This window comes from Toxorhynchites rutilus, chromosome 1 (genome assembly GCF_029784135.1).
Source record: "Toxorhynchites rutilus septentrionalis strain SRP chromosome 1, ASM2978413v1, whole genome shotgun sequence".
NCBI lineage: Eukaryota > Metazoa > Arthropoda > Insecta > Diptera > Culicidae > Toxorhynchites > Toxorhynchites rutilus.
This window is the reverse complement of record NC_073744.1, coordinates 133,457,558-133,745,915: the sequence shown is the minus strand read 5'-3', so window position 1 is coordinate 133,745,915 and position 288,358 is coordinate 133,457,558. Positions and strand designations below refer to the sequence as shown.

The window sequence follows — 288,358 nt, the reverse complement described above, 5'->3', positions numbered from 1 at the left end:
AATTAGGGTCATGACTACGTGCTTCAAGTAATTGGATAATGCCAAGCAAAAATTTTCATTAAAGTTTTATCAATTTCAAACTGCTTTCGGGCCGACTATTTCGATAGAAAATAGTTTGCCCCATACAAACTAATTTCGTATCCAGATGTCGACACCGTACCGTTGCCATCGTGAATTAGATAAACAAAAGGTTTGCATTGAACAGTCTGAAAGTTTTACATTGAGTGCGACAACAGGTACGAAATATGATTTAGCGAAATTATTTTTCTGTAATTTAACTATTTGTTTGCAGTACTTATCACTATGGACGTGTTACCTGGATCGAGCCAAAAACGTAAGCAAAAAACACTTACTTTGGCAGAGAAAGTGAGAATTATAGATGATTTTGAAAGCGGTGGAGGTACGCATGAGTTTTTAGGAAGGAAATATGGTGTTGGGAAAACATCTGTATCACGGTTTATTCAGCGTAGAAACGACATTCGAACTAAACTAGACAAATATAGAGAACATGGAGTAAATAGCAGAAAGACAATGAAAGAGCAGAATTTCCCTTTAATGGAGGAGTCCCTGTATATGTGGATACTTCAACAGCGAGAAGCTAATATCATCGTCACCTTTGAAATATTACGGATCAAGGCAGAGTTATTATTCCGCGAAATTCAGAAGCGTGGTCACTATGAAAATCAACTATTCACATCTTCGGATGGCTGGATGCGCCGGTTCAAAGAGCGGTTTGGGCTGCAAGTGAAGCGTGTTGCAGGTGAAAAAGCTTCTGCTGACATGCAAGCTTATCAAAAATTCAAAGATATTTTGGGTGCAAAAATCACTGAAATGAAGCTGCTGGGGTCCTAGGTTTACAATGCTGATGAATCGGCCATTTTCGTCAAATTATTAGCATCACGAACCCTGGCACTCTACAATGAAAAGAACGTGTACGGTCGTAAAATTAACAAGATGCGTTACACCTTCATGCCATGCAGTAACGCTGATGGTTCCAACAAACTTCGATTGATGTTTATTGGAACTGCGGCCAATCCACATTCGTTCCCAGCGAAAGAGATGCTCCCAGTTTCGTATTACAACTCGAAAAAAGCTTGGATGACAAGAGATTTGTTTCGGGAGTGGTTTAACAACGAGTTTGTTCCGGCTGTTAGGAAATTTTCTAGTGAGTGTTCCTTGGAACCAAAAGCGCTTCTAGTACTAGTACGGCTCACTATACAGGAAACGACGATTTGGTTTCGGATGACGGATTAATCAAGGTGAGAGCTCTAGAAAAAAAAATGGTAAACCGCTAATCTGATCTATTTATTTTCTTTAGGTGATTTATCTTCCGCCAAATGTCACCTGAGTGTGTCAACCAATGGACCAGGCAGTGATCAATGCTGTCAAAGCACGGTATAAGCGAAAACTTATGCTTTGCTTACTATTAGAAAACAAAGAGGTGAAATTTGAGGACCGACTCAAAAAAATATCGCTGATGCAGAGCATTGACTGGCTGTCCTCTGCGTGGAATGAGATCAGTCAGAGTACGATTAAAAACTCCTGGAAGAAATTGATAGACCAGTTTCCGGAATGTGAAGCAACATCTGATGATTCTCATGAACCTGATTTGAATGCCGACTTGAAAGCTTTGGTCACAGCGGTGGATTCTCTTGCTGGAACCTGTACCACCAATGAAGAGATAGAGCTGTGGAAGAGCGATCAGTTTTACGATGTTGACAACAATCCTGCCTGGCTTACAAGCATGGTATTCAATGATCAAGAGATTGTTGATTCAGTATTGCGTGAAAAAGTTACTCCAGTTGAAAATTCATTAGCAGAAGAATCGATCGAAACGTTTTCCGAGACACCGCCTGTGAGTATTGGAGACCTGCTAGAAGAGCCGACGTTTTCTGATGCACTCAAGCATCTGGATGCTTTGTTGCGATTCGTGAGGAACGATGCTGCAGATGTGAGTCGTCTCAAATCGCTACGAACAAAATTGATTGAAAAAGAATGGCTGAAGACTACAACATAGTTTGTTTTTTTTTTGTTTCATTTCACTATAATTAAATGTTGTTTTTATTAAATTTTTCTTCAAGTGTTTTTGTCCATCGGAAATAAATTTAAATTTTAGAACATCTTAAATTACATCCGAATGCCCCTCACAGCAAATCTTCCATTTGAATATGGCGTCGTTTGTTTACGAAATTTTGTTTTTTAACTGGTCCAAGGACCAGTTAACGTTCGCCCAGTTAAACAGCAGACCAGTTAAACCAGGACCAGTTTGCGAACGATTACTGTATTCCCTTGGACATATTTATGAAGCACATGGTTGAATTCCAAGGGTGGAATCTGAATTCCGGTATGGGAAATTAAAAAAAATATTTATAGTATTTTAGTGAATTTATAAACTTGTATGAATACCTTTAAAATGCAAAAAGGTAAAAAATCAAAATTTGCGAAATCGAAATAAAGGTAGGATTCAATGAGGTACATATAGAGGTGGAGCAGTAGGCGAGGTGTATCTGTATCGGCAAGCCAAATATCGTGTCGTCATTATATGCGTTCTATATTGAATGTATATGGAAGAAACAAAACAATGTTGAAAGTACTTACGGTTGCATAATAATTTGAGCCAAAATTTTCATGAAATCATTCAACTGGTTGTTTTTTAACAGATGACAATTATATCGTGGCTTATTTCGATTATTCATGTGGTAAAAAGGTCCAGAGAGCAGTCGTTTGCTTAGTTCTCGAAAGCAGTAATATTTTCGGTGAAATTTTGATTAGTTGGCGATTATTATCTCACAACATACACACCGACACTGAGAGCCTTCGAAACATCAACTTCATAACGGTAAAATAATGAAACTTCGTTCGTTTCTATGAACGTGGGGGAGTGAAAATGGCACATGGAAATATCTCTTTTATCCGTCTTTTTCGACGTCATTTCACAAATATCCACTTCAAGCTATCACATTAGCCTCATATTAAGCGAGAGCTCTACAAAAATGCTCTACAAAAATTGATAGATTTCTTCCTGAAAATAGCAGTTTTACTTCGATGCGGTGGGCAATCAAAGATAAACACAACGACTGACGTCACTATTTGCGAAATAGTTATGGCAGCGCATGCTATGTCGCTCGAAACTCGGCCATCTTCATTACCTTTTTCCCAGAACATTGGGTAGGATTACAAAAGGTAATTAGCTGAGAGAGAGGAGCCAGCTCGCGTTTGTTGTGATCACCCTTATGTCAGCGCGAACCAGTCACGGTGAACCAAAGAACGAGAGTGTTACATTGGATAAACAGGACTTTGAGCAATAAAACCGCTTCGCCGGTTGAAACAAATGGTATGATAACTGCTTCATTCGAAAGATAAAATGTCTGCGCGTTATACGTGTGTTACTTATTGATCTAAAAACTTGTTTCAATAGCTCAAAAATTGTTTTGAAAGCACGCTATTGAAATCACAAAAATCCGTACACAGGTCGGACTCGATTATATACAGACTCGATTATATGTTATTCGATTATATACAATTTTGGACTCGATTATATACAGTTTGTATTTTTTTTTTCATTTCAAATATGACTTATTTCACGAACAAATATTGCCTTCCAACGTTAAGGTGAAATTTTAATAGGCTTTTATATGTATGATTTTGCTTGAATTGGAATTGTTTATATCGATATTGCAGCGAAATTAAGATAGATAGAAGTTGGGTGTAAAAGAACAAATTGTAGAACGAATAGAAAGCTTTAATTTAATTGATAGAAACAATCAAGTTTAATATGAAATTTTGGGATAAAATTAATAATAACACATTAAAAATTACTAACTTTGAAGTTTTTCGCTTCTAAAATGTCCAAATCCACTAATTTAGATGTTTCACAACTATATCCTGTACTAAATTTTCTCATCTTTCAAATTAAAACAACAGAATCGTCATCCGTTGCGTAATTTTTAATGTAGAGCCAGTTTTTAGACAACAAAGTTCGAAGCAAACAAAAAATTCTATAACTCTGTCATTGTTGAAATTCAAACATATTGGTAGAAGGATTTTTTTCATCAAATATTATCTTCTATCACTTCCTGAATGAATTCGGATTTTTTCTACGAAAAAAGTATTTTATGACTTTGAGAGGATGAATCAAAAATAAAATTCAAAAAACAAGAAATATGTGCATAGAAAACGATTTAAAAAAAATAACTTCGACTCGATTATATACAGGATTCGATTATATACAGCGAAAATAAATCCGAAACTGTATATAATCGTGTCCACGCTGTATAAGCAGGTGCCAGCTCGGAAATCAACTCAATTATAATTGTACAGCTGTTAGATCATTTTGGAACAGTTACTGCTGCAAAAAAAAAACAAACTTGCTGCTGTGAAGAAGGCGAACAGCATGAAGAAAGCTGCTGCTATGCTGGTGTGGCTGTCCGAAAGCAAAAGTAAAACCAATCCTCAAAAATCGCTGCATGCAAGCCGAAATCGCCGAAGCCCTAGAAATCAGCAGAAGCTTCGATAAAAACTGCCTTCGCCACACATAACGCACAACACGAGAGAAATCAAGATAGTGTTTTCAGCAAATCAAATCCAGTTGTTTTCAGAAAGAGTTTATCAAATACTGCGTTCAAATACTTTCTTTTTGTAATTTCTTCGATCAAGTGCGATCAACGTAAGATTACAATGAATCTTGAGAAAGACAATTCATTCCTGCTCGACACTCGCACAAACAATGTTCACTCATCTATGTCACAAACGGGAAGTGAGTGTTGTGAGGGAGGGCAGAGTGAGCGCAACATTTATGTAGACTGATTGGAAGCGACAGATATGTTGTCTATGGGAAATGGTATACAAATTATATCACACATAACATAAAGGGGAGAAAGAATCTTGACCCTTTCAGTTTTGTGGACAAAACTAATTGGTTCACCTTCACTATCGGTCAATTCGATTGGATCTTCAGTGATACTATTGCCTTGATAAGTGACATGCATGTCAAATTTAAAATTTGTATATGAATGGTCCATCAGTGATGGGCAGGAATATCATGGCAAAGATGACGAGAGACTGGTAGGATAATTCTCATCTTCATGCGAATCGTGATCAGTGCCTCTTAAAAATGCAGACACAGCATCCTTTTTGTCAACCTGTTATTATTTTCATCGGGCACAAACAAAATTCCCTCAAAATACACCTGAGAGAAATCAATGTTAACTCTTTTCATTGGAATATTAGCACTTATTTTATATATTCCACATATTCAATATTGCATCGGAGAATATACAATCATCGTCCAGATTACAAAAATCGATTCATTGAGCTTGCAGCAATAGGTCAACCTGGAACCAGTGAAAGAATGAATGAAAGAATGAAAGAATTCGCGAAAACTGAATGAACGATCGGTAAAGGTCACAAATGAGCCAAAAACACCCATAAATTCACACAAGATCTCCACCGACAAACAAATCATAAAAATCAGTTTGCTTCTTATTTCGGATATTGTTTTAGAAATCATCGAAATAATTCCTTAGGACAACTATATCGAAATAATCAAAAGCAAACAAAAACTTGTTTGAATGGGCCGATGCTGCTGGAAGCCATGATGTGGGCTGACGTGGTACATCTTTTATTATTTCCTACATGATCAGTGTTCAAGTTTTTTACCCCCCATAAATTCCTGTTAGACGCAGTCCTACGTCAAAAACAAATCGGGGATAAAAACGCACGAATGTACTCACAAACAAATGTTTACGTCAAGTTTGAACACTTTTCTCATAAATGAATGACAACAACTTGCTTGATTGAAATTGTCAGATTGGAATTTTCTTGATGAGAATGCGTAAGAAGAATAAGAAGAAAACAAACTATCTGTCATTCAGCTGGCTCTTCTTTCTCAGGTAATTAGTATATATTTAAATATGAAACGCTGAGATCTTATATCTTTGCTGACAAAGGCACAACAAAACAAGCTATATTCACATGAAGAATAGCTAACATATCAGATAAACACAGAACACCATCTCAACAAACATATTAGAGGTGATCAAGTAGTGAATAAGTTCAATCCATGTGATAAATCTATATCTACTAGCTGACCAGGCAAACGTTGTTCTGCCAAATAAATTATTTCCACACTAATGTATTGTAAGTGTGTTTGAATATTTTAACGATCTTTAAAATAAATCGAATGTGACCGATAAAAAAACGAATTAAATGATTTGAACGAAAGGTTATATGATGTTTCTTGGTGTATTTCATTAACGTAACTGACATGTTTGATCTCTTAAAAGTTAAACGTCAACTGAAAAAAGTAATATAAGTTTGTCGTAAAGTAGAAAAAATGAAATATAGAAAATCAATATTTATTGCTGTCTCCTTGTTAGAAAATACGTGCATGTGATTTTCAACATGGCTTAGTTTATAACAGCTTGGTCTCGTTCATAAATTGGAAAACAGCGATACGCCAGCTAACTTCAATGGAGCTGATTAATCGGCCTGTTTGGAATCGCGTTTTTTTTTTATCGTTGTCATTCACATCGGTTATCTAAGTTTGAAACACAACCATATTGCTTCCTTTATTCATGGATGTTTTTATTACTCTTCACCGATTTGTAGAACTCAATATTCATATATGCATATGAGTGATCGGATTTTACAATTCGATCGAAATCGACTTTTACACTCTTAAATTCGTTCGTCTTGTCGCGAAACAATGGTCAAAATAAGTCATCCGTATTTGTGGTTCAATTTACTCTCTATCTGATCGGCATAATTCCGAAAATAATTCTAAATTGTTGAAATTTGAATGAAAATTATTATTCGATTTCGTTTGGATGCTAAATTTGTTTTGAATGTGTTTGAATGCTAAATTTTGCGTGTTTATTCCACCCGTAAAAACCATTACTATTTTTGCTTCATAGAAATGGAATATGGAGACCAATGTTGTTCACGTCGAATTGCGTGACAAGCTTGTGGTGAGCTTGAACAGAATGCAAAATTGCGCTTTTTCCATTCAACAGAATACAACCAACAATATGTGGGGACGAATACGATCGAACTTCATTTTGTGTTTGAACACACGCGCAATGTCATGAAAATGCATTGCGCTTTGGCCTGGCTATAACTAAAGCTGTGTCGGCGTTGTTCATGATAGTGTCTCGCAAGTGAATGTATTATTTATCGCACCGCTTTTTTTGATTGTGTAGTAAGAATTGCAGTCGTTAAATCTCTACCTTCGCGTATATGTCGACCATTGATTGTTGGCACAGCTTACGATATCTTGAATTGGCGTTTCTTGACCATGTCAAATCACCATATGATAAACATAAAAGTCCTTCGAGCGCGCCCTCTGTTTGTTTCGTCGCATGTTCATAAATATTAAATCAAAATGAGAAATGATGTTCATAATGAATTAAGTATCTGTGACGGGGTCTCGTTGGTCTAATGTTTATGCAAGAGATTTTTCGTTAAAGAAACCCTTCTGACTTGCACTGTAGTCACGCGTATTCTTGAGCTTGCCACTCCAGAATACATCCAAGGCGTATTGTTCGTCATCGAAATCTCAACTATTTACTAATAAAAATGACGCAAGCAGTACTACGTTGAGAAGGCAAACCTTGGGAACGTTATTGTCATTGAAGAAGAACTTAGCGAGGGTCGTATGAACGGTGTGTGTCAACGATGAATTCCAGATTATTGTTTTTTCTTCGCATTAAATTTATCGTGTCACCGTGCTATCATGATTCCAGCAGCGCTTGTGCTTTGGATCTACACACGTGCTCTCCAGCTGATGTTTTATCAGGGTTGATGGCAATAGCGTGATTGTCATTTTGTAATCCGAGCAAATGTGATTTGAAGAATTTCGATAACTCATTGTGCTCATTCAAAAAGGCTTCCAGCTCGTCGGAGATGCTCCCTGCTTTAGATGAATTGATGTTACTTGTGTATTTGTAGATGGATGTTCAATGAAGCGTTACGCCATCAGTCATTGAACAACTTAAATGAATTCGTTCTGTTGAAAAAACGAACAACGGTTAAATTATTAGAATATTTTTGACACAAAAATAATAAAATCGCAATAGGGAATTGGGGTCAAAATTTAAGGTTATATGTATGGTATGAAGTCAAATTTTTGAAAAAAAATATCCAGATCTTTTTTTCTGCATAGAGCCACCCTATTCGGTATTAAATGTATGGTTATCGGTATCCTACCGGTATCATATATAGTTTACAACCTATTCTCATACCTACCAAGTATTTTGAGTATAATTTCATCAAAATCGGTCGAGCCGTTTCGGAGGAGTTCGGTAACAAACACCGTGACACGAGATTTTTATATATATAAGATAGATAAACATGTATCTCTGTCTGTTTGTCTGTCTGATTCTTATGGACTCGGAAACTCTAAGCCGATCGACATGAAAATTGGTATCCAGGGGTTTTTGGGGTCGGGGAAGGTTCTTATGATAGTTCGAGACCCCTCCTCCCTCTCTAAGGTGGGGGGGGGGAGGTGTCTGCCATACAAATGAAGCATGAATTTCTGCATAACTCAAGAACTAATCAAGCAAAAGGAACTAAATTTGGTATATGGAGTGTCAAACCATCATAGAAACATTTATTGCCTCCTAAAATCTACCCACTAATTTTAAAGGGTAGATTAGAAGATCAATCAATGAACAGTTCTGCGACTGGACCCATGAACAGGGATGGTAAAAAATCACATTCAACGATCAATGAATAAGTATATCCCTCTAGTCGGATGTTTTTAAATCACCCCCAGCAGGCGAGTCTCTTTTATTCTTCATATGTACACAGAGAGAATACTTGGAACGGTGAGCTACCAAGATCTCAAAAAAGCAATATGAGAGCGGAATCCCCACTGCTTGTACTCTCGAGGCATTACTTCTACTACTCAAGTTTTATCGTGAGTGCAAGCCATAAACGATTAATCCCATTCCATAGAGCGGATGATGAGTTCTTGATCGGAAAGTGTAACAAGAGACGATCAACTGAAATCTTACGACACTCATCGAAGGATTTTTAATTCTCTATTGCACAGACCGCAGTGAGTGGCTGACTCAGTCTCGTGTCGATTTCATTTTGCTGTCGTCTCCCGCCCGATAAACAGCAGACGGGTAATGGATGCAATTGATTAATTTTATTACCAGCATATTTGGGCGAATCTCATCCCGCCCGAAATCGTTTTTAGATTCCAATAATTCTGAACATTCATATTTCTCTCCAAATAATTTTTCCAATAGTAATTGAATTAGTGACTTCACGAAACACCTTTCGAATTCGATTGAATTTCAGTCCCTTTTTTATTTTGTAGATAAAACGGATCACATATTTGATTAATTCAATTCTGTGTGGTTACGTTCTTCGTTGCGAATAAATGTAATGAAATAGTATGGACGTATGATATTCATGTATCGTGGATTTCCGACATATGTGGCAGTAGATTTATCGAACGACTAATGTTTTTTTATATCCCTTCAAACTTGTTGCATCTCTCAAGTGTACATACTGCTTTGACCGCAGATTTGCATGGTTGAATCTGGTTAATTTCAGGTATTCAGTCTTCATATTGTCGAATGAATACTGTTGGAACAATAGGTATCGCAGCAAATGATTATCAACATCCTACCTTATCATCAAACGGTATGCGAATAATTTCAGTGAACTGACGGCATTGGAATATATGATTTGTGAGGACCACACAATTATTATCAGAGCGAATAAACGTCCGACTGGAAGTCATGAACATCAATTCAATGTGCCCAAGGTAAATTTATCCTTTGAAGGTCATTAACCTTTCTAAAGATGATCAGATGGAATATATTCCATTGTCGTTTGGAATAACCTGTCCAACACCTTATGATCGTAATTTTGTTTTTGCTATTACTCTGATGTTTCATAACACGGCACTCTATTGATTATTCGCCGAAAATGAATAAAAAATATCCTTGAAGTTAGCCTACGGTTTTAGTAGCAGTGCAATATGGTGAACCAGTCTCAGGATAAGAAAACATTTAAAAATAAAGCTTTTTTTTTTAATGAATCAATAGTAAAACAAAACGTCAAAAAAAATTTCAGCTTTGTGATAGCAGATAATCATTATCCATTTGAGTTGTATGAGTATTCCATCCCCCCACAAACTGTGGATAGTCTATCTGCATACAAATTATGTAGAGTGCCACAATCCAAAAAAAATATGAGCAAATATATTTTTTTATATATATAAAAATATAAATATGAGCATCGAAGTAAACGCGCTCGGAAAGGAAAATGGAACGCCCGGACGAGAGAGCGAGAATCGTACGTCATAGAGACACTCATTCCCATGGAGCAAATTCTTGTTAGGAGTTGAAAACAAAACGAGGAAGGAGAGTAACTCAATTATTCGAACTAGTTTCAGTCTAGCAATGCTTTGGTCAACTCAGAGTTACCAAGAGAAAATCATTTGGTTATGATGGGTGAGGATTAATAGTTAGTCGCAGTTTGCACAGATTACGATCTGTGCAGTTTGCGATTAATCGTAAATCACATCATGCTCCCTTGTTTTCCATCCTTGCCCATGAACGTGCGCTTAGTAAGAAAACGTGCATGTGATAACGAAAATTAAATTTTGGGCGGGACGAAGTTTTCCCGGTCCAGCTAGTACTTTTATAAAAACGAATTCTACAAAACTACAGAGGAATTGCTTCCCTATGCGCTATCTCCAAGCTATTCAAGATAATAATTCTGGACTTCATATCGCATGCGTGCAACAACTACATCGCAGAAGAACAACATGGTTTCATGCCCACAAGATCAACTGCCACTAATCTCGTTCTATATACAGCGTTTGATATTATCAACCACGACATCGCAGTAGCCAAGCTTCATCGTCTTGGTTTCAACGGTCCACTTTTGAAATGGCTCCACTCCTACCTCACTGACCGCGTTATGTCAGTGAAAATAGGCGACACAATATCCACTCCTTTTCGGGTAACATCTGGTGTTTTTCAGGGCAGTCACCTTGGTCCTTACCTGTTTTTACTGTATCTCAACGATATAAATTTCAGTTTGAAGTGTCTCAAACTCTCGTATGCAGATGACTTCAAATTGTTCCTCCCAGTAAACTGCATCGGAGATGCTGAGATTTTACAACAGCAACTCAACATCTCCGCCGAATGGTGTGCAAACAACAGGATGCTTTTGAATCCATCAAAGTGTTCGGTAATATCGTTCTCACGCAAGCGTTCGTCGATAATCTTCGAATATAAGCTGCATGGTGTTAAATTGGATCGTGTCAGTACCATTAAGGACCTCGGCGTTATGCTGGATTCGAAACTCACTTTTCGCGACCACGTATCCTATATCATCGCTAAAGCGTCCAGAACACTTGGATTTATCTTTCGCGTCACAAAGCGATTCAAGGACGTGCACTGTATCAAGACTCCCTATTGCTCGTTGGTTCGCTCGATTCTAGAGTATGCTTGTGTGGTGTGGTCGCCGTACTACCAGAATAGTGTTCATCGAATTGAGTCGATCCAGCGGAAATTCATCCGATTCGCACTACGCAATTTACCATGGAATGACCCAATAAATCTTCCTAGCTACGAGGATCGATGCAAACTAATAGGGATTAACTCATTAGTTTCACGGAGAAACGTTGCCAAGGCCCTATTTACTTCGGACTTAATTACCGCTAGCATCGACTGTCCTGAGCTCCTCCGGTTAATCAACATTAATGTTAATCGTCGTAACTTGCGTTCTCGTCATTTTCTCTACATCTCCTCAACACGAACAAATTACGGATACCATGAACCTGTGACTAGTATGTGCCGTTTGTTTAACCGTTGTAGCTCCTGATTTGACTGTCATCTTTCACGTTCGTCCCTCAAAAAATTGTATGTTATTGCTCTTACATAATTTGAAATTTCTTATGTATTAGTTTTAGTAGGCTTAGTGAAAAATAGTTTTAGTTTCAGTTTTTTATATCATACATTAGGGCATGTGTAGCCTGTTGTACTTGTGAATTAAATAAATAAATAAATAAAATAAATAAATTCACGCGCTCGCGCTATTTTTCTTCATTCTGCAAAAGCGTGACATAAAACAAACTAGAAAATGTTCACACAATGAGGAACTTTATCAAGTGACAAAATTTCGTGCGCCACCAAAAATATTGTAGGTAATATAATTATTTCTTAATTTCTAATGTGTGCTGAATTAAAGTGTAGGAGTGTTTAGTATCCTATTGAGATGGGCAATAAAATGAATGCAGGTTTTAAGAAAAGTTAAAAACGACGCAAGCTCGTCAGGCATAACACAGTATATGATCAGTACCTGTTAAATTTTCTCGAAACAATATTCTTTTTTTATCTTAATAGACAGATCACTATCGGGTATTCGAACGAAAACATCACAATTATTCATCATTTCCAGCATCGAACGTAAAAAAGAGAAATCGAAAATACGACACGCAACGGTCGAAATCAAAACTGCATCCGAAGCCTGCCAACGAGACGACGGAGAACTGGGGAAAAAATGGAAAAGAAAATACGGCACTGTGCACTCTCAATCATGTGGACTTAAGCGGTATTAAAACATTGAAGAAGTGGCATTAAGCAATCAAGCGAAAGAATACGGATTCATTCATGCATAGTGCCACTCACATATGCTGACTTTCGGCGGGGTCGGCACCTCTCTATCGATAGAGACGTGAACAGTTTTTCCCTCACTGGGCAGGCCAAACAGACCGATACAACGGAGCTAGCGCAATGCGGGGGAGTGGTGTTGCTTGGGTTGAGGGGGCGCGCGCGCGGGAAGTCAACTGTCAGAAATGGGAATAAAAGACTGCTTTTCCAGCGAAGCAATGTGAAAAATTGAGCAGATCATTTATGGTTATTAATACGGCAAACAATTGGTCTCGAGCAGCGAAAAAATAAGAACGAGAGATACAGAGAGACAGAGCCGCTTGAAGAGAGGGGGCGCTGTGTATTTTTGGATGGAAACCAGAGTACCTAATCCGCACATGACACAATATTTCTTTTCGTTCGGATCAGCTTGCGGAGAAACTTCCGCTCTCGAAACGTAATCAAAGGGATGATTTGTTCCAACGGACAGTTCCTATTGATCACTTAAATTTTCAATCAAGTGTGAAAAAAGGAAGAATCATAGAAGCAAGTTAATCTAATGGCGAATCAATTCTAACTTTGTTTGAAATAAATTATATAAACTTAAACCTCGGTGGTGAACATTTTTTATGAGGTAACTTTTTGAAATTAGAGATGACCATTTTCATTGGCACCCTAATAAACACCCTATGGAATATGAAGTTGTGTAGAGGGACAATACAATACTACAATATTCGAGAATTGACCTGACGTATGTTACGTACAATATTTTTTTTTTACTTTGTACGTATCCTGGAAATGATAGCGTTCATTGAAGCTCAACATTTTTATAGGATGATTTCCTAGCTGAATACCATTGTTCAATGGTGTTCTTCTTCTTGTAAAATACATCAAAGTGCATTTTCTAACGTTAGGCTGTAATGAACTCTTAGTGCACCAAGTATAAAAGATATGAATTTCATTTTTTAATGTTTGAGAATCTCCTTCACCCTTCATTTCCATATACAGCTTCATATGATCTGTGTAGATAAGCGCCTCAACACTTTCAAGAAACACGAACACACCTTTAACAAATGAAATGAACAAAAATGGTCCCAAATGAGAGCCTTGAGGAACAAATATTGGTATTGATTTTTTTTTTCATTGAATCTTACTATTTGCATACGTTCACATATGATACATATCATACATATGATTCGAACAATTTCAATAGCTTGACTTAAATCCCTATTTTTGAAATATTTTTGGAGGAGTAATGGTATATCAAACGATCGAAAGCTTTACTAAAGTCAGTGTATAGTGTATTTAGCTTGATTACTATTATCCATTGCATTCAAAGTGAATGTGACAAATTCCAGCAAATTTGTTGTTGTTGAGCGTCCTACGAAATAGCCGTGTTGCTTATTCGTAATTCGTGTTTTCAGTTGTTGAAAAAGTTTTTGGTTTATTATGACTTCAAAGAGTTTTGAAATGCAAGATATAATTGCTACTCCGCGATAATTTCTTACAACGGATCTTTTACCGGATTTGAAGATTGGTACGAGAAAAGGGTTTCTCTTGGGTTTTGAGAACCTTTTCGATTCCAATGACTTATTGAAAACCATAAAAGTGAATGAGTTACTTCAGAAGCCATTTTTTTTTATAAATACCGGCAGAATTCCGCCAGGACCTAGACCTTCCGAGACGTCAAGTTTATTTAATGCGTTAAAAATTTCACTGGCACTTAGTTGTCTAACGCATTCATTCAATAGCAGATGGTGCAAAAATATAAAATGAGAAAGGTAGACGACTGCTTTGTTGAATTATTTCATTACACATGTCTGTTTATCACTTCGTATATTATCACAGAAAGAAGTGAAATTAAATAATTATCTCTAAATATTTTTAGTGGCCCGATAGGCCGAAGGACGGTGTTTTTTCACAACTCTCTCCAATCCTTTAAGAAAACCAATTCAGAAACATTAAATTAACTCTTACCTTTAAATATGCTGTTGACTACTCGCTGACTAAAACAATACTCAAATAGAAAACACAAATTATATATTCCATGCTCTCGTCCAGTGGAATGCTCATTATGCCTAGAACGTGGAAAATAAATTGATGTGTTTTGAAATGTAGATGAATTTGCCAGAAATAGCTCGGTTTGTTTCCAGAAATAAATAGGTTTGTTTCCAAAAATGTTCAGTGGATACACTCAAAATATAGGAAATAAGTATTGAAGTGTTCGCTGACTATCAGCATTTGGCAATTTTTAGCGACAATTATTACCAAAACTTTGTTCAACCACGGAAGGAAACCGATTTACATCAGTTAAAGATTCAAGCGGATCACGACAACGGGAACACCAGACGAATACTTTGTTTTTTATGAGTTTTGAGGTGTCAAGATTAAAGAGACCTTAGGTTTACATAGGTTTTAGGAGCCCTTGGGTTTACATAGAATATAAAAAAATCATAATAATAATCATAATAAAAAAATCATAATAATAATAATAATCATAAATAAAATAAATTTTTGACGTAGGATTTCGTCTTTCGGGAACATATTGGGGTACAAATTGAAAATCGAAAATGGAGCACATCATGAAAATTGTTCAATTTCACACGCTTGTTGCTCAGTCATTTCATGATGGATTCATGAAATTTTTGCGTCAATCGATTTCGGCACTCCATAACAAATTTTTTATATTGAAGAAAATAATATATGTCATGAAACTAACTATCAAATAATTGAAAAATCTCAACCCCTATCCTAACGGAAATGCCCACTTCTGATTGGTCGAAATTGACGACACATGCGGCAGAGACATCAAAACCAAGGTTCTCAGGGGAAATCTACATCGCAAATATATGAAAGTCGGAGTCATTTTTATATTGCAAGTAAGGTGATGAGAAATGATGAGAAAAATTGATAATTGTGTTCGGTATTGGTAATGATCTTATATTACATTGGTGAGTTTTTTTCTTTGTTTCATCCATACATAACAAAGGAGACATCTCGTCTAGGATCATAGAGGGCGGTTTTCTTCATATCTCGTTCCACTTCTGCATCTTTTATTTGACATGCACCATCCAATGACTGTTTACCATCCTTCTGTCATCATCACTCCGTAAACACTGTTGGAGTGAACGAACAATACCCAACAGCCGAACAAAACGGACCTTTCCGGGCCACCAAATTATTATCATAGAGTTTAACGATGTAATTCTTCAAACATATCCAAATCAACAGATAGCCTTTACGGAATCCTACGTCAATTATGCGGTCGTGTCTTGGGCACAACCCTCCTGTGACTTTTTTGTAAATATTAAGTCAAATTTTGAAAACACTCTAGTTCAGAATTGTGCATTCTAAGCGCGAAATAAAACTTGTCTAAAATTTTTCGAAAAGGATTACGAGTTTTGAGCTGGATCAGAACAAATTAATTTATCGGTAATTATCAGATTGTACAGCAAAAAAAACTATTTGGCTAACATCAGGGCCGTATATATCTTAAAAATTCCTCCTCATTCATATTACTGCACGAACACCTCGAATTTTAATGCTAACTTTTTTACCAATCGCATTTTGCTGATTAATGAGATGTTCCAAAGGAAGTGTCTTGCGCTGAGGTACCACCGCCGAACGGAGCGATATTTCGCCCACAAAAACTCACATATAACCACATTTTTTCCTCCTTCGACATGTTTTCCGCAACTTCCTCTCACTCACGACGAAAATTGAAAGTGTGATGCAATTAAAACATTGCTCGGAAACAAGTTTATGCTAGTTTACTCGGGGAGCGGAAACTTTGCGGTTTTGAGTCGTTGGCTGGGCACATTTTAGGCTCATTCTCACACTCCGCCTCTTGTTGACTGACGGTGTCAAGAGGCGCTGCACGAAGGGTCGTCGTCATCTCTAGGTGACCCAGCCATGGTTGGGGATTGTTTTGGGACCAAACTTCTTGCGTTTATATACTTTTTGTTTGTGTTTGACCATCAACAGAGCTTGCACCCTTTCAAAAAAATGCGAACAAGTTCAAATTTAGGAAAAGAAAAATTGTAATGCCACATTGTTTGGCTATTTTGTAGAGAGACCAAAATATGGGAGAACTGCACAAAACGTATTGGTGGGCTAAAATGGCCCAAGCCAGATTGCTATAAATCTTTGAATTAGTCATGTAAAACTATAGATTACTTCCGGATATCCATAATATGAGGCAATTTACTAAATTTATTAAAAACACAACTGCACAAAGCATCTCTGATCAAAAAGTTCTAATTCTGAGAAATTGTGTTAATGTTAATGTTAATGTTAATGGTGTTAATAGTGATAAATAATATCAATGTTTAAGGATTTTTATTTGTCTAGTTTTGGTACATCAAATAGTGGTGTTAAAATATATCACGTAGGAATGAGAGTATTGTTGAGAGTGAGAGCGAAACCTCTTTGTAAGATTTAATGGTGTGATATCAAGGAATGATTAGGCGACTGTGGAAGTGTCATCTACAGGGTTTTCCATTTCGGGTTTCCGAAAGTATACAGCCCTGCGCTGACAACCGTTTGACATAGTTGTCAACCAAAGCGTCATATCGTTAGTTGAATGCCTGCCATTTTACAATATGGATCGTTTTAGCATCGCACAACGTGTTAATTTTGTTAAATTATACTATAAAAATGATGAAAAATCGACAAATGTTTTTCGAGCATTACGGACGGATTTTGGTCGTCATAGACGGCCTACAGAGCACACAATCGCTAATGTAGTGCGTAAATTCGAACAAACTGGTTCCGTAGCGGATATTGTGAAACCTGTGCATCATCGTAATGTGCGTTCGGCCGAAAATATTGCTGCTGTTGCTGCCAGTGTGGAGGATGACCCGAATGTTTCGATTCCACGGCGTGCTCAGCAATTGGGCTTGTCAAACAAATCATTGTGGCGAATTTTGCATTTATTTATTTTATTTTATTGTTGTCAATCTAAATTGTAGACCGATACATTCTTAATACTACTTAAAACTACTTACTTAAAACTATCAATCTAAAGAGAGCCGGCTGGATAATTTATCCGTTTAATTTAAAAGACGATTTGAACAAGTTAAGGAATCAATTTTTTATTTATTTATTAATTTATTTCGTCAAACCAGCGTAGATTAAATATGTTGCCCAAATATTACAGTGAAATTTAACGATATCTTATTCTATTCAGATAGTCTTTGAGCATTGACCTTGACATGGTTACATCAATTGTTTCACTGTGTTCGTTACAGAGGCTCATCATACGATTAATAGGACTATATTTGGCATAATTCGTTCTTCGATAATCTATGTAAAAAATGTTAGGGTTTCTTAGGTTCCTAATCGGTGCGTAAAAATTTAGGTTTCCTAATATTTCTTCTGAGTCCACTCGTTGTGATATGATATCAATAATAAATAAAATCATGGCAGAGTTCCGACGTTCTTTTAGGCTTTTAATATTGATTAGCATACAGCGTGCTTCATATGGAGGTAGATGATATGAAGACCAGCCTGGTTTACGAAGTGCAAATAACAAACATTGTTTTTGTACAGATTCGATTCTGTCTTCGTGTGAAGTTATGTAGGGGGACAATACAATACTACAGTATTCGAGAATTGATCTGACGTATGTAATATACAATGTTTTTATTGTGTACGGATCGTGGAAATGGTAACTAAAGCGTTTGATGAAGCTCAACATATTATTTGCTCTATGGATGATTGTATTATAATGATCAGCGAAGGTTAGTTTCGAATCTAACAGCACGCCTAAGTCTCTTACTCGTTGACATCTACTGATGGGTTGATTTCCCAGCGTAACACCATTGTTCAATGGTGTTCTTCTTCTTGTAAAAGTAATCAAAGTGCATTTCCTAACATTGAGCTGTAATAAACTCCTAGTGCACCAATTATAAACTATGTCAACTTCATTTTTGAATGTTTGAGAGTCTTCTTCATTCTTTATTTCCATCTACAGTTTCATATCATCTGCGTAGATAAGTGCCTTAACACTGTTAAGAGAAAAGCAAACGTCATTCACAAATAAAATGAACAAAAGTGGCCCCAAATGAGAGCCTTGAGGAACTCCGGATGTAACAAATATTGGTTTTGAAATTTCCCCATTAAATCTTACCATTTGGGTGCGGTCAGTCAAATATGACTCTAGCCATTTCAATAGCTTGACTTCTATCCCTATTTTTTGAAGTTTAAGAAGGAGTAAGGGTATATCAATACGATCGAAAGCCTTACTAAAGTCAGTGTATAGAGCTACAACTTGATTACCATTATCCATTGCATTCAAAGTGAATGTGACAAATTCCAGCAAATTTGTTGTTGTTGATCGTCCTTTGAAAAAACCGTGTTGCTTATTCGTAATTCGTGTCTTTAGTTGTTGAAAAAGTTTTTGGTTTATTATGGCTTCAAAGAGTTTTGGAATGCAAGAAATAATTGCTACTCCACGATAATTTCTTACATCGGATCTATTACCGGATTTGAATATTGGTACAAGAAAAGAGTTTTTCCATATTTTTGGGAACCTTTCTGATTCCAATGACGTATTGAAAAGCCATAAAAGTGGATGAGTTAATTCAGATGCCAATTTTTTTATAAAAACCGGTGGAATTCCGTCAGGACCTGGCCCTTTCGAGACATCGAGCTTATTTAATGCGTCAAAAATTTCAATGTAAGTTAGTTTTCTGACTCCAACATCACATGGAAATTCTGGAAGAAATGCAAAGAAGTCACGATCTCGGTCCTCCTCAGCTGTTACAATATAAACTTATTGAAAAAATGTTGCAAAGAGGTTGCAAATTTTTTCTGGGACATTCCCCACGGTATCGTCAAGGTGCATGCGTGATGGAAAACCATTGCTTTTTAATTTTGTTTTTATGTAATTAAAGAAACTTTTCGGGTTAGATTTTATGTCCGACTCTGTTTTTAAGCTGTAATCTTCAAAAGCGCTTTGAACAGTTGAGTTGAGCTGTTCGCAAATGTTCAGATATTTTTGGAGATTAGCGTCAGATTTGTATTTCTTATAAAATTTATGTGCCTTTTATTTTTTATTTTTTAGATTCTTTATGCTTTGATTAAACCAAATCGGATATTTTTTGTTCATATTTCTCCTTTTTCGTCTTGTTGGTATCTCCTGCTCTATAATTTCATTGATCATCGTGTAAAAAGTCGTCACTGCCACTTCAATGTTTTCCACACTTCTAAATAAATCCTGCCAGTTGATATAGTTAAGCTTACACCTAATTGATGTGTAATTTGCTTTAGTGTAATCAGAGACTTCCTCAAATTCATAATCAAATGGTTTTTGAGTGTTATCTATAAATATAGAATATTTTTAGCTGTGTGGAAAACTTCATTTTTCCAAAGTGGAGTTAATGATTCAGTCACACAAAAATCTTCGGTCACATTTGTCAACAAGAAATCCAAAAAGCATTTCTGTCGATTCTGAACATTGTTTATTTGATTCAACCCAAGACCGGCTATTTTATCAAAAATAAATTGCAGAGTCTTATTATCACCAACAACTGGAAGCAAGATAAATTCATTTTCAAAATCAGTGATAAAGTCCGCATTTCGTTGATTGAAATCTCCGTATATATGGATTTTTGATTCTGGTGCAAAGGAAGCTAAAATATTTTCAGCAACTTCAAAAAATTTCTCATAACAACTAATTTGAGCACCATCAGGGGGGAAGTAAACAGATGCAAATATATGTATCTCTCCCGCAATAAGTGCTTTGACCCACACTTGCTCAAATTCGTCGAATTCTATTGTTGGAATATGTTCTGAATTTATTAATGAATTAATAGCAATAAGGACGCCGCCTCCCGATTTTTTATGGGACTTGTCTCTGTGGCCAACTTGTCTCTGTGGCCATAATTAATAAACCATAGATAATAACTTGCACCTACATCCATATAAAGTCCAACTGGTACAACAATTAGAGCGTGGTGACCATGGAATGCGTCGGGCATACGTCGATTGGGTGAACGAACAACAGCAGGAAAATGCTGAATTTTCGCATCAAATTTTCTTCAGCGATGAGGCACATTTCGAGCTCGGTGGCTATGTGAACACCCGAAATTTCCGTATATGGGGCTCAGAAAATCCACACGTGATGGTTGAGAGGCCATTGCATCCGCCAAAAGTCACTGTTTGGTGCGCATTATGGTCTGGTGGAGTCATCGGGCCGTATTTCTTTGAAAATGAGGACGGCGAGACGGTAACTGTGAATGGTGAGCGCTATGGCCGCATGTTAACCGATTTTTTTGCCACAAATTGAAGATATGGATACGGATGACATGTGGTTTCAGCAGGACGACGCCACGTGCCACACAACACGACCGAACATATTGCGAACGAAATTTGAGGGACGCATAATTTCGCGTTTTGGTGATGCCAATTGGCCGTCCAGATCATGCGATTTGAACCCGCTAGACTTTTTTTGTGGGGTTATGCGAAAGACTGTGTCTATGCCACCTCTCCGCAAACTCTTGAACATTTGAAAGACAACATTCGTGGAGTTATGACCGAAATACCGCCCCATATGTGCCGAAAAGTCATCGAAAATTACCTGTTCCGGATCAAGGTGTGTGAGGAAGCCCTAGGTGGACATTTGAATGATGTTGTATTTCACACATAATGGCATAAACCAAACTTTAATTTGAAATAAAAGTTTCATCGAAATTCGAATTCTAAGTGTGTTTTATTTCAATTTACTTTCGGAATTTAAAGTTGGAAAACCCTGTATATGCCAATATGAAATCTTATTGAGTGATATGTTTTATGATAAATTAAAAAAGATACAAAAGCTTTATTTTCTACTGAATATAAATTCAGGACTTTATTCAGATCATTAATGAATTTCAAGGACTTTTATTATTCGTAAGACTTGTGATATCCTGATGTACCATTTGCTCCCGAGCTCCCACGATACCCATTGGAGCTTCCACCATATCCATTGGAACTCCCGCCGTATCCATTGGAGCTTCCACCGTATCCATTGGATGATCCACCATATCCTCCGCCGTACCCATTGGACGAGCCACGTCCCCTCTGATTGCCTCCGAAGCGGCTTCCGCCACCTCCTCCGCCACCATAGCGCGAGAAGCCACCTCCGCCTCCTCCCATGTAGCGCCACTTGAGCAACTCCGGGGGCACCACCTGTTTAGCCTCCTCCAGGATAGCCACCAAATCCTTGGCACTCTTACGCTCGTTCGAAGTGAAGAAAGTGTACGCCTCTCCGGTCGTATTGGACCGACCCGTGCGACCAATTCGGTGCACATAATCTTCCGCCTGTGTTGGGAAGTCAAAATTGATGACCACCTTGATACCGTCGACATCGAGACCACGAGCGGCTACGTCCGTTGCCACCAGGATGCAGTCCCTCGAGTTGCGGAATCGGTGCAATGCACGTTCGCGTTCCTGCTGGCTCTTGTCGCCATGCATACTGACCGCATCCTGACCACTGCGACGAAGATGATTGGTGAGATGGTCACACTTGCGCTTGGTCGTGGCGAAGATGATAATTTTACCCGGATGACCCCGGGAATACAAGTCAACCAGCAGCTTCTCAAGACGCGAATTCTTGTCATACTCCTCGATAATTTCCACATGCTGTGTGATGTTATGGTTGGCCGATAGCTCTAGCGAACCCACGTTGATCTGGACGTAATCATTCAGAAAATCACGAGCAAGCCGTTGTACCTCCTTCGGCCACGTAGCAGACCACATAAGAGTCTGACGATCGGGGCGAATCTGCTCTAGAATCTTTCTGATTTGAGGTTCGAAGCCCATATCCAACATACGATCCGCTTCGTCCAGCACCAAATAGGTCACGCGTTGAAGCGTGACGGTGCCAGTTTCAAGAAAATCGATCAAACGACCGGGAGTCGCAATAACAATTTCCACTCCTCGCCGCAGAGCACCCGCCTGGGGTCCTTTGCTTGAGCCTCCGAACAGGCAGGTATTACGAATACCCGATGAATCACCAAAGTCGCTAGCTACCTGTTGAATTTGCTGGGCCAACTCTCGGGTAGGAGCAAGTACCAGGACAGTAGGACCGCGCACGTGACTTTCATTTTTTTGCTGACTGATGTGTACGATCGCGGGCAACATATAGCCGAGAGTTTTGCCGGAACCGGTCTTGGCCACCGCGACCAAGTTCAGCCCGCTGAGGGCTATCGGCCATCCCTGAGACTGGATTGGCGTTGGTTTCTGGAATCCTTGCTTTTCAATCTCGTCCAGCAATCTGTCCGGCAAGTTTATCTCGTCGAACTCGGCGATTGGCTTCGGGCAGTCCCCAATCAGAGTGATGTCGTGTTTCGCCAGAAAACTATCGACCTCACGCTGGGATCGATTCCTGATGGCGGCGTGCTCACGATAGAAGTTTTTCTCAAACGGAGCTAGCTGCATTTTACTCCAGTTGACTTTTTGCAGAGACTTACTTTCCATTGTCCACTTATCGCGTCCTCCACCGCCGCCGCCGCCGCCGAAGCTAGCACCGCCACGATAGCTGTCACCATTGCCAGAACCATTACGATATGCGCTCACATATCGCTCGCTACCACCGTCACGACCATCCCGACCAGAGCTGCGCTTGAATTCCATTCCGGTACGCTTCACACCACGGTACGATTCCTTGTTGTTGTCTTCACTTCTGAACCTTGAAGGCATCTCAGCTGAACTGATGTTAGATGATTTCTTTTCCACTTGGTAAACTGTTGTTACGAGCTCACGTATCGAATGATGATTAGTCCGAGCCAGTGAGACCTTTTTAACCGGATCTTCGAAAAGTGCCTGGGTAGCATGTGGGGTAGCATTTGACGAGCAGTCTTGGCTGTGGGTATGAAATGCAGCTCATCGAAACTCTTGCCTGAAGGAGGTAAAAAGTTCAATCAAAGCAGTATGAGCTCATCGATTTCTGCCTGCTATAATCTGCAGAAGAAAAGAGGAAATTTATTCACATTGTGATACCTGCATTCTACAGATGTGTAACGTAACATGTTTTTGTTCGAATCGGACATAAGGGTGAACGACATAATTGTTAGATGTTTACTCTCTTCACAGTATCGTTGGAACAGCAAGAATCACTGCCCTAGTGTAAATTTTCAATCGCAATATAGATATTTTTATTTATTTTTTAAACACGCTCTCGTATAAACGAAGCGCGCATTTCAAATCTCAAACGGGGAAGGTTAAAATGAGATTTTTTTCCATGTTCGATGTTTGACATTGTTTGCCAATGTTGATATTAAAGAGTGAAAAACAAAATAGTGTTTGTGCTAAATTCAAACCAAACTTTGTTTGTCAAAAAATGTCAAATCTTTGACTTTCGGACAAACAGTATACGGCCACATTTAGTAATTTCCGCGAGCGGAGAAATAGTTCTCAGTAATATAATATATACTATGGATCAGTAATCGGAACGTTTTCTGTAGCGAACAAATCCCGAAGAGGACCTTCAGATCTATACTGTCATTGTAGCCACGTTGGAGTTTACTTGTTCCCAAAATTCAACCCAATTCATAAAAAATAAACGCGAAAACTACTTGAGTCAATCTTTCATTAAGTTTTTTAAACACAGTATCAATTTGTCGACTTTTTCTATGATTTACTTCTATCAACCGAGTCGTCAGGCCAGGTAAAATGCTTCTAATTGACGTGGAGTTACATCACAACACCGTATTCGAAGGATAAAAACTATAAAAGGCGGGGTAAGGTGTGTTGAAAAAAAAATCAACACACATTGGGCCATTACGTTTTTCGCGAACATATTGAGGTGCATATGAGATTTTTACATCAATAGATTTGGGCAGCCCATAATTTTTGACGTAGGATTACGTCTTTCGGGAAAATATTGAGGTACAAATTGAAAATCGAAAATCGAGCACATCGGGAAAATTGTCCAATTTCAAACGCTCATTGCTCAGTCATTTCATGATAGATTGATGAGATGTTTGCGTAAATCGATTTCGGCACTTCATAACAATTTTTTTAAATTGAAGAAAATAATATTTGTCATGAAACTAACTATCGAACAACCCATATCCTAACGGAAATACTCACTTCTGATTGGTCGCAATGAACAACACATGCGGTGGGTCCCCAACAGAGACATCAAAACCAAGCGGTCTGGGGGAAATCGGCACTGCGAATACATAAAAGGAAGGGGAGTTTTTGTTCCTACCGAAATGTATTCCCTAACAGAGACATCAAAACCAAGCTGCCTGGAGGAAATCGACATTGCAAATACATGAAAACAAGGGGAGCTTTTGTTCCAAAACCGAAAAGTGTTCCCTAACAAAGACATCAAACCAAGGTGCCCGAGGAAATCGGCATTGCAAATATATGCATGTCGGGGGCATTTTTATACTGCAAGTAAGGTGAGTGACACGATTAATTCTAGCAAATAAAATTTAAATTTGGAGCTTTAATGTTGATTGCTTCGTGAAATTTCATATCAATGACCGATCATGTATAGTGAAAAAATTAGTACAAGTGTAAGTGTAAAATTGTATATGGTAGCAGTTGTGTTAAAAATGACTTGATATATGAAATGATTTATTTTAATTTCCATAAATAAATGCCAATGTGTGTTCCGGCTCGAGAACGGGTCGTTTGGTTTAAGCTGTCTGTTTTGTTGTGTTCATTTTCACCCAAGGAAAGTTTATACGGCGAGAAAAATTGGAAAAGTGAAGAAATATTGGAAAAAGTGATTCCTCATATGCTCTACAAATAGTATTAGGTGTTGTTAGTCCAATTAAAATTCGTAATGGGTTGAATAGAAGTAAAAATATTAGTAAAAATTATAAAACAAAATTACCTTTTCCATTTCAAATATTTTTTCTCTATATTAAAGTAACATGTTTTTACTGATAAGAAAAAATGATAATTGTGTTCGGTATTGATAATTATCTTATATTACATTGGAGAGTTTTTTTCTTTATTGCATCCATATATATCACATAAGGCATCTCGTCTAGGATCACTGAGGGCGGTTTTCATCATATCTCGTTCCACTTCGGTGTCTTTTATCTGATACGCACCATCCAACGACTGTTTACCATCCTTCTGTCATCTACACTCGGTAAACACTGGTGGAGTGAACAAACAATACCCATCAACCAAACAAAACGACCCTTATCAGGGCCACCAAATCATTATCAAAGAGTTCAACGATGTAATTCTACAAACATATCCAAAATCAACAAATAACTTTACGGAATCCTACTATGCGGTCGTGGTGGATTTGTTCCTTATCGCAAAACATTCGACCCGTATTTTTTTTGTTTTTTCGTTAGGATGACCATTTCCATTTGAGAGTGGTCCGAAAAATCTTTTTTTTTCACTTCTTCCAAAAAAATCACTTTCTTCAAAAATTCATAACTTTCGAATAACTTAACCGATGTAGAAGATCGACATATCAAATTGAAGCCAATGTACGATGGTACAGGAGATGTATTTAAGTGGAAATTAGCATTTCGAGCTCGACAGTTATTCTCTAGACAAATACTGTCTTCGACAAAGTTGTTACAAAAGTAAGAGCGCTTATTTTTATGTTATCAACACTAGGGTTACCAAAATTTTCGATGAAATAAAAAATCTAACTTTCTTATCTTTATAGATAGAGGAAAACATAGTTCGACAATGTCGTAGTCCCAGTTATTTGAGAGATCTTTGTAGAACAAAGTTTTTATCTATCTCTTGAGATAACCGATATAGCGCCTTTTTTCTATGTTGCGTTAGGGTCCCCATGAAAAAAAAAACTGTTTTTTATATCTCTAACTTTTATATTTCAATATCTACATACAAACTGTCTTCCTACGACTTTTAGAGCTTATCAATACCAACATTTTGCGATGCAGAACATGTAGCTAGCTCTAAAAGTCTTCCGAAGACAGTTTGTATGTAGAATTTGAAAAATAAAAGTTTCTTTCATGGTGACCCTAACGTAACTTAGAAGAAAGGCGCTATATCGTTTTTTCAAGAGATAGAAAAAAACTTTGTTCTACAAATATGTCTCAAATAGCTGGGACTATAACATTGTCGAACTATGTTTACTTCTATCTATACCCACGCTACACTGTTGTGCCAAATTGGTCCCAACAAACGGTGTCGACAACGGTGCCGATATCGTGCCATCTTGCAATGATTTTGTCGACCCATCCTTCGTATTCGACAACCAATTATGAGACAACACTGTGCCAATCTGGCACCACGTCGACCGACAGAAAAAGTGCTCGATCCTCATTATGGCACTATTCTCTTTTCAAAGAAATAGATATAAAAAGTGAAGAAAAACGAACCGTTGATGGATATTATTTATTTCATTATAAATATATACAAATACATCATACATTACATTTGCTATTAGCAGCTAACAGTTTGAGCGCAACGAATGATCCCTGAAAATAATCAATGACCGATTTGTTCGCAGCCCATCTAGACATCAGATTTGGTCTTCATGTTGTATCAGCGTCGAGCGAATCATCTCCGATCGCGACAATAACGCCATCCTCGCCAGTCCATCCATCAGCTCCATCGAATCCAAATCGGAGGAGGTATGTATGTGACGACCAACTGTTTGGCGTTGCTATGTGAATATGTAGCAGCATAATGTAGGCAGCCCACTCTGCTAAAACCATTTGAACAAGCTGAGAAAAGAGCAAAATACATGGAGGTTGTAATGAAATAATACATTGTAACTTAATGGAAAAAACTTTTCATACCTACGAAATCTGATTCTCTATCCATTCTCTGTTTTGTTTTGAATGACAGTTCAGAGAGAAAGAGAAAAAACAATCACTGCAGTGATGCCATTTCGGTCAGTGAAAGTATCGAGTTCATTTATAGCTGCAACTATAGGAAATGGTGCCAGCGGGGGGCAAAGAGGAGCTAGATTCCAACACATTTGTAGCACTTTTCGTCGGCCGACCGACGTGGTGCTTATAACCGCTTGAATATATTTGAAACTAGGTAAAGATAAGAATGTTATATTTTTTATTTCATCGACAATTTTGGTCACTCTATTTTTGATAACCTTAAAATGAGCGCTCTATCATATGTAACAACTTTGTTGAAGACTGTTTTTGTCTAGGGAAAAACTGTCGAGCTCTGAATGCTAATTTCCACTTAAATGCACCTCCTGGACCATTGTGCAGTGGTGGCCAGGTATGGACATGGCGCGGGCCGCTTTAGAATTTTTATTATAGCCGCGGGCCACAATGATTTTTTTCTCACTACTTTTCATAATGAAACGTACAATATACATATTTAACTGGTATTTTAAATTAAAAAACACTCTAAATTTTAAATTAGGAAGCATTCAGTTCTATACCTGTAAAGTTTGCAACTCGAGACGAAAACGAGTTAAAAACCCAAAACTTTTATTAAAGGTATAAAATAATCCAGAATTAACATTTTTGGCAAAATTATTGGATCATCTCTTCTTAACGCAGAGTCGCCCAAAGTAAATAATCCTATGAATTGTCAAATGACCAATCATTTGCGGAGATGAAGTCTGGTAGGTTCCCGCACTTGAATAACGTGACAGCTGCCACACGCCTCTCGTACTGACCGAACATTATGGTTGCTAGGAATCCGAACAAGTACTGATGACACCACGAAACTTGGTGAAAGTGAAGGAGTACATCGAACTACACGACTGCAGTGTTACCACTTTTCTTCGCTCCAAATTTCTCTGCTGAGAGCAGTCGCGATTTCACTGACAGAATTATGGCTATACTTAATAATGTGAATACGGTATCATGATTAAATTTGACGTTCTTTAAATCATCAACAAGTTTCTACAATATGTTTTGTTTGTTTCAATATAGAACATCCTGTTACTACCTGCTCATTAGCCGCCATTTCCATTTTAAGATGGCCGAAAAACCAATGTTTTCCCTTCTTTCCAAAACGGACGTTTTTTCCAAAATTCAAAATACAAACATACTCTAACGCCGTTTCGATTTCACTCGAGCCATTTTATCTAAATCTGCTTGAATGTGCGAGATAGCGATGCGAAGCGTGTTTTCCAAATGACTGTCAGTGATTTTGTTCCATGACTCTGATTTCACTTCTTTCATAGCTGAAACAATTCAGCGTCAAATCGATTTCAATGAATTTTATTCTTTAGTTCGTAAAAATACCATCGCTAACTGGCAACGCAAGTGGAACAAAGATGAATTGGGCCGGTGGTTCCACTCGATTATCCCTAAGGTTAGCCTCAAACCATGGTTCAAAAGTCTGGACTTGAGTCGGGACTTTATTCGGACCTTCTCCCGACTCATGTCCAATCACTGTTCTTTAGATGCGCTACTTTTTCGTTTCAAGCTTGCCGACAGCAATCTCTGCGTTTGTGGCCATGGTTACCACGATATCGAACACGTTGTTTGGTCGTGCGAGCTATATCTTGTCGCCAGATCGAATTTAGAAAACTCCCTTCGGGCCCGAGGAAGGCAGCCCAATGTGCCGGTGAGAGATGTATTGGCTCGGTTAGACCTTGACTACATGTCCCAAATATATGTTTTCCTTAAAGATATCGATCTTCGAGTGTGATTGTTCTTACATCCTTTCCCCCACATTTTCCCCTCCTTTTCGAGCTATCGGTTCCCTAACATTAGAATAAGTTAAATTGTTAATACATATTAGATGTGAGGATAGTTTAAGAATGTGATGTGTGAGTATGAATGTGAAAGTGAGTGTGAGTGTGAGTGTGAACATGGTTACAATCTCCTTACATCCCATCCTTTTCCTAAGGAAAATGTGTCACCCTTCTAAACTCGAGTCGACCGCGCGTAGTCGGTTTCCTATTTCATTAACCGTAGAATTAAGAAAACAAAGTAATAGTTAATAGTAAAAGTATAGTTGAGAGTTTGGCTTCTTTAAACCTATGTAACTGAGCCTGTACAAATAAACGAATTATAATAATAGCTGAAACAATTGCTCACAAATGTTTGTGGATTCAAATAAAGAAGTGATGAAATGAGTATATCTAATTAGTTTTGGAAATCGCGCTTCTGGAACAAAGTTAGAGTAGAAATCCAAGACATCATGATTCTCAAAATTGTCACGCAGCTCTAAATCACACTGCGATTCAATGAGATACATCTGCATATTTTCAGCGGCATGTACATCATTGAAAATGAAGAGGGTAGTGAGAATTGGAAAATTCTTTCATGTGCTTTGAAGAACCAAAATCTACGAGGAAAACCAGCATTAATCGACTGGAGTGTATCAAAATTTGTCCTTCTAAAGGGTGTGTCATATCAAATTGCATCACGGAAAAAACGCTGTAGAAATTCGCCCAGTAGACCGATCCTTTTGAAAATTTTAGACAGTAAAATAAAAACTATTAAACAACTTTTGGCATTTTCTTTTTATTCATACTTCGAGCCCAAGCCCGTATGCTCTCACCTTCCTCTTAACCCAGTCATAAGGTTCTGTACAACGTCAGGTTGTAGTTTTTTTTGAACAGAAATCCATTTTCTCTTGAAGTTGACAACTTTTGGGTTCTTCCGGAGGGCCTGCTTCATAATCGCCCAATATTTCTCTATTGGGCGAAGATCCGGCGCGTTGGGCGGGTTCATTTCCTTTGGCACGAAGGTGACCCCGTTGGCTTTGTACCACTCCAACACGTCCTTTGAATAGTGGCACGAAGCGAGATCCGGCCAGAAGATGATCGGGCCCTCGTGCTGCTTCAATAGTGGTAGTAAGCGCTTCTGTAGGCACTCCTTAAGGTAAACCTGCCCGTTTACCGTGCCGGTCACGAAGGGGGCGCTCCGCTTTCCGCAAGAGCAGATCGCTTGCCACACCATGTACTTTTTGGCAAACTTGGATAGTTTCTGCTTGCGAATCTCCTCTGGAACGCTGAATTTGTCCTCTGCGGAGAAGAACAACAGGCCTGGCAGCTGACGAAAGTCCGCTTTGACGTAGGTTTCGTCGTCCATTTCCAGGCAATGCGGCTTCGTCAGCATTTCGGTGTACAGCTTCCGGGCTCGCGTCTTCCCCACCATGTTTTGCCTTTCGTGGCGGTTAGGAGCCTTCTGGACCTTGTATGTACGCAGGCCCTCCCGCTGCTTGGTCCGACGAATAAACTTGATAAATTCAGCTGATTGGCGACATCCCGGACCGAACTTCTCGGATCATGTCTAAACTGCTTAACTACGCGCTTGTGATCTTTTTCACTGACGGAGCATCCATTTTTGCCGTTCTTCACCTTCCGGTCGATGGTTAGGTTCTCGAAGTATCGTTTTAGTACTCTGCTGACCGTGGATTGGACGATTCCCAGCATCTTACCGATGTCCCGATGTGACAACTCCGGATTCTCGAAATGAGTGTACAGGATTAATTCACGACGCTCTTTTTCGTTCGACGACATTTTTCCAAATTTACGAAAAATTGACAGTGAAGCATGGCCAACGTGATCTATACACTCTTATCTGATTATAAGCGAAAGCTGAAGATATAATTCCTAAAAATTAAATTTCTACAGCGTTTTTTCCGTAATGCAATTTGATGTGACACACCCTTTAGTCGACACTCAATTTCAGAAAATGGGTAAAATGAAAATTGCTTATTTGTTGTTTGAACACGGTAACTTCGAAATCCTTTTCTCGTCTATCACCGCTGAATAAAATACATAGTCGGCAGTTCGTTCTTTCAATCTTTTAAACAAACAATTTTTGAATCTTCAAAACAGCATAGCAGTTTTTGTAAAAAAAATTATGATGGTCCCACCTCATTCCCCTACAAAGGTTTGAGCGGGACGAGTTATCTTATTGATAATTATTATATTACGGTATTTATATTGTTCATCCACTAACCAGTATGCAAATTAAATTGAAAGGAAAACGGACTGGTTATCTCGCAGACATAGATTACTAATCGAAAGAACAATATAAGCCATTATCTGATCGTATTTATTCCATGGCATGTCGAGAGAATTTCCGACCCGGGAAGACCCTAGACCGATCGGGAATTGAACCCAATACATATGTCAGTATTAGCCACGAATTTACAAGGGAATTCCCGCTTTATCAGATCCCCGGCCACGATGCTATCGTTTCCGAGTTCAAGCAGCTGAGCAAACCCAAGCCTAATTCTAGCCGATACTGCAGGCCCATTACTTATACCAAGGCATGTCATGAAAGTTTCCAGCCCGAAAAAAAATCCTTGACCGATTAGGAATTGAACCCAATACCTATGTCAGTATTAGCCTCGAATTTACAAACGAACTTCTGCTTCACTGGATACCCGAAAACGGTCTGTTAATCGTTTTCGAGACCAGACATCTGAGCAAACCTAAGCCTAATTCCAGCCGACACTTCAGGTCCTACATTCAACATGGAGTATAAACGTATCAACCTGAAATCTGCAATGAGATCCACCACAACACAGAAAAATCTCGTTATAATTATCTTCAACAGATGAATTTACGAGTATTCCGTTTGAGCTATCCCTAGCTTCAATCCGGTTTCCACATTAAACCCGTTGGAACGTTTTTATCTGATTCGAGAAAAATTTGTTCATGTTCTATCTCATGCTTCTTTATGTGTGTAAACGCGCGCGAGCTCAAACTACAGGGTGGGCCATTTAAAGTGGAAGGATTTGTTTTTGCAATAGCAAAGTAAAGAAGTGGAATTTTAATTTTTTTTTTTAAATTCATTTATTTTGGTCCAAGGAGATTTGTTCTAACTACTTTTTGATTATGATATCTCGTAAATGACCGCCTCTGGCCTTGACCGCAAAATGTACTCTTTTTACGGCATTTTCCATCACTTTGCCCAATGTTTCGGCCGATATGGCAGCAATTTCTTGTCGGATATTGTCTTTCAGCGCAGCCAGGGTCCTTGGTTTACCAGTGTATACCTTGGATTTTAAATATCCCCATAAAAAAAAAGTCATGAGGCGTCAAATCAGGTGATCTCGGTGGCCAGTCATAATCGCCGTTTTTCGATATTAATCTTCCGGGGAACATTTCGCGCAATAATTTGGTCGTGGCAGTCGCTGTATGGCATGTAGCGCCGTCCTGTTGGAACCAGTAATTGTCCAATTCATTTTCACGAACAAATGGCAATAAAAAGATGCCTAACTCTTGCGAACGATGGCGACCTGATGTCGATGGAGTCTCTGCAACACTGGCTCGAACGGCATCAATATTCTCGTCGAAACGTCTTGGTCGTTGTCTGGACAGATGACTGGCATTATCAACACTACCAGACGATATAAATTTGGCATATAATCGACGTATAGTGTTGTCTCCAGGCGATGTTTTAACTTTATTTTTATTTTTCCACGCACGTTTAGTTAACACAATTGAGAAGTTATTTTGAATGTACAGCTGAACAATTTCAGCGCGTTGTTTAGGTGTGTATTGTTCCATGGTTAAAATTGTACTGAAATGACGCTTCCAACGCGGTATGACATTTGTTAATCTGACATCTCTGTCAAAAGTTATGGGGTTGCCAGATGCTTCCACTTTAAATGGCCCACCCTGTATTGTTTAAAGTTAAATTTGTATGTACGACTTAAGTTCCGCAAACAATTAACATACGATCATCATCATTGTCATAAGTTAAGAAACACAAATATTCGTTATAACTTCGTCATCTTACATGCTAACATTGATTAACATTGATTCTATACTGGGTTACAAATCCAAATCATGCTTCAAAAACTCTTTACAAATACTACGGAACCTTCGAAGATTTGTTGCTGTCTTTGCTTCATTTGGTAATGTATTGAAAGTCGATATCCTCTGTAAAAAAGCGAATTTTGGGTACAAGACATTCGAAAGTTCATGGTTCTGAGGTCACTTGCTTGTCTTGTGTTATATCGGTGCATATCTCTCCCATACGTTATCGTGTTTTGTAAATAATTCAGTGTCATACCGTTAGTCATCTTATATATGAACGTAAGCGTGCAGTACTTAATTCGCGACTACGAAGCTGAATTTGACAGCTTGTGTGCGTGAAGCGAATGTCAACAAAGAATTGCAAAAAGAATGTGATTTTTAAACGCACCGTTTTTAACGTTTTTTGCAGAAATTTTCGTAATGGTGAGTATGTATCGAATGAACTATCCTCTAGGATGCTAATTTAGTTAAATCACATAAATTTACTGCAGGGGAAAACGTTTTCTGACCGCATCCAAAGGACACTGTCTTTACTTGTGAAAAAGTAAACAAACTTTCAGGATACTAAATTTCAATAAAAATTAATAATTGTGTGCAAAATTTATCTTCCAAACGGTTGGAAAATGAGTTTTCCTTATGCAGTGAAAAAAACTTTGCCGTAGCTTAAGCTGAATTTAACTTATAAATGTTTTTCTGTGACCTTGTTTCATGCATTATCAGGAGCCATCAGCAGGAGAAAATGAAACCTGCTACGCTGTGGAGTTTGCGGATGTGTTCGATTACGCTGCGGGTGGAAGCCGTTTAGTCGTCGAAGGCGAAAGAATATTCAAAGCTGGACATCTTTTAATAGTTGGTGTTGAAGAAGTTCACGATGAAGGCTTCAGTATTTTCTCGTCCTGCCTCCAGTTATCATCTCCAAGCTCGGAACCCCATACAATAAAAATTCGTACGAAAATCTCCTTCTCCAAATGGTCGTGTTCCTGTAAAGCTGGCAAAGGGAAGTGCAAACACGTCATGGCTGTTTTGTATCATTTGCTTAAGTATGTTTTATTTTATTTCTTTATTATTGCACATTTTGCACCAAGTTGGACTGTTTCACACTTTTTCAAAAGCACGGCCCTCAATGAGTCTTTTCCTGGCTTCGCTGATGGGAGGTTGTGGCAATTTTAACTCGGGAACTGCTGATGACCTAAGAATTAAGCGATCAGTGGCACGGCTTGTTGCTATAAAAAGTAAAATAATAATAAAAAAAAAAAAATATTATTGCTTCAAGGCGTGTATTACACTCCATACTTGGAGAGTAGAAGTTCGACACGGTGAAATGGAGGCTACAAATACGGGAGGTTTTTGTAGGTTCTATCTTTAGCCGTAGTCGTTGGATCCAGTCTAGATACCGCGATTTGTCCGTTTTCGGAGGGAAGGCATGAAAAGAAATTCCGGGCGATATCTCTGCTTACATCCGGGGACGACACAAACAATACGGCTTTTGAATTTTGCAGATTGTTCGGAGTCAGCTTCAAGCAAATTTCGTCCGACTTGCATGTTCTCCGGGCAATTTGCGCAGCTTTTGACGTCCATATTTCACACGTTCTAAGGAAAATATTTTGAAAATATTAGAGCACTGATTGAATAGAAGCCAGATCTTTCTATTTTAGGTATTTTATGAACACTAAGCGGATATTTTTATATCAAATTTCATTAATTCGGTTTACCTCTCTCGCTGGTAGATTGACAGAGGGTGTACTTCAACGGCTTTTTTTCACTACTAAATGACAATAAATTTTGGTTCGGAGCATCGAAACAGCTAAGAAAAACTATTTTTCAACAATTTCCACTAATTGTAAGATAAACACGGTACAAGTTTTCGAGAAATCAGTATATTAATTGCAGAGAAAATATGCAACGGTTTGTTTACATATTTTTCACTCACACGCGAAACTTTTATAGGTGGCGACAACGTACCTTCGATGACGCGAATACGCTGACTCACTGACATCCATTGCAGGCATTCGAGCATAATTCTTCGTGGAGTTAGTCAATACAAGGCGCATCGCCTTGTTTTGCACAATATGCATTCTTTGCATTTGCCTCTTATTTGCAAGAAATAGCACAGATGCACAATAATCAAAATGTGGAGCAATTAGTGCCTTATAGATAGTGATTTTACTTTCAAAGGTCAGAATCGATTAATTCTACAGAGCATTCCATATTTTTGAGCTGCCTTCTTCATAGTATAGTTTATATGTTCGTCGAAGTGCAGCGTTTCGTCAAGAATAACGCCATGAATTTTGATCGATGATGCTCTTTCCATCGTTTGCCCATCAATAGTTATATTAAGACCTTCATTGTCAAGATTTCGTGTAGATACTACCATGTACTTCGTTTTGTTTATGTTTAACTTGAGTTTGAGATAGCTTTTTTAATCATTATCTAAATGTACATCTCTTGAACGGGTTTTCCCCACTTTCAAAATTTTTAGAACAAGTACTGGATATTATAGAATGCATGTACAACAACAAAACCCATCCGTATTGTTTCAAGTTTGCTATTGATTTTATTTTGTAATCAATGGTCAGTTTTCTGTTTTCGGGTAACTTTGATAATGCTGAAATAATAAAGGAAAATATTAGAAAAAATCACTATTTTTATTACGATAGATAAAGTTCATAAACCGTTCATAAACCATGTGGACATATTTTTCGTGGGTGATCCCAAGGTGGTCATCCACATTCCACGTGGTGAGAAGACTTTGAATTCCTCTCCCTTTTTTCGACAGTCTTCTAGTTATATCATAAAACACTTTTTATGATTTTGACTGGCCACGTGGAATGTGGTCCTTTACGTAAAGTATGAACAGTCCCAAATATTTCTGACAGTCCAAGGGGTCATCCGTAATCCACGTGGACTTGTTTTATTTTGTGATTTTAGGTTTTCTCCACTCTTTGACAGACATTTGCCAATTTCCTTCTCTTTCATAAACCGAAAATTTGTATAGAAGTAGGCAGGCTTTTCCTAAGGAGACGTCTACATTCCACGTGGGCAGTTCAGGATGAGGTGGAACTGGTTCAAGTAAAACACCAAATATAAAGAAACGAGCATTGCTCTAATTTTTATTCAGCAAATAAAAAAAAAGAAGTTTACAAAAAGCAAATTCAACATTTAGTTTAAAAGAGTATTTCTTGAAGAATTTATGGTAGGTATAGTAATTAAATCAAACATATTCTGGTTTTGCGTGATCCTGTTAATTTGTCACGACGCTTCTTGATATCTTTGGCAGCATGATTCGGCTATGAAACATTTATTTGATTTTCAATCCGTTCAAGGTTGCAGAGAGACGGTTCCTTATTCCTTCCTGTTCGTTAGATCTTTCAACGGACGACGGTTACGAGTGGCAAGCATCGGCACTTTGCTGGTAGATTTGGTCTTTGCTTTGCCTTTAGCATTCGGGTTGCGCACTTCATTAGCATGGGCATCATCTTCGACTTCGGGCGCAGTTTCAACTTTCAGTTTTTTGGCCACCAACTGCTGAATTTGCTCTCCGCTGATACTGGAACCTGGCTGAACATCAATCAATCGACGCTTGCGAGGAATGGTTCGCTCCTCAGCTTTTCCGAACCGCTCTTCTTTCAGCATAATCACTAGCTGTTCTGAGAAGGATGAGTTTCTCCAGTATTAGACTCATCTCCGCTGCTAGGAAGATTCTTGAGGACTGCATTTTTGTTCAATGGATGAATTACAGATGCTTTGAACCCAGCTTTCACATTATTTGCGCTGTTTGCCTGAATTTTCTCAAAAGCCTTCTTCAAAAGTCGAGGAAAGATGTGATTAGGAACACATCCTTTGTTCTTTTTCTTCCAGTCGCTCAATGTATCTCTCCATGCTTTTTCCAAAATAGACTACATCAAGGGGCTGGCATAGGTGTGTAGAGTTAGGCGGCAGCAGAACGAAGCTGATGTTGTTGGCAATGCAACTTTGTAGAACCCGGAAGCTCAGGTGTGAAGCAACATTGTCGCCGATGATGATACTTTTTTTGTCGTTGCGAAGTCCCTTGAAGTATGGTAGTGCTACCGTGAAGAACCAGTCCTCGAACACAGCAGAGTCGAACCAGCCTAGAAATGAATTAAAATTAGAAAAAAGGAATTTCTACCAATTCTACACATATTACCAGATTTTGTGCGGTTGTATCTACAACCTTTTGGTCCTCCCTCGGTCCACGTTGGATACAGGTGGAGAGCTGCATAAACAACGTATGGTGGCAGCACTTTTCCATTGCCTGCTCCCGTAAACATCACAGAAAATGAAGATTTGGAATGGTCCATAACCCTGTCGACGTGTTTTTGTCCTCTTTGCACTACGACTTTTGTCGATCCCGGATCATCGCTAAAGTAGGTTTCGTCGTAATTTATCATGTTTTCTGACGGAACATCATCCACGGTTGTCGCCAGATTGTCAAAGTATTCATTGATCGTTCGTGGATCAACTTTGGCACGACTTCGTTTGATGTTCTGGGACAAGCGCGATACTAAGTTGTGCCGTTTTAGGAATGAGTTAACCCAATCTTTTCCGGGAGAATTGTTCAGTTTGGTGTTCATCTTGTTGTGATCGAGGAATTGCTTGACGAGCTTCTTAATGCAATCCGCAGTCAGAGGGAATCCCCAGATTCCCTCAACACGAACGGTATCAGCAAGATCCTTTTCTTGTGCATCGGTTATAACGTTAGGGGAACCTGGTTTCTTGTTATGTAGTCCGTGCACCTTATGGTACAACGTACTGTACGGTATGCCGAAGCTCCATGAAGCCACGTATATAGATGCTCCTTTTTTCTGCACTTCAGCTACAGCTGCCTGTAACTTTTCGGGTGTGTAGTCTGTATAGGTTCTTTTCTCATTCTCTCGCGACATTTTAGACGGTTTAGACGGCACTACAGTTGTCAGAAAACGAATAATAACTTTGTTAAAAAATCACGAATATGCACCGCAGGAGGAACTCGTTGGTTTGTTTACAAACAATGCGTGGGTATGGTAGTTTGCTCATTCTGTCGAAGGTAGTCTGGATCTTATCAGTGGAGCAGCCTGAATAAACAAACCATGATCCGATTTTTGAAATATTGGATGTTTCTTAGAAAAATGCAAATTTAACGCACATATTGACATTTATATGAATGAATATTTGAGAAAATATTGAGAGCAGTATACCAACATTAAAAAATCTATATTGGATTATAGCTCCCTGGGTTAGTTATATGAGAAATATGTGATTGTTTTAATGGCTTATAAGATAGCTCAAAAATCAGTAAAAATGTTTATTTACTTTCTTGATAAATGAACGACGCAAACAGCACAAAATCATAGCTGTATACATAGAATATCACCTCATTTACGAAATGGTAACATATGTGCTATAGTAAATATAACGAGAATAATTTGATAGGTAGTTATTTGCAGGTCATCATGCGCTATCAATGTTATTCGCACTATCAGAGTTAGCCGCTTTTATGGTTCTTCCATTTCAACCATTCGTCTAAGTTTAGCAGTTCATCGTTCATCTTTATGTAGCAATCTTGCAATGTATCAGCTACAATGAAAATAACAGTGTCGTCAGCAAATAAGTTTACGACACTGCCATTTAACACCTGTTTGATATCATTGATATAAAGCAAGAAAAGCAGCGGCCCCAGAACACTTCCTTGAGGCACACCCAGATTCACTGGTACCGCCGATGATTTACTGTCCCTATAAATAGTGATTTGTGTTCGCCCTTCAAGGTAACTTCCAAACCAGTTCAATACAGGTCCAGTTACATTATAATTGGAAAGCAAGTTTAGTAACTTATGTCGATCTATTGTTTCAAAAGCCCGTTTCAAATCAATAAAAACACCCAATACTACTTTCTTCGCCTCTATAGCCTGTTTCCACTTCAAGAGCAACAAATTGAGAGCCGTTTCACAAGAGTGATTTTTTCTAAACCCTGACTGTTCATCTACCAGTATTCCATTTTCCGTTACATGTTCACATAATTGATCTTTGACAACAATCTCTAGAATCTTTTCGTACAGTGGTAACATATTAACTGGCCTACGGTCTTCTGGTTTGGATGATTTTGGATTTTTTGGAATCGGTATGACAACAGATTGATTCCAACTATGTGGGCATTCGCCACGAAGCATTGTCTCATTTACTATATATAGTAGATGCTCTTTGATTAAATAAAATGCATCTACTAATACTGTTTTATTAAGATCATCAACACCTGAACAGTTTCTTAAATCCATTACTACCTTCCTCAGTGTTTTCATGCTGATGGTTCTAAACAATCTCAATTCTGAAGACAGACTAGGAAAAGCAAAATTAAGTCGATTTGTAGAAGATACAATACCATTGTGGATTTCCTCCACACTTGACGTGAAAAATTTGTTTAGCTTTTCTGCAGTTATGAAGTCATTTTCCTTATTACCGTCAAATTCAATGTCGATATCTCTATTTCCGCTTGGATTACATAAATGATCTCGTCTTCTCTTGACGGAAGCCAACGTAGAATTGTACCAGGCCTTGTTTGCGCCCTGTCTTAGTGCTGAAATCTCCAATTCCCTAGCCGCCAATATATGTTTCATTGAAGAACAAAGTGCTTCTCCATGATTTTTTGCAGCATCAGGAAGAGAAAATAGCTCTCCAATCGGCGTTATTTTACACTGCAAAACAGATTCCAACTTGCGTTTCGAATAGTTATTCCAACTCTTATATAATTTTTTCTTCGTTTCGGTAAAGTTGAAAAAGTCATCAGAGAAGCTAGATAACATACCGATTGTTTCATGATCGGAAATTTTGCTGTCATGAAGAATCTCGATAACACCGTCATCAAAATTAGTAAAAACAAAATCAATAGTCGTTGAAGTTGTTCTTGTTATCCTGGTGTGATCATTTATTCGTCGTTTGAATCCAGCAGCTTGGGTGATTGCCTTTAATTCATGAGACTTTCTATGTTCGACCCAGTCAATATTAAAGTCACCAGTGATGATGATTCTTTTTTGTTCATGATTTTGCATGTGTTGTAACCACACATCTTCCAGAAATTCTAGAAAGTCCTTATCGCTACTACTAGGCGAATGATATATTCCAGCGTAGATTCCAGATATTTTAGAACTTCTGACTTCTACAGCTAGAAACCAATTGTCCCTGTATGTATTATTGTATATTTCTTTAAAATTCAAAATGTTCGAAATGAACATAGAAACACCTCCTGTATGCACAGACCTCGACAAACAATTTACCATTGTGTATCCAGTTACATTAAATTCATTTTTTTTAAAATATAAATTCGTTTATTTTTACAGGCTCAGTTACATAAGTTTAAAGGAGCCGAAATCTTAAATATATTTTTAAAACTATATATATATGAACAATTTTCTTAAATCTATGGTTAGTAATGTGGGAAACCGATTACTCGCGGTGGACTCGAGATTAGAAGGGTGACATATTTTTCTCAGGAAAAGGATGGGGTATAAGGAAATTATTACAATGTTGATAATCACACACACTCAATTCTTAAATCTATTCGTACATCTATTGTGAATTTACATTTCATTCTCCTGTTTATAGCAAGCGGACCAATTACTCACAAAGGAAGAAATGGGGGGTATAAGGATATAAGGAAAATCACACACGAACATCGATAGATTTAAGGAAAACATATATTTGGGACATGTAATCAAGGTCTAACCGAGCCAACACATCTCTCACCGGCACATTGGGCTGCCTTCCTCTAGCCCGAAGGGAGTTCTCTAAATTCGATCTGGCAACAAGATACACCTCACACGACCAAACAACGTGTTCGATGTTGTGGTAACCTCGGCCACAAACGCAGATATTGCTGCCGGCCAGATTGAAACCAAAGAGTAGCGCGTCTAACTAACAGTGATTGGACATGAGTCGGGAGAAGGTGCGAATAAAGTTCCGACTCAAGTCCAGACTTTTGAACCATGGTTTGAGGCTAACCTTAGGGATAATCGAGTGTAGCCACCGGCCCAATTCATCTTCGTTCCATTTGCGTTGCCAGTTAGCGATGGTATTTTTACGGACTAAAGAGTAAAATTCATTGAAGGCGATTAGACGCTGATAAATATCGCCTTCAATCGCACCTACCTTTGCTAATGAGTCAGCCCTCTCATTACCCGGAATTGAGCAATGAGAAGGGACCCACACAAAGGTAATGACATAACAGCGTCTGGATAAAGCACTCAAAATTTCTCGTATTCTCTCAAGGAAGTACGGCGAGTGCTTTTCCGGCCTCACTGAACGGATAGCTTCGACAGAACTAAGACTATCCGTTACAATGTAATAGTGTTCAACAGGTCGTGAGGCGACACTGTCCAGCGCCCAGTGTATTGCTGCCAATTCAGCAATATACACTGAGCAAGGAAACTTAAGACTATGGGAGGTGCTGAAAATTTTGTTGAACACTCCAAATCCTGTGAACTCGTTTATAGTGGACCCATCAGTAAAGTACATATTATCACAATTGATACCCCCATACTTTGCATCGAAGATCGTTGGAGCGATCCTCGATCGTTGATAATCTGAATATTCATGGATATCTTGCTTCATGCACAGATCAAAATGTACAGAGGAATTGATGTAGTCAGGAAAACAAACACGGTTGGGAATATACGAAGAAGGATCAACCTGCATGGAGATGAATTCATGATTTGGGCTCATGAATCCAGAGTGAGAATTTAGCTGGATCAGCTGCTCAAAATTTCCGATCACCAATGGGTTCATAACCTTACACCGGATGAGGAACCGAAGAGATAATAAATTGAAGCGATCTTTTAGTGGGAGTACGCCTGCCAAAACCTCGAGGCTCATGGTATGCGTTGAGGGCATACATCCCAATGCAATACGGAGACAAAGATACAGAATTCGCTCGAGTTTAATTAAGTGTGTTTTGGCAGCTAATTGAAAACAGAAACTGCCATACTCCATCACTGAGAGAATAGTTGTTCGATACAACATTATAAGATCTTCGGGATGGGCTCCCCACCAGGTGCCTTTTTTACTCAGATATCTAATATGGGACCCCAAGTACATTTGGAGTCGAACCAAACCCCAAGATACTTGAATGACATAGCATGAGTGATCGGTTTACCCAAAAGTTGAAGCTTTGGTTTTGCTGGTCTATGCTTCCTAGAAAAAACCACCATCTCTGTTTTCTCCGTGGAGAATTCGATCCCTAGCCCAATGGCCCAGGTTGAAAAATTGTTCAAAGTATCTTGTAAGGGTTCTTGCAGGTCGGATTCTGTTGATCCTACGACAGAGACCACTCCATCATCTGCAAGTTGTCTTAGGATGCAATTTTGTGTAAGGCAATTGTCGATGTCGCTTACATAAAGGGTGTGTCACATCAAATTGCATCACGGAAAAAACGCTGTAGAAATTTAATTTTTAGGAATTATATCTTCAACTTTCGCTTATAATCAGATAAGAGTGTATAGATCACGTTGGCCATGCTTCACTGTCAATTTTTCGTAAATTTGGAAAAATGTCGTCGAACGAAAAGGAGCGTCGTGAATTAATCCTGCGCACTCATTTCGAGAATCCGGAGTTGTCACATCGGGACATCGGTAAGATGCTGGAAATCGTCCAATCCACGGTCAGCAGAGTACTAAAACGATACTTCGAGAACCTAATCATCGACCGGAAGGTGAAAAGCAGCAAAAATGGATGTCCCGTCAGTGAAAAAGATCACAAGCGCGTAGTTAAGCAGTTTAGACGTGATCCGAGAAGTTCGGTCCGGGATGTCGCCAATAAGCTGAATTTGTCAAGTTCATTCGTCCAGCGGACCAAGCAGCGGGAGGGCCTGCGTACATACAAGGTTCAGAGGGCTCCTAACCGCGACGAAAGGCAAAACATGGTGGGGAAGACGTGAGCCCGGAAGCTGTACACCGAAATGCTGACGAAGCCGCATTGCCTGGTAATGGACGACGAAACCTACGTCAAAGCGGACTTTCGTCAGCTGCCGGGCCTGTTGTTCTTCTCCGCAGAGGACAAATTCAGCGTTCCGGAGGAGATTCGCAAGCAGAAACTATCCAAGTTTGCCAAAAAGTACATGGTGTGGCAAGAGATCTGCTCTTGCGGAAAGCGGAGCGCCTTCGTGATGACCGGCACGGCAAACGGGCAGGTTTACCTTAAGGAGTGCCTACAGAAGCGCTTACTACCACTATTGAAGCAGCACGAGGGCCCAACCATCTTCTGGCCGGATCTCGCTTCGTGCCACTATTCGAAGGACGTGTTGGAGTGGTACGAAGCCAACGGGGTCACCTTCGTGCCAAAGGAAATGAACCCGCCCAACGCGTTGGAGCTTCGCCCAATAGAGAAATATTGGGCGATTATGAAGCAGGCCCTCCGGAAGAACCCAAAAGTTGTCAAATCGGAGGCGGACTTCAAGAGAAAATGGATTTCTGTTTAAAAAAAACTACAACCTGACGTTGTACAGAACCTTATGGACGGGGTAAAGAGGAAGGTGTGAGCATACGGGCTTGGGCTCGAAGTATGAATAAAAAGAAAATGCCAAAAGTTGTTTAATAGTTTTTATTTTACTGTCTAAAATTTTCAAAAGGATCGGTCTACTGTGCGAATTTCTACAGCGCTTTTTCCGTGATGCAATTTGATGTGACACACCCTTTAGAAGTTGTACAAAAGGGGGCTTAAACATGAGCCCTAGGGGAGGCCCATGTAAGAGACCCGACTTACTGCCGAATCTCCGTGAGAAAAGTTCAAATGTTTCTCACAAAGCAAGTTATATAACATATTATTCAATAGAGGCGGCAGACCCCGAGAGTGTAATTTGTCTGACAAAACCTCTAATGAAACAGAATCAAAGGCCCCCTTTATGTCCAAGAATACTGAAGCCATTTGTTTTTTTTTCGGCGTAAGCCATTTGAATTTCTGAAGAAAGCAACGCAAGACAATCATTCGTCCCCTTGCCCCTTAAATTCATTTAGATCGGTTAAATCCGTCAAATGTGTTTCAACCATAATTAGTATTTTCGGTTTTTTGATGGATATCAATATTTCTATTTCATCGAAATGTGTGCATAATCCTGCCACATTTAGATAAAGTATATCATATCCTTGATATACTCCTTTCTTGGATGGCTAAATGGAAAAGTCTTCCTTTTTCCTTTCATAGTTACGAAGGAATATAGGGCAGTTGGTAGTCAGGTTAATACGTTGTCAGTTACTCGGTGGCGAGTGAACGCCAAACGTTCCGAAGAATTACGAACATGCCTATACCACGAAATTTGACACTTGATTTGCATGTATGGGGCTACTCGCCAGTTTAGCCTACAAATCAAATGTCAAATTTCATGGTATTCTTACGTTCGTCATTCTTTGGATCGTTTATTCGCAAACGAGCCACTGACAACATATAAACCCAGTTTTACTGCCGTTACTTGCACGAATTTATGCGACTGTGAGCAGAGCAGAACCAAAAACGTGACAAAATACTTTGAGTACTAATGAGAACAATTGTCAGAAGGTTAAGTTACGGAAAAGAAAAAAGAAAATGATCAGCTTGGATACACACGATTAACAATTATTTTTATTCGATTGGATGAAAGAATTTTCAACTATATTCTTAATTTCGCTCTTATGATTTTTTTTTTCAAATCAGGCCGCAGGCCGCATGAACAAAGTCGGAGGGCCACAGGTTGGCCACCACTGGTCTAAACCATGTTTTAATAATGGTGTAGTACACGGTGAGTCATCAATCAAATTATTGCAGAAATTAATTCTGCATTGAACTTTCTTAATTCTCAAAACGAAAGTAATATTTTCTCACTCGAATCTCTCATACCGGGCATCGCAAATATTTGTTACCATTAGTCACGCAATGGTTATTCCAATCAAAAGCGCTATTGACATTCATCTAATCAACGCTAGATGAAAATGATCTCCCCAGCGCTAGCCTCATTCGGCAAAGTTCTCACCTCTGGAGTGAGAAAAATTGAAACCACATTGACGAGCTGGAAATGGCGTAATTATCAGCATTCCGAAGCCATTATATTCCCGTACGGGAGAGCAGATAAACTCATTTTCCTAACTGATAACCACCTCTGGCGCGGTTGATTCTCCTTGATTGATATCAAGCGAAATTTCGGTTCACTCCATCGCACACATCTTCCGCTGTCTTATGGCGGCAGGTTCGCCATGAAAGATGAATGAGTTCCACTCGGTGCAAGATGGACTGAGGCATCACTCGGAGTGCCCCTCCTGTTCCACTTGACAACGCGAGAGGATATATTGCTTCCATTCCGGCATTCAGATTAGACGTCAACCGGGCCGGAGGAGGCAGGCATCACTCCGTGGATAAGTTGATGTGGCTGCGTTGAGACCATATTTGGCGGGTAGTTGGGGTGGTGGTGGTGCTGCTCGCCGGGCTGCCAAGGATAATAATCAGCATATGGCTGCAGTACGGACTGACGCGCGGGCGTTCGGGAGAATAAACTGAATCGTTAACGAAGCAGAAAATGATGAATAATGAAACTGTGCCGACACACGCGGACTCCGAAGGCCATTTATTGCGCCAACAAGAGCTTTGCGATATTCGTGGAAAGCTGAGTGGGGATATGCACGGGACAGACAAGTGGTGAAGGACGCTGCTCCAATCCGGCGCTCTGGCATTTCGTCTGAGGTTTAAGAAAACCGAGGACCATAGCTGACGAAGTGGTTATTCTGAAATTGTGAATCTCAACGGAATATTGTAGTCCCATTGGGCTGCTCTTCTCACGAATTAATCTTTCGAAATCGCTGCGCAGGCCAACAGTTTCGCCTTTCAAGGAAGCCCCACTACACAAAGCAAGTTTCCGATCGGGAGGGAAGCAATTTTCTTCGCCAGCTACGGAGAGGCCATCGTTTTCATGCCACGTCAGGCAGCGAAACGAAGCGGCAATTTGAGAAGCGGAAAATGCGATCCACGTACCGCCAAACTTTGTGTGTTTGTGCTATACTTTCGCTACAGTCTTTCTGTGTTCTTTTCTGGACGTGAGCTGAGCTAAACAAGAGAAGGAACTCGCCCTCACTCACGTAGCTCCACGCTCGGCAAGACAAAACTCAATAGATATGCATCATTTAGCATTTCCCATCAGAATATTTAACAAGTTAAGCACTTGTAAATCTTTGTAATAACAAATATTATTACGCCACTTGAGCCTCGTTGAAGAAGATGGAACGAGCGGAGCGAATGCCTCCTTTATTTGTGCCTCGCACATTCGGCTTCGGTTCTTTGCCTGGGCCATAAATGAGTCGCCGTGACGCAAGCGAAAATTTGTTAAATAGATGTTGTAATAGACTTTACAAACACAAACAAGGAACAGATTTGTAGGACAACTTGTTTCGAATGTGGTTGACTAGAACTTTAAATAAATTGCGAGGTCAAATCAGCAACGCAGTGTGGCAAAAAGTTATAATTCCATGGTAATTGAAAGTTTGTATGAAAATACTGAGTTAATACGTTTATTAATAAGGTGTCCAAGAAGTCACAACCTTTTATGAAAATGTGTCCTAACGTGTCATTATTTTTCTAATTGAAATTTGAAAGCAGTCAAAATGACTTGCTTGCTCAGTCTAGTGTTATGAGATGTTTTAGTGATTCAACGTAATTTTTGTGTGATGCTCAAGTTCATTTTATCATAGGAGCCTTTCCAGCCGAAACATCCTTAAAACATACTTATACATTTCAGGTGTGACAAAGCCGGATTAAATCGTTTGAATGTCTATCGTATCGATACATACGGTGAATTACATAATATCGTCACCAATCTTCCGTGTTTCACAAAAAAAAACACTGTGTCCGAGATAAACATGTTCACGCTGCTTTTCAAAGTTTTGTGTTTGAACACCAACATGATTTTTTCGTACCTATGTTTGCCAATTTTCACAGGCCTCTTTTGTGGCTAACTTCTGACTACCTAGCTCGTTCGCCATGGACAAAAACAGGTGGTAGTCACTTGGTGCAAGGTCCGGACTATACGGCGGATGCAAAAGAACCTCCCATCCGAGCTCCCGGAGCTTCTGGCCCGTCAACAAAGAAGTGTGTGGCCTGGCGTTGTCCTGATGAAAGACAATGCGGCCTCTGTTTATCAAAGATGGCCTCTTCTTCATGAGTGCTACCTTCAAGCGGTCCAGTTGTTGGCAGTACAGGTCCGAATTGAGCGTTTGGCCATAGGGAAGCAGCTCATAATAGATTATTCCTTGACAATCCCACCAAACACAAAGCAGAACCTTCCTGGCCGTTAAAGAGGGCTTGGCCACCGTCTGAGCCGCTTCAGCGGACTTCGACCACGACCGCGCTTCACGTTGTCGTAAGTGACCCACTTTTCATCGCCAGTCACCATCCGCTTCAGAAACGGGTCGATTTTGTTGCGATTCAGCAGCGATTCACATGCGTCGATACGGTCAAAGATGTTTTTTTTCGGTCAACGTGTGTGGCACCCATACATCGAGCTTCTTTGTGAATCCAAGCTTCTTCAAATGGTTAATAACGGTTTGATGACTTATCCCCAGCTCTTGGCCGATGCTACGGCTGCTACTATGCCGGTCTTTCTCGGCTAATTCAGCGATTTTGTCGCAATTTTCGACGACAGGCCTTCCGGAGCGTGGCGAATCTTCGACGACCTCTACACCACAACGAAAACGTTGAAACCATCGTTGTGCGGTGGAAATGGAAACTGTATCGGGTCCATAAACTGCACAAATTTTATGGGCAGCTTGAGATGCATTTTTGCCTTTTTTTGTCATAGTAGTACTGTAAAATATGTAGGATTTTCTCTTTATTTTGCTTCATATTTGCGACACTATAACTCACGAACGACTTAACCAAACAAAACACTGTCAAGGACTATATTATACCTTCCCAACAAGCTATAGTATGACTCGATACAATGAATACAACTAGAACTACGCGCTTACAACGACACCTTGCGGAAATACCGCAGGACTTTTTTGACAGCCTAATATATTGAACTAGCTGGCCCGGCAAACGTTGTTCTGCCAAATAAATTATTTCTAGTGAATAGTTGGTATTTGAATAACAAATATATTGTAAATATGTTTGAATGGTTTTATGTTTTTGATTCATTCATTGATGAAGATTCAAACGAATATATTTCGCGATAAGAGATATGACATACAGCCGACAACAATAAAAAAATCAAAATTTTCAAACCATCTTATTTCAATGTATTTTCTTTACGTAACGGATGTGTTTGATGTAAAGTGTTAATATGTAAAAAAGTAAAAAAAATAATAATGTGAATAAGTAAAATGTGAATTGAAAGAAAGTAATATATATTTGTCTTAAAGTAGAAAATGAAATAATGAAAATCAATATTAATTTTGTTCAATTACGGTCTCGTTAGTGAAAAATAGGTTTTCTGAATGGACAGCCAAATTTATGACTGTTAGGTCCCGTTCTGTACTGAGCTGTTTTGAACTGTGAACCAAAGATATGAGAGACAACTTCATTGGTGCTGATATACCGGCCAATGACGAATCGATTTTCTAAATGGCGTAGAGATCGATTCACTTATTAAATCGGTACAAAAGAATCGATCTTTAAAAGAGTCACAAGGGGGTTGTGTCCGAGACACAACCGCATAGTTGACGTAGGATTCCGTTAGGCTATTTTGGATATGCTTGAAAAATTACATCGTTAAACTCATTGATAATGATCTGGTGGCCATGAAAAAGGGCCGTTTTGTTTGGTTGTTGGATATTGTTTGTTCAGTCCATCAGTGTTTACCGAGTAATGATGAGAGAAGGATGGCAAACAGTCGTTGGATGCAGCGTATTAGATAAAAGATATTGAAGATATTGAACCGCCCTCTGTGATCCTAGACGAGATGCCTCCTGTGATATGTATGGATGAAATAAAGAAAAAAAAAACTCACCAATGTAATAAAAGATAATTACCAATACCGAACACAATTATCAATTTCTCTCATCAGTAAAAACAGGTTACTTTAATATAGAGAAAATATATTTGCAATGGAAAAGGTAATTTTCTTCTATAATTTTTACTTTCTGAGTGTTTATTCAACCCAATGCGAATTTTAATTGGACTAACAACAGTTAATACTATATGTAGAACATATGGGAAATCACTTTTTCTAATATTCTAATATTTTCCAATTTTTCTCGCCGTATAAACTTTCTTTGCGTGAAAATGAACACAACAAAACAGACAGCTTAAACCAAACCCGTTCTGGAGCGGGAACACACCTTGGTTTTTATTTATGAAAATTGAAATATATCGTTCCATATATCAAATCATTTTTAACACAACTGCTACCATATACAATTTTACACTTACACTTGTGCTAATTTTTTTTACAATACACGATCGGTCATTGATATGGAACTTCACGAAGCAACGAACATTCAAGTTCTAAATTTAAATTTTATTTGCTAGAATTAATCGTATCACTCACCTTACTTGCAATACAAAAACGCCCCCGACTTGCATATGTATTCGTCAATTTCGACCAATCAGAAGTGGGTATCTCCGTTAGGATATGGGTTAAGGTTTTGCAATTGTTCGATAGTTAGTTTTATGACATATATTATTTTCTTCAATATAAAAAAGTATTATGGAGTGCCAAGATCGATTGACGCAAAAATTTCATCAATCCACAACGAAATGACTGAACAACAAGCGTTTGAAATTGGACAATTTTCACGAAAGCATATTTTTCCAATTTATCTACTTGTTTTATATGAGTACCGTCTTTTCTTCGAGCATGGAATAAAAATTTTATGATTCAATTTAAAAACCAAAAGCAGTTTGTTTAGCTTCTCAACATAAAGACCACAAAAAAATTAGATCTTCGGAAAAAAAATCTAGAGAATGCAGCTTGTACCATCATGGAACCATTTGATTAGATAAATTAATTGAAATAGCTTCATTAGAAACTCAACAACTACCCTTAGTAGCTGTCGCTTAGGGTGCCAATGGAAATGGTCATCTCGAATTTCAAACAGTTACCACATAAAAAATATTCAATGCCTCGAAAAAACACCCTATGCCAAATTTCAGTTCAATCGGACTTAAGAGAGAGTGGCGCAATCGAAAAATTATCCAAGGGGGATGTAAAGGAAATCTGGGTTTCCTTTACCTTAAAATTTTTGATGTCAAATGTCTTAAAATTGCACGAAACGTCGAGATCTAGTGTCATCTCGAAAAAAAAAATTGTCAAAAAATCGGCAATCTGGGACTTAGTTTTTTTCGGACTACGAAACGAAAAGTATGGTTTTGAGTGCCAATAAAAATAGTTATCTCGATTTTTCATTCGGAACATGCTATGAAATGCTGATTTGCACGATAATATACCCTATGCAAAATATTACCTCATTCTGACTTTATTTACTGGTGTTGCAGACGTTAAAATTTGAGTTTCTTTGAAAAACGAAAAATCACCGAAAATCGAGGTTTTAAAAAAAAAATTTGATGCCAAATGTCTTAAAATTGCATGACATGTCGAGATTTACAATTATCTAAAAAAATATATTTTTTGTCAAAAATCGATTTATCAGGTAAAAAAACGACCAAGCGCCAAAAAAACATTTTTTTGACAAAAAAAAATCGAAATGATGATGATTTTATATTATAATAGTAATTATTTGTGGAATATGGAATTTGTTAAACAAGAAATGCATCGACAAAAGGTTAAGTGAGTGTCAGGACTACATGTGTTAGGTATTCAAACAATATGAAGTATAAATTTTCATTCGAACTTTTATATTTTTACACTGCGCTTGCCTTCTGATCTGATAGAGAATAATTTACCTCCCAAACACTAATATCACCACCAGACGGCGACACTGTACATTTGTCATCGCAAATATAAACAAATCAGACTATATAACGCACACCAACAAAACCGCCGCATTCGCGAAAGGTTTTTTTTAACAGAGTCAGTTTGGAACTGATTCAGTTATAAAAACGAATACGCTATCTATTTCGTCGAAATGTTTGCGTAAACCGGCAACATTTAGATAAAGTAATTCATGTTTATGATTCACTTCTTTCTTGGATTGCTAAACAGAGTAGTCTACCAATTGCTTCATTCTATCGTATTTACGCAGGAATATAGGACAGTTAGCACTCCATGCAAAATGATTTGTATCCATTCAAATTCTCCGCTCGTTTTTAATTTTCGTACAACTTGGACATTTAATTTCTTCAGACAAAGAATTTTGAAACTCATGATTATTTCTCCATTTTGACATACGCTCAATGTAGCTTTGCAATCTGCAATCTTATGACCGTAATCACAGCATTTGAAACATCTGAGAATCGTCAATACATCAAAAATTCGATATTTATTTTTCATCTACTTTGTATGTGTCTCATCAACTTCTATAACCGAACAATATTTATTATATTTAATTTTGTTATTGCAGTAAACTTTTCGTAATTTGAAATGCTTGCTGCTCTGCATTATTGGGTTTTGTTTCATTAATGCAGTTTTCAACTCAATTCATTCATGTCGTCACTATATCCAATTAATCTAACCGTTGGTTTTAACGCTTCCGGTATAATGACCTCATTGTTCTTGCGAAAATTTTTCTCAAAATTTGTTTTTAACAACTCAATCAAATTTTTATCCGAAGCGGAGATAACAACTGAGCCCTTTTTACCATTTCTTAGTCCATTTATATTAAATCCCTTAGGATTAAGATTTTCTTTCAATAATTTCCGCGTTATATCCGATTTCTGTGTAGTTTTCAGCTGAATGATTAATACTTTATCCCTGTTCAATGTATTATTTGTGGTGTTCTTCGGTTCGGTTCTGATTTCGTTTATCGTTTTACCTTCCCTTAAAACCGCAGCAAAACGGAGCGCAGTTACATTTTGATCTGTTTTTCTTCACGCTGGTGCTTCTTTGAATTTGAACGCGAATTGTATCGCTGAGGTGTCTCATCTGCATCTGCGTTCATTACAACATTGTTCTTTTTTGTATTAAATAGCTTAATTCTGCTCTTACTGCCTCTTTTACTTTCTGCTCAAAATTGTTTGCCAAATCAATCAAACATTTTAGCCCTTTCGCATTATTAAGAATTTGACTAACGGAGTCATCAAAGTGATTATTTCCGAAGCCATTCTCATTCAATAAGAGACATGTAGCGCACACAAAAACAGCGTTTTTAATTTTTCTTAAAACGTCTATATCTTTACGCACCGCGTTAGGTAAACATTCAATGTGCATTGTTTCATGGCACTTGCCATAAAATTCTATCGCTTCTGTATGAGGATCTTCGATCTTTTCGTAGCATCTCTTACATCTACTACTACATTCCTCCTGACCAGGTTGGGGCTATCAATGTGAGAATGCAGTTTGTCGTATGTTTCTCGGCACGACAACGAGACGCGCTGCAGTAACTAGAAATAAGCGACCAAATACTAATTGAAACAGAATCTCTCCACCGATAAATGGCGTATACTCAAGAGATCCAATCCCAATGAAATCCACGCAGATAGCGTCCAAAAACAGTCGACTTGTCAGCAACAACTTCAAAATATACTTCCGATTTGGCGAAATTAAGCAGAGGAAAACAAATACAAAGCAGCCCCAACTCGAAAAAACTCCAGTGTACTCGAAGGAGATCTGATGCCAAGAAACGAGAAACCTCATAACTTCAAAAACCCAGGTAATCTGAAGTCTTCAGATCCCAGTGACTCCAAACTTGAGGAGCCACAAAATGTTCAAAAAGTCGTCAGCAGGGTTTCTGGCCCAAGCGGTTCAAACTCAACGGCAATCGTAAAAAGGGTAGAAACTTCAACTACGTCAAGTGAAAAAGGTGAGTTTCTTCAAACCCCCCAGCACACCAGATCCAAAACGAACATGGACACTGGAACAAGCAAAAAACCTGACCATATTTTCAACAAAACAGATGGGGTTCCGATGCTCCCAAATAAACCCCCGGATCGGTCAACCCAACCTAATGCAGAACACTAAAGTTTTGCAAATAAACCTCCATCACGCTAAAGCAGCGTCGAGCGTATTATCCAGGAGGTTTACAAAAACGCTGTGGATCCAGCTCTTATCCAAGAGTCTTGGGTTCACAAAGGAAGAATACTAGGTATTCAAACAGTTCATGTAAGTTGGTCTACGATGACAAGTATGACTCCCCAAGAGCTGCTGTCTTAGTAAATGCAAACATTAAAAGCTTTCCTATTACAGAGTTCATCAACGGGACATCGTCGCGATCAGAGTGGAAGTTCCTACCGCCAAAGGAAGGGCCGACATCGTAATTGCGTCGGCTTACTTTCCTGGCGACGTTCCTGAGGTTCCCCCACGAGCGGCATTTGTCAACTACTGTAGGGAAATCAACAAGGACTTCATCATCGGATGTGATGCCAACGCTCATCACACCATGTGGGCAAGTACGGATATTAACTACCGAGGTGAGTGTCTTTTAGAATTTCTCTCGTCAAACAACATAGATATTGTTAACAAAAGAAATGAACCAACATTCATAAACGCAATCAGACAAGAAGTCTTAGACCTAACGCTATGTAGCCCGGTTATTCTTGACAAGATTCATAACTGGCACGTTTCCGAAGAGGTGTCTTTGTCTGATCATAGACACATTATTTTTGAATAGGATGGTGGCATGACAGTTCAGCGAGAATACCGAGTTCCCAAAAAAAAAAAAAACAACTGGAATCGGTATTCCCTTGAACTCGAGTCAAAAACTCTAAATCCAAAAATACGGTCGATTCAGCAGCTTGAATCAGCTTCAAAAGAACTAAACGAAACGATAGTCTACAACAACAATTTCCCACTAAGAAAAGTTTGTTCGACAAGAAACGTTCCTTGGTGGAATAATAGACTTGAACAGCTTCGCAAAACAGCGCGGAAACTGTTCAACAGAGCAAAAATTACTTCGGACTGGTCTCAATACAAAACGGCTCTAACTGAGTACTGAGAACTGAGACGATACACACGAAAATCCTGGGTATATAACTGCGAAAGCATTGAAAATACTCCAATCGTTGCTAGACTCAATAAGACTCTGGCAAAAGACCTCTCGAACGGGCTAGGTTCCCTTAAAAAGGACGACGGTTCGTTTATAAAAACTCCCTTAGAAGACTAGACTTACTGATGAAGAATCACTTCCCGGGATCTACATCTGTCCACTCGAATACAAATCCTGGCTATAATAGCGACACAAAAGGTTCCCCAATGTACCTCACAAGACCTGAAAGTGCAAAGGATGTCGCTAACATAGTTGCTGGGTTAGTCTTCACGAGGGTCGGAGTAGTAAACGCGGTAAGATCCTTCTACCTTACAAATCTGCAGGTGCAGATGGAATTTTTCCAGCCCTGATTCAAAATGGAGAATCAAAACTAATTCCACCTCTTATCGAGATTTTTAAGGCAAGGCTGATAATTCAGACCAATTAGTTTATCATGGCCTTGGTTTATATGAATACATAAAGTCTGTATTCATATCCAAATGCCCATTATCCAAATACCAGTTTGCCTACCAATCAAGGACAACCACAGTAACAGCGCTACACACGCTTGTAACAAAAATTGAAAAATTTCTCTCGTCAAAAGAAACCGCATTATGCGCGTTTCTTGACATCGATGGTGCCTTTGATAATGCTTCTTATCGATCAATGACACAAGCGATGAGAAAAAGACGCTTCGATAACTGCATAGTCAAATGGATCCAGGGCATGCTCACACATAGACGAATCACCTCGGAGCTGGGCGGGTCGTCAACATATGTGATTGTAACGAAAGGTTGCCCACAAGGAGGGGTTCTATCACCTCTCCTTTGGTCACTTGTAGTTGACGACCTTCTGATAAGTTTAGAGGTAAAAGGATTCGAGGACCTAGTCATAATGGCACGTGGCAAGTTCGACGACGATTATCGAGCAGAATGCAGATGGCCTCAAACTTTACACAATCTTGGTGTATCACAGAAGGTCTGAGCATAAACCTCTCAAAAACAACAATTATTCCTTTCACCAATCTTGGGGGAGAGGAAATAAAAAGCAGCTCTTCAGTGAAATATCTAGGTGTTATCTTAGATGCTAAACTAAACTGGAACGCGCACTTAGATTCAATAATCAGCAAGGCCAACTCAGCCCTATGGGCATGCTCTAAAATAACAGGAAGAACGTGGGGCCTTAAACCAAAAAATGGTTATGTGGGTCTACACTGCAATTGTGCGGCCTAGGGTAACCCATACCTCACTTGTATGGTGGCCAAAGACTAAGGAGGCTAGCTACAAAAAAGCTAAACAAACTCCAACGACTAGCATGCGTTGCAATTACTGGAGCAATGCGAAGCACTCCTTCAAAGGAATTGGAGGCTATCCTTCACCTGGTACATTTGAACCAATATGTTCAACTATAGGCTAAAAAAAGCGCTCTAAAGCTTAAAAGATGGAAAAAAATACTAGACGGGGACAAAGCTGGTTACTTGAGCATCCTGAATATTTTACCCTTTGGACCAGCCTCAGAGACGAACAGTGATTGGATGAAACCAAGGACTAATTATGACATTCCATACAGAGTGATCGAACATTCTCGTTCAGTATGGGATAAAGGTGGCCCCAACATTCGTAATGGTTCAATCATGTTCTACACTGATGGGTCGAAAATGGGAATCAGAACAGATGCCGGGGTGTATGGTCCCAGAAGAAAAATCTCTGTGGCTATGGAAAACTGGCCAACAGTTTTTCAGGCAGAAATAACTGCAATAATAGAATGTTTAAATGTCAGCCTCAAAAGGAAATATAGACATGCTAACATCTGCATATTCTCAGACAGTCAAGCGGCACTTGAAGCTCTAAATGCTTTTGAATGCTCTTCAAAAATTGTCTGGGAATGCATTTCCCTTTTACGGCAATTAAGTCAGATAAGTTCGGTACAATTGTACTGGATCCCTGGCCACTGCGGTATAGAGGGCACCGAGTGAGCAGATGAACTTGCCAGGAACGGCTCGAACTCACCATTCACTGGCCCAGAACCATTTTGTGGACTTTCTGACTGCGTGTTGAAAAGTGAACTGAATAAAAGGGAAGACCGGGAAGTTACAGCCAATTGTATGGCTGCAAAACTTAAACAGGCGAACAAATTTATTACGCCGAGTATTAAAATTACTCAACAGCTGCTAAGTATTAGTAAGAAAGACCTCAGCACATTCACTGGTCTTGTAACAGAACACTGCCCGAGTAAATACTATCTTAAAAACATAGGTTTAGCACAAGATGATATTTGTCGCTTTTGTAATGCCGAAAGCGAAAAGTAACTGCGGAGTTCTGCGAAAAAGTAACTGCGGAGTTCTAACTAGACGCAGACTTCAACACCTTGATAAAGTTACTCTGGAGCCCAAGGAAATTTGGTCTGCGTCGCCGATCAGGATTATAAATTTTATCAAACAGATTATTCCTGATTGGCACCTATCACGCTATAGCTTTCAGTCTACTTCTTCATCAATAAGTAGTAGATAAGCTTAAAGTGTAGTATAAAAAGGGGTACACCACAATAGTTCAAAATAATGGACGCAGTGGTTCAAACCCAACAGGGAAAAAATTTAAACAGACTTTATTATTAGCACACCAACGAAAATAAAAAAAAGTGTAGGATAAAATGTTGAAGACAATTTACATTCCATCTGTGTTCAAGATCAAGTCTTTGGATAACATTCACGTTCAAACGATTATATTTGATTCTTCATTCGAAGATAATCATGACGTCGGAAGGAATTATATGAATCAAGGAAAAAAACACGCAAAAGCGCAATGATGGGGATACAAATCCAATTGAAAAATCAACGTTCTTCATTTTAAAAATCGCAAAACATTATTCCCATCTCATTCTCATGTATCGTCATTTTACATTCCAATTTGAACACTCGGTGACATGTTTGTTTTATTACTCCTTAAATATATTATCCTACGATTTTATTCACACATTATTCTCGAAAACCAAAAAAAGCTTTTGTTCGACCTTTCTCCGACATCCTTCGTGGGGAGAGCTGGATAAAGATGCGTTCGCCTCCGGAAGAAAGGAACAAAAAAGATGCGCCATGCTGCGTCTTTGCAGCTCCTAGATCCAATCTTGCCCTCTTCCTCACTCATCGCAGGCAGAGGCGGCGGCAGCGGCAGCCACATCCAGCATGCCTCGTGTTGTTACTGTTATTGTACTGTTATTATTTTAGGTATCATCATCAAATTTGATTTTTATGAACATCGTAAAAACCATCGAAATCACCATCGTCACCATCACCACCTTCGCCAGAACCGAAAGAAAAAAGGGAAGCCTGCCTCCGAGAAGAAGGAAACGCCGCTCGGCTCACCCACAAACTCAAACACTCATCCCTCCATCCATCGCGGCCGCGGACAAGGGTCCCATGGCTTCATTTCTTCAAATTCTCCATTAAATCTGTTTGTTTATATTTATTGCCTTTCTGGAAATGGCGTGCGTATCTTCCGAAACACACGCCGCCAATCTCATCTCCGAAAAAAAAACCTTAACAGAATGAGATATCCTGATTTTAGTGTGATGCTATTCGACATTTATGGGTACGGTTTTCATTTGCGTTTCGCCGGGTTTTGTTTTTCCGCCGTCGGAATGGGGTGCGGGTACTGGGTTTTACTACCCCCCAAAGCCCCGTCAACCAACGCTCTCTTCCTCACGGAAAACGAAGGCACACCGCCATGTTTATGATTCGTTTCCGAATTATTTTTATTAGACCTCAGCGCACTCATCTCCGCCGACGCATCGTTTCGTATCGGAACCAATTTGTGGCGAAGCGCGAAATCGGAAACTACCGGAGAAATGCCCCGGTTGTCACCAGAGACAAATCTTCGGACGAAATTATTATTCTTTTTGTGGGTTTATTGGTGTGGCTTACCGAATGTTGCTACTATTCGTCTTTTTATCGTTCGGACAAAGGGTTTTGGAAATCGTCCTTCGACAGATCGAACTCTAATTGTCTGATTTATATTTTACGCTACTCTCATAAAAAAAAACTATCCATCGACGCGAAAAACTTGTTAGTGTGTAGTCAAAATTAACGACGCCCACTGAAGGGTACCTCCCGGTGTCAATCCGGAGCCCGTGGTGATAAAATATGTTTTAAATTTACATGTAATTTCGCAGGAAATTTTCCGCCCGAAGATGGATCGGTGACAATAATGGATTGCAATCACACCGGCCGAAATGAGGGGTGCGTTTCTATTCGCCGCTTCGGGAAGGGGGAAATGTTCGTCTTTCATTTCGGTTGCACCGCTAGAGTGGCCATTCGGAGGATTTATGCCGGAATCCATTCGATTTTAAGGAGATTTTTTGTTTTAATTCAATTAGCGTTGGGGAAGTGCTTTGCGTCTGTGTGATTTTATGCTTTCCAGCGATAAATTTCAATGTGAGCAACTTAATTCAAATATACTGCAGTAATTTTAAGTGGAACCTTGTGGACCATCATCTCACCCCCGCAATGATTCTGTCACGAGGAGAGGGGGTGATGCGAACACAACGTCACGAATCACAGAAAAAAGGACGCACTCACGTTCCGCTGGTACAATATTTATTTTTCCATAAATTAATAAAACCTTAATTAACGTCGAGGTCACGTCATAAATATTCAAATCGCTCAAACTCATCTCAGCCTGTTTGCCCCAACGGAACACGTTACCGAACCCGGAGCATCATTTCCATTTTTTCTCCGCCGCCATGGCGCATTTTTTGCGCTTCCAGCTTTGGCCCTTCGCATCAGCATCATCATCCGTTCGCACCGTAGGCTCTGAGTGCGATGGGGATCGCGCTGGCTGGTCGTTGTACTTCGCCCCCGCGGCCATAGTTTCTCCATTTTTGTTTGCGTGGCAGTTTCCAGCGCAAACATGGACCATCCCGAACAAAAAAAAAAAAAAACACCCGGAGTTGGAACGGCGTTTTTGTGCACAACCAGGAAGGGGGGAATATATTTATTCATGGCGTGACACGCAGGTTCTTTGGCTGTTTCCGAGAGCACACCAAATGAACTCTTTCGTGTTGCGAATTTATGAACGAGGGGTGCACCAAATCGAAACGATCATTGGAGGCCTGAAAACAAATTGAACTCGTTTGAATGCATGCAGTATTTGTTTCGGTCAATCTGAAGAAAGTAACGAGCTACTTCTGCCTCTTCTTCTAGTTTATCAAATTCAATCGAATCCAATGAAGTGAAAGTTTTGTCATTGTATTCGAAACGCATGAGTGATCAGTTGCCGAAGCTGTAGTGGTAAGCGTGACTGACATGCTCTTCTATCCTATTTTAACACCATTTCTTATAAGCGGTCCGAGACTATTCGTTTTTGTGATATGGAACGGACGAAACTCTCGATTGAAAGCAGCGAGCATACTTTCACATGCTAAATGAAACTCTTCGACGATGAAGTTGAATAGAACACATTCGAGAAATTCCAATCGCCAATGAAAGTTTCTGTTTTCCAAATTGAAAGGAAACGACAAAATATATGAACGAAACAGATGAATCGATGTGTATGCGTAAAAAGTAAGGTACACCGGGGCAAGTCGAAATACGGGGTAAGTTAAAACGGAAGCCATAACTTTTACTAGGAATATTGGAACAACGTGATATATTTTTTCAGTCCACCTTATGACAGCCATTACCAGAATATTGAGATGCCTTAACGCAAACCGCGTCTTTGTTTACTTTTCCTCGTTCGTGAAATCAAAACTAACATTTTTGCGGACTCAATCGGTCCGAAAACACTGACTTTTTCAAAAATATTGCCAAAATGGTACGTCAGATAATCAAACAGGGATAAACAAGTGCGGTGGTTTTGAAAAATAAACTGAAAAATCTTTTTCCGTATACACTGGTGGAAATATATATAACGCAGCCGTATGGCACCCGCCATGTTTTTGATGCCAACATCTCACACGTCAGAAGTATTTTAGTATTTTAGTATTTTAGTATTAGTTTAGGGGAGCGTCAAAGAACAGCTGATTTTCAGTCGGAGTGAACGTTTTCAAAATTAAAATTATGAATGAAAATTAGCTTTCCCATATCAAATTAGTATCCTGTTTAAATTAAAAACATTTTTGTTTGCAGGTGGGGAAAAAGTCTCATACGAAGATTGTTTATGAAGACAACTTTATATTATAAAGAAAAAAAATCAGCAACAATGTTGGAATTGTATGACCATATGGTTGAATGAAAGTCAGAAATACGTGTTTCTAATAATAAAATAACATAATGTGAAAATTTTCATTCAAATTTTAAAATTTGAAAACCGGCTTCGTGTCTTCTAATCTGGTAGAGATTACACTAACGATTTTGGGACCCAAATTATGACTCAAACTTGAAGTCGCCACCAGACGTCGACGTCATCGCGAATTACCAATTTACCACCATCTGACATATCGTGATGTCGACGATGAACTTTTACAGCAGAGGGATAGTTAGATAGGCGGTGAAGGTAGGTAGAGTGAGATAGCGATAATCGTGTCATACACCTGATATAACGCCACGATCATTTTTAATGTTAGCTTTTGCATCAGTGTAACTGTCAGTTCCGTAGGTTTATTATTGTACGCACACTAGTATACACAGCCAAACAATGGAAACCTTTTGAGCTTTAACTGTGTGTGTGAGCAAAGAGCACGTGTTTTGTGTATTTTGAGATGGAAATATTTATAACGCCACCATGTCGTTTACTTAGCTTGGCACGTTTACTTACGCTTAACGTTAGTGTAATTCGAAAATAACTGAGAGTCGAGTCAATTAAAGGTTGTTAGCAAATTGAAAAAAGCATAGGCACATTTTAAGTAATATATTTTTCCAATTTTCAAGGACCATGCCGAAGGGAACGATTTTAACGGAGAAGGAGCGTGGTAAAATAGATGTTTTGAAGGAGGAAGGATTTTCTCTCCGCGAGATAGCGCGTAGAATTGGGAGGAGCAGAGATGCCGAGACAAACTATATCCGGTTGGGTGCTCAGTACGCCACAAAGCAGCGTCCCGGACGACGTCCTCGCTTAACAGATAGGGACAACCGACACATCAAGCGCCTCGCTGTTGAGTCTAAACTTTCATCAGCAAACATAAAAGCTGAAATGAATATTCCAGTAACCAGTCGTCGTATCCGTCAAGTTCTAAGCTCCGACGCGAACCTTTCGTACAGGAAATCCGTACCTGTAGCGCGACTACTTCCTCGGCACAAGAAGGCACGACTGAATTTTGCCGAGAAATTCCAATTCTGGGACGAAGAATGGTCTAGAGTGGTTTTCAGCGATGAGAAAAAGTTTAATTTGGACGGTCCTGACGGTTCTGCTGACTGTTGGCAAGATAAACGGAAGAAAAACCAACAAGAGAATCTCGCAACTTCGGAGGAGGAACCGTAATGGTTTGGGCCGGCATCAGTGACGCTGGAAAAACTCCAATCTGCCTAATATCAACAAGAATGAATTCCGAGAAATACTGCGAACTGCTGGAGGAGGTTTTGATTCCTTTTATGGAAGACGTTATGGACGAAAATGCTATTTTTCAGCAAGATAGCGCTTCATGTCATGCAAGTAACACCAAAAACTATCTAACGGCCCATAACATTCCTGTTCTTGATTGGCCACCGTGTAGTCCGGACTTAAATCCCATTGAGAATGCTTGGGGATTTTTGTCAGCAAATGTATTTGCACAGGGCAAGAAATTTGAAATTGCTGGACAGCTAAAAAAACTATCATCAGCGAGTGGGTTAAAATTACTCCGAACACGGTAAAATCCCTCATTCAGTATATGCCGAGGAGGCTGCAAGAGGTTATTGTGAAGAAAGACGAAGCAACACACTACTAATTACATTTGTTTCGATTTTAGACTGGAAATAAAGTTAATAAATACTTATTTTCAAAGTGGTGTTAGAGGGGGTCTCCGTAGCCACATTGGTTGCGCGTTCGCTTAGTAAGCGATCGATCGTGAGTTCAAAACTCAGGGCCCTCATTGACCATCTTTGTGTTGTTACAGAATAACTACGTCCACCCAACAATCATCAGCGATGGAGATCGATCCTCGGCCGAAATAAGATCGATTCATCCACACAACTGCTCTGCTCTGCAAGACACATCGGGCTGCTGTTCTATAAATAACTCAACAATGATCAATCAACTGTCTCCGCTGTCCGGTTTAACTGGACAATGGAAGAACAGATAAAAAACTCTTACGCCTAAATGGCTACTGTGTAAATGTGTACCATATGCAATGGTATAGAAGGGAATACTCTAATGCCGAAAAATGGCAACTGTGTGATGTGCTAATTATAGATATGATAAACATGCTTAAAATTCGGCTCTGTAACAGCTAAAATGCTAATGAGCCTAAATTAAACAAAAGGGATAAAAAAAGTGGTGTTATATATATTTCCACCTCAAAGTAACGAAATAAATCAACACTTTATGCATAGCCCTTTATTTCAACTGCTCAACCGGAACCAAATGATAGGTAATCGTTCTAAGATTCTAAAAATACAATAACAAAATATCTTTGATCGAGAACTTTGCAAAAAAGCACTATAACAGGGATGGCATTATATATATTTCCACCAGTGTAGCACTGAGCATTTAAACTCAATTTTTTTCAAACCCTGGGGTAACCTGAAACTAGTAAAAATCGACTATATTTAAACTATTTTTCAAAGCAGGCGCCGGACGTTATTTGTCGGTAATTGTTGTATGAACGAATGATGATAAACTCAAATAATAAGAATCAGACATGACACAAGTCAAACATGAGACAAGTTAAATTTGTTAATTTTGCAACACACCCAAAATAGATTTTAGCTCATGTGCCAAATTTCCAAATGCCAAATTTCGTTCCATTTGCTTGGTTAATTCTAGAGTAATGCAGAAAGTTGAGTTTCATTTGTATGGCAGCCCCACCTAAGAGAGGTAGGAGGAGTGTTGAAACGAGCATACTCGTTTCAAATAGAGTTTAAATAGATTTGACGCCTAGTAGTAGACAACCTATTGGAATCAAACTTAAGTGATAAATCGATGTAGACTCCATATTCAAAAAATGACGCGGCGGGAATTAAGTCACGAACAATATTCGTGAAACCGGAAGCAGTAAGAAAAAAGGACAGAAAAAAGTATTCTAGAATATTCGATAGGTTTCGAATTCACGAAACAAAACCGACTCGATCTTTTCCTTCTGAGCCGCCGAGCGAATCAGTTGATTCTTGGAGTGTTAAATTTCAATAGTTGTTTTGAAATTTTCGGAGTTTTTTTTAATATTAAAAAAATCGAGAGTTTGTGTGGAATCAAAAAAACAATAGAAGATTATTGTAGAACTATTCTACAAGAAATACGGTTGCAGCAGTTTTTGCGCACCAAGTGAACGGAGCCTTGTGGCTCCGCGTCCGGAGTATATTCAATTCATCATTGTGAATCGGTGCGTCGGTAGAATCCCCCGGAGTGGCCTATCGCCTCGTAGTTGCGTACTACTATAGGCCATTCTGGAGTGCGTTGGTCATCGGTGAGGAAACTCGGTCCCACGGCTACCGTACGCTACAAGCGGCAACACTCCACCGTGGTTTTGCCTCAGTCAAGGGAAAAGACTGCCAACGCCAGCGAGATTCCCGAAAACCCCTCCCAAGTAGGGAAAACCATTATAGAGATAGGATATACACATAGAGCAGGGCTAAGAGCGACGTCATCGTTAGGAGTTAGGTTTAATTTGGAAAAAAAATAGACGATTGAAAGAAGGAAAGTTTCTGGATTAGTTTTTTTTTTTTAATTTTACTTAATTTTTAGTGAGGTAATCTAACTGATTTGGTCGATTTGGTTGTTTCCGAAATCTAAAATTTCGGATCAGTTGTAAGTTGGTTGGTAAGTTGGTCAATTGAAGGTGGATACTGTCGCGTGGCCAAGCGAAAACGCTAGTCCGGGCAACCATAACTTTGAATCCCGACAGAGGGCCGTGGTCCTCTGGCGCGAAAGTCGGAGATTTTGAAGACCCGAGCAGGATCCCCCTTACAGTGTCTTACCACCATAAAAACATTTATTGCACCCTAAAACCTCCATATGCCTAATTTGGTTTTGTTTGCTTGACTAATTCTGGAGTAATGCAGAAATTTGTGTTTCATTTGTATGACTGCACCCCCCCTCCCCCCTTCCCCTCCCTAAGAGAACGAGGAGGAGTATATAGCCACCATATAATCATTTATTGTACTCTAAAACCTCCAAATTGGGGGTCTCCGTAGCCACATTGGTTGCGCGTTCGCTTAGTAAGCGATCGATCGTGAGTTCAAAACTCAGGACCCTCATTGACCATCTTTGTGTTGTTACAGAATAGCTACGTCCACGCAACAATCATCAGCGATGGAGATCGATCCACGGTCGAAATAAGATCGATTTATCCATACAACTGCTCTGCTCTGCAAGACACATCGGGTCTGCTGTTCTATAAATAACTCAACAATGATCAATCAACTGTCTCCGCTGTCCGGTGGTCCCACTGGATAATGGAAGAACAGAAAGAATACTCTTACGCCTAAATGGCTACTGTGTGAATGTACCATATGTAATGGTATAGAAGGAATACTGGCGAATGGCAGCTGTGTAATGTGCTAATTATAGATATATGATAACTATGTAACATGTACACGATTAAAATTCGGCTCTGTTACAGCTAAAAATGTCAATGAGCCTTAAATAAATAAATGGGATAAAAAAAAACCTCCAAATGCCAAATTTCGTTTCATTTGCTTGATTAATTCAAGAGTAATTAAGAAATTTGTGTTTCATTTGTATGGCAGCCCCCCCTTAAAGAGGAGGATAGAGTCCCCGTAAACTACCGTAAAAACATTTATTGCACCCTAAACCCTCAACATCCAAAATTTGGTTCCATTTGCTGGATTAATTCTCGAGTAATGCAGAAATTTGGGTTTCATTTGTATTTCATACAACCCCCCCCCCCTTAAGAGAAAGGGGAGAAGTATCTAACCACCGTAAAAACATTTTGCACCCTAAAACCTCCACATGCCAAATTTGGTTTCATTTGCTTGAATAATTCAGAAATTTGTGTTTCATTTGTATGGCAGTCCTCCCTTAGAGAGGGGAGCGGGTGGAGAGTCTAACCAACATAGAAACATTTATTGCACCCTAAAATCTCCATATGCGAAATTTCGTTTCATTTGCTTGATTAATTCTCGAATAATGTAGAAATTTGTGTTTAATGTGTATGGAAGCCCCCCCTTAGAGAGGGGAGAGGAGTCTCAAACTATCACGAAAACCTTCCCCGGCCCCAAGAACCCCTACATACCAAATTTTCATGTTGATCGGTTCAGTAGTTTCCTAGTCCATAAGAATCAGACAGACAGACAGACAGACAGACAAAAATCCATTTATATATACAGCCATTCCATGTCAAACCGATATAGTGGCTCTCAGATTTTCGTGGGAAGTGGACATTTTGTTCTTTGTCGCAAACCATTCGATCCGTATTTTTTATTTTATTTTTTTGTTAGGGGCATCATTTCCGTTTTTTTGCCAAAAATCATCTGAATCGGTCCAGTAGATAATAAGTTATGATTTTTTTTTGTAGTGGAAAAATAGAAAAAAAATAATTTTTAGGACCATCGGCTAACTTTGAAAAATCATAACTCAAAAACGAAAAAAAACGCTTCTCTGGTTTCGAGATATGTTGTGTGAAAAATCCTCAGCTTTACAGAAAAAATATAAAAAACTATAGCGCCTGTGGTCCGGAGACTATGAAAACAATAAAAAACGAATACAAACAATAATAACGAGAAGCCACCATATAATATATTAATTATATTATTCATTAATATATTCATTCGCTCGATAACTCGCAAGTAGATCGGACAGGTTTTCGAAACGATCCAACAAAGGTGTTTTTTTCCACATCGAATCAGACTGTGTTTTTTTCATCGGTTGCGCTTGCGAGTAGAGCGAAGCTCAAAGTGGTGCGCGACCGAGACGCAGAGGATACAATTCAGACAGATTCATCACACACGCCACACAGCAGCGGCAAGTATAAGTTTATTTTTCTTTTGTCCCCCTATCATTCCTTCTACCATCTGTGCTCGATTTACACCATTGTTCATCTGTGTGTTTACCAAATCGGCAAACGTTGGCATTAGGGGTGTCTATTTTTTCTTGGTTACATTACCGTTGAAATTTTATTGGAACTTTTTTTCATTTTAGAATTTTATATAAATAAAATAAATTAATATAAATATTATCCGCAGCATAACCTTATAATATTTTTTTTTTACTTATTCATTTTGATAATTATTATAGTCTGTTCATATCGAACAGTTGGCCGATTTTTCTAATATGGCTGAGGGCGGAAAGGACCCCCCGTTGACGCAATTGAATATTTCTGATACCGAACCTCCTCCTGAAGAGCAGGAGGATGAAGCAGAAATTGAGGTAGAAAATTCTGTTTACGAAGTTGATAGTTCCGAAGATGAGGAAATCGACGAGAAACAGGATTTTCGTCCTAAAGAATACCCTGAAGGCTCCAAAGGCCCATTCATTGTGTACTTTAGACGAAAATCCAAACCTCTCAATGTCATTCGCATCTCGAAGGAACTAACTCAACATTTTTCTGACGTTACCGAAATTACACGGATGGGGCCAGACCAACTACGAGTTGTCGTCTCAAGCAGAACCTAAGCGAACAAAATAACGCGCTGCGACCTCTTTGCGATTGAGTATCGTGTATACGTACCCTGTTGCAACGTCGAAATAGACGGCGTAATAACCGAAAAGGGTTTGACCCGAAAAGAGATAATCGATGGTGTCGGTCGCTTCAAGAACTCCACACTAAAAACTGTGAAGATTCTTGCATGCGATCGACTGAAATCTGTGTCACATAAAAATGACAAAAGAATTCTCAATCGGACAAACTCTTTTCGTGTAACTTTTGAGGGTTCCGCCCTTCCAAATTACGTTGCAATAGGGGCAATTCGTTTACCTGTTCGATTGTTTGTACCCCGGGTAATGAAATGCAACAAATGTATGCAACTCGGTCACACGGCCGCCTATTGTTGCAATTAAAAACGTTGCGCAGATTGTGGAGAGAGCCATGATGAGAATCCTTGCGCGAAAGAGCACCAGTGTCTTTATTGCGGCGGGACTCCTCATGATCTTATTCAATGCCCGGTGTACAAACAACGAGGGGAAAAACTCAAGCGTTCCTTAAAGGAACGTTCCAGACGAACTTTTGCACAAATGCTTAAGAGTTCCGTGCCAACGACACAGGACAATCCCTACTCCTTTCTGCAGAACGACGAGCCTGTTGCTGACGCTCCAAATGCCGGATGTTCCGGTACATCGCAGGGTGCCATCAGGAAAAGAAAAATTACTTATTTCCATCACTCCCCAGAAAGAATACCGAAACTTCCCAAGTTGGAATGAAGCCTCGAACTGAACGTGCTGAGAATAGGCCGAAGCAAGTACCTCCCGGTTTACGTGGTCATGCTACCAACCAGGGGTCCTCAGCACTTTCCGGAACAACAACGAACACGTCTGTTCCATTTTCGCGGTCGAAGCAACATCCACTACCTGGCCTGCTTGCGCTTTCAGACCTTGTGGATAACAAGAAAAATGTGGCTTTTTAGCAGCGTTCATTTCCCTCGATGCCTAATTCAGCGCAAGAGGTCAAGGATTTGACCACTGTGACTCCTTCTATAGAGTCACTATCCCATCGATTACAGGCATTGAAGTTGTCGCTTGCCAGATACAAATCAATGGCAAAGAACTCTGCATTGCTTCGATATATATTCCTCCCAGGACTGCTGTAGGCCGCCATCAGTTCTTTGATATTATCGAGGCATTGCCGGAGCCGCGGTTAATCTTAGGTGACTTCAACTCCCATGGAACAGCATGGGGGTCACTCTACGATGACAACCGTGCCACGTTGATTTATGATCTGTGCGACAACTTCAACATGACAGTTTTAAATACTGGGGAAGCAACTAGGATAGCCAACCCTCCTGCACGGGCAAGCATGCTAGACATATCTCTCTGCTCTTCTTCATTATCCCTGGATTGCACATGGAAGGTAATCCAAGATCCCCACGGTAGTGATCACCTACCAATAATTTTATCGATCGCCAATGAATCAAAATCTAGTGAGTCAGTCGATATTGCGTATGACCTCACGAAGAATATTGACTGGAGAAAATTTGCAGAATTAATATCTGAAGCAATCATTTCGATGCATGAACTTCCTCCCCTTGAAGAGTATAATTTTATATCAAGTTTGATTTACGATAGCGCACTTCAAGCTCAAAAGAAACGTGTACCGGCTACCACTTTCCGACGTCGTCCTCCATCACTTTGGTGGGACAGGGAGTGTTCAAAGGTCTACCTTGAAAAATCATCCGCTTTCAAAAAATTCAGGAAAACTGGATTAGTGGAATGGTTTCGAAAGTACCAAGCTCTAGAAGCCAAACTAAAAGGTCTGATTAAAGCAAAAAAGCGTGGATATTGGCGGAAATTCGTCAATGGTTTGTCAAGGGAGACCGCTATGAGTACTCTTTGGAATACGGCTAGGAGAATGTGTGGCTGGAACCATACCAATGAAAGTGAGGAATACTCTGACCGTTGGATTTTCAAATTTGCAAGGAAGGTTTGTCCCGATTCTGTTCCTGCACAAAGCGTCGTACGCGATATTCCGCTCCAATGCGATTATGAGAATTTTTCGATGGTAGAATTCTCAATTGCCCTCCTCTCATGTAACAATTCAGCTCCGGGGTCGGACAAGATTAAATTCAACTTGTTGAAGAATCTTCCCGACTTGGCAAAACAGCGTTTGCTGAACTTGTTCAACAAGTTTCTGGAGCTGAATATTGTCCCGCATGACTGGAGACAAGTGAGAGTGATAGCCATACGGAAACCCAACAAGCCGGCTTGCGATCACAACTCGTATAGGCCGATTGCAATGTTATCCTGTATTCGCAAATTGTTAGAGAAAATGATTCTACTTCGTTTGGACAAGTGGGTCGAAACGAACAATTTGCTGTCAAATACGCAGTTTGGTCTCCGCCGAGGTAAAGGGACGAATGATTGTCTCGCGCTGCTATCTTCTGAAATACAAATCGCATTTGCTCGCAAAGAACAAATGGCTTCCGTTTTTCTCGATATCAAAGGGGCATTTGATTCAGTTTCCATGGAAATTCTCTCAGAGAAACTTCATAATCGTGGACTTTCGCCAATTCTGAATAATTTCCTGTACAATTTACTCTCAGAAAAGCACATGTTTTTCAATCATGGCAGCTTGAAATCTTCTCGATACAGTTTTATGGGCCTACCACAAGGCTCCTGCCTAAGCCCCCTCTTGTATAGTTTTTACGTCAATGATATGGATGATTGTCTAACTAGAAACTGCACGCTGAGACAACTTGCAGACGATGGAGTTATTTCCATCACGGGTACTAATCCCGTCGCTCTGCAAAAGTCGTTGCAAGATACCATGAACAATCTGTTCACGTGGGCCCTCAAGCTGGGTATCGAATTCTCTACGGAGAAAACTGAAATGGTCGTTTTTTCTAGGAAGCACGAACCCGCCCAATTCCAGCTTCACCTATCCGGCAAAACGATCCAACACTCTATGTTTTTCAAATACCTGGGTGTATATTTTGATTCTAAGTGTACCTGGGGGAGACACATTGCGTATTTGAAACAGAAATGCCAGCAAAGAATCAATTTTCTCCAAACAATTACCGGAACATGGTGGGGTGCCCATCCAGGAGACCTCATTCAGTTGTACAAAACAACGATATTATCAGTGTTAGAATATGGCAGTTTTTGCTTCCGACCAGCTGCCAGGATTCATATTCTCAAGCTGGAGAGAATACAATATCGTTGCTTGCGTATAGCCATGGGGTGTTTGCATTCGACACATACGATGAGTCTCGAAGTTTTGGCAGGAGTACCCCCGCTTACTCTTCGGTTCACAGAATTATCCTGCAGATTTCTCATCCGTTGCAAGATCATGAATCCATTGGTGATTGATAACTTCGAAAATCTACTACAACTGACTCCTCAGTCAAGTTTTATGTCTTTATACCATGAGTACCTTACCCACGACGTGCACCCTTCACCAGGCATCTCCAACCAAGTTTGCTTCCCATACTTTTGCAATTCCTCTGTCATTTTTGATCTGTCCATGCGACAAAAAATCCATGGAATACCAGATCATCTACGCTCCAATGTTATTCCGTCGATATTTTCGGAAAAATATGGGAAAGTTGGATCTGATAAAATGTTCTTTACTGACGGTTCATACATAAACGGGTCCACTGGCTTCGGCATCTTCAATGAAAATTACAGTGCCTCTTTCAAACTCAAAGATCCTTGTTCCGTGTATGTCGCAGCAATGGGTGCGATATACTATGCTCTAGGGATCATTGAAACACTGCCCATCGACCATTATTTTATTTTTTCAGACAGTCTCAGCTCAATAGAGGCAATCCGCTCAATGAAAGTTGATAAACGCTCATCTTATTTCCTAACAAGAATAAGACATGTATTGAGTGTTTTGGTCGAAAAATTATTCAAGATTACCTTAGCATGGGTTCCCTCTCATTGCTCGATTCCGGGGAATGAGAAAGCGGACTCGCTAGCTAAGGTGAGAGCTTCAGAAGGCACACTTTTTGAAAGGCAAATTGCCTATAATGAATTTCTTCACATTCCTCGTCAGGACACACTCGTTAGTTGGCAGCGCATGTGGAGTGAAGATGAGTTCGGTCATTGGTTACACATTATCCCTAAGGTCTCGACGAGTGCATGGTTCAATGGATTGAATGTAGGTCGTGATTTCATTCGCGTGATATCTCGGCTTATGTCCAATCACTACAACCTAAACGCGCATCTCTATCGAATTGGGCTCGCAGCAAACAATCTTTGTGATTGTGGCGATGGCTACCACGACATCGAGCATGTTGTCTGGTCGTGTATCCGGTTCCATGCTGCTCGCTCTCAGCTCTCTAGAGCACTGAGAGCACAAGGCAGACAATCGGATATCCCCGTCCGGGATATCTTAGGTAGCCGGGATCCTGATCTTATGCTTCATCTATACCTGTTCCTCAGAAACGCCGATGTCAACGTTTCGATGTTTTTTCCTTCGTTGTGCCCCCGTTTCATATCCCTCCTATCCGATCGATAAACTTTTACTTAGTCGCGGCAATACATACACACACTCTTTACAGATGCACGGGCCGAAGGTTGTGCAGTCCACTGATCATTCAACAAGAGCCAATGGTTGTACCGCTCATGACAACTCTACACGAACTGATGATTGCGCCGGCTAGTGACCATTCTAACCTGGATTCCTCGAGTCGAGAAAGACGCACCACGCTAGATATGGGGTACAGACTAGGGGGGCGTTGCTGATTAATGGTCAGCTGCATCCTAATAGGAAGTATCCTGTGTCGGGCACACGTACAGAGCATCGAAGACTGCAACATACCAATTATGAGAACACTTGTAATACTAACCTCGAGCCAACCGCGAGTAATCGGTTACATATTACTAACATAGTTGTAAGACAAAAATTGTCAAAATATTGGACTCCCGGCCCCGTCAGGCTAACGCCACATGTGCCTTAATAAAAAATATATTTTGGGAAAAAAAATAATAACGAGAGCAGAATTCAAATTTTCTGCAGATATGGTATTTCAAAAAAGACCAGGCGATTGGCTTTAATTTGGTATGTCGATCATCTGAATCGGTCTATTAGTTCAAAAGTTATGAGTTTATGAAATAAGTCATTTTTGGCAAAAATGCGAAAAAATGTTTTTTTTTGACCACCCTCAAATGGAAATGGTGACCCTAACAAAAAAATAAAAAAATACGGGTCTCATAATTTGCGATAAAGAACACAACTACCACTTTTGACGAAAATCTGAGAGCCACTATGTCGGTTTGGCATGGAATGGCTGTATATATAGATTTTTCTTGTGAATTAGATTGTAGTGCAGTAAATAAGATAATTTTAGTAAGAGGTTGGAATTGTGCTTAGTCAAGTTCAAGTCGCTTGTTAATAATTTCGGATATTATTAGCACACAAACACACATATCTCCGCTTTGCGTTCTTCTCCACAGAAGCTATTATTGTTTCCGGTCACGATTAGCTTAGCTGTTATCCTTGGTGGAGATAGTTTTGCTACTGTCATGCGAAACCTAATCACACACAAAATTCCTGAACAATTATTTTCTTGGTGAGCTGACGATAGCCTAGCTTGATGATTCTCCACACAATTGTGTAGTTCAGAACCTCAATGCAAGGGCGTCAGTTTGATGCAATGATTTTTTTTTCATACATACATTTATTGAATCTTCCATAATGTGGAAATAACAATAATTGGCTATACATTTAGTTCTAACATAATAAAGTATTACGTTTGTTGTCAATTCTTACAGCTAAAATTTCACATGTGTGCTGGAGCACAACACTAACGTTTGACAACGTTCAAATAATTAAGGTTTTTTTCTTCAGACGTGTTGCCATAGGTTGACCGAGTCGCCTTGCTAGTGGATTTGGATGATTCTTCACCTTTTCCGCATATTTCCTCCTCGTTTTATGAAGTTCTTCTTTAACCGTCGCCATCCCTAAGTCTCGATGTATGACACTATTGCGGATGTACCAAGGGGCGCCAGTAATTTGTCTTAGCAGTTTATTTTGTACTCTTTCGATGATTTCGATATCACTTGCTGAAGCTGTTTGCCATAGTTGACAGCCAAATAGGTTTCAGCATGGATTTGTATAGAAGTAGTTTGAACTCTAGTTTTAATTTCAGCTTCCTCCCGATTAGCCAATGTATTTGTTTTGCTCGCATCTTCAATTGGGTTTTCTTCGCATCTAAAGGGTGTGTCACATCAAATTGCATCACGGAAGAAACGCTGTAGAAATTTAATTTTTAGGATTTATATCTTCAGCTTTCGCTTATAATCAGATAAGAGTGTATAGATCACGTTGGCCATGCTTCACTGTCAATTTTTCGTAAATTTGGAAAAATGTCGTCGAACGAAAAAGAGCGTCGTGAATTAATCCTGCGCACTCATTTCGAGAATCCGGAGTTGTCACATCGGGATATCGGTAAGATGCTGGGAATCGTCCAATCCACGGTCAGCAGAGTACTAAAACGATACTTCGAGAACCTAACCATCGATCGGAAGGTGAAGAACGGCAAAAATGGATGCTCCGTCAGTGAAAAAGATCACAAGCGCGTAGTTAAGCAGTTTAGACGTGATCCGAGAAGTTCGGTCCGGGGTGTCGCCAATAAGCTGAATTTGTCAAGTTCATTCGTCCAGTGGAGCAAGCAGCGGGAGGGCCTGCGTACATACAAGGTTCAGAAGGCTCCTAACCGCGACGAAAGGCAAAACATGGTGGGGAAGACGCGAGACCGGAAGCTGTACACCGAAATGCTGACGAAGCCGCATTGCCTGGTAATGGACGACGAAACCTACGTCAAAGCGGACTTTCGTCAGCTGCCGGGCCTGTTGTTATTCTCCGCAGAGGACAAATTCAGCGTTCCGGAGGAGATTCGCAAGCAGAAACTATCCAAGTTTGCCAAAAAGTGCATGGTGTGGCAAGCGATCTGCTCTTGCGGAAAGCGGAGCGCCCCCTTCGTGATGACCGGCACGGTAAACGGGCAGGTTTACCTTAAGGAGTGCCTACAGAAGCGCTTACTACCATTATTGAAGCAGCACGAGGGCCCAACCATCTTCTGGCCGGATCTCGCTTCGTGCCACTATTCAAAGGACGTGTTGGAGTGGTACGAAGCCAACGGGGTCACCTTCGTGCCAAAGGAAATGAACCCGCCCAACGCGCCGGAGCTTCGGCCAATAGAAAAATATTGGGCGATTATGAAGCAGGCCCTCCGGAAGAACCCAAAAGTTGTCAAATCGGAGGCGGACTTCAAGAGAAAATGGGTTTCTGTTCAAAAAAACTACAACCTGACGTTGTACAGAACCTTATGGACGGGGTAAAGAGGAAGGTGCGAGCATACGGGCTTGGGCTCGAAGTATGAATAAAAAGAAAATGCCAAAAGTTGTTTAATAGTTTTTATTTTACTGTCTAAAATTTTCAAAAGGATCGGTCTACTGGGCGAATTTCTAGAGCGTTTTTTCCGTGATGCAATTTGATGTGACACACTCTTTATGTGTTTCTTCCAGGTTAGACGACGATCTAGATGTACACCAAGATATTTAATTTCATTCGATTGAGGTACTGCAGATCTATTGAACTTAATTTGTGGGCATGTGTTCTTATTAGGCGTGAACGTAACGTGGACACATTTTGTTTCATTTACTTTAATTCTCCATTTTTGAAGCCACTTTTCCACGACCGTTATGTGTTCCTGGAGATCCCGTGAAGCAACCGTTCTGTTTTTGTGACTGCTGAGAATAGCTGTGTCATCTGCGAATGTTGTAGTCATTAAGTTACGCGCGGTCGGGAGATCAGCTGTGTAGATGAGATAGAGAACTGGTCCGAGAACACTGCCCTGAGGAACGCCAGCATACATTTCTTGCTCTGGTGATAGAGTTTGGTTATACCGAACATGAAACTTTCTTCCCAGTAGATAAGAACGCATAATTTCATATACTTGTGGTAGCATCCTTTTAATTTTATAGAGCAGTCCTTCGTGCCAGACTTTATCGAAAGCTTGAGCTACATCAAGAAAAAGCGCTGAGCAGTATCCGCGGCCTTCATATACTTTACGAATTTCTTCTATCAATCGGTGCACTTGTTCAATAGTGCCATGTTTTGCTCGGAATCCGAATTGATGATTCGGGATTAATCTTTCAATCTCGGGCGCTGATTTTATCAGGATAATTTTTTCGAACACTTTCGAGAAGATTGGAAGGATGCTGATAGGTCTATAAGATTCCACTTTCTGTGCGTCTTTCCCTGGCTTAGGAATCATAATGACGGTCGAAATTTTCCATGCTTGTGGGAAATATCCTTTATGGGTCATTGCGTTGAAAATTCTCGTGAGATGTTTAATTGCTAGGTCAGGTAGTTCCTTGATCATATATCCGTTGATGTGGTCGATACCGGGTGACTTTTTCACATTGATATGATTATTGATAACATGTCTCACCAGCCGATGTTTGATTTTCATTTTGTTTTGGTTTATAGCACCAGAAAATTCGAGCGTTTCTTGATTAGGTCCGGATTGATTCGGAGTGAAAACTTTTTGAAGATGGTTTGCAAAAGTTGCTACTTTTTCATCGTCACTTCTGGCCCAATTACCAGAGGGCATTCTAAACGGCGGGACCTGTAACTGAGGTCGTTTTAGATTCTTAGTTGCCTTCCATAGTGAGTAATTATTATTTTGATTTGGCGATAATTCAGTTAAGTAATTATGGATTTTTTCATCTTTCTCGTCTTGTAATAGCTTTCTTAATTTACGTTGTGCCACATTGAATTGGTTTTTAGATTCTGGCGATCGTTTGTTTTGCCAGATATGTCTTAGTCGTCGCTTTTCTGCAACTGCTGCTTTTATGTGGGAGGCAGTAATATTTTTTTTTGTGTTTCTGAGGCTTCATAGGTGGGGTAGCTATCTTCGCAGCGTTCTTCATGAGTACACTGAGCTGGTTAACTGCTTCCTCGATATGATGTTCGTTATCCAGAGGTAGATCGAGAATGTTAGAGGAGATATATGTCTTATATTTTGTCCAATTCGTTGAAAAGTTAGTGAGATTAGATGACGTCTGCTTCAATTCCTTTTCTATGAAGTATTCCAGGAGTATTGGTGAGTGATCAGATGATAAATTCAGAAGAAGCTTCGATCGAACTCGTTTACTATTAATATTTTTTGTGACAGCGAAATCTAGCAGGTCCGGAAGTCGTGCGAGGTCCTCTGGCCAGTGTGTCGGTCCACCGCATGATGCAATGTCATAGCCAGAGTCAGTGATAACGTTGTATGATACGCGACCACGAGTGGTAATCAGCCTTGATCCCCAAAAGGTGTGTTTTGCGTTAAAGTCACCAGCGACGATAAATCGGTGTGAGAAGAAGTCTTTCAGTTCCTCTTCCGAAGGGTGGTGGTTCGGTGAAGAGTAGAGTGCTGTTAGTACTATTTTCTCAGATTTATTCTCGATGCACACAGCCGCTGCTTGGATATTTAGAGTACTGTGACGGTGCCATAAATAATGTGGAATATCTCGTTTGATGAGGATCGCAGCCCCACCTCTTGCTGACCCGTGCGGGTGATTTGTACCATAGAAATCATATCCCGTAACTCTGATGTTGTAGTAATCCGTCAGATGAGTTTCATCGATAAGAAAAACGTCAATGTCGTGTTGGTTCAAGAATAGTTTAATTTCATTCAAATGGTTATGTATCCCGTTTGCATTCCAATAGCAGATTTTCAAAAAAATTATTTTGAACATTGCAATTTTTGGATGAGAAGTTGCTGGCTGCGCAACATTTCTTGCATCATTGTTTGCATTGATGTCATGAGTTGCATAATTGAACCCATAAACACTTGTAATTGGTCCGCGGGAGGAATTATTGGTGTTGAAGGTTGGGAGAGTAGAGCATCCCTATACGATGTGCTAGGTGTAGGCGTGAAACCAGGAGGTTGGGGTTTCGGGTGTGTGGCTGAATTTACCGTTGGTTGCAGGGTTGGCTGATAGTTTGCAGGCCTGCTAGTTGCAGCTTTTTGTCGAGATTCTTGCGGTTTTTTCTTTAATGTTGTATATACAGGGCACCCCCTGTAGTTTGCAGTGTGGTTGCCACCGCAGTTGCTGCATTTTTTTGCTTCTGTTGCTGTTCTTGATACTGGGCATTTTTTTGTCTCATGAATGACACTGCAGACTACACAGACTGCTGGAAGGTTGCAATAACCTTTGGTATGCCCGTATTCTTGGCAGTTGTGACACTGCACCGGGCCAGTCCGTTTATGCGGCTCTTCGAACGTCACTACACGATTTAAAAGTCGGGTGACTTGATAAATTGGATGCACTTCATCCGGTTTCAATTTCCTCGTTGATGACTCTAGTTCTACTCTATAGAGCGGCTGTGGTTTTTTTTTAGTCGGTTCAACATATTAGTAACCGAAGCCACTTCAAAACCTTTATCGGTTAGAACGTCTTTTATGTCATCGGGTGAAACACCCTATTCTATGCCTTTCAGCACCACAGTTAGACCTTTCCAAGCTTTTAAGCGGTATGTGTAATAGAGAGTTTTTTCCTTCTCTAACGCGTTCACAATTTTGCGATAAACGTCAATCGTATTACACTGCACTTTTAGTTCACTAATGTTTCCGCGTTGCACATTGCGGCACAGAAAATTGTTGCTACCGATAGCTTTTTTAACTAGGTCAATCGCGTTTTTTCTTACCACCTGACGCAGGTAAATCGGTGCGGGCTTTGATTCTACAGTTTTTTGCTGTGCACTTTCGTCGTTCACCGGAGCAAGGGCATCGAACCTATTGCTCAGAGGGATAACTGTGTTGGCTGTAGTGTTTGTTTTTTTGGCTGCGTTGCCAGTGTTTGCACTATTGGGACTCATTTTTCTTTTAAAATAGCGATCTATCCCTGTTTAATGATGCAATGATTGCGATGTCAAAACAAACGATGTTCATAGCTTCAGCGAGGTCCAATATTTATGCTCCAGGCAAATATTTCCCTTCGTTCTTTTTCTTGTTCCATTCTTTGTTCACTGTGACTTTGAACCATTCCCCTTCGTTGATCGTTATTGACGACGTGGGTTGGGAGGCTCACAAATGAGCAGAACAAATGTATGGAAAAATGGAAATGCTTCTAGTTTTCATCAATTTAAACCATTTGCACATCAGAGGATTGTAATATATAGCATAAAAAAAATCTTAGGGAATTTCCGATTCGTTCGGTATATATGTCGTCCAAATCCGGTCGCGGTAAAAATAGTTATAAACGTTAACTTTATTTCATAAAAAACGTGACCTGTTTTCTGATTTGGCACCTTTAATGAAAGACGTAGTTCTACGTCAAAAATTGAGATCCACTTCTTGGAATATTAAGCTACAGTTAATAAAGATTTATTAATTCAAGATTCAAGATTATATTCAAACAGGATTTACGTTACAGGCTCCAAAGCAAACCAATATTGCGTTATTTCTAAAGAATGATGGCTTCATTAAGTCTTTATTTCCTAAACTTACATTTTTTTACATGAAATAATTTATTAATCATTTTTATCATTAGAAAAAAAACATAGCATTTAAATGAAACAAAACGATAATGCAAAATAGGCACAATTCAATTATTTCCTTCATTTAGGAAACGATTAGGAAAAAATGAAGAAGTTTTGATGTGTTTTGATCTGAATCAAACGAAAAGTTCATGTAGAGTATCATGAAAACCGTCACAGCTCAAGCGCCGTGCTCATTTGATCGCCCAAAGTTCGTTGCTATACAAACTAATAACACCTCTCTTTGAGACGTGGAGCATCCATCGACGCGTGGGGCTGTAACTTGGTAAGTACTCTGCGTGTCGAGTTTCAAAATCAACAGCGATTTTGCATCATTTATTTCCGCATCGCATCAACCTTTTCGTCGGTAAGACTATCATCGGTGTACTCAAAACCTGTGGGTTCGAAGTACTTTCGAAATTTAAGCATATCTGGATCTGTCATCTTCTCATCTCAAGGAACGATCTTCGAGGCCGAAAAAATACGCATTCTCATTTTTTTTTGTAATATTCATTTTTATTGTAGATCTTCTCTGTGTAATGGTAGCCTACCAAGATTTATTGTTTTCACGATATACATATCTTAAGGGATCGTCGAGTTATTAACTACTATGAAATTTGGTTTTTTTTTTCTATAATCAATACTTTTTATCTTCTTAACGATTAAAAGTGTGTTTGTATGTGTACGTGTATGTCTGCTTTGTTTTTTCAGTATAAATTTTGGTATTCTCGGTTGCTAAATCAATCGTTGGCATAAATTTGTTGTTCTTGATTTCTGTTTTTTGGTTTTTTTGTTTTTTTGTTGTTGTTTCAATTATTACTAATTACACTATAGTAATCTTCGAAGCTACTTAGAGTCAAACATTAGTGATTTGGGTTTTTTTTTGTATTCTTCCGGAGTTGTTTTTGTTTGTGGTTTGTGTTTCATCATTGACTAGATAAAATTTAAGTATTCGTTCCGCTTAACTGGTACTGAAAGTGGTGGTAATTAAAGAGTTTTTCATCATAGTCTACACATTCGATCGGTATCGGTAAATTTGTTTGATCTAGGAGGAGCTGGTAAACGAGTTGCAAGTGGTCTTCCAGAGTAGAAGAGATGGCTTTGGATCTATCTACATTATGAAATTGTTTCCCCGATTCACTGTCCACATTTTACAGACACATTTCGCGAGAAGTGTACACAGTGGGGAATCGTGGAATTTAAAGTTACTTGTTTTTGGTATTTTTAGCTCATGTTTACATAGTTTCTTCGTGTTCAACTGTACATTTTTTCGATTCTCGATTCAACAGATATTGGTACAACCTGATGGTGTGCTCTAGTCAATAAGTTAATAGAAGGAAAATGAGGATGTTTAAATACGAACAAAACAGTTGCACATTCACTGGAAACAATACTTATTACCGCTGCAATCGTACGAAAAGTGGTTAACACGTTGGCTTCTGGAGAATCATTTCAATACATTTACTCACTAAATTTTTTATTTGTCTTTCTGTATAATTGGGATCTCTAGGGAAAGAACTTTCAATTTAACCTAGATTACAACTCTTTTTTGCTTTAGCTTTCATTCTTCCAGTCAGGAAAAAGTCGCGCGATAAAAAATTATTTACACAGCCTCGATTTAGGAGGTTTGTCCTTTTTAATTTATTTTTTGTTTGTTTGTGTTTTTCACTGTTGCCAATCCGACTGACGATACTGACAACTGAATTTGCGTTACCTTGACAGCGGGGGGAGGAAAATTGATTCCACTTCACACGCACACACACACCCATCGTGCGCGTTGATTCGATTCGATCTTGATGAATATTGACGTAAACTTTCTTTTTTTTATCATCCCCCAATATTTTCACAACTTATCTCTCACACGTCATATTATTTTCGCAGCTAAATCGATACGAAGCAGAATTCTTTGATCTCTGACGGCTAATCAAATGAATGTCATTTTTTCGGCGCTCCTGGAGGGGTTTGTTGTGTACACAGACAGCTGTACCGCTCGAGTACGAACATAGAAAAAGGGGGTAACTGTCAAATTTTATTTTCGCGGACATATTGGGCCCTCCTACTTTTTTTTTGGGATTTAGATTTCGCTCGCGATTTTCTCCTTTGAGAATCACGATTAGCTCAATTTGAGTTTGGAATATTGACACCAGACGGCGCGGAGGACATGGAGTTTCATGTGTACTCCTTCAGCAGTTTGCTTCTATCACAATTCCAGAGAGATAACGTTTTGGATCGGGGAATTCTTGAAAAGTCTGAATCGTATACTTAAATTTGCAAACAACGTTCAACGTTGTTGAATGGATTATTTATCTGCCAAAATGGTTAGTCAGTCCAATATTCAATAGGTTCGCACCCAATTTCAAACCACCAAACTCGAGTTAATCCTTTTCTCGTCGCCCCTGTCAGATAAGGTCCGTTCGCTTTGATTCCGCACCGCCCAAGAGGACGCGCGTATCAGCAGTGTTTACACACACCGTATTCGGGGTGGTTGCGAGTCGCGCTTTGAAGTTTGGAGCGTTGCCGCCGTCAAATATTATTTACTGTAGCCGGCCCAAAATGAGTCGTGTGACGGTGTGGGGATAAGATAAGTTGCCCTCAACCGCTGCCTGCGTTAATCTACACTCGCAAGGTATCGCACATTCAATCGTGCAGCTCGTCGACATTGTTCCGCCGATGGTGGTCTTCTTCGTCGTCGTCCGGTACCATCAGGTCGTCATCGTCGAGGCCAGCCGCGCCAGCCGGGTTACCCTTGTCCACCGCCCCGTTGTTGACGGCGTGGATGGCGTTGCTGATGCTGGTGTTGTACGCGGCAAGCGATGACGAGTGGGACAGCATGCTGCCCAGAGCGTTTTCTCAGACGGTGTCCGTGACCCCGGCGTACTGACATGCCGACAGGCCAGCCGAGTTGGATCGGGACACGGGCGACGGGGCCGAGTACGGGCTGGAGAAGCCGGAAGTGTGCTGCTTCGCCTTCAATCTCAACGTTGCAATACTGGAGGTCATCGCCGTGCAGGGTTCCGCCGTGGCCCGATGGTGGTACATGCTGTACGGATTGGTTGGAGTCGAGTAGGGACAAGGCGTTGGCGAAACTCCCGTCCCGCCGGTAGTTCCTCCCAGGCTGGTACCCATACTGCCGGGGAGCATCGTTCCGGTGCCCATTCCGGCCGCCACCGACGAGGCGGATGTGTTGAAGCAGTTGATGGAGTTCTGGTGATGGTTCGTCGACACTATCGACGTTCCGAGGGGATTCACCGTCCAGGGGAAGGTTTTCGCCCCCAGCGGCGAGGGCACTTTGGCCCAGTTGTTGTACGAGTACGACGAATACAAACTGTCCGTATCGGCGAACGGCTGCACGAACTGGGGTCCGAAACCGTTCTTGAAGTCAGCCGCCGCTATCGCGTTCATCTGGTTGCGCTCCCGCTTGCGCCATTTTGCCCGACGGTTCTTGAACCACACCTGTAGAAGAGAGGGACAGAATAAAAGAGGAAAATAATTATCTTCATTATCACACGAGGGAAGCAGTCAGGGAGAAATAATGCCTCGGGGAAGATCGAATGCTATTAATCTTCATTTTTTCGTTCTCCTGCGGAATGGAGGGTGGAGGAACGTGGGCGGAATTACGCGGTTCGTTGACTGCGCGCACTCAGTAGATCCCCCTTTTTGTTTGCGTCAGCCGACGGAAACAAGCAGACATTCAATTTGGAAATGTGTTTACCCCGCGCGCAAGGATGGCTGCCGACGGGAAAATGGCGTTTCGTGGGGGAGTGAGCACTTGTTCACGGCTGGTTTGTTGTTTAGGGGAATGGCTCTGTGGTAAATCATACCGAATTGAATGACGCTTTTCATCGTTTTTGAGGAAAACAAATATCGCTAAAAATGGTTAAAAAAATATTATTGACTGCTGCATCACTTTGTGAGACAAAATATTATAGGCTTCATCATTGGTCACTAACTGTTACAGCTATGTTACAGGCTCATTGAAATATTTCTTCATGTTCACAACCAAATTAGGAAGAGCTTCTGTGACAATTTATGACTGATTAAAATCTCATGTATGTTGAAATTTTCTTAACATAAAGACATAACTACGTTTCAATTTGGATTTTTTAATAAAAACAATGTTAGTTTTTGTCCTCAGTTTAGTAATCGTTTAAACGTGAAAGTTTGTCTTATTCTTACGAGGCATCTAACTTCATTTAGGAGTTAGATTTTCCTTCAAATTGAAATTGATCTCAATACAAACACCAATCCACCGTATTCCTGACTCTTTTAGGGTGTTTCATGGATTTCAGGTGAAATGAATTCGTGGAGGCGATCTGGCGTAGTGGTTCACATCCGTACCGCTTACGCTGAAGGCCACGAGTTCAACTCTCACTCCCAAAATTCTTCCAACGGAATAAATCCGTTGGCCTAAGTTACGAACCAGCCAAAGGCTGAAAATCACTATAATACAGCAAAAAAATTACACGAATTCATCGTGTTATATAACGCTCTGATTTCAGATTTAGAATTATTACAGTACCCGTTGTATGAAACTTTTCAGCAATATTAACAATGTTTCAACTCGAATTCAAGATATGGGAAACTCTCAATGAATTGAGATTTTTTCTAACAGTCAGAGACACAACAACATATATAGACAGTTACCAAGTATGCTATAGAGGTCATCACGTTTGTGATAGTAAATAACATGCAAAATTATCTAAATTTGCATTGAATTTTTAAAATTTTTGTAAATCAATGAATAACGGATAGATATTTCTTCATAAAAGGTCTCATATTTGATGTAAAAATATATGTTGCAAACGATTCAACATGGTTTATCTATATATTTACATTGAAAAGTAAAAAAGGTTCATATGGTATATTCATAATATTTACAGTCAAGTTCATTTACTCACTGTTTAATAATTAACAGCAAATTCGACATGTTTTGGTTAATATTCGAGGATGCAAGCAAGCTATATCAATGAAATGTTGTTTGTCCGTACCTATACGTTTATATTTATCCTTCATTCGCATTTCCATAGCATAGCGTATGTTCTCCATGTTGGGAGCGGGCCACAACAGCGTCTGTATTCCAGGTTAGGAACGGCTGAGATACCGTCCTTCAGGCAGGTTGAGGGCTCTAAGAAGCAACCTGTGCCAACCCGTGTTTTCCCGGGAAAAGGAAAACTACCAATCATGGAATTGAGATCAAGGAGAATTTTATTAATGCGATCGCCTGAGGAGGGCCCCCGGACTGGAGCTGGTCCTGGAACGGGCGTACATGCGAGCGGCCAGCGGCTAGAGGAATTGGTACAAGACCGGACCCCTAGTCAACGGGCTCAGCCCGTAAACCGAGCGCAAAACAGAACCCGCAGCACAAGAAATCACCATGGCAATGCTGCACCTGCCAATGATGATGTGATTGGACGACGTCAGTCGCTCACATTGACAGGCCGCCAACGGCAACGAATCATGTGGACGAGAGAGATGAATGAGTTCGTGATTCGTTGCTATTATGTCTGCACATGATTGGAGACGGACATGTCCGGCAGACGGAAATGTTCAACGAGCAGTTCCCACGATTTGCCGGCCAACTAGATCGGAATAAACTCTACACACGGAGACGAGCGGTTTTATCACACAACATGCTGTCCCCGGCTGAAATAGAGGCCATCAAGTTGGAAGTGCAACGAGGACTGCGTAGAGAGAGTGGAAGATCGAGCGATATGTCGAGTAGCAGCTCTGCTAGGCTGAGTGCATCGTTTGGTAGTGAGAGGCGTGAATCGATTGCACCACCACCGGATCCAGTGGAAGAGCCTAGAGGACAAGAGCCGGCAGATGATCAACAACGAGGTCAACTAAAGAACGAATTGGCTTTCCACATGGATGCAGCAATGACTCAATTTTACGGAACGAACCCCTTAACCCGACACAAGATCCCGAAGTTGCAGTATTCCCATCGACTGACGAGTGCCGTTCAAGTTCTCGACCAGGAAGTTCTACCTGTGTACCTGGAAGTTGTAGAGAACCTAGAGGAGCTGCAATTGATCGTGTATTGTGGGGCTGTAGCTGTTGTACGGACGTTAGGAATGCGCACCTTTCACTAAGACGATAGACAGGACCGCGTACTCTCCAAAAAAACGAAACCTGCTTGGATGAGACGCCTGGAAGGTCGTATCCAAACGCTCCGAGTAAAAATCGATCGACTAACACAGTACATGAGGGGAAGTCGATCGAGAATGCTAATTCGTGGAGTTGCTGAAATTGTGAAGCCGACAGAGCTCTCTGATCCTAATGAAAACCGCATCATTGAGATCCTCGACACCCATGTACAACGGTTGAGTGCGCTATCAAAAAGGTTAAGACGTTATACGGAATGTACGAAAAGGCATGCGGATAATCGTATGTTCAGTATGAACGAAAGGGAGTTCTACAGTCGCATCAAAAAGAAACGAAGTAATTACGATGGTGGTCTTCCTGAGATTGACGAAGTTACCCAGCTTTGGTCAGGCTTATGGGAGAACCCTATTCAACACCGAAGCAACAGGATGTGGCTGGCAGAAGAAGAGGAATATGGAAACGGACTTGAAGCAATGCCTACCGTTGTGGTAGCCGCCTATGATATGAACGAAGCCATTCGATATTGCAGGAATTGGGCTGCGCCAGGACCAGATTTCGTGCACAATTTCTGGTACAAAAATTTCTCTTCAACTCATGGGCGAATGGCAGAGTGCTTCAATAAGGTACTAGAAAATCCCCAAACAACACCGGAGTTCGTGACTAGGGGAATTACTCATTTGATGCCAAAGGATCAAGACACAGCGAATGCAGCGAAGTACAGGCCAATAACATGTCTAACGAGCCTGTACAAGCTACTTACGTCGATGATTAATAAAAAGATTCAAAACCATTGCGATGTTCACGAAATACTAACAGAAGAGCAGAAAGTCTGTAAACAAAATGTGCGAGGCTGCAAAGATCAAGTCATTAACGACGCAGTCATCGTCGGACAAGCAAACCGAAATAAAAGGAACCTGAGTATGGCGTACATTGACTATAAAAAAGCATACGACTCAGTACCACATACGTACTTGATAAAGTTACTAAAAATGTATAAGATACATGATGGCGTCATCAGGTTTATGGAACTCGCAATGGAAAACTGGAGCACTTCGCTTAGTATTACCGACGGAACAACTATGTTGAGTTCCAGAACTCTCAATATTCGCAGGGGAATATCCCAAGGGGACTCCTTTGTGGTTTTGCCTCGCGATGAACCCCTTGAGCAGAGCACTCAACCGAAGCAGCCATGGCTACCATATCAACAGAACAACGACTATAAATAATACCTTCTATATGGACGACTTGAAACTGTTTGTGGAATCAACAGAAGCGCAACATAGTATTCCACAGTGTGTTAGCGACTTTGGTTCCGATGTGCGGATGGAACTCGGAATTGAAAAGTGTAAGGCAGTACAGCTCCATCGTGGACGATTGGTGGAGAGAGTGAAGTGATTCAAGATTTGGTGGAAGGCGAATCCTATAAGTACTTGAGATTTCTGCAACTGAAAGGGATTTGCCAGTCAAAAATCAAGAAGGAAATCCAGGAACAATTCTTGATCAGAATCAACCAGGTTTTGAAAACAAACCTCTGCGGCGGCAAAAAGATCAAAGCCGTCAATACGTTTGCTGTTCCTTTACTCACGTACAATTTCGGGACGCTGAAGTGGACGAAAACAGATTTAAAAATATTTTTTAGAGGCAATCGAGAGAGCAATGAGAGTAACGTTCACTAAGCACCGCATCTAAAGCATCTAAAGTCGTCCATAGAGAGATTCACCTTGCCACGTGTGGAAGGTGGAAGAGATGTCATTGATATCAAAGCGCTTTGCGTTTCCCAGATCCAGCAGTTGCGAAGATACTTCGTAGAAAGTCAGACCCGTCACGATATGTATCGCGCTGTTTGTGAGGCGAACCACGGAATCAGTGCCGCAGTGCGCAGGAGCAGTATGAGCTAAGCTGCAATTTGCAGACTACTGAAGAAAAAATAACGTCGTGGAAGCAAAAAGAACTTCATGGGACGCACCCCCATCGTTTAGAGCAAGCGCAGATCAACAAAACATTATCGAACACGTGACCGGTGCTGGGTGAACTATTTCCTGAGACAGAAGGCCATCCAGGACCGGATAATAGTGCCCAAAAACTGCCGGAAGTACATCTTGCACGAGAACGTTGTCGACTGTTGCAGAAGGTGCAATAAAGTAGGAGAGACGATTGAACACGTCATAGCCGGCTGTGGAGCGCTAGCCGAATCAGCTTATTTCAATCGTCACAACTCGGTTCCGTAGATTGTTCATCAAGAGCTAGCATCAAAACGCAACTTGGTAAATCAGTTGGTGCCCTACTACAAGTATATTCCGGATCCGGTTTTGGAAAATAGCTGCTACAAGTTGTACTGGGATCGCGAGATCATTACGAATGTCCGAATACCAGCTAATCGCCCTGATATTGTGCTGATAACAGACATTGCAATACCGTTAGACCACAATCTACAATCTACGTTTGCTGCCAAGATAACTAAGTACATACAGGTCGGACTCGATTATATATAGTCGACCATTTTTTTCAACAATTATTTTCAAAAATTAAAAGTGAAATTGCGATTATATATAATCGAGTCCGACCTGTATCACGACTTGGCAGAAGAACTAAAACAAATGTGGCATTTGAAAGGCATCCGTATTACACCAGTAGTGATCTCTGCTACTAGTTTAGTTCCACACTCTCTCACGCAATCATTGGGGGAGCTGCAAGTAACAGAGCAGCTTGCGGTTATGCAGAAAGCGGTGATTCTTGGAACGTGTAACATAGTGCGACGGTTCCTGAATCACTACAATTGGAACACGATGATTGTGCAGACACTATTATAAAGAGAAAAAAGAGAAAAAAAAGATACCACAGAGCCTAATCCCCCTTTGGCATTCAAGAAGCCCGGAGTAGATGAATATTCCAGCTCAATGCTGAGATGCCATAACTCTATAAAAATAATAGAATTTGGCATTGTTTCGGGAATTTTTTAATCATTTATCGAATACCCATTAAGATAGTAGAGTCGGCCAAATTGAAAAAAAAATGATGCATGAAAACATTACAACATTTAATAGTGATGCAATTAATCACCATCGATTGGTTCTACACCCAAAAATGGATATTAAGCATAATTTTTGACATCTTCACACATTACATTGCATGATCTTAAACGTTTAATTCAATTTGCTATCCACCCACACTGGTACAGCATTTACAGCTTAGGTTTTCAAGTCGATAGCGAAAGAAAGGCTCGATGAAAAAGGGCAGTGAAGATGGGTCGCTGTCGAAGATGTTAAAAATCAGTGGCTCAAAGAAGCTGCTCTGAGGTGCGCCGGACGAAATACTAGCTAATCCGTACGCGGAACGATCCAACAAAAATAGCCACTGAGACTTCATAAACCAACCGGAAAAAGGATATGCGAGAGAGTGCCTTCGAGAAATCGATGTACACTGAAACTATTTGCCGTAGTTCTATTTCACCAGACAGAGTGGCGATGCGAAAAACTAGTTTAGTTGTAGTAGACCAGTGCTCAATGAAACCATTCCGGGTACCGGAAATGATCGTGAACCTTGACCTTGATTAGGCAAGTCAGCAATGCCACGATAATCATCTGCACATTGTTGGCGGCATACCGCTTCATAGTGGATGGGGCTCATTTGAGTGTTTCCAGTTGATTTTAGCGGGTTTGGCAACGTGAGGCCGAGCGTTGTTCTAATGTCGAATCACTTTTTCGTACTTCTGCTCGTACTGTATCCATTTTTCGCACAGTATTTAACTCAATGGCATCAATTGAATTCAATACCGGTCCGTTTCGGTCAGTTTCAACAGTTTATGGTATAGAACACCAAGCTGATTCCAATAAATATACAGTATAACTTTCGCAGCGTGAATATTTGGACGAACCGACGACGAAGCATGACAGGGCAATCCTAATCGAGCATACATTTTTCCATGACAAGCTTGTTACCATGAATCTATTCTTCATTATCCCTAACGATGCGATGAAGAAATCGAAGAAATTACGCTCAACGTCTATTAGTTTCAGATCATAGGGAATCCAAGTTTCTTTCCTTTGAATCATTTCCAACGTATTAAATCGGCTGTTAATGGCTCGGTAGCTAACTCCTAATGCAGCATCCAGCTCTTCCTCAGTTTTGGAATTGATCCTCATCGCGCTATAGCTTCATTTCTGCATCTCGAAGGTTATGGCCTTCCGTCACACGGACTGCAACATCGCAATCAACGTCTTTGAAGCGATGTAATATATCACGTCGCGTCAGTTCACTTTTAACAGCATCTCTGTATTGCTGCCACCGTTTTCTTCGAATGAAAAAAGAAAATCAATACTTTCATTTAGAACAAAATCATACATTTTCAGACAACAAAAAAAGTCATACAAAAATGAAAGCACAAATGTATCAAAGTGGTCTATTTACCATATGCCTAAACATGGTTCATAAACCAGCGCTTACTGCTGGAGCCATCTATTGACAAACAACAGGAACTGGCAGCTAATCTATATCTATAAAAGTGTTCGTTTGTGTCAAAAACTCGAAAAGTACAGAACCGATGGAGCTCAAAGTTGATCACAATAGACAATCCACTTCAAGGAGTGTTGTTACGGCACAAAAAAAATTAAAAATATGAAGAAAAATATTTTTTTTCATATGGCCATATTGCGTTTCTGAAATTGAGCTTCTAATGAAAATCGACTATTCAGTATTAAATATGTGTTCTATGTGATGGAAACATGAAACGATGAAACGAATTTTTTTTTCTGTCAAAAATCGACACTCTGGGACGGGCCGTTTTTTTCAGAATAGTGCCGATGAAAACCGTCATATCGATTATTCATACGGGACATTCTGCGAAATGTTGATTTGCACGATAAAATACCCTTTGCAAAATATTAGCTCATTCGGACTTTATTTACTAATGTCGCAGATGTCTAAATTCAAGTTTTCTGAAAATCGAAAAATCGCCCAAGGGGGAAGTAAAGAAAATCGGGTTTTTCATAAATATTGTTTTTGATGCGAAATGTCTCAGAATTGCACGAAACATCGAGGTTTACTATTATCTCGAAAAAAAATTTTCGGCACTTGGTCGTTTTATCGTCTGAAAATTAAATTTTTCACGAATAATTTTTTTTTCGAGATAACAGTAAGTCTCGACGTTTCATGCGTTTTCTAAACATCTGGCATTAATTTTTTTTTTGGGAACCCCGATTTCCTTTGCTCCCCCCTTGGGTGATTTTTCGGTTTTCAAAAAACTCAAGCTTTGACGGCTGTGCGACACTACTAAATGAAGTCCGATTGAGCTGATATTTTGCATAGGATAGTTTTTCGTTGGGATTTAACATTTTTAATCAAGTTCCCGTTGAAAATTCGAGATGGCCATTTTCATTGGCACTCTACTATCCACATAATCACTGGTGCTGCTGCATAATTATTATATTTTTATAAATATTTTATAAATATTCAGTTTTCTTTACGCGGGGGATACGTATCTCGTAAAAAAAACCGCGTTAATTGGAAAATCCGCGTAGAAAAAACCGCGTTAATTGGAAAATCCGCTTAAAAAATACCGCGTTAATTCGAAAATCCGCGTAAAAAAACACGTTAGTTGGAAAATCCGCGTAAAAAAAACCATGTCACCTAATGATAGATATCGAATGGGACTATTCTTACGTAGAACGGAAGTAAAAAGTCGATTGTTACTCGCTTCCGAAAACGCGTAGTTTTTTCCTGCAATTTCGGCGGGTATCGCTTAAAAAAAACCGCGTTAATTGGAAAATCCGCGTAAAAAAAACGCGTTAATTGGAAAATCCGCGTAAAAAAACCGCTAAAAAAACCTGGGTGTACGAATAATTACGGAAATTTTTTAGTAGAAGGAAATTGTAAATGGCCATTTAGATGATCAATCAATGAAGATTTCTGTGATTGAACCCACCAACGCTCGCTTAGTAACAAAACGTGAATGTTCGAAAAAAAAAATCATATCAAAACATCAATTTTAGGTGAAACGAAGTTCCCGGGTCAGCTAGTATTAGGCTGTCAAAAAAGTTCTGCGGTATTTTTTTTTTGAATTTTCATTTGTTCATAAAATTAGTTACAATCATCTGTTTTAAGTCAAATATGCGCCGTTTTGTTCGATGACTTGTTCCCAACGAGATGCCAACTTCATAATACCCCTGTTATAGAAGCTCGCTTCCTTATTGGCAAAAAACTCGGATAGCCAATTTTCACAGGCCTCTTTTGTGGCTAACTTCTGACTACCTTGCTCGTTCGCCATGGACAAAAACAGGTGGTAGTCACTTGGTGCAAGGTCCGGACTATACGGCGGATGCAAAAGAACCTCCCATCCGAGCTCCCGGAGCTTCTGGCGCGTCACCAAAGAAGTGTGTGGCCTGGCGTTGTCCTGATGGAAGACAATGCGGCCTCTGTTTATCAAAAATGGCCTCTTCTTCATGAGTGCTACATTCAAGCGGTCCAGTTGTTGGCAGTACAAGTCCGAATTGAGCGTTTGGCCACAGGGAAGCAGCTCATAATAGATTATTCCTTGACAATCCCACCAAACACATAGCAGAACCTTCCAGGCCGTTAATGAGGGCTTGGCCACCGTCTGAGCCGCTTCAGCGGGCTTCGACCACGACCGTTTGCGCTTCACGTTGTCGTAAGTGACCCACTTTTCATCGCCAGTCACCATCCGCTTCAGAAACGGGTCGATTTTGTTGCGATTGATCAGCGATTCACATGCGTCGATACGGTCAAAGATGTGTTTTTTGCGTCAACATGTGTGGCACCCATACATCGAGCTTCTTTGTGAATCCGAGCTTCTTCAAATGGTTAATAACGGTTTGATGACTTATCCCCAGCTCTTGGCCGATGCTACGACTGCTACTATGCCGGTCTTTCTCGGCTAATTCAGCGATTTTGTCGCAACTTTCGACGACAGGCCTTCCGGAGCGTGGCGCATCTTCGACGAACTCTACACCAGAACGAAAACGTTGAAACCATCGTTGTGCGGTGGAAATGGAAACTGTATCGGGTCCATAAACTGCACAAATTTTATTGGCAGCTTGAGATGCATTTTTGCCTTTGTCATAGTAGTACTGTAAAATATGTCGGATTTTCTCTTTATTTTGCTCCATATTTGCGACACTATAACTCACGAACGACTTAACCAAACAAAACACTGTCAAGGACTATATTATACCTTTCCAACAAGCTATAGTATGACTCGATACAATGAATACAACTAGAGCTACGCGCTTACAACGACACCTCGCGGAAATACCGCAGGACTTTTTTGACAGCCTAATATATTGGGCCTGATTCTCGAATACACTACGAATACACTTCACGGTGGAAACGGTATGAAACGCATTCGCGATGACAACGGCACGGTGTCGACATCTGGATGCGAGATTAGTTTCCCACTAAATTTATCATTATAATATCAAATTATCTTCAGATTAAATTTTTGTATGAGATTATTATATCACATGAAGAAAACAAAGTTTTCCACGCACATTGAATACCAGTTCGATACAAAGAAGATAATTTTCATTAATGATTTTTTATTTGAAAAGTGCTCATTCTGCCTGAAAACTCATCATTATCTTCGACACTTCACTAACTCGTGAAACGTAGTTCAATGGCGTGCCGTTTATTTCGTTTCCACCGTGAAGTGTATTCGAGAATCAGGCCCATTATACAAATGCTGTTCCAGAATGGGAGGGTGACACATTTTTTGTTATTTTAATCTAATTTAATGTTATAAATCAGGATGTCTAAACATGTTCTAAAAATCAATTTTGGGTGTTTAGAAAAGATATTTTAGTCTTTTTCAGGAAAAAACATTACGAATGCCTGATTTTAGGTGCGACCTTCAAAAATGTTTGACGAAGAAGAGACCCGAGAAGAGAAGCTTTTCATATGTGTATTATGGGAAGTTCAGACGTACTTACTTTCGATAAAAAACATTTGGGAATGCTTTTGTTTTGGTTTCTAAGAAACCTGTATATTTTTTGAACTATTGTCTAGGTTCTATGTTTCGCACCTCCTGTATCCTCCATTTGCTTATCATAATTATACGAAGTTTAAGAAAAATCAATGAAATGTTTTATATTGGTAGATTGACAAGATAATGAAATAGTTCATAGAAATTTATCTTTCTTTTAAATCATAAACTGTCCTTTCGCGTGTTATCTTTTTAGAATATTTGCAGGAGGTTTGGAAAAAAACAATTTCATATTTTATAGGAAATTATTCCTTGTTTTACAAGAAACACTGCTTTTTCATTTCTATATTGAACTAGCTGACCTGGCGAACTTCATCTCGCGCAAAATTGGTTTCTTGATATGAATTCTTTCAAACATTTATGTTTTCTTATTAATCAAAAGTTTGTGGGTTTTATCGCAGAGTTTTTTGTTGAGTAATCTTCAAATTGGCATTTTTAAAATATTCTTTCACTACAATTTTCCTATCACTTCTACCAAATCTCGTCATTACAATTTCTTTTTCAGACACAATTTCTACACAAGATGAATTTCATGCCGATTCGACTGGCCATTGGCAGCACCTTATCAGTTAGCAGTGAAACGATGTGGGTGTAAATAAATTGGTCATTTAAGCAACTTTGCATACTTGAAATATTCTAAAATGAATTGGACTACTTTTTTAAAAAGACCAAAATTGTTTTCATTATTTTTTACACATATTAATAACTCAAAAACTATAATACCTTCAAAATTCTGGCCAAACGACATAGGACTACGTCTTACATTAAGGGTGCCAAATCAGAAAACAGGTAACGTTTTTATGAAATAAAGTTAATGTTAATAACTATTTTTGCTGCGAACGGATTTTAACGATTTGCATACCAATCGAATCGGAAATTTTCGAGGATTTATTTTATATGCTATACATTACAATCCCATAGTCTGTATATGGTTCAAATTGCCTTATCCAATGGCTTGCGATGCGGCGTGTGTAACACGACATGTTCGACAATATTGGGACAACTATGTCATTTATTGACAATTATAATAATTCACCAGAATAATGGAACAACCAAATTATTGATTAGACGTGTGTTCGAAGCTTGTTGATGTTAGATGATGAAGATGCCTCTCGTTAAATACTCAGTGTAATGCGTGCATTGATATAAAGAAACAAATTGTGACATATAACCAATTAGTGAATTGTTCTCGCAAAAGCAAGAAATAATCGTTGCTTCCAGGGTACGTTTATGACAAGGTATCCTGGACTCGAAGTGTGACACGATTCACTTATACACTCTCAACTATGACATCTTAGCTTTGACGGAAAGCAGCGATCGCAATACTAAAAACATGTACATTTGCTCGCTGCACTTCAGTCCAGATTGTTTCATTCATATCGATGGCTTGGAAGTACAATATCGTCGAAAACTGATACAAACAGGTAAATTTGAACTAATCCATATTATAGTTACAATTATTACACACAACTGTTTATATTTAGCTGTTCCTATTGTCAGAAAGGCCAACGATTCTCATGCCTCGGGAAATCAAAACCGGAAGGCTCGTCGAAAGGTCTTGATTGACATCAAGCAAAGGTTGAATCCATTAAAAACATCCGTAACTTCCGCAGAATCGGCCCGGTTTTCTAATGGGAGGAAACATGACTATCCCGAGAGGGATATTCCGTCAAAGGAAATCGAGAGCAGCGCCATCAACATCTCCAATGAGAAACCTAGCGATTCGGCCGGTTATGATAGTTTAATTCAAGCACTGCGGCAAGAAATATCGAAGAACTACAGAAAGCTTCAGGCTAAAATCCAAATTGCCGAACCACAATTTCCCCTAGGTTTTGATTAGAAAGAAAACCTAATTGAATTATCTCTACGCTGCAATGAATAAATATATACATTAAGCTAAAATAAAATAGAAATAAACTCATTTAGACAAATTTATTACACCATCCGATGATACTTGCAAAGCTAACACGTCACAGCCTCACTACTATTGATGCGCTAGTCAGTCCAGACTATCTTTTCATAAACGAACCCTGCATTACTTCTAGAAATGATTCTACGAAACCACGCAAGCCATTAAACCTTTTCAGGGTCCCCGGAACTATTTACTTAAAAGTTATTTATGAAATTTCGACGTATTCGCAAATAATATTCGAAATTATAAACCAACAAATTAAACAAAAAGATTGCATAGTCCCACGTCCTAAGCGGTCGTGTGTCGGATACAACCCCTCGATTTTTTTTCCTCAGAAATGTTTCAAGTAAGTATTACATTCTGGTTTATATTTTATTCCAGTAAATGTTCCATTCGGAAGAATTTGTTTCGGGTGGATAGAACTCGGATAAATGCTGAAGAAGCAAGTTCCCTGTGATGCAATCGGAGTTCAGCTTAACATGTTCGTCTTACCCATCGTTCCCCTATGCTGTTCCGTACTCAAATTTCTGTCACGAGTTTTCGAAGCCGAAACCAAACATATCTTAAGGTGAAGGTGGAAGCTAGCCATTGTAGTAGTATAGGTAAACCCACGTGTAAAAATGGGGTAATAGTGTTTGTGAGAGAAGAGCAAAGCACATGTAAATAGATCAATTCACTTATCAGACTGTGTGGCGCTTCATTGACACGAGTCTTTGAATACATTTGAAAAAAAATAACAATTCAATACTGAAGTTAAATGTATGAACGATATGTTCCGATGAACGATTGCAAACATAAATATATATGGAAGGTGCATCTGAATATGAAGTAAAATTCTGATTATACGCGAGCGTAACATGAGCAAATTTATAACACATGCGAATTGGGGCTCTTTTGATATTAACAAGTTCTTCCGCATAGTATCGATGCTGATAATTCCTCAATTTTTTTCCTTCGTTGGTCGTATTGTTTTCACATATTCACGTTGGAGAGCCTTAACCCTTCTCTTCGTTGGCCGAGACATTTAGATTGAATGTAATACTTTTCCGTTTATTGTTTTTGAAAGCATAGGGAGCCGTGGCAGTGTTCCGAGCTCTGCAATACAATTTTCTTACCCTATGTTAAAGTTGCTAAAACTAACATTATAGACCCATTAAACGTAAAAATAATGATTGTATTGATATCAACACAATTTTATCCTATTGATTTTCATAACATGAAACGCTATAACTCAGGAATAACATTTTATTGAGTGGTTTTGATAGCTGTTTCGATGATGTTGTCTGGCATCAGTGTCGAAACCAATACATAGCGATGCTTTCACCAATACAAACAAAACCATTGCCGAAGATTGAAAAATGAAAATTTAACTTTCAGAGCACTTGCTCGAGTTTTCCGACGTTTTTCACTATACAGTGCGACAGCAGGTGAAAATTTAATATCTTGTGAGTAATCGATTAGAGTTTGGTTGATATTACTTCATGGGACGTGTGCGAAAACGATCATTTTCTTCACACTGTTTCGCAAAATTATTGATTTTCGGGCGAGGGGTGAGGGAGGGAGATGAAAAAAATGAGCGCCATTGTGGCAGCCATTTGTGGCTAGCTTCCACCTTCACCTTAACTGTAGAAAACATTTTACAATTGATAGCAGCGCATCTAACCATTTTCCCGCCTTTGGTTCATCGCGGGGGGTTCAATAACATCTAGTTGAAGTGCAGGTAGATTAAAAGGAAATCTGCGCTTCGCGTGGAATAGTGCGAACCTGCGCTCTTTAGTTTATTGTAAACAAAACGTTCCGTCTAGCGATAGGACAATTATCGAGTCCCGCCGTAGCAATGGCTGCCCGGCTGGGCGATAGTCACGTAGGTCATTTTCCGAACAGTGCTCTCAAGTGTTTACTCCGTGTTTTTCCCTCACACCCCTGGGGTTTGAATTGGTGTGTACACACAGGGAAAGTAGTTCTGACACATCCCTGCTGTTGCGCTGTTGTTGTTGCTCCACGTTCAAAACAATACGATACGGAATTGTCAACGGAACAGAGTGTAAGTGATTGTTTACTATTTGCGTGGGGATTTCGGAATGACTGGGCGAAACTTTGTCGGATGGTCAGAGCTAATTAGTTGCATCCTAGTTGACTGACTGGTGCGAGCAAAACGTTGGATATGGACGTGTGCTCCGATATCGAAAATTACAAGCAAGCAAACAAAGTGTCAATCGTCTTATCAAAATTAACTTTGCTAGATATTTGCTTCCGCTGGTTACCGGAGCACATTTCACATTTCTAGAACAAGTAACACAATCAATCAGTTTTGGACAAATAGCTACTGTTTGGCGCCCATGCAATCTGTCTATGTTCCCTTTTTTTCTTGGCCCATCCGCCCATCCCTGCGAGCACAATATCGGGACTGCAATCCCCGAATAATCTTATCTAGTGCAACCGGATACCTTATCCAAATTACTTGCTAAATTAACCAAAATATAGATAAAATAACGGTGCTAACGTCAAACCCAAACGAAATGTGCAAGGTTCACACTCGGTATCTCCCCGCGCCGTACAATTTTGTTTTGCAACATCGCGCGTGAAATTTACGAAGTTCCCCTTCTAACCGCACCCACAGAGCATTCCCACGCCGGACGCAATGCCGTGTCTGCGTCGCGGAGGGTATTTAGGTTTTAATTTATTTCAACGCGTTCCGTGTTGTAGGTTATTAAATCTTCGGCCGGAATGAGGTTCAAACATTCAATTAAGTTGTAATTTTTTAGATTAATGAGACGCACGCGTCCGTTCGTGGACGGTGTCGAAGGCGTTTCCAGGCTATTCCCGGGCGGTGGCGGTGGTTTATTGAATTTTAGAATGATACATTTCGAAAAACAGAAATGATCGATAGGTTTAATTAGCCGTGTTGGTTTCAAACGATGGAAAATAATTCGAAGATTGCCGGTCGCACTGTTGATAGCAGACAAAGCCCAACTTCGGATGTGAAAATCCTCGCGCAAAGCTAGTTTACAATATCCTGTAGTGACAGGGTAGTGCAGTAGAATTACGATACGTCCTGCCGAAAATGTAAAATAGTTACCCTCGACGGGGTACGGGCCGTTGTCCAGTGCGAACATATCGATAACCGGTGCGCGCGAGTTGGCTACCGGTGGTCATTGTTGACAGTGGTGTTTCTCGGACTGATAACTTCCTGCTCGCTGCTGCTGCTGCTGCTGCTGCGTTGTCTCGAATAGTTGATAACGATTTTCGTCCGCGCGACGGGTTATGGTTAAATATTAACTGAGCACACATTTTGTGCTGCTGCTGCTGCTACTGGAATTCAGAGCCGGTCCACCTCGAGATACGATGTTTGAACAGGGAAATTCAGCGCCGACAAGAGATTGGTTTCAGTATTATTTGGCTATTGCCTGTTCGATAATTATTGGCCGCAGGTGATTATTAAACGTTATATAGGGATGGTATTTTGGGTGGGGGAATCATTATGATATCGTTAATCTTGATATATGTAGTTGGAAAGAATCATTACGAATGATGATTAAAATGATTAAACGCCATGTCAAATCGATATAGTGGTTCTCAGATTTTTATGAAAAGACGTAGATTTGTTCTTTATCGCAAAATATTAGACTCGTATGTTTTTATTTTTTTCATTAGGGTTTCATGGAAATGGATTTTAGGGTGATCCGAAAAATATGTTTTTTCGTCTTTTTCTCAAAAATAATTTTTTTCGAAAATTCAGATGATCGATATATCAAATTAAAGCCAATTACTTGGCCTTTTTTTGGAAAATTTTACGCTTGCCAAAATTTTGGATTGATTGTATTTGTTTTTTGTTGATTTCGTGGCATTGGACTAGAGCGCGCTATATGTTTATATATTTTTCTTTGAAAGATGAGGTTTTTTTTACATAACATATCCAAAAATCAGAGATGTGATTTTTTTTCGTTTTATGTTATGAATTTTCAAATTTAACCGATGGTAAAAAATCAAATTATTACCCCTTTTCCCAAAGAAGACTTTTTGGAAAATATCATAACTTATGAACAACTGGACTGATTCAGATGATCGACATATCAAATTAAAGCCAATGATCTAGTGTTATATGAGAAAATACTACATTCACGGAAAATTTGTATTTTCCCCTTAGTAATTATTGATTGTATTAGTTTTTCATAGTTTCCTCGGTTAAAGGTAGAAGGGGCTATATATAGTTTTATATTTTTTTCTTGAAAGCTGAGGATTTTTTACATAACATATCCACAAATCAAAGATGTGCCTATTTAAATTTTTAAGTTATGATTTTTCAAATTTAACTTGTTTCCAGTCTTTGTTCAATATTTCTATGCAACTAGACTAGATATATGTCAATACATTGTTTCGCAAGTGTAATATTAAAATATATATATATATATATATATATATATATATATATATATATATATATATATATATATATATATATATATATATATATATAAATATATATATATATATATATATATATATATATATATATATATAATATATATATATATATATATATATATATATATATATATATATATATATATAAGTTCATTGGCTTCTATTTCATATGTCGACTAACTGACCCGGCAAACGTTGTTTTGCCATGAAAATTATTTCTAGTGAATATGTTGGTTGTTAAATTAAAAATATCTAATGTATTGTAAGTGTGTTTAAACGTTTTAACGATCTACATATACGTGAAACATTTGTTATTCTTGTGTTTGACATACCGAGGAATAGAGCGCCAAGTCGATGACGTTAAAAAAAATGGGTGGGTTATATCTATGATATAACCGCAAGGTTGACGTGGGACTACCTTAGCTTAGTAATCATTTGTATGTATTGATTGAATTTTTGATTGAATGAAACAATTTCCAAATTCAATTGAATTCAATATATTTGCGTTGTGAGTAAAAAGTTTGAACAAATGCCATGTCTCTAGTGTCTGCACGGTCTTACCAGGTATCTAAGTTTAGGAGACCGTGTTAGGGAAACGCAGAAGTTTAGAAGTCTTTATAGGTAATCAGATTTCAGTCGGAACAAAAATACTCCCGACCTGCATGAATTTGCAATACCAATTTCCCTGGACACCTTGTTTCTGAAGCCTGTGTTGGGGAAACATATTTTAGTCGGAACAAATTGCCCTCGACTTGCATGTATTAGCAATGCCAATTTTCCCTCGCTCCATGGATTTAAAGTCTGTGGTAGGGAAACACATTTCAGTCGGAACAAAAATGCCCCCGAATTGCATGTATTTGCAATGCCAACTTCCCCACGCTCCTTGGATTTGAAGTCTGTGTTAGAGAAACGCATTTCGGTGGGAACAAAAGCTGCCCCTACTTTCATGTATTTGCAATGTCGGTTTCGCCAATGCTGCTTGCTTTTGAAGTCTATGTTGGGGAAGCCGTAAATCGGGCCAATCAAAACGTGGCAGTTAGGGCGTTAAATTATAGATAACGCTTAACAATTTACAGTTATTCAATTATTTATCTAATGAAAAATGACATTTTATTAATTGCGATAGATGCGTAGAAATATTCACTATCAATTGATGCAAACATCTTTCCGATCCAGTAGAAAATGTTCGAGTTATAAGCATTCGAAATCTTGCATTTTTTCCTGCATGTTCAGTGTTTATGTTTTCATTTTACCCCCCATATATTCCGGTTAGACGTAGTCCCACGTCAAAAAAAACACAAACCATTCTTTGTATTCCATTTCCGATGTATTTCATTAACGAATCTGAAGTGTATATATATATATATATATATATATATATATATATATATATATATATATATATATATATATATATATATATATATATATATTGTCGTAAAGTAGACAAATTAAATGAAGAATATCAATATAAATTTCGTTGTTGCAAATGTATTTGTTGCTCTTCATCGATTTACAGAACTCAACATTAATATAAGCATTGAATGTTTTGCTCAGCTGAGGCGAATATGGCACTGCCGAACGATTTTCCATGTCATTGTCTGCGTTGTCAATTTTCATGAATGATTGTCTGTCTTTATCAGTTTTTAGTCGTTGATATATTGGACATCCACCTAAGGTTGCGGTCGTGTCGTTGGTGAAATCTTCAAGAATTATACATTTTCCATCTGCCATGCAAGGCTATAAAAATTTTAGATTACCGCACGGTCATGAACCATGTTTGGGGTAACAATATCGAACAATCACTCGACCTGACCTGGAAGCAATTTCAAGTTGTTGAAATTTGAATGAAAATTTTTATTCGATGTTGTTTCAATACTTAGTAGACATAGTCCTAACCCTAACTTAACTATTTATCTATTGATATTCTTGCATTTCAACCAAAATATCATTCAGAATATAAAATAATTATCAGAGACTATTCTCGTTCAAGATACCTGCAGAGAATGTATTATTCTGGTACACAGAACACACAATAGAGCCATATTTCATTTAATTTTTTTGTTTTAGAAGCGTGTTTATTTCACTCGAAAATTCATAACTATTTACGCTTCACAGAAATGGAACACTAAGTTCAATGACTGGAATTTAGTTACATTATCCTTTAATTACGCTATCGATTTCCTCAGGGCGTAATCCTAATTTTTTGTAATTTTGCCATCCAGCCGAATAAATTCAGCAATACATATAACGTTGTAATGAATCTCATTCTACATTTTATTCATTTTTTTGTTTGAACACATGTTTTGTAATATCATGACAATGCATGTGTTTAGACATGGCAATACCAAAGGCTGTGTCGGTGTTGTTCATGATAGCGCCTGGCAAGTGAGTGTATTTCTCCTCACACAGGTTCTGATTGTTTAGAATCGCAGTCGTTCGCTCTCTACCTCTATATCGTTCGCCATTCATTCTACATTGAGATGGTGAACGTTAGGAACATTAGAAACATTAGTACCATTGAAGAAGAAGATGGAGAGTGTCGTTTGAACGGTGGGTGTCAACGATGAACTCCAGATTGTTGTTCTTCTTCGAATCACAATTTCTCGCGTCGCTATGCAGTCGACTACCATGACTTCAATGTATTCAACGACATACACATTGAATGTATACATGTGTTCTCCAGTCGGTGTTATATTAGAATTGATGAAAATAACATGATCGTCGCTGGCAATACGCATGGCTTTAGCCGAATTGAGGCTATTGACGCATGTGAGGATGAATGTGTTCAATGAAGTGAACTTAGCGCCATCTGTCATTTAACAACGTAAATAGATTCGCTCTCTTTGGAAAAGCAAACTACGGGTCGATTTTTTGAATATTATTTATACCAAAATACTAATATCGCGATTAAAAATAGGAGATGGGGGGTTATATATAGTTTTTTACCAAATTTGAGAAAAAAAATAGAAATAAAAATTATTTAGATTTTTTCGCATATGGCCACCCTAATCGGTATTGAACATATGGTAATTGGTACCCTAGCGGTATCATTTATAGTTTACGTCCTATTCTCATGCCTACCAAGTTTTTTGTGCATAATTTCTTGAAAATCGTTCGAGCCGTTTCTGAGGAGTTCGACCACGAACATCGTGACACGAGATTTTTATATATAAGATTATCTGAATCGGTCCAGTAATTCAAAAGTTATGAATTCTTGAAAAAGTCATTCTTGGAAGAAACAGCAAAAAATGATTTTTCGAACCATCGGTTGACTTTGAAAAATCATAGCTTGAAAACGACAAAAATCACATCTCTGATTTTTGTATATGTTATGTAAAAAAAAACCTCCGCTTTCAAGAAAAAAATATAGGAAAGTATAGTGCCCTCTAGTCCAAAACCATGAAAACATCAAAAATCAAATACAATCAATAATTACGAAGACAAAATCAATTTTTATGTGAGTGTAATTTTTTTCTAGAATATACCAACTAATTGTCTATCATTTGATATGTCAATCATCTGATCAAAAGTCCAGCAGATCAAAAGTTATGAATTTTTGAAAAAAAAAGTCATTTTTGGAAAAAAAAAAAAAGAAAAAGGCGTGGGATTACGTCTAACCTATCAATATAGGAGCCTATTTCAAAGTGGAAAAGGTGAAAGATTTTGAACGTCAATATATCTTCAATCAATGGGACAATTTTGATTCCGAATACACAAATTAAGAGAAAAGATCTCCACGTATGTTTTTATCCATGACATATATAGTGGAAATAGTAAAACAAGTGAACAATGTAACGATGAAAGAGGTAGATTTTACTCGTATATCCTTTTTTTAATGCAACAATCAGCATTCCTCCATTCCTCCATTCAATTCGAGAGTAAGCTTACATGGCATGGCTTCTGGGAATGTAGTTGCTATGCCCATTTTCGCGCCGCTCAGAAAATCATGTTGCCTCGAAGGGCGATGCATATATAAGAGAAGGGCGGAAGATACATCATCCATTCAAACCCCGACCAGCATGATGAGTGTTTAGAGTTTGAACGTCAACACATCAAGCTGGTTGGAGCGTGAATGAATGTTGTAGGAAGGAAGGGAGGTAATGAATTATAGAGACTTCAAGGTGAAGGTGGAACGAAGCCATTGTAGTGTACACGTGGTAAAACCACGTGTTTTCGTGGGGTAATAGTGTTTGGGAGAGAATAGCAGAGCACGCCGTTTGTTTTGGTTTTGGTGCGTAAATAGATCAATTCACATATCAGACTGTGTGGCGCTTCACTGACATGAGTCTTAGAATACATTTGAAAAAAAAATAACAGTTCAATACTGAAGTAAAATGTATGAATGATGTGTTCCGATGAACATTTGCAAATATAAATATATATAGAATGTGTATTTGCATATGAAGTAAAATTCTGATTATACGCGAGCGTAACATGAGCAAATTCAAAACACATGCGAATTGGGGCTCTTTTGGAAGTGTGTTTCCACTTATACTTTAGCCATTGAGACTCGAAGAATGTTCCAGGGCATAACAATAGCAAGGAAAGAATTGCGATCTTACCTTGTAGCAACGCCACGGGAAGTCACAAATTTAAACTTATTGTAATCAGTGAATTCAGAAAACCAAGGTGTTTGAAGAGACCAAAGCAGACCATCTAACAGTTGATTATAGTTGATAATTCTTTAATATTTTCCTTCCTTGATCGTGTTGTTTTCACATATTCACGTTGGAGAGCCTTAACCCTTCTCTTCGTTGGCCGAGGCAATTTGATTGAATGTAATACTTTTCCGTTTACTGTTTTTGAAAGCATAGGCAGCCGTGGCAGTGTTCCGAGCTCTGCAATACAACGTGCTTAACCAATGTTGAAGTTGCTAAAACTTACATTATAGACCCATTAAACGTAAAAATAATAATAATCAACACAATTTTATTCTATCGATTTTCATGACATGAAACGCTATGGCTCAGGAATAACATTTTATTGAGAGGTTTTTACAGCTGTTTCGATGATGTTATCTGGCATCAGTTTCGAAAAATAACGATGCTTTCATCGATACAAACGAAACCATTGCCGAAGATTGAAAAATGAAAATTTAACTTTCAGAGCACTAGCTCGAGTTTTCCGACGTTTTTCACTACACAGTGTGACAGCAGATGAAAATTTAATACCTTGTGAGTAATCGATTAGAGTTTGGTTGATATCACTTGAAGGGAAGTGTGCGAAAACGATCATTTTCTTCACACTGTTTCCGAAAATTATTGATTTTCTGGCGAGGGGTGAGGGAGGGAGTTGAAAGAAATGAACGCCATTGTGGCAGCCATTTGTGGCTAGCTTCCACCTTCACCTTAAAGGCAGCAATTCAGAACCAAAGTCCATAATTGAATCGTTTGTTTGGGAAATCCCATAAGTCCATTTGACGTACTTGCGAGAAAACAACAAAAAACTGTTTTTCTAAAAAATTTGACCTAGTCCTCAAATTTGTTGGTATGAGGTTCGACCCAATTCATATTATTTGGGACCACTATTTCACCAATATAACAGGTTAAGCTCAAAATATAACGCTTCAAAGTTGGTGGACTTAGGGGGTTTCTCAAGGGGGAAATCAGCGGTATATTTGGCTTTTTGTAGTGATTCAATTCAATTTTATGTACTTTTAATGTTCATAATGCTCATACCAAGTAAGGATAGGGCTGTTTTCAAGTTATGTTCTGGGGGGGGGGGGATGTCGGATAAGTATTATTTGTTTTACTCTTAATGCATGAGGAATACAAAAATGAGTCGTGGAGGAAGATAGAGGATCTGTTGGCGTCACGTATGTGATTCTTCTCCACCGCCAAGTCCTTGAAGTTTTTCGAGTGAGAAAACTGGATGAACCAAAACTTGAAGTGGATTTTTTGGTCATTTGGGGTTTCCGGCCATTGCTTTCCAACGAAATAGTGGTTTTTCGCGTAGTTTCTGATAGTTTTCTCGACGATGATAAGGTGGGATACTTTTACGGGAGACGACACGATGTAAATTACAGTTCTTAGCTTGGAGTTTCCGAGCTGGAACACCCTTCCTATTTCTGTGTATTTTTCCATTGACTCTTGCCTTTTTTAAGACATCCGCTTTGTTTTTTGTTGTTCGCCGAACACCATGCTTACATTTCGCGGTCATGTCTGGGCCACAATCAAAATTAGAAGGCATTCCGATCATGTTGAGATGCGCATGCTTCTTGAGACAGCGGATGTAAATATTGAACAAAATTGTATATAAAAATATAAAATATATTGTAGCGTCCATGGTGGTGATTGGGGTTATGGGGTTTCTCAAACAAACGAATATTTGTAACCTCGTAGAACTAACTTTTTCGGAAATTTTGCTAGTCGATGTAGATACCCTTAAGGACTCAAAATGTGCCAAAAAGTGAATTCTGATAAAAATGGCGTTTATGGAGTTTCTCAAACAAACGATTCAATTAGTCAATGTGATAGGTGTCGTGTTCCATCAGGGTAAAGGTAAACTACAAATTATTTTTGAGTCTGGGTAAGAAGAAGCTATTCTACCAGCTGAACTAACCAGCTATTGCACTTTCAGATTACTCTAAAATAGACCACTCAGTTAATTATAAAACGCTTCGTTGAATGCGGTCGGATTGAAAATATAAAGAGAACGAAGAAAATTTTCAGCGATGGTTCATCTTCAACCATCAGGTGCTTCAAAGCTTGCGGTTTCGGATCGGACCGAGAGGTGGCGAATTCCAAAATGGAGAACTGAAACAGACGAATACTCGAACAATCGTCAATTATCGTGCACGATCCGTGATGGTTTGGGGCTGTATATCCGCAACTTATGTTGAAAACAATTTGGATATTTAATTCTGAACAACTTTCACTGTGAAGTGCTTCAGAATTTGCCATTGTTTTGGTACTACTCAACAAAAACGCAAAATGTATAAGCGAAGATGAGGAAGTGTTCTATTTACAGTATTCTTTCTGTGTGAATGATTTTGTGTTAGATACAAAGATATTGATATATCTCTAGTCAAACTGCCAAACTACGTTGCACCGTGACAGGTGCCAACTGTCAAAAAACTACCCTCTCTACCAAACCCGTCGTCGGCAGTGATTGCACGAATCGCATGAACTGAAAGCAGCAGCAGCATAAACTGTACGCTTTATGAATGCAATATATTGTTCGGCCATAATCCAAGCACGACATATTTACGTTTTCGCAGCTTCTAGAACTCACAGGTTGCCACTTTTCCTCCCTGTCATAGAGAGAGAGAGAGAGAGAGAGAGAGAGAGAGAGAGAAAAGCCAGTCCGCACTGGCTTTGGCCACACGGAAGAAGTAACCCTGGCCCCGAACCGGACACACAGATAATGCACACGATTCAGCGGGTGCATTCACCGACGATAAAGAATAGAAAGCGAAAGATGGCTGGTTCTGTGGATTCTGTGCCAGCATGGCACGGCCCGAATGACCAGAACGATAATTCCTTGTTCGATTGTGGCACCCCACCCACCCGAGACCGGTCACTGCATGTGTACACACGCTGTATCCGGTGCGCCACATGGGGCTGCAACCAATCGAAGTCGGGGGGGAGGTTGAGAACCCATTATAACCGAATGATAAATTAAATATTCCAATATTTCCACTGCAGAGGTAAAATGCAGCAAGTTACAACGCTCTCGTTAGAACCCGGGTACGAACAAGAATGGTTGTGCTTTTTTTTCATTTCGCTCACTTCCTGTTTCCTCCAACTGCTAACACAAACCAAACACGGTCCGAATCAAGTCCGGCACATTCGCCAACAACATCGACAGCAGTAGCAACAGCAACAACCGGTCGTAAAACATTAAACAATCGATGGTGGAAATTTATGGTGCTGCAGTTTTTTCATCCCCCCGGTCGGTCCATTTTCCGTGTTTCGGAACGATCATTTCACTCCATGTTTATGGCCGTTTGGGGGAGGGTTCGGCGGAGAACGACGCAAAATGACCGCAAACAGTCGATGGCAATTCCGACAGACAGCACTTGCACTTTTTTGTTTATGGTTTTGACGATTTAGTGCGATGATAGAGCAGCAGCTCCTCGGAGGAAGCACACGGAACAAGCGGCAAAACGGCGGAAGCTTACAAAGTCGACAAGTCTTTCCCACTGTGAGCGACAGAACGATATATTGCACGGACAAATCTGAAGGATAATGTGCGATTCACATAGAACGTTACGGAGAAGAACGTCTACGTTCCGTCAACGTCTCCACCAATTCACACATGCAGTCAATGCTTCCACCAGCACCGTCACGTCAAATGATGTTATTCATGGTGTCGCCACCTACAACAATTTTAAATTTCAATGCCCTCTTTCAAATCAGCATGCCTAGAATCAGTTCTAAATTTTGAAAAATTCAATGAAAATCATTGAATTCAATTATTTAACTGCTTAAACCCCGTAGTCCGACCCTTATTCAACAATAATAATCAATAGAATATTTCTCTCAGCTAGTCGCGAATGATTTTCACTCCGAAATTTGGAGCTAAGAGATATGTTGGCATAAAAAGTACAGTAAGTTACCTATCTTGCGATATGCTGAGGCACCATTCAGTGTCGCATTGGAGTCGATTTTGACCAGTAATTGGACATTCGCGACTGGTGGCGACTTTCAATGTGGGGCCATAATTTGGGCTCCGAAATCAATGTTTACAAAAATGTCCAATAAGAGGTAAACATTTCCAATTAAACGTATTGCATCACAAATCTGTTCAATTAGCTTAATGTCGAATTAGATATAAATTACTATATAACCAAATCGAAACAAAAGCCGAGACACAAAGCCCAGACAAAAACCAAACGAGCCGTCCGTCTCCGTCAATTATTCTTTTCTACAAATCCTGCCGGTCGTTTTCGTTGAACGTGTGCTGACGGGTCGTTACGTTGCCTGTGTATGTGAATGTTTCCATAAGAAATGCATGGTACAATAACTGACGTAACGTGATGTGACGAAACGTGGACGTGATGTGGATGTTGTATGTGAATCGCACTTAAAGGTGTAGTGGCTGCATAGTAAATGGTTCACAAATCGCCGTAATTCAGTCGTAAGTGCTGATCATTGTTTAATTTTTCAAAAATATAAATGAAGCTGTTTTCGGTATCGTACCACATAGTACCATAGTAAAATTAAGTCTGCCAAATAACATCGGAGCACAAATTAAAATTCGGAGAAAACACTTCATCTTTCTAGTGTGTCTGCGAAAAAAATCTTTTTAAGTTATCATGAAAATATTGACGAATACCATATGATATCAAATGTAATTCAGAAACAAAAAATTCGGGACATTACTAAGTCTTCTGAGACTGTGGGCAGCAAACTTCAATTCAAATCCAAAAGTCAGTGTCCTTAAATTATTATCCTTGTTGGGAACTCGCGACATCTGCTATATGCAGTTGATCTATATGTTTGTGAAACGGTCTAGTATAAGTATTTAATGCTTTTGTGTTTTTCTTTTTCGTTATTAGTTTGTTTGTCTTGTCCCCCCATCTCACCGTCGCCCACCCTCGACAGATAGTCGAACACCAGATGCTATCACTGGTCATTATGCACAATGCTACAGTGCGTGCGGCAACTCTCGGTTGAGACAACGATACCTCATATCCATATCCCTAACCTGACCCGTCCCACAAAAATGTTGCCCTTTTAACCTCGAGTAAACCGCGAGTATTCGGTCGAATCCTACTAAACATAGAAATTAGTTGAAACTTTGTATAAACAAACCTTGAATTAGCGGCTCCGCAAAGCTTATGCGATTGAGCCTTACAAATAAATGAACTGGACAAAAAAAAATTATTATCTTTATCTGTCATAATAGCTCAAACGTCCACGCAACAATCATCTAGTGACGGTGATCCAGCATCTCTTCGTTCACACAGGCTCTGCTTTGTAATGAGAAAAATCGGACTTTTTGTGCTCATATAAACAACGAACGCTTCATTTGACGTTTGTCTCTATCTGTTCAGAACTGACGTTGTCCAGGAAATTTGTTCATGGCATATTGAGTACCTAACCGGATATAATCTATCACGACAGCTTTACTTCTTCAATTTCTACACGTTTTCTCGTGAAGAGACAACCCTCTCTGCATCAAAACATGAGCATTTCCATGCGTCAAATTTGTTGGTACGCAAAGTTTCACCCAGAGGTCCAAAGAAAAACATACAAAATGCAAAACTTCCGGAATTGGAATAAACGCCAGTAGAGCGTGTTTTTGAAACAGCACGAACAAAAACAATTGTTCTGGCTCGATTTGGCGTCATGCCACTGCTCCAAGACCGTGCAGATAATTGTGAAACTTTGGTTTTGTTTGGATAACCATAGCCGATTTACCTATCAATCTAAGGTGTCGTAATAATTATTGACTCACCCTTCAGGACTAGTATTACTAATCTAATACAATTTCTCGATAATGTAGCTATTTTTTTAGAATGCATCGATATTTTTTGAATAACTTTTTAGTTATTTAATTATTTTTAATCCTTCAGAAGTAAGAATATTCATTTCAAATTCAAATTTGAAAATTCGTAACTGCCTTCAGGCTAGATAAACCGGTAGAGAATAATATGCCCCTCTAAATGGATATTGCTACCAAATGTTGACACTATTGATTTTCATATTATATATAGACATATTAGATATATAACATATCACATATTAGATACAGAAAAGTTATTGACATAGGACTATGTCTTTGATTTCTATATAGGGGGGTCACTCTACGAAAAATGTAACGATTCATTAAGAATTTTCAAACGCATATTACTCAACATTGTTATTGCGACATATGTTTTTTTTTTATATACCATTAGACAGGAAATTTATCCAGCATTTTTTTTGCTTAAAACATGAACAGTGAATATAGTAAAAATAGTAAACAATTAACGACGATTAAATTGGGTATGTTTCCATTCGATTGAACTAACCACTTGATTTCCTCCCCTATGCAACGAGCAATCTTTTTGTCTAAATTCGGGCGATAGCTCACAATGTGAGTTGATGCATACAGTAATGCTTCGAAATCCGGACGCTTAAGCGCTTAGGAATATAACTTCAACTACTAAAAAATATTCACATATCATAGCATGAAAAATCAGCGTTCCTATAGAATTAGAAGGCCTTCATCTAAGTTATGAATAACAGAATTCCACAAAATCATGTTATATTTGTTCAAAATTTGAAATTTCTTTCATCGTGTCGTTTCATTTTAAATCCGGACGCTTTTTTAATCATGCTTTGAAATCCGGACACTTTTGCTTTTAAATCCGGACACTTGTTTTCTCTGCAATTCGTTGAGAGAAATTATTTATTAATTCTTGTAGAACTTATTAACGGGTGCGTCATAAGTAGCGGGACTAAATGGAAACACGTTTGGTACAATTTTTTTTATTAATTCAATTATTTATTGTATTTTTACAAGACGACCACTCCAAGATGGCGCCATACATATATATTTTCAAAATCCTATCAATATGGGTATCAAATGAAAGGGCTTGATTAGTAGAATACAGTAATTTTTGAAAAATGTAAATCCAAGATGGCGGCCGCTACAAAATGGCGGATTACATAACCCCTCAGAACCCCATCAATATGAAAAATTCAAATCCAAAATGGCCGCCAGCACAAAATGGCGCCATATACTTTTTTCCAAACCTTATACCCGTTTTATCAAATGAAAGGGCTTGATTAGTAGAATACAATTATTGATGAAAAATGTAGATCCAAGATGGCGGACGCTACAAAATGTTGGATAACATATTTTCTCAGAACCCCATCAGTATAGGTATCAAATTAATAGGCTTGATTGGTAGAATACAGTTATTTATGAAAGATGTAAATACAAGATGGCGGCCGCTACAAAATGGTGGATTACATATTTTCTCAAACCCCATCAATATGGGTATCAAATGGAAGGGCTTGATTAGTAGAGTATAATTATTGAAGAAAACTATAAATCCAAGATGGCGGTCGCTACAAAAGGGTGGATAACATATTTTCTCAGAACCCCATCAATATGGGTATCAAACGAAAGAGATTGACTATTAGAACACAGTTGTGCATGAATGCAAATCCAAAATGGCCGCCACCACAAAATGTTTTGAAAAAAATTTTTTTTTCAAAACAGCATCAATATGTGTACCAAAAAAAGAAGTTGACTATTTGAACACAAATTCAAAATGAGCCATGTCAGATTTCCCTTTTCTACAGAAAAATGTATATGGCGCCATTTTGTGCTGGCGGCCATTTTGGATTTAAATTTTTCATAAATAACTGTGTTCTACTAGTCAAGCCCTTTCGTTTGATACCCATATTGTTGGGGTTTAGAGAAAATATGAAATCCGCCATTTTATAGCGGCCGCCATTTTGGATTTTCAAGATCATGAAATACGCAGTTTTATAATGACTGCAGAGTGTGTTCCAAAATTCAGATAAATCGGATAAATCGCTACAGACAAAGTTACAAATTTACCCACGTACATACCAACGGGTCATATAATCGTCCCCGTGCTGTATACTGAAGAGTTTTGCGGTTTCCGGGATCGAAAATCTACGCTCCACACTCCATACTCCAGACTAAGGCTTCTAACATACCCTTATGGAACTCCTTCAATGAGAAATTTAATCGTCAACTTTTGACCGTCCGGATTTAAAAGCATTTTCTGAATGTGCTTTTCATTCCGGATATGGGTTTGTGAAATTCCCATTGATTTTTTATTTTTTACATTTTTTTTGTTAACAGCTAGGTACTATGTTTGACACTAAACTAAATTGACAAAATAGTAACTATCAGTCACATTAATTCAACATACAAAAAATGTCATGGTTTAGGCATGATATTGAATGTAATGAAAAAGTGTCCGGATTCAGAAGCATCACTGTATACTGAATTATTCTCCATTTACCGATAATAGGCATTTATCAGTTATTGTATTGTATGTTGCCCAATCAATTCGTGCTCAATTCTCGTTTTTATCGTGTAGGTCTTGCTACTAACAATTTATGTAATTGTGGTTCAGAATGTCATAATATCGAGAATGTTGTTTGGTTATGTAACAAATTCAATTAATGAATTTCACTGGCTTAATATTATTCTTCCCATATATGTATTTCTAAGAAACTCGCTTCACATCCTCGAATGCACATGACCATTCTCTTTTCCCTTTCCTATACATTTCGATCATCCAGCACTAGAGGTTGACATCAATCTACCGTCGTCAATTGAATTCGAAGTTGTACCAGATCTGAGCTGCCTCAACTTCCAGAAAGCTGATTTCGCTGCGTTAAATCAAGCAATATCTCAAGTCGACTGGGAATTTCTGGAAACAATCGAGGACATGGACGCTGCCGTTGCCAGGTTTACCGATATTATTACTCGTATCATCGCTGATTGCGTACCAGCGCGGAGGGCTGCACAGAAACCAGTTTGGGGTAATAGAAGGTTGAGAGAACTTAAGAGGTTGAGATCCGGCGTTTTTGTAGGCTGCGCTGTCCACTTGTTAAACAAGAGCTGAACCGGAGAAGCAATGAGTACCGCTTGTATAATCGTTTCCTATATAAGCAGTATACGAGGCGGATGCAGAGAAATCTCCGTAGAAACCCGAAGCTGTTCTGGTGTTTCGTCAACAGCAAGAGAATGGAAGAAGGATTGCCCATAAACATGTTTTTGGTAAACCGCTCGGCTAACACTGCAATCGAGAAATGCAATCTTTTCGCTGCCCACTTCAAGCGAGCATTCAATGGCAGTACGTCCTCCGAAATGCAAGTTGCTACTGCCGTTAGAGACGCTCGACTCAACGCTTTGAATTTCGACATCTTTCGAGTTAGCAGTGAGGTTGTGGAGGCAGCGATCCGTAAATTAAAGTATTCCACGACCCCCGGGCCGGACGGCATTCCTTCTTGTGTGCTGAAAAAATGCGCTACGTGCCTTGCGTACCCTTTATCGGTCCTCTTCGACACCTCTCTACACAAGAGCACGTTTCCCTCGGTATGGAAGCAGTCAATAATATTCTCAGTGCACAAGAAAGGAGATAAACGGAACATAGAATACTACCGAGGAATCACATCACTTTGCGCCTGCTCGAATGTTTTCGAAATCATCGTCAATGATGCTGTGTTTTCCTGTTGCAAGAACTATCTATCACAAGATCAGCATGGATTCTTCCCAAAAAGGTCAGTCGCTACCAATTTGGTCGACTTTGTTTCTTTGTGTCTGCGCAGTATGGAGCAAGGCACTCAGGTGGACGCAGTGCACACAGATCTTAAGGCTGCTTTCGACCGTGTCGATCACAAAATCCTGATAGCAAGGCTGAACAAACTAGGCATTTCCTCGAGATTCACGATATGGTTGAACTCTTATCTAACAGATCGGTGGATGTGTATCAAAATTGGATCTGCGCAATCTGCGAGTTTCTCCAATCTTTCGGGAGTGCCTCAAGGAAGCAACCTAGGCCCACTGTTGCTCTCATTGTTCATCAATGAAGTGTCCTTACTACTTCCATCTGGCTGCCGCTTATTTTACGCCGATGATGTGAAAATATATATGGTTATCAGGAACGCTCTTGATTGCTTTAGACTTCAGAACATGGTCGACTGTTTTGAAGAATGGTGCTCAAGAAATATAATGTCGCTCAGCATCACGAAATGCAGTACCATTTCGTTCCATCGTAAGCTAAAGCCAATTGTGTTTGGCTACTCTATCTGTGGCCAAGTTCTGTCGCGAGTAAGCCATATCCGAGACCTTGGAGTGACACTCGATAATGCACTCAGCTTTCGACTACACTTCAGTGAAATAATCGCAAAAGCCAACCGGCAGTTAGGATTCATCCTTAAAATTGCAAGGGAATTCCGTGATCCACACTGTCTCCGATCTCTCTACTGCTCCCTAGTTCGATCCATACTGGAGTTTAGCGCAGTTGTATGGTGCCCATTTCAAGCAATTTGGATTTCAAGGATTGAGTCTGTTCAACGGAAATTCGTACGACATGCTCTCTGGAACCTTCCGTGGCGGGATCCTCTAAACTTGCCACCATACGAGGCGCGTTGTCAACTTATGGGACTGGAGACGCTGGAAAGAAGGCGTTTCAACGCTCAAGCTATGTTTGTCGCTAAACTTTTGACGGGAGGAATCGACTGCCCTGCACTGTTGACACAAATCAATATTTATGCGCCTGAACGTACTCTTCGTGTCAGAAACTTCCTGTATCTCGAAGGACGCAGCATGAACTATGCGTTGCATAATCCTGTCCGTTTCGTGTCAGTCCGTTTCAACGAAGTTTTCGACTTATTTGACTTCAATATCTCATCGGACGCCTTTTATAGACGACTCATTCGTAGATGACTTATTCTGTATTTTGTATCGTTTTTATTTCGTATGACCAAAGCTTTGATGTATTTGTGACGTTTAGTTTTAAATAATCATTTAGACCAAATGTGAGTCAGATGATTCAAAGAAATAAATAAATAAATAAATAAGCAGAATTTAGCACCCAATGAGATCATTTCACTACAGCAACTACACGAACTTCCCAAGAGAGCACTCATGGCCAAAAACTACTGAATATACATCACCTGGCTATAAAGTTATTATAACCTCTTACAAACAATGTTCTGGATAACGCGCAACGATGGAGAAAATGCTATTTTTTCTATAATATATTTTTGTAGTCATAGATTTATTTGACTTCGCTTATATTTATGTAAATCTTATCTGTTTAGACTTGTGTTCAAAAATGATACATGATGACTCTTTTTCTTACTCTGCATAATTTAATAAACAGAAGAAAAGGATAGTAATGACTTTAATGTTACTTTTGTGTACGTTTATGAACAGAATGGGGTCCCGGATTCTATCACGTTATCTCATCTAACCTGTTTAAAGGATACAAGTTCATACAGGAAACGGTTTTTCAGGGCTTTCATTTGATGTGTCAAAAGAGAATAAATTACAGATACTGAACAATGAGAAAACTCAATTAAAATGCAATTATTACACACAATCACAGTCCTATGTCAAGATCCCGTCCGTGCCCATCAACTTTTTTTTAAATTTTCATCTTGAATATGTGATCATTTCACCTGAAAATCCATTATAGCCATTGTCGCTTTACAAACTCTTGATAGAAAGCTCAACGTCGTCAACACGAATTAACTTCACGAGGGTGTGTAGTGAATGCGAACGAAAATGCTCTGCTGTTTCGCAATATCTTCCATTCTTGTATCGAGCTGTGTGTAAAATCAACATTAGGAATGAATGATGTCCGCTTCGTGTGATCCCGCAACAGTGATTTTAAATACAAATCAAAACAACTGCCCTTAGGAATCATATTTTGATTATTTTTACTACTTCAGTAGTAAGAATTTTCATTTCAAATTTGAATCCAAATAATAAACATGAACTTGACAGCTGCGATTTGTGCACGAGCCTTGAGCGTGAGCCTATAATTTGGTTCATTTAGAACCCAGAATTAAAAGACGGGTGGGTAATGTCGGGGACATAACCGAAGTGACGTAGGACTATACAAAGGGGACAGCTTTTGTAAAATATATATTTTAAATATATTGTTTTATAATCTTCTCCTACGCGAATACCTACCTATCTACCTGAAAAATGGATTAGTTTACTGTTTACTCTTTATGAATATGTTGATGGTTCTGAAAAGAACCTTTGGTGTTGTGTTTTTGTTATCACTCGATATTCCCATCTTGTTCGGTTAAACCTTCCTGTTTAGCTATTGCGTTTGCCACTCGCCACAGCTTTCACAATTGGAAAATTTCTTCCCATCCAGCTTGTGACATATTGTTCAGTAAATTACATTTAATGCGACGTGCCGGAGAAACACTTTGCCACTCACTGAAACTAATTGTTGCCTTGATGAGCGCCGAACCGAAGCTGCTCTGTTCTTGATGCGGGTTTTCTAATTGTCGTGAGCAGCTTTGCAACCCAACTCGACCACTCCGACGGCCGAAAATCTATAATCGCTGTTAGGTATAGTGGTGCTCCGGCACCAATCCGTTCGGTCTAGTTACCCTTGCGGAGCAATCAGTGAATGCGACCAACAGGGAACTGGAGACCTGCACGGTTCGAGTGAGACTTTGCCTTTCCCTTAACTTGTCCTTCTTTGTTACGTTCACGATGCCAATGCCGTACAACCACACGGGTTTACGGTTTGAAAGAAAATAAGATGTTTTTTTGGGGTCCGCGTGTTTTATACTCTAGCGGTACACACTCACAGGATAGGGACCAATCGGCAGACTCAGCCAGAGGGGCGAGTCCAACGAGACGAACGAATAAGCGTTAAAAGGGAGTGATGACAAAAAAATACATTCATTACGATTTGTTCGCTCGTTGGATTCACATGCAGGCTAAAAAGACGGGTGGGTAATGTCGGGGACATAACCGGAGTGACGTAGGACAGCTTTTGTTAAATATATATTTTAAATATATTGTTTTATTTTCTTCTCCTACGTGAATACCTACCTATCTACCTGAAAAATGGATTAGTTTACTGTTTACTCTTTATGAATATGTTGATGGTTCTAAAAGAACCTTTGGTGTTGTGTTTTTGTTATCACTCGATATTCCCATCTTGTTCGGTTAAACCTTTCTGTTTAGCTATTGCGTTTGCCACTCGCCACAGCTTTCACAGTTGGAAAATTTCTTCCCATCCAGCTTGCTACATATTTTACAGTAAATTAAATTTAATGGCACGTCGCATTACCACCACTCAGTATCGGATTGGAGGTAATTTTAACCTGTAATTGAACATTTGCGATGACAGCGGTACAGTGTCGACTTTCAATGTGGGGTCATAATTTGGACCCCGAACTCTATGTTTACAAAAATGTCCAACTAAATATGTCACATTACAGGTCCGTCCAATTAGCTAAATGTCGAGATAAGTGTAAATTACTGTACTTTCAATCTAGAAGCAATTTAAGAATTGATGAAAATCAATAAGCTCAGAACAACTGCCAAATTCACATACTCATCATATCCTGACAAACAAATTATGAAAAAATCAATTTGTGTTTTATTATTATTTTGGATAATGTTTTAGAAAGCATTGAACTGTATTTCCAAAACTCTTTTTTGGAAGGTTTAATGGCCCTGAAAAGCGCCTTGATTAATGGAATGGTTCCAATTTAGAAAACTTAGTACTCGTGGTTTTGAAAAAAACCCATTTCGAACGCCCTCGATGCCGCCTTGTACAGGATTTGCCACCAAAGCAGTTTGTATAAAGAACAAACTTTTTTTTTCTGCTACCTGATGCCGTTTTGCGATTGCGTTTGCCACTCGCCACTCGCCACTCGCTGCAACTGCCTGTTGTCTTGATGTCCACCGAACCGAATGTGTTCTGTTCCGAATGCGGGTTTTCTTATCGTCGCTAACTCGATCACTTCGGCGGCCGAAACTATATAACGCCGGCTAGGTGGACTGGTGCACTGGTACTAACGCGCTCGGACTAGCTACCCTTGCGGGGAACTCCAGATCAACACGGTTCGAGCGGGATTTTGCCTTTCCCTTCACTTTTCCTTCTTTACCATGTCCAGACATGGTTGCTTGGGTTGGTTTGTTGATTTGTTGTGATGCGAACCGATGTGGTGTACGGTTTGAATGAGAATGATCGTTACGGCAGCGGAGCGGGGATTTTTAAGCTGACTGGCTGGCTCGAGAATTACGCATGTGTGAGACTGCGACCAATGTTTCGTTCATTTTTTTCTTTTTCCTTTCCAATCGTGCTTCATTGTATTTCGCTGCTGCTCTGATTGCCCGTTTTGGTCGGTACGATTTGAGAAGCACAAAATGGACCAATCAAAAATGGGCACATAGTGCATTTTGACAATGCTTGATATTTCAAAATTATTCAATTATTTATCTCAAGAAAACTGAAATGTTATTCGTTATGATAGATGCGTGGATATATTTTCTATCAATTGATGCAAAAACCTTTGCGATCTATTGAGAAATGCTCGAGTTATAAGTGTTCCAAATCTTGCATTTTTTCCTACTTGTTCAGTGCCTAGATTTCCATTTCACCCCCTATATCTTCCGGTTAGACGTAGTCCTACGTCAAAAGGGTCCTTTTCAAGATCACAAAATTATCTTCAATTAAAGAGTTTTTTGTTTTGTTATCACTCGATATCCCCATCTTGTTCGGCTAAACCTTTCTGTTTAGCGATTGCATTTGCCACTCGCCACAGCTTTCACAGTTGGAAAATTTCTTCCCATCCAGCTTGTGACATATTTTACAGTAAATTACATTCAATGGCACGTCGCATTACCACCACTCAGTATCGGATTGGAGTTAATTTTACCCTGTAATTGAACATTTGCGATGACAGTGGTACAGTGTCGACTTTCAATGTGGGGTAATAATTTGGACCCCGAACTCTATGTTGTCCGACTGTCCGACTAAATATGTCGCATTACAGGTCCGTCCAATTAGCTAAATGTCGAGATAAGTGTAAATTACTGTACTTTCAATCTAGAAGCAATTTAAGAATTGGTGAAAATCAATAAGCTTAGAACAACTGCCAAATTCACATACTCATCTGATCCTGGCAAACAAATGATGCAAAAATCAATTTGTGTTTTATTATTATTTTGGATAATGTTTTAGAAAGCATTGAATTGTATTTCCTAAACTCTTTTTTGGAAGGTTTAATGGCCCTGAAAAGCGCCTTGTTTTATGTAATGGTTCCAATTTAGAAAACTTAGTACTCGTGGTTTTGAAAAAAAACCATTTCGAACGCCCTCGATGCCGCCTTGTTCTGGATTGCCACCAAAGCAGTTTGTATAAAGAACAAACTTTTTTCTTCTGCTACCAGCTGCCGTTTTGCGATTGCGTTTGCCACTCGCCACTCGCTGCAACTGCCTGTTGTCTTGATGTCCACCGAACCGAATGTGTTCTGTTCCGAATGCGGGTTTTCTTATCGTCGCGAGCAGCTTTGCCAGCTAACTCGATCACTTCGGCGGCCGAAACTATATAACGTCGGCTAGGTGGACTGGTGCACTGGTACTAACGCGCTCGGCCTAGCTACCCTTGCGGGGAACTCCAGATCAACACGGTTCGAGCGGGATTTTGCCTTTCCCTTCACTTTTCCTCCTTTACCATGTCCAGACATGGCTGCTTGGGTTGGTTTTTTGATGTGTTGTGATGCGAACCGATGTGGTGAACAGTTTGAATGAGAATGATCGTTACGGCAGCGGAGCGGGGATTTTTAAGCTTACTGGCTGGCTCGAGAATTACGCATGTGTGAGACTGCGACCAATGTTTCGTTCATTTTTTTCGTTTTCCTTTCCAATCGTGCTTCATTCTATTTCGCTGCTGCTCTGGTTGCCCGTTTTGGTCGGTACGATTTGAGGAGCACAAAATGGACCAATCAAAAATGGGCACATAGTGCATTTTGACAATGCTTTATATTCACAATTATTCAATTATTTATCTCAAGAAAAATGAAATGTTATACGTTATGATAGATGCGTAGATATATTTCCTATCAATTGATGCAAAAACCTTTGCGATCTATTGAGAAATGCTCGAGTTATAAGCGTTCCAAATCTTGCATTTTTTCCTACTTGTTCAGTGCCTAGATTTCCGTTTCACCCCCTATATCTTCCGGTTAGACGTAGTCCTACGTCAAAAAAACCAGTTGTATCTCGGGATTGGTTACAGATGAAATGCTGATAATATTGTTCTTTTCGGGAAAAATACTGAAAAACTTATGTCAATACAGTTTTGATGAATTCTCATATTTTTCTTCTCATACCCTTCATCAGAGTTTGAACTTTCTGTTGGTCACCCTCTGTGGCCATTTTATTTCTAGATCTATTCATGTCTGCAGCATCCTGAGTCACTTTAGCACCCTTCTTCGATTTCCGCCTGACTGTTGCCCAAGATTTATCGATTGAGCGAAATTGGGGGCAGTTGGAACGATTCGGGTCTTTTTCACTGCAATCTACCCCATTCTAACGGTAACACTGATGAACCTCTCGACCTCAATTTGTCAACGAACTTTGTATGCCCTCATAAACGGAAGGACACGTTTCTGCAGGCACTATTTCGAGTAAATTGTCTTGTTTGTGACGAGAACTTTACTTTTCTGCCAACAGCTGCAAATCCCTCGCACAATCAAGAATTTCTTGGCAAGTTTATCAGCGAAAACGAACTTCGTACTTCGTCCAAACCTGATTGTACAACCTTCGAGCGCATCATTTGGCCACCAGATTTTGTCTTTGCGTTCTGTTTGGTTGCTTACAGGCACGGAAATTACGGTAATGCTACACGCCCTGTATAAACTGTAGTTGAAACACCACGATGATTTTATCAAACCAATGTAAACAACAACACATGGCTGCTGAAATGACAAGAAATCAACAAACGAGGGGTTCGTTAATGTTTTTTGATTTCGAAATCTGCGCTTTTACACTGAGTTTATATTTTTGGCATATCAATTTTTAGCGTTTTTCTATTAAACTAGAAATATTAAACAGATGATACAAAGAACAAAAACTATTATCCTTTGCGCAAGCGAATCGGAGCCCTGTCTTTTTAGAACATTTTATGATTATGGTGGGCTATTATCAACTAAGTACCACTATAGTCATATCGCGAAGCAATTTTCTTCAGGTGTCATACAGTTAGCTAAAGCGTGTTGATAGTTGAAAATTCTGACCCATTCAATCGAAGACAACAAGGCAAAACCACCAATCCGATGGCATTCTGGCAAAGCCCAACTAATCAACCTCCACAGCACTCGCACCCAACAACACATCCGGTGTGCGAATGATGCGCTGATTTAAGGACACGAGCCAACCGTGTTAATGGATTAGAACCCAGAAGCTCTAAATCCCTGATTTACACCGTGTCCCCTTTCCTCACACCCACGGGCCTCCTTCACAATCGATGAGGATGAGTTCGAAGTGGAACCAATTGAGCCGGCCACCGACGCCATTCCTCGGCGGCAATCAATTCGATTCGTTACGGGGGCCATGTGTCGCTCGTTAAGTGTTAATTCTCCCACAGGGAGATCTGGGTAGCTCTGGGCGGAACGTAATTGAATGAATTGTTAGTTTTTGTTACACATCGCGTTACATCGCGTTGGTGCTGTGCCATGAAATTAGAGCGCGTGGCACCAGCAAAACGTCCGCATCGGTAACGCTCTTTGGTAACGGCTCGTTAACGACTCATGCGTTACTAATGTCTTAATTTCGGGAGTCAAAGTTGCGTGTGACTTTGCTTTTCTTTCCTCTCTGCTGCAGCGGAGAAGGCGAAGAAAAATCACTACATATTCCCACACCCGGAAGATGACGGGTTCTCGGCAGGATGCGAAACCCAGAAAGAGCGTGTAATAACAATTACAGCTTAATGTTTCCTTAATATCCCCACATGCCATTTTGGGCCGGGAGAATCTTTCTCTCATTCATTCATTCATTCATTAATTCGTTCGTCGCAGTTTTTCGGCACAAGGAATGGGGGAAAAACTACCGTTTTATGGGCTCCGACGGCGCGCAGTTTGACTTCCCGCCTGTGTTTGTCTTCCGTGATCATTTATAATGCGGACAAACATTTATTACAAATAAAAATCGAGGGAAGCTGTCATTCCCCCGGGGTGCGAGCGTTTGAGAAGTTGAGCAGGGAGGGGAGAGAAAGGATTAAGGAAACCAAAACTATTTATTAGATTTTTCTTCCCCTTTTCCCAATCGGCGGTATCATTCCCGCATTCTGGAGGTAATTTCTGCAAATGGGCACAACATTGAGACCACTGAATATTTGATTCAGTGATTGATACAATGCGCGTTGATCGATGGAAATCGAGGTCGGCTCAGCTGGGTTGTCCCCCGGGGTGATACGATGCGCGCTGACAGGTTTTTGATATGTAATATAAATTTTAATTTGCTTTTAATCCCCCACCGGGCGGAAGACACCACACCGGGTACTGCATCGGATTGTACCCTCGTGTGATAACTTATCAAATGTCAAAAGGGGTATTTACATTGTGCAGAGGATGATTTTTTTTTTGGTCTGTTCAATTGGGAAACTAGTGCGATTAAAAATGCGACATGTTTTTTTTTCCTATCGCTATCAGATATGCAACCGAGCAAAGGGCAACCCGAAGGGAAAAAATATTGCACTCCAATGCAGACAAATGCAAAAAATGGACGTTAATAAATAATGCGATATTAAGAGTGCGATGATGTATGATGGAGAAATTGGCTTTGGGTTTGCGTATTTTTGTTTCCCGTTAATCCTTTTGCCCAGATCAAAAATGATGATTGTTGGGTTCACCGAGAGAGAGAGATGTTGGACGTCTGTCGGATCAGGTGGGATGATCCGAAAATTGAAATCTACGGACATCCGTTCGGGGCGGATTTACCCCGGTATGGATCAAGATATCCGGAGAATGGCGGTCAAAGTCGAATCTTAGCGTTTGTGTGCGATTTATAATTAATAGTACTTAATAGTACCCCAATATAACATGTTCATAATAGTACCCCAATATAGCATGTTCATCAATGCAAATGTTACTAAATTTTGCATGCTCTGCGATTCATTTCAAAATTAATTTCAATCCACTGCTGATTTGCATTCGTTTCACTATATTCACAAAAGTTATTATTATTATGAGCTCATTGGACGATACACTGTCTCATAACAATAGAATTACACATTAAGTGTAATTAGAAGTCTTCAAAAATAGACATTATGGTGAATCTCATGCTGACTCGACTGGCCATTGACAGCACCATCTCAGATTGCAATGAAACGTTGTGGGTGTAAGGACATTGGTCATTTAAACAACTTTGCATACTTGAAATCATTAAAAATAAAATAGACTATTTTTTTAAAAGGGCCAATTTTTTTCCTATTTTTTACAAAAAAAAATATTCCAAGACTTTAATTCTTGAACAATGTTAGTCAAAGAATGAATTATATGAAATTGTGTAAAATTTCATTAAAAAATTTGTTTCTATTTCCACAGGAAAAAAATATTTTAAAAGTTTAGATTATTTTTTCTCGAAAACGTCATTTTCAAAAAAATTCAAAAAATTATATGAATAACCCACACGACTACCAAATAGTCATCCATACATCGGGAGAAGGGCACTGTTACAGGGAAAGAGTTTTTCTAACAGCAACTTTCTCATGTGTCCTTCGAAAAAATTACCACTAATTCTAATTTTGTGCAAAGTTAAGATAGTGTATTCGACAAAGTACACTATCTTAACTTTGTATGTTATCAAAATAGGAACTTTTGTAGAAGATGTCAACTTTCTGTCTCTTATAGTTTCTGGAATACAGGTCGGACTCGATTATATACAAATTCGATTATATGTGATTCGATTAAATACAATTTTGGGTATACAATTCGATTATATACAGTTTGGAAAAAATATGTTTTTTATATTTCAAACTACTTAATTCAAGGAGAAGTGTAACCTTTCAATGTCAAGGTGAAATTTAAGTGGCTATTACATGTACAGTGGGGTAAAAATAGTTATTTTTGAAGATTTTGCTTGAATTTTTAACAGGAATTGTTTATATCGATATTGCAGCCAAATTAAGAAAGATAGAAAATGGGTGTCAAATAACAAATTGTAGAGCGCTTAGAGAGCTTCAATTTAGTTGATAGAAACAATCTAGTTTAATATAATTTTTTAGGATAAAATTAATGATAACGCATAAAACATTACTAACTTTTAAGTTTTCCACTTCCAAAATGTTATTAAAATCCACTAATTAGATATTCCACTACTATATCATCTACTGAATTTTCTCATCTTTCAGGTAAAGGTAGAAGCTAGCCACAAATGGGGCTCATTTCTTTCATCTCCTTCCCTCACTCCTCGCCCGAAAATCAATAATTTTGCGAAACATTGTGAAAAAAATAACCGTTTTCGCACACCTTCCATCAAGTAATATCAACCAAACTGTAATCGATAACTCACACGATATTAAATTTTCATCTGCTGTCGAACTGTATAGTGAAAAATGTCAGGAAACTCGAGCTAGTGCCCTGAAAGTTAAATTTTCATTTTTCAATTTTCGACAATGGTTTAGTTTGTAGTGGTGAAAGCATCGTTATTTTTTCGACACTGATGTCAGACAATATGAGAAAGGTGTTTTCTGACTTTAAGGGGATGAATCAAAAATCAAATTTCTCTTTTATGTTCAAAAAACCAAAAATACATGCAAAAAAAAAAAAGAATAAAAACATTATTTTTGACTCGATTATACACAGTGAAAAGAAATCAAAAACTGTACATAATCGAGTCCGCCCTGTATATGTGAGATTTTTGTACGGAAAATTTTGTTCTGAAAACAAGTGTTCTGCTCGTTACATTGTTGTGTGTAAATTCTCGCGTTTGGCATTATCTTGAGGTGTTTCTAAATAGAAAAAAGTTTGCAGAACATGTCAACCGTGATAGTTTACACACAAAAATGGTGCAAATGGTACACTAAATATATTTTTTCAAAGAAAACATAAAAAAGTTGTTGTTAGAAAAAAATTCCCGTGTATCAGTGCTCTTCTTCCGATGTAACTTGTTGTTGGTAATCATTTGGACTACTCACATAATTTTCGTTTAGAATTACAAAAAACTGTTTTCAGGAAAAACGAATTTCAATTTTCAAAATATGTTTTCTCAAAATTTTTTTTTAATTTTATTGATATTTTTTAATGAAAGGTCAAACAATTTCTTATATTTCATTCTGTGATCAAAATTATTTAGGTCTTATAATTTTTGAGTCAATTTTTTTTTTGAAAATTAAAGTTTTTCAACCTTTTTTTGAAAAATATGACCTGAAAAAACTTTTTCCCTGTAAAAGTGTCCATTTTTCGATTTAAAGATAACTTGTTGGAAATTGTATGGGCTATTCATATATATTTATTTGAGAATTTAAAAAATATATGTTTAAGGAAATGAATTTGAAATTTGAATTTATTCAACGTAATTTAAAAAAAATGTTTATAAAAATTTCAACGATTAACTTCATTTTATTCTTTGATCAAAATGTTGTAGTTATTATTGTTTTATAGTTAGGAAATTTTGTAAAAAATATTATATTAAATATTACTACTTTTCAAAAAGTAGTCTAATTCCTTTTTGGAGATTTCAGGTATGTAATGTTGCGTAAAGTATCAATAAAGATCAAATCAAAGATTCAGTGTAATCTGAGATGCTGCTGCCAACTCCTAAGATGAACTGGTATGAAATTCGTCTTATATCCTACACAATAAACATCGTTTCAATCAATCTCTATATATGTATATATGCAGCGATTGGCAAATAAAGTGCTCACTAATTTTTTTCATTTCTTTCAGTTTTCTAGCTACAAAAATAATTAAACATGTCGTAGTAATTCTTTAAATCTGATTTATTATGTTCATGATGCACTGAGAAAAATAAAAACGCCCACTGTGATTATCGATATATTTTCGATAAGTTTACATCGTGGCACCCTCCTCCAATTGTTTGTGTTTTGAGTATTTTGACACTTCGAAACAACCGGCTTGGCTCTGGAGCATTTGTGCACGTGTTCGCACTTCGCGAAAATGGAGAACGGCGGAGTACAGGTTAGAGGTGGGCAAAACGGTTCATTTCAGTGAGCGGCTCAGAGCCGCTCGTTCATTGAAGCGAGCCGGCTCATTTGAGCGGCTTTTTTTTTGAACCGCGGGTCTTTTTTGAGCCCAAACTCTTTCAAAAAGTAGCTCTTTTTTGAGCCGAGACTCTTCCAAAAGGCGGCTCTTTTTTGAACCGCGGCTTTTTTTTAACCGAGACTCTTTTGAAAAGCGGCTCTTTTTTGAACCGCGGTTCATTTGTAAAGAACCGTGGATCGTACGCTCGTTCTGACGAACCGGCTCAAATGAGCGGCTCGTGAGCGCTCGCCCATCTCTAGTACAGGTTCTCATTTATGAATTCAAGAAAACCGCGACGTGAGGCGAGTTCTAAGTTCTATCAAAATATCCTCAAACAGTGTTTCACAGTAATGTTTTAGTGGTGGGAAACGGCATTTTGATCAGCTAAAATGATACGATCAATCAGTGGTTTATTTTATCATTCTATGAAGGACCTAGAAATACTACACGAGGCTTCGAAGGTGATTTTATTTCTCAGGCACTGGAATGGGTAAAAAAAATCCTTCAGATAAATCAATGTCGATTTTCTTAACATATGGCGGACCGCTCACGAGTTTTCTCGTGTTTCGCGTTCCGTTTGTTACGGATGGATCACGAAATAAGCAGTGTTTTCTACACTTGATGGTTAAATCCTTGGTTTACCAAGAATCTAACAAGACCTACCGATGACTCGCCTTCGTCTCATCCACACTGAAGGAAACGATCTAATTCGTGGAATCCGAGCAAATGAAGCGTTCAAGTTTGCCCTAAAACGTGTGGTCCTTAATGTGTTAAAATTAAACGGTTTTAAGGATCCAGTTTTTTTAGAAGCATTCTTCCAGTTTATTGAAACATATTATTGGCAACCCTGCTTTGAAGTGTGAATTTTTTTTAAACCATATTCTTGTTCTTACAGTGATATGCATAAAAAAGCCCGTCTTGCATACTTAAAAACATTTCTCAAATTTTGGACTATTTCATCAAAACTTACTACCGTAATTCAAAAAAATCAACATGGAAATCCGATTTGTGTTTTTCAGGATTATTTGCTGCCAGATCCGGAAGGGGCCGTAGTCAGAAGACCGATAGTCGGACGGATCAACGAATCATCCGAGAAGTGAAGAAATCTCCAAAAGTATCGTTGAAAGCCATTCAGGAACGTCATTTGCAGGCTACAATCAAGCACGGAAGAGGCAACGTTATGGGGATGCTTTTCCTGGGCTGGTGTTGAAAATCTGGTGCGAATTCACGGAATCATGACAGCAGACGTCTACATTGACATTCTTAGGGACAACCCGAAGGGATCGCTTCCAAAAACTGGCCTACGAAACAGCTTCGTTTTCCAACAGAACAACGACCCGAAGCATACTGCTAAGAAGACCAAATTCTATTTCCTTTTACGCAAAATAAACCCCCTAGAATGACCACCACAAAGTTCTGATCTCAACCCGATTGAGGACCTGTGGTAGAACCATTCTCGAAACAAAGTGGTGAAAGATGCCACTAATAAGGACACTTATTTCACGGCTCTCCAAAAGGCGTGGAATGAAATCAACTCTCAGCACCTCCAGGACTTTGTCGATAGTGTGCCTAAACGTCTTCAATAGGTCATTGGAGCTTCAGGAAGCCACACTAAATATTGGTCCTTTAAATGTTATTGCTTTTATTGTGTGATTGGTTATTTTTATACTTTTATACTTGTTTTCTATTTTTATTTTACGTGCCATAAAATTGCTATTTTTACCTTTTTTTTTCAAACAAAATTGAGAAAATCGTTATCTTTGTTTATATCGCTTTAATATCGATTGCTAACAATACCGCCCAGCTCTAACTGTCATAAAATGAAGAAATGAGGGGTTACTCAAAGTTTTTGAGTGGTTTTAATATTATTTTTGGGGGGTCGGATTTTATTTTTGTCAACGCATATTTGCACACATTAAAGAAGACATGTAAGGGAGTAAATAAAAACTAACAAAAACTGTAGAACTTGTTAATTACTAGAAAGAGTAATAGTTAACAAACAATTCTATGAAATTACGGTGGTAGTTTTTGATGAAATAGTCTATAAATTGAGAAAAGTTTCTAAGCATCCCAGGTGAGCTTTTTTACGCCCATTATTTGATTTTATGAGATGAATGCTCACAATAGGAATATATTACTTCATGGATAGCTAGCTAAATTATTATTGAATTCAACAACAACTAATAAATTTGTTATAAGTCTTGTTTATATTCCACAATCAGCTGATGCTTGCCACATTAATTACGTAGACAATGATATGGTGTGTAGCATACGCACTTTCTGTCCAGGATTGCTTCCATTAATCATCGCTTGCATTAGGAAGCAGCAAATGGTCATGACGAGCATCTGGGGTAATCTGAGCGAGACAGTCTTAGTAAACACTGCCACTAACCATCTCGGACATTGTTGCCCAAGAGCATTAGCAGATGCACCTGAGAAGTGTAATAATTAAAATGTGTCCCTTCCACAACCCACTCCGTCCCGACTTCGTCTCCAGTGGTAACCGATAATAATTTAATCAATTAAAGCTGGTTCTCCATCTTGTTCGGACAGCAACCGGAAGAAGGTTGGCTATCGCAGAGGGAAAAACTCGCCCTCCATCGGCTCCTTCTCCTCCTCCTCGTCCAAAGGGAATTCAGAGCGGAGCAGGCGAGCTAACCAAGCCGAGCAAGAAAGCTATAATTCATGTGTTGCAGGTGTACTCGTTGGAAAAGTAATTAAAATCATTTCACTTCATCTGTCTCCGGTGTTGCCGGAGCCGATTGGCCAACCACAGGATCCGCAGGATCGACGAAGCAAATGCACAAACATTATTATGAGATGCGTCAGGTAATAAATATAACAAGACGGAGGGAAAATCGTCCCCGAGATGAAATACGAGTTTCTGGGGATGATTTATGTCGTACTTTGCCGGTGTTTAACTATGCGCGCGCCATCTTTGGGGCGTGTTTTGATAAATTAAAGCGCGCCGGGGCGAAACAAGTAAAAATTGTTAAATAAAATGTCTCCCCTCACGCGTACCCGCGTGGAATTCAAAATGACTTCAAATATATCCTGAACCCTTCCCCTTCATTTCGACTGAAGCCATGTACCAAATCCCCCCTCGACTCACTCCTGTAATGCTTAATTTCTGACTGGTAAACTAAGCGAAACTAATTAAAATGAAAAATAGCTACGCCAACGCACGGCGCCCCTCTTTCGCTCTCCGCCATGATTATCCTTTCGGGGTCTGCTCCCTACCGGTGCGCTCCAATTAATCGCAAAGTTAATCACGCGCGAAGCACTTCCTCCTACGCCTTCACCGGGCCCCGGGTCTAGATAGACGCCATCGCCGCTGACTGGAGGGGCCGTGAGCTATCTCAAGTGCCACCGGAGAAGATAATGGATTCGTACGGAAAGTTTTAAATTTATGCTTTTTACGCATCGTTTGTCCTCGAGAGTTCTTTTTTCTTGTCTGCTGTTGCTTGTTTCATCGATGGAATCGAGATGGCGGCAGCCGATTGGGTGGAGAAGAAAGTTTTACACGAGCCTCAAGTGCTTCAAGTTTGATACGACATGCTTGGAATCGTCAACTAGGGCGGAAGGAGGTGGCACGGATTGGGGATGTTGTCATTTGAGTGTCGAACAAAGAATGACGACACTTGGAGTGACTTAAATTTACTGAAGGTAATTTTTTTTTATTTTGGTAGGTATTGGTGTGATGGTCAAACACTGGCAGAAATTCTCCATAGATGAATTTGTTTCCCTGTTCCCCTACCCACCAACCACCCCAAAGGAACAGCCCATTATCCGGCTGACACCGACACCGATGCCACCGGTGAAACAGAATATGGAAATGAGATTTTGTTGACAAGAATATCCGGTCCGGTCTGTGCAGGTCGCACACATCATATCTCAGTTAGAGAACAGCACCTATATGTGTATGAGTATACATAGGTACAAACGTACAAATGCATTATGTATAATAAGCCAAAGCCGTCGCTTGTCTCCTATATCCAGCAGACAAAGGAAAGCCCGGCCTAGGGTTTTGCGGTGACCCTACCTCCTCTTATTCTGGTCCGGTGGGAGTGTTGGTCAGTGGAATTCTGCACTCATTGCATATGTGCCCACGGGGTCTAGAGGTGCTCCTTCTGGATGTGTACCAGGATGTGCTTCACAATTTAATCCCGTGCGAAAGCCTGCTCGTGCAATCGGCCTGTGCCCAACCGGAGACAGGTGCCAAAATGAAGATTGCTTACCGCCGGCCGCTTCTCTTGTTTTGAGCCGCCACCGCGGCAGTCCGGCAGAGTCTCATACGGCGATAGTGGATATAGAGCTACTAAATGTAGTGGGACCATATGGAGCAGAACACATCCGGTGATCACAACGCGGTGATGGTTTGAACTGATTTTAGGAAGCACTCACTCGCTGCTAGCTGCTAATGCTCTCAATTGCTCGTAGATATGCAAATCGCCGTCCGATCGCGATGGCGGGTTTAATGTGGGCCGTAGAATAATGGGGATTCCGGGGCGAATTGACAGATTTATGAACGAATATGAAACGGTGGAGGACGGCGGTTGAGCGCGAGAGTGGAATGCGAATTTTCGTTTCATGACAACAGCATGGAAAGCAAAATTCTGCATAGTTGTACTGTTCCACTGATTGTAATGTGGAAACCAGTACTGAGTGGGAAAACGAATGTAACGCATTCAAATGAATACCAATACACAAATAACTGAAATTTCGGTGATTTTGTGCATTTTATTTTTTGGAGTTTGAAAAAAAGAACATTTCAATTCAATTGTAAAATGCACCAGCAATCAAATGTTCTGCTTTGAGGTAATTTTCAATTACACACCAGCAAATTTTGCTTGACATATTCTTCTTCTTAAATGACGCTAAAATTCCTAGATGAACTTTCACTTTTCAACATAATATTACTTGCATCATTTTGATTAGCACTTAGTTGGGATTTATAAGTCAAATAACGTTCCTTGAATGTATTCTGATTTAGAAGTTCAAGAATACGGGTGTCCAGTCGGAAGAACTTTCTCCGACGGAAGAACCTCCGGCCAGAAAACGGGAAACGGGAAACACATTTGGCGGGTATTTCAACAATCATTTATCGGATGTCGAATTAATTGACATTCCATATTTCGCACAATAAAGCCTAACCAAATAGAAATAGGGGAAGGTTTAAATGATGCGTTGTTCGGTTTTCAAACCATCTATATTGGAAAAGTCACAAACCTGCAACAGTGTGTGTAGTCATAATTTTTAGGTGATTTTTGAAATGCTATACAACTTCGTGAGAAATCAACAGTTGAAGATGGGATGTTCATCATTTTAAAGCCTCAACTTAAAAGCTGGAATGATAATTGCTCCTCTAATTTACTTTAAGCTTTGATCGTTCGGCTATAAACAATGGCTAATCGTATCAATATGAAACGTTTGCAGGGGTTTAGGGGATACACTAGACTAAAAAAAATACCCGCAAACATACTGCACTATTTTCAGAATTATAAAAGATTTTTTATACAAATGCCATACAAATGAAACTCACATTTCTGCATTACTCGAGAATTAATGAAGCTAATGAAACGAAATTTGGCATGTGGACGTTTTAGGGTGCAATAAATGTTTCTATGGAGAGTGACAAGTTTGCGATTATTGATGATTCGGTATTCCAATTCAATTATTCGGACTCATTTAATGAATCATTTGCTTGGCGCGTTAGTTTGCTGAATCAAACGCTGGTTCAAAGATGAGGAGGAATACTTGGTTGCTCTTGAATAATGTAGTTATTGAACATATGGGAATGTAATTTTATTTCTTCTTACTAAAAATGACTCTAGAGATAAAGCATGACTATCATGAGTTTAATAATTGATATATCGCATACTCTTGTACTTAGCTCTGTCTTACTCGTTCCTTCCCATTCTCGTGTAATCGATATACGGGACATGAGGTTTGATATAATTATTTAGACATAAACTGGTCAGTAGCGTCGGTCAGAAGCATAATTTTCATATGAAAGATCTGATGAGTTTCAAGGAATTTGCATAAAGCAGAAAATGATTCAGTTTTTTTTAGACGGATATCAAAATTATGGAAAAAGAACTAGAGAATAATTATTAAATTAATTATTAATTTAAAAATTTTGCAATGATAGACTCATTTTTTCCTTATTTGAAACTAAAATATTCTTTCATTCAAAGTATGTCTTCAACACAATATCGTTGAAAATATCTATTACGATAGCTTATTCGATGTAGCTATCCTGATTCGGGTCTTGTCTACCAATTGCGAATGTTTGAATTACAAAAACCAACTCTACAATGTTGGAAAAACATTACAGTTATTTTTTTTATATTCAAAATATCAACAAATCAATATTATACATAGTCAATCAAAATGACCGTTTTGGGCCAGTGGCCTCCATTGCTCCATGTCCAAGTCTGTTAGTCTAATCCTTAAAATAGAAACAAAAATTTTCTATTCATTTAGGACAATCGAAATTAGACCTTTCGCCATGTTTCAATTGGTCTACGAGAGCTAAATTTTTAGTCCTCAATTACACCCCTAGCGCATTCAGCGAATCCAAATAAACAAATTTACGTCCTCTGGATACGTCAGGATTTCGTTCTAAAAATGCCACCAAGCTGGTAAATTGCTGTTTGTTTATCTTTTCATTCTCAAAAAGCAAGACATGATTCAAAATGTTAGCAAAAAAGCTAAATAAATCCGAAATTAAACTTACTCCATTCCGAGTGACTAGCTTTCACCATCTAAAACACATGTGACAAATATACTTGTTGTTCCCCGTGACGTGACAGTATCGTGGTATCCATGATAACACCGAGTTCATCAAAGTTGTCACGACGGATGAATTCTTCCGGATTCTTTCTACACACGCGGTGGCAGCTGTAATAACGTATACAAATTCACTTCGTTTTCACCGTGAAGTGACGTTCGTGATCAGGCCCTTTGTTTGTTTCTGCCTCTAAAAAAAGACAAACAAATGAAGAGAGCGTATTTTTTTTGGGACAAATATCAATAGCTTTGCGAAAAGTTGAATGCAAATAATGCAAATAATTGTCGAACTATGTTTACCTCTATCTATAAAGATAAGAAAGTTATATTTTTTATTCCATCGACAATTTAGTTTTTTTTTTTGTTTTTGAAATTTTTTTTCAATTTTTGTCTAGAAAATAACTGTCGAGCTCTAAATGCTAATTTACACTTAAATACATCTCCTGGCCAATTGTGCACTGTAGAATCAAGTGAACCGCGGATAATCGGTTTTAATTACTTTGTAGGGTAAGTTGGGGTGATTTAGTCATACGGGGTTATTTGGACCACCCCTTTATCTCGAAAAGTACGCTCAACTTGGATTTTTTCATAATGTGATCTACTTTAATTGTTGAACTATATGTATCTAACGTAAAAAAAAAACTAAAACGAGCAAGCACTTTGATTGTCAGAAAATGTAAGGTTCTTCAAAATGTCCAGCTTCTTGGTAAAATAAAACAAATTATATTTTTTATGTCCAAACTTGTGTTATATATATTTTTTACGTGACCGGAATAAATCGCAGCAGTAAACAACTGAAACAGAAACAACCACTTAGAAAAAGTGTAGTAGGCTAGAAATAAAACATCATGTTTATAAATGCCTAACATTTCAATTAGAAACTAGCTGACCCGACGAACTTCGTCCCGCCCAAAATAGATTTTTTAATTTTTCAAACATCCACGTTTTCTTACTAAGTGAACGTTAGTGAGTCCAATCACTGAACTCTTCATTAATTGATTACCCTTTGACCCTTTACAATTTCCTTTTACTATAAATTGTCTAGTACTTCTACAAAAATTCGTCCTTATAATATAAAATTATTTTCAGACACAATTCTCGTTCAAGATTCTTCAATCATTTGGAAATAACATGTTTCTCCGTTGTATGGAATACATGTTTGATGCAGAGAATATTATAAAATAAAGACAGCTCAAATGGGACCATTCCTTCCTCGGGTTTAGGGCACATTTGGCCATGCATTTTTGTTTATATAGATAGAAGATATAGGAATGCGTTATTCCGTCTGAAAATCCTTTACCACTTTCGAACAAAAATCAATACCGTTAGTGCCAACATCAAATGGACCAACAACGCTTAGCTAATTGTAGAACATATGGGAATTCAATTTTCCGAATTTTCCGATTTTTCTCTACGCTATATTGATCTACGGGAAGAGACGAATACAACGAAATATAGATGACTCTAATTGAACCATTCCTTCCTCGGGTTTTGCGCTTACACACATTTGGCTTTCCATTTTTATTTATAGATATAAGATATGGAAATGCGTTATTTCGCCTCAAAATCCATTTCCACTTACGAAAAAATTTCAATTTCGATAGCGCAAATATCGAATGGACTAACAACGCTTATTATGATGTAATTTTCGAACATGTGGGAATTCAATTTTCCGAATTTCCCGACTTTCCTTCAGAGTTTTCCGAAAAATTTTCCGGTTTTTCTCTCCGCTATATTGATCTACGGATACAACAAAATACAGGAGGCTAAAATCGGACCATCCCTTCTTCGGGTTCTCCGCTTACCAACAGATTTTGCCTTACATTTTTATTTATATAGATACAAGACATAGAAATGCGTTATTTCGCCTGAAAATCCATTTCTGCTTACGAATCAATTTAAGATCAATTTCGATAGCGCAAACATTGAGTGGACTAACAACACTACAGACACTACACCCCCCCCCCCCCCCTCTTTAAGGGGGGGCTGCCATACAAATGAAACACAAATTTCTACATTTCTCAAGAACTAATCAAGCAAATGCAACCAAATTATGCATCTGGAGGTTTTAGGGTGCAATAAATGATTCTATGATGGTTAGATACTCCTCCCTGCTCACTAAGGGGGAGCCGCCATACAAATGAAACACACATTTCTGCATTACTGTCTGCCATGCAAATGAAAAAATTCTGCTTTACTCGAGAATTATTCAAGCAAACGAAGCCAAATATGGAGGTTTTAGGGCGCAATAAATGTTTTCACGGTGATTAGACACTCCACCCCATCTCTAAGGGGGAGCTGCCATACAAATGAAAGACAAATGTCTGCGTAACTCGAAAACTAATCAAGCAAATGAAGCCAAATTTGGCATGCGAAGATTTTAGGGGGCACGAAACGTTTCTATGGTGAATAGACACACCTCCTCTCTCTCTCTCTAAGGGGAGAAAAGGGGAAGGGTCTGTCTTCATTCTAACATATTTTCTGTATCAAACATTTATTCCATGTAACGGAGAAAGATGTTACTTGCAAGTGGTTGGAAAATCTTGAACGAGAATTGTGTCTGAAAATAATCTGATATTATAATGATGAGTTTTGGTAGAAGTACTACGAATTTTATTTAGTAAAAGATAAATTCAACGGGGTCGTTTAGAAGATCAATCAATGAACAATTTTGCGATTGGACTCATGAATTTGCGCTTAGTAAGAAAGCGTGAACGTTTGAAGGTATTGATAACAAAAAACAAATTTTGGGCGGGACGAAGTTTGCCGGGTCAGCTAGTATTTGATAAAATAAGAAGAAATCGACTACATCTAGTTGACAACAATATTGAGAAGAAATAAAAAAAAGATTTCAAACAACACGGAGTTAAAGTATTTCAACAATAACTTAAAAAGTTCGACTTCGCGCTTTGTGCTTCTCATTTTTTTGTCCAGTGAAATTTTCAATGATGATGTTGTTCCTGAAATACTTCATTCGGGTTTCCTTTGTAGTTGAACCTCGTTTCTGAAATGAAATCTCGAGTTTGAATCAATTACACTTTGAACACGTCACCATGTGCGGATACATTGCTCTTTTGAAGGCTCAAACACACTAAGTTTTATTTTCTAATTTGATGTATAGCTTCCAAATTTTTTTTTTCGTGCACAAATCAAGGACGAGGTGATAAAAACCGATCCACAATCGTTTCGCATATTTTTAGTTGTGCATTTGAAAAACTTGAGCAGCCCTCGTTATACAGGTGTGTGTGTGTACGGAATGTTTTCTATGTTTGTGTTTTGCAAGTCGATTATTATAAACGATATTGATGTGTCCGGGAACGTCTAACGAAAGCTAGAAGGTCAGAGGAGTGGCTAGAATGTTGAGCTACATTCGTTTCCTTCCCATCGAAATTGTTGGGAATAAGTTGGGAATAGCCAACCCAGCTACCAGAAAAGTGAAGGTGCAAGATAAATTTGAGCCTAAAAAGGAGCCAAAGTTCTCGAAGAAATATTTATTACAGCTGTGGAATAAAAAGTGAAATATTTGGGACAATTGCTACTGTTATTCAAGATATTGAGGAATGTTTGTTGCTATTTGTTGTATTTGAGTGGAACACAATTGTTTTGTACTGTTTTGACCAGGTCTCGTTTCAAAAATGGCTTCAGCATGGTATGCCACAAACAATATGGAAGTCATACCCAAAGACAATAAAACCTCTCCAGTCTTGCCAGAGCTGCTCCCAATTCAAAAAATATTGGGCAATCGTTAAATGGAATCTCATGAAAACGCATAAAAAAGGTTAGAAACGAGAAACAGTGAAAAAAATTGTCGTTCATCATCAAAGGACGGCTACATCAACGGTACAAAATTTGATGAAAGGTGTGAATCGCAAAACCCGACAGCTCGCATTAGGAGAAAAATGAAGCCTCATCAAACAGTTTTTCTGTATTCAACCTATCCCTATCTTCGAAAAAATAAATAAATTGTAGATAAACAAAAAAACCTTAATTTAATGCTTTGACAAAAAAAAATTCATCAATTTCAATTTCAAAAAATTGCCAAAATCATGTGTTGTATTTAAAAAAATCATATTTAATTTTACAAATATAAGTAAACAGTAAGTTCAAATGTTTGCTGGCAAATTTTATATACACGTAGCCTAGTGTATTCCCAAAACACACGTGAACGATTCATATTGATACGTTCAGCCGTTTTCATTAGCCGATTTTTCAAAGTTTGGTTTAAATAAGAAAAGTCTTTAATCTGCTTGACATGGTTTGGACTTTTTTCCAAGCTGACATTCAGTCTGAGAGAAAGAGAGGTCTGTTACATACAACGTACCAACATAAAACATTTTTTCAGACTCTTGAAAAGATGCTTTTATTTGTTCATTTCACCCTTTAGCACACGAAAAAGAATTTTTTCTGCATTTTTCTTTTTCTGCCATTTTTCTGTCAACGCTAGTTAGGGAGTAGCAACAGCAAACATCAATATTCTCGCACAACCTGAAACACCCGCTTCGCTCCTGTTCCAACGTGTTGCATTCCAGTGTCTACCCCTTTGCTCGGTAATGAAACACGCTGTGACAGAAGCGATTAATTTTTTTTTTCAGTTCTTTTTAGAACTATTTAGAGTTATCGTTGTGGACTTGTAAGTTAAAGCGTCCAGAGGCTAGTTTCCACCACACCAGTGGTTGTGTGAAGCAGCCTCACAATCCAGCCGACCTGGATTCAATCCCGAGTTGGCATGGTTTGGGATTTTTGTTTTTGTTTGACTACAACTGGAAGTTGACATGAGAAGTCTACTTCATACATACAAACATTTTACACTCTTAAAATTAGAACACGGAGCGGCAGCAAGATGCTTTTGTTTGTGCATTTGCCGCTCGAACACAATAAAAAGCACCTTTCCCTCCAAGGATGATATCTTTTCTGCTAACGCTAGTTTTTGGTGTAGCTGCAGTATGGGTGCATAGAAGAAAAGATGCACTACGTGAATTGGTAATAATAACACAAGTTTCGACATATGGCCAGCTTGTGTATTGTTCTCGCAGGAAAAAGAGTAAATCGTGAATCAATCATCTACAGTTGCTCTCTTTTTTTTGTGACAAGAGGTGAAACATGTGCACGTTTCGAAAATGAGAATTATCATCTCGAGTCCTTTAGTCCAACTACACTTGCAACAATGTTTTTTGGCCTACTCTTGATCTTGATCACCAGATCTCCAGTGGTGCAGACCTGTCCGCAGTGCGTTCTTCTGTTGTCATGATGGAACATCATTTCGCTGGTTCACCCATTCGTGTCGTTTGGTTTTATAGAGCTACCTTCAAGCGCATTCATTTTCAAAGATCCATAGACATTCGAAGTTTTCATTGCTGTCAAACGTTTTGCAACAATTAATCGATTGATGTTTCATATTTCATACAGTTCTATTCCATTTCATCCCATATTATTGCTTGCTTGATCGCAAGAATGGTTCCAATTCATCCCACATTCTTATTACTCAGTGTTAATTTCTTTCACGAATCAACTTGAATTCAAGAAATTCTGAAATAATATCCGAAGTAATAAACTTCGGGTTTTAAACGCGAAAGAAATAGACCCCGTTTTCATTTCAATTCTTATTTTAGTCTTATATAAAAGTTAGCTAAATTGTTGTCCGATATGTCGACGATATAGGAAAATATGGGAACATACATTATTGTCAAATTTGATAACTTATAGTATGTCTCATAAAATGTGAAAGTTTTATTTACTCATTTTGGGTTTATTTTTGTGTGTATAGTCTCTGATCATCTGTCAAGTGATGTGAACAATGCAGTAGTACAATGTATGTTATATCGCTAGAAAGTACCCAAAGGAGAAAGTGACCAGTTTGCTTCTCGCGTAATAATCTCCACAGCAAATTGCGGCAATCCTGTCGGAACATGTCCATGCAAACGGGCCGTAGACGACCAAGGTCCGCACGCACTGCAAAAGTGATGAAATCGGTTAAGAAGAAAGTGAAGTCCAGTAGTGTCAATCCGGAAGCAAGCTAAAGGAGCGAATATCGGGAAATCCTCCACACAGCGATTGGTCAAAGATGACTCAAAAGCATCGTCCAGGGCTAGGATGAAGTACCATTTGATGACGGAACAGAATGCACACTGTGGCTTGAGCGCTCGAAATGATTACTGTCTCAGCTGAAATTGAAGCAACCGATCATGTTCTCAGATGAGAAACTTTTTTCGAATTCTCGAACAGATATCAACAAGCACTGACTCTCTCTCTCTCTGAAGTCATGGTATTTGGCACAGTTGCGTCCAATGGATTGAAGATAGCTCCTGTTTTCAGTCTACATGGACATTTTTTAGAAACAAGTGCTTCCGTATATTCAAGAAAACTTTGATAAACACCATACTATTGTCCTCCAACAAGATGGAACATCATGTCATACCTCTAAACGTATAACCTGGCTGAGAAGAGCATGTCATTCTGTCCGAAAGATATTTGGACTCCAAACAGTTCAGATTTGAACGACCATTCGAAGCGAATGCCTGCGGATTCTCAAACCCAAGTGTCGGTACTGTGTCAAGGCGTGGGCTTCAATTTTGTAAAGGTATAATTAAGAAAAAAAAGGTGGAAATGTCATGTGATTATTTCGGAATTAGCTAAATCATAAGCTCTGAATAATTAAAAAAGTTTTTTTGTTCAGAGGATTTTTGCATTTTTTATGGGTTCTAGGGGAACCCGGGGCAAGAGTGCCACCTTAAGCTAATACGCGTTGTTGAATGCTCTTTTGTTATATTTTTTCCATTTTTTTGCTGGTTTGTTCAGTTATACTCCTATTTAGGTGTAGCTATGCATCAAATTGTTCAAAAGTTATGTTTACTATGAAAATGTTTCATTTACAAAAATGATGTTTTTGGCTTGTATTTCTCCAGTACGGGGCAAGAGTGCCAATCTTATAAAAATATAATTTTTGATGAAAAACGCACTGTGAAATTCACGGTGGTTCCAAAGAACGCATACTCAAGTTCTGGTGGCGTTCACGAAAACCGGCAAGTCAATCTTCTCCAGCCAATTTGGATGTTTTGTCGAAAGAGTGATCTAAATTATTTCACTCTGCGATTTTATACCCTAGGTTCGGGATGTCGTGTGTTGTCAGCTAACTTCTGCATATTAAGGATGTGACTGACGAGTTACTCCTCCTGTTGTTTAGAAAACACAGTTTTAAAACGGTCTAACTTCAGCACATATTTAACCAATGTTCTTTTGTCAAACTATATTCCTCCACAGCTCCATGATTTACAGAATGTACGGCAACAACCATAGTTTCCATCTGCCACTGGTTTCGGAACGAAATCTGTTCTTATTTACAAACCATGACCCCAACAAACACAACCACGATTACACTATTTGCGTTTGACGGATCGAATTCGAGGTTACGACTATGGCATTTTTACCCCGGTAATAATGGCTCCTTTTGCCCCGGAAGTTGAGAGATAACAAATTTATTTTTTTATTGAAATAAATGCGTACGATTTAAATTAGTTCATACAGTAAGTTGAAGAAAAATGATTAGTCTATTTGTATTTATGGGTGGAGTCATGCAAACATATAGAAACTGAGGGTATTTCGTTAATTTGCGCCTGTGCGTTCTTATATAGATTGCAGTTGTAAGAAGCTCAGTTAGTATTTATCTGTTTTCCAATAAAAAAATATTTAAGGTTCTGGCTGATAATACGTGAGATATATGCAGTATCTGTATAAAACAAAGTTCTATAATTTTTTTTATCTGTATTATAGTGACTTTCAACTCATTTGGCTGGTTCGTCACTTTTACTTCCATTTTTGGAAGAATGTCGGGAGTGAGAATTGAACTCGTGACCTTTAGCGTGAGAGGCATGGATGTTACCACTACGCCAAATCGCCTCCAAGTTCTATAATTGTAAAAGATGGAAATAGGCAAAATAATCAGATGGACACTCTTGCCCCGGGTTCCCCTAGATTGCAAAATTGTTGTCGGCTGTTACAAAGTTCACATTGACATTCAATGAATTTTGAATCAGCAACTGTTGATAAGAAAAGAAAACACTTGACATTGATAAGTAACAAGATAAATTGGGAGTGACAGGTGCAAACAAAATTCATTTAATCCCAACGGAATTTCTACGTCATTCTGTAGACTCCGGCCTACGGATTCATATTTCCACAAGAATCAAACAAACCACAGGTCTACGAATATTTCCGTAGATCTGGCACCGCTGCCCAATCGTATCGATTCCCCAGTTGGAATCATCTGATTTGTGCCGTTTTTAATGGTGATAAAATTGTAATTTTATGCGCGACACTTTGTTTACTTGCCCCTCCCCGCCGCCGTCCTGCTGTCGGAATGTGAAACTGATTCCCCGTTCCCCGGAAAACTCTGGAACTGGGAAAACTGGGAAAAAGCCATCGGGAGGGCGACTTGACATCTAAGCGATGTTATTGAAAATTTCGCCTTTCTGGGTTGCCTTGGCGGGTCCCGGGATTACGTCTCACACACCAGGGGGTGACATAATAATGTATGCAGATTTGTATGTTTTTGCCTGCAGACGATTCGGTCGGATTGGATCCCTTCCGCCACGCGGTGTGAGTTAATTCAAACTGATGAGGGTTATTTGAAAGGGAAACTTATGTTTTTTTCTGTTCCCTTGTTCCCGACGACGAGAAAATAAAGCTGTTTTGTTGTGCGGCGCGTTATTGGTTTCGGATCAAATGCACAATGAGCTGTTGATATCCGGTGGGAGTCGATATCAATCCGATTGTGGAGTTCACTGAATTTCAGGAGTAGGTGCATTGTAAGTCAGAGAAAAATGACGCACCAATTGCAGCTGTTGAGTCAGATCTTACGACCCAATCCCGTTACAGTCCCGTTTGCGCTGTTTCCGGTTCCCCGAATGCTTGTCCCGCATCGCAGCAGCCGTTTGGAGAAGCAATGCCACAACTTCCAAAACGCACTGCCACCACTATTCCAAACCGTCCGTATGTCTCCGGTAATCCGACTAGATTTATTGTCTTAATCATGTGAGGATTAACTTTATACCGTTGAAAGGACTACGCATGTATATTTTAGCATTATGCTGTGTTTATTTATACCTTTGTGCTATGCTCTCCCCGTCTGTCTGTCTCGAGATCAACCATTGGCTGGCTAAGGTGAGCACACAGATTGGGTTGGTTCCCTCGCCCCCCGCCAAACTGCTGTCGTATTTCTTGAGTGTGTAGCACTGCATTCCGGGGGCTTGTGACACTCGTGAAGAAAAATAAACGTTGAAAGGTAAAAATAACGACAGTTGGCACTCATGGCAGCAGGGTCGTTCCCCATCCACGGATGCATCATGATTCGTGTGGCAGTTTTGCTTTCTGTTGATGAATAGTTCAATATCATCATTTTTCGGGATGCTCTGGTCGGAGGTTAACAACTTCGTTAAATTGCCATAAACTTTGAATAATTATCGGACCAAGACACTTGTTTGAAGATGTCATAGAATATATACGAGGGTACATTGTGTCAAATGCTTGTCACTTTATGGGACATCGAGGTGTCAATTGATGTATTGTAAAAAAAAACAAATATTTTAAAACTTGGTTGCGAAAAAGTCTACTAGTTCACATGAAAAAATAACCTGGCAACATTGTTCTCGATCGGAATTTAACATTGCGGAGGTGTTTCCGAGATTGCTGCCAGATGGGAAACGGTTCGCCGATGTTTCTTCCAGTGCATTCATCGGATAATATCCCTTTCACTGCGAAAAGGCTAAAATATGCTATCCTTTTGTACCCCGTGAGTGTGGTGATAATAATAATAAAACTATTATAGAATAAACGTTTGTCATCCCTTTCCCCTAGCCAGGGATCGGGGATGAAACAGCAAAAGGGGTTCCTGTCACCCCGTTGGATAGAAAGTTATGAATAACAATATTGCGTAACATATGATTATATCGCAAACACAAGGGGCCGAGGGAGAGAAGGGGAAACGACGAATCGGACGGGTTTTAATAAACCATGAAAGTGCCACTTTGACGAAAAAAAAACACGCTCCACTTACCCTAACGCGGGCCTCGGTCAGGTTCGTCCACATGGCGATCTCCTCCCGGGTTGACATATCCGGGTAGCGATTCCGGCTGAAAGTTTGCTCCAGTTCGTGCAGTTGCTGGGAGGTGAAATGTGTCCGCTGGCGGCGCTGCCGTTTGTTCTTTTTGTCGTTCTTGGTGCCCTGATCGGCACCGGTGCCACTGCCATCGGCCGCTATCGTCGTCCCGGGTGCGCTTCCGTTGTTGTCCTCGTGAGACATCCCACTGCTGATGTTTTCCGTCTTCACCGAGGTCGGATCGACACGTGTGACTGCGGGGGGGGGGGGGGGAGAATGGAAATAAGAAACCAATTAAAACTTTGTCAATCAATAGTTTTGCGAAAGTTTGAATATGTTTTGCGCTGCCTGCCTCCAATGGGGTGTTTTGTTTTGGCGATTCCGGAATAAATTGATACCTTCATTACCGAATTTGTTTGCGAACAATGACAGCGTTTTATAGTGAAGACAAGCTTTTTTGAAAAAATAAAATGATGAATGAAGGAAGCAAATGGTCATTCGGGGCAATTCATCAAATCCACCGTACAACTCGATACGCGTGTACTCCGATTCCAGCGAGTGACCATTGCCGTCATCGGTTCCCCAATATTTCGCCATCGACACATTCCATCCATTATACAATTCAACTGTCAAATTTCGCTCTATTTTCCGCTTATCTCACAAGACAAACGATGGTTCCCCGAACCATCGCTGCAGCGGGCAATGTTTGTTTCGCCCACCCGGCTTCCGCGAAGGTATCTTGTCCCATCCTGTCCCACGATCAGCTGCCCAAAAGCAGTGATTGATATCCACGACTGCTCGCTTGCATTCCCGTTGACAGTACAATTGGGCATTCACCTGTCGTCCGGCTTGAGCATATCGGGTGATGGAATTACCGTGGGGTGTGGCGGAGAACGTGATGTGTTGTTTGTGACATCTTCGGGGCGCGCGATAACCGGCCTCCTGTACCGATAGACTGCCCGGTGGTTGCCACCGGGTGACGTCTAATTAGGCTTCGAGGAGGCGACAAGTGTCACTTTCATTCGGCAAATTTGTCACCCATTAGGGCGATCCGGCAGCTTATGGTAATTAGCATTTGAAGTATCGTTTTGTTCATTTGTTCAGAGCGAATAGGTGAGGTCACTTGATTTGTGTCGCAACCACCCGTAGGTCCCGTAGGTCTGGCCGCCTGTGACTTTTTCTTGTTCCCGAAATTGAAGATGTTCATAAAAAGACGACGCTACCCTACGATTGAGGAGATAAATACGGCATCGAAGGAGGAGCAGAACGAGTATATAAGTTGGATACGTTATCAGCTTAGAATTGAAAACCGTCTTTGGACCTTTAGACCGTTGCTAAATGTAAGAAATGTGTGACATCAAACAGCCATCAAATGCAGGAGGGACGATCTGTCAAAACAAAACAAGGTTTACCCTAATAGCTCGCTCAAGTCTGTGTTGTAGAAATTTCAGAAGGCTCACAGCGAAGCTAGGATAGCTGGATCAAGTTTTCTTTTATGTATTTGCAATGACGATTTCCTCCAGGCAGCTCGGTCTCTGTTAGGGACCCGCCGCATGTGTCGTCAATTTCGACCAATCAAAAGTGGATATTTCCTTTAGGATAGGGGTTGAGATTTTTCAATTGTTCAATAGTTAGTTTCATGACATAAATTATTTTCTTCAATATAACAAATTGTTATGGAGTGCCGAAATCGATTGACGCAAAATTTTCATCAATCCATCATGAAATGACTTAGCAATAAGCGTTTTAAATTGGACAATTTTAACGATGTGCTCGATTTTTGATTTTCAATTTGTACCCCAATATGCTCCCGAAAGACGTAATCCTACGTCAAAATGATTCGGTGGACATTTTATTTCACAATGTGTCATTCGCGAGGTATATTCATTTTTTATTCTCTTCCATCACATCCAAATTGATGAATCAATGCATAGCTGCAGCTATGCTGAAGCAAAACAGACTATTTCCAGGTCGAATTGATAAAACCTCGCGCTCGCGCTCGACCACAGTGATACCACTTGCATCACATGCGAACCGCATTGCATGCATGCGTCGTCCACACCGCGGACAAGATACACAAACTCGCGACAGCGATAGATAAGCAAACAAATGTTTACAGTACTCATAACATCTGTAACCAGGCTTCCAAAACTCGGGCCCCTACTTGAGATAAGAGACAGGTACCTACATATCATCATTGCGCATTGCTGCAGTCGAGTGACGGAGGAAGGTGACATTCTGGCGCGCAGTTCCGAAAGTACATGCCAATAGCAACAAAACAAAAAAAAACTTTTAATTGAAAGAGAAACCCTGATGCTCTTACCGTCGTTCTTCCGGTCCCGGCTGCTCCGATTCCGCGTCGTCGAGGACTGGAAGCCCATCTGCGTGTGGTCAATGCTGGTAACGGCTGACATTGCACTGTGACTGTTATCCCGGAAGTCGCCAGTCTCGGCCCACACTGCAAAAGGTAGAGTAGAAAAAGGAGAACTTAATGAGTCAGGAGTGCATTAAGCGGTGCGATTGTGAAATTGTTGAAATTTTGCTGGTATAAAATGCTGGCTCATTCCGGATAAGCCACCTTCCGTAAGGCGGAGTTGCTCTTTATCGAGATGCTTGAATGAGATAAATCGATATTTATGGTTTTGTGGGTTTGAACAAAAAAAAAGACAATTAAAAACTGTCTTAAATGATGAAGATCATATAATTGTTAAAAAGACATTTTTCTCACTGCCGATCCGGCAGCCATAAATTTCCTCGAGCAATTCGAGCCGATAATTGCGCCGTGTCAGTCGCATTTTCACACTGCGTCGACCATGTAAACACACCAACCAAGGAAACTACCCGGAAAAAGTGTCATTCTCGAGCAAAGAACCGATAAATCCTCTCGGCGGTGATGGCTACTAATAGGCCCATCAGAATGCGCCACGTCTAACCGACGGGGGAAAGAGTCAGAAGATCGTCGGTCGTCTCGTTGCATTCTGCGCGCGCGATACCGACGAAGTGTCAACCCAGGAGGAGGAAGAAAAAACACAATAAAACATCGTTGATACTGAAGAAGCGCACAAGGGAAATTTTCCCTGGAACTGCGAACGAACATCGCTGACAAGTGTTAAATGACAGTCTTTAAAATTTTCTACAGCTTCTGCTTTGTGGATGAGAGGATGAGACTCATAAAAAAAATCATGCGTGTGCTCTTGTGTTTGGCTGCTGCGGGTTTGGAAGGACTGAAGGAGGAAGCAAGAGAGGGATGCCGGGCGATAATTTGTAGTACCCGTGAATTTACATAAATTTTAACATGTTTGTCTTTTTCGTCTTCCCGGCGGCGTCGGCTACGGTCGGGTCGCGTCTTGTTATGGGAGAAATATTTCACGGACCTCCTCACTTTCTCTCTCTGACTCCCAGTATTTGCTGGCTGGCGGCTGTCAGTTTCGGGTGGTTCACGGCTTGCGCTAAACATATGTGTGGTTTATTTGTCACATTCACCGGGCCAATGTTTGTGGAAAATGGGTGGGAATGGATGATTTGATTCGTTTAGGACTAGAATGGATGAGGGTCAAACATTGAGATTAACAGATTGAACGCATTTTGTCTAATGGCGTTATTACAAATTGGAGTTGAACGAATACAGATTGCATTGGAATCATTCTGCTGACTGTGTAATGTATGTGAGTGAAGTTCAACCAAATACTCGAGAGATACTGGAATCCTTGTAGTACCATGTTGCACGTTTTCGGGTAGGTAAGCTGCAACAATAAAGGACGATTGTGGTACTGATCTTGGCCTTAACTGATTCTGTACAGATTCAGATGCAGAGGTCAGACAAGGCTATTCCTATCATATGGTCGGTGTTAAGTCAGAGGGGACCAAGTCGCAAAATTGAAATTTTTGAGTTATTGATTGCATTTGGTAGAGCATTAAGTAAGCTACATGCCACATTTATCGGATTTCGAAAATCTTGCATACAGCAGGAATAATTGAACGAAATTGGCATGATTGATTAACGAAAACCCCTCATAATATACATTCAGAGCGGACCTTGTACCATTTACCATGGCGAAATGGCTCTATATCAGGGGTGGCCAAACTTTTGGCCAGTACGGGCGACTAATTGTTCAAATCTTAGGCCGCGATCTACCAACGTTGACTGTATCACGAAGTCATTAGAAAATGAATGTACTACTAAAGGGTATGTCACATCAAATTGCATCACGGAAAAAACGCTGTAGAAATTCGACCAGTAGACCGATCCTTTTGAAAATTTTAGACAGTAAAATAAAAACTATTAAACAACTTTTGGCATTTTCTTTTTATTCATACTTCGAGCCCAAGCCCGTATGCTCGCACCTTCCTCTTTACCCCGTCCATAAGGTTCTCTACAACGTCAGGTTGTAGTTTTTTTTGAACAGAAATCCATTTTCTCTTGAAGTCCGCCTCCGATTTGACAACTTTTGGGTTGTTCCGGAGGGCCTGCTTCATAATCGCCCAATATTTCTCTATTGGGCGAAGCTCCGGCGCGTTGAGCGGGTTCATTTCCTTTGGCACGAAGGTGACCCCGTTGGCTTCGTACCACTTCAACACGTCCTTTGAATAGTGGCACGAAGCGAGATCCGGCCAGAAGATGGTCGGGCCCTCGTGCTGCTTCAATAGTGGTAGTAAGCGCTTCTGTATGCACTCCTTAAGGTAAACCTGCCCGTTTACCGTGCCGGTCATCACGAAGGGGGCGCTCCGCTTTCCGCAAGAGCAGATCGCTTGCCACACCATGTACTTTTTGGCAAACTTGGATAGTTTCTGCTTGCGAATCTCCTCCGGAACGCTGAATTTGTCCTCTGCGGAGAAGAACAACAGGCCCGGCAGCTGACTAAAGTCCGCTTTGACGTAGGTTTCGTTGTCCATTACCAGGCAATGCGGCTTCGTCAGCATTTCGGTGTACAGCTTCCGGGCTCGCGTCTTCCACACCATGTTTTGCCTTTCGTCGCGGTTAGGAGCCTTCTGAACCTTGTATGTACGCAGGCCCTCCCGCTGCTTGGTCCGCTGGACGAATGAACTTGACAACCGACATCCCGGACCGAACTTCTCGGATCACGTCTAAACTGCTTAACTACGCGCTTGTGATCTTTTTCACTAACGGAGTATCCATTTTTGCCGTTCTTCACCACCATTATAACTCGTATGTCACAGACTGTGCGTGTCTTTGTAATTTTGCAATTTTATGCGTTAAAGTAAAAAATATATAATTAAATGAAAAAACTCCACAATTTTTAGTTCATCTTCATTCAGTTTGTCATAGTCATGTCAGCTTCCTCAAAACAAAATTATTGAGTCTGTGCGACCGAGACTGTAAGAGGATGGTTTGAAGGAAAAACATAGGTCATACTAATAAATATTCAAAGATAAACTATTTTATAAAATAAAAATTATTATCGGTTACTAAATAATAGATAGTAATACTTATCTTTATTTTCTGTTCTGTCATCAATCAATATCGTTGATTTTTTTTAAAGAATATCATCCTTTATGAACATGCAAGGCAATTATTTTCCGTTAAAATACACCAGAGATGATTATTGTATTCCTGAATAACCTAGAAGTAAAGGGTAATCTATTGGCGACTTGACACTTTTGTGTCTTCGTTAGAACAAACCCATAAAACATTTTAATGATTTATCAAAGTCAAAACGTTAGCCAAAATGAACATTTTCATCTTGGTGAAGTAAACGTACGAGCAACACTTAATAATTGTTAAAAATTACTACCGAAATTCGGAGTCGGTGGTTGCAACTTTTTAGAGCGCTTACTCCAATTTTCGGCCGTCAAATTGACTCAAGAACTGAACTTACTTGACCATATGATGCGCCGAAAGTCCCATTGGTCTCTGGCGAATCTTGAAGAGAATGAAGATTTTTATCGCAAAATCATCTTCAGTGATGAGGTATCCGCAAAAAAAACTGTTAGAACATGTACTTTTAATGCCGAAGCAGTGCTTGGGCCGTAACGGTCGATTCGATCCCTATAACTATCAAACCGAGCAAATATTCATATTTTGTAAATCGATAGAATGTTATCGAATCGAGTTATTTCTCGAACGTCGGCGAATTGCATATTTTATAACATTTCTGGAATGTTTCCAAAAGCAAAACATCAGGAATGCAACAAGCAAAACAAACAGCTCGAAATATTATGCCGGAAGCTTTCATCCGACTGTAGCTATAACAGTTAAATAGAGTTAACGAGCAAAATTCTGTTCAACTTGAATTACATAATAGAGCCCAATATTTAATTTTAGAAATTTCTAATTTCTCATTTACTAGTCGCTCTATTCATGACAATATCTCTTGAAAGATTACATTACTTATCATAGTTTTGTAATTAAGGTAAAAATATTTCATTAAAACTCGCGTTCGCAGTCTTCAAAGGCGAAGTTTTCTCAAAAAAATAGTTTATAATAATTATAAGGTTTCGAAAATGAATAAAAACAAAATTGTGTTTGTTTACGGATGTTTCCGGCATTTTCAATTGGTCATTTTACAAGGAGTACCTACGCGGGCGACCGGTAGACCGCGGACTACCGTTTGGCCATCCATGCTCTATATCATGTGCAGACAGAGTGGACCATGTATCAATCATCTGTTTATTGAATTTAAACCATTATCAAGCGCCAAATACGAACCAACAAAACTTTTTCTTGAAGCTATATAGGTACCCTGTTCAAATGTGCTTGAACCCGTTAGTGTAAAATGTGCACATTCTGAGTATATTAAAAAATAAACTTGGTCCACTTGGACTGAAATGCTGGTCTTCAGTGTGAATGATCGCAAAATGTACTATTTCAGAGTGCGATTTGACTGTAGCGATGACAATGAATTCGAATTTGATGATTCTATAGACGAATACAGGGAAACTTCGATATAACGTACCCTCGATATAACGTCACTCAATATAACGTACATTTTACCTCGATATAACGTACACATTTCCAAAGTGTAAAGGAAAATTTTTTTCAATATTTTTTTTTCTGATAGAACAATGAATTATCTTTATTGTGATGCTAAAACAAGTTTTGTACCTTCAATCAATTCCGAAATACAGCTGGTTTTGTGATTCCGGATTCTAAATGAATCAAGTTTTAATCAACAGTACGAAGGGAAACATCATGAGAAAGGCTGGCTTCGTCTTCTGATTGAAGTTATTTATTAACTTTACTAAAACAGCAACACAATAATGTAATATAGACTACATTTGTGAGTACTTTATTATGCTTAGATATAACGTACAATTCGATACGACGTACAATTTTGAAAGTGAAATGTACGTTATATCGAAGTTTACCTGTCTAAGATGATTGAAAATGGGAAGTTTATGCTTTAACATGTTTGCCGTGCAATCGTATTCATGCATGTAATAGATGGCAGAGACTATTTTTCTGAACGCAACCATATGTTATGTGATTTATGCACACCCTTTCTCGCTCTAATTCTCATAACAGAATGGCACACTTTGACTCACAACTGTTAATTGAATGAGAAATATTTCGAAATTGTGACTTTTTTAATGATTTGGTTCACAATCATCAAAAAAGTCACAGGAGGGTTGTGTGCGAGACGTGACCGCATTGTTGACGTAGAATTCCGTTAAGCTATCTGTTGTTTTGAATATGTTTGAAGAATTACATGGTTGAACTCTTCGATAATAGGGGGTCTTCGTAGCCACTTGGTTACGCGTTCGCTTACCAAGCGATCGATCGTGAGTTCAAACTCAGGGCCCTCAATTGACCATCTTTGTGTTGTTATAGAATAACGACGTCCACGCAACCATCATCAGCGATGGAAATCGATCCACGGTGGAACAAAGATCGATTCATCCATACAACTGCTCTGCTCTGCAAGAAACATCGGGCTGCTGTTCTATAAATAACCCAACAATGATCAATATCAACTGTCTCCGCTGTCCGGTCTGCTGAACAATGGAAGAACAGAAAGAATACCCTTACGCCTAAATGGGTACTAATGTGTAATTTACCATAATGTAATGGAACAGAAAACTTAACGCCTAAATGGCTACTACTAACTACTGTGTAATTCACAATTTATAGAAACATAAACATATGTACATGTACACGATTAAACCCGGCTCTGTTACAGCTAAATGCTAATGAGCCTAATAAATAAATGAGATAAAAAAAGACGGGTGGGTAATGTCGGGGACATAACCGGAGTGACGTAGGACTATACACAGGGGACAGCTTTTGTTAAATATATATTTTAAATATATTGTTTTATTTTCTTCTCCTACGTGAATACCTACCTATCTACCTGAAAAATGGATTAGTTTACTGTTTACTCTTTATGAATATGTTGATGGTTCTGAAAAGAACCTTTGGTGTTGTGTTTTTGTTATCACTCGATATTCCCATCTTGTTCGGTTAAACCTTCCTGTTTAGCTATTGCGTTTGCCACTCGCCACAGCTTTCACAGTTGGAAAATTTCTTCCCATCCAGCTTGTGACATATTGTTCAGTAAATTACATTTAATGCGACGTGCCGGAGAAACACTTTGCCACTCACTGAAACTAATTGTTGCCTTGATGAGCGCCGAACCGAAGCTGCTCTGTTCTTGATGCGGGTTTTCTGATTGTCGTGAGCAGCTTTGCAAGCCAACTCGAGCACTCCGACGGCCGAAACTCTATAATCGCTGTTAGGTATACTAGTGCTCCGGCACCAATCCGTTCGGCCTAGTTACCCTTGCGGAGCAATCAGTGAATGCGACCAACAGGGAAATGGAGACCTGCACGGTTCGAGTGAGACTTTGCCTTTCCCGTAACTTGTCCTCCTTTGTTACGTCCACGATGCCGATGCCGTACAACCACACGGGTTTACGGTTTGAAAGAAAATAAGATATTTTTTGGGGTCCGCGTGTTTTAAACTCTAGTGGTACACACTCACAGGATAGAGACAAATCGGCAGACTCAGCCAGAGGGGCGAGTCCAACGAGACGAACGAATGAGCGTTAAAAGGGAGCGATGGCAAAAAAATACATTCATTACGATTTGTTCGCTCGTTGGATTCACATGCAGGATAAAAAGGGTCCTTTTCAGGATCACAAAATTATCTTCAATCTAGAGAGTTTATTGTTTTGTTATCACTCGATATCCCCATTTTGTTCAGCTAAACCTTCCTGTTTAGCTATTGCGTTTGCCACTCGCCACAGCTTTCACAGTTGGAAAATTTCTTCCCATCCAGCTTTATGACATGTTGTACAGTAAATTACATTCAATGCGACGTGCCGAAGCGCCACTCAGTGTCGCATTGGAGGCGATTTTAACCTGTAATTGAACATTTGCGATGACAGTGGTACAGTGTCGACTTTCAATGTGGGGTCATAATTTGGATCTCTATGTTTACAAAAATTTCCAACTAAATAAGTCGCATTACATGTCCGTCCAATTAGCTTAATGTCGAACTAATTGTAAATTACTGTACTTTCAATCTGGATACAATTTAAGAATTGGTGAAAATTGAATAATCAGGAAAGTCCCCAACTATCAATAAGCTCAGAACAACTGTCAAATTCACATACTCATCAGATCCTGGCAAACAAATTATGACAAAATCAATTTGTGTTTTATTATTATTTTGGATAATGTTTTAGAAAGCATTGAACTGTATTTCCTAAACTCTTTTTTGGAAGGTTTAATGGCCCTGAAAAGCGCCTTGTTTTATGGAATTGTTCCAATTTAGAAAACTTAGTACTCGTGGTATTGAAGAAAACCATTTCGAACGCCCTCGATGCCGCCTTGTTCTGAATTTGCCACCAAAGCAGATTGTATAAAGAACAAACTTTTTTCTTCTGCTACCAGCTGCCGTTTTGCGATTGCGTTTGCCACTCGCCACTCGCTGCAACTGCCTGTTGTCTTGATGTCCACCGAACCGAATGTGTTCTGTTCCGAATGCGGGTTTTCTTATCGTCGCGAGCAGCTTTGCCAGCTAACTCGATCACTTCGGCGGCCGAAACTATATAACGCCGGCTAGGTGGACTGGTGCACTGGTACTAACGCGCTCGGCCTAGCTACCCTTGCGGGGAACTCCAGATCAACACGGTTCGAGCGGGATTTTGCCTTTCCCTTCACTTTTCCTCCTTTACCATGTCCAGACATGGCTGCTTGGGTTGGTTTGTTGATGTGTTGTGATGCGAACCGATGTGGTGTACGGTTTGAATGAGAATGATCGTTACGGCAGCGGAGCGGGGATTTTTAAGCTGACTGGCTGGCTCGAGAGTTACGCATGTGTGAGACTGCGACCAATGTTTCGTTCATTTTTTTCTTTTTCCTTCCCAATCGTGCTTCATTCTATTTCGCTGCTGCTCTGGTTGCCCGTTTTGGTCGGTACGATTTGAGGAGCACAAAATGGACCAATCAAAAATGGGCACATAGTGCATTTTGACAATGCTTGATATTTCACAATTATTCGATTATTTATCTCAAGAAAAATGAAATGTTATTCGTCATGATAGATGCGTAGATATATTTCCTATCAATTGATGCAAAAACCTTTGCGATCTATTGAGAAATTCTCGAGTTATAAGCGTTCCAAATCTTGCATTTTTTCCTACTTGTTCAGTGCCTAGATTTCCATTTCACCCCCTATATCTTCCGGTTAGACGTAGTCCTACGTCAAAAAAAAACTCTTCGATAATGATTTGGTGGCCCGGAAAAGGGCCGTCTGGTTGTTAGGTAATGTTTGATCACTCGACCAGTGTTCACAACCGAGTGATGATGATAGAAGGATGGTGATTAGTCATTGGATGGTGCGTATCACGATAGAAAATGCCAAAGTGGAATGAGATATGATGAAAGCCACCCTCTGTGGCCCTGAACGAGATGGCTCCTGTGTTATGTATGGATGAAATGGAGAAAAACATCAATGTAATGTAATATAAGATAATTATCATTATCGAACACAATTATCAACTTCTCTCACCAGAAAAAAACGTGTTACTTTATTATAGAAGAATATATTTGAAATAGAAAAGGAAATTTCATTCATAATTTTTACTTTCTGAGTGTTTATTCAACCCATTTTCATTTTCGCTTTAAACCCAACGGAACACGGAACGGATTTTTCTCGTCGCACGAACTTTCCTTGGGAGAAAAAATTGTAAGGGGTTGTATCTAGGACCCGACCGCATATTTTCGACGTAGAAGTACGCAATCATATTATGCAATCCACTTGTTTACCATTTCGAATATTATTTTAGAATGCATCGAAATTTTTGTAATAGATTATGTTCTTCTTTACAAATAAATTTGATGAACTTTTACGTTTGATATGATGCCTAGGACTACCAAAATATGTGAATGGAAGAATGGTCAAACGATCATTGTATTTTACATTTCCCTCTGAAATTATTGCACATCTCATGTTTACGTAGTTCTCGAACCGCGAAAGTTCATTCACCTGAAATGACGATTTTCCAAGGGTTCTCAGTTTAAAAGTACGTTTTAGGGAAACATATTCCGGTCTGCACAACGACAAGTGAATACAAAGAATTCCCCCAGCCACATTAATTTGGAAGTCCGTGTTAGGGAAACACAGCTCAGTGGGAAAAAATACCCCCGACTTGCATATATATTTGCAAAGCGGATTTCCACAGGTACATCGATTCTGAAGTCTCTGTTGGGGAAACCGTAAATCGGGCCAATCAAAACTTGGCAGTTAGGGCATTTAAATAACGCTTGACATTTTACAGTTATTCAATTGTTCATCTCATGAAAAATAATATTTTATTAAGTTTATTAATATTTCCTATCAATTGATGCAAACACCTTTCCGATCTATTAAGAAATGTTCGAGTTATAAGCATTCGAAGTGTAGTGTTAGCACACAAATCGGCAGAACAAATGTATGGGAAGAAAGGAAGTTCTTCCAGTTTTCATGAATTTAAACTGTTTAGAGATTAACGAATTGTAATGTATAGCAAATCAAACAAATCTTAGAGAATTTCCGATTCGATTGGTATGCAAATCATGAGAATTCGTTCACAATGAGAATAGTTATTAACGTTAACTTTATTTCATGAAAACGTGACCTGTTTTCTGATTTGGTACCCATCCTGAAAGACGTAGTTCTACGTCAAAAAAATATTTCAACTCATTTTAACACAACCGCTACCATATACAATTTAGCACTTACACTTGTGCTAAAAGTTTTACAATCCATGTAACCGATCATGAAATTGCACGAAGCAACCAACATAAGAGTTCCAAATTTAATTAACATAAGTTCTATTCAGTTGATTGAAACATCAGTCTTCAATCAATCCATCGAAAGACTTTTATTGGAACGAAAATTAAAAAAACACTCGTTCATCGCACTCAACTTGCCCGTATGCAATCAGCAATGCCCACGCTAGTTACAATGAGCACTATCCATTTGTGTGCGTCGTTTTTCAAACATCGGTTCGGTTTTTGTTTATAGAGACTTTAAACTTTTTCAGTTCATTCGTCTCTAGCCTTGAAAAAGACCCTTGAAAAACTTTACTCTACACTTGCACCACACCTCCACCCTCGTTGCCTTGAGAAGAGCACTCGATAATACGTTATAATATAATACTACATTTCAAGTGATCAACCTAGGGTTCTACATCTTTAAGTTGCAATGTCAAGTTCTGTAATGATTTTTATCATACACATTATCCGATTGTGTCATATTCCTATTGTAAAATTAGCCTAAACTTTTCTAGTTTTTTTTATATCTTTTCTTTTTTTTCATACCTAAATCTAACTTATGAGATACCTTCCCCAAATTATGTACATTGTCCCAACTTAAACTACTTATCTAACTGGAAATAAATATATCTACCCTAATCCGAAGTCGTTACCTTGAAAGGTAACGACTAGAAAATCAGGTAGCATAATCATGCAGATTTTGTATTATTCCGTGTATTGAGAGAGCGGAACTCTGTTCAAATTTCATTTTTTTTTCAAACTATCGACCACGAGGGTATTTATATGCTGATTTCCATCGGGTACCTTGAATCAAAAATCTCTGTTAGGGAATACGTGTCGGTGGAAACAAAAGCTCCCCCTTCTTGCATGTATTTGCAATGCCGATTTCCTACAGGCAGTTTGATTTAGAGGTCTCTGTTAGGGAACACATTTCGATGGGAACAAAAGCTCTCCCTATTTTCATGTGTTTGCAATGCCGACTTTCCCCAGGTAGATTGGTTTAATGTCTCTGTTAGGGAACATACTTCGGTGGGAACAAAAGCTCCCCCCGCTTGCATGTGTTTTCCATGCCGATTTCTCCGTATCTTCAATATCGACCAATCAGAACGAGGTATTTCCGTTTGGAGATTTTTCGATTGTTTGATAGTTAGTTTCATATGATATATTATTTTATCCATTGAGATGAATTGTTATGGAGTGCTCAGATCGATCGATGCAAATATCTGGTAAATCCATCAGGAAATAACAATAGTTCTAAGTACATGAGCCGCCGCATATGTCGTCAATTTCGACCAATCAGAAGTTGGTATTTCCGTTAGGATAAGGGTTGACATTTTTCAATTGTTCGATAGTTAGTTTCATGACATATATTATTTTATTCAATGTAAAAAATTGTTATGGAGTGCCAAAATCGATTGACGCAAGAATTTCTTCAATCTATCATGAAATGAGCAATAATCGTTTGAAATTGGACAATTTTCAAGTTGTGCTCGATTTTTGATTTTCAATTTGTACCCCAATATGTCCCCGAAAGACGCAATCCTACGTCAAGATGCTTCATTCAGTTCAGTCAGAGAGGACCATGTACGTATAGGCAGCCAAATAAGTGCCTTTTTAGCATGGTACTTGATGTTTTTTTTACAATTATCATACGTCAAAGTATTGCCATAGTGTAGCTAAAATTTCTGAGAACAATATTGAACGAAAAAATTAAATGCTTCGAAAATTACAGAGCATTAAACTTTATGTTCGTTTTTCTCGAAACCATAAAAATGTCACATGGTCCGGTTTGACTTAACACCGACCTTATGTAGAGAAGAAGAAGTGGCTTTCTTCTATCCTTGTAGAACTTCTGTGATTTATTGGTGAAACACTTTTCAAGTAATTTTTGACAACTCTTGTGTCAGCCAATATGTTTCCGTTTTGAAACAAATAATAGTCAGACGGTCTAAGGTCCAGGCTGTACGGTAGGTACATCAAAACTTCTCAACCAAGCATCCTCACTTTTTGGCGCGGCATCGAACATAAGTGTGGTTACTAAAGATAATTTCCACAAATGGATACATCAGAGCAAAAAACCCTCATTGACAAGTTCCTATGAAAAAAAATCACACGTTTTCTGAATTGGAACTCGGTAATAATATTAATTTAGGACCAATGTATTCTAATTCCGTGTGCTCCCGTGGCCGAGTGGTTATCGTCACACCTAACATGCCGGGGGTTCGGGTCCGATTCCCGTTCTGGTCGGGGGAATTTTTCGTCAAAAAAATTTCTTCCGACTTGCACTGTGGTCAAGCGTATTCTAGAGCTTGAGTGGCAAGCGCATTCAAGTAGTGTTATTTGACATAGAAATCTCAACTAAGTACTAATGAAAATAACGCAAGTAATACTACGTTGAGACGGCGAAGTTCCCATAGGAACGTTAGTGCCATTTGAGAAGAAGAAGTGTTCTGATTTCAATTACACAAATAAAGAGGAAATGTCTCGAGGAATATTTCTGGCTACAGTATAAATAAATGAAATAGTGAAACAAGTAAACAATGTTACAAATAAAACAGGTAGGTTTTTCCGATTTTATCTCATGCAAAAGGTATCATTCTTATATGCAAATTGGACGTAAGCTTACATGGTAAGGGTTCTTTTCTCGCTATCACGTTTTATAGAAGGAGAAAGAGAGATTGATTTTGAGAGAGATTGTATTTATGTGCTCTTCAATTTCGAATTTTGGGGGTCTCCGTAGCCACATTGGTTGTGCGTTCGCTTAGTAAGCGATCGAACGTGAGTTCAAAACTCAGGGCCCTCATTGACCATCTTTGTGTCGTTACAGAATAACTACGTCCACGCAATAATCATCAGCGATGGAGATCGATCCTCGGTCAAAATAAGATCGATTCATCCATACAACTGCTCTGCTCTGCAAGACACATCGGGCTGCTGTTCTATAAATAACTCAACAATGATCAATCAACTGTCTCCGCTGTCCGGTGGTCTGACTGGATAATGGAAGAACAGAAAGAGTACTCTTACGCCTAAATTGCTACTGTGTAAATGTACCATATGCAATGGTATAGAAGGAATACTGGCAAATGACAGCTGTGTAAAATATGCTAATTATAGATATATGATAACCATGTGACATGTACACGATTAAAATTCGGCTCTGTTACAGCTAAAATGCTAATGAGCCTAAAATAAATAACTGGGATAAAAAAAATTCGAATTTTAGTTTGTTTGTTTATTATTATTGGATTATTTCATAATTTTTTTAGTTTCACTCTAGTTAGCGATTTGCCAACACCATGTGTTAACACTTTAAGGACCGGGAAGAAATATGTAAGACATACGCTTGGGACCACACGTTTTGACTAGTGTGAAGTTGCTTGCTTTGCTTGCAAGTTTTTAAGAGGCTCTTTGCAGTTCATTCGCCTCTATGTGTGAAGTTAGCGGATGAAAATTCAGCGTTTATTTTTGCAGGCTCAGTTACATAAGTTTTAAGGAGGCGAATTATTGACTATATTTTTATAACTATATATAAACAATTTCCTAATTCTATGGTTAGTAAGGTAGAAAACCGATTACTCGCGGTTGACTCCATCCCATACAACTTGGCGTATAACTTTTCTCAGACCCTTTTCCGATTAATCAAATTGTGGTTGGAAGATAGGTAAAATATTTCTCTATCGAATAACTTCGATAACTCTATTCGAACAACTTTTTTTCGATTTTCGAAATTCTGTAAATTTTCCTATATTGACCCATGCTCACGTTTCAGTCTATAACTTTTCTCTGTCACGATCAAGAAAAAAAATGAATTATGTGGAAAGATGAATGATTCAATTCTCTATCTAATGAGCATGATTTTGAAGGTTGTGACTCGTTAAACAATCAATTTATTCCAATTGAAATAATTCATTGTTCAATAAATCCAGCAAGACGTTGAACAGAAACTTGCACGCAACAAAAATTTTTATCCGCAAATTTCACACAAGTCCGCAAAGAAGGAACGCGAAAACGAGAAATCTCGTGAGCGGTCCGCAAAGTGTTAAGAGTGAATTTGTAAATATTGGTGCTGTGCCGATTGCTCGCGCATTTTAGCGTTTGTCCTGTTTTTCATGAGAAATTCAATTTTGTTGCAGAATCATATTTTTTTCAATGAATTTTAATTTTGAGTAGAACCTTTTTTTTTATTGGAGACTAAATTTTGGGAGCGTCTAAAGAGAAGCCACAAGAAGTTTCAATTATTTTCATTCAGAGATTTCTTTTAACGGTGTTGTTGTCTTTGTCTTCTATCTATATAAATAAAAATGGATCGCCGTGTTGATGAGAGCAAAACTCGAGAAAGGAATTGTCCGATTGGAGGCTGTCTTTTTTATATCATATTTTCTGTATCAAACATTTATTCCATGTAACGGAGAAACGTGTTATTTGCAAGTGGTTGAATCTTGAACAAGAATTGTGTCTGAAAATAATCTGATAGTACTAGGAATTTTATAGTAAAAGGTAATTTTAAAGATTTTTAGAAGATCAATCAATGTACTGATCTGCAATTGGACCCATGAACGTGCGCTTAGTAAGAAAACGTGGATGTGATCACGAAAAATAAATTTGGGCGAGACAAAAGTTGCTGAACTGCTACCGCAAGGTTCGGGATCTTTAACCCTTCTCTTCGTTGGCCGAGGCATTTTGATTGAATGTCGTACTTTTCCGTTTTCTATTTTTGACAGCAGAGGCAGCCGTGGCAGTGTTCCGAGCTCTGCAATACAATTTTCCTCACCAATGTAAAAGTTGCTACAGCTTACTTTATAGACCCATTAAAAGTAAAAATAATAATTGTATTGATATCAACACAATTTTATTTTATTGATTTTCATGACATGAAACGCTAAGACTCAGGAATAACATTTTATTGAGTGGTTTCTATAGCTGTTTCGATGATGTTGTCTGGCATCAGTGTCGAAAAAATAACGATGCTTTCACCAATTGCGGAGAATTGAAAAACGAAAATTTAACCTCCAGAGCACTAGCTCGAGTTTTCCGACGTTTTTCATGATACATTGCGACGGCAGATGGAAATTTGATATCTTGTGAGTATTCGATTAGGATTTGGTTGATATTACTTGATGGAAAGTGTGCGAAAACGACCATTTTCTACACACTGTTTTGCAAAATTATTTTTTTTTGCATATCGGGCGAGGGGTGAGGTAGGGAGGTGAAAGAAATGAGCGCCATTGTGGCAGCCATTTGTGGCTTCCTTCCTCCTTCACCTTAAGACTGATTATCTGTTTTTTTTTTTTTTTTTGGATAATGATTTTGCCAAGTTCCGAAGGGAAAAGTGTTTAAAAGTAAGGAAGAGGCCAATTTGAAACTGTCCATAATGAAAGAGTTTGAATTAGGGAAACTCACATGAGTCGGCAATGGGATATGGTGGATTTACAAAAAACAAATTCTTTACAGTCAAACCTGTTTTTGTTTGTTTCTTTCCTTTTCGATCTCTTATTAGTACGAGCTTTTTGTCCGTTTTTATGTGTGCGATATTCTGGAATCTCCTACTGATGGTAACTGACACAGAGAAAAATGTCCCGATAGAAATGATCATCGCTTGATAAAAACTTGAATTTTGAGCACTGTCAGTGCAATGAAAAAAAAACTTTTGCACAAAAACAATTAACTCGGAAAGTCTATTCCTAATGGTCATGTCATGATGTGAAAATTCAACATTTGTTCCAACCAATATTGATGGTAATATATTAATTTCGGCTGCATCGTTGCCCCGTTCGGAATTATAACGAGAAAAAAACATAATTCCATCAAAGCTCGAACCGAGCCAGATGTCCATCTAATTAATTCTATCTGAGCAAGGTTAGTGCTTTAGCCGACCACAAAATGTGCATTTCATCGCCTCTGATTGGGCCATAACTCATACACAAAACGCAGATAAATGACTATGTGTACAAAACAAACCGTCCCTTGCCCTCACGGTCCTCACTTGGGCTTGAGAATTCCTGGCTGTTGGCTGCTGACTGCGAAACCCGGGGAAAAGGGTTCGACACCCAAAGGGCTGTGAAGGGGTTTTTATTTATTGTCCACCTCAAAAGAGCAGCAGCAGCATCCTCAATGATCATCCGCCGCGCCACATTTAATGGACAGTATGGTATCAAAATATTTCCCGCCACACCCCGGGGTGCAACACCGTTTCCACCGACAGCGCCTAAAATCCCTCGGTCCAAATGTGCACGAATGTTTGCGGTCGGAGGTTGAATTTTGACAAAATGCGCCCCCGCCACTGGCTGGCGCTGTCTCCTCGGTCCGGCGGGCATTCATTCGATGCGCTGCTGCTGCTGCTGTTTCATCCGCGTGACACTTGACAGCCAGCAAAGCCAACAACATGAACGCAGAACATAATTTATGTTTGCCGAAGCCATAAAACTATCGATAAATTATTTTGATGGTTTAGCACCCTTTCTTGTGGTTTTTGGCGCTTCCCTTTTTTTGGTGGGTTATTGTGTATTTTTTTTGTTGCTCTGTAACACTCGTGACAACATTATTACGAAACCACATGATGACATGGTCTGTCGTCGAAATCGGGATGTTCTCCTTCGGGAAAAGCGTTGTATTTTTTCAGTCGTGTTGTTTTGCCACGTCGAACAGAAGAACAGGGCCAAAAAAAGGAAACAAATTCACACTTCATTGAAATTTAATTCGCGTAATGATTATTGCCAACGATTATTGCGAGAAAATCTGTTGCGGATTTTTTTTCCTTGGTGTGTTATTTTCTCTATTAGGGCTTGTGTGTTGGGTCATAAAAATATGTCGGAAACTTATGCACATGAAGAACGAATCAAACCAAAGTACTGCTTTGATTATGCGGATAATCATCATCAAGTGAATGACCCCGAAATGGGGCAATAAATTATCCCGACAACGCTGTCAAGATTTACGGCTCAGAAAACAGCTCAGCCCTGCGCGCGAACACATCCCTGCAATGCGTTTAATCGTTTCGGTCGACCACCGTTTGTTGTTTGACAGAATTCGGTGTATTTTAAACCAGCGCCACCGCGAGGAGTTACGGTGAAATGCCCCGAAAGAATGCGACTGATGACAATTTCGAATCGCGGATAGTTATAACTTATCAATTGCTCGTAAGCAGCCCCGATGACCGCACAAATCATGGCAGGAAATGTGAGAAAATGTGGGAATGAGTTTTGTTTTATTGATCACTTGAAGTCGAGTTGGGATAAAATGAGATAAATTGGTAACTACGTTTAAAAAATCAAATAAGCATCAAAAAGTTGAAAAATAAGTCGCGCATCGAAAAACTCACGCGTCATAAATCCTACAGCTTAACCAGGAGTCATACGGGCAATGAGTACACACACAATGGACCGGTAAGAGATAAAACATTCAAATAAACTCAAATATTTGCCATTCCATTCGCATTTCGCTACCGGGGAAAATTTGGCTCGGGACAAAAAACGACTCTTTTTTGACATGTCTCCACGAGAGGCACGGAAAGCACTGCCGCTAGCTTTGGTTCATCATGGTTAAGCTAGAGATTAATTCGGAATCCTTTCCCCCCATTCGCGGGATTAACATTGGCACAACTCTTTCTTGCCAATAGTGTATAAGCCCAGCGCAAATAGACTATTGTTAAAATTTTATCCGTGATAACGACAAACCGACCGGACAAAAATATATATATTTTCGAACTTTAAAGAAGCATCCGCACGATTGGTTGTTCTTAAATTGAAATTTAACCACCTACGGAGCAATGCGACCAGCGGCACCTCACCAAACTCTAAATGGACCCTCAGGAGCAATCGGGCAACCCTGCGCTGCTCTCCCAGTCTACATCTTCGGTTCATGAAGACAACGACCAACCCGGGATCCACCCGGCTGTAATAGTGATCATCATTACATATTAAAAGTAGATGCAAAACCCGGAGAACCCCTCCGAATGTGTTGTGGCCTTATCTGAACAGAACAAGAACAACAACGAGAGGAGTGGAAATTCATTTGACCAGAAAATTGGTCCCATATGGCTTGTTTGTGCTGCGCCCGAGATTCATTGGTGAGGTGGGGGCAGATGTCTTCTTGTCGTACGAGATCCGGCTGGGAAGGGTTCCGAACACAATGTATTCAAGGTTTTGTTCTGTTGGGTAGTAGTATAATCATGAACGAGAATCAGTAAAAAGGAAAAACCGGGGAAGGGGTAACCGATATCATCTTGTTATTGGGTGTGTGCTTTTTGGATGACACAAAACTCCGGAGGCTGAGAAAAGGTGGCAACGGCTGGGGTGTATAAAACAACCATGAATTGGGATAAGCATAAGGATCGCGGAATGGTTGTTGAGCTAGACCAAAAGATTCGTAAGTGAAGCTAGCAAAGGTTAGGTAGTTGGAACATTGGTAGAATGTTCCCATTTTATAGTAAATATTATAAAAATCTCCTAAGGCAAATATCAGAAACAAATTACATCACCAGTAGAGATAAATACATTTTACTATATTTCTTATATTTCTTTACAAATCTCAATTATGTTTTATATGGCATCTTATATGGCATCTGCATTGTCGCCACGCAGTTTATTTACACAACAGGCAACCTATTAGTAAAGGTTCTCGGCAAAAATATCCCTAGACTGAACCGAAAATTGCGTTAAAATGCGTTCTTAGAAAACAAACTGGAGTGGTTTAGTTTTTTTCATTTTGTATACAATGCCGGACAAAAGGTAAGCAACTATGCAACTATGTAGAATTGTTGATCACTGTAATTTGTTTGGACAAGTGGACCCACATCAATATGTAGAAAAATATTGCTTCAATTATTCTGGCAACATTGCACTGTAAACATAAAAGGTTATGAGAAGCTTAACAGTCAAGTTGATAAACAAAGCGCTTTTTTATTTGTTAGTAAATCGGTCAATACTCCTGCACAATAATTAATTGACTTGAAAGCTTAACCTGATTTATATAAAAATTGAGTATGAATAAGTAACCAAGCTGAGATGTATACTGGACTGACAAATGTATAGACAGATGGTTAGATAAAAATCAGAAATGCGTGTTTCAAGTAATTAAATTACATAATGTAAAAATTTTCATTCAAACATTCACATTTGAAAACTGGCTTTATGTCTTCTAATCTAAGAGAGATTACACTAACGAATTGGGACCCAAATTATGGCCCATAATTGAAAGTCGCCGCCAGACGTCAACACTATTCCATTGTCATCGCGAATTCATGACATCGATGGTACAGTGTCGACATCTACAAACATCTTAACGCACACGGAATACCAATCTCATTGCCGTCAATACGGTTTATCTTATAAAATCATGATGAATTGTACATTCAGAAAATCCACACATCAGACCTGAGTGAAAAATTATGTGTTAAGGTAAGCTGATAAATCATGACATGATTGTAACTGAAAGACGAACTAAATAAACTGCAGTGCCGAAGACGCAAGGAAGCATACTAATCTTATACTTTATTCAACCAGTTGCATCAGTTTACACTTTTTCAAAGCGCTGTATGTATAGGACTGTATTTTTGGGACTGTATTTTTGGGACTGTTTCGAAAATATCACATGAAGGAAAATTATAACATATATTTTTTTAAAGAAAATAACACATGTGTATTAACATTTTTAAGTAAATACTTATCTGAAGTTTACAACAAAATATCTTCTTGTTCATCTCACAAAGTTATACATCATTGCTTTTTCAAGTAACAATAATTCCAACCAGTACGACACCCATGTCCAAATTTATAACGACCGCAGAAAGTTAAAAAAAAGTGTAAGTAAACAAGGGAAAAGAAAAACTTCAGAAGCGCATGTGGAAGTACTCTTCCTTATCCACATACCTGCGTAGTTCGAAGGCTTTCATACAGTTTGTTTCGAGTGGGGAAATAAGGTGTGGTTTTCTGGTGCTATGTCAACGCGAAAGATGGTACCGAATTTTTAACTGCTGCTCCGTATTCTCCCGACCTTGCACTTTCCGATTTTAATTTTTTTTCCTCTATTCATGAATGCATGAATAATCAGTAACTATACGATATATAACTCTCAACTGTAGTTTTGTACGTTTTGACATACGAGAAGTCAACACTAACCAACCTACTAATACAATCGCATTGAATCTTTATGCATAAATGATCAAATGTCTTCCGAGAATTCAATGGAAGTTAATCAACTGCCAATTACCGGAAAAGCAAATTGCAGAATTTGCAGTGTTCTAGCTCCAAGTGCTCAATTGAAAAGACTCTTTCCAGCATCGACATTTTACAGTATACCGCTAAAGCTAGACTTTTCATGCAACTGGAGAGTTCAAGCGTTATTGCAAATAATTTGAACACCAAAAACAAGTTACTAATTGAAGACCTCTGTGGAAGCATTGATAATGACGCAACTCTTTAAGTTTGAGCAGCAACATTTTTTTTTCACAATATAAAAACAATGAAAAACAAACAATAGTTATTTTTACAGGAAAACTACTCTATTCAAAACAGCGGGCTTCGAGGAAAAGCATTACGGAAAGGTAACCAACAAAATAGTTAACTTGAATTAAATAAATCGCAAGCGCGAATCAAGAACAAATTCACACAAGCAAATAAGCACAAACACCAAATATGGAATGCAAATGAAAGCTGAACAATTAGCCTAATTGTATTCGTTATTGATATAATCCATACATTATCTGGGTCTATAAAAAACATTAATCACAAGGCATTTCATCAAAAACGAAAAACTACGATGATGCATATTACTCAGCAATTTTTTTTCCTGAGTGTATCGACAATCAGCATACCACATTTACAATTCGCATTTCACAAATTCCAGGCACATAGGTGAATTCCAAATTGAAACCCTATTGTACTGACAGGAGCCAACGTATCGAGTTCCCCACTAATATTTTCCCTTTGTGTTTCCCTCAATTGAGTTCCCCAATGACAGTTCTGTTTGAGATTTTCCTAACGATCTTAACATCAGTCATAGTACCCGGCTGCTTCAAGAGCCTACTTGGATATTTACATGCATCGTATGGCCGTGCACATAGTAAACACGGTGCGATGCGATGCGATGCGACGCGGAGCGATTAATTGGAGTTCATCGCGTGCTATGACATACTGATCGCTTTAGACCGCGCGTTTTTTTTATGTTTCACGTGATTTACACGTAGCTACTTCATGCTACGTGTAAACAACCCAGTACAAGGATGCCAGATATGATAACATGTCTTCATTTTGTAAACAGTTGAATTGTGAGATCGTTTTTATCTGTGAACATGGTAAATGGAAAGCCCTTAACGTTACGTTTTCATTATATGCATTATTGAAATTAGAATAAAGTTATATAATCCATCGAACAAAAAGAAAATAATAATTTAACAACTAAATCTTTATTTACGTGCGATGAGTTCGATTGTGAAGATATTTATGAAAATCGTCTGGCAACCACCACTTGCGTTCACACGCGGCAAAACATTCCACACCCAGTTTTGCCGCATTGAAACCGCGTTCGCATCGCGTTTACTATGTCAGGTTCGGGCGGTTTGCATTTGATTTCCACAGTCGTAAACAGAAGAGCTTTCCCGCAAACGATCCCGCGCCCGCGTCGCATCGCATTCACTATGTCCACGGCCTAAGACTTGTGCCCCCATTTTAGGCAAAGATATTCCGCACGTTTTGATAGTTGACATCTGAGACAAGACTAGTTAATGGAGGACTCGATTTCGGACCAGCTACTGATTGGTCAATTCTAAAGAGTTGTCAACAATATTTGAAAATACACTTCCACATAATGTACTCATGGTAAATACTCTCAAACTAGTATTTCATGACAAATTTTATTTGTTGAAAAATATGCAACAATTTTGTACTACATCAACCAAATAAATTTATTCCTGAATATATGATACGAAACCATATGTTCGGCATCCCTGTTGTTCGTGCTCGGTGGAGGTTAAGGCAAAAAGAAAAGTAAGAAGCCAGTTGTCATGTCATGTCTGTCAATATAATGACATTTCGGAACATAATGACAACCGACGCTCGATGCTGATGAAGAAATCCGGATTTTCTGATTCACGAGCATCAATATATATTGACATTTCATTTAAATGCATGATGTTGTGTTGTGAATGAAAACATTTGATTTGGAAAACTGAAATAAGATCTTTTGATAGCAAAATATCGTACTTTTGACAATACAAATCAAAACCTTTTAAATAAGCTGAAATTGTGAAAGAGTGAATGAAACGGAACTACATTTATATTTTATATAAATGTAGTTCTATATTTTCTTGAACGTTGCACGTTGAACTATGCAGAAATTTTATGTTTTTTCTGAATATTTTATTTTCTTAAATTTGGTTTCAAACACATAACCCAATCCCATCCCCTATTTTCTATCGTGATTTTGATATGTTTGTATGAACAATATTCAAATAATTCAACGCGTTTTTCATACATAATAAGTTTAGTTACGTTGTTGAATGACAGATGGCGCTGTGTCCGCTTAAACGAGCTTCCATACACACATGCATGAACTTCAATTCGTCTAAAGACAGAAGCATCGCCGGTGAGCTGGAAGCCATTTTGAATGAGCACAATGAATTACTAGAATTCTTCAAATCACAATTGCTTGGATTACAAAATGTCATTTCCATCCATCTGAAACACTAGCTGGAGAACACGTGTGCCGTCCTAAAAAGCAAGATGGACATTGTATAAACATTTAACAACAAGATCTCGCCACAGGTACTTCATTCATTATGAACAGTATAGCCCATTTTGAATAAACATTTATGGCTAGAAGAGACGAAACAAACAAGAGAATGCGCTCGATGGATTTTTATGTTTATCGTATGATTATTCGCCGCGGTTAGGACAACGTAACTCTACGATGTCATGTTCTCTGCCAACAATTCATGGTTGACATGTACATAAAGGTATAAAGCGAACGACTGCAATTCTTACGACACAATCAACAGAAGCGGCGTGAGGAAGAATTTATTCACATGTGAGACGCTATCATGAGCAACGCCAACACAGCTACTGATATTGCCAAGCAAAAATGCACTGCATTGTCATGCCATTGAAGCACACGTGTTCGAAAAAAATCGACCGAGAATTACCCGGAAGGATCGCAACTTTGCATTCTGCGATCTGTGAGACTTAGGTTCATTTAAATTGTACAAATGTAGCAAATTTTACATTGACGACATTAAGCTTCGGGTTCCATTTCTATGATGGGAAAATGGTGGGGTGCAATAAATATACTTTCATAACACAAAATGTCAACTAAAATTACGGTATCAAACATGCGTTCTATGTAACAGAGTAACACATTCCCTGCAAGTGGGGAAAAATTAAACGAGCATGAACGAAAGTTGTGTCTGATAATGAAGGAACGGATTTCGGAATGCAAAAGTGGTTTTCGATCGAAGCGTGAAATCCAATCGAGACTCAAACCAATCGGAATTCGGAATGTTTTATCGATCACATTCAATCAATTTTATAGATCGTTAAGCATTCAATCACATTTATAGTATCTTCGTTACTTTTTATTTAACAAAAAAAAAATTTTAATCGTGTAAGGTGCCCATTAGGTTGACACGAACTTGTTGCTCTTATCCGACTACTATCCAGGAGACTTACATTGGATACCCATATCTGTGTTGACTTCCCTCAATGCTTTCGAAGGTTGTACCACTACTTTAGATTTACCGGTTACAGATTAATTCCGCTCGAATATATTTGGAGCTATTTGGACTATTTATGCGCAAGTAGAAGACTTCATTTATTTTGAAGCGTTTTTTACCATGGAGATTTTGTACAGGGTTGAAACAGTTCCTACATTGTTAAACAATCATCCCTCTTCAAATCAATCGCACGCCCTGATTGTATTTTTATGTGAAAAGATCAATAAAACGACTGGTACACTCGAATCAAAATCCGGGAATCGAAACATTGCATGTATAATGAATGCCATTATTCCTTCCACAAAGGTACAAAGTTTCCCCCTCTGCGTCTAATACTGTCACTAAAGCAGTGTCAAAATCTGCGCCAGATATAGTGGGATGAACAATGACACGAGCACAGCCTCGTTCGTATCTTCTCCGTTTGACATTGATCCTGCTGGCGAAGGGTGATTCTTCCCCGCTGGACGCAGTCATTATTCTACCATCTAATACCACATCGTTACTAGCAGATAATTTAAGATGCATTACGCACATGTTGCCATTCGTCCGTTCTTTCGTTCGGTGAGGGTGAGGGTGGCTCCGAAACCAATGAGATGGATTAGCCTCCGAAGACAAATTGACGGGTGACGAAATCGAAACTTAATTTAAATTGATGTTTTGTGCATTTTATTCCCCCAGCCATGGTGCCGCGAACCGTGACGTGGTCCACATCCTGAGAGAGTGCAATTCGGCGAAACAAACAAACAATCCTGATGTATGAGGACGGATGTGATTAAACGGTTGTTAATCAGAGTACGCAGAGTACACTTGCGCTTGCATCATGTGGTTTTTTGAGTGCACACCACAAACTATTTGCGTTATCTAGTTTCTAGGACGCGGCGGCACGATGCACGATTTGTGCAGTCGAGGAGGGTTTATCTAATCTGCACTACTCAACCGCGCAAGGGTAAATGCAATTTAGTTGAATTACACGTGAAGTGTAAATATCATAAATTTTTGCACTACGTCCAAGGTTAGTTATTTAGCTCTCGCCTCGTTCCGTCTAGCCTTGATAGTTGGGACACGGGGCGGAAAAACACAATTCCATTGCACTGTCGGTCGTTATGCCTGCGGAGATGGCAAAAAAAGGAATCCACTCACTATTAACAACAATTATGGGAAATTTGTACACTTGTTGCCATCTCCTGTCGGTGTGACGCGAATAACAGAATCATAACCGTATCCTGACGATCAGGCCCGACAGCCGACAGGAGAAAGAGATGGCAAAAAAATCCTGCACGCAACAGCGCCAATTCTTGGAAGCTCGCGCCTACACGCGAAGCCCTCAGACACGGCCTCCATGGTAAATAGTCTACGGTTACAGAACGGTTATTGCGACGCCAAGCTGCGCGTCGGAATGGTTGTCAAACAGCGTTCCGGAACCGTAAACGTAGCTCGATTGCCGTCGATTTTAGCACCTACAAGCACGTAAAAAAGGGTGCCCCTCTCGTAGACGGGCCTGTTGCTACGCTTCCCAGCAGCAGCAACATGACGGAGGGAAGAGTTGTATCTTCTCGAGGACTCACGTTTCGCTGACTACCCGTAACGGTTTGGCACAATAATAACAATCGACGGCGCTTTGTAGTGGATTTGTGGGGGTGTAGAACTCTGTGTTGATGTTGCTGTCCGAACGTTTGCGTTGAACATTGTTTTTGTCGTAATTTTTAAAGTAATTTTGAGTACTTTAAATAGTGGTGCTATAGTAGATTCCTATAGTTGTTATGGTTTTCTCGAGACTATACTTCATAGTTGAACATAATCTAGTTTTTGAATAACTACTTCTTGCATTTAATGCTTTTAGTATTAATGAACATTCCAAAGTAGCCATTGTGGTATAAAAAATGGAATAAAGTATACATATCCTATTCCGATTCCTAATTCCCAGTTTTTCCGCCAAAACTGGTGCACGAGTTTTTCAAATGCTATACGGCACCGGAATCCTAACCATGAGGTATCCGATTTTTCAGTCATAACACTGAAAAATACTGATCTGGCCTATAGTGGTGCCGGGTAACTTATCGACCTTGTTCCATTACGCCAGTTCAGTGTTTGTCAGCCAAAACATCATATGAATTTGAAAGGTATTGTTTGAAATAATTAAGGAGGGAGCAAATATGGTTAATATCAATAATGAGGAAGTGTGATGGCATCTGGACATTTCCTTAAATTTAAAAAGAGGATAAAAGTGTTAAAAAAAAAACAAAAAAGGAACAGGAATAGTAAATGGTGCATTATACTAAAATAAAAGAAAACCTTTGCGGATGAATTTTGCCGCATAGTAAACGGCGCAAGCAGGATTTTTGACGTAGGACTTCGTCTTACATGAAGGGAGCCAAATCAGAAAACAGGTCACGTTTTTATGAAATAAAGTTAACGTTAATAACTATTTTTGCTGCGAACGGATTTTTACGATTTGCACACCAATCGAATCGGAAATTTCCTAAGATTTGTTTGACATGCTATACATTACAATCCCATAGTCTGTACATGGTTTAAATTGTTGAAAATTGGAAGCATTCCCATTTTCCCATACATTTGTTCTGTCCTTTTATGTGCTTTCCCGAACAGAGCCATCAATAACGGCCAACTTATGCACCCGCTAGAATAGAAACAACGAAGGGGAATAGCGAAAAAGATCGCCCAAAGCTCGCTTATTCTGCTCGTTTTGTGTTTCATGTTTCCCCTCGAGTTGTGAACGCCAGCGAATATTTCACTTGAAGTGCTTCTGGCATTGCAATTACACTACTATCCGAGCCATGGCAAAGCAGGCGAAAAAAGAGAAGAGTGCAAATGATTAAAGATCGCTTCTAGCCATCAGTGTTTGGCTTTGTGTGTGTTGTTTGTTTCCGTTGCGTGAAACTTAGAACTTGTTCGTTTTCTGTATATGTGAATAGCACACCTTCGATACTTTTAGTTGCCATTCGTATTTGCTTTCGTGCGCATCGGCTCTGTTCTGATACAACAAGCTCCTAGCTTTGTTGACGGTTTTGACCGAGAGTCGAGAAACGATCTGTCATGAACGGTCATTCTCGCGATGTTTTATTCTTATCGCTGCAACTGCAGATGCACATGTTAGACGCGTGATTGATGCTTGTTGAATGGCGATGCACGGAAGATGCCCCTCGTTGAATAATCAGCGCAATGTGTGCGTTGATATAAAGAAACAAATTGCGACATATGATCAATTAGTGTATTGTTCTCGCAAAGGCAAGAAAGAATCGTTGCTTCTCCAAATGATTCAACTTTTCAGGGTCCCCGGAACTTTTTACTATAGAGTTATTTTTGAAATTTCAACGTATTCGCAAATAATATCCGAAATGATAAACCAACAAATTTAGAAAAAAAAATGGGTGGGTTATATCTATGATATAACCGCAAGGTTTACGTAGGACTACCTTAGCTTAGCAATCATTTGTTTGTGTTGATGAAATTGTTGGTTGATTGAAACTATTTTCGAATTCAATTGAATTCAATATATTTACTTTGTGAGTAAAGAGATTGAATAAATAACATGTTTCATGCATTGTGATAGATTATGTTCTTCATTACAAGTAAATTTAATGATAGTCCTTTTACGTTTGGTCTATATTTGGACAAAATATGTGAACGGAAGAATTATCAAACGATTATTTTATTTTACATTTCTCTCTGAAGCGAGTACAAAAGTACTCGCAGTTTGCATTTATTTGCAAAGACCATTCCCCCAGCCACCTTGGTTTTGAAAAAATGTATTGTGTCTGAAAAAGAATTGTATTTAAAAAATGTTATTGTGTTTTTATAAATACTAAGACAGTTTTGTTCTTCCTTAGGTTTTATTTGGTGACAAAATTGCACGGAGGATACAGGAAATTGCTGAGGTGGACTACTTACTTCTCTATTTTAAATAATGTAAAAGAAGAGGAAAGTAAAGCTCAAAAGAAACAAAAATATACTGAAACTCTTATTTCCAAATACAACGCTGGAAGAAGCTGCTTATAATGATTTTATAAGCAAAACAAAAATGAGACTGGATTAAACTAAATCGGGGCTGGTGCAACGATTCAAGTTTTATAACCGAGTTCAACAAACGGGTGAATCGGTATAAGATTTCGTTTTATCGGTTATGTTACTAGCGGCATTTTTGAAATTTTTGAAATTCAATTCTTGGGAAATGGCAAGACTGTCACGATGGAAGAGTGACTTTGATACAGAATGCAGGTGCTGGTAAAGTAAAGGATAAATTGTCTAATACCTTCAAAAGGGCAGAAAGTCTTAACCAAACAGATTTTAAAGGTCCGGTGTGAAACAGATTGCGTTTCAAAGAAGATGGTTTTCTGATCAAATCCAAATCATAACTTTAACTATGGAAGTAACGACAAAAAAAGTGAGTTTTAAACATGCTGAAGGGAAAAATAATCACCAATACTGCAAAATAGATTACTCAAACTTGACATGAAATTTCTGTGGATTAAAAGGGCATATTAAGAGGAGATGTATTAAATTCAAAAGAGATGCTGTGAATTACATGGACAGACCAGGCACGAGCACATACAGGAGACTGGATGACATGTTCAAACGAATGAGTACAGAGGATCCGGTCGGCGAAAATAGCGATAAAGGTAAACTTAATTGTATTTGTGTCTCGTCCATTAATAAAATTAGTGTTCCTTGTTTGGTAGAAGCTGAAATTGAGGAAAAATATATAAAAATAAAGATAGATTGTGGATCATCTGTAACTGTGATGAGCAAAAGACAATATGTCTCAACAGTTAACAAAAAGTTAATGGCTTGCCATAAAAAAAATAGCTGTGGTTAATGGTGATAAATTGAAGTCAATTGGAGAAGCAATTGTTAAAACGGAATTTAAAGGGAAAATAGAAAATTTTCCTCTACTGATTATAGATTATGAAAATGATTGGGTTCGGAATTCGCTGGATAAATGATTTTAACGAATGGATACATTTTTTTTGTTAGATCTCAATTGATAAATTCTTCGAATGAAATAAATAATGGTAAACCATGGTGAACGAATTACGTGTGGGGTTCCCAAATGTTTTTACAAACTGAACTTTTACTACTCCAATTGTGGGATTCGAGGCAGAGTTAATACTGAAAGAAAACATCCCAATTCCCAAGAAAGCATATGACGTTCTTTATCGTTCAACGGACAAAGTTTTAAACTATTTGACGAAATTAGAAAATGAGAAAGTGATCACTTCAATCAAAACGAGTCAATGGGCATTACATGTGATAATAATTATTAAGAAAAGTGGTGGAATTCGTCTGGTATTAGATTGCAAATTTTCAATTAAAAAGGTCCCAAATACTCACATCTTATTTACCTGTTGCTCAAGATTTATTTGCGAAATTAAATCGGGATGCAGAGTATTTTACTCATTGGATTTTAAAGGTGCTTACAAACAATTACTATTATCAGAAAGGACTAGACAATTCAGGGTAATTAGTACAACTAAAGGTTTGTTTGTCTACAATAGATTGACACAGGGAGCTTTGTCCAGAGCAGCTCTTTTTCAACAAGTAAGTTTTAGAAGGATTATGGAAATTGCGAGGAAAACTTGATATTAGTTTTAGAGAGATTATCGAAAGCCAATATTGAGATAAACCTGAGAAATGAATTTTTTTGTAAAGGAACTTGTATGTTTGGATCACATAATAAGTGGAAAAGGTACAAAAGGGAAGACAAAATTGTCACTATTAAGAAGGAAAAAAAAAATGGCAAACATAACTGAATTTAAATCATCCCTAGGTTTAATAAATTACTGAAACAAATTTATACCACATTTGTCTTTTAGGTTGTATCATTTATACAGTCTTTCGAGGAAAGATGTTGAATTCAATTGGGGCAGTATTTTTCGAAGAGCTTTCAATTTAGTAAAGGATTCGCTCATTCCATCAAACTTTTTAGAGTTTTATGACCCAAGTAAACCGATAGTTGTGATGCCCGACGCATCTGGATATGGATTAGGCGGCGTAATTGCACATCAAAATTGATGGCGAGAAAAAACCGATTTATTTCACGTGATGTTCAATGATGCCCAAAGTATATCCTATTATTCATCTTGAAGCTTTAGCCTTTGTTTCTACCAAAAAAAAAATCCATAAATCAAGTGAAAAAATTACAGTTTATACTGATTACAAACCATTAGTAGAAATTGTGGAAAAGAGGGTAAACATCCGATGGTAGTGACACGGTTATAACGGTGTATCGAAGTTCCCCTCGATATAGCGTACCCTCGTTATAACGTACCCTCGATAAACGTACATTTTACCTCGATATAACGTACACATTTTCAAATTTCGAAGGAATAATTTTTTGAATATTTTTTTATGAAAGAACAATAAATTATTTGTATTTTGATATTAAAGCTAGTTTTGTACCATTGACCAATCCCGAAATACAACTGTTTTGACGTGGGACTACGTCTAACCGGAGTATATGGGGGTAAAATGAAAACATAAACACAGAACATGCAGGAGAAAATGAAAGATTCCGAATGCTTATAACTAGAACATTTCTTACTGGATCGGAAAGATGTTTGCATCAATTGATAGGGATTATTTCTACGCAATTAATAAAATGTTATTTTTCATTAGAGAAACAATTGAATAACTGTAAAATGTTAAGCGTTATCTAAACGCCCTAACTGCCTCGTTTTGATTGGCCCGATTTCCGGTTTCCCCAACACAGCCATCAAAACCAACCAGCCTTGGGGAAATCTGCATTGATAATACATGAAGGTTGGGGGTATTTTTGTTCCGACTGAAATGTGTTTCCCTAACACAGACTTCAAATCCATGGAGCGTGGGGAAATTGGCATTTCAAATACATGTAAGTCGGGGGCATTTTTGTCCCGACTGAAATGTGTTTGCCTAACAAAGACTTCAAAACCAAGATGCCATCATACCAAACGTAAAAGGTTGACCTAGAGGCGAATGAACTGAAAAGTTTAAACCCCATTGAAGCCAAAAAGAAGAAGAAGAAGAAAAGGATTACAGTCCTAAATTTACTTGTAATGAACAATATAATCTATCACAATGCATGGATTGACCTTGCATGGCATCATACAATCTTTTTACTCACAAAGCAAATATATTAGATTCAATTGAATTCGAAAATTGTTTCATTCAATCAAAAATTTCATCATTACAAACATATGATTACTAAGCTAAGGTAGTCCCACGTCAACCTTGCGGTTATATCTTAGTAATAACCCACCCATTTTATGATTCCGGACTCTAAACGGATCAAAATTTAATCAACAGTACGAAGGGAAACATCATGGGAAAGTTTGACTTCGTCTTTTAGTTGAATTTATTCATTAGCCTTATTCTAACAGCCACTCACTGAAGTAATATAAGCTACGTGTGCTTTACTATGCTTCGATATAACGTACAATTCGATACAACGTACAAAAAGTACCAAAGTAAAATGTACGTTATATCGAATTTCCCCTGTAATATGGAATTATGCATTCATGAGTTTGAGATAAAATACAGACCTTCTAATAAAATGGGAAATGCGGATTTCTGTTCGCCAATTCCATTCAAAGAATAAGTTCCACGTGGAAATGGAAGAAAGCACATAACAAGCATTAAGTCCTCCTCTCAATTATTGTACTTTTGAGAACTTTCATATATTTGAAAGTGTTAACAGTACATTGATTTTAATTATTAAATTAAATTAGCTACGTTATAATGTTCCGCATCTCGTCTAGTAGGGTAGGGCGAGGCTAGTTGGTCATAGGGGTAAGTTGGTTAGTGACGATATCTTGGAATTTGAGCGTCCAAAAAAATAGCGATCTATGAATAAAAAATAGCGAATTGCTGATACAATAAAATAAGCCAATTGGAAAAACTTTTTATTTGGTAGGTTAAAAAATACGGACATGGTTTCGATTTTGCCAAAAATCATTCACGGTTTGCGCATTATAAAATGTGCTCTAAAACTGGTTAATGACCATGAAAAAATCGGCTCAAGCGTAAAACAAAGGTTATTGTACGTATTAGCTTTGAGTGTTAATGGAAATCGATTAAAAAATTATTTTTATTGAATTTTCATGAATATTCTGTTTCATATATAGAGGGGCTAGTTGGTCACACAAATTGCTCGTTTGAGAGCAACGCATATAAAATTTTCAGGTATGCCGTGTTTCATCACGCAAGCTATAAATAAATATAGAAAGCATATGTTTTACTGCTAAACCCAGTGTATTTGAAACGAGACAACCACCACACAAACCACTTGCAATACAATTGTCATATATTTAATTTTTTTGCTGTAAAATTTCCATTAAATATAATAAACGTTATCATTGAATATCAGAAATCACAATAATGCATTGAGTAATGTAGCATACCTGGAGGCAATTTCTATATATTTTAGGGCGAACGGTACAAATGTCATCAAAACAAATGCAAGCAAGAATGCAAGCGGTTGTGCGTCGCAGGAATGCCAGATGATTTTTTTTTCAAATGTCTTGACATGGTACGAGAAAATGTCTGCATCATAACATCGGAGGAAAGTTCTTTACACAAAAACGGAACTGTGATTACTCTATTTGTTTATTTCAGTTTTGAAATTTTGATTGTAGCACAAACCATATCCATGAAACTAATTGTAGGAAGGGTATGTAGCCGGAAAACCATTGATTTGTGGAGTGGTCGTTTGAAAGATCTAGGTTAATCTATTGCATAGTAGAGCCAAAATAATAGAAATCCAATGTCACAATCATTCGAATTTTCGAGTGCAAATGAACTAATGTCTTCTAGAGACAATATGTATTCAGACCGCTTCGTTCGTTGAGATTACTTTTTTGACGATATTCTCGGCCAATAGTAAGAATTTCATGGAAGTAATATCTTCTAAAAATCCACGTACACTATCATACTGAAATGTCTTCACATATTTCATAATGTCTTCAAAATGTTTTCACAAAATCAAATGTTTTCAAAATGAATACATGTCTTCAAACCTGGCATCTCTGGTTCGCCACAAAGTGGAAGAGAGACAAAATCGCTAGAAAAGATTGCCCGACAAATTTTCTACAACGATGCTAATTTGAAATTTTCATGGCCCCTAGAGGCGAATGAACCTCTTAAAAACAAAGAAAGAAGAAATTTTCATTAATTTGTTTTTTTACTTGCTGCATTATATTAGTTAACTGTTTATGTTTTGATTTAATTAATAAATGTGTAATGAAGGAAACTTCTAATGGAAAAACGTTTATTATTTGCTCAAAAAACATGCCTATTATTGACCAACTTACCCCGTGTGTGGGGTTAGTTGGTCAATTTATTCTGAAATATAAAGACGTTAAATAGAAGAAAAATGTCAAATAATTGATTCTCTGCTAATTTTTCATTGTAAGGGTAAAAGGTAATGAAGCTTAGGGTAAATGATCTTGGTTTGTCCAGTCGAGCATATGATCATGGTTTGCCCACTTTTTTGAATGCTCTAATTCAGCGCTCCTGTGTCAAATAAGGTCTTCGAATGTTACGAAACATATAAATGAAATTGCCTTTTACATGATTTATAATAGTTTGATAGTATATTTTTACGAAATCACATGTTTTAAAGGATTATGCAATACACCTTCTATTTGTGTCAATGCGCCCCTCATTCGAGCTAACTTTTAATCGATCACCTGATGATTATTTGGCACGTATTCAGACCTTTTCTGGATTACAACACTTAGAAATATTGTAAACATCATGCTTGCTCGCCATTTGTATCGGATTTACATAGCTAAACCATTAAATTAACGCATTTTGATGAACTCAATTCTGATCATGAGTTGTCCAATTCAATAATGTTGTTTTGTCCACATGATTTCTATGGCAACCGCTTGGCGCGCTGCAGTTTGTTTATGTTTGTTTATGGTGTGCTTCGCGCATAGCAGAAGTATGGTTTTTCTGTGTTGATTGTGTTGAGGTGAACACTTCTAAAATGCCCAAGAAAAGGCAATATTCTGAAGAAAGCCTAAATTATGAATGAATCAATATGATGACAGTAAACTCAAACAATGATAAATGCAACATCTAATTGTGAATTCGAATGTTTTCATTCAAAAATGGAGATTTTTATAAAACCGGACAAACCATGATCATTTTTTTGGGCAAACCATGATCAGAGGTGGTCAAACCATGATCATAATTCATCTTTAAGGAAAATCGTTAAAAAACATAAAAATTTGAATAATTTCAACACCTTATGGTAGTATTAGCAACTAGAGACTTGGGGCTTTTCAACAAACCCAAACTCGTATCGGTTATGTGTGATTTTCATGAAGAAAAATCGATTTGCATTTACTAGTTGCGTAAAAACACCCCAAATTGGACAAACCAAGATCATTTACCCTACATAACATTCTAACGCAAAACTTCGTACTACAAAGTTATAACCAAATTTATTCAAAAATAACCAACTTGCCCCGCTCTACACTACTACATAGCGAATATTATTCTAAACTAGCTGACCCGGCAAACTTCGTCCCGTCCACAAGTGCTTTCCTGATTCAAATAATTTCGAACACTCACGTTCCCCGAAAATCATTTTTCTGTGTGCGATCTATATTCGCAGTGTATAATTTCTTTCATGACATATACACCTGACGCGGGCTGAGACACTTCAATCCTGACACTGAATGTTCAAATCCGTTGCTCCGTTCTTGAGTTAAATCGAGAGGAACGGACACCAAATAATTTTTATTTATATAGATTCCATTCGAACAGCAGGAAGTTAAGAGCTGTCCCAACAGGACGACTTTTCATGATTTAAGCTATTTTCTCTCATAGTATTTGAAATAGAAACCATGTTTTACATAACACGCAACATCAACACATCGAACCAGCACGAACATAAACACCAAATTTCGGAATGTTTAAACGATCCAAAAATCATTAATCCGTAACATTTTCTCACAGCAAAATATTCTCCTGTAGCTCGACCAAAAGCAGTCTCCCATGGAATTCTCAACCCGTAAAGAGCTGACGCCCACATCGTGGAATCATGCAACTAGTTGTACCAAAATATCTCCAACACCGCTTACCGACACATACATCAAAGCAAGAGAGATCGAAAATGCGTTAAGCAAAATTTACTTCCCAAAAATCACTCCATCCTTCCGCCTCGTCGTTTCCATCTCTGTCTCATCTTCATAAATCTCAATTTAAACATCACATGCTTCCCACGTCCGCTGTGAGGGGGGGAGGTGCATAAACTGCGGAAAGAAAATCGATTTCTCAACGTGCCATGAAAGGGAATTGCCAATGATGGCGATGATGATGATCCTTCTAATCGTGCCCTGAATGGTATCCCTTTTTTCCACCCCCTTCCCCCGAGATAACGATTTTGGGGGGCCGGGAAAGCGGGTGTCGGTATTGATTTTTGCCACGAAAATGGCAAATGGCGTTGGGTGAATATTTATGAATCCTTGCGAACGGGCGGCTGCCACCGGCATGATCTATACTCTCATAAGGTGCGGTGCGGTACTCACTTCTGATTGAGGTGATGATTTACTGTATTTATTTAGAGAAACCCTATATTTATGGACAGCCCCTCGTCGGGTTCGGAGCATGTGGCTTCAAGGGAACCATAAATTATATAGTATCTGTCCGTTTCGTTTCGGCCCGAGAGTATATCTTCCATCTGGGTCGTGTGTCCTTTTTTCGTTTGGTCCATCGATCCCATTCTCACACACTTGTTCGGTCGGTTCCCGGTTTTTTTTTCACGAAGGAAACAGACTGCCTTCTGGGGAAAAGAGTTGCCGTCGTATCGAAAAGAAGAAAAATCGGTGTCACCTACGATAGTGGTTTGTATGTAATATGAAGCGAACCAGTGGAAGAAAAATGAATGTGTGTGCTTTATGAGGTGGCTGAGAGATCCCAGCTGGGAACAGTTCATTGAACAGTGAATTGGGTTGCAGACATGATAGAATTTGATGAACGATCCATATTTTCGGTGAAATTTTACGGTTTGAAAATATGTGTATATGTCTCAAAATCATTCACTAAAATGGATTAAGATCTACTTTCGTTCGAGGACATCACATTTGAGGTTAATGGCCAATTTAGGTGACACTAAAACGTGTTTTTAATGCTAATCGCTATCCAAGGAATCTCCGAATGACCAACCAAATTCGAGCCGCGATGAACCCTCAGAAAAGTGGCAGTAAACGCGTTTTACGATCGATTCATCTCCGATGCGTGTAGCTCACCTTACTCTCTACCCCGCACACTAACTAATCTATATTTATAATTAATTTCACTTAATCGCTCACGAATGTTCGCAGCCGTAAAATTACGCGCGTAAAGAAAAATTAACGACAATAAAAACATTCCTGTCGTGCGGCCCTCGGCTGCGGCTGTGGGGGAGACAAACACGGCTGTTGACACTTCTTGCGGAAGAGCGGAATTTCCCACTCGTTTGTCACGACTGGAGATAATCCGAAGGCGCGCGCGCGCCCCTGTTGCACTGTACGCGCACAGCTGTCGGAGTAATATTTCTTGTCCGATCTTGTCTGCAATGGTCTTTCTCTCCGACCTCCGAGTATGGAATCAAAAACATGTGGATGCGTTTTGGAGTGATGGACCCTACCATATCGATTCACTTTCACTGCAGATTTTGCGTGAGTTCTGGAACAGAAATTCCGAATGTTGGGTTCATAATCTCGATCTGAATCTGAAACTCTTAATCTGGAATCATAAATACAACACATGAAGTCAATATTTGGAATGAGCATAGGTTGCATTTGAAAACTCACTCCGGAATTCCTGTTTGAAAATACAGGGTTTTCCAACTTTAAATTCCGAAAGTAAATTGAAATGAAACACACTTAGAATTCGAATTTCGATGAAACTTTTATTTCAAATTAAAGTTTGGTTTATGCCATTGTGTGTGAAATACAACATCATTCAAATGTCCACCTAGGGCTTCCTCGCACACCTTGATTCGGAACAGGTAATTTTCGATGACTTTTCGGCACATATGGGGCGGTATATCGGTCATAACTTCACGAATGTTGTCTTTCAAATGATCAAGAGTTTACGGAGAGTTGGCATAGACACGGTCTTTCGCATAACCCCACAAAAAAAAAGTCTAGCGGGTTCAAATCGCATGATCTGGACGGCCAATTGGCATCACCAAAACGCGAAATTATGCGTCCCTCAAATCTCGTTACCAATATGGCCATGTTCGGCCGTGTTGTGTGGCATGTGGCGCGTCCTGCTGAAACCACATGTCATCCGTATCCATATCTTCAATTTGTGGCAAAAAAAATCGGGTAACATGCGGCCACAGCGCTCACCATTCACAGTTACCGTCTCGCCGTCCTCATTTTCAAAGAAATACGGCCCGATGACTCCACCAGACCATAATGTGCACCAAACGGTGACTTTTGGCGGATGCAATGGCCTCTCAACAATCACGTGTGGATTTTCTGAGCCCCATATACGGAAAATTTGGGTGTTCACATAGCCACCGAGCTCGAAATGTGCCTCATCGCTGAAAAAAATTGATTGCGAAAATTCAGCATTTTGCTGCTGTTGTTCGTTCACCCAATCGACGTATGCCCGACGCATTCCATGGTCACCACGCTTTAATTTTTGTACCAGTTGGACTTTATATGGATGTAGGTGCAAGTCCAAATGCAAAATTCACCACAATGATGTGTTTGACAAGCCCAATTGCTGAGCACACCGTGGAAAGGAAACATTCGGGTCATCCTCCACACTGGCAGCAACAGCAGCAATATTAGATTTAACCACCTTTCGAATGCTGGGTTCGCCGTAGAGCTGTGCGAGTTCATGGTTCATTATTCGCCTCCATACTCCGTTCTCCTGCACGCTGCCGAAGATCGTTCTTAGTACTCGTCTTTCGAAAACTCCGAGCACTCGCAGGTTCTCCTCGAACATTGTCCACGTTCCATGCCCGTAGAGAACAGCCGGTACAATTAACGTCTTGTACAGTGTACACTTTGTACTTTGGCTCTGTCTGTTCGACCGCAATTGCTTGTAAAGCCCATAGTAGCACGACTTCCGCTTAGAATGCACCTCCGAATCTCGCGGCTGTTGTCATTGTCCGCCGTCACCAGTGAGATAGATGAACTCGTGAACAACCTCGAAATCATCGCCGTCGATGGATACACTACTGCCTAAGCGACGTCGGTCGGCCTCGATTCCGCCGGCCAGCATGTACTTCGTTTTCGGCGTATTTATTTTCAATCCAATCTTCACTGCTTCGCGTTTTAGTCTGGCGTACGCTTCAGCCACCGCCGCAAATGTTCTGCCGGCAATATCCATGTCATCAGCAAAGCAGATGAACTGATTAGATTTGTTGAAAATCGTGCCTCTCGTGTTTATATCCGCTCGGTTCATAACACCCTGTAACGCTATATTGAATAGCAAGCAAGAGAGGCCATCACCTTGCCGAAGTCCACTGTGGGATACGAATGAACTCGACAGTCCACCCGAAATTCGCACACAGCATTGCATACCATCCATCGCATATCCACCTTCATGGCGATTGTAAAATCGAGAGCACACCTTTATAATATGGTTCCCTGGCATTGAAATCCACGCATTGGCGATAGGAGTTTTCAAAGGATCGACACTTAGGAGTAAGGGTCCACAGGCCCATGTTGAATAGTCGACGGGGTTCAAATCTGGACTGCGTGGAGACCAACTATCTTTCGGTCAAAATGACATGTTCTACTTCAACCAGGTTTGGGTCCTTTTAGGGGTATGAGATGGGGCTTCATTTTGTTGGAAAATCATACTCTCGTGTTCATCGAAGTTTTCTTGAATCCATGGGGGTACTTGATTCTTCAAAATGTGCATGTAGACTGCAGAGTTTACTGTTACACCAACTTTCACTTTATTCGACGCAATCGTTCCACATACCATGACTCCAGAATGGCGCTCGATGATAAACTTGGATTCCACATTCCATGGAGGAGTCTTCAGGAATGAACTATACCTAATCGTTCGAAAATTGGCTATCGGATCGATCGGCGAAAGTTTCTCATCTGAGAGCACGATGATCGATTGATTCATTTTTAACTGAGACAGCAATCATTTCGGACGCTCAAGCCGCATTGCCGCTGTTCCATTTACAAACGGTACTTCACCCTAGCCGATCTTTAAAAGCCTGTCCACGTTAAATTTCGGACACCAAGATGATGCCAGTAAAACAAAAATTCACGTAATACAACAAAACCGATTGTTTATTTCAGTAAAATGGACTTGTATCTAAAACAAAGAAAGCTTACTTCGATGTTAATTACGTTGTCTGTAAAATTCACGAACTATCTTGGGAACATCTGCCGTTAAGTTCCGTACAGTATCCTCAGATCTGCTGGCGGCGGCGCTTTTCCATCTCCTCTTGAAATCATTAATGCAATTCGCTTTCTTCTTAGTTTCGAATAGTTTTCGCTTAATCAGAGCCCAGTACTTTTCCACTGGGCCAAGTTCTGGACAGTTCGGTGGATTTGCTGTTTTTGGCACATATTTGACCTCATGTGAATTATATTAGGCTGTCAAAAAAGTTCTGCGGTATTTCCGCGAGGTGTCGTTGTAAGCGCGTAGTTCTAGTTGTATTCATTGTATCGAGTCATACTATAGGTATTTTTGCGCGCTATAATATAGTCCTTGACAGTGTTTTGTTTGGTTAAGTCGTTCGTGAGTTATAGTGTCGCAAATATGGAGCAAAATAAAAAGAAAATCCGACATATTTTACAGTACTACTATGACAAAGGCAAAAATGCATCTCAAGCTGCCAATAAAATTTGTGCAGTTTATGGACCCGATACAGTTTCCATTTCCACCGCACAACGATGGTTTCAACGTTTTCGTTCTGGTGTAGAGGTCGTCGAAGATGCGCCACGCTCCGGAAGGCCTGTCGTCGAAAATTGCGACAAAATCGCTGAATTAGCCGAGAAAGACCGGCATAGTAGCAGCCGTAGCATCGGCCAAGAGCTGGGGATAAGTCATCAAACCGTTTTTAACCATTTGAAGAAGCTTGGATTCACAAAGAAGCTCGATGTATGGGTGCCACACACGTTGACGCAAAAAAAACATCTTTGACCGTATCGACGCATGTAAATCGCTGCTGAATCGCAACAAAATCGACCCGTTTCTGAAGCGGATGGTGACTGGCGATGAAAAGTGGGTCATTTACGACATCGTGAAGCGCAAACGGTCGTGGTCGAAGCCCGCTGAAGCGGCTCAGAAGGTGGCCAAGCCCTCATTAACGGCCAGGAAGGTTCTGCTGTGTGTTTGGTGGGATTGTCAAGGAATAATCTATTATGAGCTGCTTCCCTATGGCCAAACGCTCAATTCGGACCTGTACTGCCAACAACTGGACCGCTTGAAGGTAGCACTCATGAAGAAGAGGCCATCTTTGATAAACAGAGGCCGCATTGTCTTTCATCAGGACAACGCCAGGCCACACACTTCTTTGGTGACGCGCCAGAAGCTCCGGGAGCTCGGATGGGAGGTTCTTTTGCATCCGCCGTATAGTCCGGACCTTGCACCAAGTGACTACCACCTGTTTTTGTCCATGGCGAACGAGCAAAATAGTCAGAAGTTAGTCATAAAAGAGGCCTGTGAAAATTGGCTATCCGAGTTTTTTGCCAATAAGGAAGCGAGCTTCTATAACAGGGGTATTATGAAGTTGGCATCTCGTTGGGAACAAGTCATCGAACAAAACGGCGCATATTTGACTTAAAACAGATGATTGTAACTAATTTTATGAACAAATGAAAATTTAAAAAAAATACCGCAGGACTTTTTTGACAGCCTAATATTATTCCAGGATAGATTTGGCATAGAAACAAGAGGCCAAATCTGGCCAAAACAACGCTTGAGAGTCGTGACTTCTTATCAATGGTAGCAACCGCTTCTGGAGACATCCCTTCTCGTAGATATCTTTGTTGATAGTGCCGGTAGAGACGAAAGATTTGGATGTTCGGCCACAACTGCATATTGCAAAGTACTTTCTGAGGAATTTAGACTGCTTCTTGGTCCGGAAACACTCGGCTACGGCATTCCTTCGCATTGCAGTATAAAAAGCGAGACCCAGAAGCTGTTTGAAGTCTTCGAGAACATTAGTTTCATCGTCCATTATGGTGCATGAACATTTTTGAAAAAAAATGGGTGTAGAGTACCTTAGCACGGCTTTTTGCAGTGAAATTTTGCTTATCATCACGATTGGGCACCTTTTTCGCCTTGTATGCCTTCAGTCCATCCCTCTGCTTCACTTTTTGTACATACATATGATTTTGATTTTCCAACCTTTCGAACCACATTTCTAACTGAAAAGTTAGGATGTTTCTCAATAATGGCAACCACCTTTCGGTCCATCTGTCGGGAGCATACTTTTCGATTTGTTCCGCTTCCAACCTTCCGATCCACAGTTAAGCGCTGGTCCAACGATTTGCACACACTAAACACGGTACTTCTCGGCAGTTTTAGCTTTTTGGCGAGATCGCGTACCGACAGTGTTGGATTTTGCTGCCGTTCGCACAAAATGTGTTTGCGTACTTCCACTTGATTCGACGCCATTTTACCAAACTGAAGAAGAATGTGAACATGTTGGACATCGGAATAAAGAGGAGGGTTTCAGCTGTCATGCAAGTGCAATATATCATTGATAAGTGAAATATTTCATAAACTACACTGAAAGAAAAGTATCCGAAATTTAACGCGGACAGGCTTTAAAGTTATCTTTGACCAATCGATACAAGCAGAATTTCGAAATGTTCGATTCTTTAGGCACCTTTTCACATTTTCCTTGACTGATTTCATCACTTCTGCAGTTGATGCAGTCTGTAAACTCATAATGCAATGTGACATTGACCTTAGACAACAGGCATGGATAAAATATTGCAAGATTATATATCTAACTGTTCGCGCAAGAAACCGGATGATTCCAAGTGTTGGAACACTTGGTTTATAATATTCCACATAATAAAATTAGTTTCACAAGAATGTATCGTACCAAGGTTTATTAAGACCGATTCTAAACTAACAAAAAGTACAGCTGACCGACTAAAAGCGGTTTCATATTATCCGACACTACAGGTGGTGATTCGGGAATTCGTGATTTCTTTGTCGGATCGTATCCACAATATATACGCAACTACATCTAGAACAGGTACGAATAATAATAATTTGCGAATCTTGTATGTAACGGAATGGTTCCGCTACGTGTCGTATTGGTTGATATAAAACCACCTTTAAAAGAACTGGTCACAGTTTAGATCATGGGTGGCATAAACGTAATTTGCGGTCTACCAGTATAGCTATTTCTAGGTGCCCGCCAGCTGATGTAGGACAGTGTTTCTTTCAAATACAATGGGTTAAATATCCCATCATCATTTGCTGATCTGATTTGCGTGATCTTTTTTGAATGTGTTTATATTGATTTCAATGAAACATATTAGTAGTGAGAGTAGGTAACTATTGGGGTAAGTTTCTGTTTTCATTTTTCTGTTCAGATAGTTAATTATATTCGAACTCAAATCGCATTGGTTTTAGTATTATGTATCTTTCTCAAGTTAATATTTTCGGTGTACTAAAGTGGTCGGAACGAACAATAATCACTCGTTTCGAAATGCGCTGTCACCTCTGGTCTAGTTCATGTGGATTCAATCAAGTGCATTTGTTAAGTTATCTTGCTTGAGAAAAAAAAAGTACTATCACAGCAGTGGAACTCCATACAATTCACTGACTAAAAAGTGTCCACATTTTCATCGCTTGTTTACGTGAAGAATATAATTTTTTCAGGCACACAGGCACATTTGAAAGTGTATGGATTTCTAGCTGTCTTGACGCAAGGTCTTTAATAAAGAATGAGAAGATGGGAAGGTTTATATAAACATGTTTATAATTACATAAGTTTATTCAAATATTAATATTGCTCTTATTTAACTATTCAGTGCAATTTTATCAAAATTTGAAAGAGAAATTAAAAAAGGAATTTTTTTTTCAATATTTTTCTGAGATGGTTATTAAAAACCATGATTAATATTGCTTTATTATTTACCCCCCATTATTTGTTGATTTCTCATGCTTTTCGTTCTTTGACCTATCATTTTAACAATTCAATTTGAGAGGTTTAAAATTGCGACAAGATAAAAATTTGGTGTGAAAGAGCGAATTGTGGAAAATTAAGTCGCAAATTCTCTAAGCGTTATAATTAAAGTTTTTCTGTAGTATTTAATTTTTGAGTTTGTGTGAATGACAGATTAAAGTTGATTCATAAAAGAATAAGATTTCATTTGATATGATGATTTTTTAAATCGACTCAATGGTTGTAAAGTTATGACGTTTTGTAAGAAATCTTACTTACTTAATCAGCAAAAGGCCCTAGTGGCATGTGCTGTACACAAAAGTTGTCTCCATTCACATGAATTTTATAATTTTTTCCAATTCTAAACTTTCAAACCAACATATCATATCTTTCCGTTATCCGCAAACATGCCAAGCAGTAACTTAAAAAAAAACAAACTCATAAACGACAAAAAGAGTCTTCGTATATTTTTTATATATTTTTCACAGTTTTATAGTAGTTTTATAGCGCTTTTTTAGTTGGAGTGCCTTTTAATTGGCACTTCGCCAGTTGGAGCACGCGTCAATCAAGAAGCAATCATCCGTCATAATTGTATGTCAGTTTTACTCAGTTTTTCAATGCAATTTTTATTGAAGAGTCTTTGAACGTTAAAATAAAAAAAAAATAAGGCACAGTATAAAAGTATTTAGTTTTGCAGTTTGTTTGACAAATGTATTCGTTTGAAAATATTTATTAATATATATATACATATATAAAGTGGATTATATCACATCCACTATTCAAGGAAGTTAATGATATTTTCTACCATCAATCCAAATGCAGTAATCTTAATTATTATTATGGCCGCACTAAAAGACATGAAAAACAACAAGAAAAACGCGAACTTTGAAATTTGTGAACTATTGCAGTATTACTGCAGTATTATTGCAGCCATTCCATGCCAAACTGATATAGTGGTTTTCAGATTTTCGTGAAAATTGGTAGCTTGTTTTCGTTATGGTAAAATATTGAACCTGTATAATTTTTTTTGTTGGGTCCCAGCAAACATTAAGTCGTATGAATAGCTATAATTGGAGGCGATATACATACAACCAAGACACATTTGTATGATATATGATGCATATAACTAGTATATACACGCAAAAGTGGAGGCTATATACGTATATGCCATATTGTGTACACATATAAAGCCGTATATAACGATATACGATGCTTTTTGGACTGATATGCGATTTGATCCGACAATGTTACCACTCAATCCATCGATGACATGGAAAATCGTGTTTTTGCATTTTATGCGAGTTTAGATATACATGATCGATATTTTGATTGATATTTTATGCGATTGTGATTTGATACGAATTTATATGTAACTTATTATATGCAAAGTTATACGATTTAATGTTTGCTGGGGTGATTCGATTTTTTTCACTTTTTCCCAAATATGACTTTTATCAAAAACTCATAACTTTTGAACCCCTAAGCCGATTCAGATTATCGATACATCAAATTGAAGTTAATGAGCTAGCGTTTTTTGGAAAAAATGTCAAACTTGCAAGAAATTTGATTTTTTTTTCTTGTAATTCTTGATTGTATCCGTTTTTATAGTTTACATGGTTTCGGGACCAACGGCGCTATAGTTTTCTATATTTTTTCTTGAAAACTGAGGATTTTAACTCAAAATTAGATATGTTCTTTTTTTCTTTTTTGAGTTATAATTTTTTAAAGTTAACCGATAGTTCGGAATATTAATTTCTTCCCCTTTTTCCTATTCTCAAAAAATCATAACATTTGAACTGCTAGAGCGATTCAGATGATAGATATATCAAATTAAAGCCTAGAATTTTTTGGAAAAATATTGCACTTACGAAAAAAATTAATTTTGTTTTCGTGATTAATAATTGTATCTGTTTTTTTTTATAAATAAAAAAAATAATTTTTTGCAAGTGTGAAATTATTGACTTGAATTAACTATGTCGATTATCTGAATCGGTTCAGTAGATCAAAAGTTATGAATTTTTGAAAAACGTAATTTTTGGAGAAAAGGAGAAACATGATTTTTTGAACCATCGGTTAAATTTGAAAAATCATAATTTAAAAACGAAGAAGGACACATTTTTGGATATGTTGTCTAAAAAATCCTCAGCTTTCGAGAAAAAATATAAAAAAATGTAGCGCCCTTGAATGAAAACTATAAAGAACAATTACGAACAATAATTGGCATGGAATATATATAGTATATAGTTTGGTGTTAATTTACCCGGCAGCTAAAAAGCTGTTTACTAAAAACTAATTGACGTTAACGTTTCATTACCTTGTAAATTCTAGATACAATATCAACAGAGGGTATTTAAAAAAATGGCTTTTTACGGGGTGTGTTCGAACCTGAAAAAAAAAATATTCAGAAATCATATTTTTATGTTGTTTTTTAAGCGTACCTACATTATTTAGTCGTATAATTATTGTATCATTCAATTTATTCCGATGAGAATGCTTTAAAATATTTCAACTGATGCTCTTACCACATTTTAATTTTTTTGTATTCAATGTTCAGTTTCTATGGCGAAGTTTCATTCGTAAATTACACATTTGTCATCATTGGTGGAATACGATCATAAATGTTGTTATGAATAGCACAGCAAGTTATGATTACAATACATATGGATTTATTTTGATAATGCATTATACATAAACCGATAAAAATGCATTATAATATCTATCCACAGCGTTTTTGCGTCTATATGTATATTTTATTCAATTTCAGTTATCATGATGATGCTAACATTAATAACATTATATACGAACCTCCCACCTTATATATGATGTCTCCCACCCTTTTAGAGACATCTTAACATTATGATAAATTTTTAGAGCGTAAACTATCTGTCAATTTTTTCACTGTTTACATTTTCTTGCCACAAATCGTTGCCACTTTTTTCTCTCAAGTTCCACTTCTCTTCTCTGGTACTATCTTCCACTATCTGTCAACTTTCTTCCAATCAAAGGAACAAACGTATTTGTGACTGGAGCTTTGTTTATTTACATTTGTGTCCAAGCCAAAATTTTTCCGAAGAAAGCCAGTTCCATTGGATATGTTTTAACAACCAAATTGAATGTATCCGCATGTTCCAGAGAAAACTCGAAAAGATGTCTGAGTAAATTAATTCGAATAAAATGGCGATACTTAAGAACGGCGTAACAGATGACGAATCATAGATCAATACCTATGAACCGTAAAATTAAAAAAATAAAATACAATCGACTGCACAGGTTGCCCAAAAAGTTTTCCGACACAAGCAAGCGCCATAGAATCGCGCTTTATAAATACGGTATGAACTATAGCAAATTTAGTTTAATAACCAAGTTTTTTCACAAACGGAAACTCTATAAAGAGACAGCCACCGTACGGCTCTAGTTTAGCTTTTTTTACAAAGTGTCAGAAATAAATCTCGCTGAAAATAATTTTCGTTGGCAAAATAAGACATTGGTGAAATTAGAAATCGTGTATGGAAGATTTTTTGGGATGAAGTGAAACGAAATTATTTTACAGTTCTTTCGAACATATTCAACAATATAGGGATAATGAAGAAAAAAACAATAATAATATTTTTAATGACAAGTTATGAATGTCTGGTTTATTTATTTTGTCATTATCATGTTTGTCATTACTGGCAACCGCAAAGAGATTATAACATAACATTATAAGCCTAATTGAGCCAAGTGATCTGAGACGAACCAGCCGAGGAGGCTGAAAGTCTCAAAAATAATGAATAAAAAAAATGAGCCAAGTGATAGCCGAGCTGTCAATGAAATTGAACGGCACTAGTTTTCGATATGGATTTCTTCACAGATGGAGGTCGAATTAACCCAGATTCAGACATTGTGCCAAATGATTCCGATCGGCCTGCACCAGGCGGCATATTCGGTTCGTTATGTAATGTGGACGCCCCATCGGGTGCACGAAGCCGTCACGAACACACGAAGCACAATGCCATCAACGCAAATTTATTTCGTTTTGTATTGACGAATTTACGTTGGATTTACAACCAGATGGCGCAGCGAGTAAAATGAGGATGCTTTGTTTTATTGGTATGAAATTCGTTCAAATTTTCTAGAAAAATCTAAATTTATCTTCAAATTTCCCGGTTTCATGTATTCTTTCCACGCTGAAAAGGTTAGAAAATCATCATTTTACAATGTGCTATGTACATTACGAGAAATGGCTTGTTATTAGTATTGTAACTTTAATTTTTTTCAACTAAGTAAACGATGAATAGGGTGTTGTGCGCTAAAAATACTGCAAATCCTTCTCGTATCGGCCCCTACATAATCAATGATATCAGCCAATTTGATATGATATCGATTTCATCGCAATTAACCATAGTATCAATAACCGATATGCATTATCAAACTTAAAATTTTCGAAGATTATCTATGACTTTGGTCAAATCGCGTGTTGAAACCATCGTAAATATACAAAACTCCAACTTTCTTACCATATACTGAAGACATTCAATGGCTGAAATGAATCTAAATTGAAACCAAATGAACAATCACCACCGAATCTTGCTTTTCAGTGCGTAAAATAAACAAACATCCTCACTTTTGTGGATCTGAGCTCTAATGTAGATGTCGCATGAGCTGATTCAGCTTTGCGTAAATTCGTCAATTGGTTCGACTTTATTTGATTCGGACCGACTTGTTTCGGGTTGGGTTCGGCATGATCGGCAACCCCGGTACCACGTCCACACTTATTCGGTTTTACCGGGCGGCCGAGGCCGATTGGCGTAATGTGGACGCGTCTTAACGTTATTTTTTTGGAACTTTCTTATTTAAAGGAGAACCCCGGAAGGTCGAAAAAATGTTTTTCTTGTTTTTTTTTGCATTTTGGGAAGCTTATGGCCTCAGAAATGTTTCGCTGGAAAGATTTTTAGATATTTGATTTCGTAGGAAAGATACTGCTAAAAGTATGAAGTCACTTAAAGTGATATAGTATTGCTGTATGAATATTTAAAGTGTTTTTTCTCGAAACCATGTTTTCAACTGGTGGTATTTAAATCTCAATATCTACTCGATTTGGCTGAAATTTTTTATCAGCATGTAAAAATGAATTATCTAAAGCGTTACATAGCCGTTTTTTGGTATCTCTTTTTTTCGATTTTTTATGAGCCTATAACAGTGATTTTTCAAGAAAAATAACTCATTTTAACAAAAATGGCCGCCATTTTGGCAATTTTTCGAATTTTCAAATACATCTATGTAACACTCTAGGTATTGTCCTAAAGATGCCTCAAACGGCAACATAACATGTTTAGAATAAATCTTAAACCAACGGGGAACCAACGGTTTATACCAGTATAACGGCCAATTTGACGTTTGTTTACCATTGCTATCTCATAATATGGACGAATGATTCGTATTGGAGATTCTAATTGCACGTCTAGGTAATTGGACAGACCTGTAATGCGACCCAAATAATTGGACATTTGATCCTCTTGAGCCACCCATAAACTTTCATTAAGTAAGTTTCAACAACATGATCAATCTTTAACCCTCTACCGCCCATGTTTTTTATTTATCTAAAAAACCCTACTCCATTTTTATCTCGAATTTCCGACTTCCAACATAAAATACTCCTAGTAGAAAGCTGCAAGCATAAAAACAATGTGTATGTGTGATAGATGGAAATATTCTAAAGACGTTCTAGTGGGGTGAACATTGAAAATAATGTCTGAACAATTTGAAAAGAGAATCCGCGAAGCCCGTTTAAAGGTGGGCTTGGGCTGTAGAGGGTTAAGAGGGGTTTCAACCATTTTCCAATCATTTCACTATATTATGCATTTTGGATCATTTGTGAGATTTTCAATGATTTTCCTGTTTTAACTTGTTTTTCACATAGTGTTGTGTTAGTAGATATGCCCCATTACAGGTCACAATTGCCTCTAATGCGACACTAAGCGGCGCCACGGTATGTCAAATTAGAGGCAAACCTCTGTATTGGAGTTTTTAGCAACAGCGGGATTCCGTTCAAAGCGAAATGACGATGTAAAAAATTGTGTTCCAGCAAGACAACTATAGCATCCACCCCATTCCTTCTACAAAATTCTGGTTAAAGATCCGGAAAATTGATCACAGTTCGGATCTGAATAAAGTGGCGATAATTTGGGGAATCATTGTGTGATGGATCTATGCCAACAAGTAATATTACACCATTGATGAACTGATGGTGGAATTTCCGAAAGATTAGGTAGATTTAGTAATGTGAAATTCAAATAATTTGATATTCCAGGCTACTAAAAATTGAAATAATAAAAAATACATCAAATAACAAGTATCAATTTAAGGCTTAAATGTGGTTATAGAATATAGCCACTGAATTTAATGCAAAATGCAAGTAATTCATTCTATCATGTCATGAGATTGCTTCCAATTGTCACCAATTTAAACTATTTTTTGACCGAGGAATTGTAGTGTAAACAAATCTAGGAAAAAATTCAGCTCGATTGTTATACATGTATTCAAAAGCCCACCCGCAGCAAAACGAGATATCAATTGAAACTATTGACATAGGACTATGTCTTTGATTTTTATATAGGGGGGTAACTCTACGATAAATGTAACGATTCATTAGGAGTTTTCAAACGCATATTATTCTAAACCGTTATTGCTACATATGTTGTGTTCCCACCATTAGCTAGGAAATTTATCCAGCATTTTTTTTTGCTTAAGACATCAGGACAGGAAGAATCAATGGAGGTATGATCTAGAAATGACGTATCTTGAAGATTTCTTTTTCCTCTATTATAGTGACTTTCAACACTTTTGACTGGTTCATCACTTTTTACTTCCATTTTTGGAAGAATGTGGACTGAACCCGTGATCTTTTTTTTACCACTATGCCAGATCGCCTCCACATCTTGAGATGATATTGGACGAATTCACTCTTTAATCCCCAAAGATTTGACGACAGTCTGGCTAAGAAGGTTAAACGTTGAACAAGATTTCATTAAATTGAATTTCAGATTGTTGTCCAATCAATTCGTGCTCAATTCCCGTTTTATCGTGTAGGTCTTGCTACTAACAATTCATGGAATTGTGGTCCAGGATGTCGTTATATCGTGAATGTTGTTTGGTTATGTAAAAAACTAGAAGTGGGTTATATCTTTGATATAACCGCAAAGTGGACGTAGGACTAACGTTGACTTAGCAATAAATAAGTAACAAGCATATACATCTCAGACATTTCATCTCTTAGACATACCCCTTCGTTTAGCCGGAAAAGAATGATTAACGCTCAAAGGGGGCATCGATTCCTCCTCGAAAATACCCAGTGCAAATAGTACCCACTCCCCAAGCCCCGACAACTGGAATAATCGTTGATCCGGAGCAGGATCATTAACGCTTGAGAAGGAATGGATTCCTCCTAGAAATTACACAGTAAAAATAAGGTCTTCTCCCAACATTTCCAACTTCCCAATAACGACGATCGATTGCAGCATTCGTAAACAAATATTGATATGAATATCCACTACACCATATCATATCGTTTTCTACACTATCAAATATATAGTCAATGGCACCCATCGGTATCGAATTATCATCGATACCTCGGTTTTCGCTAAATGGTCCGACTGCAGAGGAGAAATGGAATCAAAAAACGACAAACAGGAGAAAGAGATGCTGGAAGTTGAAAGGAAATTGTCAGAAAACTTCTGCATTTTATCATTCGAATAATGTGATTATCACACAACTTCGTTTTGCCAGAAAGAGATTATTAATGCTCAAAGGAGGAATCGAATCCTCCGAGGAAATATCCAGCGCAATTTAGAATCGACTATCGATTGCACAAAGAATTCGTACACAAATAATTTTATATCACAAACTATCACCAAATTCGTATTCTTCATTGTCAAATCCATAGTCAATGGCACCCATCTGTATCGAATTATCTTCGACATCACAATTTTCTCTAAATACTCCTTTCAGTACGGCCTGCAAAAACTTTCCTGAACTCTAATCCATCAAATTTGGTGTCCCTGAAAAGGGCCGCTGAATGTCCTTGGGTATGATGTGACGCGTTTTGCGTGGATAGCACATAAATTGGTATCTTCGAATGGGCCTCCTGCAGTGACATAACCGCGGAACTTTGGAAGCGCCAGTCGGTTTAAAGTCCTGAGCAATTCCACGAACCAAACGCTGCAAAGGTAGCTTGCAGATCAGCAATTCGGTCAACTTCTAATAGCGACGAATTTCACGCAAAGTTCCCGGTCGATAGCGATGTGGATTCTTCACGCTTAATGCGGCTGGTGCGCTTATCCGAGCTGCTTACGTGGATATGGTTTTCATAATGAAGAATATGAAATATATGACATGATGTTGTGAATATATCCCCATATCGAAGAAATCACTTTGATGAAACTGTTTGCCGTTTGTCGTTTTTAATTGTTGGGAAAGGGCATTATTTTTGCTGAGTAAATTCCAAGAAAAAATCCATTCTTTCTTTAAGCGTGATTCATTCTGCTTCGGATCAACGGAACAGTATGATAATCATTTCATACAAAAGATAAAATGTCCAAGAGTTATATGGTTACGATTTATTGACTCGAAAAATTGTTTCAATAGCTTAATAAAAGCTTTGAAAACAGGTTATTGAAATCATTCGTATCCGTATGTAGCGCGCTCACTTGGAAATCCATTAATCTTGTTGGAATGTAAGATGGGGAAGCTCACACTCACGTCTATGTATTATGCTGTACTCTTCCAATTATACTGAAAAATGTTCAGTCGAGTTAACTCTCTTTTACAGTAATGCTTTTGAATCCGGACACTTTGCATTACATTCGATATCATACCACAGCCATAACATTTATTTCATGTTGAATTTATGCGATTAGTAGTTACTAATATAGTTACTGATAGTTACTTGATAGTTACTAATCAAACGCATTAATTCAACATGCACAAAATGTTGTGGCTGCGGTATGATATTGAATGTATCGCAAAGTGTCCGAATTCAAATACATTACTGGATACTTACTTCGATGTTATTCGTTTCTCTCTCAGGATAAACTACGAATATAATAAAGAGGGTGGGGTTTACATTCTATACTGTTATGGTTTATAATATGACGCTTCCTTTGCTTTCGTTCATTTCTTACTCTACTCTCGCACCGTGAGGACTCGTTTCATCGGGACCAAGCAGACAGCTCGTTAGTCTTTCGGTGGTAAGGGACCACGAAAGCAGCTCGGATAAGCGCACCAGCCGCAGGAAGTGTGAAAAAGCCACATCGCTATTGACCGGGAACTTTGCGTGAAATTTGTCGCTATCAGAATTCGACCGAATTGCTGATCCGCAAGCTACCTTTGAAGCGTTTGGTTCGTGGAATTGCTCAGGACTTCAAAACTGACTTACTCGTCAAAGTTCTGCGGTTATGGAGGCCTATTCGAAGATATCAACTTGTGTGCTATCCACGCAAAGTGCGTCACATTATGCCCAAGGACATCCAGCTGCCCCATCGTATCCGAGGAGAGCGTGCTATTACCTTAGCATATAATCAACGGCCCTTTTCAGGGCTCCAAATTGGATGGATTAGAGTTCAGAAAAGTTTTCTGCAGGCCGAACTGAAAGGAGCGTCGATGATAATTCGATACCGATAGGTGCCATGGATATGGATTTCATACTGAAGAATATGAAATACATGACATGATGTAGTGAATATTTCTCCATATCGAAGAAATCACTTTGATGAAACTGCATCATAAAATTATTTGTGTACAAATGGCGCAATCGATAGCCGATTCTAATTTGCGCTGGGTATTTCCTCGGAGGATTCGATTCCTCCTTTGAGCATTATTAATCTCTTTCTGGCAAAAAGAAGTGGTATGATAATCACATTATTCGAATGATAAAATGAAGATGTTTTCAGCCAATTTCCTTTCAACCTACAAACATCTCTTTCTCCCGTTTGTCGTTTTTGCGTTCGCTAATCCTTTCTCACAACACCCATTTCTCGTTTGAGAAATTGTTGAGTAAACATCGTTTGCCAGTGAGCGTAGAGCGGGAATTCCTAAAAATTCATTGCACCTCTAATAAATTGCCGAAATACGTGGTCTTACGTTGATCGCACTTGATTGAAAAATCCAAAACGAAATGTACTTGGTCGCAGCATTATATGAGTGAAAGGAAATAATCGCTCGAAAATTACATGATTTTCGCGATGTGAAAAATATTCCGTTTCTCATGTTATGCATCCAATATTTGATACGAAAATTTTCTACTGATGGGGAAAAATAATATTCAGAAGCTTTCCTGTTAATTGCGATTGATTGAAAAATCACAAAACCAAATGTATTTGGTTACAGTGTTATATAGATAGAAAACATTCAAATACACTCTTTCGCATGAATGTATTTTTCAATTCCCAGGGGAACTGGCAGATTATTTTTCAGCAACGATGATTGCAACGAGAGTTCCGCGCGTGTATGTGTGTATGTGGCGGCTGCTCCGATGTCTCAACCGGAACCCTTTGTGGCATCACTCTCCTCCTGATGGATTCCCTTCTGGCCTAAGGTGCACAAACAGGCTCTTGGTGACACCGTTCATCAGCGCTTTCATGATAAACGACGTTAGTTTCACCACAACAGCGACAACATGCTCCAATCGCTGTTCAATTATAACTGAGTGGATTTGGTTTGGTTTGGTTTTGTATTATAGAGACTTTAAACTTTTCAGTTCATTCGTCTCTATCCTTGAGTAAGGCCCTTGGACAACTCTACTCTAACTCCTGCACTAGACCTGCACCCTCATTGTCTTGAGAAAGGCGCTAGGTCCCTCGCCGTCCAGCTCGTCCAGCAACGATGTTGTCCAGTCGGTGTCCACACAAAGAATGAGAGGGGATTTCCGAGCGGCGCTCGCTTATATACTGATTGGTGATTTCAATAGCCTGTTTGGAAAGCAATTTTAAGGCTATTGAAACAAGTTTTTGGATGAAAAAGTAACAAGTATATAACGCGTAGACATTTTATCTTTCGAATGAAGTGTTTATCATACCATTTCGTTCAGTTGTTTAGGAGCTATTAACGCTCAAAATCTCGGTCTCCGGCGTAACGCTTTCGTTTTCGAAACTTTGATTTTACACCCCGGTATAGAAATGAAAGACGTAGTCCTACGTCAAAATGCAATTAATGAATTAAACAGGCTGCTGATTTAGAGGTTCGAGTGGGTACACTCACGCATATTTTTCAGTGCTACCATTTGATGATGTACCAAAAATACAGATTTTGAGCAATGAAAAACTCTTTTCGAATGCAATTACTACTCACAATCACAGTTCTATGTCAAGATCCCGTCCGTGCCCCTAGGCCCAGACCTATCCACTTTTTTTTATAATAACGTGACATGCCCAATAATTTCAGTTTAGTAAATAACTTAGTTCCGAAGAAAAACATTTCTTAAACATGACATGTTGTGGTATACCGAATCTATATTTCCACACTGTAATGCTAAAATCGAATCAATGAATGGTCTGTTCAAGAACCAAAACCTTCCTCGACGCTTCCGCGGTCGCGTCACTTGCTGCCATAATCCAATAATAATTAACCGATTTGCCTGCCAGCCAGGGGAGGGGGGGAACAAGGATGAGGATGCGCACAGATGATGATGTAATCGCATTGTGTTATCACAATTAAACAAATTACGCCGACATAATAGCGCTCAATTAGATTACGATTCTTCGGTCGGTCGATATCGGACACCCCTGGATGTAGGGGTGCGAAACTACACAGAAGTCACCCTCCCTAGGATTAAATCGACACCCTAATGCCGAAAGGGAAATGGGTAAAAACCGAAGGGAATGAGAGATTAAAAAATATCACGTCGAACGGATAGCTGCGGCAAGCGCGGAGGGCTACGGAGCGGGATGATATCCTGTCGGAAAACAAATTGCTCAATTTCGGTTCCCTCAGCGAAGGTATCTTCGTGCATGGAAAAGGCGAACAGAGAAATTTGTTTATTTATGATTATCTTCCAGGCGACACATTCTTTTGCCGTTTGTCTTGTGTCTCGATCCGAGGGGTGCTCAATTAGCCGTGAAATGCTTCAAAAATTGTGACTCCTTCCGAGCGAGGTTCGGAAGCGGGAGGTTCAAGTGCTCGAGCCCACACAATGACAAATAATCGCGTTCCAGATTGAGCGTGACCAGCCCTTGACAGTGGGATGAATTGTGCTTCCGATCAGTGGTAGAGCGCGGTTTTCGGGACTGGGGACCACTCGAGGAACAGCAACAGCTGGTGTATGCAAAATTTATCACATTTTTATGACAGGTTTATTGAGACAAATGATGACACACAGAGAGATACGTGTTGAAGATAGCGTTTGGTTACGTTTCGTAATTTATTCCGAACACACACAGTTTTAAACGCAGAACAGTGGTTTTCGCGATACTTACATTTCAGCTTCTCCAGCGGCTCGTGCAGCACCGACGACGGATGCTGGTGATGGTGATGGTGTCCCCCGAGATCCGGTGTTCCGTGGTGTAGATGACCGAGTCCGCTGTTAATGCCCGGACTCATAAGACTGGTCAGCGCCGAACTCACGCTGACCCCACCGGCGGACACGGAATCGTGCAGCGAGCCGTGGTGGTTGTGGCTGTTATGGTTGTGGTGCAGATGATGGTCTGCGGAACCATTGGTTCCGTTATTACCACCACCTCCGCCCCCTCCTCCACCGCCTCCGTTCCCGACTAGATCCTGCAGACATAACCCGCTGGCGTCGGCCATCGAGTCAAGTCCGCCGTTGCCGTTCCCGGCTCCACCGCCACCGCGCTCCATCACGGACTGTGGATATAACGAGCTTAACTGGTTATGGCCACCGCCCGGGAAGATGTCCTTGTACGGCCGGAGATAAATCGTTTTGACTGTTTTCTATTACCGGGGTTCCCAAAAAGTTTCGCTGCTTCACCAGCGAATACCGTTTGCCGACACGCCTCGAGGATCTCCCCTGAAATCCCCCAATCAACACTGCTTGCGCGCTTCCAACCACGTGCTGCTGTTCCTGTCAGTGCTTCGGTGAATCTGGAATACATTAGAAAAAAAAATCGAAAAAGATCCATTAATAGACAGTCGTTCGAAGTTGACTTCCCAAAGTGCTGGAAAGCAAAACGTCTTAAATAATTTCGAATCACGAACGCGTGCGCTTGACCCAAACCAGCCGAACCCGAGCCAGAGGAACACATCAAATCGCAGGGATTAACTTTAATTAAAAATAAAACTGACAAAGCAAAAGCGAAGCACCAGAAAAGCGCCTCGAGTGAAAAGATTTAAATAAATTAAAATGGAAATGCCTGTCTCCGACCCGTTTTGGTGGAGCGGGACACTAAGAGCGAGAAGATATCGTGTGAAGGCCTTCTGAAACTGGACGGGTTTTGGAAGCGCGCGGAAGCAGATGGAAAATGTTAATCCCCAATGCGCGTTCCTTCGGAAAATTATTGCGGTTGAAACACACAGCAAAAATCCTACCTTCCAAATTCGTGTGGCCATCTTCTGACGTCGCGTAAGCTCGTGTGGCAGTGAAAAATGACCTCTCCAGGAAACAGAAGCGTAAATCAACAGAAGGCGATATAAATTACAGCGCAAAGACCGTGCATCACAAGGTCGAAGCTAAACTGTGCCACTACTAGCAAAGTTTGACAATCAATACTCATCACACTAAGCCTAAATTCCCCCCATTCGTTCAGCGCATCAAGCAACTTTTACAGTTTCCACCCATTTCCGAAGAAATATGGCCCCATTTACGGCATTCTTCATATTCAATAAACTTTCAAGTCTTTATTGACATAAGTATCCACGAAAATATTCTTCCACCAACTGCCAGCATCCCAACAGCATCTCCAACATTATTTATTTGCACTCTGCCATCCATATAAATATCGAATAAAATAAAAATGAAGCACATGTGATAAAAAAAAACTCTAGAACTCATTTTTCTTTCTTCTCCCCCTCAGCAGCTCGAAACAAAAGCCAGTCCTTTCGGGTGTGTGTGTGTATTTGCGCGAAAAAAAAAGAACAACGAAAGATGAATATGCCACAGCCTTTTTTTTTTGACGCCACCCGCACTCGCACCCGCAACCCCACAGACAAAACCAACACGATGCAAAACACATACACTCATTTGTGTATGAGAGTGGAGAAGAAAAAAACAGGGAAAAAACAAAAAGAGGGGAAAATGTGTGTGCGAAAACATAATTTTAATGCTTTTTACTACCATCTTCGTTTAGACCAGGAAGCAGCAGCCAGCGGTTCGACGGGTTCAAAAAAAAACGCCACATGCAGAATGCTTTTTGGGGACGGGGGGAGGAGAGTTGAAACGGTCTGTTCTCCCGCCATGACAGTCTGACAGGCGGATGGCTGAAATCGGGAGTGTTGCCATCCTACCATTGCATATGTTATACATTTTCTCAAGAAAATATTCCGGAATGATTCATTCACAGTCAATCACAAAATTGAGTGTACACTAGGGTGCCATTGCAAATTGTCATCTCGAATTTCAAAGAGTTACTCCATAAAAAATGTGCACCACCTCGTAAAAACACCCTATGCAAAATATCAGCTCAATCAGACTAAGGTGGCGCAAAGCGGTCAAAGTTTGAGGTAAAGGGAAACATGGTTTCCGAAAAATAAATTTTGATGCCAAATGTCTTAAAACTGCATTCAGTGTCATCTCGAAAAAATTTTTTGTCAAAAATCGGCCTGGGACTCTGGGAAAAAATGTATCTTTAGGATAGCTGTAAAGCTCAACGTGTCATGCAATTTTAAGACATTGGCATCAATTTAAAAAAAAGGGTGGGTTAGATCTATGATATAACCGCAAGGTTGACGTGGGACTACCTTAGCGTACCAATCATTCGTTTGTATTGATTAAATTTTTATAGAATGAAACAATTACCGAATTCAATTGAATTCAATATATTTGCTTTGTGAGTAAAAATATTATATAATTCCATATATGGTCAATTCATGCATTGTGATAGATTATGTTCTTCGTTACAAGCAAAGGCTGTCATTAACCTTTTACGTTTGGTATGATGCCTTGGACAAAATTTATGAAAGGAAGAACCATTAAACATATTTTACGTTTACTTCTGAAGTTTGCATCTCTCAAGTGTACGTTTTTCTCGAACCGCGAATTTGCTTGATTTGATGAACTTCAGGCACTTGCACAAAGGCAAGCGAGTACAAAAGTACTCGCAGTTTGCATTTATTTGCTGAGCCGATTTCCCTAGACATCTTGGTTTTGAAGTCTGTGATAGAGGCAAACACATTTCAGTCGGAACAAAAATGCCCCCGACTTTCATGTATTTGCAATGCCGATTTCCCCACGCTCCATGGATTAGAAGTCTGTGTTAGGGAAACACATTTCAGTCGAAACAAAAATACCCCCGACAACCATGTATTTGCGATGCATGGAGAGATCTCTCCAACGCTGCTTGGTTTTGAAGTCTGTGCTAGGGAACACATTTCGGTGAGAACAAAAGTTTCCATACTTTCATGAATTTACAATGCCGGTTTCCCCAAGGTTTCTTGGTTTTGATGGCTGTGTTAGGAAAACCGTAGATCGGGCCAATCAAAATGAGGCAGTTAGGGTGTTTAGATAACGCTTAACATTTTACCGTTGTTCAACTGTTTATCTAATGAAAAATAACATTTTATTAATTGCGATAGAAGCGTAGAAATATTCCCCATCAATTGATGCAAACATCTTTCCGATCCAGTAAGAAATGTTCGAGTTATAAGCATTCGGAATCTTTCATATTTTCCTGCATGTTCTGTGTTTAGGTTTTCATTTTACCCCCCCATATACTCCGGTTAGACGTAGTCCCACGTCAAAAAAAAAACCGATTTCCGGTGATTTTTCGGTTTTCAAAAAACTCAAACTTTGATCGCTTTGCGCCACTCTCCCTCAAGTCCGGATGAGCTAATATTTTGCATAGGGTATATTATCGTGCAAATCAACATTTCGTAGCAAGATCCGAATGAAAAATCAAGATAACTATTATTATTGGCACCCTAAACCATACTTTCGTTTCGTATTTGATGAAAAAAAAACTTAGTCCCAGAGTCGATTTTTGAAAAAAAAAAAAATTTCGAGATGTCACTAGATCTCGACGTTCCATGCAATTTCAAAACATTTGGCATAAGAAAAAATTTCGAAAACCCCGATTTCCCTCAAACTTTGACCGCTTTGCGCCACATTGAGCTGAAATTTTGGCATAGGGTGTTTTTTCGAGATGGTGAACATTTTGTATAGCGTAACTTTTTAAAATTTTAGGGTCGTTTTTTTCCCATACATTCATTGGCACGCTAGTGTACACATGCTACTTGACGATACTCTCCTTATATTTGGTGCAAAAAGATGAATTCTCGCGTAACTTTTGAAAAGGTCCTATGTAACAAATGTAAACAAATCGAGTTAATGGATGCACGCTAATATTTTTCAATCATTGAATGCATTATAAAAACAATCGTTCACGTATCTATCTTCTTCATCTTTTAATCGCCGATGCAAAAAATATCCAATGTACAGATTCGGATTTTAAGCACTCGGCTGTTACTTCAGACGCCTCTTTCCTCCGACGCTCGAAACGTCCGAAGTAACAAAGCAATCAAAACAACACGAAGTCGTACTTCGGTCGTTTTGAGTTTTTGTTTCTTTCAGGTGTTGTTATCTATGTCAGTGCAATTCAACGAGTGATGACAATAATAATCGGTCTTTAGAATGAAATGCTGAAGTTTCGATTGTTCTTCAGTAGTTAGTTTCAAATTCTTATCGTGAAACGTAATATGTCCAATGTGCAAACAGGGGCAGTCAAAACGTCCAATTTAACATTTTTCGCTCCGAGGCTTCAAATTTAAGCTCAAATCACGGAACAACTATTACGATTGGTTTTTCAGAGTTATTATTGACTGCTCGTGGTAAAAGTAGTGATAAAGATCGATACCTTTTAAGATAATTCGCAGAATAATGTTCGGGTCTTCAACTTCATTTTTCTCGAGTTGACGAAAATGTTACATTGGACCTTTTCAAAAGTTACGCGAGATTTGTAATCACTCACGTTTTATGTTCTTGTTTGAATGACCGTGATCGCGTTGAGACTCCTGCTTCTCAATGAAAAAAATTAGAGCCATATTTAGATGTTGCCTTAACACCGATCGAAATGGAACGAAACTGGCAACACCGGCTGTCTGCCGTCTTCGGCACAGTTTGGGGGCTGGCTGAGATGAACACGCAAAAAAGCTTATAAACTTTATTAGATATAGTTTATGGTTATGATCTGTTTTTATTCGCCCGGTTTTTTGGAGAGTGCGTTACCTCTCTATACCCCTCTCCTCACGCCCTCAGATGGTATTCCTTGGCCGAACCGACGGCACCGCTCGCCACCGAAGGAAGTGTTCCACGAGTTGAGAGTTATGGCCGATGTTACTGTCGTTAAGGGATGACAACATAAGGAAGAGCGAGATGGAAACCCTAACCCCCTCCCCCCTGGCACAATGGGGAGCGAAATCTTCACAGTTGTGCGGTGGTGTCATGGGCAGAGCTGAAAAGGTTAGGGTTTCGGTGCATAAACTGTACTCAGGGTGCGTCCTTCGCTCCGCGCTCAGATTACATCGAATTTACGGGGGTGTAATGGAGGACAGTCTGTTGGTGAAGTATGTTACGACGGTGGGTCGTAACGATCAAGTGATAGTATCTTGGGGAGGTTTTTATACGAAAAGTGAACAATAAACTGTTTCAAGCAGTTCAATTTGTGCTCATGGTGGAAAAATGTATTCTTTGATGGATCCACAATTGAACTATTGAACGAAGGATTCCAATCTCCAGAAACCATCGCCTGAGCTTTTAGATTATTATTTTCAAAAATAAACGAGGCTTGTACAGTATTCAACATTAGGGAATGGAAAAATACAATCAGAGAATACAACATGAACCTTTCTGATACATTCATTGTTGAATTTAAATTCCCCCCGAAAAAAATGTCCCCCAAATTTACTCTTCAATTCGAAAAAGAGTAAAAACATGTCCTTTTCCCCCTACGAAGGGACAGCAAACCCAAACTAACCTAACGCATTCAATCACCTCCCGCAAAGCTTATAGGGAAAATAAGATGGCAAATCCGAAAACAACTCGGGCCAGGCTACACCAGCCAACCCCCAACCCGCGCCCAGATAGGTCACCCGATCGATTACGGGACTGGTGGTATTGTATATCGTATTGTACTGTGTTCTGGGGCAAACACAAAAAAAATCCATTTTCATTTTCTTCGCGGCAAGAGGGTGTGTGGAAAATCGTCGTCTTCATCGGTTCGCAATGATTTTACTTCTCCATTACCGACTGGGACTGGTTCTGGCACGGATGCTGTTAGTTTTCCTCCAACCACTCTGGCTGTCCTGTGTATGTGTGTGTGTGTATGTGTGTGTGTGTGTGTGTTTCCATCTGTTTCGATCTGGTTTTATGGGTAAAAGGAAGCAATGGTGGCGGGCCACCAGAAGATGGCACTATAGTTGCGCAGGCCAAATGAATTGAAATCGGGAAAATGGGGGCTCCGGGACGGGAGAAAGTTTATTTTTTCCTTCGATTTTACCCCGAGTGACAAGTTTTGTCCCCTGCCTTTGCCGCCGCGTCCTCGTCTGGAAGTGGGGAAAACGATGAAGTGCGCATATACACAACACAATCCTTCGAGGCGGAGGGAAATCGTATATTTGCCATCAAGATCAGGTGGGGGCAGGTGAGGTGGAATGGCACGGGGGTAGAGGGTTTGGGAAAATATGTACTGAAGAAGATTGCCGTGCTTCTTCGTTACGGGAAATGGTAAACGTTTTCAACGCGCGATGTGTTCTTTAAGCGGAGTACCACACGACCTGGATCGAAGAAAGTTTGTTTTTCGCTCAATTTCCACCCCCGGTGAAATTTGGCGACAAAAATTAAACAACGATCGCGGAAACAGAATATGTTGCCGGTGTTGAAATCGAATGGCTAAGCTTCCTACTGAACGAGCAAATTGACAGTGATTTAATCAACTGAATTAGTTGAGATGATTCCAACTCGTGACTCCCCAGAAAATTATATTTCTTAAGTCGAAAAACGCTTAACAATAGACAATAAGTTTCCGATTTTCTTCGCAGCTTTGATCGAGACGCAATCAATGTCGACCACAGATAGATAGATTATAGCAGCACACTATTAGTAATAGGGAGCGATTTCACGTCAAATCAACCGGTCTCTGTCTCGACTCTCTACGATTTTTTTTTTTTGAAACTTTGAATGTATGGTGACAGCTATCTAAGATAACAATGTTCATGGTAATCAATTTTAATTTTTTAATCAGTCGTAGTTCATTTAGAATCCACAACCATCACAAATCTTCTCTTGAACGCAATTTCTAATCACGCAGGTAGTTTTGCAATACAAGAAAAAGGGGGTATTCGCTTGGTGCCAGGTCCAGACTATATGGTGGATGCATTCAAATTGCTCAACCAAGTTCTCGGAGTTTCTGGCGAATCACTGCAGACTTGTGTGGCCTTGCGTTGTCCTGATGAAACACAACACCTCTTCTCTTGGCCAATCCTAGCCGTTTCTAGTCAACCGCTAGCTTCAAACGGTCCAATTGGTGACAGTAGGGAATTTAATCATTGTTGATTTCTATTGTTAACACCCTGTAAATTCAGAAACCAACAAAAACAAAGTATTTTATCAGTGTGAAGTGTCACTTTGACAACGAGTATTGATTGTTTGATCGATACTGTATGAGATATCGATCACTATAGCCATCTATCGAGAGAATAATGCATTTTTTCCAAGCTTAATATTAGGCTGTCAAAAAAGTCCTGCGGTATTTCCGCGAGGTGTCGTTGTAAGCGCGTAGTTCTAGTTGTATTCATTGTATCGAGTCATACTATAGGTATTTTTGCGCGCTATAATATAGTCCTTGACAGTGTTTTGTTTGGTTAAGTCGTTCGTGAGTTATAGTGTCGCAAATATGGAGCAAAATAAAAAGAAAATCCGACATATTTTACAGTACTACTATGACAAAGGCAAAAATGCATCTCAAGCTGCCAATAAAATTTGTGCAGTTTATGGACCCGGTACAGTTTCCATTTCCACCGCACAACGATGGTTTCAACGTTTTCGTTGTGGTGTAGAGGTCGTCGAAGATGCGCCACGCTCCGGAAGGCCTGTCGTCGAAAATTGCGACAAAATCGCTGAATTAGCCGAGAAAGACCGGCATAGTAGCAGCCGTAGCATCGGCCAAGAGCTGGGGATAAGTCATCAAACCGTTATTAACCATTTGAAGAAGCTTGGATTCACAAAGAAGCTCGATGTATGGGTGCCACACACGTTGACGCAAAAAAACATCTTTGACCGTATCGATGTGAATCGCTGCTGAATCGCAACAAAATCGACCCGTTTCTGAAGCGGATGGTGACTGGCGATGAAAAGTGGGTCACTTACGACAACGTGAAGCGCAAACGGTCGTGGTCGAAGCCCACTGAAGCGGCTCAGACGGTGACCAAGCCCTCATTAACGGCCAGGAAGGTTCTGCTGTGTGTTTGGTGGGATTGTCAAGGAATAATCTGTTATGAGCTGCTTCCCTATGGCCAAACGCTAAATTCGGACCTGTACTGCCAACAACTGGACCGCTTGAAGGTAGCACTCATGAAGAAGAGGCCATCTTTGATAAACAGAGGCCGCATTGTCTCCCATCAGGACAACGCCAGGCCACACACTTCTTTGGTGACGCGCCAGAAGCTCCGGGAACTCGAATGGGAGGTTCTTTTGCATGCGCCGTATAGTCCGGACATTGCACCAAGTGACTACCACCTGTTTTTGTCCATGGTGAACGAGCTAGGTAGTCAGAAGTTAGCCACAAAAGAGGCCTGTGAAAATTGGCTATCCGAGTTTTTTGCCAATAAAGAAGCGAGCTTCTATAACAGGGGTATTAAAAAGTTGGCATCTCGTTAGGAACAAGTCATCGAACAAAACGACGCATATTTGACATAAAACAGATGATTGTAACTAATTTTATGAACAAATGAAAATTCAAAAAAAATACCGCAGGACTTTTTTGACAGCCTAATATATGAACGATTGATATATAGAATATACAGCAAAGTTGTTGCAAAATCAATTAACTATTTATGAAAAATAACATTTGAAACACAGCGTTTAAAAACCTTACTCAAAAATTGAATTTATTATTAAAAATATCTATAGCTCAAAACATGTCCTCTTCGATATTTTTTTTTAATTTTTTTTTATTTAAAAACTCTTTCAACATCACAAAATCAATCACAAACACACATCACATCACAAACAGTCAAGTTTTATGTCTTTATACCATGAGTACCTTACCCACGACGTGCACCCTTCACCAGGCATCTCCAACCAAGTTTGCTTCCCATACTTTTGTAATTCCTCTGTCATTTTTGATCTGTCCATGCGACAAAAAATCCATGGAATACCAGATCACCTACGCTCCAATGTTATTCCGTCGATATTTTCGGAAAAATATGGGAAAGTTGGATCTGATAAAATGTTCTTTACTGACGGTTCATTCATAAACGGGTCCACTGGCTTCGGCATCTTCAATGAAAATTCCAGTGCCTCTTTCAAACTTAAAGATACTTGTTCCGTGTATGTCGCTGAACTGGGTGCGATATACTACGCACTGAGGATCATTGAAACATTGCCCATCGACCACTATTTTATTTTTTTCAGACAGTCTCAGCTCAATAGAGGCAATCCGCTCAATGAAGGTTGATAAACGCTCATCTTATTTCCTAACAAGAATAAGACAACTATTGAGTGTTTTGGTCGAAAAATTATTCAAGATTACCTTAGCATGGGTTCCCTCTCATTGCTCGATTCCGGGGAATGAGAAAGTGGACTCGCTAGCTAAGGTGGGCGCTTTAGAAGGGACTCTTTTTGAAAGGCAAATTGCTTATAATGAATTTTTCCACATTCCTCGTCAGTATACGCTCGTAAGTTGGCAGCGCATGTGGAGTGGAGATGAGTTCGGTCGTTGGTTACACACGATTATCCCTAAGGTCTCGACGAGTGCATGGTTCAAGGGATTGAATGTAGGTCGTGATTTCATTCGCGTGATATCTCGGCTTATGTCCAATCACTACAACCTAAACGCGCATCTCTATCGCATTGGGCTCGCAGCAAACAATCTTTGTGATCGTGGCGATGGCTACCACGTCATCGAGCATGTTGTCTGGTCGTGTATCCGGTTCCATACTGCTCGCTCTCAGCTCTCTAGAGCACTGAGAGCACAAGGTAGGTAGCCGTGATCCTGATCTTCTGTTTCATCTATACCTGTTCCTCAGAAACGCCGATGTCAACGTTTAATGCTTCCTTCGTTATGTCCCCGTTTCATATCCCTCTTATCCGATCGATAAACTTTTACTTAGTCGCGGCAATACATACACACACTCTTTACAGATACACGGGCCAAAGGTTGTGCAGTCCACTGATCATTCAACAAGAGCCAAAGGTTGTACCGCTCATGACAACTCTACACGAGCTGATGATTGACCGGCTAGTGACCATTCTATCCTGGATTCCTCGAGTCGAGAAAGACGCACCACGCTAGATATGAGGTACAGACTAGGGGGGCGTTGCTGATTAATGGTCAGCTGCATCCCAATAGGAAGTATCCCGTGTCGGGCACACGTACAGAGCATTGGAGACAGCAACATCCCAATTACGAAAACACTTGTAATACTAACCTCGAGCCAACCGCGAGTAATCGGTTACATATTACTGACATAGATAATAAGAAAAATTGTCAAAGTATTGAACTCCCGGCCCCGTGAGGCTAACGCCATATGAACCTTGATAAAAATATATATTTTGGAAAAAAAAATCACAAAATTTGACATATCGTGGTGCCGTTTCGGACTCATCAAAATGTAGATATGAATTTCTATACAAATGTGAAATTTGAATGCTCTGCGAAATTGCGATCATTTAAGAGAAGTAATATGAAAATTGTAATCTACATGCGATTTTACATCTCGAGAATTACAAATTTTGGATGTTGCGGGTCATTCACTAACACGTTAAGTTCCGCGTCGGTCCCTGGAGACACTGAATTTTCCGTCTTTTTTATGCTGATCTCACCGGACCGGCGGTAGACTTTTCGTTCGGATAGTGTCGGCATTGGGAACGACAACAACAAAGTTACAAAATGATATTTAGAAACGTCCACTATCGATTAGCTGGGACCGACACGGGTCAGATGAAAAGTTCATTGTCGGTCCCCTATTTCGGTTGGGGCTCAACGTGTTAAGGACTAGTCGACTTTGTTTTCAATAAATTTTTGAGATATTGAGTTCAAATTTATTCTGGTTGTAGTTAAACTCTTACATTTAAAGAATGAAATTCGTTTTCAATCATATCTCGTTTACAGCGATCGATCCAATTGGACCCAATTTCCCACTGCTCGGCCACACATTTCGACCGAAATGTTGCGAATTTCGCGTTGGATGTTGTCTCTGAGCTCTTCCAAAGTTTCTGGCTTGTTGGCATAGACCAGTGACTTGACGTAGGCCCATAAAAAGAATAAAGTGCGCTGTGTGGCAAGTGGCACCATCTTGTTGAAACGACATGTCGTTGATGTGAAAATCTTTCAATTCTGGTCAAACATTGTTTTTCAACATATCGCGCGATAGCGTTCTCCATTGACAGCTACATGACGGCCCAATCGGGGAAGTTTCTGCGCTTCGTATGGTTGAGTGGCTTTAGTTCTTTTTTCTCATGTGTTTATTTTAGGCTCATTAGCATTTTAGCTGTAACAGAGCCGAATTTGAATCGTGTACATGTCACCTGTTTATCATATCTATAATTAGCACTTATGACGGGGTGACGAATATTTTAAGCGAGTGTCTTCCGGGCTGCGGCAACTAGGGCAATTGTATAGCGAAAAATGAAATCAATACTAGGAGGATGTTATGTGTCACACTGATATTCATTAATCATTTTCAGTTAGACAGTTGAACTTCCTGCCAGAAGCTAGGGCTACTATTAGGAGTTTCAAAAGAGTTAAACTAACAGATTTCTGAACAATTAAAAGAATCACATTAAAATAGAACAACTTACGGTCAAATTTTGATGAAAACGTGTATTTTTTTACGTAAACAAACAAATAATACATGGATTTGTTCGGAATGCAGCCCTCTCCCCTTTCAGTGGCTATCATTCCATTTCTAATAGGTTTCTGTCCAACTCTCATGTGTAAGGAACATGCATGTCAAGTTTGGTGAATATCGGTCAAGGCGTTTCAGAGATATGGTTAAAAATATTTCAATACAACGATTCTAAAACAAAAAAAAATGTTTTTGAAGTGCTTCAATTTTGCTTAAAATTGCAGTTATTGATCATCATCGGAAAAAAATAGAGCCGTATTTTTTATTTGCCTATTATGGTATCTAGTCTTAAAAAAGGGGGGAAAGAAAAGCGACATTTTACTTTTATTTTATTTTCGAACATTTCGAGCAGCAATTGAACATTTGAAGCATTTCGAACTATGTCTATGTCAAAAGAGTGTAGGGAAAGGGGCGGGGGGCTCTTGAAGGAAAGGGGACTTGATTATTATTCAAAGCCTGGCAAATTCAGCTGGTATTTTTATGAAATTATAGATTCATTTAAACTAAAAAACATAAGTCCTTTCAATAAGTTGGTCGTTAAATATAAATAAATTGTCATAGATGACAAGTTTCAGCCATATCTAAAAGAAAAAAACTTAAAAAAGGGTAAAAAAAACATTATTGTCATGTATAATTAAGTGGGGATGTGGGTGAAGAGTGCGTGTATGTGTGGAAATTCGTATGTATATGTGTGAGTATCATCATTCCTTACAATATTTTTACCTACAAACGCATGAAAACGAAAGTTACGAATCGTTTGTTCTGAGAGTCGCGTAGGGTTTTGTACTTCTGATATGGTTTGAGAGCTTCTAGCTTCAAAATTATTCGCATCCCATCGATATGCGTTGATTTTTCACGAAGTTACAGCATGTGAAAAATCACTTTAAATTTGCGACTTCGCACTCTGTTCCTCTAATTTTTTGGTCGAGTGTAGATTGATATTGCTCCGATGAAAGTACCAAGTGTAAATACTAGTTTAAACATATGATTGACTACACGCTGTCCAACTTCTATAAGACCAGGTTGCTGCTTTGTGTCATTGTAAACGAACAATGCTTCAATTTATATTCTAGTGTGTAGGTATTGGTGACTACCATACACGGCATGATTTCCAAATGTGTGTGTGCAAGCGCTGAGTGTAAACGAATGTTTTTGTATTTTTCAAGTGTCAAGTTTCTATAAGACCAGTTACATTTTCCGTTGTTTTAGTTGTTTTGATTAATAAATCTGGAAAATGCCAAAGGGAAAAGTGCTCACGGAGTTTTTTTCACATTTAAGCAAAACAATACTCCTAATCATACAAGCAAGGAAACTAAGCAATGGATTAAGGACCACAAACTTATTTTTTTGGACTGGCCGGCTCGCTCTCCTGACTTGAGTCCTGTTGTAAATCTTAGGGGGGAGGGGGATCCTTGTACGCAAAATCTACACTGAGGGAAAACGGTACACCACGATTGAAGAGCTCAAGGTCGCAATTTCGGAAAAATGGAAAACTATCGAGAAATTCGTTCAGCAGAAATTGGTAAATAGTATTCCAACACGATTTTTCAAGGTTATTAGTCGAAATGGCACGGTTACCAATTAAAGGGTGTGTCACATCAAATTGCATCATGGAAAAAACGCTGTAGAAATTTAATTTTTAGGAATTATATCTTCAGCTTTCGCTTATAATCAGATAAGAGTGTATAGATCACGTTGGCCATGCTTCACTGTCAATTTTTCGTAAATTTGGAAAAATGTCGTCGAACGAAAAAGAGCGTCGTGAATTAATCCTGTGCACTCATTTCGAGAATCCGGAGTTGTCACATCGGGACATCGGTAAGATGCTGGGAATCGTCCAATCCACGGTCAGCAGAGTACTAAAACGATACTTCGAGAATCTAACCATCGACCGGAAGGTGAAGAACGGCAAAAATGGATGCTCCGTCAGTGAAAAAGATCACAAACGCGTAGTTAAGCAGTTTAGACGTGATCCGAGAAGTTCGGTCCGGGATGTCGCCAATAAGCTGAATTTGTCAAGTTCATTCGTCCAGCAGACCAAGCAGCGGGAGGGCCTGCGTACATACAAGGTTCAGAAGGCTCCTAACCGCGACGAAAGGCAAAACATGGTGGGGAAGACACGAGCCCGGAAGCTGTACACCGAAATGCTGACGAAGCCGCATTGCCTAGTAATGGACGACGAAACCTACGTCAAAGCGGACTTTCGTCAGCTGCCGGGCCTGTTGTTCTTCTCCGCAGAGGACAAATTCAGCGTTCCGGAGGAGATTCGCAAGCAGAAACTATCCAAGTTTGCCAAAAAGTACTTGGTGTGGCAAGCGATCTGCTCTTGCGGAAAGCGGAGCGCCCCCTTCGTGATGACCGGCACGGTAAACGGGCAGGTTTACCTTAAGGAGTGCCTACAGAAGCGCTTACTACCACTATTGAAGCAGCACGAGGGCCCGACCATCTTCTGGCCGGATCTCGCTTCGTGTCACTATTCAAAGGACGTGTTGGAGTGGTACGAAGCCAACGGGGTCACCTTCGTGCCAAAGAAAATGAACCCGCCCAACGCGCCGGAGCTTCGCCCAATAGAGTAATATTGGGCGATTATGAAGCAGGCCCTCCGGAAAAACCCAAAAGTTGTCAAATCGGAGGCGGACTTCAAGAGAAAATGAATTTCTGTTCAAAAAAAAACTACAACCTGACGTTGTACAGAACCTTATGGACGGGGTAAAGAGGAAGGTGCGACCATACGGGCTTGGGCTCGAAGTATGAATAAAAAGAAAATGCCAAAAGTTGTTTAATAGTTTTTATTTTACTGTCTAAAATTTTCAAAAGGATCGGTCTACTAGGCGAATTTCTACAGCGTTTTTTCCGTGATACAATTTGATGTGACACACCCTTTATTGACATGTAAATCACCCGATCGTTTTAAATTTTTCATTGATAATACTTATGAATTCTGAAGTGGTCTTATAGAAACTGGACAGCTGAAATTATCATGTTTAAGCACAATAAATAAACAAACAACTCTTTTGAACGAAATTGACGTTAAATATATTTTATTCTAAGCATTCAACAATGTATGGATGTATCTTGTTGAAATTCTAACTGCTTGTGTTGTAACGAAATAGAATCAGGGTGGTCTTATAGAAGTTGGACAGAGTGTAGTAGGATATGCTTCATGTTGTCATATCTGAGAGAAAGTTGATTCAAGTGTGGCGAGTGGCCATCAATCAGGAGGCGTACCACAGTCAAAGTTTGAAGAAAGTGTTGATTCCATTTATTCAAAAATAGTATGCAGATGGAAATCGCCTATTTTGGCCAGATAAAGTTTAATCGAATCGAGTAAAAAAACTTCTCTCCTAGACAAAATTTCTATGTTCCCCCAATGTAATAAATTTGCTTGTTATTATCATTATCATCAAAAAATCTAGTTGATGTTCAAAAACAACCGGGGAACCGGAAAAACAGGAGTAAAAAATCTACAGCAGCATAAAAAGCCTAAATCTACCGAACGCGTAATCGATCTAGCTCGATTCCAAATACACAACTAATATGACTAGAAGTCGTTTCGTAGACTGTAAAAGTTTGGCCAAAGGTTCTGGGATATTCAACACATGACATTATCGGCTTCAACGATAGAAGTAGGATAAAACAATTCCATTTAACGAATTAGAATAGCCTTATTCTTGCCTACAATTTAATTTCAGATACAGCGTTATCATACTGTCAACAAAATCATAGCAATAAACAACTGATACGAAAGATGCATTTTGAATGTTTTCCGACATAGCTGAAATTTACAGGTTATTTTAGAGGCCTTTCCGATAACTGTATGATCATCACTCGTTTTTTATTTTTGTCGTTTGTCTGTTCATAATCAGATCCACAAATATCTGACGCGATTGTCCTCTCCATTACGCGAGTCACGCAGTGAGTTACTTGATTCAGATTTAGAGAAAAAAAAACCGAACAGCCCAAAGGGTTGAATGTGCTTTGTTTCGCGTGGATGATGGTACGCAGAGATAAGAAGTGATAAAAACCACCCGAATCAGTCTCTAAAAATACGACACAGAACATAAGTTACGCTGCAGCAAATGGGCTACTGAACTGGTTCCGTCGTAATTCGGACATCTCATGTCCGATGAAAAAAATGGTTACTCTACTTTTTCTGATATTTTTTTGTCATGAGATTGTATCGAAAAATGTATGATTTCGTAGTCTTAGACACTATTGCATCAGTTTATAGAACTTGCGATTTGAATATGAAAAAAAGTCGCCAAATTTTCCAGAAAAAAAATTAGCCCGTTATCTTATCTCCCGTCACTCATTATACTCAAATTACATCTACAAGTACACTTTTTTTCGCTGCCTATCATCCTCCACTGGGAGAAACATTAACTCTAGCACCAAAAAAAAATACAATCTCTTTATCTTGTAACAACAGAGAAAAAATCACCAGTGTCAACTACCGACGGCAAAAACAGCAGCAGCAGCAACGCTAAGTAACGGGCCAATATTTACAATTGGATAAGCTTCTATTTGGGAAATGTCAAATATTTGTGCCACCGTCGGGGCAGCGCGACGTGAATGAGCCATGTTATGTCCAAAATTAAGCTCCCAATGAACTCTTTTTTCTTTCTTTTTTTTTTGTTGCTCCTCCGATAGGTTTAACCGCTGGGCGCCACTTTCACTCACAGTTTATAGCTCTGTGTGCATACATTTTCTTTTTTCTATTGTGGGAAGGAAAAGGCACCCTCCCAATCAAAAGGTAATTTTGTGTTGAGACCAGACGGCGGCCGAACATAAATCGATACGGGCGGCGTTGGGCGACGGAAGTTGAAGGAAACTAAAAAATGGATTATTGATTGTCTGAACAGTCTGGATTATTGATTAGTATTGGGGACGTCTCAAAAAAGCGATTAATTCACTGCCGATTTGCTTTTCGGGAAATGGAAGCATCTTAAAAATAATCAAAGTGTCTCAACAGTAGCAACAAGAAATGTTTACAAAACATGTTCGATTTTTGTTTATCAAATTTCAAACAAATTGACCGGGCGTCGAAGAATTCGTTAACCAAGAGAAAAAACCCCTTTCCACCCATGCGAGAAACGGTGGAAATGTGATTTACAACATGCGTCTATTGCAACAATGCGTGTGCGTGTTTGGAATAGGAGTGCAATGTGCAGCGAGCGGGGTAACCTCACAACCTGGCCTGGTCCGGTCGGTGGCGCCGGAGTGCATACAAACCGATAAGAACCGTGGCTCGTAAAACGTTGTAATGTCACATACGCATACACACACACACACGCACGTGAAACCGGTGCTGACGCCAAAACTAGAGCAGATTAACCTTCAACGAGGACTGCGGCGGCGGCGGCGGCTTGCAACTGTGATTAGTAGTAGGAAAATTGGTTAAACTCGCGGCGCCATATTATACCGGTTGGAGTACACCCGATAGTGATTAAATGAATTGATGGGACTGTTAGATTGTTCAAATCAGTCGGGTTTTCCATCGGCAACATCTATCAACGACATCTAAAAAATGATCAAATTCGGCGACAGATATCTCTTCAGCGTGAAATCTGTTCTACACCAGATGACACTACTTGTTCAACTATTCAACTATTCATTGTGCCGCATAAACAAATCATCTGTCAAACAATGCTTTTTTAGGAAAACTTCGTCAATTTTCGTTTCGTAAGGTGGAATATTGGATCCCCAGAAATTGCGATGAATTGCAGTATCTCCGAACTTTCTTCCAACAAAATTTTAAACTTCTTTCGGAGAATATATGATATCATGAAATTAAGTAAAGGGCCTGGCCGGGTATGGAAGTAAAAAGTTCCCCCAAATCAAATCACCCGCTTTATGGCAAATATTGTATAGGGTACTAAATAAGAAATTTTGACTATTTTCTTGAACCCCTACGAGGTTCAACATAGGATCTTTGGTCAAAAACGTACAAAATGTTCTTCATGTCATTCTCGATAGCTTCGAGATCAGTATTTGAAAAAAAATACTGAAAATGCATCTTACTATGGTTTATCGAGAAATTTTATTGAAAAAACATTTCATCAAAAATTTAAGTACTAAAAAAATATTGAAATAATTAAAAAAAAATGAATTATTGATATAATAAAAAAAATGTGTTTCTAAAGGGTGTGTCACATCAAATTGCATCACGGAAAAAACGCTGTAGAAATTCGCCCAGTAGACCGATCCTTTTGAAAATTTTAGACAGTAAAATAAAAACTATTAAACAACTTTTGGCATTTTCTTTTTATTCATACTTCGAGCCCAAGCCCGTATGCTCACACCTTCCTCTTTACCCCGTCCATAAGGTTCTGTACAACGTCAGGTTGTAGTTTTTTTTTGAACAGAAATCCATTTTCTCTTGAAGTCCGCCTCCGATTTGACAACTTTTGGGTTCTTCCGGAGGGCCTGCTTCATAATCGCCCAATATTTCTCTATTGGGCGAAGCTCCGGCGCGTTGGGCGGGTTCATTTCTTTTGGCACGAAGGTGACCCCGTTGGCCTCGTACCACTCCAACACGTCCTTTGAATAGTGGCACGAAGCGAGATCCGGCCAGAAGATGGTCGGGCCCTCGTGCTGCTTCAATAGTGGTAGTAAGCGCTTATGTAGGCACTCCTTAAGGTAAACCTTCCCGTTTACCGTGCCGGTCATCACGAAGGGGGCGCTCCGCTTTCCGCAAGAGCAGATCGCTTGCCACACCATGTACTTTTTGGCAAACTTGGATAGTTTCTGCTTGCGAATCTCCTCTGGAACGCTGAATTTGTCCTCTGCGGAGAAGAACAACAGGCCTGGCAGCTGACGAAAGTCCGCTTTGACGTAGGTTTCGTCGTCCATTACCAGGCAATGCGGCTTCGTCAGCATTTCGGTGTACAGCTTCCGGGCTCGCGTCTTCCCCACCATGTTTTGCCTTTCGTCGCGGTTAGGAGCCTTCTGAACCTTGTATGTACGCAGGCCCTCCCGCTGCTTGGTCCGCTGGACGAATAAACTTGACAAATTCAGCTTATTGGCGACATCCCGGACCGAACTTCTCGGATCACGTCTAAACTGCTTAACTACGCGCTTGTGATCTTTTTCACTGACGGAGCATCCATTTTTGCTGCTTTTCACCTTCCGGTCGATGGTTAGGTTCTCGAAATATCGTTTTAGTACTCTGCTGACCGTGGATTGGACGATTTCCAGCATCTTACCGATGTCCCGATGTGACAACTCCGGATTCTCGAAATGAGTGCGCAGGATTAATTCACGACGCTCCTTTTCGTTCGACGACATTTTTCCAAATTTACGAAAAATTGACAGTGAAGCATGGCCAACGTGATCTATACACTCTTATCTGATTATAAGCGGAAGCTGAAGATATAATTCCTAAAAATTAAATTTCTACAGCGTTTTTTCCGTGATGCAACTTGATGTGACACATCCTTTACATCATTTTTAGTTATGTGTGCTTTTTTTCAGAATTTTAACAGTGTTGCGCGATACAACAACAAAAATATTTAAAAAATGTTGGTATTTTTGATAGAATTTTGAGACTTAGTACTGGTGTAATTTCTATTTAAATACTAGCTGACCCGGCAAACCTCATCCCGCCCACTATTTATATAATTTGATTTATGTGATTTCGAACACTCACGTTCCCCGAAAATTATTTCTCTGTGCGCGATCTGTATTCGCAGTATGTAATTTCTTTTTTGACATATAAACCTGACGCAGACTGAGAGACTTCAATCCTGATACTGACTGCTCCGTTGCTCCGTTCTTGAGTTAAATCGTGAGGAACGGACACCTAATCGTTTTTATTTATCTTCTTCTTCTTCTTCAATGGCACTAACGTTCCTAGAGGAACTTCGCCGTCTCAACGTAGTATTACTTGCGTCATTTTTTATTAGTACTTAGTTGAGATTTCTATGCCAAATAACACGCCTTGAATGCATTCTGAGTGGCAAGTTCTAGAATACGCGTGATCACAGTGCAAGTCGAAGGAAATTTCTTTGACGAAAAATTCCCCCGACCAGAACGGGAATCGAACCCGAACACCCGGCATGTTAGTTATGGCGCTAACCACTCGGCCAAGGGAGCACTGAGTTTTTATTTATACGGATGCTCAAATCAAATTCAAACTGGAAAAATTAATTATTTTTTCTGAATCCCTTCATGGTTCACTATAAGAGCTGTAGTCAAAAACATAGTTTTTCTTTATTTTTCACGCCATACTCAATATGCTTGGAAATGAAAATCCGAGAAAAGACCCAAAGTACGTCTATTATGGTGTACCACGACAAATTATAAAAAAAATATAGAAAATATTTTTTTAAAATTAAAGTAATTTTTTGGTATTTGAAAATTTAGGATTTTTTTCTATTTTTAGATCCAATAAAACATAATTTTCATTTAAATGTACCTGTTTTTGATATGTGTTTTTTCTTTCAGTAACAGTAGTTTTGCGGCACAATTTTTTAATAATTTGAAATTTTGGAATTATTAAATAAAGTTTTGAGACACAATACTGCTGTGTTCGTACTTGTTTTTTTTTATATTCATGATTTTTTTCATAATGTATCGAGTATTGAACGTACTATTTCAAAGCAATTCTTGAATACAGCTATAAAACATGGAAAAAATGTGTCAATATACTATTGACACATTTTGAAGGCGATAGTAAAGCGGGGAAAATTGTGTGACAATAAACATTTAGAATACCAAACGTCACATAACACTCAAACACGGACGAATGTAACAAAATTTGTAAAAAAATGATACTCAATTATTTTCCATAATCTGACTAAAAAAGACCCTGATAGGGGGTATCCACTTGAAGTCAGGCCTGGACTGCATGAGCATCTTCCATCTTCCAAGGTTTTTAAGTGTTTCAGTAGCAATGATGTTATAACAATTTTGAGAGGAGCCGTCAGTTCGATAGAATTTCCAATTTCATGCATTCATCCCAACGATTTTGCTTAATCATTCCCGACTCGACATGAGTTCGTTCTGTGTTGTTTTACAGTACGGTATCTGAGTTTATTTTTAAAAACATTCATTATTCACTTGCTTTCTCATTTCCTTGACTTTTATAAAGAAAAAATATTGAGAACTGAACAGTTCAAATAGGTATTATTTTAAAATTAAAACATCTATAATTCATCCACAGCGAAGTTTTAGAAGCATTATCTGGTACAGCATTACATTTCATGCTTTTTTATTTGGTAACATTTTTGCTTCCGTAATTGTAGAGGATATATTGATTGGTTCATTGCATAAAATCCGTTCCGTTGCCATGCCAAGTTTCGAGTAATAATGGATTGACAGATCCTTGATTCCCACAGCTCCACCTATCATTCATCGCTTCAATTATTATTTCTTGACATTTCATTGATACTTATGTGGGTCATATTTCAAGCAGGCTCGATTTGTTAACAAGAAGACGAATATTTGTAACTGATAATAGAGAAAGTGTCCACTCCCATTGTCTATTCGAAATGTAATCATCCAATCACGGAGTCAAATTAATTATATTTATGTTTCTACGGGTTTTTTTCTTTGGCTATTTTTTACTGTGTATATAACTTATCCGGATCGAATCTTTTGAGAGGTATTTCGCAACAAATGTGATCTATTCCATCTTTTATCACGAACCCTTAGATAGTTCCTGGAAACTATAAAGGCCACACATGGATAGACTCCTCAATGTGATTACAACTTTTTATTAAAAATCGCTAAACAAGTCAATGTTACACAACTACGTTCTCCTGAGATGAATTTGTGCCTTGAGCTAACCCAGGTAACCCAGCAAATAGTCTACTCATTCAATTTTCTATATCTATAAGATTCTATAAAATGTTAATGAGAAATTCAATTCAGAATATTTTATTACCCTTGCTTCCATCCTTCGAATGATTGTTTTTCACTTCTGTTTAAAACACAACAAACAAAGACTCGCTCATCCACATATATTTCAAAACGTATACAATACAAACTAAATTAGTTTTCAGGCTAATTTTCACAGTCTTATGTCTCACATATTTGAAAAGTTCCAAAAATGTTTATTACTATAGATGAACCGTTTTACCGTTCAACAGAATTAATCATTATGAATCAAACCAACATGTTGTTTGACTGAATCTGAATACTTTCCATGGCCAAATAGCATCATGTCATGATGTTCAGAATTTCATTCTACGCCCCCGCTGGGAACTCTTCCGACCTGCGCTAAAAAAAATAATTGTGTCTTCGAATTCATTCAAAACACAACCAAAACATAGTCATACAGCCATTCCATGTCCAACCGATATAGTAGTTCTCAGATTTTCGTCAAAAGTGGTAGTGTTATTCTTTATCGCAAACTAAAGGGTGTGTCACATCAAATTGCATCACGGAAAAAACGATGTAGAAATTTAATTTTTAGGAATTATATCTTCAGCTTTCGCTTATAATCAGATAAGAGTGTATAGATCACGCTGGCCATGCTTCACTGTCAATTTTTCGTAACTTTGGAAAAATGTCGTCGAACGAAAAAGAGCGTCGTGAATTAATCCTGTGCACTCATTTCGAGAATCCGGAGTTGTCACATCGGGACATCGGTAAGATGCTGGAAATCGTCCAATCCACGGTCAGCAGAGTACTAAAACGATACTTCGAGAACCTAATCATCGACCGGAAGGTGAAAAGCAGCAAAAATGGATTTCCCGTCAGTGAAAAAGATCACAAGCGCGTAGTTAAGCAGTTTAGACGTGATCCGAGAAGTTCGGTCCGGGATGTCGCCAATAAGCTGAATTTGTCAAGTTCATTCGTCCAGCGGACCAAGCAGCGGGAGGGGTCACCTTCGGGGTCACCTTCGTGCCAAAGGAAATGAACCCGCCCAACGCGCCGGAGCTTCGCCCAATAGATAAATATTGGGCGATTATGAAGCAGGCCCTCCGGAAGAACCCAAAAGTTGTCAAATCGGAGGCGGACTTCAAGAGAAAATGGATTTCTGTTCAAAAAAAACTACAACCTGACGTTGTACAGAACCTTATGGACGGGGTAAAGAGGAAGGTGCGAGCATGCGGGCTTGGGCTCGAAGTATGAATAAAAAGAAAATGCCAAAAGTTGTTTAATAGTTTTTATTTTATTGTCTAAAATTTTCAAAAGGATCGGTCTACTTGGCGAATTTCTACAGCGTTTTTTCCGTGATGCAATTTGATGTGACACACCCTTTATTCGACTTCTCGTCCGTTGTTACACAATTTTGTTTCTCACAATATTCATCTCAAAACACATTAATTAGGCTTTCAGATACAATAGTTATTGGGTATCAGTATCAGTTCTGATGATTGTAAAATCAGAAATCAGAAAATTGATGATTGTAAAATATATGAATTTAAAATATATCTGTAAAGGTTTTCGGAAGTCCGTAATAGAATTTTTCGCACAAGAAATTTTCTAGACTTCTCTGGCTAGTGAAATTCATTGTCAATTGAAAACTAGACTGGCGGTTGAATTTGGGTTTTGTAAGACCGAGGCTACAATGGCTGCTTGTCGGAATCGTATCTGCTCTGTGGCGGTCAAGATTGGTTCTAATAATGCAATATGAATAGCTTTTTTTCAATTTACACAGATAAATAGATTCAGTTCGAAATGAAAAACTGACCCAATGGATTATTATTTTTTAGAAAACTCGTGTGGCTCACAGATTGTCGAAGTAGTAGTAGATGAACGAAATTGTCTTCCGATTCAAAAAGGTCTACGCAAAATTTTCAATTTTGTTTCTAAAGCATAATCAACGCGTGCTAAATGGCATAGAAATTTTAGTAAGTAACAATGGAAAATAACATACGATGGACTCACAGAATATTACGCAGCAAAGGCGAAACTTGTTTTTGCAACATTCAAAATAAAAAAAACATCAATTTTTTAAATTTTTCACTCATCTAGCTGGCAAAATTATGAAACCCAGCCAAGGTATAAAACTATAGCCATTGTCAAAGTCCTGTTACATATTAACCAAAATTGCTGACAGATATTCATCTGTGTAGTAACACTAATTCGTAAAAATGTTGGATTCTCCACATAAGTTTTAGATTTTTTTCCCAAAGATTTACCGATTGAAACTGTTCATGATTCGAAGCACAGTATATTATACCCCCATAATTCTGTGTTTTTGTTCTTCCATACATCTACAAAATTTTATCTGAAGTAAACAGAAGCACTGATTAAAGAAGACCACAACAAAAGTCTCATATTGCAAATAATTCTTCATAAAGAACAAAACGTAACATCTTAACCCTCCTGTACTCGAGTGTAAAATCATAACGCGTATACTCGCGCACGGTGTCACAGACCGAAAATTGAACTTCTCTGTAATGTTGCCATTGTGTATTTTTCAGGTTTTATTGACATTTATTTGAAGGAGGGGGTTTTATTAAATGAAAAAAAAAAACTCAAAAAAATATGTTTTCTTCGTCTTTATTATGTTTCAATAGATCATCTGATTCAGCCTCCTCAAAACAGAGTAATTTTTGATACTCCAACACAAATAACGAAATTTTTCTCTGTTATTAATAAAAAGTAAGCAACTGAACATAATTTATGGAAGTATGAAGAGCTATAAAATAACATAAAAACGTGTTAATCGATTGTGGTTTCATTGGAGGTAGAATCAGAACATAGCATAACTGCATGCTCGAAACAAACATATTTTTTACATTCCATGCAGTTGTTGCGTGTTTTTCGGGTATTTTATCGAAGAGAAGAATGTATAACGGTCTTCTAGATAATCACCAGATGATAAAAGTTCTGGAATATAAAGTTTGCGTTATTCTAATATTCTTTGTCTCTGTATTCTTGGTAAAGTAAGAATGAATGCCTTTTTTTAGATGGGGCAAAAAAGATTATATGAAAGGATTTCTAGGAACTCCCTTCTCTTTTTCTTGTTTTCTTGTCGATATTGTTCATTATTAAAAAATATCCCCGAAACTGTAACTTTTCAAAATTACCATAAGCTAAAGTGACCAGATGGTCAGAGGTCTAACGCGGGACACAAAAAATAAAACGTTTTATACATATATAGGTTATGTGAAAATAAAACATAGTTTAGAGAGTCTCATTTTTTCATGAAACTCTTAACATGTGCCCTTGCAATTAAACCTGATTTGTGTTATTTCTTTCTAAGTATCGTCACTCAGTTGTGATTTTTCGGTGGTTTGGATTTTGTTTACGCCTGAAAATCACTCGCTCAGACAGAGCATTTAAGTCGGGCAAGCAAGATTCAAATTCTACAATTTTCTCGAAAACTCCAATCCATTTTTCATCGATTTTAGTGTTATCGTATGTATTAAAAATAATGGACTATTTTCGGATGACGATGAAAAAAAAATACAAAAAATAATTTTATTGAACAAATTTTCCTTAAATATTACGTTCATTGAGCCTACAACAAAACAAGCCTACTACACAACAAGCAACTTGATGATTTTTTCAATCTACCTGTTCCACCCCACAGCAAAGGAGTTGGACATCCTGAGGCACTTTATGGCCGCCAGATATAGCTGATCTGGTATTTACAGCATCCTCTCCCTGTCCCTCCTTGAGCCGGGAGATCGAAGCAACCGGCCAAACGGTGCTGGAGAAGCTGGCCAAAATGATCATTTTTCTGCGGAAGCTTCAGACGAAACCGGCCGTATCTGAGCAGTAGGCAATCACCCAGAAGGAGTAGCTTCAGGTGCTGGTGAAAAATTTCTTTTCGTGCTCATAATGAAAGACGAGACGTACTTGATGCTAGAATTCCACGAATGACAGGGGACCGGGTACGTTCCCCAGGTAAGCGATGACGTCGAATATCAAGTTCTCGAAGAAGGTCCTTCTCTGACAGACGAGGAGGGAATGTCCAAGCCGCTCTTCTTCCGAGTCATATGGTAAACGGGGATCGAGTACGAAGTGCTTGCCGAAAGTGGCGAAGGTGATGTGGCCTTTATGCCGAACCTGGGATCGGAACATTATGCCAAAAGATCACTGGAGAATGGATATTGGATCGGCTGGAGATAAACATTGCAGTGAAGACCTCCAACCTTCCCAACATCCCTCAGCTGCGACCGATAGAAAACTTTTGGGCGAATGGCCGAAATAGCTGACTACCAACGCCACGGAAAGGTAAAAGAAAACGTTGATATACATCTTTTCATCGGCCATGATTGAGGTTCCGGCCAACTTCCGTAAGACCGCTCGGCGCTTCATTTGCGATATTTCATCAAACAACCCTGCCTCTTCCTGTCCAGTATACACTGGTTCTTCCGGCTTATTTAACTCGTTAAGTACTAACCAGAAGGGACCAAAGATGTACTTTTCGTCTGACTCACGTTGGTCCCTGCGGATCAATAGGGGGCTTTGATAAAAATAATTTTCCAATTTTGTTGCTGTCGTTTCCAGTTGATACTCTTTAAACTCTCTAAAGTCCACTGTCGGTGTGATGAAACCAACTCAACGTATTAATCGTTGAATGCATTGGAAGCGCTCTTGAACAATCTGCCAAATAAAAGTGTTATTCTGAGGTTCATCCATTTAAGAAAATCAACAAGATCAAATTGTAATATTGAAATATATTAATATCGCGGGACATTTTCGTTCCTTTTGCCAAATGCGGGACGTTTCGCGGGACGTAATCTTACGCGGGACATTTTGTTGAAATGCGGGACGTCTGGTCAGTTTACCATAAGCCACATAAGCGATTTGTTTATAGTTTACTGTTTACAATTCTTCCACAAGTGAATTTTTTTTGCAAGTGTGTATATGTATGACCATTATATTTAGCGAATAACTGTACGAAAGTCGAACAAATATATTTCGCTTTTGAACGTATGAATCTAACGACGAATATATCGACGAATAGTTAATATATGGACCCGTTCAATCCAGTTACAAAAGGGACTGAAATCAAATAAGAACAGTCCGGTAATGATCTTATGCATTGTATTCAACAAAAATTCCACGCCACTAACAGTTCATTCAAGAATATTCTAGAATATGAAAAAAGCACATGTTCAAAAAAGTTACTCCTATACTCGCGTCGGTGTGTCAGACCGAAAGTGTTAAAAAAGTGGCACACGTTCCCTTTGTACGAACACATGCGATACGCTAAACGATGACGAACGACGAATAACGAAGCTAGAGAGAATCGCAAAGTCGTAGTGTTGATATTTTCTGAGAAATGAACGAATTATTGATTTCTCGGTCTGACAGACCAATGCGCGAGTGTTAATTGTTCATCCCTTGTATTTCCTAAAATGAATGCCCCATAGTAGTGCAAGAAGCGTCGGAAAGTATGACTATTCGACATCCCGTCACGAAAATCTCCTATTTTTTTAGTAACGGGAAGCGAGACTCAACATATTGTGCTGTTTTTATTATCATAAAGATAAAAAAAAATTCGAACAAGGCTGAGAAGGAGAAGTTGTTGTACCTATTGTTTCTAGAATTATCCTTCATGAGGTAAGCTGCGGTTTATGTTCAGTTTTTGTACTGTAAGTGTTAAAGGCTTCATAATCCAAATATTTTTTTAAGTTGGATCGCTTTCATTTTATACATTGCTGTAGAGTTCATTTATCGTGTTATCTTGTTGCAGTATGAGATTGTTTCTGGAAACATTTATATTTGTTTTTCAAAACCATCAAGAAAGTACATTCGTACGATTTTCTCGTTCTGGCATACAATTACGCCAGAAAGCAGAGGGAACAGCTCGCGATATAAGCTATGCCTTTGGCCCAGAGCTGTTAGGAATAGTTTGTAGCCGTGCCTTGAGCCTTGGAGATCACAAGCAAAGTAGAGTGGACATAGAAGATTGACAACAACCAGTCGAGAGCCTCAGTCAAATTCAGTCCGCATACAACTGTTCGAGAGCCTGCCTTCAAAAAAGTTATCAGTCAGGACAGTTTCCAATATGTCATAGCGGAATGGAGAGACGAAGAAACTGTTGATATATTTGGCGTAGAAAATTGAAAATCCAAAAAAAACGGGATAATAATTGGTATGTTCTAGTTACTATTCATCTCAGGAGTGAATAAATGCCCTTTGACACTCACCTTCTCACTTGTCCAGATACTCCAAAATCGCAGCCACCGCCGCTAGTATCGTCACCACAGTTCACAACAATCACTTAAGTCACTTAACAAATCTTCCGTTCACTTTATGTTAATAAAGTTGCCGAAAGCAACAGAAGCAATATCCAAACTCAGTTATCTCATCGATCAGAGTTAGTGTTACACAGCGATAGGCACTTGGACAATTATTGGCGAGTAAACCAAACACTCTTATTCAAATTAACGACAATCGCCCACACTTTGCCCAGTTAATGATACTTCAAGCCACTGTCATAATCACTTCGAGAGCAGGGAAAAAACTCTCAACATCCCCACACCGTAAGCAGGCGGAACACTCTCTCGCAAAGTTTAATCGTATGTTTTGAAAAATTCTTAATCACTTAAGCCCAATTCATCGCTGCAGGATTTTCGCGTGAGAGATCGGAAGCAATGTGCACAATGAATAGCCCCACACAGTCACACACACGCACACTTGTCTTATGATTCACAACACCACTTTTTTGCGCTTGTTTATACTGTTCAAAGACTGCGCCAACAACTGGACACAAACGTTTGAGCGGCGGCGACAGGCCCCCGAAAATCCGGGATTTAGTGCGTGAAAATCACACCGCCTCTTTAGTTTCCCGCTGTCTGGTTTCTCTTTTGGTGTGTACTTTTTATTTTTGCTTCAAGAGCTGACCGCCCGTGTGTCAACAGAATCCGCTCCGCACCGAAAGTCTACCGTATTGCCGTGTCGGCTGCTGCTCCTCTTCATCAAACTTTATTGCTTAAATCCTTAATACCGAAAAGTTAATTCTCCTAAAAACTTATTATTATTTGCCCGGACTTAGTTGGACAAGCCGCGACGATCCGAGAAGGGATTTAGTGTTCTTAGGAGGTCTAGGCGCGCACACCGACACCGAAAGCCGTTCCGTAGCCAAGTGCCAGCTCGAGAGCTCCGACTTGTCAGTGGAAGGCCCCTCTATCTTTTTTTTTTTTTTGGTTCGGTCGACGCGCGTACACAACACAACATCAGGAGGAAAATCAGTACGATGGGATAGTCGAGCGAAATACATACACTCCCTGCGACCGATAGCAGCGACCGACTTGCTGTCTCCTTCGCTCTCACACACACGCGCACACGCTTCCCCCTTCGCTCTAACGCCGAAACGTGTGCTGCGCTCGCATAGAAGAGCCGACGCGCGTAGACAACGCACCGGCAGCAGAAAAAAACGTGAATCCCTCGACTAGCGAACGTTCAAAGAGCAAAGTTAAGTTCCAAGGAGAGCCCTCTCGAAGCGGAGATATAGGTGCCTTTCGACGTACAAAAACAGTGTACACACTGTACAACACTCAACCGCGTTTTGAACGCGGGTGACTTTCTACATACATCATCTGTTTTCCTTCCGTGAGATTCCCTCCGCCAGTGTTTCCAACCCAATGACAACCATTAGACATGCTTTGCATGCGGAGACCAAAACAGGCGGAGAGAGAGGCCAGCCCTCGCTCGAAAACGTGACATCATGCGATCTCCCTTATTCCACTCGATTGCACGCACTCACACATCATCACGGGAAATTTTGTGCTTCTCTCTCACGTTTCGCATTCAATGGTGTTGGTTTGATTCATTCTCCCGCTCATTCCTGAATCGAGCATCGAGTAGCGCACACACAGAGGCCCGAAAATTGTCCCAAAACGTGATTTCAATTTGCCGCTGGTGTTTTTGAAAAGTTGAACGGAGAATCGACGGGTAACTCTTGATCGTTTGCTCCCGCTTCTGACTCAACAGGTTCATCGGGGCAAACAAAATGGAGCAATGTTGATGGTTGCTGCTGATGAAGTATAGATTCATCATGGAGGTGCAGATGTTGTTTCGTGATATTATCCGGTTGCAAATGGTAAAGCAGGTGACGGTTGATGCTAAAGAACCAATGTATGATTTGTAGTGACAAAGACAAAGGCCTTTTTTTATTATGAACCAGGATGAACCCAATTACAGCTATCCATCCGTAATGATCTGGGCATCCACGTCATTCGTATAGTCGACTATCTGACCCGGCAAACCTCCAAACATTCACGTTTTCTTACTTACCATCATGAGTCCAATCGCAGAACTGTTCATTGATTCAAGTTCCAATTGACCCTTTACAATTTACTTTTAAGGGTGTATTCTAGGGTAGGGACACGAATTTCGGACGTTTTTTCGAGCCTCGTAAAAATGAAACGAAAATTATGTTTACTATCCATTATATCATTATTTGTTCATCTATCTTTTAGCAATACAACACAAAATGAACGGTGAAAAAATATTCATAACTAGAATAGTTACAAGCTGATGAAGTGATAAGGTTAAAAAAAAGTTGTGCCATGGCGTACACGATTCCAGTCCTTCTGGTTATCTGAAACAGCAAAATCGAACAGATTTTGAATCAGTAAAGATGCCGCTATCGCATGAACCTCGGACAAGCCAATAACATATTTTTTGATAAAATGGCGGCCGTTTAAAAAACAAAATGCGGTTTAAAACGTTTTTTCTTACGTTTTCCATTTTTTTCAAAATAGTAAAATTTAAAAGTTATCATTTTTCAGTGGTTCATGCGATAGAGAGATATATGCAGATTGTATTCATATAAATTTGACATGAATCGTTTCAGTAGAACTTGAGATATTTTGTACGCCAGTTTTAAAAAACTAGTTTCGAGAAAAACGCCTTTGAAGTTCATTGTTAGGGCCGAACCAGGTTAGACACCGCATCACTAAAATGGCTCTAACTCGGTAAATATTAGGTTTTTCGATAAGTCCTTTGTAGGGTATACTCTTGAATGCTTAAACTATAGAAATATGAAGAAATGTTTGATATAAATTTCCTAGACTCCTACCAAAACTCGTCATTATAATATCAGATTATTCTCAGACACAATTCTCGTTCAAAGTTTTTCAACCACTTGCAAATAACATGTTTCTCTGTAACATCGAATAAATGTTGGATACAGAAAATATAATAGAATGAAGACAGCCCTAAATCGGATAATTCCTTCTTCGAGTTTTGCTCTTATCAACACATTCGATGATCCATTATTATTTACATAGATAGAAGAAGATATAGGAGTGCGTTTTATCACATTAATAATACCCTTTTCAACTTTCGAACAAAAATCTTTTTCGTTGGCGCAAACATCAAATGGACTAACAACGCTTGTCACCGCTGTCAACGCTTGTGTAATTCTAGAACATATGGGAATTGAATTTTACGAATTTTCCCATTTCCCTTGAGAGTTTTCCGAAAATTTTCAATTGTCATGTTTGGTTGAAATATGTGTAATATTTTTATGGGACCCCCTCTCCATTCCAGAGGAGAGAGGGGTGTCATACCATCATAGAAACATTTCTCGGACCCAAAAACCCTCACATCCCAAATTTGGCTTCATTGGCTTTGACTAGTTCTCGAGTTATGCAGAAGTTTGTGTTTCATTTGTATGGCAGCCCCCTACCCCTTAGAAAGGGGAGAGGAGTGTCGAACCACCATAGAAACATTTATTGCACCCTAAAATCTCCACATTCCGAGTTTTCGATGGTAGAATTCTCTCTTGCTCTCCTTTCATGTAACAATTCTGCTCCAGGATCGGATCGAATTAAGTCAACTTGTTGAAAAACCTCCCGGATGTGGCGAAACATCGCTTGTTGAATTTATTCAATAAGTTTCTGGAGCATAATATTGTTCCAGATGATTGGAGACAAGTACGAGTTATAGCTATTCAAAAACCCGGAAAGCCCGCGCCCGCCTTCAATTCGTACCGCCCAATAGCAATGCTGTCTTGTATACGGAAATTGTTGGAGAAAATGATCTTGTCTCTCCTTGATCGATGGGTTGAAACGAATGGCCTACTCTCAGATACACAATATGGGTTCCGCAGGGGCAAGGGGACGAATGATTGTCTTGCGTTGCTTTCTTCAGAAATTCAAATGGCTTACGCCCAAAACAAACAAATGGCTTCAGTATTCTTGGACATGAGGAGAGCTTTTGATTCAGTTTCAATAGAGGTTTTGTCAGACAAATTACGCTCTCGGGGTCTGCCGCCTCTATTGAATAATATGTTATATAACTTGCTTTGTGAGAAACATTTGAACTTTTCTCACGGAGATTCGGCAGTAAGTCGGTTCTCTTACATGGGCCTCCCCCAGGGCTCATGTTTAAGCCCCACAGTTTAAGACATTGACAATTGCCTTACACAAAATTGCAGCCTGAGACAACTTGCAGATGATGGAGTGGTGACTGTCGTAGGATCAAACGAATCCGACCTGCAAGAAGGTTTACAAGATACTTTGAACAATTTTTTAACCTGGGTCATTGGGCTAGGGATCGAATTCTCCACGGAGAAAACAGAGATGGTGGTTTTTTTTTTCTAGGAAGCATAGAGCAAAACCAAAGCTTCAACTTTTGGGTAAACCGATCACTCATGCTATGTCATTCAAGTATCTTGGGGTCTGGTTCGACTCCAAATGTACTTGGGGGCCCATATTAGGTATCTGAGTAAAAAATGCCAACAAAGAATAAACTTTCTCCGTACGCCGGTAATTGTACGGAGAAAGTTTATTCTTTGTTGGTGGAGAGCCCATCCCGAAGATCTTATAATGTTGTATCGAACAACTATTCTCTCAGTGATGGAGTATGGCAGTTTCTATTTTCAATCAGCTGCCAAAACACACCTCATTAAACTCGAGCGAATTTAGTATCTTTGTCTCCGTATTGCATTGGGATGTATGCCCTCAACGCATACCATGAGTCTCGAGGTTTTTGGCAGGCGTACTCCCACTAAAAGATCGCTTCAATTTATTATCTCTTCGGTTCCTCATCCGGTGTAAGGTTATGAACCCATTGGTGATCGGAAATTTTGAGCAACTGATAGAGCTAAATTTTCACTCTGGATTCATGAATCCATATCATGAATTCATCTCCATGCAGGTTGATCCTTCTTCGTATATTCCCAACCGTGTTTGTTTCCCTGATAACATCAATTCCTCTGTGCATTTTGATCTGTCCATGAAGCAAGATATCCATGGAATATCAGATTATCTACGATCGAGGATCGTTCCTACGATCTTCGATGCAAAGTATGGGCGTATCAATTGTGATAATATGTACTTTACTGATGGGTCCTCTATGAATGAGTCCACAGGATTTGGAGTGTTCAACGAAATTTTTAGCACCTCCCACAGTCTTCAGAATCCTTGCTTTGTGTATATTGCTGAATTGGCAGCAATACATTGGGCGCTGGACAGCGTCGCCTCACGACCTGTTGAACACTATTACATTGTAAAGGATAGTCTTAGCTCTGTCGAAGCTATCCGTTCAGTGAGGCCGGAAAAGCACTCGCCGTATTTCCTTGAAAGAATACGAGAAATTTTGAGTGCTTTATCCAGACGCTGTTATGTCATCACCTTTGTCTGGGTCCCTTCATATTGCTCAATTCTAGGTAATGAGAGGGCTGACTCATTAGCAAAGGTAGGTGCAATTGAAGGCAATATTTATCAGCGTCAAATCGCCTTCAATGAATTTTATTCTTTAGTCCGTAAAAACACCATCACTAACTGGCTGCGCAAATGGAATGGAGATGAATTGGGCCGGTGGCTTCCCTCGATTTCCCCTAAGGTTAGCCTCAAACCGTGGTTCAAAAGTCTGGACTTGAGTCGGGACTTTATTCGTACCTTCTCCCGACTCATGTCCAATCACTGTTCGTTAGATGCACTACTCTTCCGCTTTAATCTTGCCAGTAGCAATCTCTACGTTTGTGGCAAAGGTTATCACGATATTGAACACGTTGTTTGGTCGTGCGTGTTGTATCTTGTCGCCAAATCGAATTTAGAAAACACCCTTCGGACCCGAGGAAGACAACCCAATGTACCGGTGAGAGATGTGTTGGCTCGGTTAGACCTTGATTACATGTCCCAAATATATGTTTCCCTTAAAGCTATCGATCATCGTGTGTAATTGTCCTTATACCCTTATCCCCTTCTTTTCCTCCTTCGCGAGCAATCGTTTCTCTTCTTACTAACAATAGAATATGTTGAATTGTAAATACATAGTAGATATAAGAGAGGTTTAAGAATTGAGTGTGATGAGCGTGAGTGTGAACATTGTCAATATATCCTTATATCTCATCCTATTCCTGATAAAAATATGTCACCCTTCTAAACTCGAGTCTACTGCGAGTAATCGGTTTTCTACCTTATGAATAATAGAATTAAGGAAAATTGTTCATAAATATATAGATATATTTAATATGTTTAGTTAAGAATTTGGCTCCTTTAAACTTATGTAACTGAGCCTGTACAAATAACCGAATTAATATAAAAATTAATATAAAACCTCCACATGCCAAATTTGGGTTCGTTTGCTTGATTGTTTCTCGAGTTATACTGAAAATTGTGTTTCATTTGTATGTCAGCCCCCCTTAAAAAGGGGGAGGGGCGGTGGGCGAGTGTTTATTCACCACAGAAACGTTGTGTGCTTCCTAGAATCTTCACATGCCAAATTTGTTTTATTTTGATCATGGCTTTCACATTTTCTGACTACTGGTGTACACAACCTTGTAGATGGATAGTTGAATGATTTCTGCATTTATAAAACATAGTTTTCATGCTAAAATACATTTTTTTCGTTCCTTATTGCGTTATCCGCGATTTTCGTTATTCGCGGTGAGCTAGCCAGACTATTCCGCGGATAATCGGGGTTCTACTGTACTAAAAAAATTATAGAAAAAGAACATTCTAAAACGGCCAATAAAAAGATCAATTAATGAATAGATTTAGGATGGTAGGAAAAAGTGAATGTTCGAACGTATGCATAACTAAATCTATTTTTTTATTATATTATGAACACTCATATCCAAAACTCATTTCTGGTTTTTTCCTATAAAATCCATTTACTTGCCTACAACTTTGTCGAACATTATATTTTTAACAGATATCAGACCATCAGGCTATCAGAGCAATGGGCCCAAAGGCAACAAATAAATTTGAATAAAATATAATTCCAGAAAAGACGGCTAAGCATGTCAAATCATGTCCATGAAAAGTTGTTGTTAACAACAATTATATTTCCCTCCTCTCATGTAACAATTCAGCTCCGGGGTCGGACAAGATTAAATTCAACTTGTTGAAGAATCTTCCCGACTTGGCGAAACAGCGTTTGCTGAACTTGTTCAACAAGTTTCTGGAGCTGAATATTGTCCCACATGACTGGAGGCAAGTGAGAGTGATAGCCATACGAGAACCCAACAAGCCGGCTTGCGATCACAACTCGTATAGGCCGATTGCAATGTTATCCTGTATTCGTAAATTGTTAGAGAAAATGATTCTACTTCGTTTGGACAAGTGGGTTGAAGCGAACAATTTGCTGTCAAATACGCAGTTTGGCTTCCGCCGAGGTAAAGGGACAAATGATTGTCTCGCGCTGCTATCTTCAGAAATCCAAATCGCATTTGCTCGCAAAGAACAAATGGCTTCCGTTTTCCTCGATATCAAAGGGGCATTTGATTTAGTTTCCATGGAAATTCTCTCAGAGAAACTTCATAATCGTGGACTTTCACCAATTCTGAATAATTTCCTGTGCAATTTACTGTTAGAAAAGCACATGTTTTTCAATCATGGCAGCTTGAAATCTTCTCGATACAGTTTTATGGGCCTTCCGCAAGGCTCCTGCCTAAGCCCCCTCTCGTACAGTTTTTTCGTCAATGATATAGATGATTGTCTAACTAGAGATTGCACGTTGAGACAACTTGCAGACGATGGAGTTATTTCCACCACGGGTACTAATCCCGCCGTTCTGCAAAAATCTTTGCAAGATACCCTGAACAACCTGTTCACGTGGGCCCTCAAGCTGGGTATCGGAGAAACGGAGAAAACCGAAATGGTCGTTTTTTCTAGGAAGCACGAACCCGCCCAATTCCAGCTTCACCTATCCGGCAAAACGATCAGGCACTCGATGTTTTTCAAATATCTTGGAGTATATTTTGACTCTAAATGTACCTGGGGAATACACATTGCGTATTTGAAACAGAAATGCCAGCAAAGAATCAATTTTCTCCAAACAAATAACCGGAACATGGTGGGGCGCCCATCCAGGAGACCTCATTCAGTTATACAAAACAACGATATTATCAGTGTTGGAATATGGCAGTTTTTGCTTCCGATCAGCTGCCAGGATTCATATTCTCAAGCTGGAGAGGATACAATATCGTTGCTTGCGTATAGCCATGGGGTGTTTGCATTCGACACATACGATGAGTCTCGAAGTTTTGGCAGGAGTACCCCCGCTTACTCTTCGGTTCACAGAATTATCCTGCAGATTTCTCATCCGTTGCAAGATCATGAATCCATTGGTGATTGATAACTTCGAAAATCTACTCCAGCTGACTCCTCAGTCAAGTTTTATGTCTTTATACCATGAGTACCTTACCCACGACGTGCACCCTTCACCAGGCATCTCCAACCAAGTTTGCTTCCCATACTTTTGCAATTCCTCTGTCATTTTTTATCTGTCCATGCGACAAAAAATCCATGGAATCCCAGATCATCTACGCTCAGATTCTATTCCGCCGATATTTTCGGCAGAATATGGGGCTAAAATTAGACCTGATAAAATGTTCTTCACTGACGGTTCATTCATAAACGGGTCCACGGGCTTCGGCATCTTCAATGAAAATTCCAGTGCCTCTTTCAAACTCAAAGATCCTTGTTCCGTGTATGTCGCTGAAATGGGTGCGATATACTATGCTCTAGGGATCATTGAAACACTGCCCATCGACCATTATTTTATTTTTTCAGACAGTCTCAGCTCAATAGAGGCAATCCGCTCAATGAAAGTTGATAAACGCTCATCTTATTTCCTAACAAGAATAAGACATCTATTGAGTGTTTTGGTCGAAAAATTATTCAAGATTACTTTAGCATTGCTCGATTCCGGGAAATGAGAAAGCGGACTCGCTAGCTAAGGTGGGCGCTTCAGAAGGTACACTTTTTGAAAGGCAAATTGCTTATAATGAATTTTTCCACATTCCTCGTCAGCACACGCTCGTAAGTTGGCAGCGCATGTGGAGTGAAGATGAGTTCGGTCGTTGGTTACACACGATTATCCCTAAGGTCTCGACGAGTGCATGGTTCAAGGGATTGAATGTAGGTCGTGATTTCATTCGCGTGATATCTCGGCTTATGTCCAATCACTACAACCTAAACGCGCATCTCTATCCGATTGGGCTCGCAGCAAACAATCTTTGTGATTGTGGCGATGGCTATCACGACATCGAGCATGTTGTCTGGTCGTGTATCCGGTTCCATGCTGCTCGCTCTCAGCTCTCTAGAGCACTGAGAGCAAAAGGCAGACAATCGGATATCCCCGTCCGGGATATCTTAGGTAGCCGTGATCCTGATCTTCTGCTTCATCTATACCTGTTCTTCAGAAACGCCGATGTCAACGTTTAATGATGTTTCCTACGACTGTGTCCCTGTTACATATCCCTCCTATCCGATCTATAAACTTTTACTTAGTCGCGGCAATACATACACACACTCTTTACAGATGCACGGGCCAAAGGTTGTGCAGTCCACTGAACATTCAACAAGAGCCAAAGGTTGTACCGCTCATGACAACTCTACACGAACTGATGATTGACCGGCTAGTGATCATTCTATCCTGGATTCCTCGAGTCGAGAAAGACGCACCACGCTAGATATGAGGTACAGACTAGGGGGGCGTTGCTGATTAATGGTCAGCTGCATCCCAATAGGAAGTATCCCGTGTCGGGCACACGTACAGAGCATTGGAGACAACAACATCCCAATTACGAAAACACTTGTAATACTAACCTCGAGCCAACCACGAGTAATCGGTTACATATTACTAACATAGATAATAAGAAAAATTGTCAAAGTATTGGACTCTCGGCCCCGTGAGGCTAACGCCTTGATAAAAATTTATATTTTGGAAGAAAAAAACAATTATATCGTAGTTTCGCGGAACATTGAATGGATATACGATTAAGGCGGATTTACTTTTCGTGCGTCGTTCTTCAAAAAGAATATTCCAACAATAAAAATTTCTTGCGTTCATATTCGAATCCTTCTTCATCAATCAAAAATAAACATATTAATGATAAAACTTATTTTAGTATTATGGTGGACTATGTGAACAAAAGGTGCGAGTTGATTAAACTTTTCCAAAAAAGTCTACGATTGATTCATTGATTTTGTTCTCACATTCCAAACCGACTCACAAACCGGCGAATAAACGCCTAATCCGCTCCGCATGGTGACCCACAATCCCAAATCGCTCTCGAGGACAAGGGCAAGGTCTCCTCCCAGCCGAATCCCAGCGTCCATCGAACGCAGCCGGTGGCGCTGGTTCCCCACTCGGTGCATGATTATCATTTTTCTTGCCATTACGACGGGATGATGACAATCCATCCATCCAACCACCCGCGCTCACCGCACTTACCCGCGGCGGCAGCAGCAGCAGCGTGACATTGGCAGGGCATACGGCCAGTCCTCAGTCGCCCATCTGGTTGGTCCACAACTAGTCCTGCCCTGCCCTGCGCCCGTCTCCGTAATTATGAGCTTACACTTTGCCAAGATTATGCCTTGGCGTTCGAAGTCAACGGTAGCGGCGGTGGCAGTGCTGTAGACTCTAGATCCCGGGGATTTGGATGGGATTTCCGTGATATCTCTTGCCGCTCGCCGTCCGCACACTTCCCTCCTCCTATGCGCGCACACGGCGTTCGATGGCGGCAATGGAGTGTCAGTTCGATCGTCGCACGGTGAACCTCGGCGGGAAGAACGATTCTTTGGAAACTTAGTTTTTGTGGGTTTGTTACTCTTTTTTTGTTCGCTTCGTCTCGGCTGACCGTCATCCCTGAAATGTCGTCATCCACTCGGTGCCCGGTGTGACATCCCCGCCAGATGCTTCAGAGCGTTTCCTCGAACGAACGAAGAAAGCTAGTCGACTTCTTCCCGTGTCCTCCCGTGGCGGTAATCATTCGCTGTCCGTCGTTAGTGCAGTCCGGTTGGTGACAGAAAAATGCATCCCCGAAGGGGAAAAGATAGATTCCACACAAAAGGTGTGGAATAAATGGTGAAAGTGTACATAAACAGAAATCGGAACCGAATTTGACAGATGCGTGCTTGATCAACTGCGCTAAGCTTTCAATTGTGTAAAAGTGTACTCTAAAACAATAAAAAAAAAAAAAAGAAAACATGCAAGAGACCGACTGCTATCAGCATTTGTCGAAGGCAGAGGTGGTCTGGGAGAGTGTCATAACCACACCTATTTGTCAACGTTAAGAGCTTCTTCCACCAGAATTCTGCAGGAAAAAAAAGTCACCCAACGTGGGAAGCATACACTGGGGGGAAACCGGGGAAACGAGCAGAAGCAGTTTATTATTTTTATATGCTTTATGAACTTCGTCTTGAATGCGGTGTAAATTTTAAATATTGCCATGTGAGACTGAGAGGTGAATCTCCGGGATGCGGTGCGCACACATACACACGTGTGTTATCTTCCTGTAATCTCTGGTGGTGTGATTTTCTCGAGAGGACACGATGTAAGGGCGGAGACTGCATTCAAACGCGGGGAAATTCTCAGCGTTTTCTCTTCGCCGCGGCCAAAATTCTTTCACAATTGTTTGACGACGAATTTTCAGCACATCAAAGTGGCTCACAAACACATCGAAGCGAATAACAGTTGGCTCCTCCCTCCGAATTCGTGATTATCGAACATGTGCTCTCACAACTGTACCAACACATTCCCATGTGGACGCAATCACCCCTTTGGAAGGCGTGGTCAAATGGACATAGGAGAAAACGGCAATAACATGGCGTCATTAGCTCTCCACTCTTGCTGCGCTCTCTCGTGCAATTAAAGCGCTCTCGCGCTCTCGACGTTGCACATGTGTGTGTGTGTTAGTGAAAAGCGTGACTTTACAACGGAATCTCAGTGTTTTATGTGTGCTACTCCGAAACTACTCCGACACAGCTTCCTGCCACCAGACAGAGGAAGCATTTTGACACCTGCGGTAACACACTGCGGCATTCGCAAAAACCGCTTCACAAATGTGAGGATTTTTTTACGACCACTATAACCTTCGCTGGAATGGATTGGCCCCATCATCCACGTGGGTGCTGCGCTGCGTGTGTACCATCACCACGTGTAGCGGCCGGACGGACGGAATTTCGTCGTCCGTCGGGGAGTGTCGCTCCATAATCGTAACTTTCAATTAGGCCGTAAACCCGCCGCCGCCGCCACTGCCAACGACGAAGACGAAGAGGAATTTGTGTGGGCACCGGTGTCTTCTGGAATCACTGGGAGCCGCTTGAGAGGGTTACCCGGTGCCCGGATGGGTCAAGTTTTGTATCGTAAAAAGTCCTTATGGCTTGCATTACTCCACGGGGTAAAGTGGAGCAGAATATATTGCTGGCCATATACTTGGGAACACCCATGTGAAGTGGTGTCTTCTTCTGAGAGTTTTCCAGCTAGGTTTACGGGACCAGTTGCCCAGAGTAGAATGTAACCGACGCAAGTGGTGATCAAAGAGAATCTGTTGTATAGTTTTACGAGTGTTGTAATAAGGCGATGTAACTGCATCTCATTTTGCCCTTGTGTATCTTATTTATGTGTTAGCACAGTTTCAAAAACTAATTATTTGTTGCATTTTAAGGTTCCCACCGACTAGGCTTAATTGGGCCCATCTCTGGTGAGACTAAAATTGAAAACCCAGTTCGAATTGTTTACTAACTGTTTGAGTGTATTTTTAGAAATATGAAATCGAATCCAAGATATAGAAGCTTCAAAAGAGTTATTTCGATTATAAAGAATCTATACCACAAATTGCATGGTCAACAAACATGTTGAAAGAGTGTTTCATCACTTCAAGCTTTTTGAATGGCCTCTACCGCCAGTAACCGTAATTAGAGGGGGAACCCCGGTATGAAAAAATCGAAACAAAAAAAAAATTGTTTTTGGCATTCTTGGGAAGCTAATGCCCTCAGAAATATTGTCCTAAAAAGATTTTTCGATGTTTGATTTCGTTGGAATGCTACAGCCAAAAGTATGAAGTCACCTCAAGCGATATAATATTGCGGTGTGATTTTTCCAACGTGTTTTTCTCGAAACCATGTTTTTTCAACTAGTGGTATCGATATCTCAGGATCTACTTGACCGATTTGGCTGAAATTTTTTATCAGCATGTAAAAATGAATTATCTAAATCGTTACGTAGTCGTTTTTTGATATTTCTTTTTTCGATTCTTTATGAGCTCCTAAATAACAATTTTTCATGATAATTAACTCACTTTTAACTAAAATGGTTGGCATTTTGGCAATTTTTCGAATTTTTAAAACCGCTTTAGGTATTGTTCTAAAGTTTCCAAATATTCATTGAAATTCATTCTGCGACAGCCCGTTGCTTCAGAACCGATACCACCTGCGTAATAATCATTATCCGTACACTCAAAAAATGGTAAAAACATCTTTAAATATATCTTCAACAACAACAAAAATACCCGAACACTTCACTTTATTCCTAACACCCGAAAAAAAAATTACGAAAATTTATTATTTTCCGACCTTCCAGACAGGGGTCGCCCTTTAATCTCTTCGGTATTTTAACCGATTTCGAGTTGGAATTTTCAGTCACTTTATTTCCTTCGTCTCTCAATCAGAAGAAAATAATAAAATGCTCCAAATACATATGTAGGCGGACCAAACGTTCCGTTTTGAACGGGGCAGTACCGTTTTTTCGACCATTTTTTATTGTGTCATCTTTTTATCAATCTGTACCGTATTTTGGATACAGAGAAAAACATGTTCCTTCGTCATTATTTTCATTTTTTTTTTTCAAATGAACTTCTCATTAGAACACGGAGGTAAATTTTTTCTCAGTGTATTCGCAGAGAAAGAATTTGTCTGCCAACAGTTTGCTCATGGAGAACAGTTGATCAGTTTTTGTGATTTCGTTGGTGAAAATTACGATAAATTATAATCACTTTATTCCTCTCACTTGGACTTTCCATCGAGAGGATTCTTAGTTTTTTTAATGGTTTAGCTTTCTATTTTCATTCACAAGAAAAATACCTTGTTGTGTTACGCAACTTATTTGAACTCCCGTGCCTCAAACTCTCGTTGCTTTTCTCCAGAAATTGTTTAGTGATCTTTCAAATATACATTGGCCTTTTTGAGACACTGAAGTTGCTGTTAATTTGTATTATCTTATTTGAATGAATTCTCCAAAATAAAAGAGAAAGATTATTATTGACTAATGAGATGGAAACTGTTCTTAAAAGTTTAGATGATTTAGGTTGTATACAAGAGGCTACATTCATTAAAACTGTGGAATACTGTTACGACTGCGTTGGAGTACATTGAAAATCGAAAGTCCTAGTCCTAGCAGAAACACAATAGAACAAACGGTTTATTTCAAAGTCAATTCCTGAATGGTCGGAAATTCAAAGTACCGTAAACCGGGGGCAAATTGATCACCATTTTCAATAAAATGTGAATATTTTCGAATTGTTTTGTTCAATGCGTACCCAATTATTTTTAAAACCAGTACTGGTGCCAAGGTCACAAAACTTTATGAAATGTTTTGTTTAAATATTCCCTCAAACGTTAGTTTGGAAAATTCTTAGCAGAAATTTCGAAACATACCTTTGGGGTGAAATTGATCAATCTTTTTTTTTCATTATTTTCAAGTGTAATATGCATGAAAATGTAGAGGAATATACTGGTTACTTTACCTACGGTAATATAAATGATAATTCTAGGGTTTGAGGATACCAATTTGATTTAATCCGCATAAAGATTTAGTCGTGTCTTTCTCATATCTCAATCTAAAGTTTGAACAGCAGGTCAGTCGGAAACCACCCGGGTTATTCTAATGTGTCCAGAAATAATTTGTGGTGGTCACCAATGAGCTTCTTGAATGGCGTTAACGTTCCCTGTGGAACTTTTGCCGTCTCAACGTATGCATTAACTAGCGTCATTTATTAATACTTATTTGAGATTTCTTAACACTTTAAGGACCGGGAAGAAATATGTAAGACATACGCCTGGGACCGCACACGTTTTGACTTGTGTGAAGTTGCTTGCTTTGCTTGCAAGTTTTTAAGAGGCCTTAAACTTTGCAGTTCATTCGTTCATTCATTCTATAGGCTGATTTAGACGATGCCAGTCAGCGCTCTAGTTGAGGTATCCAGTGAACAGAGAACAGACACTCTGTCCAAGTAACTTGTACCAGTATCGAACAAGTAATTGGCCTCTAACTTGAACAGAGTGTCTGTTCTCTATTCACTGGATACTTCAACTGGAGCGCTGACTGGCATCGTCTAAATCAGCCTTATGTTTGAAGTTAGCGGATAAAACTTTTTGTTGCGTGCAAGTTTCTGTTCAACGTCTTGCTGGATTTAGTGAATAATGAATTATTTCAGTTGAAATAAATTGATTGTTTATCAAGTATCAACTCATTAGATAGAGAACTGAGTCATTCATCTTTCCACATAATTCATTCTATTCTTGATCGTGACAGACAAAAGTTATATACTGAAACGTAAGCATGGGTCAATTTAGGAAAATATACAGAATTCTGAAAATCAAAAAAAAATGTTCGAATAGAGTTATCGAAGTTATTCGATACAGAAATATTTCACCTATCTTCCAGCCACAATTTGATTAATTGGAAAAGGGTTTAAGAAAAGTTATAGGCCAAGTTGTATGGGGGGAGGGAGTCAACAGCGAGTAATCTGTTTTTTACCTTACTAACCTTAAAATAAGGAAATTGTTTATATATAGTTATAAAAATATAGTTAAGAATTTGGCTCCTTAAAACTTATGTAACTGAGCCTTACGAATTAAAACGAATTAATAAAAAAATAAGTTGTATGGGAGAAATTAATTATTCTAAGGAAAATTGAAAAAAAGTTATTTGAAAGGACTCAAAACACATTTCCGAGATAGTACTCATTCGATGAAGAATATTTTTATTTATCTTTAGCCAAATTTTCATTGGTCCGCAAAGGGTATAAGAAAAGTTATTGGCCAAAACGATCACGAGTTGTACGGGGGAAAGGGTCTGGCTGGGTAAGGAAGTAAAAAGTAAAAAGAAACTATTTTTCGAATCCCTATCCATAGAATCTATGGTGACAAACGTACCTTTCAATTTTTAGCATTCTCAATAGCTTAGAGATAAAAAATTGAAAAAAATACTGAAAGTGCATCTTACTATTTTTCTTAGTATTTAGAGATTCAGTACTACTATAATTCGTATTTAAATGTGTTCCTACGCCTTTTTCAGATATGTGTGATTTTTTTTTAGATAATAATAAGATAATTCTCCTATATGGTTCACTATAAGAGCTATAGTGAAAAACTGAGTTTTTTTCCCCCATTCTCAATATGCTTGGAAATGAAAATTTGAGAAAATACTCAAAGTACATCTACTATGGTGTACCGCGACAAATTATAACAAAATTCTATCCCCTGCGTAACAAAAACTTTGGGTGTATAGAATTTATTAGAGTTTTCAAAACTGTTTTTCGATGATTAGTTATTGAACTATTTATTATCAAATACGAATTCGAAATTTTTCAACATACAATAATGTCTCAGTACTGAATAGTCTTCAACATGATATTTTTATTTTTGAATAGAATTACGTGTATGCAACATGGCTTCTTCAAAGGCCGTTCAACTGCAACTAATCTGTTGGCTTTTGTGACTTTTATTTTGAATGCAATGGAAAATGGCAAACACGTAGAAGCTCTTTACACTGACTTCAGTAAAGCATTTGACCGCATCGACAATCCATTACTACTCTTCAAATTGCAGAAAATAGGAATGGAACAAAGACTCTTAAACTGGCTCAATTCTTATCTAACAAACCGTGAACAAATTGTTCATTTTAAAAATTCTCTTTCAAATCCAGTAAAAGTCACTTCGGGAGTCCCACAAGGCTCTCATCTTGGTCCACTTCTTTTCATTCTGTACGTTAATGACATCTCCTTCGTTCTCAAGCGTATCAATGTGCTTGTGTATGCCGACGACATGAGGCTTTTCGCGGAAATTGGAAAGGAAAACGACATCGAAGCATTTCGAAACGAAATACATGTATTCCATACTTGGTGTGATAAAAATCTACTAACACTGAATGTGAAAAAGTGCAACTCTATAACATTTAGCAGAAAAAAACATGTACCAAATATTGTAATATGTCTTGGAAATCAAAATGTAGAAAAATGTGAAATAGTTAGAGATCTAGGCGTCGTCCTGGACTGTAAACTCACATTCATAGAACACTACACTACAACTCTGTAATAAATAAGGCGAATAGTGTGTTAAGTTTTGTCAAACGCTTCTCACATAACTTTCAGGACCCATACACAACAAAGCTTTTATATATTACATATGTAAGGCCTATTCTGGAATACTGTAACATCGTGTGGAACCCGTATATGGTCGTACATGAAGAACGCATTGAGTCAGTTCAGAAACAGTTTCTTCTATTTGCACTTCGTAAACTCAACTGGACCTCATTTCATATGAAGCATGCTGCATGCTCATAAACATCCAAACACTAAAAGAACGCCGTGAATTTGCAATGCTTTCTTTTGTTAATGACCTAATTTCGCAACGAGTACAGTCAGCTGAATTACTAGAAAAACTAAATTTCTATGTACCTGGGCGTCAACTAAGAACACGAAATTTGTTTCTAACCAAAACATCCAGAACAAATTATGCAAATAACTCCCCTATCAATCGCAAATTATGCAAATAACTCCCCTATCAATCGCATGATCAGCACTGCGAAATAATTGACACAACAATGAATAAAAAAACAGCTAAAAAGAAACATGTACCGCAAAAATAATATTTAACCTAAGAAAACATTGTAACATTAGTGTATAAGTGTCTAGTCTACATTTGTTTGACGAAATGAATAAATAATAAATAATAAATAAATAGATAATATCCACTACATCTACATACATCGAAATACAAAACTCTCTGTAAAATATTCCGTGTAAATCCATGCAAATTATGCTTTAAATAGATTTATATCTCATCTTCATGCGTTGATATTTCACGATTTTAACGCATTTCAAAAATCGTCTAAAAATTTCGGCTTCGCGCTCTGTTCTTTAATTTTTTTTTTCGAGTGTAAAGAAGTTCTTTTTCCATTTTCGATAAATTTATTAATTTCCCTCCTACAACTTGTATATATTTGGCCCATACCTTTTTTCAGACTCTTTTCCGGCCAACTAAAATTTGGCTGAAGATGGATAAAAGTCACTATCCAATGAGTATTATCTCAAAAATGTGTTTTGGGTCCTTTCGAATGATTTTTTTAAATTTTCTTCAAATTAATTTATTTCCCCCATACAAGCTGTACAGGCTTTGGGCTATAACTTTACTTAGACCCTTTTCCGAGCAATGGGAATTTTGCTCAAGATAGATAAAAATATTCTATATCGAATGAGTACTATCTCGAGAATGTATTTTGGGTCCTTTCAAATAACTGTTTTCAATTTTCTTTAACATAATTAATTCCTTCCATACAGCTTGGCTTATAACTTTTCTCATAACCCTTTCGATTAATAAAATTGTGGCTGGAAGATAGGTAGAACAACTTCGATAACTCTATTCGAACAACTTTTTGACGTAGAACTACGTCTTTCATTAAGGGTACCAAATCAGAAAACAGGTCACGTTTTTATGAAATAAAGTTAACGTTAATAACTATTTTTTCCGCGAACGGATTTTGGCGATTTATCTACCAAACGAATTGGAAATTACCTAAGATTTGTTTGATATGCTATACATTACAATCCCGTAGTCTATATATGGTTTAAATTGATGAAAATCGGAAGCATTCCCATTTCCTCATACATTTGTTCTGTCTATTTGTGTGCTTTCCCGAACAGAGCTGTTAATAATGAGCAACTTATCGACGAGCAACGAAGGGGAAATAACTAGAGGCGAATGAACTGAAAAGTTTAAACCCTCTTAAAGCCAAAAAGAAGAAGAAGAAGGGGAAATCGCAAGATATAAAGTCTCCGTGAAAAGAAGAAGAACGAAGGGGAATATTTGCCTAGAGTTTTAACAGTGGATCTCGCTGAGGCAAACTTTCATTCTTCGTGAGGAAATCGACTGAACAACATCGTTGCTGGACGAGCTGGACGGTGAGGGATCGCATGCCTTTCTCAAGGCAATGGTGGTGGAGGAGTAATATTATGGATAGAGTAATGTTTTCCAAGGGCCTTTTTGAAGGTTAGAGACGAATGATCTGAAGAAGTTTAAAGTCTTAAAGAAGGAAGGCAAACTTTCAGTATCGTTCTGTATTCATAGCAATGAATATCACGTGTTCTTCCTTGATTTGCGTCATCACATGTCTTCGTTTTGGATTGAGCTGTGGACGCGACCAAATTACTCACTCGCTGATGTCTCTGAATCTCTGCTGAGGCAAATATTCAGCCTTCTTCCAAGCAGTTAACATTGTTTGTTTTCTGTCATCAATGCATTGAACTGACGCTATGGTGAAGCAGATGTTAAGGTTGTGCACCAAAAAAATATTTTGGGAATACCAAGTTATTCAATGTGTTACATTAAGTTATTAATGCTGCTTTCAACTAGGATTGCATTTGCGCGAATCTTGATCATAATGAAGCAGCGCTACTCTTTTCCAGGTTGTTTAGATTAACAGATAGAGTTTATTTCGTTTATTTAGTCACCAAGAAAGTAAAAGTTGTTCGGAAATGTTGTATGTGATTTGATTTCGCTTGCCAGTTTCAAAACTTTCTCCACTAAGAATAACAGCTGCGCTTGTCTCGAGCATGTATTTTTCTGCGAGCACAAGAATGAATCATCAAACAATTATAGTCAAATGATTGTACAATAAAAACATATTTCAGGGCGACCAAACTGGTAGATTAGTCATTTAAAAATGTTCGTAGCATTATAAAATAATATCCGCAATTATAAACAAGTTGAATTAAACTAACTTTATTTTAATTAAACTACAGCGTAATTCTACGTCAACAATGCGGTCGTATTTTTTTTTATTTTCAAAATTCTGTACATTTTCCTGTATTGACCCATGTTCACGTTTCAGTGTATAACTTTTTTCTGTCACGATCAAGAAAAAAAAAGAATTATGTGGAAAGATGAATGATTCAACTCTCTATCTAATGAGCATGATTTTGTAGGTTGTTACTTGATAAACAATCAATTTATTTCATTAAATCCAGCAAGACGTTGAACAGAAACTTGCACACAACAAAAACTTTTATCCGCTAATTTCACACAAGTCCGTGAAGAAGGAACGCGAAAACGAGAAATCTCGTGAGCAGTCCGCAATGTGTGAAGCCAAATAACACGCCTTGGATGTATTCCGACCGGCAAGCTGTGTTTTTCACGTAAAAAAACCGAACGGATTAAATTAACCACTCAATATCTTAGTTATTGGCGATTATTTGTACGTCATTAGTCATATTGCAGGGTTATTTTTGTTTCATTTTTTCTGAGCTAGCAAATATATATATATATATATATATATATATATATATATATATATATATATATATATATATATTAGGCTGTCAAAAAAGTCCTGCGGTATTTCCGCGAGGTGTCGTTGTTAGCGCGTAGTTCTAGTTGTATTCATTGTATCGAGTCATACTATAGCTTGTTGGAAAGGTATTTTTGCGCGCTATAATATAGTCCTTGACAGTGTTTTGTTTGGTTAAGTCGTTCGTGAGTTATAGTGTCGCAAATATGGAGCAAAATAAAGAGAAAATCCAACATATTTTACAGTACTACTATGACAAAGGCAAAAATGCATCTCAAGCTGCCAACAAAATTTGTGCAGTTTATGGACCCGATACAGTTTCCATTTCCACCGCACAACGATGGTTTCAACGTTTTCGTTCTGGTCGTTTCGCTCAATTCGGACCTGTACTGCCAACAACTGGACCGCTTGAAGGTAGCACTCATGAAGAAGAGGCCATCTTTGATAAACAGAGGCCGCATTGTCTTCCATCAGGACAACGCCAGGCCACACACTTCTTTGGTGACGCGCCAGAAGCTCCAGGAGCTCGGATGGGAGGTTCTATTGCATCCGCCGTATAGTCCGGACCTCTATTACTCGAGAATTATTAAAGCAAATGAAACCAAATTGGGCATATTAATGTACTAGGGTGCAGTGAATGTTTCTATGGTAGTTAGACTCTCCATCCCACTCTCTAAGGTGGGCCTGCAATACAAATGAAACACAAATTTCTACATTACTCGGGATTTTATCAAGCAAATGAAACGAAATTTGGCATATGGAGGTTACAGGGTGCAATAAATGTTTTTATCGTGGCTAGATACTCCCCCCCCCCTCTCTTAGGGTGGCTGCCATACAAATGAAACTCAAATTTCTGCATTACTCGAGAATTAATCAAGACAATAAAACCAAATTTTGCATGTGAAGGTTTTGGGGTGCAAAAAATTTTTCTATGATGGTTAGACTTTCCATCCTACTCTCTAAGGTGGGGCTGTCATACAAACGAAACACAAAGTTTAGCGTAACTCGAGAACTAATCAAGCACAATTTGGGATGTGAGGGTTTTTGGGTATGATAAATGTTTCTATGATGGTATGACACCCCTCCAAGCATGATAGTTGAAAAACAGAAATTTTCGCAAAACTCTGAAGGAAAAAGGGAAAATTCGGAAAATTAAATTCCCATATGTTCTACAATTACATAGTGACAAGTGCTGTTAGTTCATTTGATGTTTGCGCTAGCGAAATTGATCTTTGTTCGAAACTGGAAATGGATTTTAATGTGATGGAACGCACTTCTATACCTTCTTCTATCTATACCAAAGAAAGGATCGCCGGATGGAAACTTTTATTCCATCTAACGGAGAAACATGTTATTTGCAAGTGGATGAAAAATCTTAAACGAGAATTGTGTATAAAATAATCTGATATTATAATGACGAGTTTTGGTAGAAGTACTAGGAATTTTATAGTAAAAGGTAAATTCAACGGGGTCGATTAGAAGATCAATCAATGAACAGTTCTGCGATTGGACCCATGATTTTGCGCTTAGTAAGAAAACGTGTATGTTTGAAGGTATTGATAACAAAAAATAAATTTTGGGCGGGACGAAGTTTGCCGGGTCAGCTAGTTAAAATATAATGAAGAAAACAAAATTCAAAAATGTGTTTGAAGTAGCCCCGCACGCTAGTGTATACCGTAACACGTTGAGCCCCGATTTTTTCTTGCTTTGCACAATATTAGTGTCGGCTCCCGCTCCCAAAGATATTTATTGTTTAAGGGGGTATTCTAGTGTAGAGACACGAATTTCGGACGTTTTTTCGAACTCCGTAAAAATAAAACAAAGAATATTTTTACTATCCATTATATCATTATTCGTTTATCTATCTTTCAACAATAAAACAAAAATAGGACGGAAAAAAAATATTCATAATTAGAATAGTTACATGCTGGTGAAGTGAGGGTGTTCAAAAAAAAGTTGTGCCATGGCGTACACGATTCCAGTCCTTCTGGTTATCTGAAACAAAAAAATCGAACAGATTCTGAATCAGTAAAGATGTCGCTATGGCATGAACCTCGGACAAGTCAAAAACATGGGTTTTAACAAAATGGCGGCCGTTTGAAAACAAAAATGCTGTTTAAAACGTTTTTTTTGCGCTTACCGATTTTTTAAAAATAGTAAAATTAAAAAGTTATAATTTTTATTGGTTCATGCGATAGAGAGATGTATGCAGATTATTTTCATATAAATTTGACATAAATCGGTTCAGTAGAACTTGAGATATCGTGTACGCCAGTTAGAAAAAAAACTAGTTCCGAGAGAAACGCGTTTGAAGTTCATTGTGATGGCCGTAACAGGTTAGATACCACATCACTAAGATGGCTCTAACTAGGTAAATAATAGGATTTTCGATAAGTCCTTTCTAGAGTATATTCTTGAATGCCTAAACTACAGAAATATGGTAAAAAAAAAATTTCGATTTTTTCAGATTTCTAGACTAGAATACCCCCTTAAGAATAGAATAAACTATTTTCTTTTACATAGTAAAATATCCGAAAACAAACAATTTTTTAGTACTTTCTTATTTGTAGCTGTCAATCTCAGTAATCATCGTTTTTCTAAAGAAAAGCTCAAAGTCAGTCCTTAGGGACCAACAAGTGGTTCAGCGTGTTAATACTGAAAGTACGCCAGTCGAAGTGATGCGAATCAAGCAGCCTTTGGAGATAAACATATCTCGGGAGACAATTTGTCGAATGTTGGTCAAAAATCCTAACATCAAACGGTAAAAAAAGGAAAAAGCTTCAAATCTGAATCTCGCGGAAAATCTTTGCATGATCCTAGTTCGAACGATTTACGCCGAGGGAAATCAGTATGCTATCGTAGGTGAGCTGGAATCTACAATTTCGGAGATAAAGTATGGAGTATTCTGTTCTGCAATTTCTGTTAAACAGTATAATTAACCGATTTAACCGTTTATTTCAATCTGAAAATCAGTTGTTTTAATGCACGATTTTGTCGAACTGAATCGTTGAATAAATGCTACTTTATGTAATAAATAATGTAACATAAAATTGCCTCAAAACACTTTTTACATGCGTTACTCTGGAAGATATAAAGGTTGATCTCACAGGAGTAATTGAGTTCAACTTCATTTTAATGATTGCTATACAACTTTTGTTTATGGGTCAAATTTTTGTGGTATCCCATATCAAATGTTTTGTTATCAGTACATGGTTATAATTGGCAATTCAGGATTGACCATTTCATCAGAGTTGAGTTCACAGTGTACAACACACTTTTGATTCTACCAAATACAGAGTAAAACTTGCCTTCTTCCCGAAGTGACTTGATTTCGCAGTCAATATTGACGGCTTTGCTTGGAAGCAGACGTGTTTATAAATTTAACCCAATATCATAAAATTAATTCAGTTTATAGCATACAATTTTTACCATTTTCTCCGCATCTACCTATGTGGATGAGAAAATGCAATTACATAGACCACAGAGTTCATGTAACATGCTGACCAGACACGATTTTCTCACTTGTAACGACCAGACAAAACGCTACCACGAGTATCATCTGGATGGGGGAACGAGCCACACACAGTGAGAAGCATATAATTCCTCGAAGGTTGGTTAATAATCTCTCACGATAGCGCCGGTGCCACACGATTCGCCAAGATACGATACGGGGTAATGTGATTAATGTAGTATTTGCTTAAATAGTTCCATAAACAGTTCAACCACAATCCAAATACACTGGATCGCTCTTCCTCTCCCCCTTTTTCGCAGGGCAAGGAGGACACTCGCGGTGCAGATACACCCGGACCAGACACAGACCAACCATATAAATTACCACCCATCGGAGAAGAAAAGAAAAGTCCTCCGCTCTGTGTTTGACTAAACCGGGCGACAAACAAACAAACAAAACAAACAAAAGCTTCTTCTGCCAGTTGTAAGCCCGAGTCTCGGAGTCCGGAGCGTGTGCGAGATGTGAGTGCAATGTTTATGTCTGACTCCTTTTGCTATTATTCTTCGTTTTATTTTTTGTTTTGGCACAAAAGCCCCGGGCGTGACACTTTTATTTATGTTTGGACAAAAGGCCTGACTGAGCAAATATGCGCTATTCCGCGCGCACACTCACACACACATTCGGTTCCTCTCTTGGCCCGGAAACCGAAAGCCACATCATACAAAAGAAGGAAGTGGCTCGTTTTTCCCGAGCACTGGGCCCACAATAGGCTTTTGTGCGTTCCTTTCCGAATAGAGGGAATACGGGGGGAGATTTGCACTATCACTGCGTTATTCGGAAGATTTTGTTTACAATCAGTGTGTAACACAGACACACACCCAGAGGGGAAAGGGACGCGGCGGATAGGGGTAGCAGCAATAATTTATCATCACTGACGGCAAAATTGTGGGCTCGTCATTTATGCTGCTGCCCACAGAAAATTAGTCAGTAGCTGTCGGAGAGGAGTTTACCCAGCTATAAATTTCAAACAAAATTGACAGCCTTTTTTAACTTGTTTACATTTATCACATTAATTTTCGGGAAAAGGTGCAATCGTTATGCCGAGGGATGCATGCTGATGTTTTTTTTCTTCCTTTTTGCGGTTCGCAAACCGGTTTGTTAGAGAAGAAAACGAGAACTCTTTAAACGTTACTTACAAAAGGATTCAGTTCCATTCAAAGGAAGCAATCGAATCATTTATGTCATCAAACATATCAGCACCATTTATCAAAACATCGTTTCTTTTTTTTTATTTTCAACTTTTGCACACATTCCCGCATAGTCAATAGCGACATGCCGCTGTGCAGAATTACGTTTGCTCATATTCCAAAAATCCCTCGTCGCTGCGTGATGTCTTTTCTCTAAATTCATTCATTCATTTTTATGGCGCCATGATGATCGAGATGAAATTCTGCCAACTCTCTATCACTCATCAGCTTCGGGTATTTTTTATCCATCATCATCAACAGCATCATCATCTTTAATGCGCTTCTTACGCACCTTTTGCCGCCGACTTGTCAGTAATTTATTTATCGTTTATGAATGATTCGAAGTTTCAATTGTGCGCCGATGTTTGATTGATTACGGCTGTGTTTTTCATACCCGGATGATATTTGCGACGTGAGAATGAAAACTTCCAAATGTTTTGTGCAAAATCCTAATTATCACGTTGGCAGCATCCGGTGATGGATGGTTCTTGCGTGACCGAGTTGTGCTGCGACCCGGAGCGATTCGTTACTTTATTGAATTGAAGAACGTTTTCGTTTTTTAATGAATCAATCGAAATATTTTGTAGTTTCGGAACCATCGTTATGATTTTCAGTTGCATAAATAATGCAATGAGTTCTCGAAAATTTAAAATCTTGAACAGATTTTCTCCTGATAAGGATTTTCACTTACAATGAATCTTATCAATTGTGGATACATCGAAATTTATGCTGCTGCCTCTACTGGTCGAGCAAGAGTAAGTACTACGAACTTAAATAAACAAATGACATCAATGAGTTATTATCTTTCAAGATTAAAAAAAAACTCAGAGCTGTCTTCGGGGATGATAATTTGAGAAAGGCTTGCTTCGTTACACATCAACACTATCATAGGTGGTTACATACTCACTAAATTGACGCCATAACAGGGGGCTTTATGGAACAGTACGTTAGGCTTCAGAAACCGTTCTAAGAAATAAAAATATACAAGTTCTATCATGTCTTATACATCGTAATGCATCGAAATCCGGACACTTTAGCGTTTACGATGATAACTTGAATTGTCAAAAAATATTGACATATCAAAGCATGACAAATTACCGTTCTTATAGAATTAGAAGTCTTTCATGTAAATTATGAATCACACAATTTCAAAAAATTATGTTAATCAAAAAATTTTAATTTCTTCATTCTGCCGTGATTTTAAATCCGAACTTTTTTTTATTAATGATTTTAATTCCGGACATTCTTATGCAACTCCTTCAATAAGAAATTCCATCGTTTACTTTGATGATCCGTCCGGAACTAAATCGTCTTCATCGATCGTGCTTCAAATCCAGACACAGGTTTGTGAAACACAAACATTTGTTCTGATTTTTGCCATTTTGTTTTCAACAGGCAAGTACTATACTTGACACTACAATAAATTGATACCATAGACGAATTTCATGCCAACTCGACTGGACGTTGGCGGCACCATCTCAGATAGCAGTGAAATGTTGTGGGTGTAAAGACATGGGTCATTTAAGCAACTTTGCATACATGAAATATTAGAAAAAATAATTAGTCTACTTTTTGGAAAAAGCTTATTTTTTTACAAAAATTTATAGCTTGAAAACTATGATACCTACTAAATTCATGTGAAAGAATGGAATGTAGGAAATTGTTTAAATTTTCAATACAAAAAAAAAATTTAAAAAAAATTTCGCTGAAAAAAAAGTTATTTTAAAAATTTCAAACTCATTTTTCTCAAAAACGTATTTTTGAAAATTCAAAAAAAAAAAAAAAAAAAATATATATATATATATATATATATATATATATATATATATATATATATATATATATGAATAGCCCTTACAATTTCCAACAAGTCGTCCATACATCGGAAGATGGGCACCTTTACAGAGAAAAAGTTTTTCGAACAACAATTTTCATGTTTTCTTTGGAAAAAATACAACTTATCCTAATTTTGTTTAAAGTTAAGATAGCGATATAGTGTATTCGACAAAGTCTTAGATCTGATTGAAATATAAACTTTTGTCGAAGACAACTTTCTATCTTTTATAGTTTTTCGAATATAATGAAGACTTTTTTACGCACCGATTAGGTACCTGAGGAACCCTAACATTTTCTACATAGATTACCGAAGAACGAATTATGCCAAGTATAGTCCTATTAATCGTATGATGAGCCTCTGTAACGAACACAGTGAAATAATTGATGTAACCTTGTCAAGGTCAATGCTCAAAGACTATTTGAATAGAATAAGATATAGTTAAATTTCACTCTAATATTTGGGCAGCATATTTAGTCCTGCGTAGACTAGCGTAGATTGACGAAATAAATAAAAAAATAAATAAATAAAAAATTTGTTGTTAAAATCGTCTTTTGAATTAAACGGATAAATTATCCAGCCAGCTCTCTTTAGATTTTTTTTTTAGTTTTAAGTAAGTAGTTTTAAGTAGTATTAAGAATGTATTGGTCTACAATTTTGATTGACGACAATAAAATAAATAAATAAATAAATAAATAAAATAATGTTTAGCTCGTAAAATTTTGTATGTAAATTTTCACGCTTGACATGTTCATGACATGTTTCTAAATAGAGAAATGTTAGCAGAGCATGTAAATTGCGATAAGTAATACGTAAAAATGTTACGAATTAAACATTAAAAGTATTTTTTCGAAGAAAAAAATTAAAAACTTGTTCGAAAAACTTTTTCCATGTAAATGTGCTTTTCGTCCGATGTATGGAAAACTTGTTGGAAATTTTAAGGACTTTTTATATCTATTTTTTCAAAAATTTAAAAGCAAAGGAAAATGAATTTGAATTTTCATTTTTTTTTCAATATAATTTCATAATTTTTAATGAAAACCTAAGTAATTTCCTACATCTCATTCTCTGACCAACTTTTTATAGATCTTATAGTTTTAAAATTAAGATTTTTCGAAAAAATGTTGAATTTAAAAAAAAAAAACAAAAAAATATATCAGACCTACAAAATTTTAGTCAAAGAATGGAAATTATTTTAGTTTTCATTAAAAATCATCAAATAATGTTTTGGAAAAAAAATTTAATTAAAAAATAAAATTTTGAAAATTAAAATTTATTTTCCTCGAAAACATATGTTTTTAAAATTCTAAAAAAAAATAGATATAAATACCCGTACAATTTCCAACAAGTTTTTCATATATCGGACGATAAGCACATTTACATGGAAAAAGTTTTTCGAACAACAACTTTTTCATGTTTTTCCTTAAAAAATGCTATTAAGGTCAAATTCGTTACATTTTTATGTATTATTTATCGCATTTTAAATGCTCTACTAACTATTCTCTATTTAGAAACATGTCAAGAACATGTCAAACGGCAGAATTTACACACAAAAATGTTACGAACAAAACATTATTTTTTTCAGGAGTCTTCATACAAAAATGACTTATATTCCAAAAACTGTAAATGATAGAAAGTTGACGTCTTCGACGAAAGTTCATATTTTAACAATATCTAAAACTTTGTCGAATACACTATATCGCTGTCTTGACTTTACACAAAATTAGGATAAGTTGTAATTTTTTCAAAGAAAACATGAAAAAGTTGTTATTTGAAAAACTTTTTCCCTGTAAAGGTGCCCATCTTCCAATGTATGGATGACTTGTTGGAAATTGTAAGGGCTATTCATATACAAATATAATTTTTTTAGAATTTCAAAAAAATACGTTTTTGAGAAAAATAAGTTTTAATTTTTAAAATAAGTTTTTCGCCAGCAGAAATTTTCCATAATTTTTTGGTATTTTTTTTTTTTTTTTTGAGAAAATTTAAACAATTTCCTACATTTCATCCTTTGACAAGAATTTGTGGGTATCATAGTTTTTAAGTTATAAATTTCTGTCAAAAATTAAGAAAAAAAATTGGCTTTTTCCAAAAAGTAGTCTAATTCTTTTTCGAATATTTCAAGTACGCAAAGTTGCCTAAATGACCCATGTCTTTACACCCACAACGTTTCACTACTATCTGAGATGGTGCTGCCAACTCCTAAAACGAGTTGGCATGAAATTCGTCAATGGCAACTTTCAGTCACATTAATTCGACATGCAAAAGATGCTATGGATTTGGTATGATTACCGGGTTTTGGAAAAAAAAGTGTCCGGATTTAAAAGCATAACTGTATTTAAAAGCAACATAATGTCGCATGTTGTTTCATAAAATAAAATAATTAAATAAACTTTTTAAGCTAAACGGTTTCTTTGTGGTTAAACATAATAAAAATACAGATAATGCACTAAAAGCGAGAAAATAATTAGGCAAGTCGCAGTTAGCAGTTATCATATCCCTTCCTTCATTAATCAAGGACATTGATGAGACTAAAATAAAATCGCTTTTGAACTACTGGAGCAATTCAGATGTTCGACATATTAAATTAAAGCCAATTAGCTGGTCTTTTTGACAAAAATACTACAGTTGCAGAAAATTTGCATTATGTTTTCGTTATTATTGATTGTATTTATATACGCTATAGTTTTTTATATTTTTCCTGGAAAACTGTGAAATTCAAATAACATATCTCGAAACCAGGGAAGCGTTTCTGATTTTCATGATTTTTCAAAGTTAACCGATGGTCCAAAAAATCATTTTTCCTTATTTTCCCAAAAATGTTTTTTTCAAAAATGAAACATGTTAACTTTGAAAAATCCTAACTTAAAAAGGAAAAATAACACCTCTCTGGTATTTAGATATATTATGTGTAAAAAACTCAGCTTTCAGGAAAGAATATAAAAAAATATGGCGCCCGTGGTCCCGAAACGATGTAAGCTATAAAAACATAAAGGGTGTGTCACATCAAATTGCATCACGGAAAAAACGCTGTAGAAATTCACCCAGTAGACCGATCCTTTTGAAAATTTTAGACAGTAAAATAAAAACTATTAAACAACTTTTGGCATTTTCTTTTTATTCATACTTCGAGCCCAAGCCCATATGCTCGCACCTTCCTCTTTACCCCGTCCATAAGGTTTTATACAACGTCAGGTTGTAGTTTTTTTTAACCGAAATCCATTTTCTCTTGAAGTCCGCCTCCGATTTGACAACCTTTGGGTTCTTCCGGAGGGCCTGCTTCATAATCGCCCAATTTTTCTCTATTGGGCGAAGCTCCGGCGCGTTGGGGATTTCATTTCTAGGCAATGCGGCTTCGTCAGCATTTCGGTGTACAGCTTCCGGGCTCGCGTCTTCCCCACCATGTTTTGCCTTTCGTCGCGGTTAGGAGCCTTCTGAACCTTGTATGTACGCAGGCCCTCCCGCTGTTTGGTCCGCTGGACGAATGAACTTGACAAATTCAGCTTATTGGCGACATCCTGGACCGAACTTCTCGGATCACGTCTAAACTGCTTAACTACGCGCTTGTGATCTTTTTGCCTTTTTGCCGTTCTTCACCTTCCGGTCGATGGTTAGGTTCTCGAAGTATCGTTTTAGTACTCTGCTGACCGTGGATTGGACGATTCCCAGCATCTTACCGATGTCCCGATGTGACAACTCCGGATTTTCGAAATGAGTGCGCAGGATTAATTCACGACGCTCTTTTTCGTTCGACGACATTTTTCCAAATTTACGTAAAATTGACAGTGAAGCATGGCCAACGTGATCTATACACTCTTATCTGATTATAAGCGAAAGCTGAAGATATGATTCCTAACAATTAAATTTCTACAGCGTTTTTTCCGTGATGCAATTTGATGTGACACACCCTTTATATAACCAATAATTACGAAAACAAAATCCACTTTTATTCAGAGTGTAATACTTATTGAAACAAGACTAGCTTGTTGGCTTTAATTTTATATGTCGATCATTTGAATCGGTCGAGTTAATCAAAAGTTATGATTTTTTGTAGTGGAAAAAATGGGGAAAAAACTATTTTTCGGACCATCGTTTAACTTTGAAAAATCATAACCCAAAAACGAAAAAAAAGAAACGCCTCTCTGGTTTTGACATATGTTATGTGAAAAATACTTAGCTTTCCAGAAAAAATATAAAAAATATAGCGCCTTTGGTCCCGAGACTATGAAAACAATAAAAAATTAATACAATCAATAATAACGAGAGCAGAATTCAAATTCTCTGTAGTTATAGTATTTTTACAAAAAAAGATGATTGGCTTTAATTTGATATGTCGATCATCTGAATCGGTGTAGTAGTTCAAAAGTTATGAATTTTTGAAAAAAGTCATTTTTGGAAAAAAAAAAAAGGAAAATGTTGATTTTTTTGGAAATGGTCACTCACATATATCTAGAAAAGCCGTCGAAACACATTTAACACTAGAACAGTTGTTATATACCTATTTCTACCAAACCGGTCATTTTGACCGGTGTGATGTTTAGTTATCAAAATATAAGAATTTGAATTTTTTTAACAGATATATTTAACAGATATATATTTCATTCTAATATTGCAAGTTCATGTTAAATAAAGGGTGTGTCACATCAAATTGCATCACGGAAAAAACGCTGTAGGAATTTAATTTTTAGGAATTATATCTTCAGCTTTCGCTTATAATCAGATAAGAGTGTATAGATCACGTTGGCCATGCTTCACTGTCAATTTTTCGTAAATTTGGAAAAATGTCGTCGAACGAAAAAGAGCGTCGTGAATTAATCCTGTGCACTCATTTCGAGAATCCGGAGTTGTCACATCGGGACATCGGTAAGATGCTGGGAATCGTCCAATCCACGGTCAGCAGAGTACTAAAACGATACTTCGAGAACCTAACCATCGACCGGAAGGTGAAGAACGGCAAAAATGGATGCTCGGTCAGTGAAAAAGATCACAAGCGCGTAGTTAAGCAGTTTAGACGTGATCCGAGAAGTTCGGTCCGGGATGTCGCCAATAAGCTGAATTTGTCAAGTTCATTCGTCCAGGGGACCAAGCAGCGGGAGGGCCTGCGTACATACAAGGTTCAGAAGGCTCCTAACCGCGACGAAAGGCAAAACATGGTGGGGAAGACGCGAGCCCGAAAGCTGTACACCGAAATGCTGACGAAGCCGCATTGCCTGGTAATGGACGACGAAACCTACGTCAAAGCGGACTTTCATCAGCTGCCGGGCCTGTTGTTCTTCTCCGCAAAGGACAAATTCAGCGTTCCGGAGGAGATTCGCAAGCAGAAACTACCCAAGTTTGCCAAAAAGTACATGGTGTGGCAAGCGATCTGCTCTTGCGGAAAGCGGAGCGCCCCCTTCGTGATGACCGGCACGGTAAACGGGCAGGTTTACCTTAAGGAGTGCCTACAGAAGCGCTTACTACCACTATTGAAGCAGCACGAGGGCCCGACCATCTTCTGGCCGGATCTCGCTTCGTGCCACTATTCAAAGGACGTGTTGGAGTGGTACGAAGCCAACGGGGTCACCTTCGTGCCAAAGGAAATGAACCCGCCCAACGCGCCGGAGCTTCGCCCAATAGAGAAATATTGGGCGATTATGAAGCAGTCCCTCCGGAAGAACCCAAAAGTTGTCAAATCGGAGGCGGACTTCAAGAGAAAATGCATTTCTGTTCAAAAAAACTACAACCTGACGTTTTACAGAACCTTATGGACGGGGTAAAGAGGAAGGTGTGAGCATACGGGCTTGGGCTCGAAGTATGAATAAAAAGAAAATGCCAAAAGTTGTTTAATAGTTTTTATTTTACTGTCTAAAATTTTCAAAAGGATCGGTCTACTGGGCGAATTTCTACAGCGTTTTTTCCGTGATGCAATTTGATGTGACACACCCTTTACATCTATTTTCATAAAATATAGTATTCTTATTTATATTTGTTTTTAGATATACACTCGACAAAAAAAGCTAGAGAAACAGAGTGCAAAGTGCAAAGTGATTTTTAAAATGCTGTAACTTCTTGAAAGATCAACCTATGAATATGAGATGCATATCATTTTGAAGCTTAAACTTTTTTGTTTTGGGATATGTTATAAACACATTTTTATCGGAGTGTATGTAGATGTTGTGGACAGAAGTATCAGGAAGTAATAAAAAATGGATTTCTTTCTGTTTTTCCAAACATTTTGAAGACTAACACAATTTGTTGCTAACCAACTCAATAACTAACATAATTAACCTTATTAAACAGCTTTCATTTGGTTGCTATAACGTTCATGTAGGACCTTTACATAAAAAGATATTTTTGTTCGTATGAAAAGTTACCCTTTAATCTTTGATGATAAATAATTCAATTAATAATTATCGCACCGCAAACGGAGAGATAGTTTTGAAAACTTCAATAAATTTTTTACAAAGTTAATATGTTGCTTTGCGAAAAAAATAATTTCAATTTTTTGCATCAATTTTAAGAAAGTGTCAAAAATACGTTTTTCATAGTGTTTTAGAAAATAGTGTACCCCCAAAAACGCAAATAGTTACGTATTCTCACATATACACACACCCCACCCTTCCAATTATTGCTTTGAAAATGATGTTTGTTTATATACTTCTTGGAGTGCATTTAGCTTTTTGTGCAGATAGCTCCATCAGCAGAAATTTCAACTTGTTGATGATCATTCTCATCCGCCGATGACGACAGTTTCAACATTCTTCTTGCTCTAAGTAAATTGATTCTCTTTACTATTGCTCTCTGAGGAAACAAACATTTTTTCTTATGATTGATCATCTATATATCAGATACTGGTCAAAATTCAGAATTTTCTTTCATAAGCAACTTGATCGATATCAGAAAAGTCTTCTCTTGAATCTGTTACGTGCTCTAAAACTCGAGATATGTTCGGGCCTTTCAGCTTTTTTGGATTAAGTTCTATAACTAGATAAAAAGAAATATTTAGAATATTGTTTTTTCCCCTCAATCTAATACAAATATTCAAAACTTACTTACACTGCAAACTACTACAAACAACTACTATTTTTTTTTAAATCAACCCAATTGATTTATTGTTAACATGATAAATACTTACTAGGAACTATATCCGTAACGCCTCCAAAAACAGTCAAATTTGTATCAACTTTTTTCAACTTTTCGCAGGAATCAGTGCGTCTTGCTGAAACTATTTACTTTGACGCATCAATCAAACTTGGTGTGACGTGTGGTCATACTAATGCAAGTGCTCGCCGCTGGGTTTCACATATGCTTCAGTTGGATTGGCAGTTAAAAGCTCATTTGTTTCGTCTTATCATTTTGGATGATTTTATGAGCGAAATTTACAAAACTGAACAAAAACAAACTCGTCATGAGCGAATTGATCGTTCTTTGAATCACGCTCACTTAAATTGAAATCGTTAACATTTTCTAGTCGCCCAACAGCGCAAAACATTTTCATCCCACTCTCCGCCAGGATTGGCGGCGTTTCGCGCTTCATGTCACTCCCATTGCGTCACTGCGGCACAAACATTATGAGCGTAATGATTAATTGTGAAAAAATGAAAAACAGAGACGAATGAGTGAAAATGAAAGGAACCGTCATTCTCCGGGCTCGTCATATTCCCGGTGGTGCCGCCGAGAACCATAAAAGTGAGCCTCACGCATAGCGGCGCAACTTTGGAAAACTCCCGAGTCGCAGTGCCCGAAATGGATGGAAGTGGCTGCGGAAAATTCACCTACCCATCGAGGAGTGTGAGTGCGCCAGGGGATGTGAAAGTGAAAGTGCGACAGTGTTGCTGTGGGTGGGGAAACTCACCCCCCATCCTTCGTCCCCCGGACGAACTCATCCTTTTAGCGGGAGATGAATATGAAGCACAGAGTGAATTATACACATTTTTTACTACCATTTGCGTGCGGTGTGAAGGAAAACTGGCACCGAAAGACAAAGAAGTTTTGCACCGCCCCCACCACCCATCACCCATTTCGGGCATGTTTTTAATGATGACGACAGTGAAGAAGACAGATGTTTTGGGATGGGCGCGCAACGATGTAAAAATGGAAATGAACCAATAAACATTTTTCGTTGATTCGTTTTGTTTGGGGTTGAAGACACAAAGTGAACGCGACGACGCCGTCAAAAGGAAAGAAGACGAGGGCGAAAAGCACGGAAAGTAATAAAAATGAAGCCGCGTTTTGCAGATGATAATAATGACTTTTATGTGGCCTCGGATGCTGCTGTTGCTGTTTTTCACATCCTCTCATCAGAGCGACGGGGTTTGTGGAGGAGGGGAGACGCGCGGGCTGCTGGCTGGTGGACCTTTGCCTCATTCGTCTTTGTTTGGGAGTTCGCTCTCGGGGCATAAATTAAATCGTTAGCGGGACGAAGTTTTGTTCCCAAAAAAGGACCGAAACTTTGGCTATATTTCTTAGTTTGGCTAAGAAGTTAGCGGCTAAGACTGAGATGGCGCATCAGGAAATTTTGATGAATAAATATTGTTATGTCCCGAGAAGCGCCGTGGGTCGTTGAAAGTTGGGCTGCCATAAATACTTGCTTTAACTGGGAAAGAAATGAATAATTGTTCGCTGTGGAAAAATGGGCCTTACCTTCATTAAGTTATCGGCGTTATTTGGAGAAAAATCGGTATCAGTCGACAACACGAAAAGGTATATTCTACAAATTTGTACTTTATGCACGAGGTCTGTTCAAAATGTATTGTGACTTTTGAATTTACGCGAGATACGCATATTCGATTTTTTATGACGTTAAATACGCGTTAGTACTCAGGTCTCTCACTTATTCCGAAAATTTGAATGGTTCCGGCTTGTCCCGCGGAAATTCAAAATTGATACATTGTGAACAGGCCTCGTACGGCGATTTCACAAATTGGTTGTAGAGTATTCCAAAGAATAATGAGGATTAGGGGTGGTTGTTTATTCCGAAAAGTAGGGCCAACTTGGGGTGTTTATGATATAATTTATTTATTTATTTCATCTTTATTTCATCTGACTATATATTGTCATATTGCAAAATTGGCGGGGAAAGGCCAAAATGGCGTAAAAACCCCACATCTTTACATCATACATTGAAAGGAGCACATAAAAACATATCATGGTCAAAATATAAACATTAATATAAACATAATCAATTAGCAATCATCGTTGGAAGCGTCTTCGTCCAGTATTCATTATTGATTCAGTGGTCCATGTTGAATCCGGCAACGGAAAGCTTCGGCAGATTGGTTGAAGTCGAAGAATTCATAAAACACATTGAATCGTGCTGACATAAAGCGAGTAGGGTCGTGTAAGCTGTAGTTCGCCAAACGTGGTCCAAGATGAAGGAAGCTTTTTGTGCGAAGGGCTCTCTCAGGTGCATAGATGTTTATCTCCGCAAGAATACCAGGACTATCAATTTCTCCCAAAAGCACTTTGGCTGCAAACAATGCCTGGCTTACCTTCTATTCTGGAGTGTATCGAGTCCCAGTAATTGGCAGCGAGCCTCGTAGGGTGGGAGATTAATTGGATCATTCCATGGAAGAGTACGTAGAGCATTACGGACGAATTTTCTTTGAATTGATTCAACCCCCAATTGATTCACCCCCAATTTCCAAACCACCACGCCGAATTCCAGAACCGATCGAACAAGCGAACAGAATAATGTGCGATTCACATAGCACGTTACGGAGAAGAACGTCTACGTTCCGTCAACGTCTCCACCAATTCACACATGCAGTCAATGCTTCCACCAGCACCGTCCCGTCAAATGCCAAACGAATGATTTATTTAATTTTATTCATGGTGTCGCCACCTACAACAATTTTAAATTGCAATGTCCTCTTTCAAATCAGCATGCCTAGAATCAGTTCTAAATTTTGAAAAATTCAATGAGAATCATTGAGTTCAATTATTTAAATGCTTAAACCCCGTAGTCCGACCCTCATGCAACAATAATAATAAATAGAATAATTCTTTCAACTAGTCGCGAATGATTTTCACTCCGAAATTTGGAGCTAAGAGATATGTTGGCATGAAAAGTACAGTAAGTTGCTTATAAAGCGATATGCTGAGGCACCACTCAGTGTCGCATTGGAGTCGGTTATGACCAGTAATTGGACATTTGCGACTGGTGGCGACTTTCAATGTGGGGCCATAATTTGGGTCTCGAACTCAATGTTTACAAAAATGTCCAACTAGAGGTAAAAATGTCTAATTAAACGTGTTGCATCAGATCTATTCAATTAGCCTAATGTCGATGTAGATGTAAATTACTGTACAACCAAATCAAAACAAAAGCCGAGACACAAAGCCCAGACAAAAACCAAACGAGCCGTCCGTCTCCGTCAATTATTCTTTTCTACAAACCCTGCCGGTCGTTTTCGTTGAACGTATGCTGACGGGTCGTTACGTTGCTGGTGTATGTGAATGTTTTCATGAGAATTGCATGGTAGAATCATTGACGTCTCAGATACTCATTAAGGCATCTATGATTTCTCTCCAAAGCACCGATAGACTGAGGATGATATGCGGTTGAAAATGTTTGTTTGAAATTTAATATTTTACCGATCTGACAAAGTACTTCATTGCAATATTCAGTACCTCTGTCCGATCTTAGTTCTAAAAAGTTTCCGTATGTCAAAATAAAGTTTTCCACTAATGCACGAGCAATGGTATTAGCTTCCTTATTTTGAATTGGTATTAGAACTATAAATTTTGTGAGATCGCACTGCAATGTAATACAATAACGATTATTTTTTCCTGATTTAGGCAATGGCCCGACAGTATCTATCGAAATAACATCAAATGCTCTTACTGGAGTAGTTGTAACAATTGATGCTTCTTTCGTTTTTTTCGTTATTTTGTTCGTTTTACAAAACTCACAGGCCTTTATGAATTTTGCTATAGAACTCTTCATTCCATGCCAGGCATATAGATCACGTAGTTTTAGGTAAAGTCTATGTTGACCTATGTGACCACCGATAGAACTGTTATGAAAATCATGTAAGATTTTCTCGATTTCCTCTCTATTTTGTATATATCTTGGAGGTCTGTATAGAAAAAATTCAAAATTTTTCGTTTGTTTAGTGGCAATTTCTTTGAATTTTTCCACTGTTATTAATGAAAACATTGTATCATTTAATGGTATAGCTATCCTTTTTTCATTTATATTCATCATAATTCCATTTAGCTCTGAAAGAGCAGACTCTAGTGTCTGACTTCCATTTAGTAAGCATTCTTTATTTATCTCAATTGTAACAAATGTTTTCTTTAAGTTTGCGCTTTTTATTTTTATGTGTATGACGTCGTCTTTTATTTCGGTTAATATCTTTTTCATAACCCTAATTGGTTGTAAATTTTCGATTTCACGCACAAGAAGTTGATCAGGCTTCTCGACTTGTATAATCGGTTTGTTTTGTTTTGCTGTTTCATTTTTCCTACTCATGGACCTTGTGTTTACCACGAGCATTGTTTTGTTTTTCAGGTCGTCAGATGACACGATTCTTGAGAGTGCATCTGCGCCTACATTGTCTTTTCCTTTGATATGTACTATGTCAAAATCGTAATCCTCGAGATCAAGACGCATTTGTGTTAACTTTTTGGTAGGTTCCTTCATTCCAAAAAGAAAGACAAGGGGTCGATGATCCGTTTTGATTGTGAATTTTCTACCATACAAATATGGCTTGAAATGATTGATAGCCCAATGTATGGCAATCATTTCCTGCAATATTGTTGGCTTTTTAGAATCTGCTTTGTTCAATGCTTTACTTGCATAGGCTATTGGCAGATCATGTCCGTCTACTTCTTGAGATAAGACTGCTCCACAAGCTGTGTTGGAAGCGTCTGTGGTCAGAATAAATTTCTTTGAAAAGTCAGGGTAACTTAAAATTGGTGGAGATAATAGGTTTTCTCTGAGTTGTTCAAAAGATGTTTGGCGTTCATCATTCCAAATAAAAGTTGAATTTTTCTTTAACAATTCGTTTAATGGTTTTGCTATCTTCGCGAAGTTTGGAACAAACTTACGATAGTAATTACAAAAAGCAACGAATCTACGAACTTCGTCCGCATTCGTTGGTACTGGATAATTTTGTATAACATTAAATTTTGTGTCATCAGGAAGTATTCCCTGATCAGAAATTTTATGGCCTAAGTACGTTACTTCTGTTTTAAAGAATTGGCATTTTTCCGGATTGAGTTTCAAATTGTATTGTCTCAATCGTTCAAACACTTTAGTCAGATTTTTAATGTGATGATTTGTAGAACATCCAATAACTACAATATCATCGATATAAACAAATGCACATTCTGGCGTCAATCCTGCCATGGCGATAGTCATCATGCGCTGAAAACTGTTTGGGCTTATATTCAAGCCAAACGGTAAGCGCGTGAAGGCGTAGTGCCCGGACGACGTAGAAAACGCAGTGTATTTCTTAGATTCTGGGTCCAACGGGATTTGGTGGAATCCTGCCATCAGGTCCAAGGTGCTAAAATATTTAGCCCTTCCTAACTGATCCAAAATTGTGTCGATTCTTGGAAGTGGAAATCTGTCGGCTAAAATTTTCTTGTTTAGCTGTCTGAAATCCACGACCATCCTCCATTTTTTATCATCAGTGTTCGATTTTTTGGGCACCAATAAAATTGGTGAGTTATAAGCCGATACTGAATGTTCGATTATTTTGTTTTCCAGTAATTTATTCACTTGACCTTCAATTTCGGAATTTTGTGCGTGTATACTCCTATAATTTGGAATATATACGGGCACATTGTCCGACAATTCGATGTTTTGAGTGTAGAAGTTATTTGTGGTCAAATAATCTTCTCCCAACGCAAAAATGTCATTATATTCTTCTATCAATGTCTCAAAATGTTTACTAGCGTATGTTGGTATTTCAGTAAAGTCAATTTTTTGTTTTATTTCATCCGATCTCTGTTTAATTTCGGTATTTTTATTTATATTAGCTATAATGAAATCATTCAATGGTTTAACTATGGGTTTAAAATTAAGAATAAGAACTGGTTTATCCGTAGTATTAATAAATTTAACATATGTCGTTTTCGGAGATACTAAAGTGTTCCCACAAAAAATTCCGTTCTGAATTTCCTGTGCACACACTAAAGCATCGTCTTCAAGTTTTAAATTTGGGATACGGCGAATAACTTCGCATCTTTCCGGAAGCAGTATTCCTTCATTAAGATTATCTTCAATTGGAATATTAACTTCTATATTATTAAACGTAAAATTTAAAATCCAATATTCATAGTTAATGCTACACTTATATTGTGATAAAAAATCTCTTCCCAATATTCCTTCAGTGCATATTGGGAAATCGTTATTGACCAATTGAAATCTATGATTCAATTTTAATACATTCTGAAATTTCAATGTAGTAATCGTTGAAGCTACAGTTTCCAATTTTTCACCGGATATACCAGAAATTATACATTTATTAGTTCTATCTACTATTTGATTATTAACTACCTTACCTATTTTGAAAATTGAAATGTCAGCCCCTGAGTCAATCATGAAAGTACACGTTGAATTGGCCATTTCAACGTATGCCTTCACAAAATTTGATGCAGTTGCATTTATTGTGAAAAGCTTCGGGGTTGACCTAAAAAATTTTGCTGTGGTGGTTGTTGCTGCTGCTGAAATTGGAATGGAGGTTGTTGGCACTGGTTCCAATTTTGCACATTCTGCGCATTTTGTGGTACTGGTGCCATACCATTTCCAGTTTCTGCAGTTGCGTAAAATATGCGTGGTTGCATGAATCCACGTCCATATCCTCTTTGCGATCCCCTACCACGTTGATTTTGAAAATTTCTTTGATTGTCGTATTGCTGGAAATTTCCTCTGCCGCGACGATTGAAAAAACCGCCACGGTTACTGAAATTATTTTGAGCATAAAAATTTCTATTCCCACGGTTTTGATTTCTACCGCGTCCCCGTTGTAAATGGCCACGACGGGTATACATTATTTGCGAGTTTTGATTCGCAGATGATGCTCCCTCGTTTTCAATCACCTTTTCTATCGCATCAGTTAAGGACGAAAATTGTCCCGCTTTTAGCAAGAGCTTGGTTTCACTGGACCTAACTCCGGTGCAAAGTGCTTTTACTCCCTGTTTAACAGCCATTTTGCAGGCCGTTTCAGTGGGAATATTTTCCGATATGTATGCTTTTTCCAACAGGAACACTAAGTTTTCGACTTCGTTGGTAAATTTATTGATATCACCAATCTGCTTCGTTTCTTGTAGTTTTGCTACAAAAACATCAGGAGATTTTTTCATTCCACAACATGTCTTAAGCTTATTTATTATTTCTTCAGTGTTTTGTGGTCTGTCTCCGACAGCTGCTCGAGCTTTCCCGGTTAGTCGAGTTTTAATAAATCTGATTACCGTCTCTTTCGCTGCTGATTTTTGTGCAGCTGTTGCATCAGCGAATTCCGATTCCACGCTGTCTGCAAACAGCGCAACAGAATCAATAAATTGATTCAACCCTTCCGGGTTTCCCTCATAGGTTTGGACGATAGCTGTTCCCAGCTTAATGTCCACCTTCGGGGTAGCCATTTTATTTTTCTTAAACAATTGGTTAAATGCTATTATTATTTTTACTAACGTCGTAAATTTTAATAACTGTTTTGCGGAATCAAGTTTGGAATTAATCAATACTTGAATACCGCCGAATAAATCTCTGGCCTCTAACACAATTTCCCTCTGCTCGTGATGTTCATAATCATCGAGCAGATATAAAATTGTGTTATAGACCTGTCTGGCATATTCTCTTTTGGCGAGTAAAGTATTCCTCAGGTATTTTCTGTTAGGACTCTTTTTTAGATTTATGTATATAGTTTTCAATTCGTTTAACAAACTTCGTTCCTCACTTTTCAATTTCTTCAGCATTGGCGAGGTGGAAAAATTTGGCACTTATTTAAGAAAATGAAACAAATGAAGGTACTTACATTGAATTCTTCATTTAATTTATCTTTTTCACTGATATGTGTTAATTAATCTATAATTCATATATAAGTGTTCATTGCACCACCGTCGCTCCGTTTCGCCGATGTTCATGTAGTAAAATTCTAGCAGCGTATGGAATGCGGCTCTCTGCGATTCATTCAAAAGATTGTTGCGAAGATATTCCAAGCATTTGTCACTCCGTTTCGCCGATGTTCACACGGGGCCGTCCCGCCTGTCGCCTGCTTCGTGGTTCTCGTATCCGTTTCGATTAGTGGCTTCAAGTCGGATTCTTTACAGCCGTTGTGCACTGAGTGGATATTTTCGGAACCCAGTGCTGGTGATGAAGGACAGACATAGTGGTGTAATTTGGTGCACGGGCGCGTTCTCGCGGCTTCGTCGGCAGACTGTATGCTGCTGGAAGACTGCTTCCACTTCCATATACAATTCAGGAGCACTGGCGCCCCACAGTTCATTAGGCAGCTCTTTCCCCTGTTCGCCACTCAGGACATTGTTCACTTAACACTTCAACATTAAAGAGGGATCCAGTAATACCACTTGAAAGTCAAGAAAAGCTAACATGTAGCGCATTGTCGCTACAGTCCACTGTCCAACACTAAATTCACTGAATTTTCATGAGGAAATCACATCCTCCCGCCAGCGACACTTCGAGGCACGGTGCAAAACAGCAGAACCGTCTCGCCCGCAGAACACTCTCACTCCAATAGTGAGGCTGCCACAGTCGCCATCTAACATTTTACTACTTAAATTGGGACTTTCTCTATTAGGCAGCAGACTACTCAACTCTAGGTTCGAATAACTAATGATTTATTGTTCTGATTTCATATCAGCGAGACCCATAGAGAACGCTCGGGCATCGATGTGGAGGGTCGATGCCATTGCTGACACAGCGTGTCAATTGCGCGTGGATGTTTAATTTACCAGTCGGCGCAATTTGACACCATGATAAAATAATCAACCGTAGCAACAATGTTGCATCGGTTGGCGACTTACAGTGTCGCTCAAAAGTGTTCACCACAGACGTATCGTGACGTGACGGGACGTGAACGTGACGTGTATGTTGTATGTGAATCGCACTTAATGCTTTCAGGCAAGTGGGATCTCGAAATTGATCCGAAATTTTAAAGATGAATCCGAGAAGCTTATTGGCCTTGGATATTATGTCCGAGTAGTGCGGCTTGAAGTTTAAAGCTGAGTCAAGCGTAATTCCGAGATCACGTATTTTTTCTACACGTAGCAAAGGATGATGATCGATCATGTATGTAAACGTTATTGGCTTGAGTTTTCGATGAAATGTAATGACGTTGCATTTTTGAACATTTAGTGAAAGGAAGTTTCTTAAGCACCACTCATCGAAAGTGTTTAGCAGGTGCTGCAGTCGCAAGCAGTCAGCCGTTTCCCGAACTGTCATAAAAATGTTGACGTCATCCGCATAGAACAATCGACTACCTATTGGGAGGATCAACCCAATCTCGTTCAAAAATATAGAAAACAGCATCGGTCCGAGGTTGCTGCCTTGAGGTACTCCTGAGCTATTGGTGAACTTTTCCGAGAGATCCGTACCAATTTTCACACACAGTTTTCGGTTCGTAAGATACGACTTGAACCAACGAGTGAGCCTTGGAGATACTCCAAGCTTCTCAAGTTTGGCAAGCAGCATGTTATGATCAACCCTATCAAAAGCAGCCTTGAGGTCGGTGTACACAACATCCACCTGCGCTCCAACTTCCATATTCCTGAGGCAAAGCGAAACGAAAGGAACAAGATTCGTTGAAACGGACCTCTTAGGGTAGAAACCGTGTTGATCAGCAGTAATATAATTTTAGCAGCAAGAAAATAATGCGTCGTTGATTATGATTTCGAATATCTTAGAACAGACGTTAAGCGATGTGATTCCTCGATAGTTTACGACGTTCTGCTTGTCTCCTTTCTTGTAAACCGGGAACATAAATGAATATTTCCAACGTGTTGGAAACACACCCTGCTGTATCGAGATATTGAACAGTTTCGACAGCGGTATTATAAATTCAGAAGAGCAATTCTTCAGTACGCAGGAAGGAATTCCGTCGGGACCAGCAGTGTTGGAGAATTTCAGTTTTTTTATAGCAGATTCAACACAGGCTGATGAAATCGTAGCGATATCAAAATCAAAAATGTCTCTGGGAGTATCTCTTATCGCATCTCCAATCTGGATCGATGAAGCGAAGCGATCGTTAAAAACACTTCTGAAGTGCTCAGCCAGGAGCTTGCATTTTTCAATAGAGCTGCAGGCAATTCTGTTGCCCAGGTGAATTTCCAATGGTAGCCCATCCTCCTTCCGTTTTGTTTTCACAAACGACCAGAACTGTCTTGGATTACACCGTAGATTGTCCTGAATGCGCCGTGTATACCTTTTGTAAAGGAAACGATTGTACGTTCGGTATTCCTTGCTGGCTACTGACAGCAAATATTTGGCAATAGAATTACGGGTGTTACAATACTTGCGAAGCGCTCTTGATCTCAATCGCTTCAAATGACGTAGTCGAGCATTGGACCAGGCAGGCTTCGGAGCAGGTCTGCTCAACGGTACACAGTCAGAAATTACTCGTCTCACGACTTCCTCAAAGTAGTTAACGGCTTCATCTATCGATGGACAGGTATCCAGGAACTGCCAATCTGCCTGGGCGAGTGAAAGCCTTAATTCAACAAAGTCGGTTCTTCGGAAGTCGAGCTCGCGCACTTCAGTGGTATTGTCGAAGCAGACGGGTATCGACAGATTAATATGAATTTCCAAAGCAGGATGGTAGTTGTCAAGACCGATTAAGGGTTCGAGAGCTTCTATAACAGAACATTCCGTGACTGCCGCTTCATTCATCAGCACAAAATCGAGGATCCGTGAGTTAATATTATTAGTAACTTTGTTGATTTGCATTAAATTATGCAGGCTGAAACCATCCAAGAGTGTACAGCAGGAAGCTGGGATGTTCGACCGAATAACATCAATGGTAGGATGATCATTAGCAGAAACGTTCCAAATCAGCCCAGATTGATTGTAATCACCAAGTACCAGAGCTAAATCATTCTGTTCTAGTCGAGATAGTACATCACCAATCGAACTGATGTGATTGTTGATACTGTTAGAATCTGATTTCCGGTCTGGAGGAAGATACATCACACCAACACTTAATGATCTATGTGGAGTCGTAATTTTCACCCACAACTGCTCGAGAGATGTACAGACAGGAGTAGGATCGCGACAGCAACTAAGACGTTTTGAAACTGCTATCAAGACGCCACCTCCGCGCGATTTAGAACTGTTCAGATGATTACGGTCGTTGCGAAATACTGTATACATACTCCCAAACAACTGTAAGGAATTAATTCGTTCATCAAGCCAGGTTTCGGTGAGAACTATAACGTCATAGTTGGAATCAACTGCGACAACTGCAACTGCAACAAGTCATCTATCTTTGTCCTAAGCCCGCGGACGTTCTGGTATTAATCTCCTTTTATTGTTAAACCGTATGTCCCTATCTTGAAAAAGGCATGGTAAAAAATAACAGATGAAGGGCAACGGCAGCATGAACAAAGCAAGTACGTTGATTGTAAGAAACTGTAAGATTTGAAGGTTTTTCCGCTGATTAAACAAATTATTTTTAGACTAGCTGAATCGGCGAACTTCTTCCCGTCCAAAATTTATCTTTCATTATTCGTTTTCACGTTTTCTTACTAAGCGCACGTTATGGGTCCGCAGTACTGTTCATTGATTGATCTTCTAATCTACCCTTAAAAATTATTTCTTACTATACTATTTACGCAAGTCCATGGGTCCAATAGCAGAACTGTTCATTGATTGATCTTCTAATCGACCCCGTCGAATTTACCTTTTACTATAAAATTCCTAGTACTTCTACCAAAACTCATCATTAAAAGATCAGATTATTTTCAGACACAATTCTCGTTCAAGATTTTTCAACCACTTGCAAATAACATGTTTCTCCGATACATGGAATAAATGTTTAATATGATACAATAAAGACAGACCCCCCCCTCTTTTCTCCCTTAGAGAGGGGGGGGGGATGTCTATTCATCATAGAAACGTTTCGTGCCCCCTAAAATTTTCACATGCCAAATTTGGCTCCATTTGTTTGATTAGTTTTCGAGTTATGCAGAAATTCGTGTTTCATTTGTATGATAGCCCACCCTAAGATAGGGGGAGGAGTCTCTAACTATCATAGGAACATTTATTGCATCCTAAAACCTCCACATGCCAAATTTGGTTTCGTTTGCTCGATTAATTCTCGAATAATTCAGAAATGTGTGTTTCATTTGTATGGGACCTCCCCTTAGAAAGGGGGGAGGGCTCGCGCACTATCATAAGAACCGTCCCCGACCCCAAAAACCCCTACATACCTTTTTTTTTCGATCGATTCAGTAGTTTCCGAGTCCAAGAATAAGACAGACAGACAGACAGCAATCCATTTTTATGTATAGGAAAATTCTTATTAAATTAATTATAAAGCGGCGCTTCATCTGTTAAATTCTACCTATGCGTCTGTCGTCATGAGGTCACCGCATCAGTACATTTCATTAATGGTTGTGGATAGTTGAAAAACTCGGCCAAAAGACCTTGTCACCCTTACTCAAAGATTTATTTATTTTATGGAGAAGTTTCATGGAGACGAATAATTTTATGTCAAATTTTGACAGATGAACGCAGCAAAATTTTTAAAACGGTTTCATATAAAAAACAACGAAATAATATCAAATTCACTCACAGTAACTTCTTCGTACGGTAGACGTTTCGTCACATGGCACTGAACGATTACCTCTTAGCTACAAACGAATCATCTTTCAACTTGCTGCTTATAGAATATATATAAATTTTGTCTTACTTTTTTAAATTTTCAACACACACTGATAGATATTTTTCATTATCTTCTCCTACACCTTAAGTATATATTCGTTGAACTAAATGTTAGTTTTTTTTCATATTTATTCTTTGTATTTTGGTCCACTGCTTCGTATTTTCTTCTTTTTATTTTTCTGGTATGGGACGTTTCATATGGCACATGGACACTGACAGATTTTTGTTTTAGATTTTAGATAATTCGATTTCTTCATAACTACATTGTGTCAGCCAGACCACTGTCGGCCAAATCGTGTTCACACTCACCTGCGGGAGCTGTTGGGGCAGGACCGATAATCAACAGCCAGTCACGTGCTTCACGACAGGAATATCCTTAAATCCTCACTACTGGTGTCAAACCACCATAGAAATATTTATTGCACCCTTAAACCTCCACATGTCAAATTTTGTTCCATTTGCTTGATTAGTTTTCGAGTTATGCAGAAATTTGTGTTTCATTGTATGGCAGCCCCCATTAGAGAAGAAGTGTAGATTCACCATAGAAACGTTTCGTGCCCCCTGAAACCTCCACATCCCAAATATGACTCCATTTGCTTGATTAGTTTTATTTATTTACTTGCCAACAGATAGTTCTATGCAGAAATTTGTGTTTCATTTGTATGGGAGCCCCCTCTTAGAGAGGAGGAAGGAGTGTCGATCCACCATAGAAGCGTGTATCGATCCCTAAAACTTCTATAATCTAAGTTTAATTCCATTTGTTTGATTAGTTCTCGAGTAATGAAGAAATTTTTGTTTCATTTGTTTGGCAGCTCCCCCTTAGAGAGGGGGGTGGAGAGTCTTACCACCAAAGAATCATTTATTGTACCCTAAAACCTCCATATGCCAAATTTTCGTTTCATTTGCTTGATTAATTCTCGAGTAATGTAGAACTTTGTGTTTCATTTGTATGGTAACCCACCTTAGAGAGGAGGGAGGGGTCTCAAACTATCATGAAGCCCTTCCCCAACCCCAAAAACTCCTACATACCAATTTTCATGTCGATCGGTTCAGTAGTTTCCAAGTCCATAAGAATCGGACAGACAGACAGACAGACAGAAATCCATTTTTATATATACAGATGCAGTAAAGTTCTGTTCGCCTACAGAAGAGGAACTATTTGATGCAGCGAAACTGTAAGTATGATAACAATAAATGAAATGAATTGCATTTGAATTTTTGCATCCTGTGTGAGGCGATAGATGGTCGTACAGGTTTAAAACTTTTCTTTGGTCTAATTGATTCCAGATGCCGTGGAATTACAAAAAAAGACGGAAAAACATCGTTGAAGCTTGAAAGATATGCTGACCAAATAGTTCAGGAATGAAAACGGAACACGTAAGCCAAAAAAATAATCAAAAAGTCCTATCTTTTTAAGATATTTGTTGAGTGAACAAAACCGACAATGAAACCAACCATTCAAACATTCTTGGATGCATTTGCTTTGTTCTCCACAACGAAGCTATGTTTCCTTACATTCTAGAAATTTCTTTTCCATTCTTAAAATATTTACACTCAACGATTCGCAACTGGTAAACATTATTTGTTCCACTCTTGACGTAGGACTACTTCTATCAATAAGGGTACTAAATCAGATAACAGGTCACGTTTTTCTGAAATAAAGTTAACGTTAATAACTATTTTTGCTGCGAACAGATTTGGACGATTTACATACCAATCGAATCGGAAATTCTCTAAGATTTGTTCAATATGCTATACATTACAATCTCATCATCTGAAAATGGTTTAAATTGATGAAAATTGGAAGCATTCCAATTTTTCCATACATTTGTTCTGTCCATTTGTGTGCTTCTCTAATCATGTTGTCAATAATGAGCAACTTATGCAGAATAGAAACAACGGTTACGAATAACGAAAAGAACATATATGCGACGTAACCTCCACCCTTGCACTGTAAGCACGCCGTTGTCAGCGTATAAATATTGCATCTCCTCTGAGGAAATTTTTCACTTCCCGTTTGGTGGTCACCGTTGCCAGCGAGCGTCGAGTGGAAATGCCTTTTGACGTAGGACTACGTCTAACCGGAAGATATAGGGGGTGAAATGGAAATCTAGGCACTGAACAAGTAGGAAAATATGCAAGATTTGGAACGCTTATAACTCGAGCATTTCTCAATAGATCGCAAAGGTTTTTGCATCAATTGATAGGAAATATATCTACGCATCTATCATAACGAATAACATTTCATTTGTCTTGAGATAAATAATTGAATAATTGTGAAATATTAAGCATTGTCCAAATGCACTATGTGTCCATTTTTTATTGGTCCATTTTGTGCTCCTCAAATCGTACCGACCAAAACGGGCAACCAGAGCAGCAGAGAAATAGCATGAAGCACGATTGGAAAGGAAAAAGAAAAAAAATGAACGAAATATTGGTCGCAGTCTCACATATGCGTAATTCTCGAGCCAACCAGTCAGCTTAAAAATCCCCGCTCCGCTGCCGTAACGATCATTCTCATTCAAACCGTACACCACATCAGTTCGCATCACAACACATCAACAAACCAACCCAAGCAGCCATGTCTGGACATGGCAAAGGAGGAAAAGTGAAGGGAAATTCAAAATCCCGCTCGAACCGTGTTGGTCTGGAGTTCCCCGCTAGGGTAGCTAGGCCGAGTGCTTTAGTACCAGTGCACCCAGCGTTGCCAATGTTCCAGTTAAAACTGGATTCTTCCAGTTTATTTTCCTCGATCCAGTCAAACAGTTAAACCCTAAAATCTTCCAGTTTTTTTTTAAATATTGTCCAGTTTTATCCAGTTTTCATATGCGTGCTTCAGTTTTACTAATTGTATGTAAAATAAATTCACAAAGTATAAATTTTTTGACATTTTTCGTTAGATCAATTCATGGTGTACTTACCTTGGGTCGACCTTTTTTTCTTACACACTCGCAGTGTTATTTTTCTCCTGCTTACGAATTCAATATGACAGTTACTTACGAATTCAATATGGTGTGGTGCCTACCCAAGTAGCAAGGGAAACCTGAGAAGTTAACCGAGAGAACTCTTCTGAAGTCAATCGTCCCGGCGATATTTTATGTTATTCATAGCTTACATACATTATAGAACTCCATTCGTGACGACGGAGAGTTATCTTTGGGAAGCCTGAAAAGATATCCAGAAGAACTATAAAACCAATCGTAACGGCGATATATTCCATTATTCCATTACTTCAAACTTGAAGGAGTAGAGTTATCTTTTGGAGACCTCAGAAGGTAACTGAGAGAACTCTTCTGAAACCAATATTTCCGGCGATATGTTTCGTTATCAATCGCCCGTACTCTGTATCGAACTACAATTGCGACGGTTTAGAGTTTTCTGTCTTTACGTAATAACGATGCATAACAGCTATCACAAACTCGAAAACACAAACAAAAGACCGGTATGTGTCGATAACAGCCGCGTATTAAATTACTCCAAAAGTGTTGTTTCACCCGTTTTAAATCGTCGTTGACCAGTACATCGCGATCCTGTGTGTCCGAATTACATATGTACGTGTTATCCAGTTCATACGATATTTAGTTGGCTATTTATTATCGAACCAGAATTTGCATCTGCCGATTGTGTGTTGTATACTGCTATTGTGTCGCTAGATAGTCATCAACACTCGATTCCCATTGAACCAAACACACACGCATCCAACCAGTGTTGTTTCTTTTTTTTTTCGTTCCTTTTTGACACACTATGAGCACTCAACGTACTCCGCCTGCAGCTGAAGCCAGCAAAAATACAATATTAACAAACAAGCGACTGCGAACTGATGACAATAACTGTTTTAAGATGTTTTCGGCCGAACATGATAAGAATGACCATCCGACCACGATGGAAGAAATGTTACGGACGATGATGCAGCAATTCTCTGAAACGAAACAGCTTATCGACACGGTACGAACTGAAATACTAAATGTAAACTGTAAAATTGACTCCGTTAAAACAGAACTAAAGAATGAAATTAAATCGGTGAAAGAAGAATGTGCTGCAAAATTCCAACACCACGACACTGCTCTTGATTTGCTGAATTCGAGGGTGGATGATATGTTCCAGACAGTCGGAGTTATGCAAAACCGCAACGAACTCATCATAAGCGGCATCCCTTTCAGGAACGGCGAAAATTTACAATCGATGTTCATGGAAATGGGAAAACACTTAGCGATGAACGACACGACCACCTTGATGGCGCAAACTAGGCGCATGAAATCTGGCGGAAATTTGGACGGTGACGGCCTCATTGTTGCGGAGTTTGCATTGAAGGCTACGCGAGATGCGTTTTACAGTGCATATTTGCGGAAACGAGATCTTACACTACGGCATATTGGACTGGATTCTGATCGGCGCGTGTATGTTAACGAGAACCTCTCCATCGAAGCGCGTAAGCTTAAATCGGCTGCATTACATAAGAAGAAGGCGGGCAAATTGGCATCGGTTTTCACCAAGGAAGGAATCGTCTATGTGAAGGTTGCAGTTGGCGGACCACCCATAGCTATACGGTCGGAGAATGAACTGGATAATTGTTTGTAAATCTGTTAGTAATTCTGTGTTTTCTCGTACACTTTTGAAGTAATGTTGATATGTAGTAGTTTATTTTACTGTGACTTGATTTAAATATTGTATGTTAAAAATATTTGTTTTCCGCTCCTCCGTAATTATGCAGCCCTCGAAAAATTGCTTCCCTTACTACACATAATGCTATCGTCACACAACCACACCTACACGAACATTCCGGGGGCGGTGCTGAATGCTGCTCTACTTTCTGGGAAGCTGAATATTTGCCATGGAAATTCCCAAAGTCTTTGCGCGCGTAATTGCAGTAAGCTTGATGAGATTCGAAACTTTTTGCTGAACTCAAAAGTCGAAATTGCGTGTTTCACGGAATCATGGCTAAGTCATAAGATCAGCGATCGTATTATCAGCGTCTCTGGTTACACCGTCGTGAGGAATGACAGAATATATAAGCGCGGCGGAGGCATTGCAGTTTACTATAGGGATCATTTAAACTGTTCTAGGGTTTTCGGCACGACTCTCACAGAAGATTCGACGGACAAGACTGAATGTCTGGCATTGGAATTTCGAGTAGAAGGTATCAGAATCTTGATTATGGTCATCTACAATCCTCCGGAAAACGACTGCTCGTCTTTTTTGGCGGAGAAGTTGGCCAATTACTCCGCATGCTATGAAAACATTTTTCTACTGGGAGATTTTAACACTGACTTGATGCGATCTAGTAACAAACGTACGTTATTCGAATCAACGCTCCGTACTTTTTCTCTGTCATCCGTGAGCGACGAACCAACGTTCTTTCATGGTGGAGGGTGCTCACAGCTTGATCTCTTCCTAACCAACAACAACGAAAAGGTTTTGCGATTTGGACAGGTCAGCTTTCCCGGGCTTTCTCAGCACGATTTAATTTATGCGTCAGTTGACTTCGACGTCTTACGGCCTTCCACTCCACGTACTTATCGAGACTACGCAAATTTTAATGCGCATGTTTTGGAACACGAAATTCTGTCCATCCCCTGGAACCAATTCTACGCGATGGAATGTCCAGCCGATTCCATGGAATTCTTCAACGCTCACATCAAAAGAGTACACGATGTGTGTATTCCTCTACGTGTCACTGCCAGTCGTCGACAGTACAATCCATGGTTCACTGATAGTGTTCATCAGTTCCTGCTTGAGCGTGACTTGGCGTACAAAGATTGGTTGCAAGCACCTTCACATTTGAAGGACGTCAGGCGGCAGAGGTACAAGATATTGAGGAATCGCGCCAACGCGAAAATAACTCAAGCTAAACGACAGTACCTAAATCGTTTTTTAGACAGCAGAATACCTTCGAAAACCTTATGGCAGCGGGTAAAGAGTCTTGGAGTAGGCAAAGATAAACAGTCGCTACCTTGTGCGTTTGATCCAGATGATGTAAATCGTACATTCGCTGCAAATTTTACGAGAAATACTCATCGAGAAGCTGTACCTTTGAGACTAGCACCACCATCGTTGTACAGTTTCTCATTTCGACCTGTGCGCTACTGGGAAGTCGTGAACGCCTTCTGGGACATCAAATCGAACGCCGTGGGAATGGACGGTTTACCGATTAACTTCTTCAAGATCATACTACCATTAGTTGTGCAACAAATTACGCATTTATTTAACATGTTTATCAGTAGTTCCACCTTCCCTTATCCCTGGAAACATGCGAAGGTTTTGCCACTGAAGAAAAAAGCGCATTTGAACGATATCTTCAATCTACGACCTATTAGCATCCTTTGTGCATTGTCAAAGGCTTTCGAGAAGCTCCTCAAACACCAAATGACCAGCTATATAGAGGAAAATGATTTACTAACTGACTGTCAGGCCGGTTTTCGTAAAGGACAGAGCATCAAAACCGCCGTTCTTCGAGTGTACGACGATTTAGGAACCATTGTTGATAAAAAAGGTGCTGGCATACTATTACTGCTCGACTTTTCTAAGGCTTTCGATACTATTCCACATAGCAAATTGCTTGGCAAATTAGCTTCTCAGTTTAACTTCTCTTCTACTGCCGTAAACCTGTTGGAATCGTACCTGCGTGGGAGAAGACAGACAGTTTTCTGTGGTGACCGCTGTTCAAGCAGTGTCGAAGTGTCGTCAGGAGTACCTCAGGGCTCAGTTCTCGGTCCTCTGCTTTTCTGCTGCCATATCAACGACCTACCGACGGTGCTTACATACTGTTCCATCCAGATTTACGCCGACGATGTACAACTATACGTTGGTAGGCTTGGTCCATGTACTCGGGATTTAATCAGGATGATGAATGCTGATCTTGAACGGGTTTCGAATTGGTCGCGACGGAATGAACTCCAAGTGAATCCTGCTAAGAGCAAAGCACTTTTCATAACAAGCCGACGTCGTAGAGCTGGAAGCTTTATTTCCCCAGAATCTGAACTAAAACTGGACGGGCAGAGAATAGAATTGTCGGAAAGTGTCAACAACCTAGGATTTATCTTCCAACATGATCTCCAATGGGACGAACTCATAATTCAACAATGTGGAAAGATCTATGCTAGTCTTCGAATGCTTTACTGCTGTACCCGCACTGCCCCGACCGCCACCAGACTGAAACTGTTTAAATCACTGATCCTGCCGCATTTTTTGTTTGGCGACGTCCTCCACGTCCGCCCCAGCGCAACATCTTTCAACCGGCTGCGTGTCGCATTAAACTGCTGTGTGAGATATGTATATGGGCTGAACCGCCTTGATCACGTGAGTCACCTGCAACAGCACCTCATTGGGTGCTCTTTACAAAACTTTTACGCGCACCGATCCTGTGTTTTTTTATGGAATCTATTGAAGACAAAGTCTCCTGGCATACTTTATCGGAAACTTATCCAAACTCGTGGACGCCGCTTGCAGAACCTGGTAATACCTGCCAACAACACCGCATGCTATGCTAATTCATTGTTCGTTCGAGGTGTGGTAAACTGGAACTCATTACCTCCCGCTGTGAAGCGTTCCCCTTCGGAAGCAATCTTCAAGAGTGGCTGCATAAATTTTTGGAATCGAGTAAATTGAATTTTATTATAACGATAGTAAAGAATAGGATAGATTATAATTATGTCTGTGCCAATTTTAAAACCGGAGGTAGCAAATTATTCATAAGATTCATATCTTACGCTACTAGACAATAAACAAACAAACAAACAAACAAACGTCCTCCTCGGGGGCTTCGGACCCTCTGCTCTGGGTTTTCGCACATGCTACCATAGAGATCCGCCATTTGCAGGCGAAGGTATTTTATTCCACATTTTTAGTGAGTGCGGAAAAGATAGCAGCGAAGATGACCACAAGAAACACTACAGAAATGCCAAAAATCGAGTTAGAAGGAAAATAACAGAAGATTGAGGTTCGGTTTGATGGAGTGGTCTACAAAAAACCGTGTGAACCTCATGCACCAAAATTGATCACATTGTCGGGCAATGAATACGAGATGTTTCATGTTTTATCAAAATAAAACCGTAATTTCTAGAGGTTCTAGAAGAAAAGATCCTCAAATATTGTTTCACAGTAATGTTCGAGTGGTGGAAAACGTTATTTTGATCTGCTCGAATGGTTGATTAATGGTTGTTTATGAACTACATATAAATACTCCAAGAAGTTTCGATGGGAATTGTATTTCCCAAGCATTGGAATAGGTAAAAAAATCATTTTAGATAAATCACTTCGAACTTCTTAACGATTCTACAGGATCCAGTTTTCCTCCAGTTTTTTTAAGAGCAATCTTCCAGTTTTTTGGAAAATATTGTTGGCAACCCTGAGTGCACCAGTCCACCTAGCCGACGTTATATAGTTTCGGCCGCCAAAGTGATCGAGTTGGCTGGTAAAGCTGCTCGCGAAGATAGGAAAACCCGCATTCAGAACAGAACACATTCGGTTCGGTGGACATCAAGACAACAACAGGCAGTTGCAGCGAGTGGCAAATGCAATCGCAAAACGGCAGCAGGTAGCAGAAGAAAAAAGTTTGTTCTTTATACAAACTGCTTTGGTGGCAAATCCAGAACAAGGCGGCATCGAAGGCGTTCGAAATGGTTTTTTTCAAAACCACGAGTACTAAGTTTTCTAAATTGGAACCATTCCATAAAACAAGGCGCTTTTCAGGGCCATTAAACCTTCCAAAAAAGAGTTTAGGAAATACAGTTCAATGCTTTCTACAATAATATCCAAAATAATAATAAAAGACAAATTGATTTTTTCATAATTTGTTTGCCAGGATCTGATGAGTATGTGAATTTGGCAGTTGTTCTGAGCTTATTGATTTTCACCAATTCTTAAATTGCTTCTAGATTGAAAGTACAGTAATTTACACTTATCTCGACATTTAGCTAATTGGACGGACCTGTAATGCGACTTATTTAGTTGGACATTTTGGTAAACATTGAGTTCGGGGTCCAAATTATGACCCCACATTGAAAGTCGACACTGTACCACTGTCATCGCAAATATTCAATTACAGGTTAAAATTACCTCCAATCCGACACTGAGTGGTGGTAATGCGACGTGCCATTGAATGTAATTTACTGTAAAATATGTCACAAGCTGGATGGGAAGAAATTTTCCAACTGTGAAAGCTGTGGCGAGTGGCAAATGCAATCGCTAAACAGAAAGGTTTAGCCGAACAAGATGGGGATATCGAGTGATAACAAAACAATAAACTCTTTAGATTAAAGATAATTTTGTGATCCTGAAAAGGACCCTTTTTAACCTGCATGTGAATCCAACGAGCGAACAAATCGTAATGAATGTATTTTTTGCCATCGCTGCCTTTTAACGCTCATTCGTTCGTCTCGTTGGACTCGCCCCTTTGGCCGAGTTTGCCGATTTGTCTCTATCCTGTGAGCGTGTACCGCTAAAGTACAAAACGCGCGGATCCGCTGAAAAATATATCATTCTCTTTCAAACCGTAAATCAGTGTGGTTGAATGGCATCGTTCCACATCACATCGCATCAACGGATTGGTTCCGGAGCACCAGTATACCTAATAGCGGTTATAGAATTTCGGCCGCCGGAGTGCTCGAGTTGGCTTGCAAAGCTGCTCACGACAATAAGAAAACCCGCCTACAGAACAGAGCACATTCGGTTCGGAAGCAACAACTAGTTTCAGCGAGTGGCAAACGCAATCGCAAAACGGCAGCAGGTAGATGAAGGAAAAAGTGTGTTTATACAGACTGCTTGGGTGGCAAAGCCAGCCACCGTAAAACACCGCGCTTTTCAGGGCAATTAAAGCATTCAAAGAAGAGTTATTAAAAGTTATTCACAATACCAATGCATTCTAAAGTGACATAATATGACATATAATATAAACTGATTTATTTTGTTTATGCTTGTTCTTGAACTTATTGGTGGTTGGGGTCTTTTAAATTGATCATTCAGTTTTCACAAACCCATGTTTGGTTTCCGAATTAAAAGTGGCTTCAAATTACAACACATTGTATGCAGGATGGCATTAACGAATTTTCTCGGTAGCAAGAACTGCTTTCTTTGGTTGATAACTGATGTTGAAAATTGACTGACGTTACATCTGCATTGTATAGAAAAATAACTAAGGAGCAACACGATGAGCTATGTATTTCCTGCTGCTCTGTTCTTATTTTAAAGGACTTTAATCCGAAGGTCATCCGTCCCTGTATTTACTGTTGGTTTTTCAGAACGCTTATAGCTCGCTTATTTCTCGACAGATCGTAGAGTTCGTCTCCAAAACCTCAGTTCTTTTTCATTTTTATTTACTTTGTTTGCGGAGACTACAAATCTTACAATTCATTCGTCTCCGATACCACAGTTTAAGGTACGGTAATGTGCTCAATATCGAAATATATGATAGTGAATGGGCTGATAACCACCTATGCATTCCCTATCACAGCCATCATTTTGATTGTACGATATGTGCATACGCCAAAAGATGCCCGGCGTTGAACTTTTAATAAGTACAAAGCCTTCAGAAAAAAATCAAGAATCAAGTTTGTAAAAAAACGCAAAAACACAACCCCAAAGGTTCTCTTCAGAACCCCCAACATGTTCATAAAGAGAAAACAGTAAACTAATCCATTTTTCAGGTAGATAGGTAGGTATTCACGTAGGAGAAGAAAATAAAAAAATATATTCGAAATAGATATTTAGCTAAAGCTGTCCCCTTTGTATAGTCCTACGTCACTCCGGTTATGTCCCCGACATTACCCACCCGTATTTTTTTCATTCTACTCATTTTATGTCATCTTCGTTTCCCCTCGAGCAGTAGACGCAAGCGAATATTCCACTCGCTGTGGATCTGGCATTGCAATCAACACATCGAGCCGATCCATAGCAAAGCAGACATAATAACGAGGGCAGTCCGATAAGTATTTAGCCTACACAAAAATCAAAAATTTTTGGAAAACTCCAACTTCTTTAATCCATCTGAAAAATACATTTTCTCGAGGTCTCTTCCAAATCTTCCAAGGAGGGAGTAGAGGAAATTTGGAAAATCGAATTTTTTTTCTCCGATGCCAAATGACTCAAAAATGCAAGAAACGTCGACCCCAGATGGTCATCTCGGAAAAAAATTTTGGCCGAAAATCGATCTTTTGGAACCTCGGAACTTTGGATAATTATCGTATTTAAAGAACCGGCCATGTACATTTTGTTTATTGGCCCAAAAAAATGACCTGTGCAAAATTTCAGCTCAATCGGACATGGTTTAGGGGTGCCTCTAAGCACACAAAGTTTTGGTTTTTCGGCCACTCAGGATAAGTTCCAAAAAGTCGTTTTTCGGGAATTTTTTTTTTCGAGATAACATCAGATCTCGACGTTTAACGCATTTTAAAGTCATTTGGCATCGAAAAAAATCGATTTTCTACATTTCCTTTACTCTCCCCTTGGAAGATTTTCGAGGTTCAAAAAAAGTGTAAGGGGTTGTATCTAGGACACGACCGCATATTTTCGACGTAGAACTACTTATGCAATCCACTTGTTTAACCCCTCGAATATTATTTTAGAATGCATCGAATTTTTTGTAATAGATTATGTTCTTCGTTACAAATAACTTTAATGAACGTCCTTTTACGTTTGATGTGATGCCTAGGACTACCAAAATGTGTGAATGGAAGAATTGTCAAACGATCATTGTATTTTACATTTCCCCCTGAAATTATTGCACATCTCATGTTTACGTAGTTTTCAAACCGCAAAAGTCCATTCACCTCTAGTATCTGAAATGACGATTTTCCCAGGACTAGTAGTATTAGATTTTCAGTTTAAAATTACGTTTTAGGAAAAACATATTCCGGTCTGCACAACGGCAAGACACGACAACGACAAAAGTACTCAACACCAAAAAATACCACCGACATGCATGTATTTGCAAAGCGGACTCCCCCAGGCACATCAATTTTGAAGTCCGTGTTAGAGAAACTCAGTGGGAAAAAATACCCCCGACTTACACGTTTTGACAAAGCGGATTCCCCCAGGCACATTGATTTAGAAGTCCATGTTAGAGAAACTCAGCTCGGTGGGAACAAAAATACTCCCGACTTACATGTATATTTGCAAAGTGGATTTCCACAGGTACATCGATTTTGAAGTCTGTGTTGGGGAAACCGTAAAACATGGCAGTTAAGGCGTTTAGATAACGCTTGACATTTTACAGTTATTCATGTGTTCATCTCATGAAAAATAATATTGTATTAATTGTGATAGCCGCGTAAAAATATTTCCTATCAATTGATGCAAACATCTTTCCGATCTGGTAAGAAATGTTCGAATTATAAGCATTCGAAATACGGGTTGGGTTAGCACACAAATCGGCAGAACAAATGTATGGAATAAAAAGGAAGTTCTTCCAGTTTTCATGAATTTAAACCGTTTAGAGATTAGCAAATTGTAATGTATAGCATATCAAACAAATCTTAGAGAATTTCCGATTCGATTGGTATGCAAATCATGAGAATTCGTTCACAGTGAAAATAGTTATTAGCGTTAACTTTATTTCATAAAAACGTGACCTGTTTTCGGATTTGGCACCCTTCCTGAAAGACGTAGTACTACGTCAAAAATATTCATAGCTAGAATAGTTACAAGCTGATGAAGTGAAGTGACTCAAAAAATCGAGGGGTTGTATCCGACACACGACCGCTTTGGACGTAGGACTACGCAATCTTAATTGTTTAATTTTTTGGTTTATCATTTCAGATATTATTTGTGAATACGTCGAAATTCCATAAATAACTCTTTAGTAAAAAGTTACGGAGACCCTGAAAAGTTTTAATGGCTTGCATGGTTTTGTAGAATCATTTCGAGAAGCAACGATTCTTTCTTGCCTTTGCGAGAACAATACACTAATTGGTCATATGTCACAATTTATTTCTTTATATCAATGCACTCATTGTACTGAGTATTTAACGAGAGGCATTTTCCGTGCATCGCCATTTAACGAGCATCAAACACGCGTCTAACAGATGCACACAGTGGCAGCGATAAAAATGAAATATCGAAACACACTTCATGTGAAATATTCGCTAGCGTTCACAGCTCGATTTGCTCGCCTCAGAGGAGATGCAATACTTATACACCAGCGACAGTTGACTCACTACGCAAGGGTGGAGTTTACTTCCCAAATATTCTATTTTTGCTATCCCCCTTCGTTGTTTCTATTCTAGCGGCTGCATAAGTTGCCCGTTATTGACAGCTCTGTTCGGGAAATCACACAAATGGACAGAACAAATGTATGGGGAAATGGGAATGCTTCCAATTTTCATCAATTTAAACCATATACAGATTATGGGATTGTAATGTATAGCATATAAAACAAATCTTAGAAAACTTCCGATTCGATTGGTATGCAAATCGTTAAAATCCGTTCGCAGCAAAAATAGTTATTAACGTAAACTTTATTTCATAAAATCGTGACCTGTTGTCTGATTTGGCACCCTTAATGTAAGACGTAGTCCTACGCCATAATTCGCTGCTTGGCTATTGAGCTAAGCAGTCCAGTCCTTCTTTCACCCCTCAAGCCCGTGGCAAGTTCGTTCGTTGCGATAGTGTACGCGTTCG

At 39.0% G+C, this 288,358-nt stretch overlaps 4 protein-coding genes across 4 annotated transcripts; all 4 read right to left on the bottom strand.

Annotated features, from left to right (window-relative positions):
• Positions 1-21,437: 21,437 nt before the first annotated feature.
• Positions 21,438-23,450, bottom strand: LOC129763119 (uncharacterized). The gene has a single exon (XM_055761901.1). It carries the CDS (start codon positions 23,298-23,300, stop codon positions 21,504-21,506), a length of 1,797 nt encoding a protein of 598 aa, XP_055617876.1. The 5' UTR covers positions 23,301-23,450; the 3' UTR covers positions 21,438-21,503.
• Positions 23,451-37,089: 13,639 nt separating this feature from the next.
• Positions 37,090-38,165, bottom strand: LOC129761457 (uncharacterized). The gene is made up of 2 exons (XM_055759179.1): positions 37,430-38,165; positions 37,090-37,373 (listed from the first exon to the last, which is right to left on the bottom strand). The coding sequence occupies exons 1-2, from the start codon at positions 38,163-38,165 to the stop codon at positions 37,090-37,092; spliced, it is 1,020 nt and encodes a 339-aa protein (XP_055615154.1).
• Positions 38,166-79,023: 40,858 nt separating this feature from the next.
• Positions 79,024-228,710, bottom strand: LOC129762932 (pituitary homeobox homolog Ptx1). Its single transcript, XM_055761563.1, has 5 exons — positions 227,786-228,710; positions 199,964-200,588; positions 144,809-144,943; positions 142,444-142,739; positions 79,024-81,943 (listed from the first exon to the last, which is right to left on the bottom strand). Exons 2-5 carry the CDS (start codon positions 200,343-200,345, stop codon positions 81,341-81,343), a joined length of 1,416 nt encoding a protein of 471 aa, XP_055617538.1. The 5' UTR covers positions 200,346-200,588; positions 227,786-228,710; the 3' UTR covers positions 79,024-81,340.
• A 43,013-nt stretch (positions 228,711-271,723) lies between these two features.
• On the bottom strand, positions 271,724-273,235 carry LOC129761455 (uncharacterized). The gene has a single exon (XM_055759178.1). It carries the CDS (start codon positions 273,233-273,235, stop codon positions 271,724-271,726), a length of 1,512 nt encoding a protein of 503 aa, XP_055615153.1.
• Between the last annotated feature and the right edge of the window lie 15,123 nt (positions 273,236-288,358).

What these genes read in the sequence shown, in the direction of transcription:
- LOC129761457 (XM_055759179.1), bottom strand. Translation starts at nt 38,165, where the DNA reads ATGTCGCGAGAGAATGAGAAAAGAACCTATACAGACTACACACCCGAA. An exon ending in ATACAACCGCACAAAATCTG is followed by an intron (nt 37,374 to 37,429) that starts GTAATATGTGTA and finishes ATTCATTTCTAG; the next exon opens with GCTGGTTCGACTCTGCTGTG.
- LOC129761455 (XM_055759178.1), bottom strand. Translation starts at nt 273,235, where the DNA reads ATGTATACAGTATTTCGCAACGACCGTAATCATCTGAACAGTTCTAAA.
- LOC129763119 (XM_055761901.1), bottom strand. Translation starts at nt 23,300, where the DNA reads ATGCCTTCAAGGTTCAGAAGTGAAGACAACAACAAGGAATCGTACCGT.
- LOC129762932 (XM_055761563.1), bottom strand. Translation starts at nt 200,345, where the DNA reads ATGGAGCGCGGTGGCGGTGGAGCCGGGAACGGCAACGGCGGACTTGAC. An exon ending in CCGGGACCGGAAGAACGACG is followed by an intron (nt 142,740 to 144,808) that starts GTAAGAGCATCA and finishes CCCCCCCCGCAG; the next exon opens with TCACACGTGTCGATCCGACC. An exon ending in TGACCGAGGCCCGCGTTAGG is followed by an intron (nt 81,944 to 142,443) that starts GTAAGTGGAGCG and finishes TCTCTTCTACAG; the next exon opens with GTGTGGTTCAAGAACCGTCG.